Source organism: Bos grunniens, chromosome 9, assembly GCF_055505025.1.
Source record: "Bos grunniens cultivar Pamir isolate PY7600 chromosome 9, Bosgru_T2T1.0, whole genome shotgun sequence".
Lineage (NCBI taxonomy): Eukaryota > Metazoa > Chordata > Mammalia > Artiodactyla > Bovidae > Bos > Bos grunniens.
In genome coordinates this window covers 9436624-9724981 of record NC_141173.1, presented here as the reverse complement: position 1 = coordinate 9724981, position 288358 = coordinate 9436624, and the positions used below count along the sequence as shown (strand labels likewise).

The following is a 288358-nucleotide window of genomic DNA, read 5'->3' as shown; positions in this document are numbered from 1 at the left end:
AGCAGTATTTCAAGAATACAGTGAGAAAGAGGGACACTTTCTCTGAAGAAAGTGAAAGTCGCTCAGTCATGTCTGACTCTTTGCAACCCCATGGACTATACAGTCCATGGGATTCTCCAGTCCAGAATACTGGAGTGGGTAGCCTTTCCCTTCTCCAGGGGACCTTCCCAACCCAGGGATGGAACCCAGGTCTCCCGCATTGCAGGCCGATTCTTTACTAGCTGAGCCACCAGGGAAGCCCACTTTCTCTGAGGTCATTTATTAAAAGCCATGAAGCTCCATCAATAGAGAACCACAGGGCTGAAGAGACAAGTATCTGGAAAGACTGAGCAATAAAATTTTAATTTTTAAAAGTTACTTCAGCCTTTCTTATCTCCTTTGGTTGTTTATATTGACCAGATTCACTGGGTAATCACCCAGTTACCCAGGCAGCTTTGAGTTATAAATGCACAGAAGCTGTTCACCCAGGGCAAAGAAAAGTGAGTTTTCCATTGGGGGACCCACCTGGGAACTGAGAATGGAGTTAATCGTAATTAAATGTCTTAAAAAACTTGATGTAAAAGTACTGTCAAAAGTCGTTGTGACACCCAAGTGGAGATGATGCCAAAAACATTTAACACGAAGAGAAAAATGAATCTCTTGGTAAAATTTTGTGGAATCTGAGTGGAAAAAATTTTTTAAGTTTCACTATAAGCCTCTCAAATTTCCAAGTAGGCCATTTATAAAGCCAGTCTTGATAAGAAGGTGATAATTCAAAAACAAAGCCAGGGGCAGAATAAACTGATAATAATATGAAGTAGACTTATGATCTACAACCAGGTTATGTTTCCTGACCTTAACTTTTTGATCTTGAGTTCTTAACCACTCAGAGGAAATTCCAAATATGAAGGTGGTAAAACAAGGGAAAGCTACTGACACACATATTCTGACTCTTTTGAACACACAACCACATTACACGCAGCTTTACCTGGCTGGAATGTGCTTCACCAATGTAACAGAAGCACACTTCCTTCCTGACCCCGATTTCTTACAAACAGCCGTGAGATAGTTTATTCTATTAAATCCTAACACCTCTGTGAGATGTCAAAGTGGTCATCAAACCTACTGTGTTCTACACAGACAGTCAGCAGAGAAGAGCTCAGCACACGTTTGCAGCCAGGTCCCACCACTTAGTGACTGTGGGAATTTGAGAAGTCACTTACCCTCTCTGTTTCTCAGTTTATTGATCTGTGAAATGGGGAAAAAGATAGTACCTACCTCAAAGGGTTGTTTCGAGGTTCAAATTAGTTAATACATGTAAAGTACTTAGAGTCCTGCCTGGCATAGTATGTGCTAAGAAATATGAGCTCTTTGTACTCAATTTAGAGTCAGGGATAATTCTGAATACCAGTTCCATGGGACCTACTGGCCATGTGCCCTGGGAAAAGTCCATTCATCCATTTGATTTTTGGTTTCCTCATGTGTTATTTGGAGGTTAAAAAAATAAAATAAAATCTCACAGAAGGATAATTGCTTTACAGAATTTTGATTGAAAAGTCTCACAGAGGCGTCCTGAAGTTTTGGGGGGGATAGAATGCATCATCTGTAAGAGTAAAAACTGATCGGGATAGTTGAGGAGTTTTGGTGTCAGAAATCAAATGTCCACACGCGATGCTGACCGACCTAGACAGCTTGCTCACCCACTGTGACTCTGGGAGTAGAGTCCAGATGAGCCCAGTAACACACGAATGTAAAACCGATCCAAATCCATCAGGTTAACAAAGCTGCACCTTTGTTAACCCACAATCAAAACAGTAAACATTTCATGTCTTACACAATAACCATAGCTTTTCATTTCAGTATGAGCATCATTCCCACTTGTGTGATAAGACGATAATCAAATGTTGAGAAAAGCTAGTGGAATACTGCAAAAGGTCAACTGTAAAATTAATTTTAGTGAGTCAAATTTGACAAGTAAGAAAGGAAAGTTGCTTGGAAGTAAGTTCATCCGATAATTAACCATGAGAAACGTATCACTGGGCATAGCTGAAGTGACATGGAGGTAAGCTGCTAAACTTCTGAGTAATCAGAAAGTGAAGAGTATTCATAAGTCACTGGAGAAAGTAAAGACTTTCAATTATGTAACATAAACAACGAAAGTCTAGACTTAGATGATAAACACTTTCTTCAAGTCTCCAAATACATCGAAATCATGACATGCCATGCAGACATGGCTGATAGGTTGAGGAAAGAAGGAAAACACAGCTTGACATCTGGAAAGGGATGATTTAAAGAGACCCTTAAAATTGCCCCTTTCCAAATATGGGTTTCTTCTAAGCCAGGCAGGAAGTGAAAGTCTTACCCAAGGCCAGTGGCATTTTTCCTCCCTGGAAAGGGACTTCCCCAGGACTGTGTTCAGAGAAATGCCTCCATGGTTGGATGTGGTGGTACCTGTCCAAGGGTCCTGTCCTACAGTCTTCATTGTCAAGGACTCTGACCATCTTGGATGTAGCCATCAGTAAATAAATGTGTAATGAATAAATCTTTATATATGCTTTACCCAGTAATTTAAAGAACATACAGGAAGAATTCATGTCTTCTATTTCTTTATACCTTTTATAGTGCATAACCAGTCAGTCCTGAAGGAAATCAACCCTGATTATTCATTGGAAGGACTGATGCTAAAACTGAAGCTCTAATCTTTGGCACCTGATGCGAAGAACTGACTCATTTGAAAAGACCCTGATGCTGGGAAAGATTGAAGGTGGGAGGAGAAGGGGACGACAAAAGATGAGGTGGTTGGATGGCATCATCAACTCAATGGACGTGAGTTTGAGCAAACTCTGGGAGATAGTGAAGGACAGGGATGCCTGGTGTGCTACAGTCCATGGGGTCACAAAGAGTGGGACAAAACTGAGTGACTGAACAACAATAGTGTATATGGCATAATAAACATAATTGTAAAAAACTGTTAAAGTTTGAAGATCAACAAGGACCTACTGTATAGCACAGGGAACTATACTCATTACTGATGACATATATAATATATTACTGATAATATATATCAGTAATATATAATACTTTTGTAATAACTTATAAGGAAAAGGAATCTGAATAAGAATATATGTATGTGTGTATGTGTGTAACTGACTCACTGTGCTATACACTTGAAATTAATACAAAATTGTAAATAAACTCCAATACTTTGGCCACCTGATGTGAAGAGCTGACTCATTTGAAAATACCCTGATGCTGGGAAAGATTGAAGGCAGGAGAAGGGGATGACAGAGGATGAGGTGCTTGGATGGCATCATTGACGCAATGGACATGAGTTTGAGTAAACTCTGGGAGTTGTTGATAGACAAGGAGGCTTGGTGTGCTGCAGTCCATAGGGTCCCAAAGAGTCAGACATGACTGAGTGACTGAACTGAACTGAAGTGAAATCAACTATACTTCAATACAAAAAGAAAAAGATTAATGAAGAGTTCTATTTGTGTGCCTAAGAAATTATTTTATGGTCATAAAAGATTACCGATTGCTCATTGACTGGTAAAACTGTGAAACAAGATAGTTTATGAAGCAATTATAATAAATAAGGCAAACAGCAAAGACATATGAGTTGACCATTTTCATGTGCTTTAATTTGATCTTAAAACAGAAATTAATTTTTAAGGGACTTGTATTCTTACCTGGCATTACCACTGACTGACAATCTGAGCTTTGACATTTCACTTTCTGTTCATAGCCCAATAGACTTGACTATTATATTGAATTATCTAATAGGATTGTACAGTATACACTATTGACCTGGAATTATGGCATACTGACTTTAGACAGACTCTAGGAAAGAGACAATTGTCAGTCTTCTCGATGCCTTATTTACAGTGGTAGAAAATCCCATTGATAATCCTTGGCAAGCCATTTGTTGACCTTGGGGAGTTGTTTACCCGAGTGCCAGATTTCTGAGAGATCACTCATCCATATCTCCTTTGATTACTTCAAAAAATAAGTAAGGAAACACATGTCAAGTGCTCAGCTTTTGCCTGGCACACAGAAAACGGGAGCTATTTCTAGTCGTTTCCTCCTGCTCTTCCTCCGCTCCTTCTCCAACAGATCCTCAGGAGGACAGGAGACCCTGACGTTATTCAGAGAAAAAACCACCATGATGACGCAGGAACAGCAACCATGGATCTCATCTGGGCTTGTCTAACTTCTTCCCATAAACGAATTCAGTGCTTGTCAGGGAAGTGGCTAGTCTTGAGAGGACAAAGACAAGATCGTTAATTCTAGCCAAGAGTTTGGCTAGCTGTGCAATGTGAATTTTTCCCTGAAATATTACTGCAGGGCTTAATTTCTTTATCAATACTAATACGTCTGATAATTTTACAGGTGTTAAGACTCAGAAGTGGGGCAAAGAATAACTAAGTCAATACCTGGGAGTAAAGTATGCCTCTTATTCCCTAAGTAAGACTGAGTACAGAGGGAACTATACTCAATATTTTGTACAACCAGTAAGAGGAAAGAATCTGAAAACAAAGATATATATGCATAACTGAATCACTTTGCTGAACACCCGAAACTAACACATCATAAATCAGCAACACTTCGATTAAAAAAATTAAAGTTTAAAAAATCCCAGAAGAAGGAAAGGAGAGAGTCAAATCTGAAACTCATCCTGAAACTCTTGATTCCAATGACAGTAAACAGCTGGAGATTGATCTGAAGCACTGATAATTGTAGAGCGCCATCTAGTATTGGCTACTAGAACTGCAACGGAATTTTCAAATTCCCTAAGGCTGTGTGAAATAAATTCTCTGGTGGGTTGTTGTGCAGTGGCTCAGTCATGCCTGACTGCGACCCCATGAACTGCAGAATGGCAGGCTTCCCTGTTCTTTACTACACCTGGGTTTGCTCAACTTCATGTCCATTGAGCCGCTTCTCCTCCTGTCCTCAATCTTTCCCAACATCAGGGTTTTTTCCAGTGAGTAGGCTCTTCGCATCAGGTGGCCAAAGTATTGGAGTTTCAGCTTCAGCATCAGTCCTTCCAATGAATATTCAGGGTTGATTTTATTTAGGATTGACTAATTTGGTCTCCTTGCTGTCCAAGGGACTCTCAACAGTCTACTCTCTGGGGGGTGGGGACAAAGAAACTTACATTTTGGTGTTTTGACTTTTAATTATTAAAATTCTAAATTACAGCCTTCAATTCCCTATTGCCTCAGAAGAATAAACATGTCTTGCAGTAGCTCTTCATTGATGTATTAAAAAATAAATGATTTCTAACAAAAAACTAAATGATCCATAGGTAAATATGATACAAAACAGATCATAATATTAAAGATTGACATATGTTTTAGACAACACCAGCGCTTCCAATATGAACTGCTTTTTTTCCAGAGCTAATGGGTCAGTTGCTTTAATTTACAGTGAGTGTAATTTATAATGAACTCAAGCATATTTTAGAAAAAAATCAAGTTTTTAATAAAATCAACATTTTATTAAAAGAAAAAGATTTCACTGAACAGTTTTGATTTCAAAAGTTTGTTTTAATCTTGAATGGAAAATTAAGTTGAGTCCCTCTGAAAACATTTTAAAACAGAGAATGCTGTGTCTTCATTTTTCTGTGGCTTAGAAATTACATTATTCATTTCAGCTAATAATATATACTACCCTTTAAGGTCAACTTAAATACTCCTCCAGTTAGGTTTATTGTGCATATGTAAATAGTTGGAAATAATTTAAAGAAATGCAATGACATTTTTATAAAGAAAGACTCTTTTTTTAAAGGAGAACACAGATTGATTTGGTGAAGATGAATTCCATTTATAAAAATATGCCCTTCGTGTTGACAACTCACCATAATATCCATGCTATACTTCTACATAAGCTTTAAAACTATTCATTAGCTACAATGAGGATAATCATTTGCAATCTGACAAAAATCTTTCAAAAACAAAGATTGAAATAAGAAAAATGTAGCAATCAGTGCTTCGAAATCATAATATTTTGAATTCATATAGCATTGTGGTATCTTAAAGCAATGTTTAATAAATCACTCATCAAAGAAAAAGGATGATTTTCTGACAAAACAATTTATTTTACATGAGAGACCACTTTAAACTTTATCTTTTCTATTCTTCAGTTATTCTATCTATAATTAATAAAACTCTAGACATCAGGTTTTGTTATTGTAGTTAAAAGCGTGTTTGTTTCACCAGGAAAGTATATAGCTATCTGACACTAGTATTCAGTGGATATTGGGAGAAATGGAGCCCCAGTATTCAAGCTATGCAATTTTGAAGCTTCTCAGAAGCTGAAACTGGTTCTGATGAGAGGTAAGTAGCTTCTCCAGCATCAGTGAATTGGATTCATGCCTCCTGAGCCAACTGTGCTTTGCTCTAAAGAGAATACAACACTCGGTCAGTTTTTCTTAAATAATCACCTTTAATTAAGTGTCAACCCTTCAAGATCATATCATATTTTTAGTTTCCATGGAAAAAAAGATTTCCAATTTTCTCCCAAATATTGCTGGGCTTCCAAAGCAAATATTACTGAGACAGTTTGGGGTAAAAAAAAATTATACTTATCAGATGAGCAGGCAGTAAATTCATGGGGGGAAGTAAGAAGAAAATGGCCAAATCACTGGCTTTCTTAATAAGACAAAAACTCGTTTATTAAGGGACAAAATGTGGAGTCATCAAGTTTGTCAAAATAAAACCAGAATGTTTCGGACCTCTGAATGAAGTTTGCAGATAGTTACATTTTTATTTTCAAATTTGCTTTTGATACTCAGCACAAATATTTGAAATGTCAAGGACTAAAGGAGTTGGACTGTGAAGAAGGCTGAGCACCGAAGAATTGATGCTTTTGAACTGTGGTGTTGGAGAAGACTCTTGAGAGTCCCTTGGACTGCAAGGAGATCCAACCAGTCCATTCTGAAGGAGATCAGCCCTGGGATTTCTTTGGAAGGAATGATGCTAAAGCTGAAAGTCCAGTACTTTGGCCACCTCATGCAAAGAGTTGACTCATTGGAAAAGACTCTGATGCTGGGAGGGATTGGGGGCAGGAGGAGAAGGGGATGACAGAGGATGAGATGGCTGGATGGCATCACTGACTCAATGGACGTGAGTCTGGGTGAACTCCAGGAGTTGGTGATGGACAGGGAGGCCTGGTGTGCTGCGATTCATGGGATCGCAGAGTCGGACACGACTGAGCGACTGAACTGAACTGAAAAGTATTTTTAACCACTTATTAATGCTACCACAGACATATAGCTTACTTTGCAAAGAATTAACCAATTTTTGAAAATAACATTTAATTTGCAAATATTTTTTTCTCCAAAATAGAATTGCTCTCATCTTATGTTTTTCTGCAGTTCAGGAACTGTCATTGAACATCTAGCTGCCTAAAAATTATTAATTAAAAATTTTATTCATATAGATAGAAATTTCAAAAATAATACATGGACTACACTATAGTATATCTGCGTAATGAGTGCTCCAAAGGGGTATGTTTCTCAGAATCTGCAGAAATATGATTTTTAAAAAAAGTCTTATATAAGAAATTTGGAAAAAAAATTCTCACCTTTATGGAAGGACTACAGCAGTTGGTAATAAGACAGTAATGATCCATCAATCGAACCAAATGCACAAAGGCACAGATTTTGGTTAGTTTCCTAAGACTGCTTCTCTTGGACCATGATGCATAAGCTTATATCATCTGACCAAAAAGAATCCTGAACCAAGGTTTATGTTTTGGGAACTTCCTTTTGCTTTGTATTTTGTAAGTTGGATCATGTCCCTGGTTATTGCTGTAAGGAGTCTTTCTCTAATTCAAAATTTCTCCTGGGATAGCAATAATCTGTTAGTGAAAGTGAAAAGTGAAAGTGAAGTCGCTCAGTCATGTCCGACTCTTTGCGACCCTGTAGACTGTAGCCCACAAGGCTTCTCTTTCCATGGGATTCTCCAGGCAAGAATACTGGAGTGGGTTGCCATTTCCTTCTCCAGGGGATCTTCCTGACCCAGGGATCAAACCCAGGTCTCCCCCATTGTAGGTAGATGCTTTAACCTCAATTAATTGCTAATGATACCATGAAACTAAGGGTGTTCCATAATAAGTGTGGGAATTTTATGATGATATCACCAATCAAGTCTTTAATTATATGGAATCTTGTCATTTAGTGTTGATTTGATATCAGAAGGTGACCAGATAGTGAGAAGAGGAAGAGGTAAAATTGGGAAGAAAGAAATAGCTAACATAGAATTGTATGTGATGCAGTGGCCAACCTGAGCAACAGGACAGAGCTGACAGAATGGGTAAAGTGCTGGCTCAGCAGGATGTGGCTCACCTCTCCTGAGAAGTACAACAACCCGGTAGTTGTAGTATTAGTTTCCTACTGGCTTTATTTTTTTCTCTTTACCTAGAATTGTTGTTTAGTCACTCAGTTGTGTGCGACTCTTTTGCAACACTATGGACTGTAGCCTGCCAGGCTCCTCTGTTCGTGGGATTTTCCAGGCAAAAATATTGCAGCAGGTTGCCATTTTCTTCTCAGGGGATTTTCCCAACCCAGGGATTGAACCTGCATTTCCTGCACTGCAGGTGGATTCTTTACCGCTGAGACACTGGGAAAGAATAGAGCTGTAGTATTTGATCAAACATTTTCCCTATGATATTTGTCATGAAAATCAGTTCAATCAAGCATAAAAAATAATCCCAAAACACTGAGGTTAATGGACAAAGTCAAATCTATCAAGTGAAATATAATCCTTCGTTGGTTTATATTCCTCTTGCAACTATTGGAATGCTCAGTGGTTCCAGAATTTAGGCTGACCTAACAAAGGCAGTGGCACCCCACTCCAGTACTCTTGCCTGGAAAATCCCATGGAAAAACCCTGGTAGGCTGCAGTCCACGGGGTCTCGAAGAGTCGGACACGACTGAGCGACTTCACTTTCACTTTTCACTTTCATGCATTGGAGAGGGAAATGGCAACCAACTCCAGTGTTCTTGCCTGGAGAATCCCAGGGATAGGGGAGCCTGGTGAGCTGCTGTCTATGGGGTTGCACAGAGTCGGACAGGTCTGAAGCGACTTAGCAACAACAATGGCAAAGAGATCAAGCTAATTTCCACATTGTCTCTACGGTATTTTTGATCCATTCCTCTATCATTTAAAAACTAGAGACCACAGTTTCTCATTTTGTTCTGTTATAAATGTATACAACAGATAGAGCTTCCCATTAATTACTGAATCGGATATGTCATTCAAAATTAGTATGTGCATGAATGTATACTTTTGAAGAATTTAGCCCAGTTACAGTTTCTTTTATCTGCCACAGTACAAGCTGAAGATAGTGTACTGGACATTTTTATTCTCTTTGGCCATCTAACACATGAATTCCTTTTCCATGTTTGGGGAATTCCCACGATAGGAGGCTAAAGCCTCTTCCCACTGTGAAAGCTGAAAATATGAGCTAGTCCTCCCAGTTAAGTGCACAATAAGGGTATTTTTACCAGACTATTTTTGTGGTGTGATATAGTCATTATTTCTTGTTGTAAAGACTTGAGGAAGCTGGGTGAGTTACCCAGTACCTATTTAATAAGGGAATTTTCTGCTTCCATCAAGCTGAGTTAGTTTCCTTTGCTGAATGATTGACTGAGTGAATGAGGAGGCATGTTTGCAGAACATAATCTAGGAGGGGGGAGTTGAGAGCAGTGAAAATCTAGCTTAGATTAATTGATGGAATTTCAGGAACTCAGATCATCAAATTATTTACTAGGTTATTGTGATAAAATACCCACCAAAGACAAGGCTTTGGGAAATTAAGTGGTCAATCTCCTGGAACGGAATGAAGGGCTTAAAGAATTAAAGGACTCTGGGAAGGGACAGTTATTTCTAACGGCACCATAAAGTTTTTACATAAAGAGAATGACAAGGTCAAAGCAGATAGCCAAGGATAACTCTGCTCCACATTTATGGAGCAAGTTTATGCGTTTGTCTGACTTAGTCCCCTGGACATGTATTTCTCTCAAGGAAATTCACAGTGGGATGTGGGATAAAGGTTAATGGACAAAGTTAATATTCATCTAAGTCAACTCCTTTCACAAAACCTTTAACTTGAATTTTGCATTATTTTCTCCTTACATTGAAAAGTTAAATGATACCTTTAAATGATAATTCAATTAAGCATAGGTGAAGAAGTAAGAGTTCATGTAAACTTTATGGTGTTTATATATCCAGGCCCAGACAGGTGAATTAAGTCATTTGTTAGGCAGGTTTCAGTCCCTGAAAATGCAGGGAGGGACAGAGCAGTTAGGAGCAAGCAGTGAGTAGAAAGCTGAATTTGAGTATTCAGAATTTGAACACTGGAGGAAGCCAATCTAACAACCAAGATAAGGCCAGTGAGAGGAATAAGTGTTCAGAATTGGCACCAGCAAGACTCCAGCCAGCAAGACACCAGACAATTTAACTTCAGACGCAGGGTTAAGTAGCAAGGAGTCTGAATATTCATATTTGTCCAATTCAGAAGTGAGCAGAATCCCACCCCGTGGTGTTACTTAGGGTAGGAGGACTTAACAGTAATTAGCTATGTTCAAGCTGATGTCTCAAGAGACTGTATTATTTAAAAAAAACAAGAGAACTAAAATAATTAAGGGTTAATATACAAGAAAAGAAGACTGGGACCCAGCCTGGTAATCTAGACCTGTACAGAAGCTGAGCAGGGAATATAAAGATTTAATATTACCACAGGTAACTGATGGCACAGTCACAGAATAGCACAGGAGTTACGGCAGTGCAATCAGATACTTAAAAAAGAAAACAAGGCTCTCTTCACACTCCCAAATGACAAAAGTCACTGCCTCAGAGGTAAAAACTAATTCTTCAGGATATAGATCAATACTGATTTTTAAAACTGGGTAGTATTAAGATGACTGCAGAAAAGAAAACAGAACATGCTTTGAAAAAACTACCTCAGAGATAAAGCTTGGAGAGTTCATCATCATATTTTAGAGAAGAGAAGAAACTGAGATGAGTAAATATAGTCTCAATTTCCAAAAAAAAAAAATAGATAAGTCACTTAAATTTTTTAAAGTAGATTTTAAAACAGAGGTATCAGGAGAATGGAAAGACAGGCCACATACTGGGAGAAAAATATTTGTAAAAGACAACTCTTAAAGCTCAACAACAGGAAAAAAAAAAAAAACTCAATTTAAAATGGCCAAAGTCCTCAACAGATATCTCACCAAAGAAGATATACAGAAGACAAATAAGCATATGGAAATATGCTTCACATCATATATCATCAAAGAAATAAAAATTCTAACAACCGTGCATACCACTATACATAGATCAGAATAAGTTCAGTTCAGTCGCTCAGTCGTGTCCGACTCTCTGCAACCCCATGGACTGCAGCACACCAGGCCTCCTTATCCATCACCAACTCTCAGAGTTTACTCAAACTCATGTCCATTGAGTCGGTGATGCCATCCAACCATCTCATCCCTCTGTCGTCCCCTTCTCCTCCTGCATCCAATCTTTAGAATATACTAAATCTCAGAATATTAACAACACCAAATGCTGACAAGGACGTTGGGCAACAGAAACTCTTACTCATTGCTGGTAGGAATGCAAATGGTACAATCACTTAGGGAGACATTTTGGCAATGTCTTACAAAACTTACAAATATCCTCTTACCATACACTACCCAGAAATTATGCCTCCTTGTATTTGCCCAAAGCAGTTGAAAATTTTATCCACACAAAAACTTGCTTTATCAAACAACATGTCCCTCAGAAGGTGAATGGGTAAACTGTGGTACATCAAGATAATGGAATAGTATCAGCTCAAGGGACATGAGCATCAAGTCATGAGCAGACATGGAGGAACCTTAAATACATATGACTAAGTGACAGAAACCAATCTCAGAAAGCTAAAAGCTGTATGATTCCAATTATCTGGTATTTTGGAAAAGACAAAACTACAGAGATAGTAAAAAGATCATGAATTGGGGAGTTGGGGGAGAGAAGAATAGGAAAACACAGAGGACTTTTAGGGCAGTGGAAATTCTCTGCATGATACCATAGTAATGGGTACATGCCATTGCAGCTTTGTCCAAATCTATAGGATATAAAACATCAAGCGTGAACTCAAATGTGAACTGTGGACTTTGAGTGATAATAATGTATCAATATATATTCTTCACTCTAAAATTGTAAAAATGAATCACCTGATGGTAGATGTTGATAATGGGAGAGGCTATCCATGTTGGGAAGGACAGTTTATGAGAAATCTCTACACTTTCCCCTCAATTTTGCTGTTGAACTGCTCAAAAAAGACAAGTTGTAATAAGAAAGATATTTAAAGTAAATCTTGGAAGACAATAGAGGTAGACCTTGCTGCCAGGGGAAAAAATGTTCATTAGATAGAGGAATTATGAACTTCGGGTAAGTTGTGTAGTAAATACTAAATGAGTTAGTGAGTCATTTAGACAAGACATGCCAAAATAATACATTTTCTTCAGAAAAAAAAATAGTGTATCTAGGCTGGTGGCAGATAGATTTAAAACCAAATGTATAGTGAATGTGGAATTGAGCCAAAGTGTTTGATTCAAGCCTTTCTTGATAGGCCCTTAAGAAAAAATAATTAAATGATAATTGACATAAAAGTGTAGATATTAACAGCATGACTTGTTTGGAAAGAGGTTACACATTGAATATGAAACTTTTTTCTGATTATAAAGTGTCCTTAAATATTAAGGATACTAATTTTTAAAAATTGTAATGGAAATATAACTTAGATCAGGTGGCCTAAGATGGAGTTAATGCTCTGAATTTTAAAGTATATATGATCATCAAATAGCTTCATATTTTTCCATTTCATCATTTTTACTTCTTCATCACAGTTAGTTCTGTCAACAGGCTTTGATGGGGGAGAATCAAATACAGTTGAGATTTTTATCTTGCCTTGGCCTGCATTTCATGGCACCCCGTGTTCTTCTTCTTAGATGTGACATAATGGATAACACTTTTTCCAAGACCCTGAAATTCCTCTTCTGAAAACAGGACCACCTGGGGATATCTGCTTTCTCTTTTTACAGGTTCTGATAAGAATGAACTTTGATGGCACCTTCTCTGTGTCTGCAGATGGTTTGTGACCCAGCTTCTCCTCTTGCTTTGATGTCTGGGCATTCATCTTGAGAGGTACATCTGGGATGCAGAACTTTTGGTGCGTGGGGCTTTCCTAAATTTTTGTTACTCTTGCTTTCCAATCTCCTGAAAGGTGGGCCTGCCCCAGGAAACTGCCCTTTACTCTCGTTTTTCCTACTGGCCAATCCTTTGCTTTGATAAGTTTGTCTAATCTCATGTCTCCCACCACCTCCTCTATGAGAGTGAATCTCATCTCCCTTTTCTAGCCCTGACCTCTTCTAATCTCCAAATTTACAGTTTGAATTGCCTGGTCAGCTTTACAGAACATCCAACTTAACACTTCCAAAAATTATTCTTTACTCCCATGCTCTCACTTCTCAGAAATAAAAAGGAAAGAAATTTTGCTTTCACAGTTAAAAAAAGAAATGTTAGAAGTACCATCACTAATACTATATTCCCATTCATTAATCACGAAAGCTCAGCTCTTTTTCTTTACTTCCTTATTCCTATGTTGCCTACAATAATACATTTTACTTTAAAAATTATGTGTATGTATATATCTATATCTATCTATATCTATCTATCTATCTATCTATATATCTATCTATCTATCTATATATATATATATATATATATATATATCAGAGAAGGCAATGGCACCCCACTCCAGTACTCTTGCCTGGAAAATCCCATGGACTGAGAAGCCTGGTAGGCTGCAGTCCATGGGGTCGCTGAGGGTCGGACACGACTGAGTGACTTCACTTTCACTTTTCACTTCCGTGCATTGGAGAAGGAAATGGCAGCCCACTCCAGTGTTCTTGCCTGGAGAATCCCAGGGATGGGGGAGCCTGGTGGGCTACTGTCTATGGGGTCACACACAGTCAGACACGACTGAAGTGACTTAGCATAGCATAGCATAGCATATATATATATATATACATACACACACACACACACACACACACACACACGTATTCCTCATTCTAAAGCTACTCTGTAGTTCAGACCCATTTTGCTTAGACTGTTAACAATAGTTTTCCACCAGGTTCCCACCTAGAAGGCATGGTACATATTGTTACAACACAGATTCTTAAATCATAGGGTTAATCAAGTCGCTTTCCTACCGATAACTCTGAATGTCTTCTCAGTTTACAAATTCAGTTTAAAATCTTGTCTGACATCTTGACAGCCCTGTTTGGCCAACCATTTAAATTTTTTTAAAATTTTTTTATACAAGTTTCAAAAGTTCTTTCCATTTACAGTGTTTATAAAATATTTGCTACATTCCCCATGTACAATATATCCTTGTAGCACTGACTAGTTTGTGCCTCTTATCCCCTGTCCCTATTTCACCCCTAACCCATCCCCCCTGGTGGAAGAACGAACACTAGCTTGTTCTCTATATCTGTAAGTCTGTTTCTTTTTATTACAATCACTTGTTTTTGTAGTTTTCTTCGATTCCACATATAAGTGAGATCACACAATATTTGCATTTCTCTGTCTGACTTATTTCACTTAACATAATATCCTCCAAGTCTATCCATGTTGCTGCAAATAGCAAAAGTTCATGACTTTTTATGGCTGCGGAATATACCATTGTGTATACACCACGCTTTCTTTATCCGTTCCTTTCAGTGGACACTTAGGTTGCTTCCATGTCTTGGCTATTGTAAACAGTGCTACAGTGAACACTGGGGTGCACATATCTTTTCAAATTAATGCTCTGTTTTTTGGGGACCCCCCTCTTCTTGCCTCTTGACCTCATCCTCCACCATTCAGTCCAAAGATTAATGAGGGTGTCCCTGCAGTATTTGTGCCCAACCAAATCTCTGGATGTTTTGTCAAAATTTGTATTTCTGGGGCCCAGTCTATTTACTGAACGTAAATCTCAAGGATTACAGGCTTGGAGCCTTCAGGTTTAAAAATCTTATTATATATTCTAAAGTTTTAGAACTGTTGTCCAAAATTCAGACTAAATGGACTGTTCGCACTGACAGAGCATCTGTGCCTCTTCCCCTCTCTCTGTGCTCCTCGCCCTCTCTGAATGCCCTCTTCCTTCCAAACTCTTCCTGCTAATCCTACCCATTCTTTGAGAAGCACACATACCGCATGCCAGGTTCAGGATAGGGGAGTAGATCGATGGATACACTTACTAGAGGTCAACAAATACATGACTTTCTTTCTTGGCAAGTTCCTCAACTTCTCTAAGTCACAATTCTTCAAAGGCAAGAAGAAAATGACCCCGAAAGTAATGCTAACCATCTAAATGATGATTCTTATTTTTATACTTCTATTGATGCTTGTCACAATGTGTCTAACATTATTTATATACTTGTCTTTTCCCCTTTATACTCTAAGGGTCTGAAGAATAAAACCTACATCTGTTCCTATCTATGCCCTGCGCTGCTTTGCAATATCCTTCCACATAGGTGACATTCAAAAAGTCACAAATTCATTGCATTGCATTTCAAGGAGGTAAATAGATATTTAAACTTTTGCTTTGCTTTTGTATCCTGGGCTTTCCTGCCTTGACTATAATAATTTAGGCATATATACTTGATTTATATTAAAAATAAATCTGAAATTATTTAGTATTTATTAAACATTGCAGTGTTAATGGCCTTCATTGTGGTACTAACATAAAAGACTGTGAAGTGTGAGACATGGAAATCAATATTCCATTAGAAGAAACGACATTTTTAAGTTCTCTTCAGAAGTGTTTTGATAGTTCAATGTGTTTATGATCCTAGTGGTTCCTTAATATACATAATGATCAACAGCAATGCAATGTTAGAAAATAAAAAGCTTTATTTGAAAGAAATTTACACATATAAGTTAATTACATTGAGTTCTGAAGTGCAAAGATGCCAAAAGAAATTCATATTTTATATTAAAGTATTTTGGGAAATGTGTCTGAAATTTAGCCTGCAGATAGAAAGCTATCAAGGGATTTGACTATTTCTGGAAAGATGCAGATGTATTCTCTGATAATGAGTGAAGATTTCCACTGGAGTAATTCAGGAAACAATTAAATAAACTGCAGCAGAAAGAACGATGGGCAGATGTGAGGAGGAACTTGGAGCATTCTGAAGTCTAATTTACAAAGTCTGAGCACCAAAATTGGAAAAAGAAAGTGTATAGGTTCCTCACAGAAGATGGAAAAATTGCTGTCTTTTCAATATGGTTTATGAAAAGGGATCACAAACATACACCACCCAAACCATGTGCCCAGACATAAAACTGGGCTTGTTAGGGGGAAATGTGATCAAGAAATAGTGGAGGGCCCAGACCACTGAGCTCCTTATCCCAGGATTGTGGCAGTGCAGCCTGCAGGCACCAGGCCTACCAGTCCAGAGGAGACTCTCCTCTCTGCTGTTGTACAGAGCTGTAGGGCAGGGGGGCAGGGGACCTTTCCATGAGAATGTAAGAGCGGAGGCTCCTGTCTGAGCAGGTGGCCTTGGCAGAACAAGGTCACGTTGGAACCCAGGCCTTGGCATCAGCTGCACTAACTCTCCTTGCTGGCTGATAAGTCATTTAAGGGGGAGGTGATCCACCCCCAGGGCCAGTCAGGGTGGCTCCTCCTCAGCTACTGCCCTGGCTCTTGGGTGTCATTTTATCTGCACCCCACCTCTGCTCCCAGAGACGCTGGATGTGGTTGCACAGTGGCCTTGGGAGTGTGGGTTCTTCAGCATAGTCTGTAGGACAGGTGTCATTGCAGAGTCTGCGGCAGGTGACTGCCTCCCAGATGGAGCCACCACGCTCACTCTCGTGGATGAGAGCCAGACGCTGGACAAAATTAATTAAAGAAGCTACCTGATTACTGAACAGCAAGCAGCTTGGAGAAGACAGGTAAAAGAGAAGAGTGGCTGGAGCAGTGGACAAGTTTTCTGTTTTCTTTTTCCTCTCTTCCTTCCTTTCTTTCCTTCTTCTTTTCCTTCCTTCCTTCTTTCTTTTGCCCTTTCTTTCTTTCCTCTTTTATCTCCTCGTTTTTGATCTAGGAATGGGCAGAATCAAGTGGAAGCCAAACCAAAAACTTTAAGAGAAACTGTCCTTCCACCCACAGGGCCAGCAAACTGGTGAGCCCAGAGGATGGGGGAAAACTCTATTTATTTCCCCCTCTCTTCTTTACCTCCTGTCCTTCTGAGACCACCCTTGTTGCAGAACTGAATTGCCGTTACTAGGAATCTGTGACCATGAAGAACTTCCTGTCACTGTGCAGTTCACACCTGTGGTGACAGCGGGCACCCACATCCTGAGAATCTGGATAAAGGGTCTGGGAGAAGGGCAGGAAGAGTGCCTGTTGTACAAAGAATAGAGGGTGGACATCTTGGTTATTTTTTTGTCTCTGTTCTCTTGAAACCTCGCACCAAGGCTACACACAGATTGCACAACAGCATGGGGGACTAAAACTCTGAGAGAATCCAAATTTTTTGGCCAGAAAAAAACAGGTATCCCTGTGAGCCAGAGAACAAGGGACAAATTCCAAAAAGTAGAGAGCTGATGTCATTTGCAGGCTCCCTCCCAGACTGAGCGTGACAGAACACAGCCAGAGCAGCAAGAGCTCGGAGAGCTCAATTAGAAGCTAAGCCACCACTCACGTCCCAGAGTAGCCTCTGAGTGACTCAGACATGGGGCCAGAACTTTGCAACTGGACCAACATTGCATTCGTGTTGGTTCACAAACTTGGGAGCTTCCTGGTGACATCTGAAACTGACCCCTGTACACAGAGGGTAAAGAGAGACCAAAGGAAACAGGTAGAGCAACCCAGATGGGTAGGTAGTAGGTTTACTGAGCAAAGAAACTTATTTCCAAGGCTTCTCCTGGACACTGCAAGACCAGTAGATTTCTGCACCTGCCTGCCAGCATTATAGAAGTTTATATAGAGTCCTTAATTTATACCACACAGGGAGTCTCAATACCGCATTTCTATCCCAAGCCTGCATCCTTGAACTGATGTCTAATATGGAATGGTGAGTGGAACACACAGTTTAAGGACCCGGGAAAGGTGAGGAACCTCTGATCACCTGGGCCCAACTCGAGTCAACCACGGATCGCACCCTTCAGTGTCCTCCAGAAATAACACAGAAGATGAGCCAAAACCGATCACCTGTGAAAACAACAAACAAAATCAACATTCTTCAGAGACTTGTAACAGGATCCAGAGTTTCATACATAATGTTCAAAATGTTCAGGATAAAGTGCAAAATTACTTGACATACCAAAAATATGATGCCTTTTCAAGGGAAAGTCCTGATGCCCCAAGTGGTATTCATTCAGTCATACCTGACTCTTTGTGACCCACGGACTGTAGCCCGTCAGGCTCCTCTGTCCATGGAATTCTCCAGGCAAGAAATACTGGAGTGAGTTGCCATTTCATTCTCCAGGGAATCTTCGTGACCTGGGGATCAAACCCAGGTCTTTCACGTTGCAGGCAGATTCTTTACCCTCTGAGCCACAAGGGAAAAGACAGTTGACAGATGGAAACTCCAAGATGCTCTAAATGTTGGAATTATCATGCAAAACTTTACGGTAGCATTTATAACCCCCTTCAGTGAGGTAAAACTGAATACTTCTTGAGATGAATGGAAAGCTAGAAGTTCCAGAAGGCACAGTTTTGTGAATGTGTTTCCTATGTGTTTAGAAAGACACATATTTTGTGTTTGTTGTCCATCATGTTCTGTTTGTATCCATTTGGTCAACTGTGTTTGCTATATTCTTGAAAATTCTGTATCCTCATTAATTTTTTTGTTTGCATTTTATAACAATTGCTTAGAGAGATCTGATGATTTTACAGTTTATAGCTTCTTGTGAATCTACAAATTCTTATAAATTTTAAATTCTACTAAGTAGATACCCATTTAATTGGATCAGATGGTAAAGAATTTGTCTGCAGTGCAGGAGACGCAGGTTCAATCCCTGTCAGGAAGATCCCCTAGAGAAGGGAATGGCAACCCACTCTAGTATTCTTGCCTGGAGAATCCCATGAACAGAGGAGCCTGACAAACTACAGTCCGTAGGGTTGCAAAGAACTGGACATAACTGAGCAACTAAGCACACACATACACTCACACATTTAATATTTGATGTCATGTTTATAAAGTAAACATTTATCACTATGAAGTTAGTCTCCTTTCCTTAGTAAATAATTTAGAATTCGTATTTTATATTAATATACAATATCAATTATACTAAATATATTATATATAAATATATATTTTGCATATTAAAGATATAACCTATCTTTCCTTTAAAAATGTGTCTGTTGATGGATTTTTTCCTTCATTTTTCACTTTAAACCTTTCTGTAATTTTAGTTTTTATGTATATCTGTTGTAAGGAGAATTTAACTAGAATTTTTAAAATTCAATCTGGGAATTCCCTGGTGGTTAGGATGCAGCACCTTCATTGGTGTGGTCCTAGGATCAATCCATGGTCAGGGAACTAAAAACCTTCAAATCACACAGGGCATACAAAAAAAAAAAAAAATCCAACCCTACAATATTTATCTTTCACTGAAGCATTTGGCCTATGCACCAAAAAGAATAGTTGGGCTTTAGTCTTCCGTCTTATTTTCTGCTTTTTTTTTTGCTTTCTGTTCTGTGTTTCTTTTCTCTTGTTATTTTCAATTATTTTTAGCATTTCTTTTTTCCCTTACTGCTAGTTTGAAAATTGTATACTGTTTTTGCCTTTTCATGATTCTACTAGATATTACAATTATATATTACTTCTCTAAGTGTTACAAGAATATTTCTAATTCTCTTCACAAATAGTACCAAGATTTATGACACTTTAATTACATTTATCTGACAAATGACATTTCCTCTAACGTAACTGGTAATGTCACTTACAGTTCAGGTTGTTGTTTGCATTACTTCAATAGACACTGTGTATTTTTTTAACTATCTTATATTTATGAAATACATCAGACATAGGTGAGTATGTGTAATGCCTGAGTACATTTTAAAGAGTGATAACAAAATGAGCACTCGTACATCACTGAGACCATGAAACAGAGCTTTAAAATCTTGTGCTATCCACCCACAACACTTTTGTTTTTCCACAACAGAGGAAACCATTTACCTAATAAATAAATAAATAAATTGGTAAATAAATAAATAATTGGTAAATAAAGCTGTATTTACCAATCTTCAGCTTTCTTGGTAGCTTTACTATGTTTGTACCTTGAAATATATATATTGCATAATTTTATTCATTTTAAATTATTATATTAAGAGAATTAACCTGTATTTTCTGATTGCTTTTTTGCTCAACATTAATTTCTGAGATCTTACCAAAGTAATGTGTAATAGTAGTTTATTTTAATCACCAACTGTATTATTTCATCATTTCAAATGCTCTACTATTTATCTATTAGAGGGAAGAAACATATGGGTTGTTTCCATCATTTTTTTTATTATTAAATAGTGCTGCTACAACATTTTGATATGTGCCTTCTGGTGAACACATGCAGGGATTTCTTTTAGGTATAAACTAAAAGTTAAAATATCAGTTGTATGATATGTGTGGGTTTAACTTTACATGGAGCTTCCCAGGGGGTGCTAGTGGTAAAGAACTTGCCTGCCAATGCAGGAGACATAAGAGACACAGGGTCAAGCCCTGGGTTGGGAAGATCCCCTGGAGGAGGGCATGGCGACTCACTCCAGCATTCTTGCCTGGAAAATCCCATGGACAGAGGAGCCTGGCAGTCTAGTCCATAGGGTCCCAAAGAGTGGGCCATGACTGAAGTGACTTTGTAAGCATGCAACTTTACATAATAATAGCATTATTTTCCAAAATGGTCATGTTTCCCAAGATACCTCTAGAACAGTTGCCTCACATTCTTGTTGCACTGAATTTTTCAACCTTTAAAATGTCTTCCCATTGGGTGGTGTGAGTTGTTTCTCAATTATTGGTTAATTTGTATTTGCATCATTACTAAAGATTGAGAGCATCCTTTCATATGTTATTGGCCATATATACTATGTGGGTCTTTATATATTAAGGTCAAAAATATCAAGATTAATCTGTGGTGACAGAAGCCAGATTAATAATTACCATAGTGATGTGGAAATGAATGGTTGTTGATTGGCAGAGGCTGTAGGAAGCTTTTTGAGGTAACATATATGTTCTACAGCCTAATTTGGGTGATGGTTACAAGGAGTAGTCAAGTGAAAAATTATCAACATAAGAACTTAAAGTTTGGGCACTGTATTATAGATGATAGCAATAAAAATAAAAAACTCTCCAATGAAAGGTGAAATGTACATATAACTACAGAATTCCTAAAACAACAATAAAAAATACTATATAAAATAATTATTAAGGTTTAATCGAAACAGCAATTTGAGGCAAAAATTATAATCTTCAGCAATATGTGAACTGTGAACTTCCTGATGTTCAAGCTGGTTTTAGAAAAGGCAGAGGAACCAGAGATCAAATTGCCAACATCCGCTGGATCATGGAAAAAGCAAGAGAGTCCCAGAAAAATATCTATTTCTGCTTTACTGACTATGCCAAAGCCTTTGACTATGTGGATCATAATAAACTGTGGAAAATTCTTCAAGAGATGGGAATACCAGACCACCTGATCTGCCTCTTGAGAACTTTGTATGCAGGTCAGGAAGCAACAGTTAGAACTGGACATGGAACAACAGACTGGTTCCAAATAGGAAAAGGAGTACGTCAAGGCTGTATATTGTCACCCTGCTTATTTAACTTATATGCAGAGTACATCATGAGAAACGCTGGACTGGAGGAAACACAAGCTGGAATCAAGATTGCTGGGAGAAATACCAATAACCTCAGACATGCAGATGACACCACCCTTATGGCAGAAAGTGAAGAGGAACTATAAAGCCTCTTGATGAAAGTGAAAGTGGAGAGTGAAAAAGTTGGCTTAAAGCTCAACATTCAGAAAACTAAGATCATGGCATCCGGTCCCATCACTTCATGGGAAATAGATGGGGAAACAGTGGAAACAGTGTCAGACTTTATTTTTCTGGGCTCCAAAATCACTGCAGATGGTGACTGCAGCCATGAAATTAAAAGACGTTTACTCCTTGGAAAGAAAGTTATGACCAACCCAGATAGCATATTCAAAAGCAGAGACATTACTTTGCCAACAAAGGTCCATCTAGTCAAGGATATGGTTTTTCCTGTGGTCACGTATGGATGTGAGAGTTGGACTGTAAAGAAGGCTGAGCACTGAAGAACTGATGCTTTTGAACTGTGGTGTTGGAGAAGACTCTTGAGAGTCTCTTGGACTGCAAGGAGATCCAACCAGTCCATTCTGAAGGAGATCAGCCCTGGGATTTCTTTGGAAGGAATGATGCTACAGCTGAAACTTCAGTACTTTGGCCACCTCATGGGAAGAGTTGACTTATTGGAAAAGACTCTGATGCTGGGAGGGATTGAGGGCAGGAGGAGAAGGGGACGACAGAGGATGAGATGGCTGGATGGCATCACTGACTCGATGGATGTGAGTCTCAGTGAACTCCGGGAGGTGGTGTTGGACAGGGAGGCCTGGCGTGCTGCGATTCATGGGGTCGCAAAGAGTCAGACATGACTGAGTGACTGATCTGATCTGATTATGGATGATAACAATAAAAATAAAAAACTCTCCAATGAAAGGTGAAATGTGCATATAATTACAGAATTCCTAAAACAACAATAAAAAATACTATATAAAATAATTTTAAGGTATAATCGAAACAGCAATTTGAGGCAAAAATTATAATCTTCATACATATTGTAGAAAAATCAAAATACAAAAGCTGAAATTCATGAAATGGAAAAACAAATAAATCAAAATATTGGTTCAAAACTGAACAAAATACACAAATATCAAGAACACAAAATAAAAATAACCAGGAGACATTAACCACTGAAAGAAAGGCTATTTTTTAAAATTAGACTAATTTACACTAAATTTTGGCAAACAACTTTTTCTCACAGAAGTAAAAGATGTATGTCAGTTCTCATAATCAATAGCCAGACAAAAAGCAAAAGGTAATTACAATTGCAAGCCATAATGCGAGCATGATTAATTTAGCAATATAAGTAATTAAACACAATTTGATGTGGTAGAATGATGTGTCAAAGACAGACTATGTCTTTTGGTTGGTTCATTTAATCCACTTACATTTAAGGTAATATGTATGATCCTATTACCATTTTCTTGATTGTTTGGGGTTTATTTTTTGTAGATTTTTTCCTTCGCTTGCGTTTCCTACCTAGAGAAATTCCTTTAGCATTTGTTGTAAAGCTGCTTTTTGCTGCTGAATTCTCTCAATTTTTGCTTGTCTGGAAAGCTTTTGATTTCTCCATCAAATCTGAAGGACAGTCTTGCTGGGTAAAGTATTCTTGGTTGCAGGTTCTTTCTTTTCATCACTTTGAATATATAGTGCCATTCCCTTTTGGCTTGTAGAGTTTCTGTTGAGAAATAGCTGAGATAGTCTGATGGGAGTTTTCTTGTATGTTATTTGTCATTCCCCCCTTGTTGTTTTTAATATTTTACCTTTGTCTTTACTTTTAGTCAGTTTGATTATGTGTCAGCTTGATTTTGTGTCTCTGTGCGTTCCTCCTTGGGTTTATCCTGCCTGGAACGCTCTGTGCTTCCTGCACTTGGTTGACTATTTCCTTTCCCATGTTCAGGAAGTTTTCAGATATTATCTCTTTATTTTATTTTATTTTTTAACTTTACAATATTGTATTGGCTTTGCCATATATATAAATAATTTTTCAGGTCCTTTCTCTCTCTCTTCTCCTTCTGGGACCCCAATAATGCAAATGTTGCTGCATTTAATGTTGTCGCAGAGGTCTCTTAGGCTGTCTTCATTTCTTTCATTCTTTTTTCTACATTCTGCTCTGCAGTAGTGATTTCCACTATTCTGTCCTCTGGGTCATTTACCCTTTCTTCTGCTTGAGTTTTTTTGCTACTGATTCCTTCCAGTGTATTAGTCATCTCTGTTTGTTCTTCAGTTCTTCTAGGTCTTTGGCAAACATTTCTTGCATCTTCTTTGTTGTTTTCCCGAGATCATGGAGTGTCTTCATTATCATTATTCTGAATTCTTTTTCTGAAAGGTTGCCTGTGTCCACTTCATTTAGTTGTTTTGGTTCAGTCTCCTATGGGGTCACCACTGCTTTCCCCTGGGTCATGGTGCATGCAAGATTTTGTTTGTGCCCTCTAGGATTGGAGTCTTTGTTTCCCCCAGTCCTGTGGAAGTCCTATAATCAAATCCTGCTGGCCTTCAAGGCCAGATTCCCTGGGGATCCCCAGTCCCTTTGTCAGGTCCCTGGGCTGGGAGGCCTGATGGGGGTCCAGAACCTTCACAACAGTGGGAGAACTTCTTTGGTGTTATTGTTTTCCAGTTTGTGGGTCATCCACTCAGTGGGTGTGGGATTTGATTTTATCATGATTGCACCCTTCCTACCATCTCACTTTGCCTTTTGAAGTGGGGTATCACTTTTTGCTGTGTTCCAGCATCCTCCTGTCGATAGTTGTTCACCAGCTAGTTGCAATTTTCATGCTCTCACAGGAGATGAACACATGTCCTTCTATTCCACCATCTTGAACCAGAAGCCAAACAATTTTTGAAGTATGAATTACTTAATTTTATTTAATTTTCTAGGAAATGAAAATGACCAGCATTGAAAGTAGTTTATACAGAAAACTTTAACATGCTATTTTCCATGGCTTAGAAAGGTTGTTTTAGGAGTCTCTACTAGCTAGACATGCATGTACCCTGAAATCAAGTTTTTGTAAAAAAAAAAAAAAAAAAAGTCTACCACAAAAAATATAGTTTTTTTTTTCAAAAAGAAAATTTTATAAAATCTTTGAAATTAATAATTGATGGATACTTATTTTAGAACTTAGAAAATATAGAGAAAACTTTCAAATTATTTATATGAAACAGGTATAATATTAACAAGTAGCCTTAAAATGCACACACAGTAGTCAGTTAGAATATACAAGGTAAGAGAAAACCCAAATTTCAATCAAGAAAAAAAGGATAAAAAATACTTAGAAGTAAACTCAACAAGAAATAGACAAAACTCTGTATAAGAAAATTTAAACATTCCTGGAATATCGAGTAGATTTGAAACTTAAACACACAGAAGCATCATATTTCTCTATAATTACCAACAAGTTTTATTTTCTGAAGTCAATTTTAAGTTCTCGATTTTTAAGTTTATACAGAAAGTTAAATATTCAAGAATATCTAGAATAATCCTGCAGAAGGAGGGCAGTGGGGGCTGAATTCCTTTGCTAAAACTGCTGTAAAAAAGTAGCACAAAACGGGTGGCTCACAAAATAGAAATGCACTGTCTCAGTTCTGGAGGCTGGAAGTCCAAACTCAGGGTGTCAGCAGGATGCGTTCTTTCTGTATTGTTTTAACTTGAGGCCAAGTAAATTTTACAAAATTTTATGTAGTTGAATTAGTTCTTACCTTTTCTTTTCTCAATCTGTATTCAAAAAAGCTTGAACACATTCTGTTCAGAAAGCACTCATTCATTGCTAATGGGTGATACATTCCCTCTGGAGGGAAACTTGTATTATTTAAGGAAAACAGAATATGGGTTTTTTTACCCCCAAATTCCTATTTGGAGAATTTACTGCAAAATTAACTCCTACAAAATTATACCAGAGTATGCACAAGGTTATTCACCATAGAATTTTTTTGTGAATGAATGAATAGTAACTCAATAGATTAAGCAGCAGATTCTGAGAGAAAATTATGAATTCATATTCAAATATGCAATCTTGAGATGGAGATACTCCAGACAGAATACCCACAGTATATTTCTGGAACATCATGTAATCTCCTAAGATTGGTGCCAGTTGCCACAGAGCTTGGTGCCCTGCACTGAATTTTAGAGTATGACAAGTATAGTTGCTATTGCACTTCTGCCCTCCAAATCTCATGCAAACTGTCTTATGTGCCTGATGCATAACTCTGAAAGTTATGGGATACTGCTGCTGCTGCTGCTGCTGCTAAGTTGCTTCAGTCGTGTCCGACTCTGTGTGACCCCATAAATGGCAACCCACCAAGCTCCTCTGTCCCTGGGATTCTCCCAGGCAAGAATACTGGAGTGGGTTGCTGATACTAGAAGATGTAATTCCTGCCTAACAAAGGCAACACTACACAAGACCACAAATAATAAACTGAGCCTCTGAAGATGTTAGTTTTATAGGCAAGGGCCCACTGTAAGTGGGCTATATGCTATTTGATTCTAAAACTGGTGTAGTTTATGCTGTGTTATATTCAAATTTTTACCCAGGACTGCTATACGTCAGTAGTGGGGGAAGCCCTGAAAATGGAGACAGTTTCTTTGTGTACATTCATGCACACACATGGAGGAATGCACACATTGCTTCTCTGTGTCACTACGCAGCAAAATAGATGAGATATGGTTGGAAATGTTACCAGTGAAGCTGCTGGAGAGCCAGCGGCTTGTTGCTCACACAGGAAAGACACCTGTGCCATCTCTGCTCTTTGTTTCTGGAAAGCATTAGTTGCTCAGTTAAATCTTTTGATTTTTCTACTTTTATAGAGAAATAGTTGACATACATCACTATAAGTTTAAGGCATACAACATGATGGTTCGACTTATATATATATTGCAAAATGATAATTGCAATAGGTTCAGCTGATATCCGTCATCTCATATAGATACAAGAAGAAGAAAAGAAAGGAGAAAAGAAAAAAGAATAAAAATGTTTTCCCTGTGGTGAGAACTCCTAGGATTTAGTCTCTTAAATTACCTATAGATTATACAGCACCATTAACTACAGTCATCATATTATACATTACAATCTTAGCTCTTAATTGTCTTATAACTGGAAATTTGTGCCTTTTTACAACCTCCCTTCAGCTCTTCCTCTCTCACCCTCTGCTTCTGGTAATGTGTCTGATTTCTTCTTCTATTAGTTTATTTCTTCAAGATTCCACATATAAGTGAAATAAAACCATATTTGTCTTTTTCTGTCTTATTTCACTTTGTATGATGCCTTCAAGGGCCATCCATGTTGTCACAAATTATAGAATTTCCTCATTTTATGGCTGAATACTATTCCATTTTTCCAATTGTGTGTGTGTGTCTGTGTGTGTATAATCTCACAATTTCTTTATCCATTCATCTATCAACGGACACTTAGATTGTCTCCATGTCTTGTGTGTGTTAGTTGCTCAGTCGTGTTTGACTTTTGGAAACCTCATGGACTGTAGCCCACCTGTCTATGGAATTCTCCAGGCAAGAATACTAGAGTGGGTTGCCATTCCCTTGTCCAGGGAATCTTCCTGACTGAAGGACTGGACACAGGTCTCCTGCACTGGCAGGTGGATTCTTTCCCATCTTAGCCACCAGGAATTCCCTTCCATGTCTTAGCTACTGTGAATAAGGCTGCTATGAACATGAGGGTGCAGATGACTCTTTGAGCTGGTATTCTTTCCTTTTAATATATTCCCAAAAGTGGAACTGCTGGGTTATATGGTACTGAGGATCATTTTCTGAGGACCCTCTGCACTATATCCCTTAGTGGCTGCACCAATTTATAATCCCACCAATAGTGCACAGGGCTTCTTTCTGTGTGATCGCTCTCATAAGATCACGTATTCCATTCTTGAGGGCTCCATCATCAGGACTTAATCACCTCCCAAAGGCAGCCTCCTCCTAACACTATCACAGCGGGCATTAAGATTTCAATATGTGCACAGTGCAGAGACACAGCTCTTCAGACCATAACTGGCAGAAAGTGGGATGACTCCCAAGTACTGCTGGCACAGGGAAACCATCATGGACAAGTACTTGCCCTTGAACTTCTGTTTGGATGGACAAGATCCCAGAGAACTACAATATATTTTATCTGTTAATCATCTTTGATATAGACAGACTTGTAATTTCTGCCAGGCAGATAAATGGGCAAGCAAAATGCTGCTGCTGCTGCTACTGCTAAGTCGCTTCAGTCGTGTCCGACTCTGTGTGACCCCATAGACGGCAGCCCATCAGGCTTCTCTGTCCCTGGGATTCTCCGGGCAAGAACACTGGAGTGGGTTGCAATTTCCTTCTCCAATGCATGAAAGTGAAAAGTGAAAGTGTCACTCAGTCGTGTCTGACTCCTAGCGACCCCATGGACTGCAGCCTACCAGGCTCCTCTGTCCATGGGATTTACCAGGCGAGAGTACTGGAGTGGGTTGCCATTGCCTTCTCCTACTAAAGTATATAATCAGGGTCAGCTTCATGGGAATGTAATCATATGGATGAACTCATGCTTGGTTTAAAGATCTATCGTCATTATTTTGAAATTATTCACAATACTTTCAATTTGTTTGAAGTTCAACTCAAAAATTGTATTTTTGAATTTTTAAAGTAACATCCAATGGGGAAATGAAAGCATGTGAATTAGGAGAGAAGGAAGTGGAAGAAATATAAAAATCTTCATATTTTGGTATCTTTAACTATACTTTTATCCTGCTTTTAGAACAAGGAATCCTTTCTTTTCATTTTTCCTTGGGTCCTGAAAATTATGCAACCAGTCCAAAGTATAATGGTAATAAGGAACTTACTGCCTCCAAAATGATTGAAATATACACTTAATGTATGTGTTAAAACTGATATCAATAATTAGGAGCTGAAGGGAAGTGGTCAGTATGGTAGAGCAGGAAGATTCTGAGCTCACCTCCACCAACAGGCACATGGAAATTATAGCTACTACAGAATAATTCTTGATGAGAATGATTTGAAGATGAGCAGAAAACACTTTTCACAACTAAAAATGTAAAAAATGAAATGGAGCAATGACTTGATCTAGTCAGGACCCACACTCCAAGTTGTGTGTGCATCTGTGTTCAGTCTTGACCGACTCTGCTACCCCATGGACTGTAGCTGCCAGGCTCCTCTACCCACAGAATTTTCCAGGCAAGAATACTGAAGTGGGTTGCCATTTCCTACAGGGAATCTTCCCAACCCAGGGATCAAACCCACGTCTCTTGCATGTCCTGCATTGGCAGGTGGATTGTTTACCACTGGGCCACCTGGTAAGGCCTCACCTCTGGGTTGGGGAACCATAAATAGGAGGAATATCACAAATGCAGAGGTTCTCCTCAAGGAGGGAGAGGTCCGAGCCCCATATCACTCTCCTCAGTCCAAGGTCCTGACTGTGAGAGGAACCGCTTGAACATCTGGCTTTGAAAACCAGAGCTTGTGTTCAGGAGAGTCAGAGGACTGTGGGAAACAGAGATTCCACTCTTACAGGGCTCATGCAAAATCTCACAAGCTCCAATCCCAGTGCAGAACCAGTAGTTTGAAACGAGCTTAGGTCAGATCCACTTGCTCAGACAGCCTCCTGAAGAGTCATGAGACAGCTGGAACTCCCTCTGGGGACAGAGACACTGGCAGCAACCACTGTTGGGAGCTCATTCTACAACAATAATAGCAGCTCTGGCAAGCATTATTTTGGAATTCTCACTCTAAACTAAAAGCACCAGGGCTTACCCTCCCCACTACTGGGACAGCACCAGTCCATTGAGGAAGCCACATGGAGACCCGGTCCCAACCACCTAAAGGCAGACAAGAGCCCTATGGACCCACAGCCCATGCAACCAGCCATGCTGGGATTGAGTCCCACACTCTAGCAAGCCCAAGGTCATGGAATGTGGCATATCCTTGTAGGTAACCAAGCCAGAGGCCAGCCCCACCTGCCACCTGCCATCTACAGTAGTCAGCACTGCCACAACATAAGAGGAGACACAGCCCATGTGGGGAACCCCTAGAACTTATACAGATGGTGACCAGAAGGGAGTGTGCTGACTGGGCCCCATGGGACCTCTCCTACATAAGGCCCATTTCTCCAAGATGGGAAAAGTAGCAGATCTTACCTAGTACATAGAAATAAACACAGAGAATTAGACAAAATGAGAAGACAGATGAATATGTTCCAAATGAAGGAACAAGAAAAAACCTCAGAAAACAAACAAAGTAGAGATAAGCAATCTACCTGATACAGAGTTCAAGGTAATGACCACTGGGAGTCCCCTCGCAGTCCAGTGGTTAAGACTTGGCACGTTAATTGCCAGGGTTCTGGGTTCAAACCCTGGTCAGGAAACTAAGATCCCACAAGCTTTGTGGCATAGGCAAAAAAAAGTCATGATCTTAAAAATGATCAGCAAACATGTGAGAAGAATGAATGAACATAGTGAGAATTTCAACAAAGAGAAAATATTAAGAGCCAAACAGAGCTGAAAAACATGATAACTAAAATAAAAAGTGCACAATGAGGAACTGAGAGTAGATTAGATAATAACAGAGGAACTGATCAATGAACCAGAAGACAGAGTAGTGGAAAGCACCCAACCTGAGCAGAAAAAAAGAAAAAAAAAAAAAAGGAAATTAGTATAACTTACAAATCACTTTCTTTTTTGGGGGGTGGGTCCAAAATCACTGCAGATGGTGACTGCAGCCATGAAATTAAAAGATGCTTACTCCTTGGAAGAAAAGCTATGACCAACCTAGACAGCATATTAAAAAGCAGAGACATTAACAACAAAGGTCAATCTAGTCAAAGCTGTGGTTTTTCCAGTAGTCATGTATGGATGTGAGATTTGGGCTATAAAGAAAGCTGAGCACCGAGGAATTGATGCTTTTGAAGTGTAGTGTTGGAGAACACTCTTAGAGTCCCTTGGACAGCAAGGAGATCCAGCCAGTCCATCCTAAAGGAAATCAGTCCTGAATATTCATTGGAAAAATTGATGCTGAAGCTGAAGCTCCAATACTTTGGCTACCTGATGTGAAGAACCGACTCACTGGAAAAGACCCTGATGCTGGGAAAGATTGAAGACGGGAGGAGAAGGGGATGATAGAGGATGAGATAGCTGGATGGCATCACTGACTTGATGGACATGAGTTTGAGCAAGCTCTGGGAGTTGGTGATGGACAGGGAAGCCTGGTGTGCTGCAGTCCATGGGATCACAAAGAGTCGGACATGACTGAGTGACTGAACTGAACTGACTGAACCTGGGAAAGGAGAAAAAGATTACATCTAGGAAGCACAGAGAGTTTCAAAAAAGATGAACTCAAAGAGGCCCACAGTAAGACACATCATAACTAATGGAAAAAATTAAAGAAACTCTTAAAAGTAGGAAGAGAAAAGGATCTAGTTATGTATAAGGGAATTCCCACAAAACTAGTGGATGATTTTCAGCAGAAATTTTTCAGTACAGAAGGGAGTGATATATTCAAAGTGATAAAAGGAAAACAGCTACAACTAAGAATATTTATTTATTAAAATATTTTAAGCAAAGAGAGTTTTACAAAAAAGCAAAAGCTAAAAGAATTCAATACCACTAAACAAGTTTTACACAAAATGTTAAAGGGACTTCTCTAAGCAAAAAAGAAAAGGCCATAAAAATCATGAGACAAAAAAAAAAATCTCACTGGTAAGGGAAAACATCCAGTAAAGGTTAACGAAATATGTATAAAGCTAATAAAAAGGTTGAAAGACAGAAATACTTAAATCATCTATAACCACAATAAAGAATTAAGGATACACAAAACAAAAACGTGTAAAATGTGATAGCCAAAACATTAAACTTTGAAGAAGGATTAAAGTGAAGAATTGCTAGAATGCTTTCAAACTTAAGAGATCATCAACTTAAAATAATCACATGCGTATATCTGTCCCTAGGTACCATGAGGGTATAGGTTCCAGGACCCACTGTACTACCAAGATTCACAGATAATCAAGTTATTTACAATTGGTCCTCAGTATCCACAGGTTCTGCATCTGCAAATACAGAATGTCGACTGTATGTTTATTGTTTAAAAAAAAATCTATGTATATGTGGACCTGTGCAGTTCAAACCAATGTTGTTCAAGGGTCAACTGTTGATAGGTTGTCATATAAGAATATCATGATAGTTTCAAACCAAAAACCTATAATAGATACACACACAAAAAGAAGAACCCAAACCTATCATTAAAAATAGTCACTCAATTACAAGCAAAGAAAGCAAAAGAAGAAAGAAACAAAAAATATATATAGATCAATATCACTGGTGACCTTAGATACAAATATCTTCTGCAAAATATTAGCAAATCAAATTCTACAATACATTAAAAGAACCATACTCCATAATTAAGTAGCATTTATCCAAGGATGCAGGGATTGTTAAATATCTGCAAATCAGTATAATATACCACATTAATAAATTAAAGAATGAAGAGCATATGATTATCTCAACAGATACAGGAAAAAGTGATTAAAAACTCAACATTCACATTTTAAAAACTCTCATCAAAGTGCCTGTGATAAAAAAAAACCTCAACATAATAAAAGCCATATATGATAAACCCATAGTCACATCATATTCAATGGTGAAAGCTGAGAACATTTCCTCTAAGATCAGGAACAAGACAAGGAGGCCCACTCTCATCACTTTCATTCAACATAATTTTGGAAGTTCTAGCTACAGTGATCAGAGAAGAAAAAGAAATAAAAGGAATCCAAATCATAAAGAAAGAACTAAAATTGTTAGTGTTTACAGATGACAGGACTCTATACATAGAAAATCTTAAATATATCACCAAAAAACTATTAGAACTAGTAAATGAATTCAGTAAAGTTGTAGGATGGTAAATTAGTATACTGAAATCTGTTGCATTTCTATACACTAATAACTCTCTGAAAGAGAAATTAAGGAAATAATCCCATGTATAATTTCATCAAAAAGACTAAAATACCTCAGAATAAATCTATCCAAGGAGGTAAAAGACTTGTACTCTGAAAACTATAAGACATTGATGAAAGAAACTGAATATGACCCAAATAAATGGGGGTTTCCCTGGTGGCTCAGAAAGTAAAGAATATGCCTGCAATGCAGGAGACCTGGGTTTGATCCATGGGTCAGGAAGATCTGCTGGAGAAGGAAATGGCTACCACTTCAGTATTCTTGCCTGAAGAATTCCATGGACAGAGAGCCTGGTGGGCTACAGTCCATGGTGTCACAAAGTGTCGGTCATGACTGAGCCACTTTCACTTCAAATAAATGGAAAGATATACTGTGCTCATGGATTGGAAGAATTAATACCGTTAAATTGATCATACTACCCAAGGCAATGTCCATTCAATGCAATTCCTATCAAAATACCTATGACATTTTCCAAAGAGCTAGCAAAAATAATTCTACAATTCATATGGAAACACAAAAGATCCTAAATAACCAAAGCAATCTTGATAGAGAAGAAGACAGCTGAAGGAATCATACTCCCTGATTTCGAACTGTATTACAAAATTATAGTAAACAAAACAGTATTATTATACTGGCAAAAAAAACAGACAAATAAATCAGTGAAACAAAATAGAGAGCCCAGAACTAAACCCACCTTTACATGCTCAATTAATCTATGACAGAAGAAGCAAGAATGTACAAAGCAGAAAAGAGAGCCTCTTCAAACAATGGCGCTGGGGAAACTGCACAGTTATTATGGAAAAAAATCAAACTGGACTACGTTCATACACTATTTACAAAAATAAACTTGTAAAAAGTTTAGAAACCTGAAACCTAAAACTCTTAGAAAAAAAGATCAGCAATGTGATTTGACATGTGTCCTAGCAAAATTTTTTTTGGATATGTCTCCTCAGGCAAGGGAAACAAACTACATTAAAGTAAAAAATCTTTTGCACAGTGAAATAAACTAACAACAAAATGAAAGGGCAACCTAATGAATGGGAGAAGATATCTGCAAATAATATATCCAAAAGGAGTTAATCTCTAAAATATTACCCCAAACCCCCAAACAACCCAATTAACACATGTATACCTGTGGAGGATTCATTTTGATATTTGGCAAAACCAATACAATATTGTAAAGTTTAAAAATAAAATTAAAAAATATATATATATAAAAAATAAAAATAAAAAATGGTCAAAGAACCCAAACAGACATTTTCCCAAAGTAGACATACAGATGGTCAGCAGACACATCAAAAGATGCTCAACATCACTAATCATCAGGAAAATGCAAAACAAAGCCACAATGATAAACTACCTCATATCCATCAGAATGACTATTGTAAAAAAGACAAGAAAAATCAGGTGTTGGCAATTATGTGGAGAAAAGGGAGCCCACGTGCACTGTGAGTCCTGGTGCTGTAACTTGGTGCAGCCAGTAGGTAATACAATATGGAGGTTCCTCAAGAAATGAAAAATAAAACTGCTATATGATTCAATGATTCCACTTCTGGATATTTACCTGAAGAAAAGAAAAATACTAATTTGAGAAGATATAATCATAGCAGCATCATTTAGAATAGCCGAAATGTGTAACATCCTAAGTGTCCACTATAAGATGAATGGATACAGAAATGTGGTCTATAGATAGATAGATAGATACAGATATGTAGAACATTACTCAGTCATAAAAAATGAAATCTTGTAATTTGCAACAACATGAATGAATCCAGAGGGTATTTTTCTAAGTGACACTAGTTTGACAGAGTAAGACAAGTACCATATATCTCACTTATATGTGGAATCTAAAAACCAAAATGAACAAAACAAAATAAAAACAGACTCATAAATACACAAAACAAGTGGGTGCTTTCCAGAGGGTAAGGCAGTGAGCATTGTGTGAGGGCAGATTAAGAGGTACGAACTTCTGATTTTAAAATAAATAATTTTTTAAACTTTTTGGCCCCATGACTTTTTGGTCAGGATTTTAGCTCCCTGACCAGGGATCAAATCTGCGTCCCTGCATTGGAAGTGAGGAGTCTTAACCACTGAGCCACCTGGGAATTCCCTTTTTAGTTTTTTAAGGAAGCTACATACCATTCTCCACAGTGGCTGTCCAATTTATGTTCCCACCAACAGTCTAGGAGGGTTCCCTTCTCTCCATACCCTCTCCAACAGTTACAGTTCGTGAATTTGTTGATGATAGCCATTGTGACTGGTGTGAGGTGATAGCTCATTGTAGTTTTGATTTGTGTTTTTCTAATAATTAGCGATGTTGATCATCTTTTCATGCACCCCAATGTTCATTTCAGCACTATTTAAAATAGCCAAGGCATACCTAAATCCCCATTGACAGAGAAATGGATAAACAAGACGTAGCATATATATTCAATGGAATATTACTCAGTCATTAAAAACAATAAAACAATGCCAATGTTTCAGCAACATGGATGGACCTTGTCATACTGAGTGAGGTAAGTTAGAGAAAGACAAATATCATTCTGGCATCGCTTACATGTGGAATCTTACGTGTGATAAATTGAGAGAGTAGCTCGACGTATATACAGTGTGTGTTCAGTCGTGTCCAACTCTTTTACCATGCATAAAATAGACAGCTGGGGGGAAGCTGCTGCGTAGCACAGGGAGTTCAGCTTGGTGCTCTACGATGACCTAGAGAGCTGGAATGGAAGGGTGGGACACGGGATGGAGTTTCAAGAGGGAGATGTATGATATGTACAGCTGATTCCTAGGCAGCGCTAGTGGTAAAGAACTTGCCTGACAATGCAGGAAACATAAGAGATGAGAGTTCTATCACTGGGTCAGGAAGATCCCCTGGAGGAAGGCATGGCAACCCACTCCAGTTTTCTTGCCTGGAGAATCCCATGGAGCGAGGCCTGGTGGGCTATGGTCCATCTGGTTGCAAAGAGTCCAACTTGACTGAAGTGACTTAGCATGCATGCATGTGCTTGTTTTGGAAAAGGGAATGGTTACCCACTCCAGTATTCTTGGCTGGAGAATTCCATGGACAGAGGGGCCTGGTGGGCTACACTCCATGGGGTCTCAAAGAATCGGACACGACAAAGCAACTAACACGAGCGAGCAACTGACACTTTTTTGGACTTCCCAAGTGGTGCTAGTGGTAAGGAATCCACCTGCCAATGCAGGAGATGTAAGAGACGAGGTTTGATCCCTGGGTCGGGTCGATCCCCTGGAGGGCATGGCAACCCACTCCAGTATTCTTGCCTGGAAGATCCCATGGACAGAGGAGCCTGGCGGGGGTGGGGGTGCTACAGTCCATAGGGTTGCACAGAGTCCGACACAACTGAGCCACTCTATGCAGGCAGGCACAGCGGAAACTAACACAAAGCTGTAAGAAACAATTTTTTTCCAATAAAAATTTTTAATGACACAAACGAACTTATTTACTCATAGACTTATAGACTCATAGACTTAGAGGACTAACTTATTGTTTCTAGGGGGGAAGGATTAGGAGGAGGAATAGTTAGGGAGTTTTGGAATGACATGTTCACACTGCTGTATTTAAAATGGATAACCAACAGAGACCCAAGGTATACCATAGGAACTCTGCTCAGTATTATGTAACAACCTAAATGGGGAAAGAATTTGAAAAAAAGTAGGTACATGTATATGTATAACCGAATCACTTTGTTGTACACTTGAAACTAACACAACATTGTTCATCAACTTTACTCCAGTACAAAATAAAAAGGTTTTAAAAATCAAATTACCGTGTAATACACATGAAACTCATGTAATACTGTATGTCAATGGTATTTCGATGGAAACAGTTGTTGAAGAGATCATGCTGTCACGAAGCAGGAAGTGTCTTTAATTCATAAAAAATTCTATTGAACTACAAAATAATATTTTTAATTACTATCTAACTGATCTCTGAAATGTAGTGTTAAATCCAATGTTAAGGTTACTTGGTAATAGTAAATCTCTCCTGTGGCAAAAATCACACAGCACTAGAGACTGTTATTGCATATTATTAAGGAAAACCTGAATATTTGATGTGAAACAGTTGCTTGTGGACATGTTTGGAAGCACACATCACTTGTGCCGTGCTCAAAAGTAGAATGATATGATAAAATACCCAAATAAAAGGCAATGATTGGAATGCCTCGGAGTTTGGAATCTGGATGCTCCCAACCTGTTCGTTAGGGCCACTGGATAAAAGCATGGAGGTCAGGCAAATGTGCCTGAAAGTTATGACTCCAAGCATATGTCTCAGAGAATTAAAAAAAAAAAAAAATTGGCAGCTGGAGTATTCCCAGAAAAGGCAAAACAGAGCAGATGGGCGTGTGACTGAAGTAGGGTCCTGCAGTGGGAACTGGCTCCTGAGTCCTGCCAGATGCCTCAAGGATGCTTTTCTGGTCCAAGTTTGTGCATAGGGCCACAATGATGCTCATATGGGGAACCACGGTGGCTGCTTCTTTTCATTAACTTTCCCTTGATCAGCCCTTATTCTCCAAAGGCCACCCACTGTGGCAGTCAGGAGATACCTTTCCCATCTAGTCAATGTAAATCCTCACATATAGCTTGGGGACCTACTTAGGTTACGTTATTTCAGGGGCCAAATTTTCCCAAAATGATTTTACTTCAAAAGTTTCTTGCTGTTCCTGGAGCCCCCAGATCTAATGGGAACCACAGTTGAGTTTCCCAGCATCATGTCTCAGCAGGTAAGTGTGCGGCTGATTTGCTTGCCTTCTAGAAGGCTTTGGGTTCTTTTCCCCAGTAACCAAGACTTCAGAGATGGGCAATACTGAAGAAATGATATACGTTTCTGGGGCACCTTTCCCATGGCCCTTCACTAGTGAGTGTGTCATCCCCGTTGTATACGTGAGGGAGAGGCTCAGTGACTCTGTCCTCAGTGACTCTCGTGGGACAAACATCTGCTTTCTGTCCTGACTTTCTGAAGTTGCCGGAAGCTGCACTACTCCTCTTACTAAAATGTGTGTCTGTTTATATGCATGTGTCATGTAGCTGCCATACCAGCCACCGTATTTTGCATAAATAAAATAGACAATACATAGAGGTGATTAAAGACGAATTTATGTGTTTGTCATTATTGAGAGTGGCTGTTTCATTCACTCATTTGGTAAGAATTTGTGGATGACTTCCTATGTGCCAACACTGAGCATGTTGATAAAAAGGCCCCAGGCCTAGAGACTCAAGTAGGGGAAATTGATAAATAAATAGATCATTTTAAGTAAGTAAGTGCATATGTGACTGATGAGTACAGTGTTGTGCAATTATAAAAAGGTTGCATTCATTAGGCGTCTTTGTTGTTGCAAAGACAGAAGTTTCCTCAGAATGTCTTATGTCATGTGGAATTTATTAAAAGGCTCCATGTGGAAAAAAGAAATAGAGAAATCTCCATCACGTGTCCTGATCTCCTGGGAATCCAGGAAGTGCTCCAAACCAGGCCTCACAGGAAGAACTGAAATCTTCCTTGGTGGGGCTGAATTTCATGGACTTCAGGAGTATAGATAATTATTCAGTATCTAGCCAGTTCCTAGCATTAGTTCCCCTGCTATGGAAGTTTTTGATCCTTTACCTTACTTGTCACTGCTGATAATAAATTTTCTCTTATCTCCTTTCTGAGATAAAGGCTGTGTTTCTACCTTCTCCTGAGTTTTGGTAATTCGTTTCTTCTGTCTTGTAACTTACATTGTCAGGTAAAGGCTCCTGCCTTCTTTCCGTGTGCCTTTCTCCTCCTGCTCTCTGCTAACTGGCCAGCTCTCTGATTTCAAAACTTTCTAAGTTTACATTCACTGTATCCCACTGTCTTGGTTGGGCATGTACCTAGCCCACCTCTCTCATTTTCTTCTCTCCAGTTTACAGACAGATGGCTGCCTCCCTCTTCCCCAGTATCATCAACTGACCACGGAACCAGAATCACACGGCACATGGCACAGATGCTAACAGATCAATTTCAATATTTATAAGAATTTATGAACTACTTATACAACATTCAAATTACCAATCACAAAATCCTGTGGAAATATAATTTTTACAAGGGTGTCAAGATACCCTTAGAAAGTAATGCCTAAAAAAGCTTTGAGACTTCTATGTTGCAGATTCCAAGATCTTGACTTGAAGCCACAGATTTCTGTGTGATTCCAGACTTATAATTTTTGGTTGATCCAGCACTCTCATCTGCCTTATGGTTTTATGTACAGATCACACGCTCATAAATATATAAATAATTGTCTGGGAGCCTATAAGATAGTTAAGTGTAGCTGTCATAACAGACTAAAATGAGTCATAATTTTAGTAATAAACCTTTAAAATATTTTAATAATTATTTTATTAGTAAAACAAAATAACAACTACAGACTGAGACCTCTGTAGGTCCATTATTTTCATTCTGTGCTTATATTTTCATGAAATCTTACAAAAGCAATTTGAGTATCTGCTGGACCATCCTGTCACCAGCAGATTGGCAATTTCTTCAGTTCTTGCTCTTCTCAAGGGAAAGAATTCAGACAAGAGGCATAGAGCAGCTTAAAGTAGCCAGAGTTTTATTTAGCAAAGTAAAAGCACACTCCTGAAAAAGGATGGAAACCAGAAACAGCCCCACAGTGGGGTAGGATTCGGTTTTTACACTGGTGGAAAGTGCCCCGCTGCAGCCTGAATCATTTAACAAGTTGACTGACAGCTTTAGGTTACAAAACTTTTCTCTTTGTGTGCAGGTGCTTACTCACAAGCACCCAAGCGAAACCATTAGGGGCCAAAAATCCAAATGCTGATTTATTGCAAATGCAGCAGAGTGGACTTTGCTTTGAGTCACCTTTTAGGTCTTGGTGGACCTACGCCCACCTGTTTTGGCGGTTTTATCTTGTTTGGTCCTAATGTGGCTGGAAACCTAGTAGTGGTTCTTGACCACAAGAAGGAGGCTCTCTGGGCATGTTTTGGTCACCAGTATCCAGGTAGGTGTCGTTGTTGAAAGTGTTAGTCACTCAGTCATGCGGGACTCTTTGTGACCCCATCGACTGCAGCCCACCAGGCTCCTCTGTCCATGGAATTCTCCAGGCAAGAATATTGGAGTGGGTGGCCATTCTTTGTTCCAGGGGATCTTCCCTGGGATCTTCCCAGGGATCGATCCCAGGTCTCCTGCACTGAAGTAGGAGAGGGAAAGACAAACCATTCAGGATGGGGTGGTACCCACTCATTTCAGACTAGGTACCTAACAATCCAAACCACTTGAAGCCCCTGATAACTGAGTGCTGCTTTGCAGTTTATGTTTACTGCCCCATTTGTACCCAGTGAAGCTCCGATGACACATGAAACTGAGTGTATTAACGTGGTTCATTGGTTGGAATAAGAATTTGATGATAGGAGGAGTAGAAGAAGACGGTGGAGGAGTAAGATGGAAAGATCACCAGCCTGCCCACAAACACATCAAAACCTCATCAAGATATGGAACAACTGCTACAAAGCAAACCTCTAGGCAACAACAGAAGACCCCAGGCCTCCAGGGGGGACAGGCTAAGCTCCTTGAAATGAGGTAGGAGAGAGGATGGAAACATAAAAAGGGAAAAGATGTAGAACTTCTGGACAGGAGCTTATGCCCCAAGGGAGGGAGGGAGTCCTGAAACAGGAGTTCCCCATGCACAGAGAAGTTCCCTCACAGTGGGGCCCAAAGAGGAGCTGAAGAATCTCAGAAAGCAGGGCAAAGCAGGGACTCAGAGGGCAGAAAACAGACAAAGCTGCACTTCTCAGCCATGGTCTGTGACTCTGACCAGACAGTGGGCTCGGGAAACAGAAAGAAGCCCAAAGAAGCCCTGCAGCTCAGAGGGTGGGCCTGAAGTGTCAAGAGAGGGGTGGCATACAAACTTCTCCAGAGCACACAGCCCTGTGGCACAGAGATCAGGCCTGGGGAGCCAAGAGAAGGGGGGCATAGAAGCCTTTCCAGAGCACACAAAACACTGGGTAGAGAGGAGCTGGGGAGCCAGAAAAAGAACACATGAGCCCCTTGACGCAGAGGGAGGGTTCAGGGAGCCGAGGCAAGTGCACACAAGCCCTGTGAGGCAGAGAGTGAATTCAGTGGGCTAAGGGAAGTCCACACAAGTCTCCGTGACACAGAAGGCAGGGTTGGGGAGCCAAGAAAAGATCCACGAAAGCCCCTACCTAGCCTTCAATGAAGGCTTTGGCCTCCAATGTAGGGTGGGAATGGGGAACAGAAGCACCAGCAATGATTCCAGGGACAGGTAGGGGGCTGGTGGCAGTGAAAATATGCCGAGAGGTCCACTTTGAAGTGACTGAAGAAATAGACGTGTCTAACATTGCCAAAGCCAGAAGGACTGCCCAAAGACACACGAAACCCACAGACACCCCAAGACCTACTACTGGACACGCCACTGCCCTTCAGACAGATGAGATCCAGCTCCATCAACCAGAACACAGGCACAAGCTCCCTCAACCAGGAAAACATCACAGGACGCCAAGCCAACCCCATCCATAGGGGCAGACTCTACAACCAAGAACTATGACCTTGAGAACCTTTTCTTCTTCTTCTTCTTATAAATCATACTGTTTACTCCCCCTATATATTTCTACTTTCACATTAGCCTTGTGTGGTGCTATACAGTTTTCCTCTTTGTTTTTCTTGTAAAAAAAAAATTCATTTTAAGATTTTTTTTCATTTGTTTCACCCTTTTTGGGGATGATTTTTCTAATTTTTTTTGGCGTATTCAACTGCTTTTCTTATAATTCTTTACTAGTTATATCTATTCCTGAATAGATATGTTTTTTCACGTAATCTATTTATCTTTGCTTTTCTACTTTTTCTTTTCTCTCTTTCACTTTTTTATCCTCTTTTCCACTCCTTCCTTTTCTCTTTTCCCTCCCTTCTCCTCTTTATTTTTTAGTCTTTTTTCTTCTCCCTTTTTTCTAGTTTTCCAGACTGAGCATTAGCTAGATCTGCTTTTAAGTGGTCAGTATCACTTATGATATCCCTTGTTCCCAAATAAATTTTTGTATTCTTTTCTTTACAATACTTTGGTTATAACGGTGGGTGTGGAAGTGTGTGCATATCTCCCATTATTTCTGTAATTATCTGCTTGATCTCCTCCCACTAGAACACACGCACAAGTCACCCTTAACAGGACGTCAACACAGACCACTCAACTAACCTTTCCCTCCAAGGGCAAAAATCAAAATGAAGAAAGAATACAACCCTAAAATCTGGGAAAAGGAGACCTCAAGTGGAGCAAATGAAAAGACAGAGAACTACAGCACAAATGAAAGAAGAAGGTTGAAACTCACAAGACTAAATAAACCAAGAGGAAATAAGTAATCTACCTGAAAGAGAATTCAGAATAATGATAGTAAAGATGCTCCAAAGACTTGAAAATAGAATGGAGAAAATGCAAGAAACATCTAACACAGTTAATACAATCACCAAGGACATAGGACATAGTAAAGAATAAGTAAACAGAGATGATGGAGCAGGAAATGGCAACCCACTCCAGTATTCTTGCCTGGAGAATTTCATGGACAGAGGAGCCTGGCAGGCTACAGTCCATGGGGTCACAAAGAGTTGGACACAACTGAGTGACTAACACTGCTACACTAAACAGACATGAATAACACAATTACTGAAATTAAAAATTAAAAATAATCTAGAAGGAACCAATAGCAGAATAATGGAGGCAGAAGAATGGATAGGTGAGCTGGAAGAAAGAATGGTGGAAATAACTGCTGAAGAGCAGAATAAAGGGAAATGAATGAAAAGAATTGAGGGTAGCCTCAGAGACCTTTGGGACAATATTAAATGCACCAACATTTGCATTATAGGGGTCTGAGAGGAAGGAAAAAAGAAAGGCACAGACAAAATTTTTGAAGAAAATACAGTTGGAAGCTTCCCCAACATGTGAAAGGAAACAGTCAATCAAGTCCAAGAAGCACAGAGAGTCCCTTACAGGATAAACCCAAGGAGAATCACATCAAGATGTATATTAAGCAAGTTAACAGAGATTAAGCACAAAGAAAGAATATTAAAAGCAGCAAGGAAAAGCAACAAGTAACATATAAGGGAAAAACCCATACAATTAACAGCAGATCTTTCAGCTGAGACTCTGCAGGTCAGAAGGGAATGGCAGGATATATTTAAAGTACTGAAAGAGAAAAATCTACAACTAAGATTACTATACTCTGAAAAGATTATATTCAAAATTGATGGAGAAATCAAAAACTTTACAGACAAGAAAAAGTTAAGGGAATTTAGAACCACTGAACCAGCCTTACAACAAACAGTAAATGGACTTACATAACCAATAAACTCAAGAGAAATGAAAGACCTGCAAAAACAAACCCAAAACAATTAAGAAAATGCCAATACAAACACATATCTAAATAATTACCTTAAATGTAAAAGAATTAAATGCACCAACCAAAAGATACAGACTGACACAGACTGACTGAATGGATACAGAAACAAGGCCCATATATATGCTGCCTAAAAGATATCCACTTCAGACCTAGAGACCCTTACAGACTGTAAGTAAAAGGATGGAAAAAGATATTCCATGCAAATGGAAACCAAAAGAAAGCCAGAGTGGCAAGCCTTATTTCAGACAACATAGACTTGAAAATAAAGAATATTAAAAGAGACAAAGAAGGACACTATATAATGATGAAGGGATCAATTTAAGAAGACAATATAACAATTGTAAAAATTTATGCACCCAGCATTCGATACATAAGGCAGACACTAACAGGAATAAGAGGGGAAATCTATAGTAACACAATAACCGTAGGGGACTTTAACTCCACTTACACCAATAGACAGATCATCAACTCAGAGAATCAATAAGGAAACACAAACCTTAAATGAAACATTAGACCAAACGGACCTAATTGATATCTTCAGGACCTTCCATCCAAATAGAGAAGAATGCACTCTCTTCTCGAGTGCACGTGGAACGGTCTTCAGGATAGACCACATCTTGGGTCACAAATCAAGACTGAATAAATTTAAGAAAACGGAAATCATATCAAGGATCTTCTCCGACCACAATGCTATGAGACCAGATATCACCTACAGGAAAAGAACTGAAAAAAACACAATGCATGGAGATTCAGTTCAGTTCAGTTCAGTCGCTCAGTCGTGTTCGACTCTTTGTGACCCCATGAATCGCAGCATGCCAGGCCTCCCTGTCTAACACCAACTCCCAGAGTTCACTCAAACTCATGTCCATCGAGTCGGTGATGCTGTCCAGCCATCTTATACTCTGTTGTCCCCTTCTCCTCCTGACCCCAATCCCTCCCAGCATCAGAGTCTTTTCCAATGAGTCAACTCTTCACATGAGGTGGCCAAAGTACTGGAGATTCAGCTTTAGCATCATTCCTTCCAAAGAACACCCAGGGCTGATCTCCTTCAGAATGGACTGGTTGGATCTCCTTGCAGTCCAAGGGACTCTCAAGAGTCTTCTCCAACACCACAGTTCAAAAGCATCAATTCTTTGGCACTCAGCTTTCTTCACAGTCCAACTCTCACATCCATATATGACCACAGGAAAAACCATAGCCTTGACTAGATGGACCTTTGTTGGCAAAGTAATGTCTCTGCTTTTGAATATGCTATCTAGGTTGGTCATAACTTTCCTTCCAAGGAGTAAGCATCTTTTAATTTCATGGCTGCAGTTACCATCTGCAGTGATTTTGGAGCCCCCAAAAATAAAGTCTGATACTGTTTCCACTGTTTCCCCATCTATTTGTCATGAAGTGTTTGGACTGGATGCCATGATCTTAGTTTTCTGAATGTTGAGCTTTAAGCCAACTTTTTCACTCTCCTCTTTCACTTTCATCAAGAGGCTTTTTAGTTCCTCTTCACTTTCTGCCATAAGGGTGGTGTCATCTGCATATCTGAGGTGATTGATATTTCTCCCGGCAATCTTGATTCCAGCTTGTGCTTCCTCCAGCCCAGCATTTCTCATGATGTGCTCTGCATGTAAGTTAAATAAGCAGGGTGAGAAAATACAGCCTTGACGTACTCCTTTTCCTATCTGGGACCAGTCTGTTGTTCCATGTCCAGTTCTAACTGTTGCTTCCTGACCTACATATAGGTTTCTTAAGAGGCAAGTCAGGTGGTCTGGTATTCCCATCTCTTCAAAATTTTCCACAGTTTATTGTGATCCACACAGTCAAAGACTTTGGCATAGTGAATAAAGCAGAAATAGATGTTTTTCTGGAACTCTCTTGCTTTTTCCATGATCCAGTGGATGTTGGCAATTTGATCTCTGGTTCCTCTGCGTTTTCTAAAACCAGCTTGAACATCTGGAAGTTCACAGTTCATGTATTGCTGAAGCCTGGCTTGGAGAATTTTGAGCATTACTTTACTAGCATGTGAGATGAGTGCAATTGTAAATAAAACTAAATAACAGACATTACTGAAGAAATAAGAAGGGAAATCTAAAGATTCCTACAAACAAATGACAATGAAAACATGACAAACAAAAACCTATGGGATTCAGCAAAAGCAGTTCTAAGAGAGAAAATTATAGCAATGCAATCCAACATCAAGAAACAAGAAAAGCATCGAATAAACAATCGAACACTATATCTAAAGCAGCTGGAAAAGGAAGAACAAAAAACCCCAAAGTCAACAGAAGGAAAGAAATCATAAAGCTCAGAGCAGAAATAAATGAAAAGCAAATGAAGGAAACAATCGTTAGGATTAATGAAACTAAAATCTAGTTCTTTGAAAAGATAAACAAAATTGACAAACCACTAGCCAGACTCATCAAGAAAAAAGGGGACAAAATCAAACCAACAAAATTAGAAATGAAAAGGGAGAGGTTACAACAGACAACACAGAAACACAAAGGATCATAAGAGAATATTATGAACAACTATATGGCAATAAAATGGACAACCTAGAGGAAATGGACAGATTCTTAGAAAAGTTCAACCTCCCAAGACTAAACCAGGAAAAAATAGAAATTATGAACAAGGCAATTATAAATACTGAAATCGAAACTGTGATAAAAAAAAAAATCTCCCCAAAACAAAAGCCCAGGGCTAGATGGCTTCACCAGAGAAGGCAATGACACCCCACTCCAGTACTCTTGCCTGGAAAATCCCATGGACAGAGGAGCGTGGTAGGCTGCAGTCCACGAGGTTGCTAAGAGTTGGACACGACTGAGCAACTTCACTTTGACTTTTCACTTTCACACGTTGGAGAAGAAAATGGCAACCCACTCCAGTGTTCTTGCCTGGAGAATCCTAGGGATGGGGGAGCCTGGTGGGCTGCCGTCTATGGGGTCACACAGAGTCGGACATGACTGAAGTGACTTAGCAGCAGCAGCAGCAGATGGCTTCACAGGGGAACTCTATCAAACATTTAGAGAAGAGCTAATGCCTATTTTTTCTGAAACTCTTCCCAAAAATTTCAGAGGAAGGAACACTTCTAAACTCATTTTACAAGGCCATAATCACCCTGATACCAAAACGAGGTAAAGACAAAACAACAAAAAAAGAAATTTATAGGCCATATCACTGACTAACATAGACGCAAAAATCCTCAACAAAATTCTAGCAAACACAGTTCAACAGCATATTAATAAGCTCATACACCATGATCAAGTTGGGTTTATTCCAGGGAGGCAAGGATTCTTCAATATACACAAATGAATCAATGTGATACACCTTATTTACAAATTGAAAGATAAAAATCATACGGTAATCTCAATAGATGCAGAAAAAAAACCTATGACAAAATTCAGCACCCACTGATTATAAAATTTCTTTAAAAAAGAAGGAACTTACCTCAACATAGTAAAAGCCATGTATGATAAGCCCACAGCAAACTTTACTCTAAATGTTGAAAACTAAAAGCATTCCCTCTAAGATCAGGAACAAGACAAGGAGGTCCACTCTCACCACTATTATTAAATATAGTTTTGGAAGTCCTAGCTATGGCAATTAGAGAAGGAAAAGAAATAAAAGGAATCCAGATCAGAAAAGAAGTAAAACTCTCACTGTTTGCAGATGACATGATACTATACATAGAATACCCTAAAGATACTATCAGGAAATGACTAGAGGTAACCAGTGAATTCAGCAAAGTTGCAGGATACAAAGTCCACACACTCGCACTTACATTCCTGTATACTAATGGTGAAAAATCAGAAACAGAAAATAAGGAATCTATCCCATTCACCACTGCAACAAAAAGAATAAAATATTAGGAATAAATCTATCTAGGGAGAAAAAAGAACTGTATATGGAAAATTATAAGACACTGATGAAAGAAATCAAAGACAACATAAACACATGGAGAGATATTCCATGTTCCTGGGTAGGAAGAATCAATATTTTGAAAATGACTATACTACCAAATGCAGTCTATAGATTCAATGTGATCCCTATCAAATTACCAATGGCATTTTTCACAGAACTAGAAAAAAATTTTCACAATTCATATAGAAACACATGAGACCCCGAATAGCCAAATAAGTCTTGAGAAAGCAGAATGGAGCTGAATGTACAGTACATTCTACTACAAATGTACTACAAAGCTATAGTAATAAAGACAGTATGGTACTGACACAAAAACAGAAATACAGATCAATGGAAGAAGATAGAGAGCCCAGAGATAAAACCATGCACTTATGGGCACTCTATTTTTGGTAAAGGCACAAGAATATACAGTGGGTCAGAGACAGGCTCTCCAATAAGTGTTGCTGGGAAAACTGGACAGCTATATGCAACAGAATGAAATTAGAACACTTCCTAACCCCACACACAAAGATAAACTCAAAATGGGTTAAAGACATAAATATAAGACCAGAAACTATTAAACTCTTAGAGGAAAACATAGGCAGAACACTCGGTGACATAAGTCAAAGCAAGATGACCCACCTCCTAGAATAAAGGAAAGAAAAACAACAACAAAAGAAAATAAATGGGACCTAAAGAAACATATAGACTGTGGAAAATTCTGAAAGAGATGGGAATACCAGACCACCTGACCTGCCTCTTGAGAAACCTATATGCAGGTCAGGAAGCAACAGTTAGAACTGGACATGGAACAAAAGACTGGTTCCAAATAGGAAAAGGAGTATGTCAAGGCTGTATATTGTCACCCTGCTTTTTTTAACTTATATGCAGAGTATATCATGAGAAATGCAGGGCTGGAGGAAGCACAAGCTGGAATCAAGATTGCCGGGAGAAATATCAATAACCTCACATGTGCAGATGACACCACCCTTATGGCAGAACGTGAAGAGGAACTAAAAAGCCTCTTGATGAAAGTGAAAGAGGACAGTGAAAAAGTTGGCTTAAAGCTCAACATTCAGAAAACTAAGATCATGGCATCTGGTCCAAACACTTCATGGGAAATAGAAGGGGAAACAGTGGAAACAATATCAGACTTTATTTTGGGGGGCTCCAAAATCACTGCAGATGGTGATTGCAGCCATGAAATTAAAAGACACTTACTCCTTGGAAGGAAAGTTATGACCATCCTAGATAGCATATTCAAAAGCAGAGACATTACTTTGCCAACAAAGGTCCATCTAGTCAAGGCTATGGTTTTTCCAGTAGTCATGTATGGATGCGAGAGTTGGACTGTGAAGAAGGCTGGGTGCCAAAGAATTGATGCTTTTGAACTGTGGTGTTGGAGAAGACTCCTGAGAGTCCCTTGGACTGCAAAAAGATCCAACCAGTCCATTCTAGAAGAGATCAGCACTGGGTGTTCTTTGGAAGGAATGATGCTGAAGCTGAAACTCCAATACTTTGGCCACCTCATGCGAAGAGTTGACTCATTGGAAAAGACTCTGATGCTGGGAGGGATTGGGGTCAGGAGGAGAAGGGAACAACAGAGGATGAGATGGCTGGATGGCATCACTGACTCAATGGAGGTGAGTCTGAGTGAACTCCGGGAGTTGGTGATGGACAGGGAGGCCTGGTATGCTGTGATTCATGGGGGTCGCAAAGAGTCAGACACGACTGAGTGACTGAACTGAACTGAAAGAAACGTAAAAGCTTTTGCATAGCAAAGGAAATTACAAACAACGTAAAAAGACAACCCTCAGAATGGGAGAAAATAATAGCAAACAACTGACAAAGGATTAAATTCCAAAATATACAAGCAGCTCATACAACTCAATACCAGAAAAAGAAACAATCCAATCAAAAAGTGGAGAAAAGACCTAAACAGACATTTCTCCAAGGAGCACATGAAAAGATGCTCAACATCACTCATTAATAGAGAAATGCAAATCAAAACTACAATGAGATACCACCTCACAGCCATCAGAGTGGTCATCATCAAAAACTCTACAGACAGTAAATTCTGGAGAGGGTGCGGAGAAAAGGGAACACTCTTGCTGGTGGGAATGTCAACTGATACATGCCACTATGGAAGATAGTATGGAGATTTCTTTAAAAACTAGGAATAAAACCAGCATATGAACCAGCAATCCCACTAGTAGGCATATACTCTGAGGAAACCGAAACTGAAGCTCCAATACTTTGGCCACCCGTTGTGAAGAGCTGACTCATTAGTAAAGACACTGATGCTGGGAAAGATTGAAAGCAGGAGGAGAAGGGAATGGCAGAGGATGAGACAGTTGATTGGTATCACCAACTGAATGGACATGAGTTTGAGTGAGTTCCGGGAGTTTGTAATGGACAGGGAAGCCTGGCGTGCTGCAGTCCATGAGGTGGCTAAGAGTTGGATATGACTGAGTGATTGAACTGAACTGAAATTATTCTATTCCCAATTTTTGCAATTGTATTACAAAACCATTTAACGTGTACTTCATTGGTCCCAACTCTCGTGTTATTTGCAAGTAAAGAAGAAAATTCATACAATTATCAAGTGACTTACTCTAAATTGCTTACTAGCAGGGATTTTAGTTAAGCATGAAGCCAGATTATATTTAATTAGCAAACAAAGACTTAAATTAATACCATTAATACCATTTTGTACTAAATAGTTCTGGATATAGACATTTTCTAGATTTGAATACTGAAATAAAAATGCAAAAATAGGTTAATTATATACACCAGACTGCATTTTCTTACTATTAAGCTCAATACTAGGTGATTTTGTTTCAGAAAAACACTATCAAGTCTCACATAAATATGGTATTAACATGGATTTCATTTTCTTCATAAGTTTTGCTTGATTTCTATTTCTAGATTTGTTTTTTTTTCTTTTTTATTATTTTTTATTTATTTATTTTTAAATTGATTTATTTTAATTAGAGGCTAATTACTTTACAATATTGTATTGGTTTTGCCATACATCAACATGAATCTGCCACGGGTGTACACGTGTTCCCAATCCTGAACCCCCCTCCCAACTCCCTCCCTATATCATCCCTCTGGTTCATCCCAGTGCACCAGCCCCAAGCATCCTGTATAATATCATATAAGAAACGAATGGCCAGTCTAGATTTGTTTTAAAATCTATATACATTCTATAAGTTCAAGCGTTAGCATCATGAAAATAACTTGTTGACATTGGATCTCCGTAAGAAATTTCCCTTTTAAAAAGAGATCTATCCATTTATTATTTGAATTTGGAAGACATGGCTTAATTATGTAAAAGATGGGTAATTTTATTTACATTTAATTTCAAAGCAGACATCTACTTCTCAAGAAAAAAGCAGTCAGAAGAGGGGAGGGGGGAACAAACCCAGACATTTAGCAGGTTAGTGAAGTGGAACCAGTGCACTTAGAAATACAGTATGGAGATGGGAGATGTGGGGGAGAGGCACCATTAAAGAGGGGGTGGAACTCAGCACAGAAAGCCAGCCAGTGTGGGTGTCAGGTAAGTTTTCTGGGGAGGAGACAGAGAGAGAGGCAGAGAATGAAACTGAGAAGGGCCCTGTGGGGCTCCTGGGCATGGAGGCCTTTCTGTGTCCCCTGTTCCTTGTTTGTAGGGAACAGATTTCGGCCTCCTCTTTCCTGAGTCCCAAAAGGCAGGTTCGAACAGTTGCTAATCAGGGAAGGGAGGGGATACAGAGAGCAGGAGGTGCAGCCAAGACACAATAGTGCAGCCGTGGGGCAGGGTCCAGGTTCTGCCTTAAGAGATGCACAGGACAATAGAATTAAAACCCAGAGAATGGAAGATGTCAGCATTCTTCATACCAGAGAAGACCACTCAAAGTCAGACTAAAGGAACCAGAGAAACACGTCAGGATAACCTGAGGTGAGATTAAAGGCTGTTGGGGTGGTGTGTGTGTGTGTGTGTGTGTGGTAAATTGCCTTAGTTGTGTCCAACTCTTTGCAACCCTACGGACTCCCACCAGGCTCCTCTATCCGTGGGATTCTCCAAGCAAGAATACTAGAGTAGGTCCTCCAGGGGATCTTCCTGACCCAGGGATCGAACCTGTATCTCGTATATCTCTTGCACTGGCAGGTGGGTTCTTCAGCACCAGTACCACCTGGGAAGCCCATTAAAGTCTCTGCACATAATCTAATCTTATAAGTAACTCCACCCTTAAACCACTGCTATAAAACACCTCAACAGATCCTGCTGGGTCGGGAACACAATTTTGAGAGGCACAAGCCCACTATGTCTCTCTTTGCCTGGCAAAGCAATAAAGCTATTTTCTTCTACTTCACCCAAAATTCTGTCTCCAAGATTTGATTTGACCCCAGTGTACAGAGGCTGAGCTTTTGGAATCCAGAGGAGAAATCTTTTCTTACCTGCAAGGCAGATCCAGGAAGTTGAAAGTTTCAACTTTGGAGGAGAGGGTCCTTTTAAAGAATACAAAATTATGAATACAAAGTTAGACTTGCCAAGGAGGAAGGAATTTTTCTCTACCATTCTAGGTTCTTCTGACTGGTCTAAAAATTACATTGACATTAGACAGATTAACAGTAGAAAATCAAATAACAGACTAATACCATGGGAGTTCCCTACTGGTATTCAGTTCAGTTGTGTTCAGTCACTCAGTTGTGCCTGACTCTCTGCGACCCCATGGACTGCAGCACGCCAGGCCTCCCTGTCCATCACCAACTTCTGGCGCTTCCTCAAACTCATGTGCACTGAGTCGGTGATGCCATCCAACCATCTCATCCTCTGTCATCCCCTTCACCTCCCATCTTCAATCTTCCCCAGCATCAGGGTCTTTTCTAATGAGTCAGTTCTTCCCATCAGCTGGCCAAAGAGTTGTACTTTCAGCTTCAGCATCAGTCCTTCCAATGAATAGTCAGGACTGATTTCCTTTAGGATGGACTGGTTGGATCACCTTGCTGTCCAAGGGATGCTCAAGAGTCTTCTCCAACACCACAGTCCAAAAGCATCAATACTTCAATACTCAGCTTTATTTTTAGTCCAAGTCATGTCCATAGATGGCTACTGGAAAAACCATAGCTTTGATTAGATGGAACTTTGTTGGTAAAGTAATGTCTCTGATTTTTAATGTGCTGTCTATGTTGGTCATAGCTTTTCTTCCAAGGAGTAAGTGTCTTTTAATTTCATGGCTGCAGTTACCATCTGCAGTGATTTTGGAGCCCCCCAAAATAAAGTCTCTCACTGTTTCCATTGTTTCCCCATCTATTTGCCATGAAGTGATGAGACCGGATGCCATAATCTTAGTTTTCTGAATGTTGTTTAAGCCAACTTTTTCACTCCTTTCACTTTCATCAAGAGGCTCTGTAGTTCTTCTTCACTTTCTGCCATAAGGGTGGTATCATCTGCATATCTGAGGTTATTGATATTTCTCCCGGCAATCTTGATTCCAGCTTGTGCTTTATCCAGCCCAGCATTTCTCATGATGTACTCTGCATATGAGTTAAATAAGCAGGGTGACAATATTCAGCCTTGACATACTCCTTTCCCAATTTGGAACTAGTCTTTTGTTCCATGTTCAGTTCTAACTGCTGCTTCTTGAACTGCATACAGATTTCTGAGGAGGAAGGTAGGTTGGTCTGGTATTCCCATCTCTTAAAGAATTTTCCACAGTTTGTTATCATCAACACAGTCAAAAGCTTTGGCATAGTCAATAAAGCAGAAGTTGATGTTTTTCTGGAACTCTCTTGCTTTTTCGATGATCCAACGGATATTGGTAATTTGATCCCTGGTTCCTCTGCCTTTCCTCAATCCAGCTTGAACATCTGGAAGTTCACAGTTCATGTACTGTTGAAGCCTGGCTTGGAGAATTTTGAACATTACTTTGCTAGCGTGTGAGATGAGTGCAATTATGCAGTAGTTTAAATATTTTTTGGCAAAATAAATAAATAAATAAATAAATAAATATTTTTTGGCATTGCCTTTCTTAGGGACTGGAATGAAAACTGACCTTTTCCAGTCCTGTGGCCACTGCTGAGTTTTCCAAATGTGCTGGCATATTGAGTGCATCACTTTCACAGCATCATCTTTTAGGATTTGAAATAGCTCAACTGGATTTCCATCACCTCCACTAGCTTTGTTTGAAGTGATGCTTCCTAAGGCCCACTTGACTTTGCATTCCAGGATGTCTGACACTAGGTGAGTGATCACACCATTGTGGTTATCTGGGTCCTGAAGATCTTTTTTGTATAGTTCTTGTGTGGATTCTTGCCACCTCTTCTTAATATCTTCTGCTTCTGTTAGGTCCATACCATTTCTGTCCTTTATCAAGCCCATCTTTGCATGAAATATTCCCTTAGTATCTCTAATTTTCTTGAAGAGATCTGTAATCTTTCCCATTCTTTTGTTTTTCTCTATTTCTTTGCACTGATCACTGAAGAAGGCTTTCTGATCTCTTCTTCCTATTCTTTGGAACTCTGCATTCAAATGGGTATATCTCTCCTTTTCTCCTTTGACTTTTGCTTCTCTTCTTTTCTTAGCTATTTGTAAGGCCTCTTCAGACAACCATTTTGCCTTTTTGCATTTCTTTTTCTTGGGGATGTTGCTGATCACTGCCTCCTGTACAATGTCACAAACCTCCATCCATAGTTCTTCAGGCACTCTATCAGACCTAATCCCTTGAATCTATTTGTCACTTCCACTGTATAATCAATCGCAAGGGATTTGATTTAGGTCATCCCTGAGTGGACTAGTGGTTTTCACTACTTTCTTCAATTTAAGTCTGAATTTGGCAATAAGGAGTTCATGATCTGAGCCACAGTCAGCTCCCAGTCTTCTGTTTGCTTACTGTATAGAGCTTCTCTATCTTTGGCTGAAAAAATATAATCAATTTGATTTCAGTATTGAGCATCTGGTCATGTCCATGTGTAGAGTCTTCTTTTGTGTTGTTGGAAGAGGGTGTTTGGTATGACCAGTGCATTCTCTTGGGAAAACTCTGTTAGCCTTTGCCCTGCTTAATTCTGTACTCCCAGGCCAAATTTGCCTGTTGCTCCAAGTGTTTCTTGACTTCCTTCTTTTGCATTCCAGTCCCTTATGATGAAAAGGACATCTTTTTTGGACATCTTTTTGTTTGTTCTAGAAGGTCATGTAGGTCTTCATAGAACTGTTCAGCTTCTTCAGCATTGGTGGTTGGGGCATAGACTTGGATTACTGTGATATTGAATGGTTTGTCTTGGAAACTAACAGAGATGATTCTTTCATTTTTGAGATTGCTTCTAAGTACTGCATTTCAGACTCTTTTGTTGATTTTGATGGCTATTCCATTTCTTCTAAGGGATTCTTGCCCACAGTAGTATGTATAATGGTCATCTGAATTAAATTAGCTCATTCCCATCCATTTTAGTTCACTGATTCCTAAAATGTCGATGTTCACTCTTGCCATCTCCTGTTTGACCACTTGCAATTTGCTTTGATTCATGGACCTAACATTCCAGGTTACTATGCTTTACAGCATCAGACTTTACCTTAGTGCTTTCATTCCCATGGCCCTGGTTCAGTCCCTGGTTGAGGAACTGAGATCTAGCAAGCTGCATGGAACAGCCAAAAAAAGGAAAAGTTTAATAGCACAAAGATATGGGAGAGACCCAGGGAAACTAAGTTTATGAAATGGCTTTAGCCTTTTTTATATTATTTTATTAAGTAAGTAATTTATTTATTTTTGGCTATGCTAAGTCTTGGTTGGTGTGTGGGCTTTCTCTAGTTGCAGGAAGTGGGGACCGCTTTCCAATTGTAAACTGGTTTCTCATTGCAGTGGCTTATTTTGTTGCAGAGTATGGGCTTTAGGGCTCTTGAGCTTCAGCAGTTGCAATACAGAGGCTCAGCAGCTGTGACTCTTAGGCTTCAGAGCACAGGCTCAATAGTTGTGGCACACAGGCATAGTTGCTCCCCAGAATGTGGGATCCTCCTGGACCAGGGGTTGAACCTGAGTCTCCTGCATTGGCAGGTGGAGTCTTTACTGAGCCACCAGCGAGGCTCCTGAAGCCCTTTTCTTAAACACCATCTTCAGTTAAAGATAAAGGAGGATGTTGCAGGGCATGGGAGTCCACTTTGGGACTTCAAAGGAGAAGAAGGCAATTCTCACATGCAGATGGGAAAGCACATGTTTAGTAAACGAGTGCTTTTTCTGAGCCACCATGGACAGTGGGTAACAGAGTGGACTCTGGTCTTGGAGTCCAGCCCATAGTTTTTGCAGAGATCTCTGGTGACAGCTCTACTTAAGAACAGGCCCTCTACCCAAATTCCTTCAGGCCATTGGGGGGAGGTCACAAATTCCTCCTGAGTATTTTGGGCCTGGATTGTTTTCAGCTCTGCTTGCCAAAGAGATAGATTTTGGGGTGGCAAATTTTGCTCCCTAAAAACCCAAATATTAATTTTCATTAAAATGAGGGGAAAAAGGAAAAGAAAATTTAATAGCTGACAAATGTCACAGTTCAATAAATCCCAAAACAAACAAATAAACATATCCCAGACTTAATTCTGGCTTCATACTTTCAAAACTGTGTCTTCCCTACCATTCAGAAACTTCTGGTGCTAGGCAGAAGTTTTTTCCTATCACAACACAAAACTCTGGTCTTTGCTTTTGTGTGTTTGTGTCATTAACTTGTGTGGTACTTACTAACACCTGCAACCAACTCTCCAATCCTCCTGACTCCAACCGGGTGTCCAACAATTCAGTTCAACTTTGACACCATCTACCTAGAATTGGCATCAGATCTCATCAATTAAGGGGCTCAGTCCCACTTCAATGCCAGTGGGCCACCTGTACTTCTGAGTGACTGACTCTAAGTCTGGGTTCTGACAACTCCCTTGATAATTTGCTAGGCTCCATAATTTTCTAGAATGGCTCATAGAACTCAGACTAGCACTTGACTTATGTTTGCAGTTGATAATAATGATCACTACTCCACAACAGCTGAATGAAAGAGGGGTAGGTGAGTCCATAGTGCTTCCACACCCTCTCTGGGCACAGCACCCTCCCAGCACCTGGATGTGTTCACCAACCAGGAAGCTCACAAATATGGTTTAAGAACTTTTTTCAGAACTTAATTTCCAATCCCATCTGATCTTCCAGAAATCTATAAGTGGCGCTGAAAGTTCTAACCCTCCAATCTCAGGGTCTTTTTGTGACCAATCCCATTCTGGGGCTATCTAGAAACCCTCCCCAAAGTTACTTCATAAGTATCAACTTAGGAGTAATGAAAAGGAGCTCTTTATGAATAACAAAAGACAGCCCTATTACTCAGAAAATTCCAATGGTTTTTAAAAGGAGCACTGTGCCAGAAACCAGGGACCAAAAAAAAAAAAGAAAATGTATTTCTTATCACATCACATTTGGAATTGTGTGCAATGAGAGGGTTCCTGGAAGTCATTGCTACACTTGTATGTCTAGCTATAATTTGATGATGTGCAAGGATAACTATGAACCACACAAATACATTCTGTTAAACCCAAGCTAAATGGAACTCTAACCCCACTCACCCGGAACTGGATCCTCAGAATGCCTTTGACCAGCACCCATGTAAGGTGAGTGTGATGGCGAGAAAGACTAGATGGTGTCAAAAGATGACAATGAAAACACATTATTTTTCAAAAATTTTACCGAAAAACCAAGATCATATGAACCACTACCAAGGCTTCTTTCGGGGACTGTGGGACATGCCTGTGCAAGTGGGTCATTGAAGTTTAAGCTTCATTCGCACTGCTGTCACTCTCTCCCTGCTGACATGTGATTGAAAATGAGAGAAAGGTCTAAAGAGGATGATAAAGAATTAGGATTATCCTAATTATCCTTTGGTGATTTGTCAAGGGACTGAGTAAAGATTTCACTTGCTTCTAATTAGACTTTTATGCCCAACTGGTAATTCTTTAAAGGTGAGTCCATAAGACTGGATTATGAGTATCCCTGGAATCACAGAGGTTATAATGTCAAAAACTCAGTGCTGAATTGAATCTTGGAAACAGAGTTTTGGGTGAAGCAGAAAAGAATAACTTTATTGTTTTGCCAGGCAAAGGGGGACATAGTGGGCTCATGCCCCTCAAAACTGTGTGTCCCAACCAGGGAGAATTTGGTGAGGAGTTTTACAGCAATGGTGTAAGGATCAGGATGTCTGCAGGGCCTACAATCCTATAACCTGGCCTCAGGTGGTCTCCTGATAAGCTTCTTGAAGTTATCAAATTGTGATCTTCTCTGGAATGAAGAATGCTGACACCTTGTTTGTTGGGGGGTATAGCTCTGCAAAAGAACTCAAAGATTTTATTATGTATATCCTCTGAGAACCCTGCCCCAAAGCTGCACTGTTGTTTCTTGGTCCTCTTCCTTTGTCTCCACATCCACTCCCTTTCCTGGTTAGCAACTGTTCAAATCTGCCCTTCAGAACTCAGGGAAATTCATGGAGGCTGGAATCTGTTCTCTACAAAAAGAAATAACGGAGGGAATACAGAAAGGCTTCCATGCCTAGGAGTCCCACAGGGTCCTGTTCAGTTTCAGTTACAAGATAATTAGATAAGAATAAACAGAAGGCAATGGCACCCCACTCCAGTGCTCTTGCCTGGAAAATCCCATGGACGGAGGAGCCTGGTGGCCTGCAGTCCATGGGGTTGCTAGAGTTGGACACGACTGAGCGACTTCGCTTTCACTTTTCACTTTCATGCATTGGAGAAGGAAATGGCAACCCACTCCAGTATTCTTGCCTGGAGAATCCCAGGGATGGGGAAGCCTGGTGGGCTGCCGTCTATGGGGTCGCACAGAGTCGGACACGACTGAGGTGACTTAGCAGCAAACAGACATGGGTAGATTAAAAAAAGGTAAAGCCTCAATGATTCTCAAAAAAAAAGTTGTGAAAATTTGAATTCGCAATCTTACTTGAGGAACAAATTAGTTGTAAATGGGAAATGTGACAATTCCTTATATTCTACAAACCTCCATATTCCCTTCAAAACTAAGCATATTCTTGAATTGGCCAGATGCTAGTTGGTTTTTAAGGCTTAGCAAAGAAAGAGTAGTGGGATTTTTTTTTTTTTTTTTAAGTTTTGTTAGGTAGCTAGAATAGGAAAAAGGAGTCCAAAATGATGGTGGCTAAAAGACAAAGAAAGGGAAAAGTCCACAAAAATGGAACAAAAGAAAACCCTTGGACCAGAGTGAGAACTTCGGGTGAAACAAAACATGCCACCTTCTTGGCTAGCCCAATTTGCATAGGGCAGGCTCAGGGGGGAGGAGACAAAATGTATAAAAAGAGGAAGCCAAGATGGATGGAGGCCTTGCCTTTGGGGTCAGCCTGCCCTCACGCCTCGAGGGTGTACTTTCCTTTGCTCGGCCAAATAAAACTGAGCTGTAACTCTGGTACACCATTTCAAATCTTTGCTATGGCTAGACAGAACCGAGGAAATTACACACTTCCCCAACATATCTGCTGCCATGACCTGGATGTAACCTGGATGAAGCAACATCAGCTCAGCCCCAGCAAGGCAGAAACCAAGCCCAACAGAAGCCCAATTTTGCAAAAGCTCACACTGTGGAAGCTGAATGCAAAGGAAACCCAGCACAGTGGAAGTGACAAAAAACCTAGCATGCTGACACTGGGATAGCAAAAACAAACTCAGCAGAAAGCTCACACGGCTCAGTCACAGATTCCAGAAGAGCTCTGGTTGAGGTAGGAGGTCCTCACCCCAATGGCTGGAAGGACATATGACTAACAAAATCTTAATTCCTTTACAATCTCTCGTTTCTTGTTTCCTCAAACCACCCACGAACAGGCAAGTGGCAGTGGGCACGACTGGGGGACTCTGGCAGGGGCCACTCCCCAGTGTATCTCAAAGGCTCCAATACCCTCTGGGCCTTAGTAGCTGTTGACCAAGTGGGTGAGGGTTCTGTCCTTAACCTCCTTTGTGCCAAGGATCAGGCCAATGGAAATTATGGGCACAGGTCAGGTATTTAGCAGATTTTCTGGCAAGTTATGAAAGGGGTTCCTTGACACACACTTCCCACTGCTTTTTCCTCCTGTCCTTCAGCTCCTCTCTCCATCTCTGCCACTGTTTACAAAGTATTGGGCAGGTTGTCATCTTTCCATTTCTAAAAGTTGTGTTTGAAACTGTTTACCTAAGATTGGAACTCAAACCCATGTGGCAGGGACTCTGTGCTATGCTTAGTTACTCAGTTATGTCTGACAGGGACTCAAACCCAGCCAAAATCCATGGTGCCTGGTTTCAAGACTTAATGAAGCTCAGGTTCTTGATGTTTCATTGAAGAAAGAATTCAGTGAGAGACACAGTGATAGCTAAGAGGTAGATTTGTTTAGATTCAGAGAAAAGCACACTCCAGGAGTGCAGGCCATAGCAGTGTGAGTACAGCAGCCATGAAATGTGGTGTTGGTAGTTTTTATGGGTTGGACAATTTCATATGCTAATAAGTGGGAGGATCATTCCAACAGTTGGGGAATCACTGACTCGCCTCTGAGTGTGCCATTTAGCTTGCAGATTGAGGATCAAGGTTTTGTTGAATATGATTTGTCTGCCATCTTGGACCCATTTGATTTTAATTGGCTTATGTTATGCCCTCGGGCTATCTCATTCTTTCAAAACTTGTGCCCTGCCCCCTTCCCTCCTATTTCATGCTCTTTTCCTGAGCCCCATCCAGGTCCACAGTGTTGCATCTACAATCTTCTGGAGGGACAAAGAGAAAATAGCTGACCTTTGGGAGGTAAATACTGTATAATATCCAATCCCTCTAGAAATTCAGGCCTTCATCTTCCATGTTTTCTACAACATGTGTGACAACAGAACCTCTCATTGGACCTGCTAGAGTGGGTGACAGGCACACAAAGCCTGCTAGAAGTCCATCTGTTGGTGGCATCCCTTCAAGGGCAATTGGGCTTCCAGAGACAATGTTTGCCACTTTGAGAGCTGGCCCTGCAGTCCGTTTGGACCAAAGCCCTTACCACCCTTATCCTAAAGCTACAAACATATCCCTGGATCAAATCTTCATTCCACTTTTATGGAACATCTGGTCTGTGGCCTCTTATCATTTTTCCCTTAAGCCACTTACTAACTCCTACAACCTACAACCCTGCCCCCTCTATAGGCAACATCACTCCACCCAGCTTATTATTAAAAGACACTTAACAGGACCACTCTTTTGTCATTACTTCTGTTATTACTTAGAGCAGGTCTTTGACAATGAAATGTTTACCATTGGAAATACCCTAAACTTCTCTTATGGAGGACTAGGGGAGGAACTCAGTGACTTATATTACCTCAAGAGGATAGGGCTTATGGCTTTTTGCCAGGTTCCCAGTATCAGGGCACAGGTTTGGATTGCTTTACAACATGGTATCTATTCCCATCTGTGGTGGAAAAACCAGCAATGAGTTAAGATTAAAACCCCTTAATCCTACCCAGGACTAGTCCTGCTGGAGACCTTGGGGATGCCCAACTCCAGCCTGGGGATCCCAGGAGGTCGACCTGCCTAGGGATCTGGTTCTCAGGAGGTTGTCATTCCTCAACCTGCTCTGGGATCCGCCAGTCCAGTGGTCCCAGGAGGTCGACATGCCTCGACCTGCCCGGGGATTTGATCTCCAGGAGGTTGTCATGCTTCTGTTAGGTAGGTAGAATAGGGAAAAGGAGTCCAAAATGGCGGTGGCTAAAAGACAAGGAAGGTCCGAGGACCAGAGTGAAGACTTCAGGCAGAACAAACAGAACAAACAGCACTCCTGGCTAAGCCCAATTTGCATAGGGCAGGCCCAGATGGAGGAAAAAACATATAAAAGGAGGAGCCAAAGCGCTTTCTCTCAGACTCTCTCTCCCGCGTGCGTGTGCTCTTTTCTTTCTCTCTCTCTTTCTCTCTCTCTCTTGGATTCTCCTGCTATCTTCTAAATAAAATGGAGCTGTAACACTGATTTGCCTAAGAGCTGTAACACGGTTTGTCCAAGACCCGAGAGCTGTGATGCGCCGAGGGCTTTAATGTCCGTTGCTCCAAATCTTTGTTGTGACAAGACAAAGAACCGAGGAACATACACTTGCGTGACACTTCCACCTGCCTGGTGATCTGCACCCTGACCCGGGGACACCGAGCTCTCAGGTTGCAACAGTACTGGGTAGGATAAGCTTCAGAAAGACTCACCCCTAAGGAAGTCCACCCATGGAAATAGAAGGAAACCTATTATTGTGGGACTGTGCCCAGTCTCAGCAATAACCTGGGAGCCCAATGAGAACCACATTGCCTTTCTGGAAAGGCTAAAAGAGGCCCTACAAAAGTTAACCAATCTGGACTTAAACTCTTAGGAGGGACAGGTGACTTTAAAGGACAAATTCCTGTCCCAATGTGCATCAGACATCAGGATAAAGTTACAACAGCTACAGTAGCAGGACCCTGCTGCCTCTTTAGATGACATGGTCCAGACAGCCACCAATATCTTTTATAAAAGAGAATAGGAGAAGGAAGCCAAGGACCAGGAAAGGGTGAGAAGGAAAGAGATAAGGCATACCCAGATTATGGCCACCCTCCAGGGAAGCCCTATGGCAAACCCTGAGTCCTTAAAGGACAGGCACGAGGCAAATGCCTAACCTGTAGACAGGTGGGATATTGGGCTAGAGAGTTTCCAAACTGGCAAGTCTCCTAAAACAGCTTGCTGCAAATGCCATCATTTGGGACATTGGTCAGCACTCTGTCCTCAGGACCCGAGAGCCTCAAGGTCAAGCTCCAAGCCTTCCCTCATGATGGTTCAACAGGACTAAAGGGGCCCACTTCATCCAGCCCACCTGTCACAGATAACCATCATGGGGCTGGAGCCAAGGGTGCAACTGGATGTGGCAGGTAGGTCCGAGAATTTCTTGGTTGACACAGGGACTACATACTCTGTCCTGACCTCCTACTCCAGAGCCTTCTCCTCCTAAACCTGTAACGTTTTGGGTGCTACAGGAAAAACAATTACAAAAAGATTCACCCAAGCACTTCTTTGTTGCTGGGATGGTCAAATATTTTCCCACAAGTTTCTGGTGATCCCTGAGTGCCCTATTCCTTTATTGGGAAGAGATCTTTCCCTGCCTTCGAAATCTTGCAGCTATTGCAGTCCTGATAGAAGATGCTTTAAAACTCTCTTTTGGGGGCAAACTAACTATTTTTACCAGCCACCAAGTGAAAAAACTCCTGAATGTGAGATGCCATTTATGGATGTCTGATCAACGGATCCTCAGATATCAAGCAGTGCTGATGGAAAATCCAGACGTGACTATATCCCCTTGTGACTTTCTTAACCCAGCTACCCTCCTGCCTACCCCTGAGGGCTCTCTCCCCTTTCATTCTTGCCTAGAAACTTTGGATCATTGGATAAAATCCAGAGAGGGTTGTCAGAAGATCCTCTGACCAATCCTGAAGAAATTTGGAACACTGATGGAAACAGCTTTGGCTTAGATGGAAAAAGAAGAGCCAGATATACAATAGTCTTCAATTTCGGGACCACTGAGGCTAGGCGTTTGTCACCGGATACTTCAGCCCAATTGGCTGAGCGCATAGCCCTGACTTGAGCTTTAGAGCTGGGAAAAGGAAAAAGAGTAGTTATTTACACTGACTCCAAGTATGCCTTTCTGGTGCTACATGTTCATGCTGCTATTTGGAAAAAAAGAGGCCACTTGACCACCCTAGGGTCCCCAATAATGTACGGTGATCAAATCCTTAGGCTCTTGGAGGCTGTCCATCTGCCCCCTGAGGTTTCAATCTCCCACTGTAAAGGACACCAAAAAGGGAGCACGGAAGTGGCATGAGGGAACCAAGCAGCTGATCAGGCAGCTAATAGAGCAGCATTACAGAACAATGACCTAATAGGGGTTGCCATCTTAGTTCCACAGACTAATTTGCCAGAAACTCCTTCATATACTGAAGGTGAGACTCTTAAAGCTAAGATTGAGGGCTTTCAAGAAGATCATATGGGGTAGGTTCCAAAAGGAGGGACTCCTTTTTCTGCCTGGGAACCTCCAGTGAAAGTTGGTTAACTCCTTATATGCTACCACTCATTTAGGGGAGAAGGCCCTCCAAAGATTACTAGAGAGGTCCTTCAGAAGAACAGGCCTCCAGACAACTATAAGGAAAGTGGTGTCCTCTTGTCCCACTTATCAGTTAAACAGCCCCCAAGGCTCTCAAAGACCCCAGCTCACCCAGTCTATCCAACGGTATGGGAGCTTCCAAGGAGAGTACTGGCAGATGGACTTCACCAGGATGCCAGTTTCTCAAGGGTATAAACACCTACTAGTCATGATAGATATATTCACAGGATGGATTGAAGGTTTTCCCACCCAGATTGAGAAAGCCGAGGAGGTGGTTAAAAAAAAAAAAAACTGCTCCATGAAATCATTCTGAGATTTGGCCTGCCCAGGTCATTACCCAGTGATAATGGGATATCATTTATTTCTAAGGTCACCCAAGGGGTCTCTAAAGCATTGAAAGAAAGTGAAAGTGAAGTTTGCTCAGTTGTGTCTGATTCTTTGCAATCCCATGGACTATACAGTCCATGGAATTCACCAGAATACTGGAGTGGGTAGAATTTCCCTTCTCCAGGGGATCTTCCAACCTAGGGATCAAACCCAGGTATCCAGCACTGCAGGCACTGGGTATTACTTATTACCTCCATTGAGCCTGGAGACCTCAGTCTTTAGGAAATTAGGAACAGTCAACAAATTCTTAAAATCAGCAATTAAAAAAAGATAACCCAGGAGACCTCCCTGGGATGGAAGGAGGCTTTACCAATAGCTCTCCTCCACACCCATCTTGCCCCTGAGGAACAGGTTGGTCTTAGTCTTTATGAGATGCTATATGCGAGACCTTTGCTTATGTCAACAACCTCTTCCTAGATCCAGAGGCTCAGACCCTTTGGTCTTATACATGGCCGTTGGGCAGTTCCAACAAGAAATATGCTTGTGGGGTGTCAACCAGGACCCAAAAGATTCTAAAGAGCTACCACTATATGCCTCAGGGACTCAAGTCCTAATTAAAGTCTGGAAAGATGGGTCCCCAAAAGCTCAACTCCAGCTCACATGGAAGGGCCCCTACCCTGTAATACTTTATACCTCCACAGCAGTCAAGGTACCAGGGCATGATTCCTGGATTCACTACTCATGAGTCAAGCCCTGGAAGAAAACAGAAGAGGACATTCAATACATTGTGAGCCCCTGAGAGATCTCAGATACCTAGCCAGGACTACAAATGAGTGCCACTCTAATGAACACCCCTGAAATTAAGTTTCTGGGGATAAGATTTCTCAGGACAGCTCTAAAGAGCCAACACAGCTTGGCAGAGGTTGTACACCAAAATAGACAGGAGATAGATCTCCTGATCCCTGAAAAAGGAGGGACTTGAGCCATCTTGAATGAGATGTGTTGTTTCTGGGTAAATACTTCCAGCTAAGTTAAACAAAGTCTCACGATCCTCAAGAAAAACTTTCATATTCTACAGGATCTCAAAGAATGAGGTGGAGAGTCCTCAGGGTGGCTACAATCTCTCCTCGGGGGTTCCTTCTCCTGACAAAGGGGAATAGTTGGCTAATGCCCCAACTAACCCCTGTTATCACCATATTGATGCTGCTTATGATGCTTCATGTATTATCAATTATTTAACCCATTTTGTCTCTGCCCAAGTCAACAAGCTACAAAATGCTGTGCTAGTTCAACAAGGATATATAAAACTACACCCGACCATGAAAAATATCACATGCCCTTAGATGGACACCACTATAAGGACTCTGAGGCTTGAGACTAGCAAGAGGGGGAGGCCCAATGCCCCTCGCAATCCCAGATCAGCAGGAAGTAGCCAGAGAGACCTCGACACCCTTATTCACAAAGAATTGGGCTTCCCATCTCTTGAGGGGGAGAATGATAGGTAGTTAGAGTAGGACAAAGGAGTCCAAAATGGTGGTGGCTAAAAGACAAAGAAAGAGAAAAGCCTTGGAACATGGAACAAAAGAAAATCCATGGACTGGAGTGAGAACTTCGGGTGAAACAAACACGCCTTTTTCTTGGCTAGCCCAATCTGCATGGGGCAGGCTCAGGGGGGAGGAGACAAAACTGCCGAGTTTTCCAAATGTGCTGGCATATTGAGTGCATCACTTTCACAGCATCATCTTTTAGGATTTGAAATAGCTCAACTGATATTCCATCACCTCCATTAGCTTTGTTCATAGTGATGCTTCCTAAGGCGTACTTGACTTCACATTCCAGGATGTCTGGCTTAGGTGAATGATCACATCATCATGATTATCTGGGTTGTGAAGATCTTTTTTGTACATTTCTTCTGTGTATTCTTGCCACCTCTTCTTAATATCTTCTGCTTCTGTTAGGTCCATATCATTTTCCATATCATTTCTGGCCTTTATCGAGCCCATCTTTGCATGAAATGTTCCCTTGGTATCTCTAATTTTCTTAAAGAGATCTCTAGTCTTTCCCATTCTCTTGTTTTCCTCTATTTCTTTGCACTGATTGCTGAGGAAGACTTTCTTATCTCTCTTTGCTATTCTTTGGAACTCTACATTCAGGTGTGTATATCTTTCATTTTCTCCTTTGCTTTTCACTTCTCTTCTTTTCACAGCTATTTGTAAGGCCTCCCCAGACAGCCATTTTGCTTTTTTGCATTTCTTTTCCATGGGGATGGTCTTGATCCCTGTCTCCTGTACAATGTCACTAACCTCAGTCCATAGTTAATCAGGCACTCTATCAGATCTAGTCCCTTAAATATATTTCTCACTTCCACTGTATAATCATAAGGGATTTGATTTAGGTCATACCTGAATGGTCTAGTGGTTTTCCCTACTTTCTTCAATTTAAGTCTGAATTTGACAATAAGGAGTTCATGATCTGAACCACAGTCAGTTCCTGGTCTTGTTTTTGCTAACTGTATAGAGCTTCTCCTTTTTTTATATTCTGCAAATAATATAATCAATCTGATTTCGGTGTTGACCATCTGCTGATGTCCATGTGTAGAGTCTTCTCTTGTGTTGTTGCTGTAAAGAGCAATATTGCATAGGAACCTGGAACGTTATGTCCATGAATCAAGGCAAATTGGAAGTGGTCAAATGGGAGATGGCAAGAGCAAACATTGACATTCTAGGAATCAGTGAACTAAAATGGACTGGAATGGGTGAATTTAACTCAGATGACCATTATATCTACTACTGTGGGCAGGAATCCCTTAGAAGAAATGGAGTAGCCATCATGGTCTACAAGAGTCTGAAATGCAGTACTTGGATGCAATCTCAAAAATGACAGAATGATCTCTGTTCGTTTCCAAGGCAAACCATTCAGTATTATGGTGATCCAAGCCTATGCCCCAACCAGTAACACTGAAGAAGCTGAAGTTGAATGGTTCTGTGAAGACCTACAAGATCTTTTAGAACTAACACCCAAAAAAGATGTCCTATTCATTATAGGGGACTGGAATGCAAAAGTAGGAAGTCAGGAAACACCTGGAGTAACAGGAAAATTTGGCCTTGGAATACGGAATGAAGCAGGGCAAAGACTAATAGAGTTTTGCCAAGAGAACGCACTGGTCATAGCAAATACCCTCTTCCAGCAACACAAGGCAACTATAACAATGGTAAGTATAGTTTTCCACCAATCACCCTTCACCCAAGATAGGACCAAAGTCCAAAAAGGAAGATTATCACCAGATATAACGTTTACCTGACCTTTCATGTCATCTAGGGTGGCTGATATATAGCCAGATAAATCAGGAATATATACACAAGGTTCAACTTTAATTATAGCACAGGTCCCTCTTTGTAGTGAAACTATGGTTAGTCTCAAGATGATACCAGCAAGTCCTTGTAGCAGCAGTGGATTGTAGAGCTTCACCTCTTTTTATTCTTTAAGATGATCTTGGTTTCACAGGGATCAGTGGGGCCCTTTTGTGTGGTGCCCTTGGCGTCCTCCAGGTCTGCGTGGTATGCTCTCTTTACCCTCATGTGATGGATCCACGGAGTGATACCTGCAGCTTTAACTGCACTAGGGCTGGTTAGAACAATAGTATATGGACCCTTCCAATGTGGGTCCAAGGAGTCATGTTTCCAGTCCTTGACCACACCTGATCCCTGGGCACAAATTCGTGAATCTGTTCCCCAAGGGGGAATGGCACCCTTTCTTGCACAAACTTTGTTACCTGATTTATTACCTTACCCAGTTGTTCCATCTGCTGTGAAATCCTACCCCCCTTACCTGAGGAAAATTTGTTGACACCTGTTGTATTATGGGAGGGGGCCTCCCGTACACAATTTTTACGAAGAAGAGCCATGGGACTGTGGGGTCATCCTGAGTCTGAGCAAAGCCGTCAGAAACAAGTCCACCCAGGAACAGTCAGTCTCTAAGATCCACTTGGAGAGTGTCTCTTTAAGTGTCCGGTTGGTTCCTTCCACCATCCCAGAACTCTGGGGCCAATATGCTGTATGTAATTTCCACTTGATGGTTAAAGTTTTGCTTACTTGTTATACTAAATCAGCTATAAAAGCCGGGCCATTGTCCAATCCAATGCTGGTAGGAAATCCAAATCTGGGAACTATCTCCCTAAGCAGGCACTGGGCTACTTTTGATGCTCTTTCAGTCTGGGTAGGAAAAGCTTCTACCCATTCCGAGAACGTACATACCATGTCCAGCAGGTAACAGTAGTGTCGGTGAGGTTTCATTTCAGTGAAGTCCACTTCCAGGTGTTCAAAGGGCAGCGTGCCTTTTACCTGAATCCCTGAAGGTTTCTGTCTGTGCCAAGAGGCAGCATTGACCTGTGAACAGACAGTGCAGTTCTGAGATTTTGTCCTGCATAGGGAAGAGAAGCGGGGAACCAAGAAATATTTTCAAATTAGCTTTTCCAGTTTATCATGGCCTAGATGGGTTGCTTGGTGCGTTTGGCTTACCAGAGTGGGTGCCAGCTCCTCTGGTACCAATAATTGGCAATTTCCACCATCCCTTTTCAGTCTTGATGGCCCCTTCTGCTTTGGCTAGTTGATTTTAGGCTTCAGTGTATTTTGGAGAGTCTAGCATTAGCTCCGGAGAAGGCAATGGCAACCCACTCCAGTACTCTTGCCTGGAAAATCCCATGGACGGAGAAGCCTGGTAGGCTGCAGTCCACGGGGTCGCGAAGAGTCAGACACGACTGAGCGACTTCACTTTCACTTTTCACTTTCATGCACTGGAGAAGGAAATGGCAACCCATTCCAGTGTTCTTGCCTGGAGAATCCCAGGGACGGGGGAGCCTGTTGGGCTGCCGTCTATGGGGTCGCACAGAGTCGGACATGACTGAAGCGACTTAGCAGTAGCAGCATTAGCTCAGGTAGCTCCGCCAATATGAGAGCTTTAATAGGGGCTTCACTTGTCACCCCCAAGCCCTCAGCTGCTTGTTTAGCGGTCTTATCTGCCAGTCTGTTCCCTGAGCCTGGGGGGTATCCTCTTTTTGACGTCCTCAGCTGTGTATGACTGCAACTCTTTCTGGTTCCCAGGCAGCATCTAATAGGGTCTTAATTTCTTCCTTATTTTTAATACCTTTTTCACTAGCTGTCAAAGGCCTCTCTCCTTATACAGAGCCCTGTAGTGTAGCAAAAGCATACCTGGAGTCTGTGTAAATGTTTGTCTTCTTACCTTTTGACAGCTGGAGGGCCTGGATTAGAGCATATAGTTCAGCCTGTTGAGCAGACCAGTGTGATGGCAGAGAGCTAGCCTCAGCGATGGTTTCTCCCATGACGACTGCATATCCTGACAGTCATTGTCCTTGTTTCACCAGTCTGGTGCCATTGGCGTACAGGACCAAATCTGGGTGCGGGATTGGCTGGTCTCTCAAGTCAAGTCTGCTGGCATATTGCAATCATGTGAAGGCCCACCTTCTCCCACAAGAAAGAGAGTGGCCAGATTCAGGGCCTGACAAGGCTCAGTAGGAACATGGGGGTTCTCACATAACAGTCCCTGGTACTGAGTAATCCGGGATGTTGACAGCCATTTATGGGGGTCCCCTCACAGGAGAGTGTTGACCTCATGCGGGACTTTTACGAACAAATCTTGGCCCAAAGTCAGCTTGGTTGCCTCCCAGACCAGTAAGGCAACTGCCCTTAAGCATCCCAGCCACCCAGTGGCAACATTGTCCAGCTGATTAGACATAAGTCACGGGTCTGTCCCATGTCCCCATAATCTGGGACAACACTCCCATAGCTACCTTGTCCTTTTCAGTCACGTAAAGAGTAAATGGCTTAGCAAGGTCTGGCAGGCCCAAGGCAGGTGCTGACGTAATTGTTCCCGGTTTGAGTTCTATTACCAGTGGGACTTGTTTTGCAAGCCTGAGGGTGGTGGTTGGGGGTGGGGGGGGGGGTGGTGTCTTCCACCCAGACCTCAGGGAATTGAGTTAACTCTCTCTCTCTTGACTGTTTAGCCTGTCTGGTTTCCTTTCCGGGAGATTGTGCAACCTCCATTCATCTTGAGGGGTTACTGAGAGGAAGAGTAAATAGGTGGTTGAGCCCACTAGAACAGTTGGTCTTTCGTGGGGGGAAAGGTCACTTGTGCCCCCAATTTAGACAGCAAGTCTCTTCCTAACAAAGGTACTGGGCATTCAGGGATGTATAAAAATTCATGAGTCACTTGGTGTCCCCCCATCTGACATTTTCAGGGTAGGCTAGAGACACAAAGGCTGCATTTATCGCCATCTAAGACCCAGCAGCCTCTCCCTCGGTCTACTGGCGTACAAAGTCTATAGGCCTCACACAATCTTTTGCAGAACTCAGAGGGTGATTAACTTTCCCTTTGAATCACTTCTGAGGGTTTTGCGATACTCATAGCTTTTTCCGGCCCCACTTTTGAAACCTTGTAAAATAGCTGCCCAATATCTCTCCAGGTGGCCCCTCCCTTCCTTTGTGTTACAGTCCCAGTTGGGCCTCTCATCCGAGGTGGCTAGTTCTGCCCAACGCTGTGGGTTTGCAGTACCCTCAGTTCCCATTACTCTTAACCATTTTCTGGCCCCAGTTAGGATCCTGTGTCTGTCCTCAGTGCTGAAGAGGGAGACTAGAAGTTGGATTATGTCATCCTATGTAGGGCGGTGGGTTTGAAAAATAGTCTCCATTAGCCTAATCATGGTTTGTGGCTCCGCCAAGTATGGTGGAGCATGTCTCTGCCAGTTTAATATATCCGTAGAGGAAAATGGCTGGTAATAACAAGCTACGAGGGGCTGATGGTATTGTCCCATGCATCCTGAACTGGAGGCTGTTGTAGCTCTCTGAGGGGCATCTGTAGTGGGGTTCTTTCCAGTTGTTCCTTGGCGGAATGCAGCCTCTGTCTAATTGCTGTGTTTTCTTCCCCCTCCCCATCAGTATTCGTGGATACAATCTAGGAAGTCCACCTGAGGTGGGATTCTGGGGACATCGACCAGAGGTCTCCATTGCTGGGATTGGAGCCTGCCAAAACTGTGGCTCTATGAATTCTGGGAGAGTTGGTGGAAGAGCAATAGCTGCTGCAGGAACTTCACCTGGCCTTGTATTGGGCATTAAGGTGGCCTCCGGTCCTGGCGGAGCACCAGGAGGCAGGCAGGTCATCATCCAATATGGGGGAAGGGTCAGATCATCCCCATCCAAATCCTGTAGTATTTCCTTATTTATCATCTGTCATTTTTGTGCTCTTAATATTTTCCCCTTTCCCTTCTGGATACAGAACCTTGTCCAAGTAGGAGGGTCTTGAGCTAACCCTGCTGCTGCTGCTGCTGCTAAGTCGCTTCAGTCGTGTCCAACTCTGTGCGACCCCATAGACTGCAGCCCACCAGGCTCCCCCGTCCCTGGGATTCTCCAGGCAAGAACACTGGAGTGGGTTGCCATTTCCTTCTCCAATGCATGAAAGTGAAAAGTGAAAGTGAAGTTGCTCAGTCGTGTCCGACTCTTCGAGACCCCATGGACTGCAGCCTACCAGGCTCCTCCGTCTGTGGGATTTTCCAGGCAAGAATACTGGAGTAGGGTGCCATCGCCTTCTCCTAGCCATGAGTCAATATATGGATATTGATCCAGGTGTCCTGGCTCTCCTGTGACTACTGTATAGGCTGTTTCCACTATTTTTAAGTTCATGGTGTTCTCTGGTGGCCATCCTACTCCCATAGAGGGCCATTTGACCTCACAGAGTATGTGCAGGCGATTCGGATTCATCTTCACCCCATCAGTTCAGTTCAGTCGCTCAGTCGTGTCCGACTCTTTGTGGCCCCATGAATCGCAGCACACCAGGCCTCCCTGTCCATCACCAGCTCCCGGAGTTCACTCAGACTCACGTCCATCGAGTCAGTGATGCCATCCAGCCATCTCATCCTCTGTTGTCCCCTTTTCCTCCTGCCCCCAATCCCTCCCAGCATCAGAGTCTTTACCAATGAGTCAACTCTTTGCATGAGGTAGCCAAAGTACTGGAGTTTCAGCTTTAGCATCATTCCTTCCAAAGAAATCCCAGGGCTGGTTGGATCTCCTTGCAGTCCAAGGGACTCTCAAGAGTCTTCTCCAACACCACAGTTCAAAAGCATCAATTCTTCGGCGCTCAGCCTTCTTCACAGTCCAACTCTCACATCCATACATGACCACTGGAAAAACCATAGCCTTGACTAGACGGACCTTTGTTGACAAAGTAAAGTCTCTGCTTTTGAATATGCTATCTAGGTTGGTCATAACTTTCCTTCCAAGGAGTAAGCATCTTTTAATTTCATGGCTGCAGTCACCATCTGCAGTGATTTTGGAGCCCCCCAAAATAAAGTCTGACACTGTTTCCACTGTTTCCCCATCTAGTTCCCATGAAGTGATGGGACCGGATGCCAGGATCTTCGTTTTCTGAATGTTGAGCTTTAAGCCAACTTTTTCACTCTCCACTTTCACTTTCATCAAGAGGCTTTTTAGTTCCTCTTCACTTTCTGCCATACGGGTGGTGTCATCTGCATATCTGAGGTTATTGATATTTCTCCTGGCAATCTTGATTCCAGCTTGTTTTTCTTCCCAGTCCAGGGTTTCTCATGATGTACTCTGCATATAAGTTAAATAAGCAGGGTGACAATATACAGCCTTGATGTACTCCTTTTCCTATTTGGAACCAGTCTGTTGTTCCATGTCCAGTTCTAACTGTTGCTTCCTGACCTGCATACAGATTTCTCAAGAGGCCATAGTCTCCAAATCTCTTCTTTAAATTTTTAATCATGCCCTCCAATACAGTTGCCTTAGATTCACTTCCCCCCATCTGCTTACCTTATTGGACCTTCTTCTACTTTTCCTTTTTGTTCTGTCTACGAAGTTCTCAGTATCCTATGTACTTCTGATATTTCCACTCAATGACACTTAAATTGCCATTTTGCCTCCTTCCTAATTGGGGTGAGAAGAGCCTTACTGCCAGATCCCAGAGGGAGAATGGGGATCGGTGTGTCTTCACTTGCCAGTCAGCACAGCTGAACCAGAACACCACGTGATCCAAGACTGTTTCTCCCTTAACTTTCAAAGTCCATTCTGCCTTGGTGGGCTTGATCAGGTGTGGATGAAAATACAGATGGGTTAAATATCCCACATCCCAGACCATCTCCAGAAAAGCCAATTCATACTCACTTATGTATCCCCCTCCTTCTAGCCTGACAATTCCGAGGGGGTCGAGAATTTCATAGCAGATGGGACACCTGCTTGGGGAGGGCAGAATATGAGCACACAAAAACTAAGTTTTTTCTCCTAAAAATCCCCTGGCAATTGCTTGGTAATAATTTTCCCCAAGACAGCATGGACACCACCCCCTAAATGACCTTCACAAATTTCCTTCCTAAGCCCTAACAAGCTTGTCAACCTGTGTACCAAGCAATCGTTGCCACCTGCCTATTTCAGGCTCCTGTGGGTCTGCGCTCCTTCTAATCCCTCTCAGGGGAGTGATCAGGCCCCCTCTTCCACCCTACCGGGTGGGTTCCTCCTCACCTGAGCGCTCAGTTCCCCAGCTGCTGTCCACTAACTGCTAACATGAAAGATCTGGGCATTGAGAAGCACAATCCTTCCAGAAAAGCGAGGCGCCTTCACCCTTCTAGAAGATTTGAGCCTCAAGGCCTCGGAGTAGTCCCAAATGGGACTTGTCTCCTCAAAGTGAGGAGTTTCCCGGCCAATGCACCAAATGTTTTAGCCACGCATTCTGGGGAAAAAACTCACTCAAAAGGACAATGCAGATAGTGGAGTGCAGTTTATTACATCAGTGGGCCCAAGGCAGAGTCTCCTCTTAGCCAAAGACCCTGACCAGTTTTTCTGAAAACCTTATATGCCCTAAGTGTATGTGCCCAAACCCACCTCCCCAAATTCCCTGAAACTAGTCTGAACAAAGGAAAAGAAAGATACAATCAAAGTTAACCCGTGATTCATATGCCTTAAGCCTAGGTAGTTAACACAGGACAATTATCAATAGGCCTGTGGTCATACCCCCAATAAGCATAATAGAATTTATGATTCTATTCGGTTGCACAGATAATTAGGGTATTCTTTTAGGCAACAGAGAGTCTAGGTATGAGCTCTGGGGCTCTTCCATTCAGGGGGCCTGGTTTTCCAGTTGGTATGTCGTTTCCATAGATAGTGGGCATATAGCTCAAAGTTCACAGTCTGGCACAAGATGGAGTCCTGCTTTCAAGATGGAGCCTGTTCTGTCTGTTTCCTCATTCAAGAATGCCAGCTGAGAGCAGACAGGAGTACCTGAACAACAGAAAAGAATATATAGAATCACACAAAACTCGAGGTCAAACTCCGAGTCTTTGGAGTGGGAGCACTGACTCCATGACCCTAGACTACCAGAGAACTAACCCTAGGGAGTATCTGATAGTGAGAACTCCCACATAAGAAACCACTTGAATACAAGACCTGACATTACCCAACCGCCAGTAGCACCCTGTACAGGAAGCCTCATCCAAACATCAAACAAAACAAAAATACAAACCCAGTCATCAGCAGACAGGATTAACAACTCAGCCTTGCCCATCAGAGGAAAAACAAACAAAAAGCTCAGCATAAATCTCACCCTATACAAAGCTTACACAAACCACTGCACCAAACTTAGGAGGGCAGAAACCAAAAAGAAGAAAGAATACAACCTTGAAGCCTGGGAAAAGGAGATCTTAAAACATAATAAGTTAAAAAGTAATAATGAAAAGCAGAGAAATACTGCACAAATGAAGGAACAAACTGGAAACACAGAAGTCAGAATAAATGAAGAGAAAATAGACAAACTACCTGAAAAAGAATTGAGAAAAATAATAGTAAAGATGACCAAAAATCTTGAAAACAGAATGGAAAATGCAAGAATCAGTTAACAAAGACCTAGAAAAATTAAAGAATAAACATACAGAGATAAACAACACAATTACTGAAATTAAAAATACTCTAGAAGGAATCAATAGCAGAATATCTGAAGCAGAAGAATGAATCAGTGAGCTGGAAGATAAAATGGTGGAAATAACTGCTGAAGAGCAGAATAAATTAAAAAGAATGAAAAGAACTGAGGATAATCTCAGAGGCCTCTGGGACAATACTGAACGCAACAATATTCGAATTATAGGGGTCCCAGAAGAAGAGAAAAAGAAAGGATATGAGAAAATTTTTGAAGAGATTATAGTTGAAAATTTCCCCAATATGGAAAAGGAAATGGTCAATCAAGTCCAAGAGGCACAAAGAGTTCCATACAGTATAAACCCAAGGAAAACCATACCAAGACACAGACTAATCAAACTAACAAAGATTAAACACAGAGAAAAAAATATTAAAAGCAGCAAGGGAAAAGAAACAAGTAACATACAAGGGAAACCCCATATATTTAATAGCTGATCTTTCAGCAGAAATTCTGCAGGCCAGAAAGGAATGGCAGGATATATTTAAAGTACTAAAAGGGAAAAATCTACAACCAAGGTACTCTACCCAGCAAGGATCTCATTCAAAACTGATGGAGAGACCAAAAGCTTTACAGACAAGCAAAAGTTAAGAGAGTTCAGTACCACCAAACCAGCTTTACAACAAATGTGAAGGGACTTATAAAGGTAGGAAGAATCAATATTGTGAAAATGACTATACTACCAAATGAAATCTACAGATTCAATGTGATCCCTATTGAATTACCAATGGCAATTTTCATGGAACTAGAACAACAAATTTCACAGTTCATATGGAAACACAAAAGACCCCAAATAGCCAAAGCAGTCTTGAGAAAGACGAATGGAACTGGAGGAATCAACCTTCTTGACTTCAGATTATACTACAAAGCTACAGTCCTCAGGACAGTATGGTACTGGCACAAAAACAGAAATGTAGATTAATGGAACAAGATAGAAAGCCCAGAAATAAATCCACCCACCTATAGGTAGCTTATTTTTGACAAAGGAGGCAAGAATATACAATGGGGCAAAATTATCCTTCAATTAAAAAATTAATTAATTAAAAAAATACTAGCCCAACATCACCACCTTCTGAAATCCTTACCAAACCTCAAATTAATACTTTTCTTTTTTTTAAAAAATTATTTATTTTTTAACTGAAGGACAATTGCTTTATAGAATTCTGTTGTTTTCAGTGAAACCTAAACGTGAATCAGGCAATAGACATACATATGTCCCCTGCATCTTGAAACCCCCTCCCATCTCTCTCCCCATCCCACCCCTCTAGGTTGATACAGAGCCCCTCTTTGAGTTCCATGAGACATAGCAAATTCCCATTGGCTATCTATTTTACATATGGTACTGTAAGTTTCCATGTTACTCACTCCATACAGTTCACCCTCTCCTCCCCTCTCCCCATGCCCATAATTCATTTCTCTATGTCTGTTTCTTCATTGCTGACCTGAAAATAAATTCTTCAGTACCATTTTTCTAGATTCCTTATATATGCGTTAGTATATGATATTTATCTTTCTCTTTCTGACTTACTTCACTCTGTATAATAGGCTCTAGGTTCATCCACCTCATTAGAACAGACTCAAATGCATTCCTTTTTATGGCTGAGTAGTACTCCATTGTATACATGTACCACAGCTTCTTTATCCATTCATCTGTCAGTGGACATTGGGTTGCTTCCATGTTCTAGATATTGTAAATATTGCTGCAATGAACAATGGAGTACATGTGTCTTTTTCAATTTTGCTTTGCTCAGGGCATATGCCTAGGAGGGGGATTGCTGGGTCATAAATAAAATAAATAAATAAAACAGTGGTTTTATTCCTAGTTTTATATGGAATCTCTGTACCATCTTCCATAGTGGCTGTATCAATTTGCATTTCCACAACAGTGCAAGAGCATTCCATTTTCTCCACACCCTCTGCAGCATTTATTGTCTGTAGACATTTTGATGGGGAAGGCAATGGCACCCCACTCCAGTACTTTTGCCTGGAGAATCCCATGGACGAGGAGCCTGGTGGGCTGCAGTCCATGGCGTCACTAGAGTTGGACACGACTGAGCGACTTCACTTTCAGTTTTCACTTTCATGCATTGGAGAAGGAAATGGCAACCCACTCCAGTGTTCTTGCCTGGAGAATCCCAGGGATGGGGTAGCCTGGTGGGCTGCCGTCTCTGGGGTCGCACAGAGTCAGACACGACTGAATCGACTTAGCAGACATTTTGATGATGGCCGTTCTGACTGGTACAGACTTCCCTGTAGCTCAAAAGGTAAAGAATCTGCCTTCAATGTAGGAGACCAGGGTTCAGTCCCTGGGTTGGGAAGTTGCTCTGGAGAAGGGAATGGCAATCCACTCCAGTATTCTTGCCTGGAGAATTTCATGGACAGAGAAGTCTGGTGGGCTACAGTCTGTGGGATCACAAAGAGCCGGACACGACTGAGCGACTAACACACACATAACACATTCTGACTGGTGTGAGGTGATATCTCATTGTAGTTTTTATTTGCAGGGGCAGGAGGAGAAGGGGGCAACAGAGGGTGAGATGGCTGAATGGCATCACCGACTCAATGGACATGAGTTTGAGTGAACTCCAGGAGTTGGTGATGGACAGGGAGGGCTGGCGTGCTGCAATTCATGGGGTCGCAAAGAGTCGGACACGACTGAGTGACTGAACTGAACTGAATAATGAGTAATGTTGATCATCTTTTCATGTGTCTGTTTAGGTCTTTTTCCTACTTTTTGATTTGGTTTATTGTTTTTGTGGTTGAGTTGTATGAACTGCTTGTATATTTTGGAAGTTAATCTTTTGTCAGTTGTTTCCTTTGCTATTATTTCCTCCCATTCTGAGGGTTGTCTTTTCACCTTGCTTATAGTTTCCATTGCTGTGCAAAAGCTTTTAAGGTCCCACTTGTTTACTTTTGCTTTTATTTTCATTACTCCAGGAGATGGGCCATAAAGGATCTTGCTTTGATTGATGTCACTAAGTGTTCTGCCTATGTTTTCCTCTATGAGCTTTATAGTTTCTGGACTTACATTTAGGTCGTTAATCCATTTGGAGTTTATCTTCATGTATTTTGTTAGGAAGTGTTCTAATTTCATTCTTTTACATGTAACTGTCCAGTTTTCCCAGCACCACTTATCAAAGAGGATTTCTTTGCCCTGTTGTATGTTCTTGCCTCCTTTGTCAAAAATAAGGTACTCATAGATGTGTGGATTTATCTCTAGGTTGTCTGTCTTGTTCCATTAGTCCATATATCTGTTTATGTGCCAGCTCCATACTGTCTTGAGGACTGTAGCTTTGTAGTATAATCTGAAGTCAATAAGGTTGATTCCTCCAGCTCCATTCTTCTTTCTCAAGACTACTTTGGCTATTTGGGGTCTTTTTGTTTACATATAAATTGTGAAATTTGTTATTCTAATTCTGTGAAAAATGCTGTTGGTAATTTGAAAGGTATTGGGCTGAATCTGTAGATTTTATTTGGTAGTACAGTCATTTTCACAATATTGATTCTTCCTACCCGGGAACATGGAATATTTCTCCATCTGTTTAAATCACCTTTGATTTCTTTCATCAGTGTCTTATAATTTTCTGTATATAGTTCTTTTTTGTCTCCTTAGGTAGGTTTATTCCTAGATATTTTATTCTTTTTATTGCAATGGTGAATTGGATTGATTCCTTAATTTCTCTTTCTGATTTTTCATTGTTATTATATAGGAATGCAAGTGATTTCTGTGTGTTGATTTTATATCCTGCGACTTTGCTAAATTCACTTATTAGCACTAGTAGACTTCTCAGATTATCTTTAGGGTTTTCTATGTATAGTAACATGTCATCTGCAGAAATTGAGAGCTTTACATCTTCTTTTCCCATCTGAATTCCTTTTATATCTTTTTCTTCTCTAATTGCCATAGCTGCTGCTGCTGCTGCTAAGTCGCTTCAGTTGTGTCCGAATCGGTGTGACATAGATGGCGCCCACCAGGCTCCCCCGTCCCTAGGATTCTCCAGGCAAGAACACTGCAGTGGGTTGCCATTTCCTTCTCCAATGCATGAAAGTGAAAAGTGAAAGTGAAGTTGCTCAGTTGTGTCTGACTCTGTGACCCCGTGGACTGCAGCCCACCAGGCTCCTCCACCCCTGGGACCTTCCATGCAAGAGTACTGGAGTGGGTTGCCATTGCCTTCTCCAACTGCCATAGCTAGTACTTCCAAAACTATGTTGAATAATAGAAGTGAGAGTGGACACCCTTGTCTTGTTCCTGATCTTAGGGGGAATGCTTTCAGTTTTTCACCATTGAGAATAATGTTTGTTTTGTTCTTATTATATACTTGTCCTGATCTTGGGGGGGGATGCTTTCAGTTTTTACCATTGAGAATAATGTTTGTTTTGTTCTTATTATATATGGCCTTTTAAATGTTGAATTAGGTTCTTTCTATGCCCGTTTTTTGAAGAGTTTTGATCATCAGTGAGTGCTGAATTTTGTTAAAGACTTTTTCTTCATCTATTGGGATTATCATATGGCTTTGTCATTCAATTTGTTAGTCTGGTGTATCACATTGATTGATTTGCATATATTGAAGAATCCTTGCATCCCTGGAATAAACCAAGTTGATCACGGTGTATGAACTTTTTAATGTGTTGTTGAATTCTGTTATGAATTTTGTTGAGGATTTTTTTCATTTCTAATTTTGTTGACTTGATCCCCCCTCCCCTTTTTTAATTTGATGAGTCTGGCTAAAGGCTTGTCAATTTTGTTTATCTTCTCAAAGAACCAGCTTTTAGTTTTATTTATCTTTACTATTATTTCTTTCATTTCTTTTTCATTTATTTCTGCTCTAATGTATATGATTTATTTCCTTCTGCTAATTTTAGGGTTTGTTTTTTGTTGTTGTTGTTATTCTTTTTCCATTTGTTTTAGGTGTAAATTTACATTGTCTATTTGATGTTCTTCTTGTCTCTCGAGGTAGGATTGTACTGCTATAAACTACCTTCTTATATTTCTGTTTCTCTTAGAACTGCTTTTGCTGCATTCCATAGGTTTTGAGTTGTTGTGTTTTCATTGTCATTTGTTTCTAGGAATTTTTTTATTTCTTCAGTAACCTGTTAGTAATTTAGAAATGTAGTGTTTAATCTCCATGTGTTTGTGTTCTTCACAGTTTTTTTTCCCTTGTAATCGATATGTAGTCTCATAGCATTGTGGTCAGAAAAGATGCTTGATATGATTTTGATTTTCTTAAATTTACTTAGGTTTGATTTGTGACCCAACCTGTGGCCTATCCTGGAGAATGTTGCATGTGCACTTGAGAAGAAGTTGTATTCTTCTGCATTTCATGAAATGTCTTGGACATCAATGAGGTCCATCTCATCTAATGTATCATTTAAGACTCATGCTTCCTTATGAAATTTCTGTTTTGATGATCTGTCCATTGGTGTGAGTAGGGTGTTTAACTCCTACTATTATTATATCTCCTACTATTATTGTGTTACTGTCAATCTCTCCTTTTATGTCTGTTAGTGTCTGTCTTATGTATTGAGGTGCTCCCATGTTGGGTACATAGATATTTACAATTGTTCTGTCTTCCTCTTGGATTGATCCCTTGATCATTATGTAGTGTCTTTCCTTAACTCTTGTAATGTTCTTTATTTTAAGGTCTATTTTGTCTGATATGAGGATTGATACTCCAGCTTTCTTTTGCTTTCCATTTGCATGTAATATATTTTTCCACCCTCTCACATTCGGTCTATGTGTATCTTTACATATGAAGTGGGGTTTCTTGTAGACAGCATACATATGGGTCTTGTTTTTGTATCCATTCAGCCGGTCTGTGTCTTTTGGTTGGGGCAATTAATCCATTTACATTTAAAGTAATTATTGATATATATATATATATATCCATATATATATATATATTCTTATTTCCATTTTCTTAATTGTTTGGGTTTATTTTTATAGATCTTTTTCTTCTGTTGTATTTCCTGATTGTATAATTCACTTTAACATCTGTTGTAAAGCTGGTTTGGTGGTACTGAATTCTCTTAGCTTTTGCTTGTCTGTAAAGCTTTCGATCTTTCCATCAATTTTGAATGAGATCCTTGCTGTGTAATGTAATCTTGGTTGTAGATTTTTCCTTTTCAGTACTTTAAATATATCTTGCCATTCCCTTCTGGCCTACAGAGTTTCTGCTAAAAGATCAGCTATTAAACGTGTGGGGTTTCCCTTGTATGTTACTTATTTCTTTTCCCTTGCTGCTTTTAATAGTCTTTGTGTTTAATCTTTGTTAGTTTGATTAGTCTGTGTCTTGGTGTGTTTCTCCTTGGGTTTATCCTGTATGAAACTCTTTGTGCCTCTTGGACTTGATTGATCATTTCCTTTTCCATATTGGGGAAACTTTCAACTATAATCTCTTCAAAAATTTTCTCATACTCTTTCTTTTTCTCTTCTTCTTCTGGGACCCCTGTTCCTTTTGGTTCCTGCCCTTGTAATGTTGGTCTAGGGCTTTGTGTAATCTTCATGTAGGGTGAGATTTGTGGTTGTGCTCTAGTGGGAGGAGTTGAAGTTTTCTTTCCCCTCTGATGGGCAAGGCTGAGTGAGGTAGTAAGCCTGTTTGCTTACTGAATTTGTAATGACTGAATTTGTACTTTTGTCTTTTTGTTGTTTGGATGAGGCATCCTGCACAGGGTGCTACTGGTGGTTGGGTGATATTGTGTCTTGAGTTCTAGTGTTTGCCTTTGTGGGACTTCTCACTATTTGGATACTCACAGGGGTTAGGAGTCCTCTGATAGTCTAGGGTCTTGGAGTCAGCACTCATACTTCAAAGGCCCAGGGCTTGATCTCTGGCCAGGAAAGAGATTCCACAGATGGTTTGTTATGGCATTAAATGGGGTTAAAACAAATACCCACAAATGAGAAACCAAAGACAAAGCCAAGACAAATGGCAGACAAAATCAGGCAAATAATAATTAAAATAATGGTATATACACATGTACACCCATAAGCATAATCAAAATAGTCCAACAAAAATAAAGTACAATAGATTGACCTGGCAAACAAAGGAAACCAAAAACGATATCCACCAGTTAAGAACAAAAATAACAAAAGCACAAAGTGGAAAAAAAAAAGTAAAGCAAGGTGCCAACTGGGGAATAAAGCAAGGAAAACAAAACTAACAAATATTGTGAGAAAAAGGAAGGAAAGAAAGAAAAGAAAGAATGGAATTGCAAACTTAAATAGAGGTAGACAAAGATTTATATATAATAGAGATTTAACTGCAAGGGGGAAAGAAAAGTAGGAAAGGAAACAAAGGAATAAATGTAGTAAAAGTAATAGTAAGTTTAAAAAATTTAAAAACTAAAATTAAAAAAGAAAGGAGAAACAAAGGAAAACTCTACAGACCTGCAAAAGGCCAATATAGAGGCAGAGGTTTATAATAGCCATAAAAATGTGTGTTTGAGAAAAAAAACTCAAAAGTTTAAATAGATTTTGTAGTGCTAATAAAATAGATTACTGCAACAGAGGGGAGGAAAAAAGAGAAAAAGAAAAACTAAAAATATCCAAAAGAAACTGCAGAACAAGTCAAAACATAAGAGTAATAAATGTTTTTTCTTGAGACTCTGCTGTCAGTGTCCTTTCCCTCACTGGGAATCACAGTCCACTTCACCTCCGTAGAATGCCCTCCAACCCTGTATGGGTCTCTGGACCTGCTGTGGGGGCAGCTCAGACTCTAATCCTGTCCTATTCCTGTGTGTTTTTGCCTCCATTGTCCACAGATGTCAGAACCAGTGCATTTTCTTTTGTGGAAGCTCTCAATGACCTTTTAGATATTCCATAGACACAGTCTGACTAGTTGATCATGTGGATTTAAGCTGCAGCTTGTATGACTGGTGGGAAGGTTTTGGGTCTTTTTCCTTAGCCACACTGCCCCTGGATTTCAATTGTGGTTTTAGCTCCACCTCTGCATGTGGATCATCCACTGGGGTTTGCTCCTGAGGCTGCCCTGGAGGACTTGAGTCTGCCCCAGTGAAGGTGTAGAGGTGGTACAGCTGCTTGGGTTGCAGGGGCCCTGGCAGCACCAGGTACTCAGGGGGGTCGGCAGCTAGGGCAGCAGGAAATATGGTGCTCTAGAAGGGTATAGCAGTCCACTACCAGTATTCTTGCCTGGAAAACACCACTGACAGAGAAGCCTGACAGGCCACAGTCCGCAGGGTCGCAAATAAGCAATCCCGCATGCATAGATACAAGACCTTTTTATTGCCTGTGGCAGCTCTGCCCCACTGAGGGTTGAGAGTGAAGGTGGTGCAGCTGCTTGGGTCACAGGGACATGGACTGCCTCTGCCACAGGAGTTATGGCCCTATCAGAGTCTTTTTTTGAGCCTCTGGCAGCTGGTGATCAGAAGGCCTCTTTGGCTTGTCTTTCTCTGTTATTCCACCTGGTCAGGCATTCAGAGGGCTCCCTTGGCCAGGGGCCTTCTCTGTTTTTCGGGCATATCAGGCACATAAAGGTGCTCCTCTGGCTGGGGTCCTACTCTGTTTTTCAGTGCGTCCGGTACTTATAGGGGCACCCTAGGTAGGGTCCTACTCTGCTGTTCTAAGCATCAGGTGCTTCGATGGGCCAGCCTTTCTATTGTTCAGCTGCCAATGCTGGCTTGTGGGGAAAGAGCGGCTATGGTGATGGCTCCACCCCCTACACATGACTCAGCAGTATCGTCTTGCTTCCATGGCTGCCTGGCATTTTCCACAGGCATTTCCCACCACAATCTCCTCCTCCTGTCCCCTCGGTCCATCTCTCTGCCCTCAGACTCTGTCAACAGCAGCCCTCATCCTGGGATTGCTCCGCAAACCCTACACTCCAGCTCCCAGCTGCTGTGTCTTTTAGGGGACCTGCATCCCTGTCTAGGGTATGTATGGCTGCAGCAAGAACTGTCTGATTTTCATTCCATTTAGGCTGTCAAAGGTCAGCTGCTTCACTTTCAGCCTCAAATGTTTCCTCTGACCCAGACAATTGTCCCAATGTGGCAATCGGACCCCTGCGCTTCAGTGCCCCCACCCAGTGAGCTCAGGTCCACTCCTACTAACACTCCTGTTTCCCCCACTAGTTCCTTTGTCCTACAGAGTTTTGTCTGGTTCTGTATATTCTTTTTCTGGTGGTCAGGTACTCCTGTCCACTCTGTGTCTCCAGGTACTCCTACTTCTGTGCCTGAAAGTTTATACCTCATGTATCTGTGGAGAGAGATGTACTCCACTTCCACCTATTCCTCCACCATCTTGTTCCCCTTTCTTAATTTTAATCACAATATTTTTAAAAGGAGAATTTTATTATAAGGGTTGAAATTCTCTATATCATTAAAAAGACAATAGAAAAAATATAATATATATCTGGAAACAAATGAAAATATAAAGATAAATCTCTTTAGTCTATTAATTGTTTAAAAACTTAAAGATCAATTTTAAATTGTTTCACATTATATTTCAACTGACCTTTCCAGATGGCTCAGCCATAAGCTGAGCCTGAAATGTAGGAGATGTGGGCTCAAAAATTTCATAATTTGCCTGAAATGCAGGAGATATGGGTTCAATCCCTGCCAGAAAGATCCCCTGGAGGAGGGCACTACAACCCACTCCAGTATTCTTGCCTGGAGAATTCCATGAATAGAGGAGTCTAGTGGGTTACAGTCTATAAAGTCACAAAGAGTTGGACACAGCGGAAGGAACTGAGCACACATGCAGACTTCAGGTGTGGTTAGATCTAGATCTACTTTATGATCTAGGTCTACGGTAGATCCAGGCTACTTTAGCCCCATAAACACTACGAGGACCAACTGGCCTTGCAAAATCTTATAACCAATAAATCATTAATATGTGGGAATTAAACACTAACAGTTATACTTTGGTTTCAAATATAATCTGAGAACCTCTGCCCAGAAATGAAGCAAACGGACTCCAATGATGAAAAAGAATAGCTATTGGAGTCAGGAAAGGAGCCCTATTGTTAGCAAAAAGAGAAATACATACGTTACAAATGAAAAAAAAAAAAGCTTCCTTTCTTGAGAGTGTTCTGGATCATTTTTAAATATCATACATTTAAAAATCAGTTTTTATTGTAATTTCTACTCATAAAGTGATTTCGACATTACTTTATGTTTAAGTTGTATAATCACATTTATTTTTTATACGTTGAAGTACATAAACACCAGATTAAGAACTGATACAATGAAAAACACTTGAAGGTTTTAAATGATAATTTAACATGTCTAGACTATGAATAAATCATTTCTGGCATAGCCAGAAGAAAAAGCTTAAGAAGAAAACTAACTTGTGTCACTAGCTCATGTGGGAAATTTGTTCCATTAGGAGAATTATATAAACAGTATCCATTAAGAGTTGATAATTGCAAGAATATGGAAATGCAAATCTTACAATTCACATGATGATACTGTGTGCAGTTTAATTTTAGGATGAGAAATTGGAAAGTTGCGTCTGTGTTTGCAAGTCAAAAACACTCAGATATTAACATTTCAGTGTCATTTTATTGTCAGTTTTCTACACAACAAAATAGGTGAACTACATTTTTTAATATAACTTCTATTTTGGGACTCAGATAAAAGCTATTTTGATTTTAAATGAAAAAACAGAGTGCTCAGACATTTAGTTTTTCATGGATTGGCTCTTGTGTAAAAACTTCTGGCCTCTCCACTGAGTTACATACAAATGAGCAAACGTGCTAGCAGAACCAAATGGGCTCTCAACCACATGTGCCAATTACCTTATAAACACATTGTAAGCTCTTCCACAAAGAGAAGAAGAACTTCTTAGGGTTGTGAAGACCCATTAAGTTGGTTGACAGTGGAAGGATTGGTGCGTGTGTGGGGGGCGGAAGTGGGGGGTGGGGTGTGGGGTGATGATGTAGATTTCAGAAGAAAAGACTTGCTCAAACTTCCTCAGGCACACAGTAATGTTCACCACGGATCATTGTTACATCCTTTGGACAGAAGATTAAGTGTAAGCAGAACACAGAGCACAACAGACAGAAATTCTAAATCAACACATAATGGAGCAGGACAGACCCTAGGATCAGAGGCCAACAAGGCTTAACTGTAACCTGACTAAAGGTATAAGAATTGCTAAAGAAGCATTTGTAAATCTGAAGGCGGGTTATCAGTTGGTGAGGGAAGCACAAACAAAATGACAGAAAGACAAATTTTGAGGCATTTCAAGTGTCTTATTTTGGGGCTTCCCAGGTGGCCCAGTGGTAATGAATCTGCCTGCCAATACAGGAGATGGAAGAGACACAGGTTTGATACCTGGGTTGGGAAGAGCCCCTGTAGTAGGAAATGGTTAATCCACTCTGGTTTTCTTGCCTGGAAAATTCCATGGACAAAGCAGCCTGGAGGGCTACAGTCCAAAGGGTCGCAAAGAGTCGGACACAACTGAACACATAGAAAGGGCCTTATTTGGAAGGGCAATCTGATATTTTAAATTTCTGTCAAGGTTAAAAAAAAAATTAAGTGATGTATAAAAGTCAGCTATTTCTGAAACATAACATGCTAAAATCCAGTGGTATAATACATAGTTAATCTGGATCAATAATTAGATTTTGCTATTATCTAAATGTAATTTCAGGGTGTAAGCCATAGCAACCTGTGCAGTTACCATTTTACAGGTCTATTGACTGTTTTCTGGGCCTCATTTCAGAAGTTATTGCTATGGGGCTCTTTTAGATGTCTGACCCCTCCATGGCCCTGACCCTCACGTGTTTCTGACTCATCCACCTTCTGCTCTCCAGTTCTAGGTCCACTTAAACCTCTATATCCTACTTCTTTTGTTATGTATCATTGACATAAAATTTTCTTCTAGCTTGTTCTTTCCTTTTAAACAAAACTTGGAATTTTCTTTTTCCTTTCCACCAGTTCCTATGTAAGACTATTTTTGTAAATTTTACATCACAGTACTTGTTTTTGTTTTTTTACCATTATTATTTTTTTTTAATTGAAATATGGGTTTCCCAGGTGATTCTACTGGTAAAGAATCGGCCTGCTGACGCAGAAGACACAGAGATGTAGATTCGATCCCTGAGGGGATCCCCTGGGGAAGAAAATGGCAACCCACTCCAGTCTTGTCTGGAAAATTCCATGGACAGAGCAGCCTGGTGGACTACAGTCCAAAGGGTCACAAAGAGTAGGACGCGACTGAGCAACTGAGCATGCATAAAGTGCCTTATTTGGAAGGGCTTGTTTTTGTTTTGTTTTTACCATTAAAATTTTTTCTAATTTTAAAATAGTTGATTTACAATGCTTAGTTTCTGGTGTACAGCAAAGTGACTCATTTGTATGTACATATATATATATTCATATTCAGATTCTTTTGTTATGGTTTACTATACAACATTGACTATCATTTCCTGTGCTGTACAGTAGGACCTTCACAGTACTTGTCACCTGACCCTAATCCTACCTTTGGTTTTCTGAAAGGACTTCATAAGGGGAATGAATGAGAAACCATTCTCATGTCCCCCGTTTCAGAAACCTCCCCTCCCCCACCACTGCCAGCTCCTGGAGGGGAGCCTCTTGAGTGCCCTTGGGATTGGCAGAGAGGAGTGATAGTCTTTGCTTCTTGAACTCTTTTGCTGAGAGTTTTGGTATCTATATTCCCTGTACTTTTCTTCTTTCCTTCTGTCTTTGTTTGGTTTTGCTGTCAAGATAACCTTTCTATAGGTCATCACTGCCAGTCTGGTTTCTCACTTGGATCACACCCCAAATTCCCACTGTCCACATGTTCCTGGTCCAGCCAAGAGAATCCTCTGGAAGGCTTCCTCCAAGGGATGTTATTGCATCTCTCTTCACCCTTTCACAGGAATAAGCACATGGAAAGGGTAGATCTCAAGGGCATCCAATAAAACCTGCAGGGTGAGTTTAATGAACTAGTGTGGGGTCGGGGGCGGCAGGGAGGCACTAAACCACGCCCTTTCTGCACTGAGATAGTCCGTGGCAAGCCTTTATGCCAGCTGAGCACCAGGTCCTCTGTGAATCAGCCACCCTCCACACCTGCAGCCGTGCTGGGCCTTTCCCCAAGTTTAGGTCACACCGTCCAACCTGATGGGTGACTCTCTTGTGTAACCTCCTCCCATTGGCTTTAGGGTAAGACTACTCAAAAGCTGAGAGACAGAGGAATGGGGGGAAGAGAGTTGCTCCCTTATACAAACTGCCTTCCTCCAACGGCCTCTGCCTCTCTTCATTTAGTCAAGAAGATCCAGGTTTGGATAGGCCTACAGCTTTCTGCAACAACTCCTCTTATTAGACCCCCTGGGCGTGGTCTGTACATGGCCATTTTGTTGACCTCAAAATGGAACAGAGTCCACTGAAATCCTGGTTCCTTCTCATGACTTGCAGGTAAGTCAAGGACTTCTATGGTAACTCCAGGTGTCTTAGTCTGTTTGGCCTGCTTTAACAAAAATACCATACAACAGGTGGTTTAGAGACAGCAGAATTTTTTTCTCACAGTACCGGAGGCTGGAAAGTCCAAGATCAAAGAGCTGACAGACCCAACGTCTGAGTAGACACTCACGGATATGTTCTCATTGAACTGCATGCAGCAGACGGGGATTAAGAGCTCTCTGGCATCAGGCATTAACCATCTTGAGGTCTCAGCCCTTATCACCGGAGCACCTCTCACAAGCCCTACTTCCAAATGCCATCACTTTGGGCTTTAGAATTTAATATATGGAATTGGGAACACACATCAAATACTCATTCTATAGCCTCAGTAAAGGATTGTCTATTGGGTTTTTATATCCTCATGGAATATGTTAGAATGAGCACACAAAAAGCCTTTAAACTCTTAAAGACAAGAATCTTGGGGTGATGAAGATTGCGTTCATTTATGAGGAGATTTTCAGTTTCTAAGTTGTTCATGTGTGGAAATTTATTAATGAGCATGTATTCCTTCTATGTGCCTGCATGCTAAGTCGCTTCAGTCGTGTCCAGCTCTTTGTGACCCTGTGGACTGTAGCCTGCCAGGCTCCTCTGTCCAAGGAATTCTCCAGGCAAGAATACTGGAGTGGGTTGTTGTGCCCTTCTCCAGGGGGTCTTCCCGATCCAGGGATCCAACCTAAGTCTCTTACATCTCCTGCATCTGCAGGCCGGTTCTTTATCACTAGTGCTACCTGGGAAGCCCTATTCCTTCTATAATTTTCAGTAATCAATAAAGATGATTATTATTTTTAAAGAACTCTGATTTGTAATGAAAGGCTTCCTAGATTTAAGAACATCATTCAGGAGACTGTTTTCAGTCCTTAATGGTCTAGTCGTATGAATTAATAGTACATCCCCACCAGGTGGATGAATGTAGAGATGGGTTGATGTGCATATTTCTACCTGCTCGTGTGTCACCTTCTCTTTTTCCTCTCTCCCAATCTTCCTGATTCAAACCACTACTATCCTTGTACCGAATCACTCTCTCATCAGCATCACAAGTCCATAAGGCTTTTCTAATTTGAAAATCAAACAACGTCCCAATACAACTCCAATACCTAGACGTTTAGAGTCAGCAAAAGAGTGAACCCAGTTCATTAAATAAGCTTCATTCAATCTTAAGGTACATCAGCTATTAAAAAAGATTCATTCCAGAATTGAAAAAAATCAACAATTTCACATAAAGTGTTGGGGAGATTATGATCTTCAATTCTTTGATTCCCTCCCAACCATAAATTCTGCTTTACATGTAGAATTAAAAAGGGATATAATAAGAATTTATTCTAAATTCTTGGGCCTTTCAGCCAAATAAAATATTGACAAATAGACTGGAGTAGGAGAAGAGAAATTGAAGAGAATTCTTCTGTGAGAATTGGTGCTATGAGTTCCCACCTCTAACACCAAGAAATGATGTGTGTGTGTGCATGAAAATTTAAGAGTGAGATGTTGCCATCTAGTCCCTAGCCTTGTAGGGGAGGCCTCAGCAAACCTACTTGGAAAATCTGAAGTATGGTCCTTGCATCTAAAAGCGAACTGGTACCTAACTCAGGCACGGGGAAACTTCAGTGGACTCCCAAGTGTACTCTGACTCCCTCCAGGATATCCAAGAAGGGCTGATTGTTTTAGTAGTAGAACTAGGACAATGCAGCTACACTGGGAATGGCTTGAGTTCTCAAAGGCTATTGGTGCAAGTCATGTGTAGAGAGGATGTGGGCTCTGTGGTGAAACCATTTGGTGTAGTCTCAAGGGCTCCAAAAGAGCTCTGGTACCACAATGCTTTATGTCTCAGTGCAGAAAAGAATTCAGTAAGAGGCAAACTGATAGATAAGAAATGATTCAACAGGATGCTTGTGAGGCTTACACACAGGTGGGTGCGAAATGCCATGCCCCCAAAACTTACTGGCCTACAGTGTTACAATCAAAGGAAAAGTAGGGAGGGGAGAAGAATATTTTGGTCTCTCTTCAGTAGATGTCATGCTTCCATCATCAGCTCCTCCTCCAAGTTGGGCAGGGGAATTTTCTTGCCCCTACATGGTCAAGGTAGGTCCACAAACTACATTTTTTTAATGTGTGCAGACAGCATGTCCTTTTTTTTTTTTTTTTTTTTTTTAGCATGTCCTAAGGATCATTAAGTTACTGATCATTAACTCACTGAGCAAGATATAGGTTTCATGTTACCACTGATTTTTTTGTTTGTTTCTTTGTTTTGGGGCTTATCTCAGGCTTTTGTTGCATGATTTTGTTGCTAAGCAAACCTACTTTCTTGAGCAACCATAACTTACAGTGTTCAGAGCTCAGATGCTTCAGTCGTGTCCAACTCTTTGTGACCCCATGGACTAGAGTCCACCAGGCTCCTCTATCCATGGGATTCTCCAGGCAAGAAAACTGGAGTGGGTTGCCATGCCCTCCTCCAGGGGATCTTCCTGACCCAGTGACAGAACTCTCATCTCTTATGCTTCCTGCATTGGCAAGGCAGGTTCTTTACCACTAGCACCGCCTAGGAATCAGCTATACATATCATACATCTCCCTCTTGAAACTCCATCCCATGTCCCATCCTTCCATCCCAGCTCTCTAGGTCATCATAGAGCATTGAGCTGAACTCCCTGTGCTATGCAGCAGCTTCCCACCAGCTGTCTATTTTATGCATGGTAAAAGAGTTGGACACGACTGAACACACAGTGTATATACATCGATGCTACTCTCTCAATTTGTCACATGTAAGATTCCACATGTAAGCGATGCCAGAATGATATTTGTCTTTCTCTGCCTTACTTCATTCAGTATGACAAAGTCCATCCATGTTGCTGCAATGGGCATTGTTTCATTGTTTTTAATGGCTGAGTAATATTCCATTGTATATATGTACTACATCTTCTTTATCCATTTCTCTGTCAATGGACATTTAGGTATGCCTTGGCTATTTTAAATAATGCTGAAATGGACACATGAAAAGATGATCAACATCACTAATTATTAGAAAAATAATTGTAGCAAATCAAAACTATAATGAGCTATCACTTCACACCAGTCAGAATAGCCATCATCAAAAAATTTACAAACTTTAAATGTTGGAGAGGGTATGGAGAGAAGGGAACCTTCCTAAACTGTTGGTGGGAACGTAAATTGCACAGCCACTGTGGAGAAGAGTGTGGAACTTCCCTAAAAAACTCATTTTTAAATGCATTTCTCATGATATACTCCGCATATAAGTTAAATAGCAGGGTGAAAATATACAGCCTTGATGTACTCCTTTCCCAATTTGGAACCAGTCTGTTGTTCCATGTCCAGTTCTAACCATAGCTTCTTGACCGGCATACAGATTTCTCAGGAGGCAGGTAAGGTGGTCTGGTATTCTCACCTCTTGAAGAATTTTCCACAGTTTATTACGATGCACACAGCCAAACAAAGGCTTTGGCATAGTCAATTAAAGCAGAAGTAGATGTTTTTCTGAAACACTCTTCTTTTTTGATGACCCAATGGATGTTGGCAATTTGATCTCTGATATCTCTGCCTTTTCTAAATCCAGCTTGAACATCTGGAAGTTCACAGTTCACATACTGTTGATACCTGGCTTGGAAAATTTTGAGCATTATTTTGCTAGTGTGTGAAATGAGTGCAATTGTGTGGTAGTTTGAACATTCTTTGGTCTTTCTTTGGGATTGGAATGAAAACTGACCTTTTTCAGTTCTGTGGCCACTGCTAAGTTTTCCATATTTGCTAGCATATTGAATGCAGCACTTTATAGCATCATCTTTTATGATTTGAAAGAGCTCAACTGGAATTCCATCACTTCCAATAGCTTTGTTTGTAATGATATTTCCTAAGGTCCACTTGACTTCACACTCCAGGATGTCTGGTTCTAGGTGAGTGATCACACCATCGTGGTTATCTGGGTCATGAAGATCTTTTTCTGTATAGTTCTTCTGTGTATTGTTGCCACCTCTTCTTAATATCTTCTGCTTCTGTTGCTGCTGCTGCTAAGTCACTTCAGTCATGTCCGACTCTGTGCGACCCCATAGACGGCAGCCCACCAGGCTCCCCCGTCCCTGGGATTCTCCAGGCAAGAACACTGGAGTGGGTTGCCATTTCCTTCTTCAATGCATGAAAATGAAAAGTGAAAGTGAAGTCACTCAGTCGTGTCTGACTCTTAGCGACCCCATGGACTGCAGCCTACTAGGCTCCTGCTTCTGTTAGGTCCATACTATTCCTGTCCTTTTTTGTGCCCATCTTTGCATGAAATGTTCCCTTGGTATCTCTAATTTCTTGACGAGATCTGGCCTGGCATTGTCTTAAGTCTCTCCTCCAAGCTAGTGGGCCTTTAGTAGAATAATAGGCGAGCTTAGCAGGGAGAGGCAGATTTTAAGTGACCATAGTGTTTCCTGCAGCTGGTGGGGGGATTTCCAAGTGGCCTCCTAGAGTAGAGATGTCTCTACAATTCACTTTTAGGAAACCACGAGGGCGATCTCTGGAAAAGTGAATGGCCCGCAGGAAAGTCGCATTCAAACATGGGCAAGTTCAGAGAGCAGGAAGCCACCTTTGATGTTACATGTCACAGTAAAACTATCTTCTGTGTTTTCTTCTTCCCTCGTATCATCCAGGAAGGGAGACACTGCATTCCTTCCATTCAGCAGGATTCCAGCCCAAAACAGATCTTGAGTAGGGGATAACATCACCACATAATACATTGTAAAGAGATGTGAGATTCATACATAGAGTTGTGGTTACATTACAAGTATGTTTTGCTCATTTCACTGGTTAACAATGTACCTACACTCCAGTGGACCCAGGCAGGCCATCTCAGGACCATTCCCCGTGCTTCACTTTGGGTCTGTGTGGATTATCTCATTCACTTACAAACATCACTGTGCTAAACCGCTTGAGTCGTGTCCGACTCTGTCCAACCCCATAGATGCCAGCCCACCAGGCTCCCCCATTCCTGGGATTCTCAAGGCAAGAACACTGGAGTGGGTTGCTATTTCCTTCTCCAATGCGTGAAAGTGAAGTCCCTCAGTCGTGTTGGACTCTTAGCGACCCCATGGACTGCAGCCTACCAGGCTCCTCCGTCCATGGGATTTTCCAGGCAAAAGTACTGGAGTGGGGTGCCATTGCTTTCTCTGACAAGCATCACTAGAAGCTGTGATTTCATATAATATGTTCAGAAAGTCAAGTTCCATTAGGGTATGAAGTTATCACGGAAATTCACAGGCATGTAGAGATTTAAGTGTGCTTAGTCACTCAGTCATCCGACTCTTTGCGACCCCATGGACTGTATAGCCTGCCAGGTTTCTCTGTGAATTGGATTCTCCAGGTAAGAACACTGGAGTGTGTTGCTATGCCCTCCTCCAGGGGATCTTCCCAACCCAGGGATGGAACCCAGGTCTCCCAAATTGCAGACAGATTCTTTACCGTCTGAGCCACCATACAAAGACCATAACATCCCATGATAAGGCAGCGTCCACCTCAGCAGCTACTCAGGCTGGGCCCAGGTGCCAGCAAATCAGAAAGTCATTTGGGCAGCTGGGAAAGTCCGCCATTCCTACAACCTGGGGAGGCCTTCTGCTAATTGAGCGGCTCTTTGGCCAAGGAAGGGACTTCCCTGGTGGCTCAAAGGAGACTAGAGAGCTTCCCTTACGATGGCAGTGGAAGCCCCTGAGGCGACCTGCCTCTGTTGACACATCTGCTGCTAAGCCCATGGGCGCCTGGGCGTTTCCGGTCAGCAGCCAGTTACGTGACGTCGCCGGGAGACCACGCCCTTCAGAACCCAGCCCCGCCCTGCTGCCGGCCGTGCGTGACGTCACGGCGCCCGGACGCGCCCCGCCCCCGGCCGCTGTCGCCAGGGGCTGCTCCCAGCGGGTCTCCTAGGCAACCAGCGCTCCGCCCCTCCGCCCCTTTAACCTTTAGGGTGCGCGCGCGCCGCGTCCTGCGCCGGTTCCTCCCTCCCTCCCCCCTCTTGTCCCCCCTTCACCGGGGCTGTCCCGGCCGGAAGCGAAGATGGCGGCGGCGGCGGCGGGCGCGGCGTCCGCCGAGCTGGTGATCGGCTGGTGCATCTTCGGCCTCCTCCTCCTGGTAGGGGAGGCGCTTGGCATGACCCGGGGTCTGGCCGGGGGACGGGGGCGGCCCCGCCGCTAGCCGCCGGGGCCCCGACTTCCTCGTCCCGCCCCTCCGGCTCCGGCGCCCGCCGCGGAGGCGCCGGGTGGGGGCGGGCCGCGGGAGGGGCGCGCCGGCTGCCGACTGCGGGCGCGGGGTGGTCCCCGTGGCGCAGCCAGTGCCCCAGACCTGGGCCCGAACAGAGGCCCCTGCGCACGGGGGAGCGGGGCGCCTAGAGGACAGGCCCCGGAGGCAGGCAGCTCCGGCCTGCGCGCGTCCCGCGGGCGCCGCGTCGTCGGCCCACGAGCCGGCTCTGCGCTCGGAGCGGCTCCACAGTGTCCCCGCTTTTAGGGCCGTGGGGTTCGCAGCCTTCTCTCCCCCATTGTACGGTACTGCCTTGGTGACGTGCGTTCTGACGGTGGCTTTCGCCTTCCTTCCTGGTTTTTGATGGCTGAGACACCTGTGCTGCGGAGTTGGGGCCCTGGTTACTTGCAGGGTCAGGGTCTGTGTGCCCACCTGTCTGACCTCAGGGTGCCTCCATCCCAGCCGCCTGACTCCTGCTTATCCAGGCAGCAAAACATGGGCCAGGTGGCCTAGCTTTTATTTCCGTAACCCATGTTAAAACCCTTTTAATTGGGAGTTCAGTTTATTTCTCTTCGTTCCCCTCCCCAGTCTCACTCTTCCTGGTAGTCTTCAGCCCAACCTGTTGTTTCTTCAGTGTCCCGAAGTATTAATGCCACTTGGCAGTAGGAAAACAACAAAATCAAACAAACAAAAAAATCCAGTTTACTTGTTGAAATCAAATTTTGCCTCATTTTACTTTACTTTCTAGATTCTGTTACCGTGTCTGCAATCTGTATAGTATGTTTTTTTCTTGTAGGTGTTGCAACAGAAACTGCCTCCTTCCTGCAGTGTGTGAAATCTTGAAAAGGCTTCTTTTGTAGCCTTTACCACATGCCCAGAAAGTAATAATGCCCTTACCTTGGAACATGGTTTTTTCTGTTTGGAGAAAGGGAAAAGACCTAAGTTTGGCTTTGGTTTCCACAGCCTGTACTTGGGCTTTGACTATTGTATTCACTTGACTTTGTAGGGGAACAAAATTTGGCACCCCAAAATGTCTCTCTGGCATGGGGATTAGTTTAGACTGGTGATTTGTAAGAAATGGAAGACTCAAGAAATATTTCTTTTTACATCTGCCTTAGCCACTGGAAGAATTTGGATCAGGGCCCTGTCTCCAAAATAAGATTTATCACCAGAGATACCTGCAAAGAATGTGGGCTGGGTTTGGTGGGCCTAGAGCTCAGAGAGTACCTCTGTGTCCTTTTGTCCCTGCCTGGCCCAGCAAAAGTAAAAAGTTTGTTTACTAAACTTTAGCTTTCTACTTGCATGTGAAGTGCCGTCTTCCCAGTTCAGGTCCCAAGCCATCACTTCCAGCATCCTCTGTCTATAGCTGAAGGTGGTATTTAGAGTGAGGGCTTTGGCCATTTTGTTAAGTTTTCTTGGGTATCTCCCCTTTAGAGTATCAGTTCAGTTCAGTTCAGTCTAGTCGGTCAGTCGTGTCCGACTCTTTGCAACCCTATGAATCGCAGCACGCCAGGCCTCCCTGTCCATCACCAACTCCCGGAGTTCAACCAAACTCATGTGCATTGAGTCGGTGATGCCATCCAGCCATGTCAAACTCTGTTGTCCCCTTCTCCTCCTGCCCCAAATCCCTCCCAGCATCAGGGTCTTTTCCAATGAGTCAACTCTCTGCATGAGGTGGCCAAAGTATTGGAGTTTCAGCCTCAGAATCAGTCCTTCCAATGAACACCCAGGACTGGTGTCCTTTAGGATGGACTGGTTGGATCTCCTTGCAGTCCAAGGGACTCTCAAGAGTCTTCTCCAACACTACAGTTCAAAAGCATCAATTCTTCTGCACTCAGCTTTCTTCACAGTCCCAACTCTCACATCCATATATGACCACTGGAAAAACCGTAGCCTTGACTAGACTGACCTTTGTTGGCAAAGTAATATCTCTGCTTTTGAATATGCTATCTAGGTTGGTCATAACTTTCCTTCCAAGGAGTAAGCGTCTTTTAATTTCATGGCTGCAATCATGATCTGCAGTGATTTTCGAGCCCCCAAAAATAGTCAGCCACTGTTTCCACTGTTTCCCTATCTATTTCCCATGAAGTGATGGGACCAGATGCCATGATCTTAGTTTTAAGAATGTTGAGCTTTAAGCCAACTTTTTCACTCTGCTCTTTCACTTTCATCAAGAGGCTTTTTAGTTCCTCTTCACATAAGGGTGGTGTCATCTGCATATCTGTGGTTATTATTTCTCCTGGCAATCTTGATTCCAGCTTGTGCTTCTTACAGCCCAGAGTTTCTCATGATGTACTCTGCATATAAGTTAAATAAACAGGGTGACCATATACAGCCTTGACGTACTCCTTTTCTTACTTGGAACCAGTCTGTTGTTCCATGTCCAGTTCTAACTGTTGCTTCCTGACCTGCATATCGGTTTCTCAAGAGGCAGGTCAGGTGGTCTGGTATTCCCATCTCTTGAAGAATTTCCACAGTTTATTATGATCCACACTTTCAAAGGCTTTGGCATAGTTAATAAAGCAGAAGTCAATGTTTTTCTGGAACTCTCTTGCTTTTTCCATGATCCAGCAGATGTTGGCAATTTGATATCTGGTTCCTCTGCCTTTCCTAAAACCAGCTTGAACATCTGGAAGTTCACGGTTCACGTATTGCTGAAGCCTGGCCTGTACAGTATGCTGCTGCTGGTGCTACGTCGCTTCAGTTGTGTCCGACTCTGTGCGACCCCATAGACAGCAGCCCACCAGGCTCCCCGTCCCTGGGATTCTCCAGGCAAGAACACTGGAGTGGGTTGCCATTTCCTTCTCCAATGCATGAAAGTGAAAAGTGAAAGTGAAGTCCCTCAGTTGTGTCCGACTCCTAGCGACCCCATGGACTGCAGCCTAGCAGGTTCCTCCGTCCATGGGATTTTCCAGGCAAGAGTATGGGATACATGTTATTAAATATTTGATTTTCTCCTGTTGATCTAGCTCATGTCAATTTAATTGTTAGACCAGGCAAAAGAAAAAGGAAAAGGAAATTTCTTTCTTCCTGACAGTTTAGAGGAAAACAAAGGAGCACATAACCTGTATCAGAGTTCAGGGAGAATAACTTGGCAATTATCAACAAATAAACATTTCAGATACAGCAGTTATGCTATAAATTGTAGGAGGATGCAAATAAAATGTGACCTTTAAGAGGGCCTGAAGATAGGTGGGAAAATAAGAATTCTTGAAACAGGTCTATTAAGTACTGAAAACCAAAGCATGATTTTATAAATTAAATAGGACTTGAGAGAATAAAGAACAATTTTGGGAGAAAGTGGAATAGAGGCAAAGTTTGGATAGAAAAGGAAGGGAAAGCTTTTAAGTTGGTGAAATTACAGCTGCTGCTGCTGCTAAGTCGCTTCAGTCATGTCCGACTCTGTGCGACCCTATAGACGGCAGCCCACCAGGCTCCCCCGTCCCTGGGATTCTCCAGGCAAGAACACTGGAGTGGGTTGCCATTTCCTTCTCCAATGCATGAAAGTGAAAAGTGAAAGTGAAGTCCCTCAGTCGTGTCTGACTCTTCACGACCCCATGGACTGCAGCCTACCAGGATCCTCTGTCCATGGGATTTTCCAGGCAGGAGTACTGGAGTGGGGTGCCATTGCCTTCTCCGGATATTACAGCAGTAACAAAATAAAATGAAAATAGAATTAACGGTTTGAAATTAGATGTTAGAATAGGACTAAATTAGCAGTGAGGGCCATTGTTTAATTTTCTGCAAATCTCTTTTAATTTGTGGATTATTAGATGAGAACTGGATTCTCATGTGTGCTTCTGCATCCAACCTTTAGAGAGGTTACCATGAGATTTTAGTGATACGTAGTTGGAAGCAGAGTATCTTTTAGGTCATTGTGACGTTGTTCTTTATAATATTACATCAAAACTCAGTAAGTAGCAGCTTCTTAGTATGAAATATGGGCTTTGAAACCCTATCAGTGAACTTTTGTTCTTTCCCCTATAGGTGGTTTTATAACATGATGCATTTGGTCATTTAGAAAATAACTGGTTCACCGAGCTAAGCAGATCTTCGAAATACGGATATATTTCATTACATAAATCAAATATCACATCCATCAGTACCACCACTGTACTTGTCAGAAGAAATGTCTCAGAAATAAGTATTGAGAAATTGCCAAGCTCACAGTCTTGGATACGTAGTCATTTGCGCTTTCAAGTGAAAATGCTGTTTCTTGGAAATAGTGCCTCCTTTGGCTTTCAGCTCTTAACATAGGATACTTTTCCTGGAGACAGCCATCTCTACTTGAGCACATTCACATTTTCCTCCATGGATTATTAAAAAAGGCATGGGTTAAAGTTTAATGAAGTTGACATTTACTGCTTTGTCGATTGTAGTTTTAAATAGTCTTTTTTTCCTTCTGTGAGTGTGTGGTGGTTAAAAAAATAGTCACTACTGGCATGTTTGATTCCATTGTTTTGATTTGTGCTTAATTGGCCAGCAGTTTTCCCCACCATTGGGTTTCCCTGGTGGCTCTGCTGGTAAAGAATCCACCTGCAATGTGGGAGACCTCGGTTCCATCCCTGTTGGGAAAATCCCCTGGAGAAGGGAACGGCTGCCCACTCCAGTATTCTGGCCTGGAGAATTCCATGGACTATATATAGTCCATGGGGTGGCAAAGAGTCTGACAGGACGGAGTGACTTTTACCACCATAACTTATGTACCACGAGTGCAAATATCAATGTGGAAATATCAGTGTAGTAGTATTGTGAGAACAGTTTTCAATTTGCAGTTCCCCAGAAAGAGTTGTGGGACTGCCCAGGGTCTGGGGACTTAACACTTTGAGAACTGCTGCTAATCACCTGTTAAAGATTCAGAACACTGAAATTGACAGCTTTTATAATCTTGGGCAAACAGGATGGGCTTCATTTTCTTCTGTCACATAAGGAAAGGTTGGACTTGGCTCCTCCAAGCCTATACTTTAACTGTCCACATTTACTATATCAAATCTGAGCCCTTTACTCTAGTCCCCACCTCCACAGGATTGTCAATAATTTGGCTTACACCATCTCTCAAATTGCATTTCCTGTAACTGTATAAGGTTGAGTCTCCGTTTCTTTAAAGCAAGTTTACTTTTGTTACTCCAAGTGAGGGGATCATCTGGGAACTTGTTAGAAATACAAATATGGGGCCCCAGCCTTGCAGAATCAGAATCTGCAGTTTGACAAGATCTCAAGTGGCATGTGTTCCTTGATTCTCACTCCTGCCTCTGCCCAGGTACTTCTCCACCTTGACTGCTCATTACAGACACCTGGGGAGTATTAAAAGCCCTAATGCCCAAACCAGTTAAGTCAGAATCACTTGGGAGGGGTTGGGGGCTGCTCTGAATCTTTCCTTATGACTGTTAGCAGAATTATATATTAGTTTCTTTCATGAAATTCTCTAAAATGTTATTTCATATGACATTTAATAATAATTGCTGCTCTTTGTTGAGCAATTACTAGCCCAGGCACGGTGCTAAACTCTTTACATTCAGTTCCTATAACCTGCTATGAAACAAAAATTCTTATCTTACAGATGAGGACAGTTGGTTTATTTTATAATGTAATAACTATTGATAGATTTAACCTGAAAACAAAAAGCTCTTTGGGGTCTGTTTTAATAAAGTTTCCCCAAACCCCTAAAAGTTTGGGATCCTCTGGCTGAACTGTTTGCCCAGGTTGCCCTTTTCCTGCTCGACTGCCTGTTATTGGCAAGCTTCTTCCTCTGCAATAGTACCCGCTGCTTCAAACTTTGTATAAGTGCAGATCTTCTTCAAGTCCAGCAAAAAGTTTATTCTGCGTTTTGTTTTAGCTGTTGCTAAGGATAGAAAGGCTCATCTTCCAGTGACTTCCAAAATAATTTGGGGAAAGCTATATTTGTCAATTTAGAAACAAACACATGAAATATTATTATAAGTAACATTTTATAAAAGAATATTTTCCAAAACAAAATGAAATTAGTAAATTGTTAAGAATTTGAATAAAGGTCTTTTTCCGACCTTTTTTCCTCCTTGCCTCCCTACGTTTTCTTTTATTTCTTTCTTTCCAACATCCATGTTCTGAAGTGCACATTTTTCTTTTCACTTTATTTTTTCCTGCTGTTCTGACACCAACTGAAATGTTAATAATGTAAAGAAATTACATGCAACAACTTGGATGGATTTCAAATTCATTAAGTTAAGTAAAAGAAGCCAGACTCAAAAGACATACTATGTAAGTACACTGACATTCTAGAAGAAGCAGAAGCTGTGGGCATAGATAATAGGTAGTGGTTCTCAAGGGCTAAGGAGTGGTGCGCTTAGTCACTCCATCATGGCTGACTCTTTGTGACCCCATGGACTATAGCCTACCAGGCTCCTCTGTCCAAGGAGGTTCTCCAAGCAAGAATACTGGAGTGGGTTGCCATGACCTCCTTCAGGGGATCTTCCCAACCCAGGGATCGAACCCAGGTCTTCTGTTTTGCAGGCAGATTCGTTACCAACTGAGCCACCAGGGAAGTGGAGAGAGGGGTTAATTATGGAGGGGCAAAGGAGGTTTTTCTGAAGTGATGGAACTGTTCTTTTCTGTTGATTGTGTCAGGAGAATTTAGAAACTATAACTAGTTAGGTGGTGTTCTTAGTTCATTTCTGGCTCCTGAAGTATGATACCCGAAAGGGAAATAATGTTACATGAAAAATTAGGTTTGCCTATTGATGAGTGTTGAGTCAGCAGACACAACCAAACCAAAGATCAGGAGAAGGGAGAACACTGGGGGTCTTTGCTAAGCCAGTCCTCATCAGCAGGATTGGGGAAGTTTAAAGCTAAGGGTCATACATATTCATGATGGGGCTTGGGTGGTAGACAGAATCCAAGGAGGGTCAGAAGAGATCAGCATCATCCCTCAGGTTCCAGTTGATCTCGTAGTTGAACACTTCAGCACAATCTTTAAAACAGACCTGGAAGTTTTTACAACTGATGTACTATCTTTGCTGTAGTTACTTCTCTTGCTTGATAGAGTCGTTTGTTTCTGCATCATTTTGTTCCCTCTAGATCTTTAATTACTGAGATCTGTACAAGGGCAAGCATTGTGGCCAGGCTTAGATCACCAAGTAGCTTACGCCAAAAATGGCTTCTCATATGTCAAGAAAGCCATGCCTGGATCTCTTTCTCTAGGGAACCCGTACCTTGTCTGCACCAAAAGTTAAATCTTGAAAATCGTGAAAGGACAGAACAAAGCTTGTGTCCCAGAGCTTTTATAGAGCTTACGTAAAACCTTGGTTCTCAAGTTTGCCTCAGATTGGGATCCTCAGTGCCGATGCCTAGAGAAGCCTCAGTCTCTGATGAAAGTGATTTGGGGGAGGGGGGGTGCATAAAGAAATTTTAAGTTTTTACCAGGGGGATTCTAACACAGCCAAGGTTGAGAATCACCCATTTAGGATCTGGCTGCCATCCCGCTATGATTGAGTAAAGCAGAGATTCTCGAAGTGTAGTCTCTGGACCAGCATCAGCCTTTCTGGGAACTTGTTACAAATACAGGTTTTCTGGACCTTCTCCAGACCTATTGAATTTGAGACTGCTATAGTGGCCCTTCAGAGAATTCTGATGCCAGAATTTGAATTCTGATGCTAAAGTCCTTTACTCTGTGTTAATTTCTAGAAAGATGTTGGTCCATTAAGAAGACCTGATGGATTACAGATGTCAACCTCAGTACCTCTGAGTGTACTTTTTCCCCTGGAAAGTTCCTTGAAATGCACATGCATCCATTTTCAGTGTTCATTCTTCTTTGTTTGTGTGTGTTAGTTGCTTAGTCGTGTCTGACTCTTGGCAACCCCATAGACTGCAGCCCACCAGGCCCCTGCGTCCATGGGATTCTCCAGGCAAGAACACTGGAGTGGCTTGCCATTTCCTTCTCCAGCAGGAACTATAGAAAGAAAGAAAGTGAAGTCGCTCAGTTGTGTCCAACTCTTTGCAGCCCCATGTACTGCAGCCCACCAGGCTTCTCTGTCCATGGGATTTTCCAGGCAAGAGTACTGGAGTGAGATGCCATTGCCTTCTCTGTCTTCTTTGTTTAATACCCTTTAAAATGTGAATTACAGTATAATATGTTGATTGCATGGTGATTGTTGACAGTTAACCTTTAGCTGAATGATATTCTTGAACTGTCACAAAGGGACAGAAGTTAATTTCAGTTTGGGTGGTGTTTTGTGATGCTTCTGTAGTAAGAACAGGATAGAACAACTTTTTTTTTAATCAACTTTTTTTTTTAATTGAAAGATACTTGCTTTACAGATTTTGTTGTTTTCTGTCAAACCTCAACATGAATCAGCCATAGGTATACATATATCCTCTCCCTTTTGAACCTCTCTCCCATCTCCCTCCCCATCCCACCCTGCTAGGTTGAACCCCTGTTTGAGTTTCTTAGCCATATAGAAAATTCCCATTGGCAATCTATATTGTAATATAAGTTTCCATGTTACTCTTCCCATACATCTCACCCTCTCGTCCCCTCTCCTTATGTCCACAAATCTATTCTGTATGTCTGTTTCTCCATTGCGGCCCTGTAAGTAAATTCTTCAGTACCATTTTTCTAGATTCCATGTATATGTGTTAGAATATGATATTTATCTTTCTCTTTCTGACTTACTTCACTCTGTATAATAGGTTCTAAGTTCATCCACTTCATTAGAACTGACTCAAAGGCGTTCCTTTTTATGGCTGAGTAATATTCCATTGTGTATATGGACAACAACTTCTTTATCCATTCATCAGTTGATGGACATCTAGGTTGCTTCCATGTTCCGGCTATTGTAAATAGTGCTGCAATGAACAATGGGAAACAACTTTCAGTTACATCTCCTTTAGCTTGGGAAAATGTATAGGGAAAAGTATTCAGAGCTAGTTATAACTGTAATGTGTCAACCGTTAATGGTCATACTGTGTTTGCGAGCAAATATGTAACTGAGCACTGTTATCAACAACCTTTGCTTGTTTTTTTGGTGTCTTGGCACCCCAGTGATGATGTACTGCTTTAATGAACTTGGCTTTGAAAATGATAAATCCTGACTAAGTTTATAAGGGGTAGGGGACTTCTCCATGCACATCCGAAAGCATCTTTACTTGGCATAAAGTTTCCCACAAGGAACTTTAAAACACATTCTAAAATCAGTATTAGAGCATAGATAGGGCAGTAACAAAACATTTCTTTCTGTCTGTTTCAGGCTATTTTGGCGTTCTGCTGGATATATGTTCGCAAATATCAGAGTCAGCGGGAAAGTGAAGTTGTCTCCACCATAACCGCCATTTTTTCTCTGGCCATTGCGCTGATCACATCAGCACTTCTTCCAGTGGATATATTTTTGGTTTCTTACATGAAAAATCAAAATGGTACATTTAAGGTAATTATTTTGTTCTTTCATATTCTTGGCAATTAAGTATTAAATGTGTAGCAGTGCAGTGTGTGTTGTGTTTTATTGTTGTCTCTGGGAGTAAGTGAGAATGGAAATGCACACAGAGGCTGAAGATGTGACAACTAATGTGGAAGAGACTTTTCACTGTTTTACAACCATCTAAGTCCTTTTGTTAATCAAAAAATTTGCCAACTGATCACAATAGGTTTTATTTTTGTGCCTGTAGTAGCTCCCTTGAAGTCTGACTGGATTTCTATTATCTAATTAAGATAATTTAGAAGGACCTTTGTTAGTGGCAGATTATGGTCTTCAATTCTATGTCATGTTGAAGACCCTGAGTCACTGTGATGCAGGCTGCAGACAATCAGACCTGAGTTCTAGTCTTGGCTCCTCACTACCTAGGTTGTGTCTTTGGCCAAACTGAACTTTTTGGACTTCATGGTCCTTATATTTAAAATGCATGGTGTTAGACTGAAGGCTTCTGAGTTCCTTTTCAATTATTTAGATTACTTTTACATTTCTTATTTAGTGTAAACTCTGAGATAGAAAGTGTATTTTGTTTGTTTCTAGGTGGTCAGTGTCTGACACATAGTAGGTACTTAAATATTTGAATGAAATGTTATTTTAGTTATCTCAGTAATGCATGGTTCCAAAATAACTTCCTGAATTGGGCCAACTGGACTTAAATAATTTCATAATTTTTTTGAGTTAGGTTTGGCTAGATTCCAGTTGCTGCGAAAACTGCATTTCTTTTCTATAGGTTAGTCATTCATTTAGCAAGTATTAACTGAGATCTTAGTATGTGCTGAATGCTGTAGAGAGATAGAAACTAGTGTCCATAGAGTACTTAGTGTGTGCCAGACCCTCTCCTAAATGGTTTACATATCTTAATGTCCCAACAACTCAATGAGGTAGATAGTGTTATCTCTGTTTTCATAGAGATGGGCAGGAAGCCAAGGTTCAGAGAGGTGACATAACCCATCTCAGGTCTGGGGTTTGAATATGCTGTTACTGGGATTTCCTATATGCAGTGTATAATTATTGTTTGAGCAGAGAGTTTTTTTAATTTTTAAATTTAGAATATTAGGTTTGTTTAGATTTTGTGGAATTACATTTTCATCTGGAAATTTCTAAAGTATTTTAATGAAATTATGAGCTTTCCCTTAGATCATGTAGTTGTTCTGGGACCATACTAAGTTTAGTAATCACTTTTTGGATACTAGTTTTTTGTTTTATTTATTTTTAATTTGTGAGATTACATTATACTTGTTTAAATAAGACTTTAGGAATTCACCTGCCTACAGAAACAAAAGTATTTCCCATTAAGACTTATGACATTTATTCTATTAAATGCTTCATTAGAGAAGAAAATGTATAGCTGTAGTTAGTGTGCTTATTTTATGTTTGTTAAATCGACTTGTCTCCTGAGAAACCTGCATGCAGGTCAAGAAACAACAGTTAAGAACAGACATGGAACAATGGACTGGTTCAGAATTGGGAAAGGAGTATGACAAGGCTGTACGTATATTGTCACCCTGCTTATTTAACGTCTATGCAGAATACATTATGTGAAATGCTGGGCTGGATGAACCACAAGGTGGAATAAAGATGGCCAGGAGAAATATCAACAACCTCAGATAATGCAGATGATAACACTCTAATGGCAGAAAATGAAGAGGAACTAAAGAGCCTCTTATGAGGGTGAAAGAAGAAAGTGAACAAAATGGCTTAAAACTCAACATTCAAAAAACTAAGATCATGGCATCCAGTCCCATCACTTCTTGGCAAATAGATGGAGAAAAAGTGAAAATAGTGACAGATTTTATTTTCTTGGGCTCCAAAATCAATTTGGACAGTGAATGCAGCCATAAAATTAAAAGACACTTGCTCCTTGGAAGGACAAAGCTAGACAGCATATTAAAACGCAGAGATATCACTATTGACAGGTCTATAGTCAAAGCTATGGTTTTTCCAGTAGTTATGTACAGATGTGAGAGTTGGCCCATGAAGAAATCTGAGCACTAAATAAGTGATAGTTTCAAATTGTGGTGCTGGAGAAGACTCTTGAGAGTCCTTTGGACAGCAAGATCAAACTAGTCAATCCTAAAGAAAATCAACCCTGAATCTTCATTCAGAAGGACTGATGATGCTGATATTGAAGCTCCAGTACTTTGGCCACTTGATGTGAAGAGTCGACTCATTGGAAAAGACCCTGATACTGGAAAAGATTGAAGGCAAAAGAAGGGGGTGACAGAGGATGAGATGGTTAGACAGCATCACTGACCTCAGTGGGCATGAGTTTGAGCAAACTCTGGGAGAGAGTGAAGAACAGGGAAGCCAGTGCTGCAGTTCATGGAGTCATAAAGAGTCAGACAGGACTTAGTGACTAAACGACAACAAAAATCTAAATGTGGCACCAATATTTAGAAGGGAAAAATTCCATGTTAAGGTTTTTCCTCTCTTCTTTAAAAACTTTTTCATTATCGAGGGATTCATTCAGCAATTGTATGGCCTTTGTGATAGCTTACGGTGAACGGTGTTAGATTCGTGATCTCCAAAGATTTAGCTTCGGGACCAGGAACCAGGCTTGATCACTCAAGAGCTTTTGTGTAGCAGAGTTTTATTAAAGTATAAAAAGGGACAGAGAAAGCTTCTGACACAGACCTCAGAAGGGGGATGAGAGTGCTCCCCTCGCTAGTGTTAGCAAGGGAGTTATATACTTTTTTAATTGGTTATTACAATAAAAAGAATGTTTCAAGGTGGTAAAGATCTTACTAGACCCACTCCTATAACTTACATTTTAAGATAACAGGTTAGCCAGGTTTTCAGGAAGAGAAACTGTCTTCAAGCAGGATACGTTGTTGTTTTATAATCCTTGGTACAGAGTTTAAAGTGAGTTGTTTGTTATGTAATTATCAGTTCTGGGCTTAAAGAAAAAAATGTTTTATGTGACTGAGGAGTGTAGACAAAAAAAGATGTTTGTCCTTTCCTCCTTCTTGAGAATTCCAGACCCCTGTTTCCACTTTGAGATCTCTAGACTCCTTTCTCCTCCTCGGGGATCCCAGACTTCTTATCAGCCTGCCTAGGAATTCTGTCCTTTCATTCCTTCCTTTTCTTTTAGGAGAATTATGGTGCCAAGGGAAAGGGGCGTTGTTTTCATTGCATAACTACTTCCTGCTGTTGAGGGGCATAGTCCCTAAATTGTTGAAGCAACGTATTCTGCTAAACCCTCATATGGAGGGTCTCTGATCTGCTAAACCCTCATATGACTGGGCCTCAAGTAATAGTTGGAGGAGGCTGTGGCACTCATAGGAGCCTGGTCAACCATTTGTAACTTAAAAGTTTTCAGGCGGTTAGAAACAAACCACATTTTACAGTTATAGATGTAAGGCAAAATAGTCATTAAACCAAGTTAAAACATAATCATAATTAAAAGTTACATTATGTCCATAGTTAAGGTACAATATGTTATACCAGTCCATCTTAGGATTGCTGGATGTCATCACAGAGTTGAAGAAAGTCTTTTCCTTGAAGTGGAGAAACCTACTCTGGGAAGTCTTTAATTGATGAGAAGGGGGAACGCTCCACAGACCCAGCAGTTTTGATTCCAGTATTATGGAATGCAGTGTAGGAACGAGCCCAGGACAGGAAGGCGTTGTCTTAAGGGTCAAATGGCAGACTCAGGACTTCTGGAGTCAGCAGAAGCAAGCCATGTCGATTCTCAGACTCATGTCCGTTCTTGGCTCAAACACCGGCTTGTTTGACTCAAAGGCTGGGTCAGGAGTTAACCTCCCAGTAATGTCTGTTGAAAAGGCTGAAAGCTGAGTCACATAGTTAGTTCTAAGGCTTTAGTATCTATGACAATATCTGTGTGCAAAACCAGTCTGTCATTGAGGTAATCCCATTTTTTGGGGGCAGTTCATACCCTCATTATTAAAGGTATGGGTAAAACTAAACCAACTATCTTGTGTTTCCTGAGTTAGCTTACCAAGATGCCTCTTAATAACGTCATTAGTCTTTTCAACCTTTCCTGAAGATTGGGGTCTCCAGGAACAGTGTAAGTGATGCTCTATTCCTAGAGCTTTCGACACTCCTTGAGTTAACAGCAGCTTTAAAGATGGAGCCATTGTTGCTCTGAACTTTAGAGTCTAAGATCCCACTTACATCATGAGAAGTCAGTACATTAAGATTTCGCCCATTAATAAACTTAGGAGCTTTAGGCATTAGCAAAACAGTAGTAGCAATTACCCTTAAGCAATGTGGCCATAGCCTTTTTTCAGTAACAAACAAACTAAACTCAGATTCTGTGGGCAAACTCAAAGCGGGAGCCTGCGAGAGAGCAGTTTGAAGAGCCTTAAAAGCCCTTTGAGTCTCTGGGGACCAAACCAGCTTGTTGGTTTGGGTCTGCTGAGTCTCAGTTGTAAGTGTATATAAAGGCTGGGCAAGTTCCCCATAACCCAGAATCCAAATGAGGCAATAGCCTATAATGCCCAAGAATCCTCTCAATCATCTTAAAGTCATGGTAGAGGATGATTTAGTATAGATTCAATTCTAGAAAGCAAACTTCAAATCAATGACTGAAAAATATTTGGTTCAGTCAGAAATTTCAGACAATGAAGTATCAGGATTAGGCACTTACTATTTGTATATCTTGAACAAGTCTCCAGTTATCGTTTGACTTCTTTTTACACCCAAAATAGGAGTGCTGCATGGACTGTTACAGGGGATTAATAGTCCTTGTTCCTCTAAATTTTCAGTGATGGGTTTTAACCCTTCCTTAACCTCAGGTTTTAATGGATACTGCTTATGATGTGGAAGTAGGTGAGGGTCTTTGAGTTTGATAGTGACAGGAATAGCATTTTGTGCTTGACCTACAGTTTTTACATCAGCCCACACTTTAGCATTTACATTTTCTTCAGTTATAAGAGCAGGCTCCATATTCATGAAAACAGAGGCCTGGACCTTGTTTAGTATACCCTCCGCAGAAGGGGTGGGGGGAGCTCTGGCACGGTCAGAAACGTGTGAGAAAATAGCAGAGCCCCAGTTGCAGCTTAAAGGATGACTGAAATAATAGCGTTTGGCTCGTCCAGACAGCCCCATTATGGTAGTGGATCAGGAGGAAAGTGGACCAGGGGCTTCAGTGAGCAGAAAGTTGCCCCAGTGTCCAAAAGAGGTCGATGGGTTGGCCCCCACAGTTATTAATATCTGGGGTTCCTCAGGTGTAATTAGGACGGGAGCTTGTGTGGGGACCCCCCGGGCACCTTCAGTCCGGATTATCTTGAGAGTCCGACCCCTGAAACCTGTGCCTCTGGGGCAGTCTCTCCTCCAGCGTGGTCCCTTGCAGGCAGACCGGACATGGAGCTGGGGTGGCTTAGAGGCCTGAGGGCAGTCCTGCTTGAGGTGCCCCTCCTTTCCCTAGTAATAGCAAGCCCATCCCTTTTCACCTGGATCCCTCTGGGCATTCTTCTCAGGCTGTTTGAGAGCAGGTCTAACAGTCATGCTGGGGCTTTGGTCTTTCCCTGGTCTTTTTTCTGCTCGTATTTTCCTCATATTCTCTACCATAATACACCGTCTGAGCCAGCTGCAACAGTTTAAAAATTTTAAAGACTGATTTGGTCCAAATGCCTGTTTTTGTAACTTATGGTGGATATCTGGAGCTGAATGAGTGATAAATCTTTTAAGATCATTCCTCCCTCTGCACTTTCAGGATCAATGTCAGTAAACTTGTGGAGAGCCTCCCATACTCTATCTAGGAATTACTAGGAGTTTCCTTCTTTCCCTGTTCTATATCAGCCAACTTTGCACAGTTTAAAGCCTTAGTGTGTGCTCGCTTGAGTCCTTGAAGGTTACTTCTTGCAAGGACTCTGATCCTACCTTCCTTTATCCATGTTATAGCCTCAGTCTGGCAGAGTTATGGGAACTGCTTGACTCCCAGTAGGGAGGACGGCTATTTCATGTTCGCTTTTCCCCCTTGTCTCATGTTCAAACCATTTATCTCCAAAAGCAGTAGCTTCCCCCAGAACTTGAGCTCTCAAGTCAGGAGTCGGCGTCAGTCCTAAGACATACCCTCTAAATAGTCTCGACCGCACTGGGGCTGTTTGAAATTCTGCCTAGACTGAGGCAGCCCCTCCTGGAAGGGTGCCCTGATTCTCAGCCTTGAGACTTGAGTGTAGTTCAGTCGGGAGCCCCAGATACAGGGGCAAAATAAGAGGACAGGAGGGAGCTGAAGGTTTCACACCCAAGTCTGCACTGTTAGGACATAAGTCTGGCATGTCTCGAGAGAGACAAAGAGCAACACGTATGGCACTGCTGCCTGTTACTCTTGTTTTCTACGGAACTGGTCTAGTTGTAAAACAGTATCGTAATTGAGAGACCTTTTAACAGGCCAGCGTTTCCCCATCTTCTAAAGGATACTATGGCCATTCAGTATCACAGATCAGGCGTGTCTCTTTAAACTCTGGGTATCAAACTTGTCCCAGTTTTTTAAAATACATTGTTAAAGGCGTGGTTCTGGAACTGTTAGCTCCCATCTGTGAGAGAGAAAAAAGTGGCATCCACAGCTGTGGCTTCTTCCCATCAGAAGTGTCTCTTCCTGCTCTAGATGAGGGTGTAGACAGACTCTCCACCAAAATTTTCCTCCCCTGGTCGGACTTAAGTCCGTCTCTTACCAACGCGGGCATCTTACTCGTCCCTCCCGGTTGTACCACCGAGGAGGGGTGGAGGTGCCCCAGAGGTAGGCCTGATAGCATCCCAGACTGATTTCCAGTTTCTTACCACCAAGACATTTGTTTGACTTGCCAGAGTAGTTCCCGGAATGTTTCCCAAGCTAGTACTACCAGGGGAAGCCTCCGTCTTGTGTGTGCCCGGGCACATTCCTGGGTACAGTGCTGACCGCAGTAGAAGCAGTGAGTCATAAAGGGACAAACAGCAACCAAGATGTCCCTCCTGAGTGTCACCACGCCAGCATATGTGATAGCAAAAGGGTCAGCCAGGGAGAAAAAAGTGGTTTTTGTCCTCAAGCCACTAGGGCTAATCCTTCCAGTTCATGTCCACAGATTCTACAAAAGGAGTATCTAGGGAGTTGAGACAAAAGTCATCAGAGAGCCTTCACTGGTCTGCTAAGAGCTGACACTACCAAAAGAAGCCCATTGTAATTCTAATCTAACCACATTTTGCAATTCCCGATCTGTGTCCTCGAAAGCCTCATGGCCACCAGCAGGGCTTCTCTCCATGTAGATAGGAGACACAGCCATGACAGAGACTCACTTTCAGGTCGCTGGCTCCTGAGGCCGGCAGCCAAGAGAGTGCCCTCTAGACCGAGACGTTTCTGGAGCTGCAGCTCCACCTTGCTCCCAAACGTGTTCTTGGAACTTTTGGCTCCTAGCAAGGCTAGGCGCTTCCATACTTGGGGTCTAAGTAAAAGTACATAGTAACAGCATGGATCACAAGTCCCTTGAAAGTCTATGATCAGACAGATTGTTAGTAGCTCTGATTCCCTACACACTTAGGAAATGGTCAAAGAGACCAGGAAAAGGTGACTCTGAAGGGAAAGTTCTGTCCACATGCTTTGCCCATTTCTGGTGCTCCCCTTGCAAGGACGTTGGGTGTCTCTTGGCATTGGCAGGTCAGTATAAATATAAACTCCTGATAAGATTCCCCTTTGGGGGGCTGCCTTCAGTCATTACGAGAAACCGTGAAACTGCAGAGCAGGGCTCAATGCTTGCTTCATGCAGGGCGTATCATCCATTCATACAAGCACACCGTAGAGTTAGTAAAGCAGAAAACCTGTTTACTGAGAAAGCAGAGAGACAGCTCTCAGTGTTCTTACTTTGGCCTGAAGATCCTGGACCAGCCCCCAAGGTGATGACTTATGGTGAACAGTGTAGGATTCATGATCTACGAAGAAGAAGAATTAGCTTCGGGACCAGGGATCAGGCTTGATCACTCAAGAGCTTTTGTGTAGCAGAGTTTTATTAAGGTATGAAAAGGGACAGAGAAAGGTTCTGACACAGACCTCAGAAGGGGGATGAGAGTGCCCCCCTCGCTAGTGTTAGCAAGGGAGCTATATGTTTTTAATTGGTTATTACAGTAAATCAAAAGAATGTCCAAGGTTGTAAAGATCTTACTAGACCCACTCCCACAATTTACATTTTAAGATAACAGGATTAGTCAGAAGGTTTTTAGGAAGGAGAAACTGTCCTTAAGCAGGATACATTGTTGTTCTATAATCCTTAGTACAGAGTTTAAACTGAGTTGTTTGTTGTGTAATCATCAGTTCTGGGCTTAAAGAAAAAAAAATGTTTTATGTGACTAAGACTAAGAAACGTAGAGGGGAAAAAAAGATGTTTGTCCTTTCTTCCTCCTTGAGAATTCCAGACCCCTATTTCCACTTTGAGAGCCCTAGACCCCTTTCTCCTCCTCAGGGACCCCAGACTTCTTATCAACCTGCCTAGGAATTGACTCATTTGTTTCTACTTTTCATTTACTTATTAATAGTTGTCTCTGTCCGGAGAAGGCAATGGCACCCCACTCCAGTACTCTTGCCTGGAAAATCCCATGGATGGAGGAGCCTGGTGGGCTGCAGTCCATGGGGTCGCTGAGGGTCGGACAGGACTGAGCGACTTCACTTTCACTTTTCACTTTCGTGCATTGGAGAAGGAAATGGCAACTCACTCCAGTGTTCTTGCCTGGAGAATCCCAAGGACGGGGGGAGCCTGGTGGGCTGCCGTCTATGGGGTCGCACAGAGTCGGACACGACTGAAGCGACTTAGCAGCAGCAGCAGCAGCAGCAGTTGTCTCTGTCTAGTTATGTTTATTTTTAGCCAGCCAAAAGCTTAGGTAAAATACCAGTTTTTCCCCAATACTTTGACGTATATATATTGATGTTTTAAAATATTCTTTGTTTCCCTTTTTGTCTTTTCTTTGTTTTGGAGCACTGGCTGGGGGACTAGTGAATTTCCTAAGAGTTGTCATTTGAAGCTGGCCTGTGCTAATAGTTAAACGAGAACTGAAGAGACTTTCAAAGAACTATGTCTGGTAAACTGTAAAGAGTATTTTCTCCAAAAAATTATTAATGAATTCTCTTGAGATGCTTAGTAAAAGACAAGAGTATTTAAACATTAGTATTTAAGAACTAGTTTCAGACTTCATGCCGGAGCTGTGAATTTAGGTGTCTCAGGGTAGAAGTGTGCCATGGCATTTTTAATCTCTTTCGTCCTTATTAAAATGTGCAGGTTGTTGTTTTCCATGATGAATTATGTTGTGGCCTAAGTTTTAGAAAGTGCATTGCTTATTCCTAAATGAATATGTCTGTCATCTGAGTTTCTCAGTTTCCACCTCGGATGTTGACGCCTCTAAACTGATTAGGAACCTGCTTATTAGGTACAGTTGTTTGGAAACTCGAGATTTCAAGGCCTGCTGACATTGGGCTTAGGAGCTGAGGACACCAGGCAGGCAGTCAACTATACGTTCTCTGTTTTGTCTACTTTACCTTCCTACTTATTTCTGCCTTCCTTTGGTAAAGGGTATATTGTGATAAGGTCTGAAATATTTCCATTGACCTCTTTTTCAGCTCCTGGCACTATGAATGTTTTTCGCCAGATAATTTCATTGTTTCTAGTTTTTCTGTGTAATAATTAACTTCACAGATTAAAAAAAAAACAAAAACACAAAACTGTAAAGAATGGCTGAAAGTGTTCTATTACAGTGCCTTGTGTAGTTGGCCAATAACTTTGGCTCATGAAACATGCAAATTGTGCATGCTCAGTCACGTCCGACTCTCTGTGACCTCATGGGCTTGGCCCTCCAGGTTCCTCTGTGCATGGACTTCTCCAGGCAAGAATACTGGAGTGGGTTGCCATTTCCTCCTCTTCCTTCCTGACCCAGGGATCAAACCCACATCTCCTGTGTTTCCTGCATTGCAGGCAGATTTTTTACCACTGAGCTAAAGTGTACTAATAAAAAAAAAAATCAGAAATAGCCATTAACATGAACAAATATTCTTTATTTTATACAGTGTATAAAATTAGTTAAGATGTGTTAACTAATTATATTAACTAATTAAAATTAGTTAATAACTAATTTTAATTAGTTAATATAAAAATATTTGTTTTGGTAGCTAAAATATTCATTTCTTCCTTCCGTCCATCAGTGATTAATCTCTTTATGGCCTGAGATTATCAGGTGTTTGGGTTGAACGCTCTCCTATTGCCTCATTCCTCCTCTCAGATGCAGATAATTGGACCTTAGAACTTTGTGTTCTTACTACACCTTAAATGTATTCATGCACTTAGTATTTGCTAAGTATGTAATACAGACCTGACAGTTGTAGGCGCTAGAGACAGATGCTGAAAACCAGTGAGTCCACCGCTCTCAGGCCGCCTACGTTCTCTGAGGCCAGACCAGCTCGCTTCCTAGTGCTCAGTTCTGTGAGGACGCAGAGCAGACCAATGTGAGCGTCCGCTCAGCGGTGGGTGTTGAGGTGGGAGGGGGAAGGCCAGACTGCTGCAGAGGGTCCTTAAGGTGAGACCCGAGTGAAGCAGCCTTCACAGAGATGCCGCAGCAGGACAGCGGCCCTCGGGGAGACGTGCATCTGGTCTGCTGGACTGCAGGGTGGCGTTGGGTTGTGCTGTGGTACCAGCTGAGGTCAAGAGGAAGGTGGGGACCCAGTGTTTTTCCCTTTAGGTCATGTCTATGGGTTTAGATTTTCTTCTCAGTGCAGTGGGAAGTTAAGGTTTTAAAAAATAAAGTTGACTTGGGATTAGAGTGGTGTTGGTGAAGAAAAGTGATTAAAGTCGGCATGTATTTTGGAGGTAGGCTGCGTGGCCTTGCTGATGGATTAGATATGGGGTTGAAGGAAAAAGAAAACCGAAGCAGTGATGCCTAGGACACTTTAGAGCAATAGGGATGCCTGGGGAATAATAAGTCCTGTGTGTGCACGTGGGCAAGTGAGTTCAGTTCAGTTGCTCGGTCGTGTCCAACTCCTTGCAATACCAAGGACAGCAATATACCAGGCCTTCCTGTCCATCAACAAATCCTGGAGCTTGCTCAAACTCTTGTCCATCGAGTCAGTGATGCCATCCAACCATCTCATCCTCTGCCGTCCCCTACTCCTCCTGCCTTCAATCTTTCCCAGCATCAGGGTCTTTTCTAATGAGTCAGTTCTTTGCATCAGGTGGCCAAAGTATTGGAGTTTCAGCTTCAGCATCAGTCCTTCCAATGAATAGTCAGGACTGATCTCCTTTGGGATGGACTGGTTGGATCTCCTTGCTGTCCAAGCGATTCTCAAGAGTCTTCTCCAACACCACAGTTCAAAAGCATCAATTCTTTGGTGCCCAGCTTTCTTTATGGTCCAACTCTCACATCCATACATGACTACTGGAAAAACCATAGCCTTGCCTAGACGGACCTTTGTTGGCAAAGTAATGTCTCTGCTGAGGGGATGTTAGAAAAAGAGCTGCATTCTGGACAGGTTACCTTCCAAGTGCCTGTCATATATATTTAGGTGGTGCAGTCAAGTGGCGAGTTAAGCTCCAGGGAAACCTTCGTGGTGTCTGGAAGTCATCAGCCTGTGGATGGTATTTAGAGCTGTGGACAGACCCGTAGCTGGGGAGAGTGAGTGGTCAGAGAAGGCTTGACACCAGGGCCGGGCCAGGGATGGCAGAGCTGTATTATTATGTGGAGGCCACTCACGGGGCGGGGCTGCAGCCTGGTAGGGGGAAGGAAAATGGAAGAGGGGCGCTTCTCAGCAGATGTGCTTCAAGAGCAACGCTGAGAAGTGGAGGGAGAGTGGCAGGGGAGTGACCCCTCTCTTTTGGTGAAGAGTAATCTTTGCAGAGCAGTGGGTGGTCAGGTGGGAGTGAGCTAAGTGTGGGCAGGAAGGTGGGGGAGTAGTGACGGGATGCTGGCAGCTTTTCAGGAAGCTCCGTCCTCCAGGGGAGTAGGAGGTGGGTTGAGGGAGGGGTGTTTTTATTTGTGGTGACTGTGGTATTTGATGGAAACTACTGGAGTGCATACACTGTAGGATTCAGTAGAGTGGGAGAGATGTTTGTCAGGGGAGAGTATCGTTGCAGGCCCGGTGTTGTGTCCTTGCAGAAGCAGAGGGTTGCGGGCCTCAGCGTGAAAAGCTTGGCTGTAAATAGCATGGGCACTCAGCAGAAGGAAGCGCTAGCATCTGAGTACAGGTGGAACGGGGTCTCCATTTGGGACTGAACTGAGTAGCTCTTGTTTTTGGTCCTCAGATTATTTTAGAGAACTTCAAGTCTGGGTTTCTTAAGCATCGGCCTCTGTGCTGAGTGCTTCATTCCTGTAAGGGGCGGTCCTGTGTGTTGCAGCCATTTAGCAGAGCCTAACCTCCACCTTCAGATGCCAGTAGCATGCTGTCCCTTCCCCAGCCCCCTCCCCAGCCCCACTGTCTCCAAGACACTGCCAGATGTCCTCTTGGGGAGAGTCATCCATGAGTGAGAGCCACAGGTCTAAAGGGAGGTTATCTAGTAAAGTTAAGGGTACTTAAGTGTAGCTTTGGGTTGGACTGAGCATTTTAAAAGGTCTCCTGGAAGGATGGAAAAGGAGCTTTATGTATACAAATCAATACCTTTCCGCTTCATGGACTGTATCTCCTTTTCCTTTTTTCTCTAAAATGTTCTTGTGTATTCTCTACTTAGTATTAGTTCTTGTTTTCTCTCACATTCCTTTGGGTCTTCTAAAGTTTTTTTTTTTGGTCTCTACTTTGGGAGGCAGAAGTTTGTAAAATGTATCAAGGGCATAACTAAGCAATTTTCAAAACGTAGAAGTTTCATAAATGGAGCTCTTTTGACAGTGAATCGGATACCTTGGAGGCAAGATTGTATATAAAAGCCAAATATACAAATAATACTTGAGTAATATTGTATATTTTACACATATTTTTGCTTTAAAATAGTAACAGTAATATTCTCTAACTGCTGCAAGATTTGGTTAAAGGAAAGAACCCTTGAGGGTAAAAGACACTAAATGTCAGTGAACCTTTGAGTTTAAATCGTTGTTTAGTGCTAGGTTGTGTCTGACTCTTACCACCCCATGGACTGTAGCCCACCAGGCCCCTCCATCCATGGGATTTCCCAGGTAAGAATACTGGAGTGGTTGCCATTTCCTTCTTCAGGGGATCTTCCCAACCCAAGGATCCAACCTGCATCTCCTGCATTAGCAGGCGGATTCTTTACCAGGGAAGCCCATTGATTTTAAATTACCTCCAGTCTTTCTACTTATGTCTTCTTCTGAGGTTATTGTCTTCTTCAGTTTTTAAGTTTAACTTGGTTGGAATCTTGCAGAGGAATAGCTGTAATTATCCTCTGTTTCAAAAAATCGTCAAGCTTCAAAAATCTTTAAAAATTTGTTTTGATATATAAATAATCACTTAAGAAACACAGCTTTTGGGAGCTGAAGTTTTGGTTGTGTTCATTCATTTGGATACCTGAAGAAAAAATTTCTCATCATTGGTTAGAATTTACCACAGTGCTTTTTCCAGTCTTGTGCAGTGAGCACTGCTTAACTTTATTTTTATTTTTCTGTAGTATATATTTGGTCTTTCTTTGATTACATTTTTTAGTCAAAGATTGTGAGTCTTATTGATTGCAACTTGTTCTGTTTAGCCCCATTCAGAAATAGTTCATGGATATCCATATATACCAGTTTATATACATTTTAGAGATTTTAATGTCCATATGGTATTCCACATTATAAAGGTACAATAATACATTTTATTGTTTCTCCCCAGGTGATTAGATTCTCTCATTTTTTGTAGTTTCTTATTGTGTTTTAGCATTTTAAACAACATTATCCTATTGTTTATTGATCTTTTTGTTGGGGTGCACAGACTTTCTAGTTGTGGCTCATGGCCTAACTTGTGTGGAGGCATGTCGGATCTTAGTTCCCTGATCAGGGATTGAACCCTTGTCCCCTGCATGGCAAAGCAGATTCTTAACCATTGGACCACCCTGAATATTGTTGGGTGAAGAAAGATCAATCACCATTGATTGGTGGAGGCTGTAATTTATGGGAATAAGGATCAACAGGTCCACACACTCTTACGTGCTTCCCATTCTGTGAAGTGGTGAGCTTTCCCATAGTGTGGGTGCTTCAGCAGAGGCACCTATGCCTGCGGGGCAGGCGGAAGATTAGCCTCAGGTAGATCAACACCGTGGATGTGGGTCCCCCCAACACGAGCTGGAATACCTGCTGTATGTGGGCCCTGGACACCGCAGGGGCTGGGCACCCCCTGCCTCTGGGCCCCTTGGTCCGCTGAGTGACTGAGGGGAGGACAGCCCACCTGCTGTGGGTGGGGGGGTGGGGGGGTGGGCGGTGCGGGGCCTGGGCTTGCAAGCTGCCAGGCATCCCTCTGGAGGTCTTGAGGTTGTTGAGTGGGCAGGACTACTTGTTTCAAAACATCCCTGTGCATCATATCTGTCCTGATTTGTGTGAATCTTTTTAGGACAGATTCCAGCAAAAATGATCTATATCATGGACTGTTTCTTACTAATTACTGTGTGTAGATGGCTTTTCCTCCACATTTGCCATTGCTGGATATTTTTAATGTTTTAAATCTTGCAATTTAGGTAAATGGAAGGTCACTATGATATTAATAATAGATTTTCATGGTTTATTAATAAGGTTTAGTAATTGGCTAAATTCCTCCTGGTTGGTCTTTTACAAAAATTTTCTTAGCTCTTTGTATGTTTTCAGATGACTTTTAGAACCACCATGTCAGAGCATTGTCCCTGCTGTTGGGATTTTGATTGGCACTGTATGGTTTCATGGATTTGGTATTTACAGCCTTTTCATGTGGATCTTTTTCATATTCTGTAGTTACTTGTTTCTTTATTCAGGTAACATAATTTTGAAGTTTAGCCTATTCTTAAGTTTTTCACAGTCTTCATTGCTATTGGAGAAATAGTATTTTTATTGTGCACTGTATGCCAAGGTTTGTGTCTGTAGTGCTAAATTTGAGTTTTCCACACTTTCGTTCTTTTAGCCATTTTTCAATTAGAAATTCATAGATCCTTGTTGTAGGTGTTTATAAGTGAAAAAGGGAAAAAAAAGAAAAACCTAAATTATTTTAGGATAATTGAATGTTACCACTCTGCCTTAAAAGACTTGTAAGTGGGATTCTTAAAGTATTGATGGAACAGAATTGACCTGAATACTAAAATGAACCTTGTTACTTAATAGCAAGTCACATAGACTCTCCAGGTTTAATTTTTTATATGCATAAAATGAGGATATTCAAAAAGACTTGCTATTTATCTCAGTTCTAATTAATGTAGTTTTTAAAAAATTTGAGATTAATTTGAATTAATTTTCTAAAATTACTAATTAAAAAATAATTGGATTGAATGCAAAGGAGTTTAGTTTACTCTTCTTTTAGGTATTTTTAAAAATGTATGTTATGCTGAATATCTTGTTTCTAAGTTACACTTCGTACCTGTCACTCTGTATAGCAGTGTGCCTCTGCTTCCCCTTGCCCTCTGACAGAGGCCAGCATACTTAAAGTGACTCAGAAGCCCTCACACCTGCCCCTCCTCTCCCTCGCTCACCTGTTTTCCCTTCCCTTTCCAGAAGCTCTAGTGAGTCTGTATTTTGCTTCTTTGCAGGCTTTTCAGACTCTCCATGTATGTGCCTTCACCGTCTTCCCTCCTTCCCGTTGTGTTTTTCAGACCCTGTTTAGTTGCCCTGGGAAGCCACCTCTGACAGTCAGTCGACTTCCATCCCATGAACTTCCTCAGAACCACCTGCTCACGCTTGCTCACATTTACCTGCTAATGCAGTTGTCTTTTTACTCATCTGTCGCTCACTTCTTGAAGGCACAGACCATACCTGTCGGTGTCAATAATACATTTTAAAGTGATACTCGATCATATTAAGACTTAAGTATAACTGTTAAGCAATTAGATGTTTCATTAATGTTTCTGTTGTTTCCTTTTTGTCCTAGGACTGGGCCAATGCGAACGTCAGCAGACAGATCGAGGACACTGTACTGTATGGTTACTATAGTGAGTAAATTTCCATTTCATTTCCTGTCTGGGCTGGTCACTAAAGTGTAGAATAAAGCTACATATAAACTTTAAATTTTGGGATTGCACTTGAGATGAGTGTTTCAGCACCAGAAATAAGTAGTATAGAATTCACCTTGTCATCTTGAAGCTTCTGTAAGATACTTTGCTTCATTAAGATTCACCTGCTGCCCTTCTCTGTAGACGTTTAGTCATGTTAAGTCTCAGCTCTCTGCCTCTGATACCATTGTTTGCTCACCTTCCTTACCACTTTCCCACTTGAAGTGTGGATTTTGAGTATCTGTGTTCCAGAAATTTCTTCTAAGTATTGCAGTAGTAGAGTATACTGTCTGGGAGTTTGCAGCATCACCTTTTCTATACTCTACAGAGCCTATTAATCTGGGAGTCATGGGGGCTTGGAGGCTTCCCTAGTAGCTCAGCTGGTTAAGAATCCACCTGCGATGAAGGGGACCCCAGTCCGATTTCTTGGTCAGGAAGATCCCCTGGAGAAGGGATTTCGGCTGCCCACTCCAGTATTCTTGACTGGAGGATCCCCATGGACAGAGGAGCCTGGCGGGCTGCAGTCCATGGGGTCTCAAAGAGTCCCATGCGACTGAGTGACTAAGCACAGCACAGCATGGTGACCTGGGCCCTTCCTCCTTTGCTTCCTCTCTTCCTTCCGTAGTGTTGGATTAGGGAACCTATTTGTAATAACCACTTAAATGTTTCCCAAGTTTTTTCTTTGAAAACATATAAATGTGCTTTTTAAAAATGTTTAAGTGCTGAATTAGAAAAGGGATGTCTTTTTTTTTTGGTAAGCAGTGAGTCAAGAGGTTGAAAAAAATTTTTATAGAATACTGAAAAAACATCTGTAGAAGTTTCTGTTGATAGGATGAGTTTTTCAAGGGTGTCATTGGATCTTAATTTAGCTGCCTTGGCTCTAACTTTGTCCTTTACCTATCTAAAATCTGCAGGACCTATGAAATCTATTTCTTTGGTATAGATTTTAGAAATATTTTTGTGGTGTTTTAATAAAGAATTCATTATTTCTTATGAATACATTAAATGTGTATCATAAAATTCATATTTGACCTAGTAAGTGAACACTTTTGAAATGCTGGTATATTAAGCAGACTATTGCTTTTCCTTACAAATTTACTGCGTGCATGTTCAGTCATTCAGTTGTGTCTGACTCTGCGACCCCATGGACTGCAGCACGCCAGGTTTCCCTGTCCTTCACCATCTCCCAGAGTTATTCAAACTCATGTCCATTGAGTTGGTGATGCCATCTAACCATGTCATCCTCTGTCGTCCCCTTCTCCTCCTGCCTTCAATCTTTCCCAGCATCAGGGTCTTTTTCAGTGAGTCAGTTCTTCTTATCAGGTGCCCAAAGTATTATTGGAGTTTCAGCTCCAGCATCAGTCCTTCTAGTGAATATTCAGGGTTGATTTCCTTTAGGATGGACTGGTTTGATCTCCTTTAAGTCCAAGGGACTCTCAAGAGTCTTCTATAGCACCGCAATTCTAAAGCATCGATTTTTCGGCTTTCAGTCTTCTTTATGGTCCAACTCTCATGTCCGTACATGACTACTGGAAAAACTTTGACTATGTGGACCTTTGTCAGCAAAGTAATATCTCTGTTTTTTAATACATAGTCTAGATTTGTCATGGCTTTTCTTTCAAGGAGCAAGCATCTTTTAATTTCATGGCTGCAGTCACCATCTGCAGTGATTTTGGAGCCCAAGAAAATAATAGTCAGCCACTGTTTCCATTGTTTCCCCATCTGTTTGCCAGGAAGTAATGGGACTGGATGACATGATCTTAGTTTTCTGAATATTGAGTTTTAAGCCAGCTTTTTTCACTCTCCTCTTTCACCTTCATCAAGAGGCTTTTTAGTTCCTCTTTGCTTTCTGTCATAAGGGTGCTGCTGCTGGTAAGTCGCTTCAGTCGTGTCCAACTCTGTGCGACCTCATAGACGGCAGGCCACCGGACTCCTCTATCCCTGGGATTCTCTAGGCAAGAATACTGGAGTGGGTTGCCAGTCATCTGAATATCAGAGGTTGTTGAGATTTCTCCTGGCAATCTTGATTCTAGTTTGACAGGATATAAATCCCCTCATCAAAACAGTTCTGTGGGTGGGGCCTGTCTCTTTGTAACACTAAAGTGCATTTGTGCTGCAAAATGTGACAAGATCAGCCCGATTTTATCTAGGTGTAGTCCAGGTTTATGAACCCTATCTTATCATTGAACCTAGAGGCTACTGTGTTGATCCATCATAGTCAAGGGTACAAAGACTTCTACACTGGAGTGTTAATTCGGCAATCTTTCCAGTTTGTTTTATAGAGAGAATTAAGTCTACAGAAAATGATTTGTGATAATTTTTCTTAATCCTCCTAAGGATAATGTGTCTCTAGTGCTGTTTTAAATGCATGGGGAAAAATTAATCTTTATAAACAAGATGACTTAGGGATTTAGGGTTTGATTCTCTGTATAATTTGGATTGTAGTGAGAGACTACTTTGGGATAGGAGAGTCACTGATCTAGGAAAGAATTTTGCATGAGAAGCCAAATTATGAAAGAAAAAAGATTTCCTGATGACTGTGGAATCGAAGCAAGAGGATTTAATTTAATAATATTAATGGTTGTTGTCATTATGTTACTTAATTCATTTTAGCTATGATTGGTAGGTCTTTGACTCGGATGATGACCTATAGCTAAGAATCATAGCTTCTGAGATGGTAACTGTCCTCAAGCCCAGCTGTTTCCTATAAATGCTCGCTAGTACCTAACTGCCCATTACTTCTCTCCTCCTGCACCCTGAGTGCCACACAGACTCCAGAGAATCCAAAGCGCTATTTTATCCGTTCCCTGCTGTGAGATTCTGTATTTCATCTAATCTCTCCTAACATACCAACACATTCTCATTGCCTGACCTTGCCAGGTATTGTGCAAGGCTTTCACATTCAACGTTTTTGTTGATCTTCAGGAATGTCATTTTGTGGAGGTATTTTCTACATTTTACTGGTGAAGAAATTGATACCTCAGGATGTTACAGATCACCTTGTTAGTGAATGATTAGTCCAGAATGGGCATTATTATAGTATTATTATAATGTTTCCTAAGCTGGAGCTGCTTACTGTTAAGTGAGCTGTCTTTTAATAAACTCTTCTGGGGATGTTTGTTACCTATGGGAATGCTTAGCATGGAACCTCTGGGGCAGCTTCAAACATCACCTAGAGGCCTTTTAAATAATACGGAATACTAGATTACATCCAGAGAGACTCTGATTTACGTTGGCATTCTGTTAACATCACCACTCTTCTTATCAGAGAAGCACTTATGTATGGGAAGGATGGAAGACTCGAGGTGCTGGATTCAAGTTTCCCCAAAATTTCTGATTCTCTCTTGAGACCTCAAGTTTTATCACTAGTAACAAATACTGTCACTTACTTTCTTTGAAGTACAGGTTCACTTTGTTCATTTCTGAGAGAGTCGCCTAATACTCCAATCTGGATTACTATTGCTTTTCTGTCCTTTGTTCTTTCAAGCGAAAATGATACTATTTGTGAGCTATTTGTGTAGCTCACAGCTGAAATAGCACTAGTGGTTCTCACAAGAATGCTGAAAGTGTACTTCCTTAAACAGAACTTGGAACAGATGAGCACTCATGGGTGGACATCTCAGAAGTATTTCTGCTTAAGGGTACTTTCCTGATTACAAGTGCCCCACGCTGGTGAGTGCTAGTGGGTGAAGAATGTAGTAACTGCTAGGGGAAAGGGAAATAGCATCTTACATTGTCATGAAGATGATTTCATGTGCAGATACCCTGCTGATCTGTGCTGATCTTGAGGTCCTGAAACCACATTTTTAAAGAAACTTCTGTTGTATTAATAGAACTTTGGGTGTTTTTTTTTCTGGAAACTTTGTGGAAGTGAATCCTGCTGCAGATACTTCAGCTGCTGATTGGTTATTACCAGGCTGTGTTAACTGAAGCTGCCTACAAAGACATAGCTTCCTGGAGCTCACCGAAGGCTGAGAGGGTAGAATAGCTTGTGTGCATGTGTGTGTGTGCACGCACGAGTGTGTGTGCATGCATGCATGCTTAGTCACTTGAGTCATGTCCGACGCTTTGCAACCCTGTAGACTGTAGCCCGCCAGGCTCCCCTGTCCATGGAATTCTCCAGGCAAGGATACTGGAGTGGGTTGCCATGCCCTCCTCCAGGGGATCTTCCTGACCCAGGGAAGATCCTGCGTCTCTTATGTCTCCTGATTGTCAGGCAGGTTATTTATCACTAGTGCCACCCGGGAAGCTGGTGAATTGCCTACTTCTGCCCCTTTAACCTGTACTCGTGGTGACCCTGTACTCAGAAGAAGACTGTCTCGTCAGAGGATGTTGTGCCCACCCCAGAAACATTGACTCATTTTTCTTTTCCTTTTGAGTATTTTTGTTTATTCATCTTTGCCTTCAAATTTCTTTGATATTTTCTTTTAAAGCTTCTCTTGCCTGAGTCTTTGGCTCTCGATTCTGTTTTAGTTTCACATTTGAGCCTCTTATTAACTCCTCTGTATATGTTTAGCCTTTTATCTGAGTTCTGTTTGGCATCAAATTAATTTTTATCTTTAAATTCTTTCTTTTTATTTATTATAATTTATTGTAAATGTTTTTCTCTCTTCTCTGACTGTTGTTGAAATTTTTAGTTTTAATTCTTTGACCATCTACTTCCCTTTAGCTTCTTCTAAGCGAATTTTCCTTTTACTTAATCATTTGTCTTTATGCGTGTTTTGATTTTGATGTGAGTGCAGGGCGGTTTAGACACAGGGAAAGCCCAAACCAAGAGCCGGGGTGTTCAGGGCTGTTGTGCTGGCTTGTCTGTGGTTGTCCTGTCACTTGCTTCTGGTGACGCTGTCTCCTCTTGACGATGATTTTCAGGCTCTCTCTTTTGTGTACATAAAAACTGAATCATATCCTGTGTGTCGTTTCCTATTTGGCCTCTTTAGTGCTCAGCATTACATTTGAAAATCATCCACATTGTTGCAGGTAACAGTGCCTTGTTGATTCCCACTGCTGTATAATGCTTCACTGTAACCGTGTATCGAGTTTTATCCACGCTCCTACTGGTGATCAGCTGGCTTGTTTAGCATTTGGCCATTCCCAGTGCTGCTGGGAGGCTCTTGTGTATATATGTGTGGGGCGTGGGTGTATGTATACTGCATTGTTTTCCATTTTATGGATGTTCTTTTTCAAACAACCCCACATAGATTATATAATAAATTTTCACTTTTTGCTGTTAAGGAATTCTGTAGTGGAAATAGAGTTTGCCAAGTGTATGTGTATTTAGGTGAGTTAAATTATAGAACTGGGATGAATAAGATTGACCAAGAAGGTTTCAAACTGAAACCGTGCACCTCAGATTTGAACTTGAACCCACACATCCAGGCTCGAACCCAACCAAGACCCAGCCTGGGGCTTGTACCCATGATCTTCTAGTTGAGATCATGATATTCCTGGTCTCAGGGCTTAATGAAACTCAGGGTCTTGGTGTCTCGTCATGGAAAGAACTCAGTGAGAGCCACAGTGACAGGTAAGAAGTGGATTTATTTCAAGAGAAACACACTCCACAGACAGTGTGTGCCCTCTCAGCCGGTGAGGGCAGCCCCAGGGCATGGGATGGTGTTTTATAGGGGTGGGTAACTTCCTAGGATAATGAGTAGTGGGACGGGTAGTCTAACTATTTGGGGAAGGGCCAGAGATTTCCAGGATTGAGGCACCACCCAATTTTTTAGTGCTATGGTCAGCCTTAGAACCGTCACGGTGCCTGTGGGTGTGTCGCTTAGTCTGCTGATGGGTTACAGTGAGCATACACTGAGACTCAAGGTGTAGTGGAAGTGGACTCATCTGTCATCTTGACCTGTTTAGTTCTAATCATTTTATGTTGTATTCTCAGGCCATGCCATTCTTTTAAAGGTTGTACCCTACCCCCTTCCATCCTGTTTCAAAACTGTTCTTGTGGCAGGCATTCTGGAGCACCTAAGAGAGTTTCCCACGTGGCACTAGTGGTAAAGACCCTGCCTGCCAATGCAGCAGACGTAAGAGACACGGGTTCGATCCCTGGGTCAGGAAGATCCCCTGCAGGAGGGCATGGCAACCCACTCCAGTATTCTTGCCTGGAGAATCCCATGGTCAGAGGAGCCTGGCAGGCTACAGTCCACAGGATTGCAAAGAGTTGGGTATGACTCAAGTGACTTAGCACACCACACAAGAGAGTTTTTAGGACATTTCACCTCTCTCCTGGTTGGTTAGTTGCTGAACACTTGTAGCTGGAGTTTATACAGTTACTCTGAACATGCTGTCTAATCTGTGAATCATGCCATGGTACCTTGAGGTCCCTTCACTTCTTTCTGACTTCTCTGCATGTGTGATGAGGCTGGAGCTGTGCCTTTGCACCATGCTAGGAGTATGAGACGTGTGAGTGCTGAGCAGGTGTCACTGCCCTGCAGACCTCTCTTGAACTTCATATCTGTGTCCAGTGGTCCACTTGACAGTTTCTACCAAAAAGTTCACATCTCAAAATTAACATTTCTAGAGCACCTGATCCTCAAGCTGTTAATATTTGATAAATTTCCTGGTGGTCAGTGAATAGCAACTGAGTTCAATCAATTCAGTTGCTCAGTCATGTCTGACTCTGAGACCCCATGGACTGTAGCACGCCAGGCCTCCCTGTCCATCACCAACTCCCAGAGTTTACTCATACTCATGTCCATTGAGTTGGTGATGCCATCCAGCCATCTCATCTTCTGTTGTCCCCTTTTCTTCCTGCCTTCAATCTTTTCCAGCCTCAGGGTCTTTTCAGATGAGTCAGCTCTTTGCATCAGGTGGCCAGAGTAGTGGCGTTTCAGCTTCAGCATCAGTCCTTCCAGTGAACACCCAGGACTGATCTACTTTAGGATGGACTGGTTTATGCTTGCAGACTGCTAAGGATAGTGGTTAGTGTATAATATTTTAGACTAGGTCTGTTGCCTTCCTTCTAACCACTTCTTCCCTCCTCAGCTTGAACTGAATGAGAATAAAAATACTGCATATCAAAATTTACGAGGTGCAAGTAAGAGAAAACTTGATAAATTCTACTTTATCAAAATTAAAAATGTGACCTTTCAAAAGACAGTTTAAAAAAATGAAGTCACAGACACAATATTTGCAAACTGTATGTCGTATAAGGCTTGTATACAGAATATAATAACAATTTTTACCAATCACTAATTAGACAAACAGTTAAAAATGAGCAAAGTATTTGAGCATACTTTCATTAATAACGATTTCTAAATTGCTTGTAAGCACATAAAAGGATGTTCAACATTGTTAATGATTATGGAAATGCAGATTAAATCTCTAGTGAGATACTGCTGCACACCCACTAGAATGATTATCTCAACTCAGGCTCTGTAACAAAATACTGCAGACTGGGTGACTTAAACATGTATTTCTCACTGTTGTAGAGGCTGGGAAGCGTAAGATCATGGTGCCAACAGATTTGGTTCCTCTCTTGACTTGCAGAGGGCTACCTTCTTGCTGTGTCCTCACGTGGGGACCAGGGGAACAAGAGTAAGACAGACCGGCCCTCTCTTCCTTTTACCCTAAACACTCAGATCATGCCATGGAGTCGTACTCAGGACTTGATCTAATTCTGATTGCTTGCCAAAGGTCCCACCTCCAGATACCATCACATTGGAGGTTAGGGCTTCAACCTGTGCATTTTGGGGCAGACCTACATTCAGTTCATAATGGCTGTAATAAAAACCAGATACTATCCAAATATTGACAGATCCAGAGAAACTAGAAAGCTCAAACACTGCTGTTGGAAATGTCAGATGGTGTGTTGGGTTGAAAAGCAGTTTTCAACTTTCCTAAAAAGTTGAGCTGGAATCAAGATTGCAGGGAAAAATATCAATAACCTCAGATATGCAGATGGCACCACCCTTACGGCAGAAAATGAAGAGGAACTAAAGAGCCTCTTGATGAAAGTGAAAGAGGAGAGTGAAAAAGCTGGCTTAAAACTCAACATTCAGAGAAGTAAGATCATGGCATCAGGTCCCATCACTTATGGGGAAACAGTCACAGACTTTATTTTCTTGGGTTCCAAAATCATTGCAGATGGTGACTGCAGCCATGAAATTAAAAGACGCTCCTTGGAAGAAAAGCTATGACCAACCTAGACAGCATATTAAAAGGCAGACATTACTTTGCTGACAACGGTCCATATAGTGAAAACTGTGATTTTTCTAGTGGTCACGTTTGGATGTGAGAGCTGGATCATAAGAAAGCTGAGTGCTAAAGAATTGATGCTTTTGAACTGCAGTGTTGGAGAAGACTCTTGAGAGTCCTTGGACTGCAGGGAGATCAAACAAGTCCATCCTAAAGGAAACCAGTCCTGAATATTCATTGGAAGGACTGATGTTGAAGCTGAAACTCCAATACTTTGGCCACCAGATGAGAAGAGCTGACTCATTGGAAAAGACCCTGATGCTGGGAAAGATTGAAGGCAGGAGAAGCAGATGACAGAGGATGAGATGGTTGGATGGCATCCCCAACTCGATGGACATGAGTTTGAGCAAGCTCCGGGAGTTGGTGATGGACAGGGAGGCCTGGCGTCCTGCAGGCTTTGTGACCATGAGGTCGCAAATAGTCAGACAGAACTGAATTGAACTGAACTGAAAATGTTAAATTTTTTAGTTTATAAACTATGTGATCCAGCAGTTACACTTCAAGGACTATGCTCAAGAGAAATGGATATAATGTCCACACGAAGATATATATGCAAATTCCACAGCAGTTTTTTTCATAGTAGCACAGAACTGGAAAGAATCCACATGTCCAGCAACCAGTGAGTGTTTAAGTGAAATGTGTTCTGTTTGTGCAGTCTAAGTCAGGGGTCAGCAAACTGGCATTCCTGTTTTCTGTGGCAACTTTCTGAGATAATATCTGGCTCTTCACAGAAAAAAACTCTCTTAGCCCCATGCTTAGTAAAAGAAGCCAGATGCAAAAGACTACATCTTGTTTAATTACTTCAGTATGAAATGTCTAGAAAAGGCAAGTCTCTGGAGACAGAAAGCAGATCAGTCCTTGCCTCAAACTAGGAGTTGGAGTGGGGTTAATTGCGAATGGCACAAAGCAGTTTGTTTGAGATAATGGAAATGCTCTAAAAATGGATCATGGTGCAAGTTACTCAAGTGTATACATTTACTAAAAATCATTGGATTGTGAACTTAAAATTTGTGCATTTTGTGATATGTCAGTTTTATTTCAAAGTTGTTGGGGAAATATTTAATGAGCAGATATAAGTGAAGAGTATAGGACAGTGCTGGGTATATGACAGGCTGTCAGTGCAGGATAGCTGCTATTATTATGACCTAAAACTTGAGGGGACTTGCATTTTTATGATTTCTATTTTCTATGTGAAATTTCTATTTTTATGTGAAAAATGAAGCTGAAAAGTTATGAATTACCAAGGTTTATAAACTGGAATGTGGTTCTTTGTGTATCACACAACATGGCTTCCAAGAATTGTCAGTTAGTAACGCTAATCTGCATTATGTCTATTTATGTACCGTTTATGTGTATTTTATGTGCTGGTATTTCAGCTAATGTTTCTAAGTAGCTTTGGCGTCAACAGTCTAGTTATCATTAGTTTCTACACGATTGTGCGTTACATTGTAAATTGCTTAGCCTTTTCCCTGACTCTGTAATTTAACGTTTTAACAGTTTCTTGTTATAAAAATAGCATTGCAGCATAAACCTTGGAATTAATTTGAAAGAGAGAGGAAAGAACCAACCAAAATAGTCCTTAAGAGAAACGATTGTTCTTCAGGCTACGTCAGATGATGTATTCTAAGTCAGAATCTATAAACGATTTTATTTGGAAAGTTCTATACTGTCAGATCATGCATTGGAATGTTTTAATCACTTTGCTGTGTTACCAGCAATGGTGCAAATGATTTCTTGTCATGTAACAAATTGCCCCCAAACTTCTCAGTTTAACACTGCAGACAGACGTTATCTCACGTCCCTGTGGGTCAGGGGTCCAGATGCAGCCGTCAGCAGGGACAGTGGTATCCCGGGGTGTGGGCAGAGGCGGCCTCAGGCCTGGGCTGTCTGTGTTCAGCAAAGTCAGCTTTTGCCGCATGCAGTTCCCATAGGGCAGCTCATAACATGGGAGCAAGAAGCCAGAGATTTTTAGTCACTCGTCCCCCTCTTTGGTCATACTCTGTTATCAGCAGTGAGTCTAGTCCAGCCCACACCCAGAAGCAGGGCATGAGTATCAGAGATGTTAGCCACTTTAGAGGCTGCCCGCCACAGCTGTTTTGCAAATATTGACAGCTGTGGTATTTACTCAACATGTAATACTTTTATACTTGCAGAGTATTTACTAAGCAGATAAGGTATGAGGTTTGAAGCCAGCGTTTTGCAGTCCCCTATGTGCCTTTACCCAATGCCATCTCCTCCCCAACCCCTTAGAAATAAACACTGTTTAAATTCAGTTCAGTTCAGTTCAGTCGCTCAGTCATGTCCAACTCTTTGCGACCCCATGAATCGCAGCACGCCAGGCCTTCCTGTCCATCACCAACTCCCAGAGTTCACTCAGACTCACGTCCATCGACTCAGTGATGCCATCCAGCCATCTCATCCTCTGTCGTTCCCTTCTCCTCCTGCCCCCAATCCCTCCCAGCATCAGAGTCTTTTCCAATGAGTCAACTCTTTGCATGAGGTGGCCAAAGTACTGGAATTTCAGCTTTAGCATCATTCTTTCCAAAGAAATCCCAGGGCTGATCTCCTTCAGGATGGAATGGTTGGATCTCCTTTTAGTCCAAGGGACTCTCAAGAGTCTTCTCCAACACGACAGTTCAAAAGCATCAATTCTTTGGCACTCAGCCTTCTTCACAGTCCAACTCTCACATCCATACATGACCACAGGAAAAACTGTAGCCTTGACTAGATGGACCTTTGTTGGCAAAGGAATGTCTCTGCTTTTGAATATGCTATCTAGGTTGGTCATAACTATCCTTCCAAGGAGTATGCATCTTTTAATTTCATGGCTGCAGTCACCATCTGCAGTGATTTTGGAGCCCCCAAAAATAAAGTCTGACACTGTTTCCACTGTTTCCCCATCTAGTTCCCATGAAGTGATGGGACCGGATGCCAGGATCTTAGTTTTCTGAATGTTGAGCTTTAAGCCAACTTTTTCACTCTCCTCTTTCACTGTCATCAAGAGGCTTTTTAGTTCTTCTTCACTTTCTGCCATAAGGGTAGTGTCATCTGCATATCTGAGGTTATTGATATTTCTCCTGGCAATCTTGATTCCAGCTTGTGCTTCTTCCAGCCCAGCGTTTCTCATGATGTACTCTGCATATAAGTTAAATAAGCAGGGTGACAATATACAGCCTTGACGTACTCCTTTTCCTATTTGGAACCAGTCTTTTGTTCCATGTCCAGTTCTAACTGTTGCTTCCTGACCTGCATACAGATTTCTCAAGAGGCAGGTCAGGTGGTCTGGTATTCCCATCTCTTTCAGAATTTTCTACAGTTTATTGTGATCTGTCTATGTTAATTCCTTACTTGCCTTACAGTATTACCATGCTATATCCTTAGTTATACATTTTTTGAACTGTATATGGAATTATTTGCTTGTTTTCATTCAAGTCATGTGTCCCTAGGATTCACACATGTTACTGCATAAGGTGCACTTTATTATCATTGTGTGTGACTGTGTGCTACATGGTGATCATTCTGGACATTTGGACAAACAGTGAACGTGTTTGTACATGTTTCCTGTTGTGTGTGTGTAAAAATACATACATACAGTGGAATCAATGCTTCATAAGTCATGTGCAGCTTCAACACCCTAAATAGTGCGCCATCATTTTTCTAAATGTACCAGTTTAAGTCCTTTTAGGAGGCTGTACTCTTTTTAGTTGTTCTGGACCCAGAACTTTGATATCCATGTATTTGTAGTTTTTCCAGTTTGGCAAATGTGAGGTGATCATTCTAATCTGCATTTCTCGTATTTGGAAATGAAGTTGCATATCTTTTAACATTTATTGACTTTTTTAGCTTTCTGATTCAACTGCCTTTTGGCAGTTGGGATGTGTTTTTGTTACTGATTTAAGATTTTTGTTAATGTACTCTGAGTAGTTTAATTCAATGATTCTAAATATTTTCTTTTCCCCACTAGAAGTAAGCCATGTGAGAGGAGGGAAGAAGTGAGCTCTGGTCCATGACCCCAGAATGATGCCTGGAACATACTCAGTAGATGTTTGTTGAATTGAATGCATTTGTTAGGGGGAGATAATCATGTGAAGTTTGTTTCATATTTACATTCTTCTAAGTGATGTGTCACATGAATATAGATTGTTCTTAAACCATCTTTGCATTCCTTGGATAATATAGATTGGTCATGGTGGTGGCTTTTTGGGTTTGTTTTTAATTTTTTTGCTAGATTTCATTTGCTGCCATCTTGTTTAGGATTCTTTTAAAGCTCGATTTAGAGGTGAAACTGGCCTGTGATTTTCCTTTATTGTTTTCTCATCAGGTTTAAACATGAAGCCTCTGCTAGTTTCCTAAAATGAATTGAGAGGTGCCCCTCCATGTTTAGAGAGTGCCGTGAACCCCCTAGCACTACCATGTGGTTCTTTCCTGCCGTGATCTGTTTACGTGTTAACTGGTCACCAGGGAATAGATGTGAGCATGGCGGTTTGTACTAGTATTCCTTGTGACCCTTTCACAAAACTGTTACTCTTCAAACCCTGCAGCTGAACGCAGCTGTTTTTAGAATTCTTTATAGCCATATGGGAATACTTCCAGCAAGGATGAAAACAGTGGTTTCATCGAATTGTTGTTAATTGATGATGTTAATCACTAAGCCGGTAAGTTGTGTCCAACTCTTTCTAGACCTCATGGACCGTAGCCTGCCAAACTCTTTCTGTCCATGGGATTTCCCAGGCAAGAATACTCCAGCGGCTTGCCATTTTCTCCAGAGGATCTTCCTGACCTTTGGATTGAAGCTGCTGCTTCTGCGTTGGCACACAGGTTGTTTATCACTGAGCTACCATAGAAGCCCTTTCATCAAATTAGGAGGCGTGATTTATATCTGACAATAACAGGCAAGTTTGGCCTTGGAGTACAAAATGAAGCAGGGCTAAGGCCAACAGTTTGCCATGAGAATGCAGTGGCACACACCCTCATAGCAAACACCCTCTTCCAATAACACAAGGCATGACTCTACACATGGACATCACTAGATGGTCAACACCAAAATCAGATTGATTATATTCTCTGCAGCCAAAGACGGAGAAGCTCTATATAGGCAGCAAAAACAAGACCAGGAGCTGACTGTGGCTCAGATCATGAACTCCTTATTGCCAAATTCAGACTGAAATTGGGGAAAACCACTAGGCCATTCAGGTATGACCTAAATCAAATCTCTAACGGTTATACATTGGAAATGACAGATGCAAGGGATTAGAACTGATAGACAGAGTGCCTGAAGGACCATGGACAGAGGTTCGTGACATTGTGCAGGAGGCAGGGATCAAGACCATCCCCAAGAAAAAGAGATGCAAAAAAGGCAAAATGGTTGTCTGAGGAGGCCTTACAAATAGCTGAGAAAAGAGAAGTGAAAGGCAAAGGAGAAAAGGAAAGATGTATCCATCTGAATGCAGAGTTCCAAAGAATAATAAGGAGAGATCAGAAAGCCTTCCTCAGTAGACAGTGCAAAGAAATACACGAAAACAGTAGAATGGGCAAGGCTAGAGATCTCCTCAAGAAAATTAGAGATACCAAGGGAACATTTCATGCACAGATGGGCACAATAAAGGACACAAATGGTATGGACCTAACAGAAGCAGAAGATATTAAGAAGAGGTGGCAAGAATACACAGAAGAACTTTACAAAAGAGATCTCAGTGACCCAGATAACCATGATGGTGTGATCACTCACCTAGGGCCAAACATCCTACAATGCAAAGTCAAGAGGGCCTTAGGAAGCATCACTACAAACAAAGCTAGTGGAACTGATGGAATTCCAGGTGAGCTATTTCAGATCCTAAAAGATGATGTTGTTAAAGTGTTGCACTCAATATGTCAGCAAATTTAGAAACTCAGCAGTGACCTTAGGACTGGAAAAGGTCAGTTTTCATTCCAATCCCAAAGAAAGGCAGTGCCAAAGAATGTTCAAACTACCGCACAATTGCACTCATGTTATATGCTAACAAAGTTATGCTCAAACTTCTCCAAGCGAGGCTTCAGCAGTATGTGAACTGAGAACTTCCAGATGTTCAAGCTGGATTTAGAAAAGGCAGAGAAACCAGAGTTAAATTGCCAACATCTGTTGGATCATAGAAAAAACAACAGAATTCCAGAAAAACTAATTCTGCTACATTGACTATACCAAAGCCTTTGACTGTGTGGATCGCAATAAAGTGTGGAAAATTCGTCAAGAGATGGGAATACCAGACCACCTGACCTGCCTCATGAGAAATCTACATGCAGACCAAGAAGGAACAGTTAGAACCGGACACGGAACAACGGATTGGTTCAAAATTGGGAAAGGAGTACGTTAAGGCTGTGTATTGTCACCCTGCATATTTAACTTCTATGCAGAGTACATCATGCAAAATGCCAGGCTTAATGAAGCTCAAGCTGGAGTTAAGATTGCTGGGAGAAATACCAATAGCCTTAGATAAGCAGATGACACCATCCTTATGGCAGAAAGCAAAGAGGAATTAAAGAGCCTCTTGATGAAGGTGAAAGAGGAGAGTGAAAAAGCTGGCTTAAAACTCAGTGTTCAGAAAACTAAGATCATGGCATCCAGTCCCATCACTTCATGGCAAATAGATGGGGAAACAATGGAAACAGCGAGAGACTTTATTTTCTTGGGCTTCCAAATCACTGTAGATGGTGACTGCAGCCATGAAATTAAAAAACTCTTGCTCCTTGGAAGAACAGCTATGACCAACCTAGATCGCATATTAAAAAGCAGAGACATTACTTTGCCAGCAAAGGTCTATTTAGTCAAAGCTATGGTTTTTCCAGTAGTCATGTATGAGTGTGAGAACTGGACCATAAAGAAGGCTGAGCGCTGAAGAATTGACACTTTTGAACTGTAGTATTGGAGAAAACTCCCAACAATTGTGGTGTTCAGAGTCCCTTGGACTGCAAGGGGATCAAACCAGTCAATCCTAAAGGAGATTAGTCCTGAAAATTCATTGGAGGAACTGATGCTGAAGCTGGAGCTCCAATACTTTGGTCACCTGATGTGAAGAACTGACTCATTGGAAAAGACCCTGATGCTGGGAAAGACAGAAGGCAGGAGGAAAAGGGGACGATAGAGGATGAGATTGGATGGCATCACTGACTCAATGGACATGAGTTTGAGGAACCTCCAAGAAATGGTGAAGGACAGGGCGCCCTGGAGTGCGGCAGTCCATGGGGTTGCAAAGATTTGCACACCACTGTTACTGAACAACAATAACAGATTTTGGTCTCTTTATTCCATTGAGTGATCAGGCAACAATACCTCCCATTTTAGCTGGAGGGCCTGGTGTTTATTAGAGGACTGCTGACTCTCAGGGGAAATATGTTTAGAACCTGGACTAGGCTGCCCATCACGATGCTGCCGTGTTCAGGGGCACAGACTAATTGAGCTTCATCTACTGACCACTCTCAGGACCACCACGGACGTGACGGCTCAGGGGTGAATGTTTGGGTTACCCCATTTCTCCTGCAACATTCTATGCTGCTGTGAACAGGTTGGAAATAAATGGCTGGAATGGTTTTTCAGTCTCACTTAAAATAAGACTGGAGGCAGGTACCCGGGCTGGTGTAGCAGCATTATGCAAGGCCTCCGCTCACTTCCCTCTGCTCTCCGTCCTTAGTACCTGTTTTCCACCTTAAGGCTACCACAGAGTCCAGAGACGTGGCTGGAGTCTAAGCTATCATGTGTACAATTCAGGCAGAATGTCGAAGGAAGAGAGAAAGACAAAAAGGAGAGTGAGCTGAAAGGAAAATGGGTGTTGTGTGTGCAGCTGGCAGTCTTGACCCCAGATTGCTTCAGCTGGGCCAGTGGGATAATTTTAGAAGGCTTTTAGAGTTCCCAAAATATCTTAATACTTTGACCCTCTAAAATAAAAAGCTTTGTAATGATCAATTATACTATTACAATATTGACTGAGCTATTCTGTGTTTCAGATTTCTCATTGGTAGTTAGGAGGAATAAAGAATGTCTAGAAATTCCGAAGCCTGATTTGTCCAAGTTAATTCTTATGCGAGTTATAGTTTAGAAATGCAGTTTTCAAAAGATACATTGTTTGCTTTGTGTGTATTTAAAAAATCATAAGAATTATCATGTATTTTTTGCCACAATTTTTGTCTGGCTTTTTAAGAGTTGATGGCTTTCTGTTCACTTGTTCTTGCTAGTTTTGTTTTAAAAAAATAACTTGTTTTATGAGTTTAATTTCTGCCAATTTCTGTAGATGTGAGGCTTAAAATTTCTTTTTTAGTGTTTTTTTTTTTTTTTTTTAATTTTAGTGGGACTGTTAAACCAAAAAGTCTGTTTATCTTTTACTTGTTAGTAGCAATCTTTTAACAAAAACTGTTACAAGTAAAATGTATTTTATAAAGATATCAGGATTTGAGAGTGTCATTCCTGTTGGAGTTAAGAATAATTTTCCTTTGAAAATAGCTATCAGTTTGAAGTATAACTTAATTAAAAGAATCAGTTACTCTGTTTCATGATAGCATTTTTTTCATTTACAGATATATAGTACCAACTTGGCATTAGAACTGATCTGAAACACATGAAAATGTTAATGTATTTTTAGTTTCCTTCTTTACAGTTTAACATTTACATGCTGAAGGAAGAAATCTTTTTGAAGGACACTGAAAAAGAGCAGTCCGATTACAAGCAAATGGCTTAGGATGTGGTGTCAGGGCAGCCCTGCACAGACCAGTATCCCAGAGTCTCTTCAGAACTGTGTTTCTTCCCTACTTTCTTCCTCAGGTGTCAGTTCCTAGAAACTTTTTCTGGATATTCTTACCACCAACATATGAGATTTTTGGTTGCTGTACATCCTCATGTCTCTTTATAGTCAGTAATTGCCCCCAAATACTTTTTTGACTTGGGTCATAATAAGCCAGTTTTGCTAGTTCTGGAACTTCTTTAAGATGTACTGCTGCTGCTGCTGCTAAGTCGCTTCAGTCGTGTCCGACTCTGTGCGACCCCATAGACGGCAGCCCACCAGGCTTCCCCGTCCCTGGGATTCCCCGGGCAAGAACACTGGAGTGGGTTGCCATTTCCTTCTCCAATGCATGAAAGTGAAAAGTGAAAGTGAAGTCGCTCAGTTGTGCCCGACTCTTAGCGACCCCATGGACTGCAGCCTTCCAGGCTCCTCCGTCCATGGGATTCTCCAGGCAAAAGTACTGGAGTGGGGTGCCATTGCCTTCTCCTTAAGATATACTAGAAGGTACTAGAAGGTGTAGGCTTCCCTGTGGCTCAGCTGGTAAAGAATCCGCCTGCAATGTGGGAGACCTGGGTTTAATCCCTGGGTTGGGAAGATCCCCTGGAGAAGGGAAAGGCTACCTACTCCAGTATTCTGGCCTGGAGAATTCCATGGACTATATCCATGGGGTCACAGAGTTGGACGCAACTGCGTGGCTTTCAGAAGGTGTACATCTTCCAGTGTCTGTGCTTTTATTCAGCCTAAGGTCTGTGAGGTCCATCCTTCTCACAGGTATTCATAGTTTTTTCTTTTTTATTGCCATTTGTATGACTGTACCACTCAGCTTATCTGTTCACCTGCAGATGGACATTTAGGTCATTTCCAGGTTTTGATCACTGTTAATAATATTGCTGTCAACTTTCTCGTTGTGAATCAGACTCGATAGTTTCCCTCTCACATATCTTCAGGGGGACCTGCTTATGTGGCAGACCCTTGACCAATACCTGGAAACCTGGCCCTTGGCTGTCACCTGATAGTACTAATTGATTAGTGGATATGTACCACTGAATACAGAATCGTGCAGTCCAGCTTGTTTAGATTGTTTGTGCATGTGACTTGTGGTACAGCTGCTGTCCTTCTTGGAGTCTGTACTTTTGGTAATCTTAACTGGTCACTCAGGCAGTTGTGCCTGCATTATAAATCACCGATAAGAACCCTGGACTCTGCCCCTCAGGTAGGCTTGTCTGGGCGGAAAGACTTTGCATGTGTCACTGCACTTCATCGCTGGTGGAGTGGGACCGTCTGGTTATATGGTAGGTAGGTGTTAACTTGGTGAGAGACTGCTAGACAGTTCTCCACAGGGTTGTGCTGTTTATAGTCCCTCTTAAAAAGCATGGGAAAGTATGTTGTTCTGCATTCCTGTCAATACTTGGTACTGATGGCTTAATTTTAGCCATTCTGGGGTCTGTAGCCTCTCATGGGCTTAGTTTGCATCTTCCTAATGACTAGTAATTATGAAAGTAAAGAAAGTGAAGTCGCTCAGTCGTGTCTGACTCTTTGTGACCCCATGGACTGTAGCCCACCAGACTCCTCCATCGATGGGATTTTCCAGGCAAGAATACTGGAGTGGGTTGCCATTGCCTTCTCCAGGAGATCTTCCTGACCCAGGGATTGAACCCAGGTCTCCCGCATTGTAGACAGAAGCTTTACCATCTGAGCCACCAGGGAATAATGATGAGCACCTTGATAATCATGCTTATTGGGAATGCTCATGAAATAGTCACTGGGCTCTGTGGCTGTCAAGGCCAAGGCCACCAAGCAGTAGACACATGGATATGCTGAGGCTGAAGCCAGACCTTACTGCATCTGTCAGTTTATCAAGCATGGCATATGGCTCTCAGCCCAATAAATGCTGTTATAATTTAGGCTTTTTTCTAGTCTTAACAAATTATTTGATTATTTCAGTCCTAATACTGGTATAGTGCTTAGGGTGATTTATAGTACTTTCCCTTTTATGTTTAATTTTTTGAAGCTTTTTGTTGTTCAGTTGGTCAATTCTGTCTGACTCTTTGCCACCCTGTGGACTGCAGCACGCCAGGCTTCCCTGTCCTTCACCATCTCCAGGAGCTTACTCAAACTCATGTCTGTTGAGTCGGTGATGCCATCTAACCGTCTCATCCTCTGTCGTCCCCTTCTCCTCCTGCAGTCTTTTCCTAGCATCAGGATCTTTTCCAGTGAGTTGGCTCTTTGCATCAGGTGATCAAATATTGGAGCTTCAACATCAGTCCTTCCAGTGAATATTCAGAACTGATTTCCTTTAGGATTGACTGGTTTGATCTCCTTGCAGTCCGCCGGACTCTCAAGAGTCTTCTCCAACACCACAGTTCAAAAGTATCAGTTCTTCAGAGCTCAGCCTTCTTTATGGTCCAACCAGTATTTTGGTACTCTTTTGAATACTTGTTTATTTCCACTGGCTCTTAGATTTGGAATAAAAATGTAAATTCTGGCTACTCTCTGGTTTATAGTAGAAACATCAGTATTCATTACCCTTAAATATTTATTGTTATTTTTAATTTCTTACAATATTAATAGGCTGCATAGATTTTACAAAGTATCTGTAGTGCCAAAATTCAGTATGCTGACAGTCATGTTGTGATTGGGCAGTATAAATTAACTCTGACCTTTTTATCAGTTATTTAGAGTCTGGTTTGTTCTGAGTTTTTTTTTTTTAACTATGTTGCATTTAGTGGGGGCTGTTTCATAAGTGACTTCCAGAAAAATGAAACAGTGCTAGCTAGTATTTAGATCATGTTTAAAAATTCTGTAATTTATGCATTCTTCCCAAGAGAATGAGTAATTTAGCTTTATTATACATTATTAACAATACTTTTAATTTGTTAGTAATTAAAAGTAGCTATTTTAATTTGTTAGTAATTTAAGTATTATATATTAATAACCTTTAATAATACTTTTTTGGATAAAGGAGTATAATGATTCTCATCTTGTGGTTCCTTTATATGATTGCATAGTCACTATTTCCCTTGATATAGTGTATGAAAATAAATGTAAATACACAGATTTCTTAGGTTTCTTGAGTCTGAAAAATTGTTTATGTTATTTTTATTTTAAATAAAAATAGCTGTTGAAATGTCAAGTTCTATGTTGAATTAAAAACAATACTTTGACTACTGGTTGAAAGTATCTCAAATCTAATGTTATTTTAAAGCAGATAAATAGAAATTCATATCAGTTAACTTTGAATCTGATTTTACTGTTTCTTACATTTTCTGTATCCTGACTTTTTTTTATAAGATCAGTTTCATAGCATTGTATGTTTTAAACTCTGTTGCTCAGTCTCTGGGTCGTGTCTGACTCGTCGTGACACCATGGACTGCAGCATGCCAGGCTTCCCTGTTCTTTGTCATCTGGAGTTTGCTCAGATTCGTGCTCATTGAGTGGATGGTACCATCTAACCATCTCCTCCTGTGCCCCTCTATTCTCCTTTTAGACATAGATTGGGGAAATTATTTGTAACAAGGATCGTATCAGTTACAGCTGTTTCTTTAACTTGAGTGACTGGCAAATGTGTCAGCTGTACTCAGTATTAAGTTGTAAAGAATATAAAAGTTAAAGTTTATTTACATAAGATCGTTCACAGAAAGTTTTTAGTACTATAGTAAGACCTAAGATGTTAGAGGGCACAGTTTATTGAAACATTTAGTATCATAATTGTTGCTAAAAATTGCCTCAAAGTTAACTTGAATTATGATTTGCTATGTGATGATAATGGTGTTGACTTCTTGAAACAGGGTTCAGAAAAGGTTGATTTGGATATTACACATATCAAGTTGCAGGTCTAGGAATCAGATAGGGGAGTGAATTTGGGGTGTGTGTACCTATATGTTTTAAACGTTTGTTAAGTTGGTGTGTTTTTATTATCTCTCATCTCATTCTTTCTGCAGCCTTATATTCTGTTATATTATTCTGTGTGTTCTTCTGGATCCCTTTTGTCTACTTCTACTATGAAGAAAAGGATGATGATGATACTGGTAAATGCACTGTAAGTAGCTTTATTTTAGAGGTCTCAATTTAGGGGAGAAGGGATTATTTCTTCCTGTTTTCAAATAATGTGACTTTTGATTTTATTCTTGAGCAGTGTTGTTTAATAGAAATATAATGTAATCCACATGTGAATTTAAAATTTTCTAGTAGTCATAATAAAATAAGTAGAAAGAACAATTAAAATTATTTTTCATGACACATTGTATTTAATATTATATGTTCGAAATATTATTTCAGATAGTCAAAAACGTTATTAATGAGACATTACTTTTTTTCACATTCTGTGCAAGTTAGAGTGCATTTTACACCTGCAGCATACCCCGGCTCAAACTAACTATATTCCAGCGCCCAGGAGTCACAGGGTACTTGTGACTGTTGTTCTCGAGTTTGGCAGCTGGGTCAGCAAACTTATTTCTGTGTAAGGCCAGTATACAGTGAGCATGATGTGAGGTAGGAGGGGCTGTTTGTGGCCCACAGGATGCAGTTTGCTGACCCCTGTTCTGGGACGGAAAGGGGGACTCTCAGGTTGTCCTTACTAATTCCCGTAGTAATACGGATACAGAAACCTGGTCAGTAGAGCACATATGCGTGTCCAGACCTGCAGACCAAGGTCACTGAAGTCTTGGTATAAAACTCTTCACTGAAACATTAGCAGGTAGAATTCAGGAGTATCTTAGAAGCACGTTAATATAGTATATAACTGAGTTGGGCCAGTCTCTGGAATGCATTGGTGGTTTAGAACCAGCACTTCTATTAATATATGGTAATTTAATAGGTCCTAGAAGAAATTGTATGTTGAAAGGTATTTGCCAAAATTGAATACTTTATTTCTAATTTAAGAGAAAAACAGCATAAAAAGAATAAATTTATTTTGTTTTTTTATTGAGTTACAGGAATTTGTTTTATAACATGTTTTTGGTTTGTAACATTTAAATACATATGCACATATATATATACATATATTCACTCAAAAGCCAGCATTAGGCATAGCTGTGCTTATTAAAACTTTACAGCATCTGCATTAAGATCATTAGCAAAGTACATCAGCAATATTTTAAATGATTCCAGAGTGGTAGTCAGTGCAGTTTGTTAGAGGAAAAAGTGTTTAAATATACATAAAGAAAGTTGAACTATTATCTGCAGATACTGTGTGATTCTGTATTTGAAAACCCAGGGTGTGTAAGGTAGAATGGCTAGTCACAGAGTTGCTGTTGAAAATGGGATGAGCAGGTGCTTCCTGTCTTCACTGCTTCTCAAGTGCATCTTCCCCATCCCCTGTGGTTGACCCTCCTTAACTTTACCTTAGGTGTTTTCCTAAAGACTGTCTCAACTCCTTTGTGAACAAGAATTTATCATATGAAACATAAAGTTATATTTTAAAAGGTGATTATTTTAAAGATTTCATTAGGGCGAGAGACAAGTCATGTTTTGTTTTCTCACTGATGTAGCTTTTCCTTTGAGATTAACTTTTCTTTCCATGTATTTAGAGTGTCTAGTTTGTGTTTTTGTTAAACTTTGTCTTACATTATGCGTACCAAGGAAAGCACAGGCTTTAAAGAACTGAGTTCTTGGTTTCAAGTCCTTGTTTAATCCCCTGGCACCTATATGACATATGGTAAATTAATTAACCTCTGGGCCACAGTTTCCTTATCTCTGAAGCAGGGATGGAATGCCTATCTCAGGGGTGTTGTAAGTTTGAAATGAGTTTAATATATGTAAAGTTCTTAGAAACAGTCCTGGCATGGTATGTGCTTTATATGTGTGTATGCATATTTATAAAATAAATTTTTATAAGTATATGTTTTATATATTATATATATCCAAACATATATAATTTAAATATTATAATTGTTGTTTAATTATTACTTAACCCATTTTGATAAATTGAGGTATGGGCATTGTAGATTTAGATTGCTCCCTATTTTGAGGAATATTATAAAAATATTCTGGTATTTATTAAAGTAAACTAATTACTGTTACGTCTCCCACAAAGAATTCATTGTATTTTAGGTGTACTGCCTTTTCATGAGATCTAATCATTGAAAAGATTTAAAAAATCTAGTATAGTGTGCAAGATACTTAAGATATGTTATATACATTGTTTTTCAGTAAAGAGGAACTTTGCACAGTTGGTATATCGAACATGAAAGTACTGTTACACTGTAGCAAGAATACTTTATATTTTAAAAGTTTTACTAAATGGAATGTTTTTTCTCCTTTGACATCTAGCAAGTTAAAATGGCACTCAAGTATACTTTGGGATTTGTTGTGATTTGTGCACTTCTTCTTTTAGTTGGGTAAGTTTCGATTTTTCTTTTCCTGAAAATGGAAACAGCATTATTTTAATGATAATGATAATAGTAATAAGAGCTCATTAATAAAAACCCAAGAGAGAAAATCAAGAAAATTTTAAAAGAACAGACTACCAACAATCAATAACCACTACATTGTTCTATCTAGATATTTTTAATGTGTTCAAATATATGCAGAAAGCCCCTTCTCCCATATACCCTCCGTGTTGTAATTTTACACAGATGTGATTACTTTTTATGTGATTTTTGGTAATCACTGGTTGAAACATTGCAGGCATCTCTTCAGGATAGATGCATCATTGTGTGTATTGCATTCCCTTCTTAGGTTGTAACAATTTATTTGGCTGGTCTTGTGATGGCTACTTGGACATTTATGATGTTTGTGGTTTTTCCGTTTTTGTAAACAACACTGATGAAAAATCCTTGTCTGTACCTCTTTTCAGATTTGATGCATCAGTCTTTAAAACTTTGAATTAATCTTTGTCAACAAGTTTTTTCTTTCTCTGTCTCTCTTCTTTTATTCTTCCTGCTTCCCTCCTTCAGTCTCTCTTTCCCTCCCTTTTTTGGCTGTGCTGGGCAGCTTGTGGCATTTTAGTACCTTGATCAGGGATCGAACCCAGGCCCTCAGCAGTGAGAGCATGGAATACTAGTCATTGGACCACTGGGGAATTTCTAATGAATTTGTTCTTAATTCTTTTTCCATACGTTTTTATAAACTTATAACAGTAAGTTTTTGTGTATTTATTAATACATTAAAAAATTTCATTTTGGAAAACATTTGTCCCTGTTAATAGAAGACATTTATCATTGTTAAAATAGATCCTGATTTTTTTTTCCCAGCAGCATTCTTAAGCTTCTTCATTTATTCAACTTTAAACACTTAACAGTCTTTCCTGGTGGCTCAGACGGTGAAGAATCTCCCTGCAATGTGGGAGACCCTGGTTCGAATCCTGGGTTGGGAAGATCCTGTGGAGAAGGGAATGGCAACCCACTCCAGTATCCTTGCCTGGAGAATCCCATAAACAGAGGAGACTGGTGGGCTACAGTATATGGGGTTGCAAAGAGTTGGACATGACTGAGCGACTAACACATACACACAAACACCTAGGTGTGCCAAAGAGCATGTGCATGTACATGGAACACTATTAGGCTAAAAAAGAAGGCCTACCTCTCCAGGTCAAGTTGTGGGCGTGATCACAATGATCAGCATGATTCCAAGTACAGCCAGAACCAAGCAAACAGAAAGGTTTCAGAGATGATAAATGGGCTTTAAAAATTAAAGTGAGACAGCATAGGACCTCAGTTCCTGAAGACCAATGAATTATAAAAAGCATGCATTTGCTGTAGAAGCAGTAATGAAATAATTTCTGTGAGGGAAATTATTTTAAGATCCCCAGGATAAACAGTGAGTTGGGAGTCAATTTAAAAATCCTTAGAACCGAAGATTTCAAACTTCTGTCTTTTTGTGCCTGTGTGCTGCCCAACTCGTACCCAAAAAGGAACAAGAATCAGATTCCTACCAACTTAAGACTCCTAAGACGTGTCATTTGTCATGTTGGTTTCTGCAGAAGCTGTATCTTGTGAAGTAGTCTTTAAAAATAAAAATGAAAGAAAACCAAAGAGTACCATGAGAAGCCACATTCTCCTTCCCACTGTAATTTTGCTTTGGTTTGCTCTCTAAAGATTTAACAAAAATCAAAATCATTGGTCTCAGATTCCTGAATTAATGTGACCTCACTCCATGGCTGATGTGGCCAAGGTAGATGCTTTTGTACAATTAGAACAGAAGGACTTTATATCAGTAGGACTTTAGGGCTCTGGCTCCACTGTGTTTACTATAAGCTACACGGATGACAGGGTGGAGGTCAGAGAAAGAGGTGAAAACGTCCGTCACGGGGTCACATGACAGGTAGCAGGACCCTAGGTAGACTTGAAGGAACCAGTTCCATTCTGGCAGGGGAAACCCACAAAAACAAATTTCACACTTGCAAAATTATCACTCTGAATTCAGGAATAAGAGGCACTGGGTTGTAGATACAATTCCATCTGTAGATACTAACTTTAAATTTAGAGAAGAAAAACACTTAATGAATTAATATTATGGGTTGGGCTTTCTTAAGTGATTCTTAAATCCAGCTGTGGATTTAAATCCACAATTAACAGCTGTGATAAGAAGTCTACCATAGCTCTGGCTCAGAGGTGGTCTTTAGTTTCACAGAGTCCGTCTACAGAAAGTCATGTAGCTGTCTGTCACTGCTAAATCTGTTGTTTGCAGAAGCCCCAGAACTCTATTTGCTGAGTAGAGTCCTCACCATTTAAGCTCTTCCTACATACAGGTCGTGCATTTCTAACCACAACACAATATAACTGCTGTCAAAGTAGTGGTTTCTGGGCAACTGTTGGATTTCCTGGTCACCTGTGTAATCCTCTCTGCATACTGGACACTGAGCCCTTATCAACTTGTCCCTGAGTTATTGTCACTGTTGGAAGAGATGTGACCTTTTCCATGTCAGCTGGGGGAGGCCGTGTATTTTCCAGTTGTTGAGAGGATGTGTTCTGGTGGTATTGTTATTTATTTTAGCTCTTAAATATATTTTTAAAGTTGTTTTTGGCTTTTTAAATCAAGCCAGATCTAGTTAAGTGAATTTGCTTTGTCAGTGTGGGGGGTCCCTTATCTGTAAATCTAAATTACCTAGAATAGAGATCAGCAAACTTTTCTTAAAGAGTAGATAGTATTTCAGGTTAGTGGACCAAGTAGTCCATGTAGCAGTACTCAGTTCTCCTCCTGTAGCTCTACAGTAAGTCACAGACAGTGCATAAACCAAAGGGCATGACTGAGTGCCAGTGAAACTGTATTTACACACATGAGCCCTCAGTAGTTGGCTAGCTCCTTATTTCGAACATGACTGAGAACCGTCAGTGAAATCAAATCTTCATAGTAGCCAGGATATCTTTCCTGCACAAAACAGATTCTGAAGTTTCTTCTGCAATTTATTGGTTCTTTGCAGGGGGTTAGGAGAGCAGAGCAGAGAAAGAAAGGAAAGACTAGGCCGTGTTGGGGGTGTGACCCTGTGAGAAGGCAGGATGAGGAGACCCTTGGAGGAGGTAGGGAGCCCAGCTGTGTGCGTGTGTGAGGGGGAGGGCAGTGCAGTGTTCTCCACCCAGAGGAAAGGTTGGTGAGCCTGGGGTGGGAGTGCCTCTGGCACCTTCAGGACCAAGCGAGGGCACCGGGGGTAGGGGGTGGGGCGGGGGCTGGAGTGGAGGGGCTGGACCCAGCCACGGTGCAGGAAGAGGGGGTGCTTGGAGCTGCCTGAGTAGGGCCTGGGGGCATTGGCAGCATTCTGACATTGATCCTCAGGGAGCGGGGAGTTGTTGAGGGCATTTGCTCATGGAGTGACATGATCTGACATTTCACAGAGATTCCTGGATGGTGTATTGAGAGTTGACTTTGTGGTGGTCAGGCTAGAAACTTGAGGTCTGTTAGGAGCTCTTGCAGTCACCCAGACCAGACAGTATGGTCACAGCAGTGAGGAGATCCTGCCTGTGGTTTGGAGAAAGAGCTGGCAGGGGTTTCTCACAAGGCAGGCGCAGAGGGTATGAGACGAGAAGGAAAGGAAGATAGATGCGCCTGGACTTAGCCCAACTGCAGACTTCAAGGAGCACTCCTCTCACCTCTGAAATCAATCGCAAGCTGTTTCAGGGTTCCTAAAACGACCCTCAGCTTTGGTAATTCTCTAGAAGGATTCACAGAACTCACTGAAAGCAATTATATCCATGGCTACCAAGGGCTCCCCTGGTGGCTCAGAATGTGAAGTGACTCCCTGCAATGCAGGAGACCCAGATTCGCTCCGTGGGTTGGGAAGATCCCCTGGAGAAGGAAATGACACCCCACTCCAGTAATCTTACCTGGGAAATCCCATGTATGGAGGAGCCTGGTAGGCTACAGTCCATGGGGTCACAAAGAGTCAGACACGACTGAGTGACTTCACTTCACTTACCATTTATTACAGGTAAAGAAGACAGATTAAAATCAGCCTCTTGAGAGATGCATAGGACAGAGTCTGGGAAGATTCCAGATGTGAGGTGACTGTTGTCCTCTGGATACATTACCCTCTGGCTTCCATGTGTGACAACACGTGTGGAGTACAGATTCCCTGCCATCCCAAACTAGAGGGTTGCCCGGAAACCTTTCCTAAACTGAAATGGCCTAAAGGGAAGGAACAATTCCCTGAGGACCCACCTTGCTCACAGAGGCACAAAATAAACCAGATAGAGCACAGATGCGCACAGACCCAGGTCAGGGTGGTGGTGGCTGGATGCTGAGACGCTGAGTGTGGTTCCCGGGGAAGAACTGGATGGTGTCACGCTCTGCTCAGGGTGCGCACTGCCTCTGTAAACTGACTCCAAAACCAACTCTGATATTGTCTTTGCCTTTTGCCTTTCTTCATAAAAGTGACCGTTTTCTTTTCAGATTTCTTTCACCTAGTGAAAATAGGTACTAATATAATTCTTTCAGAAAAATGAAATGGCATAAAGTGAACTTTGAAAATGCTGGGGGGCTACTTGTATTTCCCACAAGGGAAGCTCACGTGGCGTTTCTGTTGCAGCACGTCTGCGGGACTGATGGCCTGTAATTGCCTCCATGGCCATCTCACCTCCATGCTGAATTGCAGGATGGTCTTTCTGGCCTATCACGTGAGGCTGGGTATGGCCAGCCCCTGTCCTGAAAACAGATGCCCAATCAGATATGACCTGGATGACATGCCAGAATCATGGGCAAAATTCAGACTTCGCTTGGGTAAGGCCAGGTTCTTTACTCCACGGGAAGGGCGACTCTGTCCTCCACAGGCAGATCTACTAGACCATTTAAGCATGACCTGAATCAAATCCCTTATGATTATATAGTGGAAGTGACAAATAGATTCAAGGGATTAGATCTGATAAACAGAGTTCCTGAAGAACTATGGATGGAGGTTCGTGACACTGTACAGGAGACGGTGATCAAGACCATCCCCAAGAAAAAGAAATGCAAAAAGGCAAAATGGTGGTCTGGGGAGGCCTTACAAATAGCTGTGAAAAGAGGAGAAGCAAAAAGCAAAGGAGAAAAGGAAAGATATACACATCTCAATGCAGAGTTCCAAAGAATAGCAAAGAGAGATAAGAAAGCCTTCCTCAGCGATCAGTGCAAAGAAACAGAGGAAAACAACAGAATGGGAAAGACCAGAGATTTCTTCAAGAAAGTTAGAGATACCAAGGGAACATTTCATGCAAAGATGAGCTCAATAAAGGACAGAAACAGTATGGACCTAACAGAAGCAGAAGATATTAAGAAGAGGTGGCAGGAATACAGAGTACTATACAAAAAAGATCTTCATGACCAAGATAATCATAATGGTGTGATCACTCACCTAGAGCCTGACATCCTGGAATGTGAAGTCAAGTGGGCCTTAGAAAGCATCACTAGGAACAAAGCTAGTGGAGGTGATGGAATTCCAGTTGAGCTATTTCAAATCCTGAACGATGATGCTGTGAAAATGCTGCACTCAACATGCCAACAAATTTGGAAAACTCAGCAGTGGCCACAGGACTGGAAAAGGTCAGTTTTCATTCCTATCCCAAAGAAAGGCAATGCCAAAGAATGTTCAAACTACCACACAGTTGCACTCATCTCACATGCTAGTAAAGTAATGCTCAAAATTCTCCAAGCAAGGCTTCAACAGTATGTGAACCAAGAACTTCCAGATGTTCAAGCTTAGATTTAGAAAAGGCAGAGGAACCGAGATCAAATTGCCAACATCTGTTGGATCATTGAAAACACAAGAGAATTCCAGAAAAACATCTACTGCTTTATTGACTACGCTAAAGCCTTTGACTGTGCGAATCACAACAAACTATGGAAAATTCTGAAAGAGATGGGACTACCAGACCACCTTACCTGACTCTTGAGAAATCTGTATTCAGGTCAAGAAGCAACAGTTGGAACCGGACATGGAACTGATTCCAATTAGGAAAAGGAGTACATCAAGGCTGTATTTTGTCACCATGGTTATTTAACTTATATGCAGAGTATGTCATGTGAAATGCCAGACTGGATGAAGCACAAGCTGAAATTAAGATTGCACGGAGAAGTATCAATAACCTCAGATGTGCAGATGACACCATCCTTATGGCAGAAAGTGAAGAGGAACTGAAGAGCCTCTTGATGAAAGTCAAAGAGGAGAGTGAAAAAGCTGGCTTAAAACTCAACATTCAGAAAACTAAGATCATGGCATCTGGTCCCATCACTTCATGGCAAATAGATGGGGAAACAGTGGAAACAGTGGCTGACTTTGTTTTTCCACAATCACTGAAGATGGTGACTACAGTCATGACATTAAAAGACTCTTGCTTCTTAAAAGAAAAGCTATGACCAACCTAGACAGCATATTAAAAACCAGAGACATTGCTTTCCCAACAAAGGTCCATCTAGTCAAAGCTGTGGTTTTTCCAGTAGTCACGTATGAATGTAAGAGTTGGACCGTAAAGAAAACTGATAGCCAAAGAACTGATGCTTTTGAACTGTGGTGTTGGAGAAGACTCTTGAGAGTCCCTTGGACTGCAAGGAGATCAAACCAGTCAGTCCTAAGGGAAGTCAACCCTGAATATTCATTGGAAGGACTGATGCTGAAGCTGAATCTCCGGTACTTGGGCCACCTGCTGCAAAGAACTGTCTTCATTGAAAAAGACCCTGATGCTAGGAAAGATTGAGGGCAGGAGGAGGAGGGAACGACAGTGGAGACAGTGGATGAGGTGGTTGGATGGCATCACCGACTCGATGGACTTGAGTTTGAGCAAGCTCTGGGTGTTGGAGCTGGACAGCGAAGCATGGTGTGCTGCAGTCCTTGGGGTCGCAAAGAGTCAGACAGGACAACCTCTCAACTGAACTGACCGAACGTCCCTACAGGCCCTGTATCCACATACCATCCTGTTGGCGACTGAGGCTTCAACATCGATTTTGTGGGGACAAATTCAGTCTATAGCACTCTGTTCTTTGCCTCCCCCAAAATCCATGTTCTTCTCATATGCAAAATGCACTTACCTCATCCCAGCAAGGCCCAAAAGTCTTAACCCAGCATGGAATCTGAGTCTTGGGTCTTTCTGAATGTCATCTAGATCAGGTGTGGGTGAGATCTGAAGACTCCTCCTGGTCAGAACCCTTGCCCAGCAGTGAACCTGTGCAACAGGACAGGTCATGTGCTTCCAGACACAGTGGTGGGACAGGCACAGGACAGGTACTTCCATCCTAAAGAGAGACATCAGACAGGAAATGTGAATGTGCCAAACCAGTTCAGAGCAAGGCAGAGTCCCTTAGATCTTAAGGCTCAGGAATAATCTTCTTCTTTGATGGGGGCTTTGCCCTCCAGGCCCACCGAGGGGTGGGTCACTGCCCCGGCCCTCCGCAGCCCTGCCCTGCGCCACCCCCTGATTCTGGGTGTTGGTCCTGCCCCCTTGACTCTGCATCAGCTCCCTGGCAGCTAAACTGAGCAGAGGACCCTGTCTTCTGAAATTGAGGAGGAAGCAGCTTTGCCCTCTTGTCTAGTAGGAGCGGCAGCCCTGATGATAACTGAAGTGCCTTTGGGGTCTTTCTTGAAGGATGAAAGCACATTCTCTGCTAAATAACTCTGTGACCCCATCCTGACAAATCTCGAGTCTCAGTGCCTTCCCTTATTGTGTCTCATCTGTGCTCCCTTACCTTAGTTCAGGTTGACTGTGTCTCTGCTGGTGTCACCCTGTCTCTTCCTGTCTTCTGTGACACAGCTGATTAAATCGATGGTTTCCACCCATACTAATCTCCTTGACAAGTGATTGTTCAGCCAAGCTCTTAGAACGTGCGTGCTCACTGTTTTCAAAAGTCTGGTTCCTTTTTGCTTATCTCTCTCTCTTGCATTTTACTATAAATGGTATGGAGAAACCAACTTGCTCCTTCCAGCACTTTGCTTAGAATTTTCCTCAGCTAAATATCCAGTCTTATCTCTTACGAGTAGTTCTGCCTTCCATAAAGCACTATAAAACTATTCAGTCAAGCTCTTCGTCACTTTCTAATAGTGATCTCCTTTCTTTCAGTTTCCATTAACATATTCTTCATTTCTAGCTGAGATTTCCTCAGAATGACCTTTTGTGTCCATATTTCTAACAGCATTCTCACAGCTTGTATGTCTTCTCTAAGATGATAGAGGCTTTCTCTAAAACACTCTTTTCTTCCTGAGTTCTCACCAGAATTGCCTTTAACATCCACATTTTTATCAGTAGTCTGTTCAAGGCAGTTTGGACTTTCTCTGGCATGCAACCTCCGATGTCTTTAGGTCTTTCCCTGTCACTGAGCTCCAAAGTCACATGTACATGTTCAGGTATTTGTTACAAAGTAGAAACCTGCTTCACAGTGCCAAAATCTGTATTAGTCTACTTGGGCTAGGAATAATGTAAATACGTGCTCAGTTGTGTCCAACTCTTTTCAATCCCATGGACTATATAGCCCACCAGGCTCCTCTGTCCATGGAATTTTCCAGCCAAGAATACTGAAGTGGGCTGCCATGTCCTTCTCCAGGGGATTTTCCTGACCCAGAGTCTGAACCCATGTCTTCTACATCTCCTGCTTTAGCAGGTGGATTGTTTACCACTTAGCCACCTACTTGAGCTGTCTTAACAGAATACCACAGGCTTGCTAGCTTCCACAGTGGACACTTACTTCTTACAGTTCCGGAGGCTGAGAGTCTAAAATTAAAGTGTCAGCAGGTTTGGTGTCTGGTGGGAGCTCTCTCCTTGGCTTGCAGATGGCCGCCTTCTCACTGTGTCTTCCTACGGCTTTTCCTCTCTGCTGGCCACCAGTGAGCTCTGGTGTCTGTTCCTCTCCCTAAAAGGACGTCAGTCCCATCAGGTCAGAGAGTCACCCTTGGGACCCTGTATCCAGGTACCATTCACATGGGGACTTAGCACCTCAACATAGTAATTTGAGGCGGAGGGGACACACTTGAGTGTATTCCATATGATGACTGAGAAACTGAAGTTAGCATGGAATAGTTAAAGAATGATATAAAAAGTGGAATGTGAATTTAAATCCTCCCTCCCCCAGTTGTTGTTGTTGTTGTCCAGTCTCCAGTCGTGTCTGACTCCGACCCCGTAGCACGCCAGGCCTCCCCGTCCCTCACCATTTCCTGAAGTTTGCCCAAGTTCATGTCCATTGCATGATGCCATCCAGCCATCTCATCCTCTGATGCCCTCTTCTCCTTCTGCCCTCAAATTTTTCTCAGCATCAGGGCCTTTTCCAATGAATTGGCTGTTCCATAAGGTGACCAAAATACTGGAGCTTCAGCTTCAGCATCAGTCCTTCCAATGAGTATTCAGGGTTAGTTTCCCTTAAGGTTGACTGGTTTGATCTCCTGGCAGTCCAAGGTACTCTCAGGAGTATTCTCCAGCCCCACAGTTCAAAGGCATCGGTTCTTTGGTGTTCTGCCTTCTTTATGGTCCAACTCTCACATCTATACATGACCACTGGGAAGACCATAGCCTTGACTATACGGACCTTTGTTGGCAAAATAACGTCTCTGCTTTTCAACACACTGTCTACGTTTATCATAGCTTTCCTGCCAAGAAGCAATCATTTTCTGATTTCATGGCTGCAGTCACCATCCACTGATTTTCAAGCCCAAGAAGAGGAAATCTGTCACTACTTCAACCTTTTCCCCTTCTATTTGTCATGAAGTAGTGGGGCCAGATGCCATGATCTTAGTTTTTTTTAATATTTAGTTTTTAAGCTGGCTCTTTCACTCTCCTCCTTCACCCTCATCAAGATGTTCTTTAGTTCCTCTTTGCTTTCTGCCATTAGAGTGGTATCATCCACATATCTGAGGTTGTTGATGTTCTCCTGCCTATCTTGATTCCCACTTATGACTCATCCAGCCCGGCATCTCTTGTGATGTGCTCAGCATCTAGGTTAAATAAACAGGGTGACAGCCGTGTGGTACTCCTTTCTCAGTCCTGAACCAATCAGTTTTTCCATTCAGGGTTCAAACTGATGCTTCTTGACCTGCATACAGACTTCTCAGGAGACAGGTAAGATGGTCTGGTATTCCCATCTGTAAGAGCTATCCACATTTTGTTATGATCCACACAGTTAAAGACTTTAGCGTAGTCAATGAAACAGAGGTAGACGTTGTTCTGGAATTCTCCTGCTTTATGATCCAGCAAATGTTGGCAATTTTAATCTCTGGTTCCTCTGCCTTTTCTAAACCCAGCTTGGATGTCTGGGAGTTCTTGGTTCATGTAATGCTGAAGCCTGGTATGCAAGATTTTAAGCATGACCTTACTAGCATGGGAGATGAGTACAATTGTCCGATGGTTAGAACATTCTTTGGTACTACCCTTCTTGGGAATTGGGATGAGGATTGACCATTTTCAGTCCTGTGACCACCACTGGGTCTTCCAGATTTGCTGACTTACTGAGTGCAGCACTTTTCAAAAGCAATTTCATCCTTTAGGGTTTTGAATAGTTCTATTGGAATTACATTGCATCCACTAGGTTTATTAACAGCAGAGTTTCCTAAGGCCCGCTTGACTTCATGCTTCCAGAATGTCTGGCTCTGGCTGACTGACCACACCATCATAGTTATCCAGTTCATTAAGATCTTTTTTATACAGTTCTTCCATGTATTCCTTCCATCTCTTCTTGATCCTTCAGTACAAAAGAAAAAAAAAATTGTAAGATGGCATTTCAAGTGTTTGTGTTGGCAAGTGACAGACCATGAGCTTAGCCACATAGGTGGGCTCCAGATCTTACATACAGTGTTTAAGACATTGAGTTTTATCCTGCTGAGCGATTGAAAGGCAGTGCAGTTGTGGATATACTGGTGTTTGCACCCATGAAAGCAAATATATATGAATTTTTTGCAACACTGAAGGATGCATGGAAAGGGGCATTTGGGAGTTGGTCAGTGAGACACAAACGGTGGGTAGGAAAGTCAGTCAGTTAGCTACCACTGTCGTCGTTCAGGTGGGAGGTGAGAGTCTGAACTGGAGTAGTTACGGAGAGCGGAGAGGAACAAACAGGTAGGCAATGTGGAAGATAAATGTGACTTGGTGATTGAGTGTAGGAGGTAAAAATCTTATTTTCAATTTTGCTAAATTCCTGATTTCAATTTCATATCTACTGAAATTCATTAGCCTTTCCTTTGTCCCTTCCTGAAGAGATAATCTGTGTTAAGCTAATTCACTCAGATTGGGTGTTGAAGGTTTTTTCTAAGCAGTTTTACTGTTGTTAAGAGCAGAAAGGAAATTTATAATCTTATGAGGATTTCAGTTCTTAGCTTGATGTTGTATTGTGTGTCTTTGAAAGTTGAGGTTCTCTGTATTCATTTCTTTACGTTGGGGTATAGTTGATTAACAATGATGTGTTATAGGTTTGCAGCAAAGTGATTCAATTAGTGTATACACTACTATATTTAAAATAGATAACCAACAAGGACCTACTGTAAAGCACAGCGAACTTGGCTCAACATTCCATAATAACCTAAATGGGAAAAGAGCTTGATTAAAGAATAGCTATAAACATTTTGCTGCATCCATTTTTTTTTTGTGTGTGTGTGAGAGAGATAGACTGAGGTTAAGAAAATATCTGTAGCTTTCAACCACACAAATCTTACTACACTTTTGGTTTCTTTAGTATCATCACCATTCAGTAAATGCCTGATAGTCATATGACTATGTCAGTAAGTGCCTCCCCATCAGAGTGAACGTGTCTATGTTTTGGGCTCTTCTTACTGAAGTGTCCTCTGCATCTGTCAGGAGGCGCTTGCACGGCAGGTCTCTGTCTAGGTCTTTGTCTGCGGGGCTGATATTTGACTGGTGAACATTGCTTGACCCCTTCTGGTTGTTAAAAGGTTGAAATGCTTCCATGTAGGTCATCAGCTACTCCTGAGTTACCCCACCTTTGGCCCAGTCAGAGGGTAAATCCCAGTTCAGCAAGGTCTTCAGAACCAAGGGCAGCATATGTTGCCATGTGAATACCTTTGCCATGGGAAGTGAGTGAAAGTCTCTTAGTTATATCGTACTCTTTGCCATCCCACAGACTGTAGCCCTCCAGGCTTCTCTGTCTATGGAATTCTGGAGTGGGTAGCCAAAGCCTTCTCCAGGGGACCTTCCAACCCAGGGATCAAACCTGGGTCTCCTGCATTGCAGGCAGATTCTTTACCTTCTGAGCCACCAGGGAAGCTTGAGAATCATTGTTAAATGTTTTGAATATTATCGCCCATGACATATAGACATATTTAGTTATAACTCTTGGATTCTGCTTATGGATGTTGCTCTTAGTTTATGAGAAGATATTTTACATCTTTTTGGATTACATGGTCCTGGTGGCAAGGCGGCTGATGAACCTGCTTAGGGTTTATGCTTTAGCTGCTCGCTCTAGTTCTACCTAAGATAATAGTGCTGGAATGTTAGTGCTCTGCTGGTTGCCTCAGAGTAAGTGTCTTCCTGAAGTCATTCTGACAATAGTTTGGGCCATTTAAGATTTTTGTTTTTGAGCACTTCAAGTTTCTCTAAATATTTGAATTGTTTAAGAGCCCTGCTGCTAAGTTGCTTCAGTCATGTCCGACTCTGTGCGACCCCAGAGACGGCAGCTCACCAGGCTCCCCTGTCCCTGGGATTTTCCAGGCAAGAACGCTGGAGTGGGTTGCCATTTCCTTCTCCAGTGCATGAAAGTGAAAAGTGAAAGTGAAGTCGCTCAGTTGTGTCCGACTCCTAGCGACCCCATGTACTGCAGCTTACCAGGCTCCTCCGCCCATGGGATTTTCCAGGCAAGAGTACTGGAGCGGGATGCCATTGCCTTCTCCAAGAGCCCTATTCAGCAGCTTTAACATGAAAGTGTCAAGAGCAAGAGTTAATTACTTTCTTCTCCCACTGGACAGAACCTTTGGTTACATCAAACTGATATAGATACTGAATATTCTAAGTAGGAATGCTGTTTTTAGATATTTGTAATACATATTTCTGTCTTAATAGTACTGGACATGATATTTTGTGCAATATAGAATTTTTCCCTGTATTCCAACTAACAAGTTCAAAGTATACTTTTCAAAAATATACATGTACAATTTTTTCCATATATATATATATCTGAAAAAACTGCATCCAAATAAAATAGAAGAATGTTACATAGATTTTCTGGTTTGATTTATATTTTTATTCAAGTGCTAATACATAAGTTAATGTCATTATAGAAGTATATTATGCATGAGCTGTTCTTTATTTTTTGATTCCATCTTAATGGTTGTATTTAATTGTTTTTGGTTTTATAACCAGGGAAACAAACAATGAATTTTTTACATGTATTTCTCTTTCCTTGTGGATAATCACTTTTCTCTGTAAAAGTAGTGAGAAATAAGTCTCAAAGATTGAGATGAGTATAGTAAATTGATGTTAGTGCAAATAGAAATTTAGATAACCTCCTGCTGTGTCTGCTGATTCATCTTTTTATAAGGATAAAAAGTATCGGTTTTACCAAGTAAGGGCTTCCCTGATAGTTTAGTTGGTAAGGAATCCACCTGCACTGCAGGAGACCCCGGTTCGATTCCTGGGTCGGGAAGATCCACCGGAGAAGGGATAGGCTACCCACTCCAGTATTCTTGGGCTTCCCTTGTGGCTCAGCTGGTAAAGAATCCGCCTGCAAGCAGCGGTCTAAAAATTTTTTTTAATTAGAGTGATTTCTTTGTTTTACTTGCATACATTATCAGAATGACCATCTTAATATATTGTTGAACTCATTCAGTATTACCCCTTTACAAAAAGATAGATCTTAACCACTTTGCTCACAATTAAGATTATGCTGGATAGGAGGTAGTATTAGGAGGTGGGGTTCACAGGCACAGTCTAAAGGGGGTGCTCACCCTTTCAGTCTCGTTTTGTTTCTGAGCTAGATAATGAAGTGCTTTTCTTTCTTTGTCTCTTTTTTTCAGTTGTAGATTGAAAAATAAATGAAACTACTTCATTATATATACTAGATAGAATCTTGAAATACCCAGAAAAATAAAAATCACCTCTAGTTCTACAATGAGATATTTACTGTTAATTCTAGTGTATTTTCCATTCTTTTCTATGCGTTTAAATATACTGAAAGCATGACTTCTATTCTGATTTAACAAGAGATTCTTAACCTTTTTGTGCTGTGGACAAAATAGCTTTAAATGCAAAAAATAAAATACATAGGATTACAAAGGAAACTAGTTATACTGAATATAGAAACTAAATCATGAAAACAAATGTGTGATATATTAAACGCGTGAATGAGAAACTTCTCACACCCCTCTGTACATGGTGCAGATTGGATTTGCTAATTCTTTGAGGGGAAAGTTGACCTTGCCTTAAAAAAACTACTAGAAATGGAGTTTCAGGTCATTTCCTTTCATTCAACCTTTTGTCTTTAAAACCATTAAGCAGAGTTACTTTCTCCTTTGTAGTGCTTTCGTTCCATTGAATCTTCCTGATAACAAAAATTCTACAGAGTGGGAAAAGGTGAAGTTCCTGTTTGAAGAACTTGGAAGTAGTCGTAAGTATTCTTTAAAAAAAAGTCCATAGTAATTCATATTTCACGATACTTGTCACTTTCTTTGAAAGGTGTCTGTTTTTACACTGCTAAGAATTTACCTTCATAATTCTTTTAACTCATGGTTTAAAGGATGCTAGGTAGATGAGGAATCCATCTAGCTGTTATACAGCCAATCTCTTGACTTCTTTATGAAAGTACCGTGTTGAAAAGAAAAGGTGATCTTCAAAGTATTTTAGCAGTAAAGGTTTTATAATTTCTGTGTGGTCTTTAATTCACTTAGGATATATAGAGTAATATGTTAAATATGCTAGATACTGGTTTTTTGTCTTTAAACTGAAAGAACTTTATATTGCTCTTTGATCCTGATTAGGTAATTTTTTGTGGAATATAAATTGGAGAGTTTTTTGTTTTTTTTTAGTGCTCTTTTTGCCATTTGCTGCTTGAGGATCTTAGTTTCCCAACTAGGGATCAAACCTGTGTCCCCTGCAATGGAAGCACCCAGTCCTAGCTGCTGGACCACCAGAGAATTCCCCAATTACAGAGGTTTTATGTGGATGAAATGATACTTTATTATAAATTTACCTCACCAAAACATTTTGAAGTTCCTTTTCCAAAAGTTTTTCTTGCCTTAATCAGCATAGCCTACATTTTTAGAGGGGGGAAGAAAGCAGGTTTAGGAAGTCAGTTTAAGAAAGTTTTTTATCATTAAAAAATTAGTATTTTAGAAACTGCTATCAGATAAGAATGGGCATTTTGTTATTCAAAATTTGAACATAGTAACTCTATTTTCAAAGAAACCTAGAAAATTTATAAACGTGGAAAATTCTTACTGCTTTTTATATTTATTCTTTTTACGGTACTGCACATTCTTTGATCAGTACTTCTTTCTCTTTACCTAGATACAGTATTAAGTGATGATTAAACTAAGTCTTAAAATCTTTGCTGTACAACTTCTTAATTTTCTTGCTTTCCACTTAAGATTTCGTCTTGTAAATTGTGGTCCATTAACATCTTGCTGATACCAGCAAGAAGACGGTAGCAGGCCTGGCATCTAATGATACTGCATGTCAGGGTTTATGCATCTGAGCCTGTTGCTGAGAAAGAAATTGCTTCTTTTCCTGCAGTTAACTCCTTTAGGTCTCTTGAGTAACTACCCTTTTGCCCTGAACACTTTTCTCTCTAAGTTTTGCTGGTCTTTGAGTGCTAGTATAACTTGAATCCCTGGTGGCTCAGACAGTAAAGAATCTGCCTGCGATGCAGGAGACCCAGGTTCGATCCCTGGTTGGGAAGATCCCCTGGAGAAGGGAATGGCCTTCCCAGTATTCTTGCCTAGAGAATTCCATGGACAGAGAAGCCCAGCAGGCTACAGTCAATGGGGTCGCAAAGAGTCGGACACGAGTGAGTGACCAATACATAACACACACATAACTTGAATCGGTAGTTGTATAGGTAGCATTATTGTTCTACAGGTATGCTACCTATATAATTACTTGCTGTAATCTCTTTAGTCTTAATTAACATTTAAAAAACCTCAAATCTTAAACACTATATTTTAGAGTACATTTTGTTTATCACTGTTAGTAATATTAATTTTTTTGATTGGCCAGGTATCTTAGCAGAACACTCCTCTTTATCAATTCTAAGATGCATATTTTTACATGTTTTCATATCTCTGATTTTGTGATGCATTTTATAAGTGAAAATACCTTAAAGTTGCTATTAGCCAAATGCCTGGCCTCTCCTAGTTGTATGAATACTTTTTGTTGATACTTCTGCTGCTGCTGCTGCTGCTAAGTCGCTTCAGTCGTGTCCGACTCTGTGCAACACCAGAGACGGCAGCCCACCAGGCTCCTCCGTCCCTGGGATTCTCCAGGCAAGAATACTGGCGTGGGTTGCCATTTCCTTCTCCAGTGCATGAAAGTGAAAAGTGAAAGTGAAGTCACTTAGTCATGCAGTCGTGTCCGACTCTTAGCAACCCCATGGACTGCAGCCCACCAGGCTCCTCCATCCGTGGGATTTTCCAGGCAAGAGGACTGGAGTGGGGTGCCACTGCCTTCTCCTGTTGATACTTCTAGTAAGATAAAAAAAGTAACAGCATCAGTGTCTTTGATTTGGTAAAATGTAGTATTACAGTTTCAAAAACTGAGGCTTAAAAATCTGCCTCGCACAGTTTCTGAGCTTGTCAGTAATATGTTCTCCCTAAGTATTATATTTTAAAACTAAGATATTAGTTTTAATAAGGTAGATCATTCTAATTTTTATTATCATTTGATATTGATAAAATGAATTAATTTAATAATTATATTTGGTTCCACAGGACCTGCATTTAACCTAGGTCAATACTCGTCTAGTAAAACCTGTATTAAAAGTAGAACAATTAGTATTATTCTAATTTGAATATTATACTAATATTTAATATTAGAATATTTAAGGATATATACATATTAATATTCTTAATATTTAAGAATATTCAAATTTGCATAGTACTTCATTGCCTTATCTGGCATGTTTATTTGAAAGTGTCACTCTCACAACCCACTCTTTGGTCTTCCTTTAAAGTGAAAGTGAAAGTGTTAGTTCTCAATTGTCTCTGATTCTGTGTGACTCCATAGACTGTAGCCCACCAGGCTTATCCACCCATGGGATTTTCCAGGCAAGAAGACTGGAGTGGGTTGCCATTTCCTTTTCCAGGTGATCTTCCTGACCCAGGGATTGAACCAGGGTCTCCTACATTGTGGGCAGACTCTTCACAGTCTGAGCCACCAGGGAAGCCTCTTCCTTTAAGAGGTTTCTTAAATATAACTTGGTAGCATAGTATTTCCAGAGAAGGCAATGGCACCCCACTCCAGTACTCTTGCCTAGAAAATCCCATGGATGGAGGAGCTTGGTAGGCTGCAGTCCATGGGGTCGGTAAGAGTTGGACACGACTGAGTGACTTCACTTTCACACTTCACTTTCATGCATTGGAGAAGGAAATGGCAACCCACTCCAGTGTTCTTGCCTGGAGAATCCCAGGGATGGGGGAGCCTGATAGGCTGCAGTCCATGGGGTTGCACAGAGTTGGACACTACTGAAATGACTTAGCAGCAGCAGCAGCAGCAGCATAGTATTTCTGCTTTTGTATTATCTTTGAAACAATTTTCTATTTATTTGCATTTTTTTTTCCTAAGGGAGAATGCTATCTCCTTTCAAGTTAAAGAGGGAAATAAACTCTTTACGATTTTAGGTATAAGCTGTATTTTTCAAACTTACTTGAAAGTTAAGAACAAAGAAACTAGGAGTTTGAGATTGAGCAGAAGGGGAAGAAAGGGTCAAGGACAGTGACATTCCTATCATGTTATTTCTCAAGGTCTGCCATTGAGAAAGGCCAGGGAATTTTTTGGCCAACTTTTGAGCATCTGATATTCTGCTGATTTCTTTTTAGTCTCAATAATTAGGCAGTGATTTCCTTTAATTTTAAGAGGTGTGAGGGGAAAAAAGTCTTACTCTGAAAGATCTTTAAGAATTCCATTTATGAAGAGCTATTTTAAAACTTTTCCATTTGAAGTTAGCACTTCAAGAATGGGATAATGCATATGGGGTTTATTCCTTTGGAATGTGTGAGAAACCCAATTTTTATATTTATATTGATTTGTTGAATATAAACATTTGAATAGCTATATATTTTTAACATTGTTTTTCTTCCTTTGCAGATGGTTTAGCTGCCTTGTCATTTTCCATTAGTTCTCTGACCTTGGTTGGAATGTTGGCAGCTATAATCTACACAGTAAGTGTAATGGTGATAATTGAGTTAAAATTAAAGAATCACTTTATAAAGCAATTTTTGCCTTATTAATATATTCAGTTTAGCTCTGTTTTCCTCTTTAATATTTAGTACTTTCTTCATTTTTCTTGAGAAGAGGATACATTTTTAATTACTTACCTGTATTTGTGAAATTTAGTGTTCAGAAATAAATTTTATAAGTTGTAAACCTTTAAGTGGTTATATACGATGTAATAATAGATTCAGTGATTTATAAGCATAATAGAACTGTGAACCATAGATCAGTATCTGCTATGAATCGAGTAGATTTATCTTATTTGGGGATGGTGCTAGCAGTAAAGAACCCACCTGCCAATGCAGGAGACGTAAGAGATGGGGGTTCAATCCCTGGGTAGGGAAGAACCCCTGGAAGAGGGCATGGCAGCCCACTCTGGCACAACCCACATGGCAGTATTTTTTCCTGGAGAAGCCCATGGACAGAGGAGTGTGGCAGGCTGCAGTCCATGGGGTCACAGAGTCGGACTCAACTGAAGTGACTTAGCATGCATGTCACTTGTGTGTGTGCTCACTTGCTCAGTGTGTCCGACTCTTTGCAGCCCTATGGACGGACTGTAGACCACCAGGCTCCTTTGTCCATTGGTTTTTCCTGGAAAGAATACTGGAGTGGGTTGTCGTTTCCTCCTCCGGGGGATCTTCCCAACTTTGGGATCTAACCCACGTCTCCTGCATTGCAGGCAGGTTTCTTTCACTGCTGAGCCACTGGGAAAGCCCATTTGGGGATATAGAGCTTTTAAAGTCAGGTATTTTTCATAACTTGGTATTTCTTTAGTATAAAGAATCTAAACTTATACTGTCAAAAACTTTTTTTTTTTCCAGTCTCTATGGGAATGGTATGACATGAATTATAATAGCCTGACTAACTTGTGTACAGACGGCTTTTTCGGTTTTTTGCTCAAATTATAGAGGAAAATCTGGTAAAAATGCTTCTTGCCTGCCTCCCAAAAGAAAGCTGTTCAGGAAGCTTTAAACTGTATAGAACCTTTTTCAGATTAATGAAGTTGCAAAGATGGAAAATACTGGTTATAAAGAAAATATTTTGGGGCTTGTTCCAGTGTCTTCCTTGAAACATAAATGGGCTATTAGATAGCAGAATCTAGTTTTGTTAGATAATCATTCAAGTGTCATAATGTGTAATAAAAGAAGTCTGAAATACGTGCATTTTAGTATCTTTCAGGTGCTTATTTGAGTACTCAGTTTTCTTATTCATTGCCATTTTTGCTTTTTTCATGTTTACTACACAAGGAAGATATCAGTGGGTAATTAACCTCCTATCTGACACAATGTATGTACAGCAGGAGCATTGTCTTTTAGAAAACATTCACAAGTTAATAACATAATAGGGTTAGACTTGGACTCTATTTGCTGATCTGTGACTGATCTGTTAGGCTGATCATGGGTTTGCCTTTTACCCTTTGTGGGTCAATGTCTCCGCCATTAGATGAGAATAAAAAATAACCTCTAAGGATTTTTGAAGGTCTACGTCAAATGATACTTTTTTGTAAAATGCTTTGAAAACTGTAGGGAAATGAGGATGCAGCAGTCAGTGAAAGATGAGTCAAGAGAAATGATCAGAAAAAGAGGAAACCAACAAGCAGGATCTTCGTCAGAAACCAAGAAGGCTCTGCGACTTTGCCTGACTGCTCCAGTTCCATGAGTGCTGGTCAGAGAGGCAGGACTGCTTGTCGGGGATGAAGAACTTTTTGTTTCCGATCAGGAGCCGCAGCCATGGGACCACATTGTCCTGCACCAGTTTCCTGAGTCCTGACCCTCACAGGGACACATGAAGAGCACCCAGCGGGACTGTCAGAGAGCTGGGGCCTCAGGGTACAGGGCGGCTGAATCTTTCCAATGTCCTGGAGACGTGCCTGTCTTTGCTTCAGAGGAAGATACTGTCTTTGTCTCCCAGGCTCTTTGCTGCAAAAACATTCTTGAAAAGATTGTGCAGGAAAAAAAAGGGCAGCGAGTGCCTGGCTTGCAAGATGTACAGAAGTGAGAGACCCATGGAGAATTGTCTTCCGACAGTCAAGAGGCGGATGCTGTGAAGGTACAGCACGCAGACGGCAGTGAGGGCCGGAAGTAGCTTCTCTGATCTGAGCAGAGATTGGATTGAGGTGGACGCACAGAGCCGTGCAGGGAGGGCAGTGCAGGCTCCTGGGGAGGGCACCGCACTGTGCTCAGACGGGGGTGGGTGGGGGGGGTGGGGTGCGGTGCGGCCAGCCGAGCAGGTGCAGTCGGGGGGAGGCAGTGAGTGCCCAGAGAGATGGCCAGAGGGCAGCTCTGCGTGCACTGTGGGCTGTGCCTAGGATTTTGGATTTTATTCCGACTGAGATGAGAAGCCACTGGAAGTTTCTAAATGTTATGAAAAGTAATACATTCTGACTAACATTGTGGAAAATTCTGAAAGAGATGGGAATACCAGACTACCTGACCTGCCTCTTGAGAAACCTATATGCAGGTAAGGAAGCAACACTTAGAACTGGACATGGAACAACGGACTGGTTCCAAATAGGAAAAGGAGTACGTCAGGGCTGTATATTGTCCCCCTGCTTATTTAACTTCTATGCAGAGTACATCATGAGAAACGCTGGGCTGGATAAAGCACAAGCTGGAATCAAGATTGCCAGGAGAAATATCAATAACCTCAGATATGCAGATGACACCACCTTATGGCAGAAAGTGAAGAGGAACAAAAGAACCTCTTTATGAAAGTGAAAGAGGAGAGTGAAGAAGTTGGCCTAAAGCTCAACATTTGGAAAACTAAGATCATGGTATCTGGTCCCATCACTTTATGGGAAATAGATGGGGAAACAGTGGAAACAGTGTCAGACTTTATTTTTTGGGGCTCCAAAATCACTGCAGATGGTGATTGCAGCCATGAAATAAAAGAGGCTTACTCCTTGGAAGGAAAGTTATGACCAACCTAGATAGCATATTCAAAAGCAGAGACATTACTTTGCCAACAAAGATCCATCTACTCGGGTATGGTTTTTCCTGTGGTCATGTATGGATGTGAGAGTTGGACTGTGAAGAAAGCTGAGCACCAAAGAATTGATGCTTTTGAACTGTGGTGTTGGAGGAGACTCTTGAGAGTCCCTTGGACTGCAAGGAGATCCAACCATTCCATTCTAAAGAGATCAGTCCTGGATGGTCATTGGAAGGACTGACACTAAAGCTGAAACTCCAATACTTTGGCCACCTCATGCGAAGAGTTGACTCATTGGAAAAGACCTGATGCTGGGAGGGATTGGGGTCAGGAGGAGAAGGAGACAACAGAGAATGAGATGGCTGGATGGTGTCACTGACTCGATGGGCGTGAGTTTGAGTAAACTCCGGGAGTTGGTGATGGACAGGGAGGCCTGGCGTGCTGTGATTCATGGGGTCGCAAAGAGTTAACAGGACTGAGTGCTGAGTGACTGAACTGAACTGAACATTGTAACAGTATTGCTTCCATGGGTCTAAATTAAGCTGTGGAGCTGATGAATGGGAATGGGGAAAATATGGGAAATGATTAGAACTCTTTGAAGGAGAGCTTCCCTACAGGAACAATATTATTGTTAAGGTAAATATTTCAAACTCATATATTTTATATTGAAATGGATACTGAAAATTATGTATGCCATCAAATCAAGTATAATGATCACACTGGCTTGGTTAAGATACCCTTGTGCGTGTGTACTGAGTCATTTCATTCATATCCGACTCCTTGCAACCCCGTGGACTATAGCGTGCCAGGCTCCTCTGTCCATGGGGTTTTCCAGCACTGGAAGTGGGTTACCATTTCCTTCTCCAGGGGATCTTCTTGACCCATAGATTGATTCGTGTCTCCTGCATTGCAGGGCAGTTCTTGACTGCTGAGCCTCTAGGGAAGCCCTTGACTCTGAGTACAAGAAATTAATTATTAAAGGTAAAATCATGTCTGTTCTAGAATATGTAGTTATTAGTATTGAAACTACAGAAGCTTTTGTAGTTTATATGTCAGTTGAGTGTGAATTTCTTAGGTACACACTGTTGTTTAGTTCAGAAACTAGTTGATTATTTAAATTTTATTGATAATATCCACTGTACCGCATCTAAAGGAATAGCCAAATAATTGGGCACCGAATTTTAGAAGAATGTCAAATGACACGTTATCTTACATAGTGTTTTCAACTTAAATTGAAAGAGAATCCGCTACTTTTTAAATTAAAAAAAAATAAAAAACCGAACTTCTAGGCACAATTACTTACGCAGACATTTTAATTTTTTGGTGCCACCAAGTGGGGAAATGTTGAATAATGCTGTTTTCATATAAAATGAATCATATGGACCACTGAAATGGCTATAAGTACAGAGACTACTGAACTTTTTATTATGTACATGCATGCTAAGTCCTTTAAGTTGTGTCTGACTCTTTGTGACCCTATAATATGTAGCACACCATAGGCTCCTGTGTCCATGGGATTCTTCAGGAAAGAATACTGGAGTGAGTTGCCATGCCCCCCACCCCCAGGGGATCTTCCTGACCCAGGGATCGAACCTGCGTCTCTTCCATCTCCTGCATTGGTAGGCAGGCTCTTTACCACTGTGCCACCTAGACTGTGTGTGTGTTAGTCACTCAGTCGTGTCCGACTCTTTGTGACCCCACAGACTGTAGCCTGCGAGGCTTCTCTGTCCATGGAATTCTCCAGGCAAGAACACTGGAGTGGACTGCCATTCCCTCCTCCAGAGAAACTTCCCAACCCAGGGATTGAACCCTGGTCTCCTGCCTCACAGACGGACTCTTTACCATTTGAGCTACAGGGAAATCTTGTGCCACCTAGAAAGCGCTTTTAATTATGTACACTTACCAGTAAAAAAAAAAATGAACATGTCTTCCAGGAGTTTATGAATTATGTATATACATATGTGTGTGTATGTGTATATATATATATATATATTTATGCTAAATGTGCTATGCTTAGTTGCTCAGTCGTGTCCGACTCTTTTGCGACCCTGTGGACTGTCATCTACCAGGCTCCTCTGTCCATGGGATTCTCTAGGCAAGAATACTGGAGTGAGTTGCCATTTCCTCCTCCAGGGGATCTTCCTGATTCAGGGATCGAACTTGTGTCTCTTATGTCTCATGTGTTGGCAGGTGGGTTCTTTACCACTAGCGCCACCTGTATAAATTTACTATAAATGAAACTAATGGATTAAAGAAAATTGTGTTGTTTAGTCGCTAAGTCATGTCTGACTATTTTTCTGACACCATGGACTATTAGCCCTCCAGGCTCCTCTGTCCATGTGATTTTCCAGGCCAGAATACTGGAGAAAATTAGAGTGATAAATTAAGGATTTTAACATAGAACTAAAGCGGTGGTTCTGAATAACCTTTGAAGACAGAACTCTGCTTTACATGCTCAGTCATTCAGCCTTGCCTGTGGCAGCGTGCTTGCCTGAGTCTCTGACCTGATTGTAAGATGCGCCTCTCCTTGTGTGCCTCCCTGATGGCTCAGTTGGTACCACTGTAAGGGAAGGGTCCCTGCCATGCTGTCTTATCATTTATAATCTTTGTTTTATATCAGTGACAAGTGTTACATGCTTAAAAAATCAGATCAATCTTCTTCATGCAAAATAAGGCAAATATACGTGAAATAAGTTGTAAAGGTATTCCTAAAACTTCACATTTGGAACATCTCTTCTCAGTCACTTTTTTGGATTGACTGTTCATGTCCATGTTTCACTATAGAGTGTCTTTTATGCTGTCAAAAGAATTGATGAGACAGCTTTTCTTGAGTGCTCAACTTGTCTCTTGGAATGTCTTTGAAGCTGCCGACACACCCACTGTGTAAATTTAAGCTGTTTTTGTTTTTGTTGTGTTATTGTTTCTTCCCTTGTAACCTGAGTAGCAAAATACAAAAATGTCTTCTGCTTTGGGTACCTTTCTTTCTTAAGCTTATAAAGCCTCTGACTATTGCATTGCTAGGAAATGTGGAATCATAATTGTTCCAGTAAAGTTTTGCTTCACTGCTTGCTCTTTTGCTCTGTGTTTCCTTACACATTAACTTTTTCCTTTAATGTCAAATCAGAGTACTATCTTATAAGACGTTGTAAGTGGCAGTTTAACTCACTAGTTGTACCACAAATGCATGTAACTCTACCAGAGAAGTAAGTGTAATCTAACCAGCTATGACCAAATTTGTGAATATCTGGATGATGACCGCTGTGCCATGACTTCTGCCTTGCCTATGTTCATAAGATGCATTCAAATTTTGCTGGTGTTAAATATGAGAAAAAAAATACACACACAGCTTCCGTGGTGGCTCAGCTGGTAAAGAATCTGCCTGTAATGCAAGAGACCACCGCCAGTGCAGGAGCCCCTGTTTTGGTCCCTGGGTTGGAAATGTCCCCTGGAGAAGGCAGGGGCAACCCACTCCAGTATGCTTACCTGGGAAGTCCCATGGAGAGGAGCCTGGTGCACTACAGTCCATGGGGTCACAGGAGTTGGACACGACTTAGCAACTGAACTACCAACTACATATACACACACACACACACACACATACATGTATTTTAGAATCAGTGAACACTTAGACTGGAAATATTTACTGAATAAATGTTGAGTTGTTTCACTAGTTTCGGCATCCGTGTCCTTGGATAATAGGTTTTATAAGTATATTCAGGACATGTGTTCAGTTTATAGGCAGTGCTTAGCATTGTCTACAAAAGGTAGAGAGAGATGGCAGGGAAAATGTGTTTTCATGGGGCAAGAGCATATTAGAAATGTTTTATTTTGTATATGTTCTTTCAAAACATTTGAGTTTTAAAATGCAGATGGTGGTTTATTTTTGGAAATTGAAACAAATGATATTAGAGGCAAGTATGGCTGACCTGGAAGCATTTTAAGTGATAGAATCTCTTTAGCCTTGTTGATTTTCTGGCATTTCACTAGAGGGCAGTAGTAAGCAATGAAAGTTTTGTGCTTCTGAAAAATGATAGTCTTCATACAAGTTTTTCAAAGAAATCTGAGGTTAAAATCAAAAGATTATTGTTTAAGGATCTTAAAGTTGTAATGAATAAATACTTTGTATAATGTGTTATGTCATTTATCATAATCTAAATATTATAGTTAAATTTCCTGTTAGTCACTGAAACTTAAGCATGTAATCCAGAAACAAGCTAGGTAACCAAAATAGTAATTGCTCTCTTTTACTTGTTCTCTTCAGACAGTAATTCCCAAAAAGATGTTGTATTCTGGCCTCATGTTACCACAGGGTGTTGTGAAGGACATACATTTTTTCCCCCAAATTTTTGCATTACTCCAGTGCATGAAAATGGAAAGTGAAAGTGAAGTCACTCAGTCGTGTCTGACTCTTAGCGACCCCATGGACTGCAGCCCACCAGGCTCCTCCATCCATGGGGTTTTCCAGGCAAGAGTACTGGAGTGGGTTGCCATTGCCTTCTCCCATGTAAGCTATAGTAATTCAATAACTCTTCTAAAAAATGTGTAAGTTCCATGTAAGGAAGAGAGTTCATGTGAATAAAGAACTCTTTAAAACATTTTTTTGGTTAAGTATTATTTTCTTAGAGAAGTTATTTTATGTTCACTCTTGGAATAAAGGTAGGAAAAAGAAAAACAGACCTAGTCCTTACATATCAAACAGTTTACTGCAGTTGTTACTCATTTGGCTGAGAAATCCGTCTTGTCACGAACTTGCTGCGTGATTCTGATAAGTTACAAGTTTGGCAGACTTAGTGATAAAACAGATGTGCAGAGCAATAATGTTCATGTCCAGTGTTCTGCACTATAATTGAATTATAAGCAAGGCACATTTACAAATCAAGGAACATTTCTCAGATGTGGTGTGATTAAGCTGAGACCTGAAGGGCATTGGACTTGGCTAGTGAAGTGAGGTGAGCAGGGAGGCGTTTTGCTAAGGCACTGCAGATTCTGCATGTGGCCCCAGGGCAGAGCTGAAGGCCGAAGCTGCAGCGAGGAGGAGCTGTGGGCAAGAGGCATGAGGATGGGGTGGGAGGGCTGGGTCATGAAGAGCTTTTGCAGGCCAGGATTAGACGCTGATCATCCTCGCACTAGAAAGAAGTGCACACTGCTTTGTCAAACAGTCACTCGTGAAATTCTGATACATATAAAAATAGGTGAACGGAGTAGCATCACTCTGGCTGGAGTGGCAGCCTACCCCTCGTCTCCCTGCCCTCTGACCTGCTCTGTTGATTCTGATGGCCCCAACCCAGAATCCCAGGGACTCCCACCGGTGCAAATACCCTTATGGGTCCTGGAGAGTCTCAGTGGATGTTAGCTAGGGGAATGCCATGATCTAACTTGAGTGTGAGAGATTGCTTCAGAAACAGTCTGGAAGATGGATTTGTAGTGAGGGAGACCCAGCAAACTGGTTAGGAAAATTTAGATTACTTTGTGTTTGACAGTAAACTCTAAGTAGGTGTCACATTTTAATACTGAGTAGGGTACAGATTCCTTGAGTTCTGAGGTTAGTATATTTAGAGATCCAGATCCATCAAACAGAATAGCAAGCATTGGGATAAAATAAGCTTCGTTTGAAACTGATTGGGCAAGACAGAAATATACCTGGGCATAAACTGGGTTTTTTTTGCCTTGGCAGTTGGTTATAAATAGCAATATGGACTTGTGATAAAATGGTATGTGAGACTGGAGAATGACTGAATGGTTATCATGTAATACTCATCGAAGTCTTAAAGTATTTACTTTTTTCAATAATGTTTAAAAAATGTGGAGCTACTAGAAGAACAGGAATAGGACAGTCCTGTAGGGGAATGGTAACAATCTCTGTGGACTACACTCAAGGAGATCAAACCAGTCAATCCTAAAGGAAATCAATTCTGAATGTTCAGTGGAAGGACTGATGCTGAAGCTCCAATACTTTGGCCACCTGATGACTCATTGGAAAAGACCCTGGTGCTGGGAAAGATTTGAAGGCAGGAGGAGACGGGAATGACAGAGGATGAGATGGTTGGATGGCATCTCTGACTCAATAGACATGAGTTTGAGCAATCTCTGGGAGATGGTGAAGGACAGGGAGGCCTGGCATGCTGCAGTCCGTGGGGTTGCAGAAAATCGGACATGACTGGGTGACTATACAACAACAACAGCAATCTCTGGGCACCTTGTTTTCCATAGACTTTTTTCTTTACACTTTCAGTGTTTTGAGGATATAAAATTTACTGTTAAAAATAATTTAAACCTTATTATGTATTTCCTTTTTATATTTTACCAAGGTCATTAGGAGTATAAACTTGACAAGAATTTAATTAGAAGAAAATTATTCTACTATGTCCAAATTATGTATTTTTTCAAATACAAACAGAACCTTTCCCCAACCTCTCCTTTTTGTTTTTCTTGTTTTTGGTTGATTTGGAAATCGTGAGAACATTAACTTATATTTTAACAATATTTAAAATGCAAGGTTTTAAGTATTTCTCCTTTAGAAAATGCAAGGATTTGCGTATTGGGTAATAATTTCAGCTAGTTACTTATCTAAATACAATAAGCTATAGAGTTACTCTTACTTGATAGAACTGGTGATTTCTGAATTCCTTTTAATCATATTCTTTGTTTGCATTCTCTCTTAATTAAAAAAGAACCCTGAAATGTCAGAATTTATGATTTCATATATGAATTGTGATTTAATCAATATTTAATCAATGTCTAAAGGAGACCCAGTGAGAATATCAAAATGATTCAGAATGACACTAAACATATTTGAGATCATCCTGGGAGTTGAAAACCAGGTAGCAGAGCATGAGAGAAAATCTGCAGGATCACTCAGAACATTTTAGAGTTTGGGGTTAAGCCTAAGAAGTAGAGCATTGATCACTTCTGTCCACATTCATTATTTAAACTCAGTCTCATGACCCTGCCTAACATGACCCTGCTGGCTAAAGTAGTTTGGTAGTATCTCAGGTAGAAAATGTAAAAGATTTAAATGCATAATTTTATATCGACTTTAGAGCCTGTTGCTGCAATGAGTGAATGATCATCATCGCAGCAAAGAGATGATGGTTGTCAGTTTTTCTTCTAAGGATTTAAGGTCAATAATGATTTTGAATAATGGTCACATGGCATTTGCTATTAAGTGTTTCTAATAGTTACAATAAAACTTCATATTTGGGACTGGCTAGTAGAGAATTGGATAGTATAAAATAATGTTTATTCTTAATGCTGATTAAAATTTTGAAATTTCTTATAGGAATTAAAATACTTAGCAAAAAGATTATAAGTATTTAGAACTTACAAATAAACTACATACAGATCATTTGTATGCTAATCAAATAAAATGTGTGTTAAAATATATTTTACTAAGAGTTTACTACATGTACTTGGATAAAATTGTTTTTTTCCACAGAAAATAATTTTGTAAATTGTTTTTACTGATTTAGACTTATCTTAACCCCTGATTAGCTTGCAGTCATGATTTATTACTTTGACAAAGTATTATATTTACATTAATTTGGTAACTTGTCCTTTGAGAAGTAGATATTATCTATTCTAGGAGTAGTTAGTAATACAGTATAATGTACATAGTATAACTCTGTGTAACTAAATATGTAATAAACAGGAGAATCATGAGACCGCATAGTCACGGTTCACTCCCATTTACTCTGTTCTTCAGTGACTGTGCCCCTCACAACTGCTTACTCTTTGTTATTACTTCAAAGGACATTTATTGTACCTGAAAATTGTGTATTAATATATTTAAAATAGTATTGCTAACACTAGTCTTGCTTTTGTTTCTTTCAGGCCTATGGCATGTCGGCGTTACCTTTAAATCTGATTAAAGGCACGCGAAACGCTGCTTATGAGCGTCTGGAAAACACTGAAGACATTGAAGAAGTAGAGCAGCACATCCAAACAATTAAATCAAAGGTGAGTTGGTATTTTATTGCCGTTGAGGGTCATAAAAGTACTTTGTCTTTGAGCTGCTTTCTGTTGTGACTTAGACATTAGTGAGCCTATATTTTGATACTGTTTGAATTTTTGTGCAGCATGTCTTTAAAAAACTACCTTCTATAAAATGTAGGACGCTGACAGTTTGAGAATTTTTATCTGTGTGTAACAACTGAAACACAGAAGTTCTACTTACATATGGCCATTACTTTGCTAGTTCCCAGGTGTGCTGATGCCATATGCAATATCGGAGTGCACTGTATCACTTACGTTCAGGTTTTATGTACTAGTTTTTCTTCCTCTATCACCTTCAACTAATATGTAAATCTTATTTATAGAACATAGGAAAAAATGGAAAGTTTTCTAAATAATTGTGTTAAACTATGATAATCCTGATACAGAAACCAGATGGTAATATGACACACAAAAAAAGAAAACTGTTTATATGACTGGTCTCTCTTGTGAAAGTAGAGGCAAATAATTCAATATAAGTAAAAATATTAGCAATTCAAAAATGATGCTGTAGTAAGGAAATATTTCATAATTGTCAGACTAGGTTTATCCCAGGAATGCAAAGATGATATGTTAGAAAATAAAAGTAGTTTAATATATTGAGAATAAGTGAGAAATATAAACATCTTAATAGATGCCAATGAATCCTTATTTAGAGTCAATTTGTAGTTACTACGTTTAGAGAAGAGTCTTACCAAATTGGAAGAGAAGAAACTATTTGGCAATGGAAGCCTCTGTGAGCTTGGTGCCTAATGAGGAAAGGAATATTTTTGTTAAAGGCACATATAGGCAGTAGTGTCTGTCCTCTTCCTGGAGGTCTTGGTCAGATAAGAAATGTGGGAGGAAGAGGGAAGAAAAGGGAAGTAACTTGGGTTATTTGAAGATCTTATCTACCAAAAAAATCTAAAAGAATGAACTGACAAACTAATAGAACTAATAAAAGTTCATCAAGGTGCCCGTTCATGTGTACAGATCATTAACCAGGTGGAGGATGTAATAGAAAATGATCTCATTCACAGTAACTGTGAACTATAAAATAATAAGAAATGTCAGAATCTTCTTAGTGAAAATTATAAAATTTATTGAAATAATGTAATAGAAGACTGAAATAAATGAAGAACTTCATCAGTTCCTAATTGGGAAGATTCAATAATGTAGAGATGAGAGTTTCTCATAAGTTTAGGTGGAAATTCAGTATCATGTATAAAAGATAAAAAAATGAAATTTTCATAAACCTCCTGTTACTGCTAAGTCACTTCAATCATGTCCGACTCTGTGTGACCCCATAGACGGCAGCCCACCAGGCTCCCCCGTCCCTGGGATTCTCCAGGCAAGAACACTGGAGTGGGTTGCCATTTCCTTCTCCAATGCACGAAAGTGAAAAGTGAAAGTGAAGTCGCTCAGTCATGTCTGACTCTTAGCGACCTCATGGACTTCAGCCTACCGGCTCCTCCATCCATGGGATTTTCCAGGCAAGAGTACTGGAGTGGGGTGCCATTGCTTTCTCTGTCACAAACCTCCTACTATGTAATAAAACAGATTCAGAATTTAAATCGAATTCATTTAGAAAATATTAGGAGAAAATAAAAGTAAAATTGTAATTTGTTGTGCAGAGGAATTTTCTAAACAAGACTGAGAACTCAAGTGCAAATTAAGAAATTGTTGAATTTAAAATTTTTATGTTTTTAAATTTATGTACCCAAAAAAGTGGCACCAAAAGGAATTTAAAGAACTAACAGTATTTTGAGAGGAAATAATCTGCAATATAGGTGATATATACTGAGCATCTGTAAGTCAAGAAGAAGAAGGGACAAGCAATACATAGAAATAATGTATAAAAGACCTAAATCAATAGACAGTATACTGAAGGAGAAATTAACCTGCTCAGTGAAAATATGAAATGATCTTTCAGCTCATTAGTAATGAAGTTCACTAAGATCCCCCTTTGCATGGGTTGTGAAGAGTTTTCCAGAACATGGAACTTCCAGTGCTAAAATGAAAGTCCAGGATGGCTGGAAATTAAAGTAACTCAGTATTTTTTTTTTTAATCCTTTGAAAATCTTAAAAAGTTTACCTTTGTCATGTGAGAATATGGGGATAGGCATACTGTTTGTGGGAATATAAAATACACAGATTTCTAAAGAAAATTGAATGTTGTCACATGTGCCCAAACACATAACATGTACTTTTTAATAATTAAAGTTTCACATAACAGTTTGCACCAGTTTGTGGATCACAGCATTGTTGTAGTGAAGGGACTTGCATGTGTAGGGCCACCCAAGATGGACATGTCACAGTGTAGAGTTCTGACAAAGTGTGGTCCACTGAAGGAAGAAGTGGCAAACCATTCCTGTATTCTTGCCTGGAGAATCCCATGGACAGTATACAAAGGTGAAAAGATCCTGGAAGATGAGCCCCTCAGATTGGAAGATGTCCAGTATGTTATTGGGGAAGAGTGGAGAGCAACTATGAATAGCTCCAGAAAGAATAAAGTGGATGGGCCAAAGCGGAAATGATGCTTAGTTGTGGATGTGTCTGGTGTTGAAAGTAAAGTCTGATGCTATAAAGAACAATATTGCATAGAAACCTGGAATGTTAGGTCCGTGAATCAAGGTAAATTGGATGTGGTGAAGCAAAAGATGGCAAGATTGAACATGGACATCTTAGGAATCAGCAAACTAAAATGGACTAGAATGGGTGAATTAAGTCATATGACCATTGTATCTACTACTGTGGGCAAGAATCCCTTAGAAGAAATAGAGTAGCCTTCATAGTCAACAAAACAGTCCAAAATGCAGTACTTGGGTGAAATCTCAGAAGCAACAGAATGATCTCAGTTCTTTTCCAAGGCAAACCATTCGATATCACAGTTATCCAAGTCAATGCCCCACCCCCTTGAAGCTAAAGAAGCTGAAGTTGACTGATTTCTATGAAGACCTACAACACCTTCTAGAACTAACACCTAAGGAAGATATCATTTTCATCTTTGGGAACTGGAATGCAAAAGTAGAAAATTAAGAGATACCTGGAATAACAGGCAAATCTGGCCTTGGAGTACAAAATGAAGCAGGGCAAAGGCCAACAGAGTTTTGTCAAGAGAACATGCCAGTCATAGCAAACATGGTTTTCCAACAACTGAAGAGATGACTCTACACGTGAACCTCACCAGAAGGTCAATACTGAAATTAGACTGATTATATTCTTTGAAGCCAAAGATGGCTAGAAGCTCTATACAGTCAGCAGAAACAAGACATGGAGCTAACTGTGGCTCAGATCATGAGCTCCTTATGCAAAATTCAGGCTTAAGTTGAAGAAATTAGGGAAGACCACTAGGCCATTCAAATATGACCTCAGTCAAATCCCTTATGATTAAACAGTGGAGGAAATGATTGGATTCAAGGGATTAGATCTGGTAGACAGAGTACCTGAAGAACTATGGACAGAGATTCATAACATTGCACAGGAGGAAGGGAGCAAAACTATCCCAAAGAAAAAGAAATTCAAGGAGACAAAGTGGTTGTCTGAGGAAGCCCTACAAATAGCTGAGAAAAGAAGAGAAGCAAAAGGAGAAAGGGAAAGGTAAACCCAGCTGAATGCAGAGTTCCAGAGAGCAGCAAGGAGAGGTAAGGAGGTCTTCTTAAACGAACGGTTAAAAATGAGAGAGGAAAACAACAGAATGGGAAAGACTGCAGATACTTTCAGGAAAATTGACGATGTCAGGGAACACTTCATGCAAGGATGGGCACGATAAAGGACATAAACAGTAAGGGCCTAACAGAGGCAGAAGAGATTAAGAAGTGGTGGCAAGAATACACAGAATTGTACTAAAATGGTCTTAATGACCCAGATAACCACAGTGGTGTGGTCACTCACCTAACATCAGACATCCTGGAGCGTGAAGTCAAGTGGGTCTTAGGGAGCATTACTGTGAACAAAGCTAGTGGTGGTGATGGAATCCCAACTGAGCTATTTCAAATCCTAAAAGATGATGCTGTGAAAGTGCTGCACTCACTATGCCAGCAAATTTGGAAGACTCAGCAGTGGCCATAGAGCTGGAAAAGGTCAATTTTCATTCCAGTCCCAAAGAAGGCCAAAGCCAAAGTATGTTCAGACTATCACACAGTTGGTCTCATTTCACATGCTAGCAAAGTAATGCTCAAAATCCTTTAAGCTAGGTTTCCACAGTACATGAAGTCCATAACTTCCAGATATACTATTGGTTTTAGAAAAGGCAGAGGAACCAGAGATCTAATTGCAAACATTAATTGGATCACAGAGAAAGCAAAGGAATTCCAGAAACACATCTACTTCTGCTTCATTGTCTACACTAAAGCCTTTGACTGTGTGGATCACAACAAACCTGGAAAATTCTTAAAGAGATGGAAATACCAGACCATGTTACAAACTGCCCTCTGAGAAGCCAGTATGTAGCTCAAAAACAAAACAAAACAAACAAACAAACAAAAAAAAGAACTGGACATGGAACTGACTGGTTCAACATTGGAAAAGGAATCCATCAAGGCTGTATATTGTCACCCTGCTTATTTAACTTATATGCAGAGTACATTATGCAAGATACCAGGCTGGATGAATCACAAGCCAGAATCAAGATTGCTGGGAGAAATATGAACAACCTCAGATATATAGATAATACCACTCATGGCAGAAAGTGAAGAGGAACTAAAGAGCCTGTTGATGAAGGTGAAAGAGGAGAGTGAAAAAGTTGGCTTGAAACTAAAAAAATTAAGATCCTGGTACCTGGTCCCATCACTTCATGGGAAATAGAAGGGAAAATGTGGAAGCAGTGATAGATTTTATTTTCTCAGGCTCCAAAATTACTGCAGATGGTGACTACAGCCATGAAATTAAGAGGCTTGCTCCTTGGAAGGAAAGCTATGACAAACTTAGAAAGCATATTTAAGAAGCAGAGACATCACTTTGCCAACAGAGGTCCATATAGTCAAAACTATGATTTACCGGTAGTTGTGTATGCATTTGAGAGTTGGACCATAAGAAGGCTGAACGCTGAAGAACTGATGCTTTCAATCTGTGGTACTGGAGAAGACTTTTGAGAGTCCCTTGGACTGCAAGGAGATGAACCAGTCAATCCTAAAGGAGATCAGTCCTGAATATTCATTGGAAGGACTGATGCTAAAGCTGAAGCTCCAATACTTTGGCCACCTGATGCAAAGATCTGACTCATTGGGGAAAAAGTCTGATGCTGGGAAAGATTGAAGGCAACAGGAGAAGGGGGGGCAGCAGAGAATAAGATGGTTAGAGAGCATCACTGACTCAATGGACATGAATTTGAGCAAACCCTGGGAGATGGTGGAGCACAAAGGAACAATCAGTCCTGAATATTCATTGGAAGCACTGATGCTAAAGCTGAAACTCCAATACTTTGGACACCTAATGCGAAGAACTGACTCCTTAGAAAGGACCTTGATGCTGGGAAAGATTAAAGGCAGGGGTAGAAGGGGACGACAGAGGATGAGATGGTTGGATGGCATCACCGACTTGATGGACATGAGTTTGAGCAAGCTCTGAGAGTTGGTGATGGACAGGGAAGCCTGGAGTGCTGCAGTCCACAGGGTCGTAAAGAGTCGGTCAGATATAACTGAGTGACTGAACTGACTGAATAAATGAATAGAATTACTATTACCAGCCCAAAGTTTTCTGAAGATTTGAGGAGAATAACCATAAAAGAACAGATCACTTTAGGCATAGGAAATGTTAGCTATTATGTAAAACATCAGTATGTTTGCATAGGGGGACGTGTATATACACAGAATTTTGTGTCCGATGTTGATCTCTGTTAGTTTCTGTGACAGTGGTAACCTCAAAAGAGGGAGTGGTCACTGGTGGACCATGGGAAGGGAAGCTTTTTTGCCTATATACAGTGTAACTACATTTTTTCCCCAAAGGAAATAATTGGTTGACTGCTGGGTGCCTTTCCTGGTGTGTGTTTGAGCACATTTCTTCCCACAGTGGTTTTTGCTGTTGGCACAACAGAGCGGGCTCCATCCCTCACTCAAATAGGCAGATAAGTTGAGCTTGTTTTTCAGTGGATCGCTACATTAGTTTACTAAAAAATATGTTTTCCCTGAACTAGCGAAAGCCAATGGCAACCCACTCCAGTACTCTTGCCTAGAGAATCCCATGGACGAAGGAGCCTGGTGGGCTGCCATCTACGGGGTCGCACAGAGTCGGACACGACTGAAGCGATTTAGCAGCAGCAGCAGCAGCAAAAGCCAGCAGTGAAGTAAATCTACCTTGTTGGTGTCCTTTTGATATTAGAATGACAGTTGTGAGAAAAATTGTGAAGTACCACATGACTGAAGCGTGGTCTGGATCTGTCTGTGGAGGGAAGTGTTTCATTCCTCTAGTCTTCATAAAACAGTCTTGTGTAAGGTTCCTTTGAGGATGCACTCTGATAGTAAGCAGTGTACTTGACTTAAAGCAGTAAAGATAGTTAAATATAGTCCCATGGAATTCCCTGTAATTCCATGTAATTCCCTGGTGGCTTAGCCAGTAAAGAATCTGCCTGTAATGCAAGAAACCTGGATGTGATCCCTGGATCAGGAAGCTCCCCTGTAGGAGGGAATGACAACCCATTCCACTCTTCTTGCCTGGAGAATCCCATGGACAGAGGAGCCTGATGGGCTACAGTCCATGGGTTGCAAAGAGCCAGACAGGACTGAGCGACTAATACTTTCCACTTTCCATGCAGAGTATGGTTTCTGGACCAGTAGCATCAGGACCTCCTGGGAATTTGGTAGAAAAGCAAAGTATAGGCCTCACCCAAGGCCTGACTGAGTCATATTCTCTTGGTGTGGGGTCTAGAAACCTGTGCTTAATGAAATGTCCTGTTGATTGTTAGGTGTGTTGAAGTTTGGGGAACAGCATAGTAAGGAAGAGACGGCTGGTTCCAGAAGAGCGTGGCAGTGCGTCTGTGGAGATCACTGTGACCATGCACACCCCTTGATGAAGGGCTATCTGGGCACTGTCTGCATGTGTCTGTTATTTCACATGACAGCACTCCATGCTGTGTTATAGACCACCGTGTGCTGTCTCTCCCAGCATCCTGTTTGAACCTTGAAAGGACTTTAACATTCTAATTATCTAATGTTTTTACATTTTAAAATGGTGCTGAGAATTTCCTGGCAGTCCAGTGGTTAGGACTCTGCACTTTCACTGCTGAGGACAAGGGTTCCATCCCTGGTCAGGAAACTTAAGACCCCACACGCCATATGGTGCCAACCCAAATTTAAAAGTAATAAAAATGTCCCTTGTAAACATTTTCTTGGTCCTTCCAGTAAAAGCAAATGTATATTTCACCTTCTTAGTATTTAGCAGTTGTCTGATTATTGTGGTTTATTACTGTACCTGGTTGAAGGCACTTTGGGGCAGGGGGAGTTCACGAGGGAACGTGTCCCTGAGACACCACAGAAGGGTACTGCTCACGGTTACAGTCAATATCATATGAAAGTACAGGAGAATTATCTTTCGGAGAGGTCAGCCCAAGGAAATCTGACTCCTTCGCAAATGTACTTGGAGGGTAAGAAAGTGCCAGTTCTTAGCAATTGTTATAAAATCATATGAGAAACGAATTGCCAGTCCAGGTTCGATGCAGGATACAGGAAGCTTGGGGCTGGTGCACTGGGATGACCCAGAGGGATGGTATGAGGAGGGAGGTGGGAGGGGGGTTCAGGATTGGGAACACGTGTACACCCGTGGCGGATTCATGTTGATGTATGGCAAAACCAATACAATATTGTAAAGTAATTAGCCTTTTAAAAAGAAAAAAAAATCTTATGCTCAGCACATCCTAATCCTACATCCCCCTGCTGGTGTTTGAGTCAGGGACTGAGGAACATCAGCCCAGGTAAACGCTGGAACACAATCTCCTGACCAAGGGGAGGAGGAACATAGGGCTGGGTATGTGAAGGGATGGGGTGAGGAATTTGGAGGTGAAGGAGAGTGATCAAACAGAGAACATAAAGTGCCTCATAAAAGGGGTGTTTAAAAAGATATTATGTCTCTACATAACTTCACCATATTGAGTATTTGGAAAATAGGGATCAAGAAAAGTTTAGCATTAAATGTGCACGTGTTCTCATCACATTTTGACACTGACCTTGGTTCAGAGATGTGTATTCTCACATAGAAGTTATTGGGTTTTGCTTTTTTCCTTCAGATTGTAAATTTGCCTCAGGAGTCAAGTCCAACCTAAAAAGTTTTTGTTGTCTGAATCTGCTAAATCTGATGTGTACTCTATTAAGACCTTAATGGTAAAAAACTGTTTTATTTTGATCTGTTATTTGCAGAGCAAAGATGGTCGACCTTTGCCGGCAAGGGATAGACGCGCCTTAAAACAATTTGAAGAAAGGTTACGAACACTTCGGAAAAGAGAGAGGCGCTTAGAATTCATTGAAAATAGCTGGTGGACAAAATTCTGTGGTGCTCTACGTCCCCTGAAGGTAAATGGAGTTTTACAGAATTACGCTGTCTCTCTATGTAGCACCCCTCAGAGAGATTGATTCTTGTGGAAGCATTGCAGTGTGGCGCCTGGAGCATGGGTTTTAGAGTTAAAATCATCTGGTTTTAAATTGCAGCTCCGATGCCTGGCAGTTTGGGTAAGGTGCATAACCTCTCTGAGCTTTATTTACTCATGTGTAATGTAAGTGCTAGAGGCTTGAAGAAACTTAAAATATAGGTAAGTAATGTAGTATGCTTCTAGTTTTACAACTTTGTACTTTTCTATAGGAGATCTGGGACCCGTATTAGAACTTTTTCAATCAGATAGATTTCAGTATTCAAATTAAAAATTTCAACAGAATTTGCTTCATTGTGTGGTGGCATGTTTCTGAAAATATGTACAAGGTATTAAGATGAAAAACCATTAATTTCCCTTTTTTTTAAACCATCATTTGCTAGCCTTAAATTCTTCAAACTCGGGTCTTCCTCTCATAATTCAAAAGGAAATGGGGAAACTACCTGACTGCTTACCCTAAAAAGCTTCTTTTCTAAAGAGTTCTTCAAAAACATAATCAGTTAGATCTACTGTATATCATTTTAAAACTTGTCGGTTAGAATCAGTTTCTTTTTAAAGACTTACCCTAGTCTGTTTTCCCAAGGTGATTGTTTTCATACCACCAAAGGTATAAAGAAACTGTGCCCACCCTTAACTTAATTTTAAATTGTTTATATATTAGCTTCTTTATAGATATTTATAATCTGGTCACTAACAGCTGCCTTGTTTTAAATGCTTTGTGCCATTTCACTGTACCTGTGTTTAGAGGGACTTTCACAGCTTTATAAAGTGTGTAGAATGATTTCACCAAATGTAGGCTGTGGTTAGAGAAGATCCACATCGCTGCATAAAGCTGGGTGTCCTCCCAGGCCCATTGCATCGGGCCCCAAACAGTCGCTGACGTCCTTCTGTCACTGAGGTTAACTTTCACATGTTCTATGGAATCGTGGAAGGTACAGACTTTTGTCTGGCCTTGGCTCAGCTCAGTGCTTTTGAGGTTCACCCGTGTCACCGCATTTCTTTTCAGCAGTTCATTCTGTTTTCTTGCTGAGTATCATTCTGCTGTGTCTGTATCACAGCTTGTTTATCCATTCACCTGCTAATGGGGATTCAAGTTGTTTCCAGTTTGAGGCTGTTATGATTATATGCTGATATGAACATTTGTGTACAAATCTTTATGTAGACATTTATACATTCCTTCATTTTTCATTTTGTTCTTTTGAATCTTTTATTTTATATTGGGGGTTAGCAGATTAACAGTGTTGTGATGGTTTCAGGTCAACAGCGAAGGGACTTATTTTTCTTTTTGTTTGTACCTCATTTTTTCCAGTTTTTTTAAAAATCGATTTTTACCTGGGGGAAATTGCTTTACAATGTTGTGTTTGTTCCTGCCTACAAATTAGCCATGGAACTCAAGGAAGAAAATTAGTTTTGAGTTGAAGAGTCTTACAGAAATAAGCGTTTAATTAGAATAAGTTAATGGGTCCTTAAAATAGTGTTTATATACAATACTGAGCACATTTCTAAGCATGCAGTCTACATTACTCACTTGATTAAACTTGCTCTCTGACAGATGCACATTTTTCTAGTGTATACAACTAATTGGCCTAGATAACCTGAAGCTCCTGATGCACCTCTTGTTATACTTAGACCTCTTATATTCATATAGAAAGTAATAAATTCATATCCATAGTTATATCACTTATCTTTTCAGACTTTTTTATGGTAAAACATATATAGCATATAATACACCATTTAAACTATTTGTCGATGTGGCATGACATACATTCACAGTGTTGTGCAATGCTCACCACTGCCCGTTTCCAGAACCTTCATCATCTCTAACAGAACACTCAACAGTAACTAATTCTCCATTCCTCACCTCCACCCCACCCCCATCCCCCTGAAACCATACAGCTCAGATTGGGGCTTGAACCCACTGTCTTTTAACTGAGATCACACACCTGGTCTCAGGACTTAATGAAATTCAGGTTCTTGATGTCTCATAGCAGAAAAAATTGAGTGAGAGACAAAGTGATAGATAAGAAGTGAATTTATTTAGAGAGATAAACATTCCATAGCCAGAATTAGGTCTGTCTTAAAAGCTGAGAACGGTTCTGGGAGAAATATACTCCTCAGACAGTGTGGGGTGTCTCAGAAGGTGAGAGGCCCTGAAATATGGAGTGGGTGGTTTTTATGGGCTGAGTAATTTCATAGGTTAATGAGTGGGAGGATTATTCTAACCATCTTGGAAGGTGCGGGGATTTCCAGGAGTTCACTTGTTGACCTTTTATGGAATTGTCGTGGCACTTGTAGGGTGTCGTTTAGCTGATGTATTACAATGAGCATATAATGAGGCTTAAGGTCCACTGGAAGTCGAATCTTCTGCCTTCTCAGACCTAGTTGGGTCTGACCAGGTTATGTCGTATCCAACACTGACTTCCTTTAAAGATGGTACCCTTTAAAGGTTGTACTCCTTCCTTCCTGATTCACCTGCCCAGCTCACATCCCCTAATGACCTCTATCCTGCTTTCTGTCTCTCTGAATTTCCTATTGTAGGTACCTTATGTAAGTGAATTATATATCCTTTTATGTCTGGTTTATTTGACACATAATTTCTTCAAAGTTCATTCATGTTTTTGATGTATAGAAATTTCATTTCTTTTTAAGGTTGAATAATATTAATTTTGTTTTTCCATCCATCATTTTGTTTATCCATCCATCAGTTGGTGGACATTGAGTTTTTTCCAACTTCTGGTTATTGTGAATAGTGCTTTCAAGGTAATTGGTGTACAAGTACCTGTTTGAGTCCCTGCTTTCAGTTCTTTTGAGTATGTATCTTGAAATGCAGTTGTTAGATCTTGATCAGTTCTGGTATAACTTTTGAAGAACCTACTGTTTTCCACAGTGACTGCACCATTTTACATGCCCACGAGCAATGCACAAGGGTTCTAATTTATCCATATCATTGTCAACACTTATTTTCCTTTGTTTTGATAATAACCAACGTTATGCTTGTGAAGTGATATCTCATTATGGTTTTCACTTGCATTTCATTTGATTAGTGACACTGAGCATCTTTTCATTAGACTGTTGGCTTTATATGTTTACTTTGGAGAAATGCTTATTCAAGTTTCATTTTTAATATTCTGAATGTTACTCCTTATCAGATGCATGATTTGTAAATATTCTCCTATTCTTGGCTTGTGTTTTCACTCTGTTGATAGTGTCTTTTGATACACAGATTTTTAATTTTAATGATGTCTGATGCATTTTTTTTTCTTTTGTTACCTGTGTTTTGTGTCATATCCAAAAAATAATTACCAGATCCAGTGCCATGAAGGTTTTTTTCCCTTAGAGTTTAATAGTTTTAGCTCTTACGTTTAGATCTTTGATCTATTTTGAGGTATTTGTATATGGTGAAGGATAACAGTCTAATTTCATTTTTTTGCATGAAGATTTCTTCTTCCCAGCATCATGCTTTGAAAAGACTGTTCTTTCCCCTTTCAATGACCTTGGCCCCCTTGTCAAAGATCATTTGAGCGTATGTGTGAGCATTCATTTCTGGAGTCTTTTCCATTGGCTATGTGTCTGTCTTTATGCCAGTACCATACTGTTTTGGTTGCTGTGGCTTTGTAGTAAATTTTGAAATAGAGAAGCGTGAGTCCTGTAACTTTGTTGTTCTTTTTCAAGATTGTTTTTACTGTTTGGGCTTCCTTGAAATTCATATGAATTTTAGAATGGCTTTTTCTGTTCCTGCCAAAAAAAAAAAAAAGGTCATTATGATTTTGGTAGGGATTGCATTGTATCTGTAGAACACTTTCAGTAGTATTGTCATTTTTAATGTATTAAGTCATATTACGCCATAAATATGGGCCGACTTTACATTTGTTTATGTCTCATTAAATTTCTCTCAGCAATGTTTTGTTGTGGGGAAGAAAGAAATGTTTTTCTACCTTTCTCAATTCTTCTCTCTAGTCTAAGAATTAAATTGACATGAGACAGGTCAACAGGGGAATTTCAAACAAATATTTGATAACATGTATACACTGGAGAGACCCAGGAGAACTGAATGACTTCTTAGTCTTAGGAACTAGACAGCACTTCAGCAGTATGCTTGGGGGCTATTTTAAACAAGAAAATTGCTGACAGAAAGTACAAAATGCAAAGAATATAGCAGTAAATAGTGCACTTACAGGATACTTGTCTATGGTAAGAGAGCTGAAACAAGAAAGCAGAGTATTGCCTAGTTCATGCTTAGCTCGGAATGTGAGCATCAGGAACTTAGAATTTTTACCTCTTTGCATGTATCTGCGAGGACTTCCCAGGCGGTGGAGTAGTAAGAATCTGCCTGCTAATGCAGAAGATGCAGGTTCGAGCCCTCTGTCAGGAAGATCCCCTGGAATAAGAAATGTCAAGTCACTCCAGCATTCTCGCCTGAAAAATTCAATGGACAGAAGTAGTCTGTTGGGCTACAATCTGTGGGGTCACAAAGAGTCAGACATAACTGAGAGACTGAACACATATGCACAGTGTATCTTCAAAAGACCGCTAAGAGCCATGTGTGTTGATTTTAAGGCCATAAATAAATTTTAGCGAGCAGTAGGTTTGTAAATGCAGAATCTGCAAATGAGAATCAACTACTTATAAGAAAAACAACAACAAAAGACCTCACAAATCCAGCAAGTTTTCTTGCCAGCTCTTACTACAAAACTTTGTATTAAACAAAGACAATCTGGGAAAATTTTGGTAGAGAGAAGAGGAAATTTGGAGATAAGCCTGTGATTGATCTTAAACCCCCAATCTTAGGTGAAATAAGCCAATCACCAAAAGACAAATACTGTATAATTCAACTTTTAAGAGGTACCTGGAGAACCCTGGTGATTCTCCAAGGGTCGGGGGGCAGGAAGTCTAGGGAGTTCTTTAATGGGTACAGAGTTCCAGTTTTGCAAAATGAAAAGAGATTAGTTTGCAGAACAGTGTGAGTTAATTTAACACAACTAAACTCTACATTTAAAAATGTTTGAGATGGTAAATTTTATGTTATTTGTATTTTACCACTATTTAAGAAGCAAGAAAACAGAAAATGACAAAAAATCAGATAGAAATAGAGTTGAACTCAGGGGAAAATGGGAGGAAAATACACTTAATTTTGGAAATGAAAACAAATTTACAGTGTGTCCAAAAGAGAAAAGGATCAAATAAAATTTAGTAAGAGGGGGCGTTTGAAGAAAGGCAGAAGGATAACCAAGAGAAGGAAAATAAGATGAAGTAAAAAAAAAAATCCAAAAACGAGTGTTGAAATGGAAAAGAAAGAAAAACTACATATGTGTAGGTTTCCATGCAGTGGCAAAACAAAACAAATTAGCAGAATATTTAAAGGTATAATACCCCCCCCAAAAAAAAATCCTAAAGTAAATAGACATGAATCCACATGTCATGAATATTCTATATCATGAATAGACAGGAAATAGCCACTTTGTACTTGGGAAAATTTATGTGCAGTTTCCTGGTAAAACCGACTTCAGATTTAAAGAAAATCCTCAAGATTTCCAAGCAAAAGGATCAGCTCACAAGGGCAACATTATTAGACTTAGACTTCTCAAGAAACATACAAAGCTAGGAAGGAATGGAAGAACATTAAAAAAATAAAATCTCAATGAAAAGGTATGAACTACTGAAAAAAAACCCAATGCACAATGTGAGAGTTGTGAGTTGTTTTACTGGGGGCAAAATGAAGACTAGCCCGGGAGACAGCTCCTCAGGTAGCTCTGAGGAGCTGCTCGGAAGAGGTGAGGGAAAGTCAGTATTGTATATGATTTTAGTGAAGGGGTGCATGCAGTCAGGCACACATGGTGGCAGAAGGTTATTGGCCAGTCATGAGGAGCAGAAGTCGGCATTAATGATTTTAGTGCTATATCTGAAGAGATGCAAGAATCAGGCTCATACAGTTGTCTCCTGAAAATGCCTAACTCCCTGAGGGCCTGTTCTGCCCATTTTCCTGGATCACAGAGTGCCTCACTCCTGGTCTCCACCCTGAAGCCTTCTCAGGGGGTGTCGAAGGTAAGCAGCAGCAGCGGTTTGTGACTTAGTCCTTGCAGAGACTGATGGCAAGTGCCCAGTTTTAGTTGGCAGAACCACGGAATTTGTATTTAGCCAAAATATCCTTTAGAAAAACAGTTTTTAAACATTTAAGAACTCAGGGGATTCTGTACTGATGAGCTCTTGTTGAGAAATCCCCGGTTGCCAAGTTCTGGCCTATTAATAGGTGTGAAGGTGAACATCAGCAAAAGGACTATGGTGAACATTTAGTATTGTATGAAGAAAAAGTGTGGGCTGGGGCAGAGAGTGAAGCACAAACATATGTGCTGAGGAATAGATAATTAAGAAGAGAGAGAAAGAAAATAGAATTTCTCATAGATTACTGTGTAGGCAGTAGGTAGGAGTTGAACACATAAGAACCAATACATTGTTTAGTAAAGGAGTGAATAAGAACATGGGGGCTAGGAGCACTGGAAAATTCAAGTACACAAACAAAAATACAAACTTTCTTAACACAAAAGGACTAAAAATCCAGGAGCAAAGAATTCATATTAGCTGGAGAAAGAAACACAGGAAATACATACATAGTTATCAAACGAGATATTTTCTAAACTAAATGTGTTCAGTTCAGTTCAGTCGCTCAGTCGTGTCCGACTCTTTGCGACCCCATGAATCGCCGCATGCCAGGCCTCCCTGTCCATCACCAACTCCCGGAGTTTACTCAAACTCATGTCCATCGAGTCGGTGATGCCATCCAGCCATTTCATCCTCTGTTGTCCCCTTCTCCTCCTGCCCCCAGTCCCTCCCAGCATCAGAGTCTTTTCCAATGAGTCAACTCTTTGCATGAGGTGGCCAAAGTACTGGAGTTTCAGCTTTAGTATCATTCCTTCCAAAGAAATTCCAGGGCTGATCTCCTTCAGAATGGACTGGTTGGATCTCCTTGCGGTCCAAGGGACTCTCAAGAGTCTTCTCCAACACCACAGTTCAAAAGCATCAATTCTTCTGTGCTCAGCCTTCTTCACAGTCCAACTCTCACATCCATACATGACCACAGGAAAAACCATAGCCTTGACTAGCTGGACCTTTGTTGGCAAAGTAATGTCTCTGCTTTTGAATATGCTATCTAGGTTGGTCATAACTTTCCTTCCAAGGAGTAACGTCTTCTAATTTCGTGTTAGTCATATCAATAAACATGAATGGGACTTCCCTCTGGTCCAGTGGTTAAGATTGTGCTCCCAGTGCGGGCGGCACAGGTCTGATAACTAGTCAGGGAACTAGCTCCCACATACCACAGCTGAAGACTTCACACGCCGCACCCAGGATCAAAGATCCGAGTGCTGCAACGAAGACCCAGCACAGCTAGATGAATAAAGACAGAGAGCCTCCATGGCAAGAGTCAGAAAGACGTGGTCAAGTGTGAGAGAAGCACTCAGAACTGAGCTGCTCTTACTAATTTGACGATGGAGGGAATGTGAAGAGGGATGCACACAGCCTCAGGGACTGAGAGGCTCCCAGCCAATAGCCAGCAAAGAGGTGAAGGTCTCAGCCCTTACCCTCAAGGAGCTTGATTCTGTTCCTCAGACTTGATCATCTCAGTTGATTCATCTTCAAGTTTAATGATTCTTATCTCCCGACCGGTTAAATCTGCTGAACTTTTCATTTTGTTTTCTAGTGAGCTATTTGTTTCAATTACTGCATTTTCCATCTTGAGAAATTCTGTCTCTTTGTTGATATCCTGTATTCAGGGAGACATTGTTTTCAATTTGTTTTGGTTCTTAAGAAACGTTTTTCTTTAGTTCTTTCAGTTCAGTTCAGTCACTCAGTTGTGTCCGACTTTTTGTGACCCCATGGACTGCAGCACACCAGGCCTCCTTGTCTATCACCAATTCCCAGAGTTTACTCAAACTCATGTCCATTAAGTTGGTGATGCCATTCAACCATATCATCCTCTGTCGTCCTCTTCTCCTACCTTCGATCTTTCCCATCATCGGGGTCTTTTCAAATAAGTCCAGTCTTCTTATCAGGTGGCCAAAGTTTTTGAGTTTCATCTGCAACATCAGTCCTTCCAATGAATATTCAGGACTGATTTCCTTTAGGATGGACTGGTTGGATCTCCTTGCGGTCCAAGGGATTCTCAAAGAGTATTCTCCAATACTACAGTTCAAAAGCATCAATTCTCCGGTGCTCAGCTTTCTTTATAGTCCAACTCTCACATCCATACATGACTACTGGAAAAACCATAGCCTTGACTAGATGGACCTTTGTTGGCAAAGTAATGTCTCTGCTTTTTAATATGCTGTTTAGGTTGGTCATAACTTTTCCCCAAGGAGTAAGTATCTTTTAATTTCATGGCTGCAGTCACCATCTGCAGTGATTTTGGAGCCCCCCAAAATAAAATCTGCCACTGTTTCCATTGTTTCCCCATCTGTTTGCCATGAAGTGATGGGACTGGATGCCATGATCTTCGTTTTTTGAATGTTGAGTTTTAAGCCAACTTTTTCACTCTCCTCTTTCACTTTCATCACGAGGCTCTTCAGTTCTTCTTCACTTTCTGCCATAAGGGTGATGTCATCTGCATATCTGAAGTTATTGATATTTCTCCTGGGAATCTTGATTCCATCTTGTGCTTCATCTAGCCCAGCATTTCTCATGATGTACTCTGCATATAAGTTAAATAAGCAGGGTGACAATATACAGGCTTGACATACTCCTTTTCCTATTTGGAACCTGTCTGTTGTTCCATGTCCAGTTTTAACTGTTGCTTCCTGACCTGCAAAGAGACTTCGTAAGAGGCAGGTCTAGTATTCCCGTCTTTTTCAGAATTTTCCACAGTTTATTGTTACTTACACAGTCTAAGGCTTTGGCATAGTCAATAAAGCAGAAATAGAGGTTTTTCTGGAATTCTCTTGCTTTTTCAGTAATCCAGTGGATGTTGGCAATTTGATCTCTGGTTCCTCTGCCTTTTCTAAATCCAGCTGGAACATCTGGAAGTTCACGGTTCATGTATTGTTGAAGCCTGGCTTGGAGAATTTTGAGCATTGCTTTACTAGCGTGTGAGATGAGTGCAATTGTGCGGTAGTTTGAGCATTCTTTGGCATTGCATTTCTTTGGGATTGGAATGAAAACTGACCTTTTCCAGTCCTGTGGCCACTGCTGAGTTTTCCAAATTTGCTGGCATATTGAGTGCAGCACTTTCACAGCATCATCTTTTAGGATTTGAAATAGCTCCACTGGAATTCCATCACCTCCACTAGCTTTGTTCGTAGTGATGTTTTCTAAGTCTCACTTGACTTCACATTGCAGGATATCTGGCTCTAGGTGAGTGATCAAACCATCACGATTATCTCGGTTGTGAAGATCTTTTTTGTACAGTTCTTCTGTGTATTCTTGCCACCTTTTCTTAATATCTTCTGTTTCTGTTAGGTCCCTACCATTTCTGTCCTTTATTGAGCCCACTTTTGCATGAAATGTTCCCTTGGTATCTCTGATTTTCTTGAAGAAATCTCTAGTCTTTCCCATTCTGTTGTTTTTCTCTATTTCTTTGTACTGATCGCTGAGGAAGGCTTTCTTATCTCTCCTTGTTATTCTTTGGAACTCTGCATTCAAATGGGTATATCTTTCCTTTTCTCCTTTGCTTTATGCTTCTCTTCTTTTCACAGCTATTTGTAAGGCCTCTTCAGACAGCCATTTTGCTTTTTTGCATTTCTTTTTCTTAGGGATGGTCTTGCTCCCTGTCTCCTGTACAATGTCATGAACCTCTGCCCATAGTTCATCAGGCACTCTATCAGATCTAGTCCCTTAAATCTATTTGTCACTTTCACTGTATAATCATTAGGGATTTGATTTAGGTCATACCTGAATGGTCTAGTGGTTTTCCCTACTTTCTTCAATTTAAGTCTGAATTTGGCAATAAGGCGTTCATGTTCTGAGCTACATATTTAAAGTAGTAGCTTTAACGTTTTTGTCTTATAAGTTCAGTGTCCTCAAGGAATCAAGTACAGTGCCTATTGATTTTGTTTTTTTTCTCTGTATTAGCTGTACTTTCTTGCTGCTTTGCATGTCTCTCTCTCTTTTTTTTTTTTTTCCTAAGTTAAAACATGAGAAATTTTAAATAGCATAATGCAGTAACTCGGGAGATGAGATTCTCCCCTGGATTTTCTGTTATTACTTTTCGTTGTTTGTTTAGTGACTTGTGTGCATGCTATGAAGTCTGTTTTCTTTGTTGTTGCAGTCACTGAAGTTTCTGCTTGGTTGGTTTAGTTAATTATTGGACACAGATTTTCTTAAACACCTAGAATCTGTAAGTCTCCCAGTCTTGCTGAGGGGCCATCTGTGAGTGGAGACGTGACTTCAGCACTCAGGATGCATTTATACCACTCCTAGCCCACACATCCTGCTCGTGCAAGACAGAACCTCAGGGTCGACCAGAATGCACAGTTAGGCCTCTCCTATATTCATGAGCATGCACAGGGCCTTCTTCATTCCCAGGAATATATAGAAACTTTTCAGAGCCCCTGTGGGCATCGCATTCCTCGCATTTCCATTTTAATCTTTTTGGTTAGTTTATTTTTTGCCTGATAATTGACTAGCTCTCATGGCCATGAAGTTCACTGGTTCCTGGGAAAAAGGAATTTTTGTACTGTATGAGCTCCATTTCAAGCCAGACACAGTCTTGCAAGTGGGATCTTCCATGTACCTTCCAGGCAGGTCAGGTAATGGCAGTCCTCTGGGAAGAAGACTGAAAGAGCCCCAGCCCCTTCTGTTTCTCAGGTGGCTGCCCAGCTTACAGAGAGGAAGGGCTGGTACTAGAGCAAATCAGAATGCCACAGTGTTCTGTGCTGTTACTGAGAGCCAGCCCTTTTCCTTAAATGCTCCTGGATTGTGGCATGCTTCTGGTTCATTTTCAATGTTGAAAAAGTTTGTTCTGACAATTTATGCTGGTTGTTAAATTGCTTTTAAGGGGAAAGGATTTTCAGAGATTTCTACTTTGTTACTTTTACTGGTGTCATCTCTTTGGCTTAATTATTTTTTCCAAATGGATATAATAGCTGGTGTGGAATATGTAACATTTAGGTCAACCCAAGGTGGTCACCCCTGACTTGATTCTGTAAGTACTACTAACTTAAGTTCTCATATTTAAATATATATAGTTTTCTTGGTCTTTATAAAACATTTATCTTTTTAATCTTTTTCTTTGTTTTGTTAAGTAGCTGTGGTTAAACCATCATAACTCTGGTTCATTCATCTCAGCAGATTGGGGTATAGTTAAGGATTTTATCTTCTTTCCTTCTCCAGCGGGCATCCAGGCAGGGCAGTGCTGATTTCTCCCGCTCTCTGTGCCCTGCTCCTTTACTGCTCACTGGCAGTTGGTGCTGGCACTATCTCCTGCTACAAGCTATTTGCTGTCAGCATGCTGCTGAGAAATAATATGTTTCCTCAGTGTATGGATATTGGCTTCAGTTCTCCTGGGTATCAAATACCATGCTCAAACCTGGTAGAAAAAGACTGTGTATGCTCCTTTATACCTGCTACTAATAATCTTCTGTTACTATAAAGTAGTCACTTCAACTTACTTAGCAATGAAACATTTTAGAGTAAATGCTCATGTGAAATCCCAGTATGTAAAATGGATATATGCAGTATATTTTGAGTGATATAATAAAGGTACTCTTTCAGAACCAAAGAATTCCCTAGAACACAACTTTAAGATTTATTTCCAGATCTATCTTTCGTGCTGGGTCAGATAATGTGTTGTTAGTCTACTTTTCTTTTATCATATCAGAATTCTAAAATATTCAATGATCATGTGAAATAAGATGAAAAATCTCCCTCGCATTCATAATGTTTTCCATCTATTTCTATTAACTCCAGGCAAAGGAGAAACCAAAATAGTTCAGTTCAGTAGCTCAGTCGTGTCCAACTCTTTGTGACCCCATGGATTGCAGCATGCCAGGCCTCCCTGTCCATCACCAACTCCCGGAATTACTCAAACTCATGTCCATTGAGTCGGTGATGCCATCCAGCCATCTCATCCTCTGTCATCCCCTTCTCCTCCTGCCCTCAATCTTTCCCAGCATCAGGGTCTTTTCCGTTGAGTCAGTTCTTCCCATCACGTGGCAAAAGTATTGGAGTTTCAGCTTCAGTATCAGTTTTTCCAATGAATATTCAGGACTGATTTCCTTTAGGATGGACTGGTTGGATCTCCTTTCAGTCCAAGGGACTCTTGAGAGTCCCAAACATAGATTTCATCATTTTTACTCTGAAATTTTATTCCTTAGGGACACAGTTCCAATCATTGTTTTCCTGAATACAGCTCATACATATCCTTCATGTCTCATACATATCCTTTCACACTGTCAAGTTCATACTTAGAGTATAAGTAAGTATATCCCATCGATTACAGTACTTAGCACATTTTTCCACAGAGTTAGTTTTATGTGACATTTTCTTCAGTGCTGTTGGTACTCTATTTCAAAAATAATACCAGCAATATAGACTTTTCTAAAGATGTGATATAATTTATTTATAAGATATAAGCTGTTGACCCATGAACAATGTGATTTGAATTGCTCAGGTCCACATACACAGGGATACTTTTCTGTAGCCCATGATACAGCACTCTGCACCCACAGTTGGAGGACTATGTGGATATGGAGGAACTGCGTGTGCAGAGAGCTGACAATGAGCTCTAGACAGATTTTTGACTATCCAGAGGGTTGTCCAAGAGTCAACTGTGTATCTCATTACTTCTGTGAGAAAATGTTACAAGTTCTCTATTTTAACAACAGGTTAATATAACCTGATGAGTTTCTTGGTTTTGATTTTCTGTGTATGTGTATTAGTCTTAATATAGTTTTCAGTTAACTTCTTGTATTTGAATATAAGTCAATATGAACTTTTATTTGACCTAGCAAAGAGTCTCATTTGTTTACTTACCAACGAAGACTTTAAATGCTTTTTCTCTTCTGTGTTTTTTTTCTCAGATAGTCTCATAATGAAAATTTAGTGACATATGCCTAGGATTATAGATTAAGTTAAAATGTATTTTTAGGTCGTTTTTTAGATCATTTTCACATGGTACCGACTCTTATTGAGCATAATGCTTTTGTACTTTTAATATCAACTTTTAGAAGTATATTTTAATGATTTTTTTGTTTTTTTTTTTTGCTTTTAGATCATTTGGGGAATATTTTTCATCTTTGTTGCATTGCTGTTTGTAATTTCTCTCTTCCTGTCAAAGTAAGTACAGTAGACACATTTTCTAAAGCACTGACACATCTCCTGTGATATTATACATTTTCCGTGCTGAATTCCATTAATGTAGCCTATTCATCTTAAGTAGCTATTTTACTTGAAGTGTTCTACAGCATTAACTCAAAGAATGACTAAAAAGATCCAATAATAGTATTTCTTTGGTCTGTATCAATTGAACAATATCTGTAAGATATTTAAATGATGTTTGATTTGTTATTCGTGGTTTTCTTGGACTCAGTTGAATGTACGTGCTCAAGTTATGATGTTATTCTTTCTAAACTAACTGAAAATGTGATGGTATAATGTGTAAATTCACTATATACTTTGTTATAGCTTGGATAAAGCTCTTCATTCAGCTGGAATAGATTCTGGTTTCATAATTTTTGGAGCTAACCTGAGTAACCCACTGAATATGCTTTTGCCTTTACTACAAACTGTAAGTAAAAAAAAAAAAATCAGTCATTTTATACTTTAGCAAACATTGTCAAATTATTATGTTGACAAACCTGTTAATGCTTGGCAATATATGCTTGTGCTCTCTGTTAATTTGGCTTCTTATTTACGTGTAATTTCTGCATTGATATGTTATCCTAAAAATTATTGTATTGACATATTACTGAACTCTTTAAGTTATGTATTATTTGAATTGGATATATATTTAAACTTAGGGTGAACTTTTCCAAGCATTTCCTGATTTTGCCTTTTAATGACGTCTTTTATTCCATATATAAATATAATTTTTAGTTTAATTTATTGTAGGATTTTTGTTAGGATGATAATATTGAACAATTTGGTAATAATTTGGTAGTTTGCTTCTTGGAGTTGGTTTTTTTTTTTTTTTTTTGTATTATCATAGTAGCCTGGTCAGGGTTGATATTTTAAACATTGCCAAATATGAATAATGAAGTTTGACTTAATTGTATTCAATGCATGACTCCTGGAGCCCTTATTGTTTGTGTATTAAGTTTAATTTTCTCTTTTTCAGGTGTTCCCTCTGGATTATATTCTTATAACAATTATTATTATGTACTTTATTTTTACTTCAATGGCAGGGATTCGAAATATTGGCATATGGTTCTTTTGGATTAGAGTGAGTATATGTTATAATATTTTTTTATTTTTTCCATCATTTTGTATATATCCTCCATTATTGCAAATTATCTTAGATTTATAATACAGGAGTTATAAATATCTTAATACCAAAATGGTGGAAGTGCTGGCCTTTTCACTTTATGTTAACATAAAAGTGCTCTTTGTCCAGAGAGTGCATGCTCAGTTGTGTTCAGCTCTTTGTAACTTCATGTACTGTAGCCCGCAAGTCTTCTCGGTCCATGGGATTATCCCACCATGAATACTGGAGTGAGTTGCCATTTCCTCTTTCAGGGGATCTTCCTGACCCAAGGATCGAACCTGTGTCTCCTGCGTTGGCAGATGAATTCTTTACTGCTGGGTCACCTGGGAAGCCCCTTTGTCTAAAGCTGCAGTTCTTAAACGGGGGCAGTTTTGCCCTCCTGGTATACTTGGCAAAGTCTGGAGATGTTTTCAGTTGTTATAACTAGGAAGCACTACTGGCATCTGGTGGGTGGAGAGCAGGGAATCAGGGCAGCGTCCTGTGTTGCACAGGCAGCCCCGCAACAAAGACTTGCTTATCCAGCCCAAAATGTCAGCAGTGCTGAGGCTGAAAGCCGTGGTTTAGAAGTTCTGTTAGTTTCCTTAGTGTTTGGCTGTAGCCCAACCGCATTGCAGCACAACTGGATACACTATAGTTCGAAATATGGCCCTGTGACTGGCAGTGAAAGATTCCTTTGCTATTGGAGAAAGGGTTATTTTCTTCTTATTCTCATTTTGATATTAAAATGAGATATATCACTTCATACTTCCAGCTGTGTGTAAAATGCAATTAACTAGAGGCTTGAACTAATGAAAGACTTCCTGCTGTGGAAAATTTTTTAAATCTAACATTGCTTCAGTAACTCAAAAACATCAAGTCTAATATTCCTCTTGGCTTCTCCCTCATGGTTGAGATATGGCTTCTTCAGCCCTCTTTACCCCGTCTGTGTTCTGTGAGGAAGAGGCAGCTAGGAGAAGGGGTGACAGAAGATGTGGCTTTCTCAGAAGTCTCGCACAGACTGCTTTCTTTCTGATGCGTAATGTTTTATCACTACCAGCCACTACTGGGCATAGGGAAGCAGGAAGTGTGCATTTTTAGGTGATCGTGTCCCATCCAGGATTAGAGTCCTGTTATTCTATATTGTACTATTATATTCAGTCGAGTAATAAAGCAGGGAGGTGCTGTCTAGGTCGCTAAAGTGTGCTCTGTCATTGAAATGAGAGGCCTGTCACCAAGCTTCTTGTATCTGCTCCCACGTTTCAGTTTCCATCCATGCATACAGGATGCACATGGAAATAGCTATAATCAGATGGTCATAAATTACCATAAACTAGATGACAGTGTTATAGTTGAGTATAACATGAGGATGGGTTTCCCAGATGGTGCAGTTGATAAAGAATCCGCCTACCAATGCAGGAGACACAAGAGACACAGGTTCGATCCCTGGGTCAAGAAGGTACCCTGGAGGAGGAAATGGCAGTCCACTGCAGTATTCTTGCCTGGGACATCCCATGGACAGAGGAGCCTGGCAGACACAACTCAGCAGGCACGTGGGTGCATGTGCGCATGCACACGCGTGCACACACACACAATATGAGGCTATCATGAGTATTTCATAGAAATGAGTATTTAAAACATGACATGTCTGTCCTTGTGCAATAATATATAGAAAACTATAAATGTATTACTAATACTTAGAGTTTAAACTCACTCTTTTAACCTGTAGATAGAATTAGACATAGTTCACCATTCTTAGCTCTATGAATTTCTAACAGATGCTGTTACATAATAAGTTTAGAAGATTCTTTGAAACAAACCATGAAAATACTAATTTATTTCTCTAGGTCTTGAGTTTTTAAAATAAACATGAATCTGAATCTAAAAGCTTTACAGGGAAAGAATTGTCTTTGTTATTCTTATAGTTATCTGGAAAGATTAAGAAATCTTAGTATTTATTTTGGAAAAAGAATTGGTGGGTTGAACTGCATGCATTGCCCCTAACAAATGAGCAAGACCCAGTGCCTTCACGTAAAACGTATTGCTGAAATAGCGTCACTGTGTTTCTCCTTCCAGTTGTACAAAATCAGAAGAGGTAGGACCAGGCCCCAGGCGCTCTTATTTCTCTGCATGATACTTCTGCTTATTGTCCTTCACACTAGCTACATGATTTATAGTCTTGCTCCCCAGTATGTTATGTATGGAAGCCAAAACTACTTAATAGAGGTAAGTACAAACATTAAAAAAAGTCATTATTTTGACATTTTAAACATAGTAATATCTAGAACCAAATTCTAATTTGTGAAAGCTAGCATAAAATATTAGCTCATCAAATTAAATTTAATACTGCTAAAACTAGTTTTACATTCCATTGTTGGGCATATTTACATTTGTTTCATACAAATTCTTTTTAAAAATAACACTGAATTTCATAATAGTTGTTCCTTAAATGGATCCCATGCTGCCAAACTGCTGAGCTTTATCTTAGCACTTTATTAGAACTCATAATATTTACTTTAAAGTAATATTTTAAGTAAGTTTATTAAGATGGCGCCCCAAAACGTTTTGGTGAGCAAAGAGCAAAAAACGTCTGCTCGTTGGTACCATGAATCCCATAGAAGAGACTTAAATGTTTTATTTGTGGGTAATTACACTTTCTCATATCCTGATGGGGATCCTCTTACCTGTTACACTGATTCCTTGGTGTTATCTTTAAAAAGCCACCTGTGATTTTAGTTGTATCTGGAGAGATAGTTTGAATATTTTGAAAGTTTAAAATATTTTGATGATATCTAATTTGGCCTTTATTTAGTTTCCTTTTCCTAAAATATCTCTTGCTCTGCTTTCTAATAGTTCGAATCAAATCGGTGCTTTAGGGCCCAGTTCAAGCCTTACTTTAATGGAATCTTTCATTATTAACCCATTCTGCCCAGATCATCCCTTTTTCATCCTTCATTCTTTCTTTAACATGTAATTAGTAGTTAGTTCATTGAGAAATATCAGTAGTGTCAGTGGACCAGAGATGGGACACACATCACAGCAGATACACAGGTGACCCAAGTTTGGGAAACACACTGCTAAAAGATCACCTTAGTCATTCTTCTCGTTTCTTATACCTTTTATTATCTTCTTGCCTTATCCCCTGCACCTAGTTCTTGGGCTCATGTTATGAAACATTCTTCTATGAATGGATGAAATAAGATCATGCTTTTGCATGGATAAATGGTATTCTCTTCTTGTTCCACAGTGGAAAACCAAGGGCTGTTTTCTCTGGGCAGAAGCTCCATTGATTAACACAGGGCCTAAACATTGTTGCAGGAAAGCCTTAATGTCAAGTTTACCATGAATCTTTTTATTCTAATTGAAATTTTACATAAAATTTACATTTTAGAATATTAGCCAAATGTGGTTTAATAGAAAACAGGGTATAAAGTTCATAATGTGTCACTTTTTAATCAAAATATATATGTTAATATACTATTTACATTTTAACTGTATCTTCATTTTTTAGAGCAATATGACTTACAATGACCATAGAGGCAATTCATCCCTTTCTGTGCCAAAGAGATGTGATGCAGATGCCCCTGAAGGTAAAGCAGCTTGTTTCAACCTTTCTTAGAATTTATAACTGTGTAAGAAAAGATTTGTTTTGAATTATGGTGTCTTAAGATCTGATACCTTTGTTTTCATATGTGGTGACAAAAGGAACTTTGTTAAGAAGAAATTGGTCTCTTCAATAGAACTTCTTGGTGATATAATGATTTCCATTAGGGAGAGGATCATTATAAATTAGTTACCCTTGAAGAACAAAATGTGGTTATTATTTACCATACTTACTGGTATAATAAGAAATCATTCTTAAATGCCTTTTTTGTTGTTGTTTTAAAAAATTCAAGAGACTTTTGGTAGAATCTGTCACTTTTAGGACTGAGAACAAAAGTGCCTATGACCTAGAACAGCTTTTAACCCATCCAGCTCTGGTCACTTTAGTTAATAAAATAATGATAAAGTTAATGATGACAGCAGTTAATGTTTAAGAATGTGTAATTGTGAGCCAGACATTATAAGTTTTTCCTGTGTATTCTGACAAAAGCTCTGAGATCCTGTGCTCTTCATCTCTGTGAATTTTGAGAGGGTCTTTTTTTTTTTCTGTCTTCTGTTTGCTAAGATGATTTTTTGTCCTGTTACTATTATAGCATTCTTTCCTGATTAAGGATTCCAGATTTATTCTTTCAAGATATGCAAAAACTTTTTTCTACTTTTGCCTTCAAAATGCTTTTATTCCAAAGTAAAGTAATGTGTTAGATATATTTCTTGATAAGTCATTGAGGGGTTCCATTATGAAAAAGATAAATTTGGAGTGCTTTAGCAGAGTCAGCTCTAGACTGTTGTGGAGTAACGGGAATAGGTACAGAACACTGGATGGCCCGGTAAGGCAGCAGTGAGCTCTACCTGGAGGTCACTGTGGGCTCGTCAGAAAGAAGGGCTTCAGACGGGGGATGGCAGGGCCGCCTCTCCAGGTGAGAGGGGAATCCAGGGAAGGCTGCTCCAGGCGGAGGAACACAGCGCACACATCAAGTTCCCTTCGACCGTACAGTTTTGTGTTCAGACAGTTTAAAACCATTATTGTTGTTTTGTTTTTAATTGTGGAGGTGTAAGGGGTTGGAGGAAAGAGGAAATGGGGTTGCCAAGTTAGAAGTCAAATCAGAAAGGTCTGGAAAAGAGCCAATGGATGGTTTTACACAAGAAAGTGGAAACTGTGGTCTGGCTTGTTTTCAGTAACTTAAATTACAGAAGAGAGAGAATGGATTTGAGAAACTGAGACCAGAGCATAGAAACCATTTGGGAGAGGGTGCCAGGAGGAACAGTTTACAGTAATCCAGGAGAGATGGTGAAAGCCTGAAGCAAACAGTGGTCTTAAGAGTGAAATGAACACAGAATTGAGAGAAGACCTCCTTGCTTGGATCTGCAGAGTGGCAGGGGAGGCAGAATATTTTGGAATGGCCTCCAGTTTCTGAGTAATATGGTAAATTTTGGTATCACCAAGGTGAGGTAAAAATAGATACTAAGATTAAAGAAAAAAGTATAGATACTGCTTAGCTGACTTGAGATGGAGATTTCACGGGGAGTTGGATATTTACAGAATGAACTCAGAAGGCAGAGTGTGAGGAGCCTGGAGACCCAGGCAGGCGGATGACAGAACTATGGGGGAGTGAGCGGAAAGAAGAAGGAGAGATGTGGATGCTGGAGGCAAAAACTATGTGCAGTGAATAAAAGGGAATGTAAAGCACTGAAATTCTTCATGGAGCTTGAGAGGGATTGGATGGAAACTAGAGAAGGTATGCAGCATCAGCAGAGAATCTTTTTTTTTCTTTTCTTTTTGAATGAGGAGAGACTTTAGGGATGATGGGATGAATTCATGGAGCAGGAAAAATTGAAGAAAAATATGAGAAAGAATGAATGATGAGCCAGTGTCACCCTGTTCTGGAGGACACAGTAGTTAGAACATTGAAGAATGCTTTAGGTGGAAGGAAGGATCCTTCTTGCTCTAGATTGCAAGGAAGGAGTCAACAGTGTGAACTCAGATAGTAATTTCTTAGTGAGGGTGAGCAGGAAGTTCTCTGTGATTGTCTCATCTTGCTTTGAGGTGTAATTTCAGTTATTTGCTGAGAATCACGTGGGCCACTGGGCACAAAACTAAAGAAAGGGGCACAAGTTTTGCTAGGTGAACAGAACGTCTGACTGGAGATAAGTTAGTGATAAATGAATATATGCCAAGGGGTGGAGATGAAATTCTCTCTCTGTATTTTTGCTGGATATGTCTGCACAGCTGGTGCCTTTCTCCATCAGAGCCTAGGCTATCTGGGGAGATGATTTGAAGGACTGGAGGAGGATGAGAGTTAGAGACAGAACAGGCTGAGAGTCAGAAATGGAAGAGACCAAGCGCAGAGTCCAGGGTGCAGGGCAAAGACGGGAAGAGACCAAAACTGGGAGGAAAGAACAAGGTCAAGAGATGAGTCAAAACCAAAATCAAGGGAAAGCAAATGTGAAGAAGAAGTAATAGTGAAATGTTTCTGTTATAAATTAATTGACTTAATTTTCCAGGTCTGCTTTGGTAGCTAACAACAAAGACACTTTAGTCCCAGATTTTTAACTTTGAAATGTACACAGCCCCACCCCCACCCCACACACACATCACAAGTAGGGTTGATACGTGAAATGCTTTGGGTTGTCATTTTTTGCTAAGTGAGAACAGAATGAAAAATTACTGTCGGGTTGATTTGTGATTTTTTGAGAGGGCTCTGACCTTGAAGATCTAAATAAGTTCTGTTTCTTAGATTCTTACATTATTGAAACCTTAGCAGAAAAACAGGTCAAACTTTCAAAATCAAGTTGCACTGGTAAAAGGGGCTTTAAAATGCCCCTGTATTGCTGAACTGAATGAATTTGTGTGTTATAGATCAGTAAGCTTTAGTTAAATGATACACTTGGCCATAACTTTTATATGAATCCCATTTGGTATTTTTCTTTTTCAGTCTAGTTTATAGTAGTTTAAGTGACCTCCTTTGAATTGTTAAATATTTTTCTAAAACATTAGTTGATTTATGCTTTGAAATGTTACTTTGCAATATAAAACATACCCTTTAGATTTATGGATTTATCTCTCCCAATATTTTGTCTTTGTTCTCTACCAAATCTCTAAATGTCAGATTGCCTGTGCATGCTGGGAAGAGGATGGCAGAAATACAATTGTTATATTTGGGGTGCAGGGAGTTTTCTTAAGAGTAAGAAAAAACAATGATGGACTGTTAGGAGAGCTCTCCCTGCCAGATTCAAAATTAAGCATGCTCTGGGTACTGCCACTCATAAAGGAGATATTAACCCTACTAATTCACATATAAGCAAATGAAAATCATTGTTTTATACATTAAAAATTGTAATAATGGAGAAGAATGAGCAGTTCACATGAGATTTGACACGTGGGGTGGGGCTAGGGTAAAGTGTGTGGTGAAAGACTGATCGCGCGGTGTCCATTCACTGTGGACTAGGAAACCTCAGCTTGCAAGAAGAAAATCAGCACTGTGTCACTTGTGACATTTTGGTGGGCACTTTGACTAAGGTAGATGATACTGTAATAAAAATACCCCACAAGGCACTTGGTGGCACCTTTTTATGCACCTGTTGCAAGTAATAGTTTTGGAGAACAGTTTTTCAATTTAGAAACAAAAAAGTTATAATTTATTGTGTTGTACTTAAAATTATTTCTCTTGGACTGCAAGGAGATCCAACCAGTCCATCCTAAAGGAGATCAGCCCTGGGATTTCTTTGGAAGGAATGATGCTAAAGCTGAAACTCCAGTACTTTGGCCACCTCATGCAAAGAGTTGACTCATTGGAAAAGACTCTGATGCTGGGAGGGATTGGGGGCAGGAGGAGATGGGGATGACAGAGGATGAGATGGCTGGAGGGCATCACTGACTCGATAGACTTGAGTCTGAGTGAACTCTGGGAGTTGGTGATGGACAGGAAGGCCTGGCGTGCTGCAATTCATGGGGTCGCAAAGTTGGACATGACTGAGCGACTGAACTGAACTGAAAGATAATCTTCCTAGAAAGATGTTAAAGCAGTGATTTTTCTAAAACACACATATATTGATCTCTTACTAATACTGAGTACATTTTAGAGACTTTTTTTCTTAAGTAATATTGCATTCATATATGAGGTTGTCTGGCATTTTTCAAATGTTATAATGTTTGAGAATTAAAAGTCATCTAAAAATAGTTAAGGTTTTTTGTGTTTAAAATGATCTCTGAAAGAATAATTTAGCAGAGTTATAAACAATGCCTATCATACCATGTTTACAAAGTTCTCTTAAAGCAACAATTTTTCAAATTTATCCTTTCACATAATGCATTGTTTATAAATTCTAAGTGAGCCACCTGAGCAAATTAGAAATCCATTTTTAGATTTTATATGCAATTATGATGAAAGGACTTTTACATTCTTAGTTTTATGTTTGTTAATTGCTACTTAATCTAATATATATTAATACATGCACAATTTACATGCTAGTGTGAGTAAAATAGTTAAACACAGAATTATGAAAAATAATACAAACATGCAGAAATATTTGAGTCTGGATAGGAGGATGAATGATCAGTGTGTCTTTGTGGTCTGGCAGAATAGAGTACTGGGTAGGTTCTCAGAAAGAGAGACAGCATCAGAGACATATACACAGCCCATGCCTTTGGAAAGCAAACAACCTAATGGATTTGGATATGAAAATAAATAATAGTAATAGAAAAGTAAATGGCATACTGTAATGAAATTACAGGCAGAATGCTGTGGGAAGGCAAAGGAGGTAATGGTTTTCCCTACAGTGTAACATTTTAACTGGGCCTCAAAGCGCAAGTGAATCTAAATGAACAAACAAAACAGTGGAGGCTGTACCAAGCAGAGAAGGAACCTGTGTTAATAAAGCATAAAGACAAATTTATTTGGCCTGATATGGAAAAAGTATGTTGTGGCAGGAGCATTGAATGTTTGGGAAATACAGAGAGGGATGAAGCAAGATTGTATCTTTCCAAATGACCATTTTAAAAAAATCTGTGAACCACAAGTTTAATTTCTGCCATCCTGTTTAATTATTTTACCTTTCCTTGACGTGAACTTGTCTTATTTGGACAGTAAAACACCTAGAAATGTGATGATCTGTATAAATCAAGCTTGATTTTTGTGGGATGTTCTGGTTAAGTATATTTGTTAATGTATATAGCCAGCCTTAAAAATCATTAATCTGTGGTTTTAGATTTTAGCATTAGGATATAATTTCACTAGGACAAATGGTTAAGATGACTTAAGTTAACTGATGATGCTAAAATAAAGACGGATGTGTTAAACTAAACTACATGAATTACAAAAAGTTGAACAGATTTAAAATTAAAGAGCTAAAACAGAGTTAAAATTACATATACTAACTACAAAGGGAAAAGTAAGATGATATTGAATAACTAAAGATAATGTTAGAGGAAAATTAATAAAGTAAAACGTGCATACTTTTACTCTAAATACTTACTTTAGAGAGGAGTTGAATGCTAAGTTTTGGAGTAAACAAGCCCATTATCAGGGAGAGCCTCAAAATACATTCTATATAAATAAAATGTATTTACCATGCTGTTTTGCTTTTGTCATTAATAAAAGCAAGTAGACCTGTTTTCTCAGAATTTCAGGTACCTATCCTTCTGCAGACTTTTCTCTGAGATACTACGTCATCTAAGATACTATGTCAGTTTGTGGCTGGAAAGAACCAGCTGTGAGAGCGGGATGATCATGGCATGTTTTCCCTGAGGTCAGCCAGGAGGACTTGATCAGGAAGGGCTGTCTGCTGGCCGGCTCAGAAGAGGGCAGACCTCGGAGACCTGGTGAAAGAGGGTAATCTAGCTAAGGGTTACTTAAGTCAGATCAGCAAGCCACCTGTTCTGATTGATCGGTGTGGACAAATAGCTCAGCTAATCTTCCGTGAAGTGAAGGCTGAGAATGTTAGGGGCTTGTGTCTGGCTCTTTTGCAGGTAAACAAGGGGGTGTCCTAGAGCCTTCTCTATATCATAGGTTGTATCCTTATTCATACTAAGCCTTCGATACCTGGTGTGTATTTTATACTTAAGGAACATTTTAATTCAACCACTAAATTTTCATTAAGTAAGTTAATGTGACCATTTAAGTAAGTTAAAGGTGAAATACAGTTCTACTAAAGTACTGCTTCAGTTTTTAGTTTAAACTAATTAAAAGTATGTAATATTAGAAATTCGTTCCCTAGTCTCAGTAGTCATATGTCAAGTGCTGAAAAGTCACATGTTTCCAGTGGGTGTTATGTTGGACAGCACAGTCTAGAGCCTGGATGGTTGGTTGGCATCTCATAGGAAACAGAGCTTCTTGCAAAGTGGAGCCCCTCCCTCTCCTGAAGATGGCATCATCACGTGAAGTAAAGTTAAATATATTACTTGCAAAAAGTGAAAAGCAAAGTTGACCTTAGTGTCAAGAACAAGGAGAAAGAACCAGATTCCTAAGAAATCGTAGTTGCAGACTAGCACTTTGCAGGTATGCAGGCCAAATGCACGTCAGCAGAGTGAATTTGTTTCACTGCAGTTTCAGACTGGCAGTGCAGTAAATGGTGCAAGTAAGTACAATCCTCACGAGAGGACATACCTTAATTCTTGGCTTCACAGAATTCCCACAAAGGAGCACAAGTGAAGATGTCAGAGTCAAATATTCAAGCACACAAGAAGACAAAGCACCGCGTATAAGAGAGCGAACAGAAGTAGCAGACAGCAGAGAAAGACCTGCCAAGCTCTGATCCTGGAACTATCAACACAGATTATGGAACAGTTAACTATGATGAAAGAAATAAGACCAGATCAACATACCGCAGATGACAGCAAAGTATTAAAGAAAGAATGAATGAAACCCTAGCAAATTTATAAATGGACGAAATGCAGTGTTTGAAAATGAACATACAGTAATTGAAATTAAACTCAGCGTAGCAAACTACAAGAGTAAAACCACAACAAGGCATCTCCACTTACCGTTCATTAACTATGGGAGGAGGAGGGGTAGCTGAGGTAGCTCATCTCAGAGGAAAATGGGCACAAGCCCCGCCAGGTAAATAGATGGACACCATCCAGCATGGCCTGTACCTCCGGGCATGACCGCCTGGGACGATCAGAGAACGGGGCTCAGATCATGAGGAAACGGAACCCAGACCCAGCCTGACGGCTGACAGCCATGATGTAAAAGCGGTGCTTTAGATCCATCAGTGTCATCAGAGACCAGAGGCTGAGGGGCTCACAGGTTCAGGGAAGTAAAGAGACATCTCAAGTGAGTGTGATATGTGGTCCTGGATTTGGTCCTGCCCTTAAGGGATGAATGTTCTAGGAAGAATACACTCAGATAAATGACATGTTGCAGTATGGACCATAGGGCCAATTTTAAAAAATATAATATCAGTATTAAAAGTCTTAAATTTAATAGCTCTTCTCTGGTTAGGTAAGAGAAGGTTCATCTTGTAAAAAATGCTGTGTTAAGTGGCTAAATTGAATAATGTATGGTTCAGAAAACAGAAATAAATATGTTGAGAAAAAGATAAAAGAGAGGGGAAAAAAATGAGGCCCGCTATATACCATCAGATGGCTGTTGCTACTGCTCAGTCGCTGTGTCATATGCTGCTTGCAGCCCCAAGGACTGCATCATGCCAGGCTTCCCTATCCTTCACCATCTCTGGGGGGTTGTTCAGACTCATGTCCATTGGGTTGGTAGTGCCATCTAACCATCTCATCCTCTTTTGTCCCCTTCTCCTCCTGCCTTCAATCTTTCCCAGCATCAGGGTCTTTTCTAATGGCCCCTTAGGTGGCCAAAGTAATGGAGCATCAGCTTCAGCATCAGTCCTTCTAATGAATATTCAGGGTTGATTTCCTTTGGAATTAACTAGTTTGATCTCCTTGCAGTCCAAGGGACTCTGAAGAGTCTTCTCCAATGCCACAGTTCAAAAGCATTAATTCTTTGGCACTCTTTATAGTCCAACTCTCACATCCATACATGAGTACTGGAAAAAGCACAGCTTTGACTAGACAGAGCTGTGTCACCAAAGTAATGTCTCTACTTTTTAGTATGCTGTCTAGGTTTAATAGCTTTTCTTCCCGAGCAGAATTTAATGCTTTTAATTTCATGGCTGCAGTCACCATCTGCAGTGATTTTTGGAGCCCAAGAAGATAAAGTCTCTCACTGTTTCCATTGTTTCCCCATCTCTTTGCCATGAAGTGATGGGACCAGATGCCATGATCTTTGTTTTCTGAATGTTGAGTTTTAAGCCAGCTTTTTCACTCTCCTCTTTCACTTTCATCAAGAGGCTCTTTAGTTCCTCTTTGCTTTGTGCTGTGAGGGTGGTATCATCTGCGTGTCTGAGGTTATTGGTATTTCTCCCGGCAATCTTGATTCCAGCTTGTGCTTCATCCAGCCCAGCATTTTGCATAATGTACTCTGCATGTAAGTTTAATAAGCAATGTAATAATATACAGCCTTGACCTACTCCTTTGCCAATTTGGAACCAGTCTGTTTTTCCATGTCTGGTTCTAATGGTTGCTTCTTGACCTGCATACAGATTTCTCAGGAGGCAGGTCAGGTGGTCTGGTATTCCCATCTTTTTAAGAATTTTCCACAGTTTTTGTGACCCACACAGTCAAAGGCTTTGGTGTAGTCAATCAATTAAGTAGAAATAGATGTTTTTCTGGAACTCTGTTGCTTTTTCTGTGATCCAACATATGTTGGCGGTTTGATCTGTAGTTCCTCTGCCTTTTCTAAATCCAACTTCAACATCTGGAACTTCATGGTTCATGTAATGAAGCCTAGCTTAGAGAATATTGAGAATTGCTTTGCTAACGTGTGAGAAGAGTGCAATTGTGCAGTAGTTTGAGCATTCTTTGGCATTGCCTTTCTTTGGGATTGGAATGAAACTGACCTTTTCCATTCTGTGGCCATTGCTGAGTTTTCCAAATTTGCTGGCATATTGAGTGTGGCACTTTCACAGCATCATCTTTTAGGACTTGAAGTAGCTCAACTGGAATTCCATCACCTCCACTAGCTTTGTTCATAAAGATGCTTCCTAAAGCCCACTTGAGTTTGCAGTCTAAGATGTCTGGCTCTAGGTGAGTGATCACACCATCGTGGTTATCTGGGTCATTAAGATCTTTTTTGTATAGTTTTTCTATGTATTCTTGCCACCTCTTCTTGATATCTTCTTCTGTTAAGTCCATATGGTTTCTGTCTTTAGTTATGCCCATATTCACATAAAATGTTCCCTTGGTATCTAATTTTCTTGAAGAGATCTCTAGTCTTTCCCATTCTTTTGTTTTCCTCTATGTCTTTGCATTGTTTACTTAGGAAGGCTTTCTTATCTCTCCTTGATATTCTTTGGAACTCTGCCTTCAGAGAGGTATAGCTTTCGTTTTCTCCTTTGCCTTTCAGTATTCTAAAAGCTGACAGTACCAAATGCAGGCCAGGATATGGAATTACTGAAGATAACCACTTCTTTTTTATTTCTAATTTTATTTTATTTTTAAACTTTACATAATTGTATTAGTTTTGCCAAATATCAAAATGAATCCGCCACAGGTATACATGTGTTCCCCATCCTGAACCCTCCTCCCTCCTCCGTCCCCATACCATCCCTCTGGGTCGTCCCAGTGCACTAGCCCCAAGCATTCAGTATCGTGCATCGAACAAGATAACCACTTCTAATTACCTTTTTAGTAGAATTATAATTATATTATTTATATAATTATACGTTAATTACATCCTTTTATGAAAAAGGAAATGGCAACCCTCTGCAGTATTCTTGTTTGGAAAATCCAGTGAACAGGTGAGCCTGTCTGGCTACAGTCCATAGGGTCATATAGAGTCAGACAGGACTGAAGTGACTTCATGCATACATCCTTTTAAAAATTTACACTTCTATTAATATATGTTATTTTTCTTAAATTCCAAAAATTTAATTTATATGCACAGTGAGTGTTTCAGCATGATGTATTTTGTCCCACAAAATGACAGGAACATATTTTGAACATAAGAATTAGTGAATATAATGTATGCTATGTGGTAACTCCCTAGCAATTTAGACTAAAAGGTATATCTTCTTGGGAAAGTGAGTTGATCTTTTGTGTGTAATTTCAATTTTGAATCTGCTAAAAATCATTCATCTCTCACATTTTCCTGTCATTTCTGATATAAATCGTTAGCATCAAATAAACCTTGATTTAATTATAGACATATTCAGTTGTATAAAATGAGTCATTCTTTGACTTGGTTTATAGAATGTATTCCGTTTGAGGTTCTGTAAAAGGATAGTTTAAATCCACAAAGAACATATTAAAAACTCTTCAGAAATTAAACCTCTAAAAGTGCATAGTACTTTAAAGCTTGTTGAATTTTTTCATATTTTAAATAACCCACCAATTTAAAGATGATATTCTGTATTTGGTGATACAGTTCAACTTAAACAATTCAAGATATTCTTATAAAGTTCTCACTTATTTTTAAAGATAGAGCAACTTCCACACGTTCTTATGCGAAGCATTTGCTTTGAAAACTATGAGCTAAAACAGGATATTCTAATCAAAATTGTTTCTTATGATAGTGTCAGAAACCTAGCACTTTCTTTCTGGATATTTTCCATATGTACTCTTAACTCCAACATTTTATCTATTCCAGAGCATTCTATTGTAACAATTCATAGTAGACCATCTAAAGTCTTAATGGTTCCCAAATGTTGCTCAATAAGTTTTAAAAGCTTTTGAATCCCATAAAATGTGAGGAACTGACACCAATATCGCGTTGCTAATGCTCAGCAGACACACAGACACGTGCCTCTGCCCTCGGGTTAAACACCGCTGAGGACAGACCAAGTGGCTGACGGTCCTGACTGAAACAGCTCCAGTAGCCTCCTTACCAAGACAGGTGGCCTCAGAAGGCTTGCTTTGAGACTTGTCATTTCACTGCATCCACCAACGTAAAACTTGTGTCATAAGCGTTGCCCAAATGTAGTTCTCCACCTTTTACGACCTCAATTAAAGTGGCCCAGCCCAAGCCCTTAAACCTTGTAGATACTCTTTGCCTTTCCCCTTCTTATTCTCCCTCACAGTATTTAGTCTAATAAATATAGTTTTACTAAATGGATGAGGTTTTCTAAGTCATGTTTTGGAGTGTTGACAGTTGACAATAAATAAGCCTAGTGATGCTGGATAATTTAAGGGGGATTTAATAATTTAATCAGTAAATTAAGAATCTTAGGTTTCTGTTTCTGCTTTCTAACTACCATCTGGTTTACATATAACGAAATGCGTGTCCTGCCAACCTCTCAAACCTCAGTTCCAAGGCTGAGCTCCTCTCCTTCTTTCTTCCATTTAGCTTTTCCACATGTTACTCTCATGTCATAGGGTAGGAAAAGTTGTCTTGTGCCTTTTGTGTGCCCTCAACTATTTATTTACTCAGAAATCTTGAAATCTTTTTTGCATTTTGTTACTTTTCCAATACTAACCATTTTCTACATTCCACCAAGATTAGATGAGAAATAGCAAACTATACCCATCAGTGAGGATACTTGAAATACATTACATACAGTGTAATAATACAGCTTTGTATGTTTTCACAGAAAAATATTCACCACATGATGATAGTGGAAGACTGTATATATTATCTCATGTTTTATGTTTTGTGCATAAATAGTGTAAAAGTCAAGCTGCAACTTTACAGGGATGGTCCAATATATGCAGATCAATCAATACGATACACAGCACATTAAGGAAAGGCCGAAATCACACGAGCATCTCAGTAGACACAGAAAAAGCCTTTGACAAAGTTCAGCATCCATTTATGATAAAAATTCTTAGCATAATGGACATAGAGGGAACATATCTCAGCATAATGAAAGCTGTTTACAACCAACACAATACTCAGTGGTAAAGCTGAAAGCCTTTGTGCTAAAATCTGGTGCAAGACAAGGATAGTCACTCTCACCTCTTCTATTCAACATAGTATCCTATGTTGAATAGTATCCATAGTATCCTAGGAAATCCTAACAGCAGTCAGACAAGAGAAAGAAAGGAAAAAGGGATCCAGATTGGAAAGGAAGAGGCAAGATTGTCATTATATGCATATGGCATGATACTATGTATAAAAAACCCTCAAGTCTCCACACAGAAACTACTTGAACTGATAAATGAATTCAGCAAGGTAGCAGGATACAAGATTAATATAAAGAAGTCGGTTGCATTTCTTTACACTAATAATGAAATAACAGAAAAGGAATGTAGAAAAATATTACCTTTTAATATCACATCCTCAGAAATAAAAGAGTTAAACCTGACCAAGAAGGTGAAAGACATATGCCAAGAACTATAAAAATGTTAATAAAGGAAATTGAAGATGATTCAGAGTTTGGAAAGATATCCCATGCTTTTGGCTTGGAAGAATTAATATTGTTAAAATGACCATACTACCCAGAGCAATCTACAGATTTAATGCAATCCCTATCAAATTACCCTGGATTTTTTTCACAGAGCTACAACAAATAATCCTAAAATTTATATGGAAACATAGAAGACCCAGAATTGCCAGAGCAATCCAGAAGAAAAAGAAGAAAGCAGGAGGCATAACCTGTCCAGACTTCAAATACTACAAAGCTACAGTAATCCAAATAGCTTGGTACTGGCACAAAAGCAGGCATGTGGATCAATGAATCAGAGCAGAGAGCCCAGAAATAAGCCCACACACGTACAGTCAGTCAGTCTTTGACAGAACAGACAAGGATCTTCAATGGAGAAAACGATGGTCTCTTTAGCAAGCGGTGCTGGGAAAGTTGGGCGTGCATGTGTGCTCAGTCACTAAGTTTAGCTGCATATAAATCAATAAAGTTAGACACAGCCTCACACCATACACAAAAATAAACTCAAAATGAGTTAAAGACTTAAGCATAAGACATAACAACAAAAAACTCCTAAAAGAAAACATCAGCAAAACATTCTCTGACATAAATCATACCAGTGTCTTCTTAGGTCAGTCTCCCAAGCAATCAAAATAAGAACAAAAATAGACAAATGGGACCTCGTCAGACTTCCAAGCTTTTGCACAGCAAAGGAAACCATAAACAAAATGAAAAGACAACCTATAGAATAGAAAATATTTGCAAATAATGTGACCAATAAGGCATTAATTTCCAGTATACACAAACAGCTCATACAGTTCAACAACTAAACAAACCAATTAAAAAGTGAGCAGAAGACCTGAATACACATCTCTCCAAAGAAGACATGCAGATGGCCAATGCACATGAAAAGATGTTCAGCATCGCTAATTATTAGAGAAATGCAAATCAGAACTACAAATAAGGTATCACCTCACAACTATCAGAATGTCCACCACTGAAAATTTTACAAATAGCAAATGCTGGAGAGAGTGTGGATAAAAGAGAACCCTCTTGCACTGTTGGTAAAGATGCTATGGAGGAGAGTAAGTAAGTTCCTCAGAAAACTAAAATTAGAGTTAGCATATGATCCAGCAATCCTAGTCATGGGGATATATCCAGATGAAACTATAATTCAAAAAGATACATGGACTTCTACGTTCATAGCAGCACTATTCACAACAGCCAAGACATGGGAACAACCTAAATGTCCGTCAGCAGAGGAATGGATAAAGAAGATGTGGTGCCCGTGTACAATGGAATACTGCTAGCCATAAAAATAATGAAATACTGCCATTTGCAGCAACATTGATGCAAACTAGAGATTATCATACTAAGTGAAGTAAGAAAGAAGACGGCAAATACTATATGATATCATTTAGATTTGGCGTATAAAATATAACACAGGTGAACCTGTCTACAAAACGGAAACAGACTCAGGGACATGGTTACCATGGACTGGGGAAGTTTGGGGAGGGATGAATTGAGAGGTTGGGATTAGCAGATGTAAGCTATTATATACAGAATAATAAACAACAAGGTTCTGCTGTATTTTGTTATTGTTCAGTTGCTAAATTTTGTCTTACTCTTTGCAACTCCATGGACTGTAGCATACTAGGCTTCCCTGTCCTTCACTGTCTCCTAGAGTTTGCTCAGATTCATGTTCGTTGAGTCGGTGATGCCATCCAAACATCTCATCCTTGGTTGCCCTCTTCCTGCCCTCAGTCTTTCCCAGCATCAGGGTCTTTTCCACCGAGTTGGCACTTCATGTCAGGTGGCCAAAGTAGTGTAACTTCAGCTTCTGTATAGCACAGGGAACTCTATTCAATATCTTATGATAAAACAAAATGGAAAAGAATATAAAAAGAATGTGTGTGTGTATATATATATATATATATATGTATAACTGAGTCACTTCACAGCAGAAATTAGCAATGTAAATCAGCTCTACATCATAAATATATACATATATACATATGTACGCACAAACAGCATATAAAAGTCAGGCTGTACCTCAGAGAACAAAATGTGGAATAAGGACAAGAAATAAGTATTCATTGTTTTTTGTTGTTGTTAATAAGTGGCTTTTATTATATAATTAAAGAAAAAAAACAATAAGCCTTTTTAAGAATGAAAACAATGACAGTCCAGATAGTGGCATGCATCTATCTGCCCAGTAACTATTGGTTGTAGAGAAGACCTTTTTCCTTCCAGTTTGTTGAAAAGTGGCAGTGGAGAGGGTAGTTTCTGAGACTTGGAAAAAATGTAATTCTCAAAATCTTAGTATCATTTTTTTCCTGGAATATGAAATGTTTCTTTCTACTTATACTTGGTTCCAGGAAATTTTGTTTAGAAGTCCAGGTGACTAAGCGATATACATTATCACTAACAATGGATTCAGGTGATTTTTTGTTTTCCCATCTATACTTTACCTCTAAGCAAAAAAAGAGAAAAATGTGTTTTGCAGGAAAGACTTATTTCTGTTTAAAACCAATTTCATTAGAGGAGTTACTATACTAGTTTACACTTGATGTTTGATGTATAGTTTTAAATAAAAAGTTCATTTTAAGGAAAGCTAGTATTTTGACAGGCTGAAATGAAGCTGGTCAAGGAGTTTCATTAGAACCTTAGCCATATGGCCTGAAGTTAAGAATGGACACTGATGCTCTGTGATGACAGTATTTGTTAATGTCTCTTGTGGTGCTGAGTGCCCAAGTGGGTGATCTATAAACATAGTTTGAAATGAAAATGGTACCAAACTCTTCCTTTGTGGATTTAAAAGACAGGTTTGAATATGGACTTCAGATTTAATACCTCCTACCTACTTCATATTAAGTGAAGCTAATTAATTTTAGCTCTCTGGAGATTTGTAACAAGAAGATCCAATTTGAGAGAATCTAAGTCATTCTTTCCCTCTGACTCAAGTACATGGAGCAGTGGCCTTTAAAAATACTACGTGGTCTTTTTGTCTTATACTCTGCACATTTGGAGGGAGGGGACAAGATAGTTTAGAACAGTTAGATTTAGTCTAAAGATGAGGATAAATGAGGTCACCTAGAATTATAATAGTTTTGATAGGCTTATTTAGAATGCTATCCTATTTATTTAAGGAATACAAAATTAATAACAGCCTTTGCAATTTAAACACATTTGGAAGATATTGATATATCAGTTTTCATAATAGTGAGAATCACAGTCCTGTGTGTCTTGAAATTCATGTAAGATTTATAAATGTCTAAGTTTCCAAGATTCTATTTGCTGTTGTTGCACAGTTGGTCAGTTGTGTCCAGTTCTTTGTGACCCCATGGACTGCAGCATACCAGGCTTCCCTGTCCTTCACTATCTCCCGGAGTTTGTTCAAACTCAAGTCCATTGAGTCAGTGATGCCATCCAACCATCTCATCCTCTTTTGACTCCTTCTCCTGCCCTCCATCTTTCCCAGCATCAGGGTCTTTTCCAATGAATCACCTCTTTGCATCAAGCAGCCAAAGTATTGGAGCTTCAGCATCAGTGCTTCCAGTGAATATTCAGGGTTGATTTCCTTTAGAATTGACTGGTTTGATTTCCATGCTGTCCAAGGGACTCTAGAGAGTCTTCTCCAGCACCACAGTTTAAAAGCATCATTTCTTCAGTGCTCAGCCTTCTTTGTGGTCCCGCTTTCACATCCATACATGACTACTGGAAAAACCATGGCTTTGACTATACAGGCCTTTGTCAGCAAAGTGATGCCTCTGCTTTTTAATATGATATCTAAGTTTGCCATAGCTTTTCTTCCAAGGAGCAAGTGTCCTTTAATTTCGTGGTTGCAGTCACCATCTGCAGTGATGTTGGAGCCCAAGAAAATAGTCTGTCAACTGTTTCCATTTTTTCCCCATCTATTTGCTGTGAAGGGATGTAGCTGGATGCCATAATCTTAGTGGTTTTGAATATTCAGTTTTAAGTCAACTTTTTCACTTTCCTCCTTCATCTTCATTAAGAGGCTCTTTATTTCCTCTTCACTTTCTGCCATTAGGATGGTGTCATCTGCATATCTTCAAGTTATTGATATTTCTCCCTGTAATCTTGATTCCAGTTGAGCTTCATCCCACCCAGCATTTTGCGTGGTGTACTCTGCATAGAAGTTAAATAAGCAGGGTGATAATATACAGCCTTGATCTACTCCTTTTCCTATCTTGAACCAGCACATTGTTCCGTATTCTAACTGTTGCTTCTTGACCTGCATACAGGTTTCTCAGGAGGCAGGTAATGTGGTCTGATATTCCCATCTCTTTAAGAATTTTCCAGTTTGTTGTGATCCAGTCAAAGGCTTTGGTGTAGTTGTTGAAGGAAAAGTAAATGACTAATTGTTCTCATCTATTTTCTCATCTATTGTTTTCATCTCATTTCCTTGCTTTTTCAGTTAACTTTTTAAATTGGTATCTATTATGTGGTAGGCACTATTCTACTGATACACAGCTATGAACAAAGCTCAGATGTGCTGTCCCCACAGGGCTTATTTAGAAGGAGACAAATAAGTATATCAGGCAGTAATCATTATGGAGAAAAAGTACCAGAGGAGAGTAATGGTGCCTGGAAGGAGGGATGGTTTGAAATGCTGAGTAGGGCAGAAAGGAAATCCTTACCGAGAAGCTGACATCTGGGCAAAATGGTCTGAGGGAAGTGAGATCAGATACCTGGAAGGAAGGCAGATACCTGCAGAGAAGCCATGCAGGCCATGGTGACAGCAGGTGCAGAGGTTTTGGGGCGGGGGGGCCCAGGAAGGGAGGAGGAAGGACGGGCCAGTCATCAAAGAGAAGGACTTCATTCAGCTTTTAAGCTCAGACGGGAAGTTTGGAAGGCTGTGAGCAGATGACCTGATGGGCCTTACATCCTCAGGGGGTTACTCTGACTACTGTATTGCATGTAGACCAGGGTATGGGAACTGTTTTTCTGTAAGAGACCAGTTAATAAATATTTTAGGCTCTGTGGGGCCTGGAGTAGTGTCCACACTGCTCAGCTGTGCCCCTGAAACACAGAGGTTGCTGTGGACAGCGTGTCATGTTTCAGCATAACTTAAAAAATGAGTGATGGACCGAGTGAATCCTCCTGGGGTGTAGTGTACTAGCCCCTGAGATAGACTATAATAAACCAAGGTTAAAGGCGAATTGATAGGACTTTTGCAGGAATCCAAGGCAGAGCTTGTGGTGGTAGAATTGCAGGAAGTGGTTAGATTCTGGGTAGATTTTGGAGATAGAGCCAGTGTGATTTGCCAGTGCCATTCCTCCAGTGGGAACCTTAACCGTCCCCTGTACCACCTATACCACTGTACCACCAGGGATTGAAGGATTCCACTTTGTAACCCATCCTGCATGTTTCTAGTCTTTTTCCTGAACTTGGTCTCCTTTTCCATCATTGCTCTGCAACTGTTTGTTCTGGAAATGTCACAGCCAGATTCTGCCCAACTCCTCCCATCTTCATCAGTCAGATTCCTGGTCATCTTACAAGGTTTCTTTCCAACCTGACCCTCTTTTTTGAATCTCCAAACATGTGTACAGTTTTTCTTTTTTTTTTTTTCACTTGAATTCCCCTAGCAGTTTTACTTCTTATGGTGTGACCTTTACTCTGTCTTAATCTATAGTCATTTATGTATCTTATGTCTACCCTACTCTTTTGTAGGAATGTCAGCTCCTTGAATTAAGAAAACATATTAATATATATATATGAAGTATATTTTTCTGTCTTGTTCAACCAGCGTTTGTAGAATTGAATCACTTTTTACAATTTGTTCCTTTTTTATCTTGTTAAAAAATGTTCTTGTAGTAACATAAGATTAACATCACCTAGTATCTTGTCTCTTCTTGCCCACTTTATCTATTGAATGAAATCCATTGTATTCACTTCCTGCTCGGTACCTACTGACCCCTTTTCTTACTTGGATCAATTGCTTTCTAATTGTGCTGTTTAGCTCTAATGTTACAATTTCTGCTTATTGGACTTCTGATGCATTAGAAACCGTATCTTCTTTCTGGATTTCCTTCCCAAAGCTAGTTTTCCAAGGGTTTAAAAAGAGAAAGAAAAATGCTTTGTACAAAATATATATCTGAGAAGTCCTTGGATATCAACATCCTCACAGTTGATGATATGATGGGCAGTTTGTGCTATGCAAAAAACCATTTTTTTTTAGAACTTTAAAAGTACAGTACCATCTATGTTTCATTTCTGACAGGTGAGAAATCCAGTGCATCTATTTCTTCTTTTGAAGTTAACTTGATCGTTTCTCTTTTCTCCATTTTCCCTTTGGGGAGCTCTTGTTCATTAGTTCCTGGATGTCTTTGATTGATCATCTGTCTCCTCTCATATTTCATATTTCCTGCCTACCATTTTGCTCTAGATTCTTGGGTATGTACTCAGTTTTATCTTCAAACTATACCCTGAATTTTTTATTTCATATAACACATTTGTATTTTCCTTGGGGTGCTTTATGTTTCTGATTTTTTTCCAAGTATCTTTGTTTTATGATGTAATATCCTTGTCAGTATATGAAGATACTAAACATTTTTCTTAATGATTGCATTTAAGTAGAATTACAGTGCTGTTCATCTTGGAGTTCTGTTGATCTCGTTCTTCATGCTGATAGTCTCCTGTATATAGCTGATGATTTATTCATATTTATGTTAACTTGTGTTTAAGTATCAGGAACTAGGAAGCCTCATCACGGGGGCCTCTGATTGGGGTTTCTTGATCCTTAAGTTGTATTTTTAAATAAATGAAAGGGAAACCAGCTGTTTTACTGGAGATCTTCTAAATGTGGCTTTCCATCTTACAGAATATTGCTGAGGTCTCCTGTCACCGAGTGGCCTTCCTCGCTTTCTGTTTGCTGTTAACAGTTGCTCCTGGCTTTATTCATGTTCTGTAACTTTAATGAGGTCCTGGGAAACTGGACAGGAAGCAAATGACTGTTCTCGTAAACCTCTTGTGTTCAACAAATTAAAATAGTTCTTCATGGTTAAGTGCTATAAGCTTAAAAGTTGACTTGTTGGAAAAGACTCTGATGCTGGGAGGGATCGGGGGCAGGAGGAGAAGGTGACAACGGAGGATCAGATGGCTGGATGGCATCACCGACTCAATGGACATGAGTTTGAGTGAACTCCAAGAGATGGTGATGGACAGGGAGGCCTGGTGTGCTGCAATTCATGGGGTCGCAAAGAGTCGGACACGGCTGAGCAACTGAACTGAACTGAATAATAACTTTGTGTCAATAGTCTCATTTGATTTAATTCTCCCCATCAAAGGGGCAGAGCAGTATTGAAGTTAGAGTGATGAGACAGAATTATTATTTAAGAATCCTGTCGTACCCTGATATCCAGCAACTGTATTTGACTCCAGATAAGTAAAGAGAGAGTAAACTAAAGTATTAGCCAGATGGCAATTTATTAATTTACCATAGGAAGTATTACATTAAAGAAGCTAGAGGCTCACGGTTAGTGAATTCTCACCAGAGAGAAGGAATCTGTATGGAAAGCTGATTTTACAGTCACGTAGTTTCTGGGTGGGCCTGGAGTCAGGAGAGGGTCTCACTGATGTTGGCTGGTATCATCCAGCTGAGAGGGCCAGATGTAGTGTGCCTGCAAGTCAGGTGAGGTTGCTGTGTGTGTGCGCACTCAGTCGTGTCCAACTCTTTGCGACCCTGTGGACTGTAGCCCACCAGGCTCCTCTGTCCAGGGAATTTCCCAGGCAAGAGTACTGGAGTGGGTTGCCATTTCCTCCTCCAGGGGATCTTCCTGACCCAGGGATTGAACCCGTGTCTCTCGTGTCTCCTGCATTGGCAGACGAGTCTTACCACTGAGCCACTGGGGAAGCCATGTAGACCAAAAAATTAAGTATTGATCAAAGCATATTTCTCTTGGATTTTGCTTGAGATACAGAAAGTCTCTTTATTGTCGAAGTTCTTTTTCCAGGTGACATTTTGATTGTGTTGATGAAGTTCAGCAGGGACAGTACAGTGAAGTTAACTAGGTATAAGGTTTCTCAGTTTTCTGGAGTCCACGCTAAAGCAGCCCAGGTGATCTTGTGAAACTTCTCAGCTACTTTCTACAGATCCTTGTTTAAGGATTCTAACTCATAAAACATCAACCTTTTTTAAAAATCATATTTAGAATGCTCTCTAAATTTAATTCTCAGAAGGTCAGTTTATCTTATCACAATCCATCATGAGCAGATATTATATCGATGACACTTAGAAAGAAACTGACTTAGACGTTAAATGACTCCATCCAGAATCTCACAGTAAATGTAATCAGCGAACTCAAGAACCAAATCTCAATTTTCTGTCTCTAATATTTTCTAACATACCTCTTAAATTGTTGTCATTTTATGAAAAAGTTAAGGTAATAGAAAGCAGTTGCTTTATATTTTACCATCTTGGACAATTAAGAGTAATAGAAAATCTCATTAATTTAGAGTTCACTAATACAGTTTGAGATTGTTCCTACATTTATATGCTAATGCTTACCTTTGGCACTATCTTTTATAAGCTATGTATGGCCAATTATATTTTATATGGTCAGGACAAATGAAATTAGGTACATTCTTTCTTAAAGGAGCAATACATATTTTAGCACTTTTGAAGTACATTGAACTTAAATGTAATCAAAGCTCAACACAAATTATACTGGTTCTTAACACAGTCACTGTGAGACTTTATTTTTCAGTGCAAAGCATGTGGCCAAGTACTAGCTTTGTTAACCTGGTACAGTTAATATATTCATAAAATATAATCTATTCCCTTTAGAATTTCTATGACTTTTGATGTTCACCAACTCTTTCTTTCCCTTTTACCCAGTTCCTGCAGTGAGATTTAACAAAACATGATTTAACTATATGCCATTTGTTGAATTTCAAGATAAACCTACAATTTTGGTTTTTATGCAAATATTTAAATTAAAAAAAATTTATTCTGCCCTCCCTCTTCTTACTGGATATATGTTGCTGGTTTCTCAAATCTTTCTCTGTGTGTGTATTTCATATGCTATAAATCCATTTGACAGTGATGAATAACTGGGGCTTTAACTCCTCAGATTCCCAGGTCTAGCCTTCCTTCTATCCCAATAGCATGCTTTCCCCTTTCTCAGAACCATTTGATAAATGATTCCTAATCATATCACGGTAAAGCCCGAGGTGCTTAGCCTGTTTACATTTAAGATTTGTATGTCTATTATAAATATCCAACAGTAGCAAGACCTAAAGTTAGCATAATCACACGCAACCATGAGAAAGGAAGCGTTGTTCTAAGGAATCCAGTCTTCTCCCAGTTCTTTTGTCACTAGTTAAAGAAATTGCTTTAAAATTCTCTGTGGCACATAAATTTCCCCAGATACCCTCCCTCTACAACATACGTATCATAAGGATTCATTTTATAAATAAAGCACAAATATAGACTTAATTCTAAGCTGATTTCAAGTGAAGGTGTAACATGATGATGACCTAATATTGGCTTAAGTCAGCATTAAATGTTGTTGTTCAAAATATATTTAAAGTAGAAGGTGCTGTTTATTACAGTTAATAACCAAAGTTATCTTAGTGGCAGTCAGCACACACTAACAGTGACATAACCAGCAGTCTAAAAGGAAATAAGTATATAAAACTTAGGGGTACATTTGTAAAAGCTGTTGTTATACGACAGACAGAGGCTTAATTGTACTTTCTGTTGGTTATTCATCTAGTTTGATAAGTGAGAATAGATGGAGGAAAGTGAAAGAAGCAGGAGTCAAGTCTTGATTGTTTTTTTCAGATAACTTCCGTGCCCTTTCTTGGCTCTTTTAATTTTGGTCTTTTTCATATGGCCACCTTGTCTGAAAAAAAAAAAAAAAAGCTATTGTCTGAACCCTTATTTTTAGTTTTTAATTGTTAACATCCACTCTTTGGTTTAGCTGGAAGTTTATGTGTCCCTTTGAGGAATAACAGCCAGAGTCTCTTGAACACCTGTGATTTTAGAATGCAGTTCTTAAATTGAGCAATTCACATTTATTTTGAAGGTTAAACCAAGTTCAAAATACTTATTCTAGTGTTTCAGATAACAGTAGAAAGACTTCTCTAGATTTCCTAGATACCTGTGACGCAGACAATCAGCTAGGAGAGGGCAGATAGGGGAGTGGAGAGAAGCCCCTCCATGTATTTACTCAGTGTGGAGTTGTAACTTGAACATAAAATATTTGCATGAGGATTATTAACCAGAATTCTTCTGTGGCATCTGCCCCTTTATGTGCATATAAATATACTGATAAATACATATAAAGATAAAAGCTGTTAGATACTTTTCAACAACAAAGCAGAATACAATGGTCATACTTTTTTTCTCTCTCTCTTATTTTAGAAGGCTTGTGTCAAATCTTTAAACAATGGAAGTGGTAAACATGTGAAATAATGTGATAGGAAAAGTAAGATACACTCTTTGTGGAGGAGAAAGTATCAGCGGGTGTAGCCAATTTAAAGTGTCATTGAGTGGGTTATAGAGCCCTGGGAAAAGTCATTTGATTTCACCTGCTTCTGCCAGTTCAGCCACCGTCTTGTTCCTGTTCTGGCCCTGAAGCTTCCAGTTCACTTTAGTTCTGACCCCCCCAGATACCCTTAGCTGTGGGAATAAGTAACAGAACTTTTATTTTTTAAATTTAGAGCATTAGCAGTGTTGAGAGGGTTGAATAACTTTTTTAAAAACAGGTTTGTGCTTGAACAGAAGAGCTTACGTAGTACTTAACCCATGAAAGATACTGTTGATGTTTTCAAATTAATTGTGAACAGGCATTTTTTTTTTTTTAAACAGTCTGCTTGTCTCTTCATTACAAGTTGGTTTTTATTTAAAGGTATGTTACTGTTTAGCAAGTATCCTTTTACTGAATTATACACATTTAAATTAAACCTAGATAGCATATTAAAAAGCAGAGACATTACTTTGTCAACAAAGGTCTGTCTAGTCAAGGCTATGGTTTTTCCAGTGGTCACGTATGGATGTGAGAGTTGGACTGAGCGCTGAGCTCAGAAAGCTGAGCACCGAAGAATGGATGCTTTTGAACTGTGGTGTTGGAGAAGACTCTTGGGAGTCCCTTGGACATCAAGGAGATCCAACCAGTCCATCCTAAAGGAGATCAGTCCTGGGTGCTCATTGGTAGGCCTGATTTTGAAGCTGAAACTCCAGTACTTTGGCCACCTGATGCAAAGAGCTGACTCATTTGAAAAGACCCTGATTCTGGGAAAGACTGAAGGCAGGAGGAGAAGGGGACGACAGAGGATGAGATGGTTGGATGGCATCACCGACTCAATGGGCATGGGTTTGGGTGGACTCTGGGAGTTGGTGATGGACAGGGAGGCCTGACATCCTGCAGTTCGTGGAGTTGCAAAGAGTGAGACATGACTAAGCGACTGAACTGAACTAAACTGAAATTAAAGCAAATCCATCTGTATCTGTTTTGACTGTAGAGACAGAACAATAATGCACATGTCCAGAGTTGTCGTGCTAATAGCTAAACAAGTATTTTCCTTAGTGCTAAGGAGCACTAGTCACCTTCTAAAATCTTAAGATTAGTTTTTATTGGCACCATTTGAACAGCTCTTGAAAACTATATTCTTTATCATGGGCTTGGTTATATCTTAAAGAAGAAGAAAGAAGAAAATTAATATGAACTGCCACTCTGCAGACTTCATCTGGTCTTCAGGATGAGCCCGTAAGGAAAGGTGGTGACACGCACGAGTGTCAGTGGTCAGATGTGCCTGTTCACATGGCAGAGAAGTGGCCGAATGAGAGCCAGCACCAAATCTGTGAAACCGGGGTCTGCACCTCTTTTCCTGTGTTGGACATTTCAGTTATGCTTTCATTTTCAACATGGATTCAAGTATCTTGTTTTGACATCCTTGGAATCTTCTCAGATTTTAGTCTAAAGAAATTAGAAAATGCATTAGTTATCAGTATGATTTTTAAGTAAAATACCTCCCTTTTGAACAATTTAGTTTACTTCATCAGTCATGTTAAATATGAGTGCCAGGTACTCCGAGGGATACTCTGGAATACTGAGGCCAACCTAGTGGGAAAAGTGACAAATTTCCTAAGTTACCTTCCTGTGAAGCCCGTTCTGTCGTCCTGGGGCGGGGGCAGGGGGTGGGCAGAGTGACTGACCAGCGGCTTTCCTGCCCAGGAGGCTCTGCTGCTGCCTGAGCTGCACGGCCTGGTGTGAAGATGTCACCTTGGGGGCCAGGGACTGCAGAACTGAGGGGAGAGAAACATTGGTTCCACACTGCTGCTCGAGTCCTTCTTGGTGTTCCTTAGGAAGCTTCAGCTATTCCTTCTAGACTTTTCTGTTGAGAAAGACAATGAGGAATGTGCAGGGGGCCCTCGGGGTTCAGTGATTGGCATTAGACTGGCTGCCCTGCCCGTGAAGAGAAGGCACGTCCCTGCCACACTGCGTGTTTTCCTGTAGGAAGCAGAGGCTGTCTGTCCAGCTGGGCCTTGAGCCATTCAGAAGGACATGCTGAGCTTCATGGGAAGGGAGGAGGAGACTGGGATAAAGTAGGACCAAATGCTGCTTTTCAGAGATCCATGCCACAGATGGTTTTAATAAACAAGTATTTGCTTAGATGTCATGTATTAGATACCTAAAGGACTTTGTAAGCTAATGGAAACACATAATTTAGATAATATGGAGTCTCAAAAAGATATCAAATAACCAGTCTGCTGCTTTCTCCTTAAGAATTACGTTCTGGTTTTTTTTGAAGGAAAAAAGTAAATGATTGTTTTTAGATTCAAGTTATAATAAATACTGTCTAAAGCAGAGACATTATTTTGCCAACAAAGGTCCATCTAGTCAAGGCTATGGTTTTTCCAGCGGTCATGTATGGATGTGACAGTTGGATTGTGAAGAAAGCTGAGTGCTGAAGAATTGATGCTTTTGAACTGCGGTGTTGGAGAAGACTCTTAGTCCCTTGGACTGCAAGGAGATCCAACCAGTCCATTCTGAAGGAGATCAGGTCTGGGTGTTCTTTGGAAGAAATGATGCTAAAGCTGAAACTCCAGTACTTTGGCTACCTCATGCGAAGAGTTGACTCATTGGAAAAGACTCTGATGCTGGGAGGGATTGGGGGCAGGAGGAGAAGGGGACGACAGAGGATGAGATGGCTGGATGGCATCACTGACTCGATGGACATGAGTCTGAGTGAGCTCCGGCAGATGGTGATGGACAGGGAGGCCTGCCGGGCTGCAATTCATGGGGTCACAAAGAGTCGGACACGACTGAGGGACTGAACTGAACTGAGAGTTCAGGGAGTAAGCAAGTCAGCCATCTTTTCAATAGCATTCTTAAGCTCAAAAAGATCTCCTTTTAAAGGTATCATCACTTTATTGTTTTAATTATTCAGTTAAAGCTTACCTATATATCGTGGCTGTGCTGGACCTTCACTGCAGTGCATGGGCTTGTCTGGTGGAGCCTGGGCTCTGGAGCCCATGGGCTTCGGTCGTGTGGCTTGTGGGTTTAGTTGCTCTGCGGTGTGTGGGATCTTAATTCCCCAGCCAGAGACCAGAGATCAAACCCGTGTCTCCTGCATTGTCATGCAAATTCTTAACCACTGGACCACCAGGGAAGTTCCCCCCAAAATCTCTTAATTGGATTCTTAGAAAAGCACAGCCTAATGCTAACCACATCTGCTTACTTTGTTCATTTCTTTTTTTCATTCTTCATCAGGAAGACTGTTTTGTTTTAGGACATGTCTGGCATTCCAGGTCAAAATGCTTTTTCTAGTTTAAATACATTGAACTAGCCAATACAACTTTTTTATACCTAACAGCAGGAATTAATATTGGTTGTGCTCGCTTTTAAAAATGTCATGTTACATTAAGGTGATTGAAAGAGTGCGCTTTGGAGATAGATCTAGATTTCCATCCTGTCTCTAAAGCTGATTTAGTTTTGTTTAATACAACCTTTTAGGTAAAGTATTAATAGTCTATTTCAAGAGAGAAACTACTCCACCTTGGTCCTTTATTTGCTTTTATAGATCAGTGTACTGTCACCCGGACCTACCTGTTCCTTCACAAGTTCTGGTTCTTCAGTGCTGCCTACTACTTTGGGAACTGGGCCTTTCTTGGGGTAAGTACAGGCATCCCAGGAATGCCGTGACCATTAGTGGCCCATTTATGGATGGAGTTGGATTTTAAAGTCAGTGCTTTCTGGGAGATTTCAAGTTTGAGAAATAACATACGGCCTGTTTACCTCTGCAGGTGTTCATCGTTGGGTTCATCGTGTCCTGCTGCAAAGGGAAGAAGTCGGTCCTTGAAAGGGTAGATGAGGATGACTCAGACCTGAGTGATGACGAGCCCTCTCTCTACTCCGTTTGAGGGCCTCTGGCCTGCAGTGTTTACAGAGCGGACTGCATCTCATGTGCATTTCAAAGTGTCAAACTAACATTAGGATGAACTGACTAGCTTTCATCAAAAATGGGAGCATGGCTATTAAAAAACTATATTTTTTATGTTTTCTGAAGTGACATTATTGTATCATAGATTAACATTTAAAATTGCTATAATAATAACTATGTAAACACAAAACTACCGGCTTTGTGAGGGAATGTTTGTGGAGATTTTTTTGCCTCTAGTGTATAATAGTGTTGAATTGATTAAAAACCCTCCAGAATTAATATTCCCTTGATCATTTTTTAAAAACATAATAAATCACTTGTACCTGTGCCTTTTGGTCTCCAGAGTACTGTGGAATTTTCAAGTGTCTATATCTGATTGTCAAAAAATAATATTCACAGTATAGCTGAATCCTAAATATTACTCCTTTATGCAGCTTGTCTTCTAGTCTCTAGATTAAATTACTAGTGCCACTGAAATAGATTTCATGAGCACATTTCAGGCTACTTGGTGTCTCAGATATATTGTTCATATAGTAATCCATTAGGTATATTGTCACCTCTCAATATTTAAGGCACATACATTGTTGTAAATAAGTAACCTCAAAATTTGTATTCCAGCATAAATGGGAGTATTGTCAAGAATAAGTAATCCTGAAAAATGAGTGAACTGATCAGTTTAAAACATATGACAATATTTTGGCATTAAAGATAGTTTTTCATTCTAAAGATTTAGAATTTTCAAAAGATATAGGGAAAGCTGTATAGTATTGATAGGGCATTTTGAACACATTCTGGATAGTGAGAATTCATCACAAGTTATATTCTAGTTTACGAACATAGGCAAATTATAACTCATAAAAGGCACATAGTTTGCTTCTTGAAATAAAATACCACTCAGTTCAGTTCAGTTGCTCAGTCGTGTCCAACTCTTTGCGACCCCATGAATCCCAGCACACCAGGCCTCCCTGTCCATCACCAACTTCCGGAGTTCACTCAGACTCACATCCATCGAGTCAGTGATGCCATCCAGCCATCTCATCCTCTGTCGTCCCCTTCTCCTCCTGCCCCCAATCCCTCCCAGCATCAGAGTCTTTTCCGATGAGTCAACTCTTCGCATGAGGTGGCCAAAGTACTGGACTTTTCAGCTTTAGCATCAGTCCTTCCAAAGAACACCCAGGCCTGATCTCCTTCAGAATGGACTGGTTGGATCTCCTTGCAGTCCAAGGGACTCTCAAGAGTCTTCTCCAACACCACAGTTCAAAAGCATCAATTCTTCGGCGCTCAGCTTTCTTCACAGTCCAAAATACCATTAAGCTTCTGAAAAAGATGTAGGAATTAGCAACCATCTCCCACTCAGTTCTTCTCTCTATTAATTTTTGTGCCACCTTGCTCTGATTCTTTGTCTTTCTGGATAAACCTTCACACCCTTCCTTTGGTGACCCTTAATGTTCTTCACCAAGATTCTATTTCCTTCTGTCCTTATTTCACATTTTCTTTCTGGACGATTTCATATACCCTCGCTTTCCATCTGCAGCCATGTTGCATTGGAGCGGTTGGGTGCTAAAACTAAGATTTCAGGGGACAGACAGGAAAGGGCTGTTGTTGGCTGCACAGAGACAGCTTGAAGGGGATGGAGTGTACTGTGGCTGCAACCAGGGGTGTATGCAGAAGAAGCCCAGGTCTGCCGTAGAGGTGAGCACAGATGTGGCGTGAGCTCAGTGGGAGGGGTGGGGCCAGGGTGGCCTCACCCTGTGGGCTCACAGCGGTTGTGGTCTGCCCCTGAGTCCCCATTGTCTACATCTGACCTAGTGCCACCTCCACAGGCTCTGCCAGTGCACAAGCACTACAGGTTGCCCACATGCAAGGTGGGGCTGAGATCAGAGCTGACCCCCAGGGGTCATGCGGCTTAGGAAGTAGGGGTGAATCTGCGCCCCCCACACACAGCTGGGCAATCTGTCACCAGTTTTGTAAACTTGGCACCTACGAGACATCCAAGTGGACTGTAGGTGCACCGCAGCTGGGACAGGTCTGGCCCTGGAGGCTTGGGCACGTGCTCATGAAAGCAGGCTGGGGTCTGATCTGCCTCTGTGATTCCCTTGGTGGGCCCACGTATACGACTGCTGTGGTCCTGGTACCTGACTTCAGTGGTTTTGCACTGGTGGCCTTGTGAACAAAGCCCTTGAGGGACACAGATGGTTGCTGGCATTCCCACGATTGGAGCAGGGCTGATGGCAGTGCCCAAAACAGTGTCCTTTGTGAGCCACAGAGAGCACTCCCCAGTGGATATTCCAGCAAAGGAATGCTCAGGGCTCCTGCCTCAGTGGGAGAGCCCCAAACCCACTTATTCACCCCACAGCTCAGAAGTGGTTTGGGGTATTGTACTTCAACAACTAGCAAGCAGACGCCGCTCCACAACAGGGTGCCAACAGCCACCGAGCAGAGGGGAGGCCCTGCCTGCTCCCTGTCTAGTGCAGGCTCTCGTCACCACCACACTCGTCGTACCCTCTGTCAAGGCGGAAACAGCCAGCACGCTGAGGAAAGACATGGCATCCACACACAGTCAGCCCTCAAACCCCAAATCCTAACACCGTGCCATCTCCACAGGGACGCTCCCACATTAATCAGCCCTTCAAGAACACAGGAGATAACTGTTCCTTCTGAACTCATGAGTGAAGTGAAGTTGCTCAGTCATGTCCAACTCTTTGTGACCCCATGGACCATAAGATCCTGCAAGCCAGAAAAGAAAAGAGAGGGAGGGAGGGAGGAAGCAGAGGCTGTCTGATCAGCTGGGCATCAAGCCATTCAGGACATGCTGAACTTCAGGGGAAGGGAGGAGAGGAAGAAAGGCTATCAATAGAAATGCAACTTTTTATGCCAGTGTGGATGGGAGGGGAGCTTGGGGGAGAATGGATACGTGTGTGGCTGAGTCCCTTCACTGTTCACCTGAAATTATTACAACATTAATCAGCTATACCCTGATACAAAACAAAAAGCTTTAAGAAAATGCTGATTACTGTAAACAGGAACCAGAAACTGTAAAGAGAAGCTGAGAAAAATTATAAAACTCATTTGCTGAGACAAAAGCTGAGCAAAAGACAGTGAATGAAAGTGAAAGTCACTTAGTAGTGTCCAACTCTTTGTGACCCCATGGACTGTACAGTTCATGGAATTCTCCAGGCCAGAGTACTGGAATGGGTTGCTGTTCCCTTCTCCAGGGGATCTTCCCAACCTGGGAATTGAACCAGGGTCCCCTGCATGGCAGGCAGATTCTTTACCAGCTGAGCTAACAGGGAAGCCCTTAGAAGTAGATTGAATAATGCAGAAGAACAAATAAGTGATCTGAAATATAGAATAATGGAAATCACTCAATTAGAACAGCAGAAAGACAAATGGAAAAAAAAATGAAAGCAATATAGGAGACCTATCTGATAATATAAAGTGAACCATATGCACATAATAGTAATCCTAGAAGAAAGACAAAAGGGTTTGAAAGTGTATTTGAAGAAATTATGGCTGAAATTTTCACAGACCTAAAGAAGGAAACATATCCACGTACAAGACACACAAAGGGTCCCAAACAAGATGAACCCAAACACTAAGACAATGCTTTTGAACTGTGGTGTTGGAGAAGACTCTTGAGAGTCCCTTGGACTGCAAGGAGATCCAACCAGTCCATTCTGAAGGAGATCAGCCTGGGTGTTCTTTGGAGGGAATGATGCTGAAGCTGAAACTCCAGTACTTTGGCCACCTCATGCGAAGAGCTGATTAATTGGAAAAGACTCTGATGCTGGGAGGGATTGGGGGCAGAAGGAGAAGGGGACGACAGAGGATGAGATGGCTGGATGGCATCACTGACCCGGTGGACGAGAGTCTGAGTGAACTCCCAGAGTTGGTGATGGACAGGGAGGCCTGGCGTGCTGCGATTCATGGGGTTGCAAAGAGTTGGACACGACTGAGCGACTGAATTGAACTGAAAGAGAGGATTCTAAAGGCAGCAAAAGAAAAGCAAAAAGTTAATTACAAAGGAACCCTCATAAAGCTATGAGCTGATTTCTCTACAGAAATTTTGCAGGCCAAAAAGGAGTGGCATGATAATTCAGAGACCTAAACGGGAAAAATATACAATCTAGGATACTCTACCCAGCAAGATTGTCATTTAGAAGAAGAGACAAAGAGTTTCTCAGACAAGCAAAAACTTAAGAGAATATAGCAATTCTAAACCAACCTTAAAATTTTTTTGAAAGGCCTTCTCTAAATAAAAAAAGAGGAATCTATAGGAAAGAGAAAATCACAATTGCAAAGTAAATCACTTAAGCCAGTAAACAGATTTTTTAAACAAAGTATTTTTTGTGAAAGTGATGATAACCACAATAAACTGCAAAAGAATAAACATGAAGATGTAAGAGGATATCTAAATCAAAACATGTCAGGGAGGAAAGTAAGCAAATGTTGATTTTTTTTTTTTTTAAATATGTTTGAGCCTATATGACTAACAGTCTAAAGCAAGAAACTATAGGAAGGGGTTAACACACTTGAAGAACAGGGTAACTACAAAATCAAACAGTACAGTCACAAAAATCAAAACGAAGAAAACAGAAGCATAATACAGAAGAAAATTATCAGATCACAATAAAAACAACAAAAACCAAGAAGAAATACAAATCAAATGGCAAACAATGTAAAATGGCAAAAAATAAAAGAGGTTATGTATCAATAATTACCTTAATGTCAATGGCCTAAATGTTACAATCAAAAGTCAGTGGCAGATTGGATATAAAAAACAAGAGCTTACAATGTGCTGCCTACATGTGACCCACTTTAGGGCAAAGGGCCCAAATAGATGGAAAGTATCAGAATAGAAAAAGATACTTCATGCCAATGGAGATATCAAGGAAGCAGAGTTGCAATACTCACATCAGATAAAACAGACTTTGAAACAAAGGCCATAAAGATTAAAAAAGGATACTATATAATGATAACAGGATCAATAGAAGAAGAGGATATTATACTTGCTAATATATATGCACCCATATAGGGGGACCCATTGAGTTAGACAAGGCTGTGGTCCATGTGATTAGAATGGTTAGTTTTCTGTGATTGTGGTTTCAGTCTGTCTGCCCTCTGATGCCCTCTCTCAGCACCTACTGTCTAACTAGGGTTTCTCTGACCTTGGACGTGGGGTATCTCCTCCTGGCCACTCACCACTCCAGCACCGCTTAGCCGTCACAATGAACAAAGCTAGTGGAGGTGATGGAATTCCAGTTGAGCTCTCTCAAATCCTAAAAGATGATGCTGTGAAAGTGCTGCACTCAATATGCCAGCAAATTTTGAAAACTCAGCAGTAGCCACAGGACTGGAAAAGGTCAGTTTTCATTCCAGTCCCAAAAAAACGCAATGCCAAATAATGCTCAACTACCCCACAATTGCACTCATCTCACATTCTAGTAAAGCAGTGCTCAAAATTCTCCAAACCAGGCTTCAGCAATATGTGAACCGTGAACTTCAAGATGTTCAAGCTGGTTTTAGAAAAGGCAGAGGAACCAGAGATCAAATTGCCAACATCCACTGGATCATCGAAAAAGCAGGAGAGTTCCAGAAAAACATCTATTTCTGCTTTATTGTCTATGCCAAAGCCTTTGACTATGTGGATCACAATAAACTGGAAAATTCTGAAAGAGATGGGAATACCAGACCACATGACCTGCCTCTTAAGAAATCTGTATGCAGGTCAGGAAGCAACAGTTAGAACTGGACATGGGACAACAGATTGGTTCCAAATAGGAAAAGGAGTACGTCAAGGCTGTATATTGTCCCCCTGCTTATATGACTTCTATGCAGAGTACATCATGAGAAACGCTGGGCTGGAGGAAGCACAAGCTGGAATCAAGATTGCCGGGAGAAATATCAATAACCTCAGATATGCAGATGACACCACCCTTATGGCAGAAAGTGAAGAGGAACTAAAGAGCCTCTTGATGAAAGTGAAAGAGGAGAGTGAAAAAGTCAGCTTAAAACTCAACATTCAGAAAACAAAGATCATGGTATCGGGTCCCATCACTTCATGGCAAATAGATGGGGGAACAGTGGAAACAGTGTCAGACTTTATTTTTGGGGGGCTCCAAAATCACTGCAGATGATGATTGCAGCCATGAAATTAAAAGATGCTTACTCCTTGGAAAAAAAGTTATGACCAACCTAGATAGCATATTCAAAAGCAAAGACATTACTTTGCCAACAAAGGTCTGTCTAGTCAAGGATATGGTTTTTCCAGTAGTCATGTATGGATGTGAGATTTTGACCATAAGGAAAGCTTCGTGCCGAAGAATTGATGGTTTTGAACTGTGGTGTTGGAGAAGACTCTTGAGAGTCCCTTGGACTGCAAGGAGATCCAACCAGTCCATCCTAAAGGAGATCAGTCCTGGGTGTTCATTGGAGACTGATGTTGAAGCTGAAACTCCAATACTTTGGCCACCTCATGCAAAGAGCTGACTCAGAAAAGATCCTGATGCTGGGAAAGGTTGAAGACAGGAGGAGAAGGAGACGACAGGATGAGATGGTTGGATGGCATCACTGACTCAATGGATATGAGTTTGAGTAAGCTCCGGGAGTTGGTAATGGACAGGGAGGCCTGGCGTGCTGCGATTCATGGGGTCGCAAAGAGTCGGACATGACTGAGCGACTGAACTGAACTGACTGATAGAAGGACCCAAATACATAAAACAAATACTAAGAGACATAAAGGGAGAAATTGACATGAATACAGTAATAATAGGAGACTTTAACATTCCACTCACATCAATGGACAGATCTTCTATACAGAAAATCAGTAAAGAAACATAGATCCTAAATGATCTAATAAAAATCTGGGCCTGATAATTTCACACATTACATCCCCCAGAAACAGTACACACATTCTTTTCAAGTGTACATGGAACATTCTCTAATTGACCACATCAGTTCAGTTCAGTGGCTCAGTCATTTCCGACTGTTTGCGACCCCATGGACTGCAGTTCACCAGGCTTCCCTGTCCTTCACTGTCTCAGAGTTTGCTCAGACTCACATCCGTTGTATTGATGATGCCATCCAACCATCTCATCCTCTGTTGCCTCCTTTTCCTCCTTCTTCAGTCTTTCCCAGCATCAGGGTCTTTTCCAATGAGTTGGCTCTTCACATCAGGTAGCCAAAGTATTACAGCTTCAGTTTCAGCAACAGTCCTTCCAATAAATATTCAGGATTGATTTCCTTTAGGATTAACTAGTTTCATCTCCTTGCTGACCAAGGGACTCTCAAGAGTTTCCAACACCACAGTTCAAAGGCATCAATTCTTCAGCGCTCAGCCTTGTTTATGGTCCAACTCTCACGTCCATACATGAATACAGGAAAAACCTTAGCTTTGACTAGACACACCTATGTTGGCAAAGTGATGTCTCTGCTTTTTAATACATGCTCTTGGTTTGTCATAGTCTGCCTTCCAAGGAGCAAGTATCTTTTAATTTCATGACTGCAGTCACAGTCAGCAGTGATTTTCAGATCCAAAGAAAATAAAATCTGTCACATGGCTCAGACGATGAAGAATCTGCCTACAGTTCAGGAGACCTGGGTTTTATCCCTGGGTTGGGAAGATTCCCCTGGAACCAGAAATGGGTACCCATTCCAACATTCTTGCTTGGAGAATTCCATGGACAGAGGAGCCTCACAGGCTGCTGTTACGGGGTTGCAAAAGAGTTGGAACGACTAACACTTTTTCTATTTTTTCCCCTTTTATTTCCCATGAAGTGATGTGACTGAATGCCATGATCTTAGTTTTTTAAATGTTGAGTTTTAAGCCAGCTTTTTCACTCTTTTTTTTCTCCCTCAAGAGGCTCTTTTGTTCATCTTCACTTTCTACCATTGGAGTGGTATCATCTGCATATCTGAGGTTGTTGCTATTCCTCCTGGCAATCTTGAATGCAGCTTGCGATTCATCCAGCCCAGCATTTCACATGATTCAGGAGACCTGGGTTCGATCCCTGGGTCAGGTAGATCCCCTGGAGAAGGCAACCCACTCCAGTATTCTTACCAGGAGAATTCCATGGATAGAGGAGCCTAGCAGGCTACAGTCCACGGGGTTGCAAAGAGTTGGACATGGCTGAGTGACTAACACTTTGACTTTCAGTCATTTTGCATATAAGTTAAATAAACAGAGTGACAATATATAGCTTTGTCTTATTCCTTTTCCAATTCTGAACCAGTCAGTTTTTCCCTTTAAGTTTCTAACTGTTGCTTCCTTACTTATCCACATACAGATTTCTCAAGAAAAAGGTAAGGCATTCTGGTATTTCCTTCTCCTTAAGAATTTTCCAGTTTGTTGTGATCCACACAGTCAAAGGCTTTAGTGTAGTCAATGAAGCAGAAGTATTCCTAGAATTCCTTTGCTTTCTCTATGATCCAATGAATATTATTTGATCTTTTCTAAATCCAGCTTGTATATCTGAAAGTTCTTGGTTCATGTACTACGGAAGCCTATCTTGACAGATTTTGAGCATAGCCTTACTAGTATGCAAAATGAGCACAATTGTACAGTGGTTTGAACATTTTTTGGCATTGCCCTTATTTGGAATTGGAATGAAAACTGACCTTTTCCATTCCTGTGACCACTGCTGAGTTTTCCAAATTTGCTGAGTGCAGCACATTAATAGCATCATCTTTTAGGATTTTAAATAGCTCAGATAAATACTAGAGCACATCAATGAACCTGTTAAAGATATTGGATAGAAAATTACAGAAATCTGTGGCATCCGTATAAACTGCCAATGGAATGTCAGAGAAAATAAGGGAAAAATCCCATTTACCATTGCATGAAAAAGAAGAAAATAAATAGGAATAAACCTACTTAATGAGGCAAAAGACCTGTTTCTGAAAACTATAAGGTGCTGATGAAACTAACTGAAGATGACACAAGCAGATGGAATGATATACTGTGTTCTTGAACTGCAAGAATCAATATTGTTAAAATGACTATAATACCTAAGACAATCTACAGATTTAATGCAATCCCTATCAAATTACTAATGGCATTTTTCACAGAACTAGAACAAAACAAATTATCATTTGGAAGCACAAAAGAACCCAAGTCACCAAAACAATCTTGAAAAAGAAGAACAGAGCTGGATAAATGAAGCTTGCTGGCTTCAAACTACAGTATAAACCTGCAGTCATCAAAATTCAGTGTGGTATTAGCACCCAACAGACACATAGATAATGGAATAGGATAGAAACCCCAGAAACAAAGCAACACATGTACGGTCAATTAATCTATGACAAAGGGGGCAAGAATATATACTGGAGAAAAGACTGTCTCTTCAATAAGTCGTGCTGGGAAAGCCTGCCAGCTACATGTAAAAACATGAAATTAACAGTGTTCTCTAACACTGTGTACAAAAATAAACACAACATGGATTAAAGACATTACATTTGTAAGACAATACTGTAGAACATTGTTTGACATAAATCACAACAATATTTGTTTTGGATCTGTCTTCTAGAGTAATGAAAATAAAAGCAAAAATAAAGAAACAGGACCTTAACTTAAAAGCTTTTTGCACAGCAAAGGAAACCATAAACAAAATGAAAAGAGAACTCATACAATGGGAGAAAATGTTTGCAAATGATACTACCAAAAGGGATTAATTTTCAAAATATAAAAATAGCTCATATAACTTAATATCAAAAAGCAAACAAGCCAATTAAAAAGTGGGCAGAAGTTCTAAACAGACACTTATCCAAAGAAAGATTATTGATGGCCAGCAGGCACGTGAAAAGATGCTCAGTATCACTTATTACTAGAGAAGTACAAATCAAAACTACAATGCAGTATCACCTCACCCTAGTCAGAATGGCCATCATTAAAAAATATAGAAATAACAAATGCCAGAGAGGATGTGAAGAAAAAGGAACTGTTGGTGGGAATGTAAACTGGCGCAGCCACTATGGAGAACAGTATGGAAGTTACTTAGAAAACTAAAAATACAGCTACCGTATGATCCAGCACTCCCACACTTGGGCATATTCTGGTGAAAAGTCTAATTTGAAAAGATACGTGCACCTCACTGTTCATAGCAGCACTATTTGCAATAGCCAGGACATGGAAGCTACCTAAGTGTCCGTCGACAGATGAGTGAATAAAGAAGATGTGGTACCTATATGCAATAGAACGTTAATCAGCCACAGAAAAAGAAGGAAGCCACGCCATTCCAGCAATACGGATGAATTTAGAGATTATCATATTAAGTAAGGTAACTCATACAAAGACAAATATCATATGCTATCACTTCTATGTGGAATCTAAAGCAATGATACAAATGAATTTATTTACAAAATGGAAATAAACCAACAGAAATAGAAAACAAACTTAGGGTCATCAAAGGGGAGAGAGGTAGGGAGGGATAAATTAGAAGTTTGGGATTAACAGACACACAGTCGTGTGTATAAAATGGATAAACAACAAAGACCTACTGTATCAATATCTTATAATAACCTATAATGGAAAAGAATCTGAAAAAAATGCATATATGTTTAATTACTTTGCAGTACACCTGAAACTAACACAACTTTTTAAATCAACTATACTTCAATAAAAAAAAAAATCATTTTGCTAAAGGTAGTTTTAGTAAACCAAAAAAGTTGGCTAATGACATAATAATAAAAATACAGAAGGGGCACTCGTAACTTATGTGAAAGATAATTTTCTTCAAATGCTTAGTAGCATGCTGTTTTATATTTTTTTCATGATTAAACATAACTTTGAGTTTAAAGGTGATATGAACTTGTAAAAGAATTCAGACAACTCACAGGTTATAACTGACCTAGAGAAATAATAATAAATAGAATACACAGTGATCTCTGAACTTACTTGATCAAGTGTTTGTCCTGAATCTTCTCATATGGAGCCCAATGGGAGAAATAATGGACAGAATTATGTCCGATCTATGTTCTGCTTCCAATGTTTGTGTCCTATGTCTCTCTTTTGATCAAAGAGAATTATAAACGTGACACCAGGATTGAAAGTTGTGAGTACAGTTGCCCTGCGGTATCTGCAGGAATTGCTTCCCAGACACCTCCAGTGGATACCAAAGTTGGTGGATTTGCAAGTCCCACATGTAAAATGGCAGAGTGTTTGCATATAACCTACTGCATATGCACCCATATCCTTTAAGTCGTCTTTGGATTACTTATAATACCTAACACAATGTAAATGCTATGTAAAAAGTTGCTAGCATACAGGAAATTCAAGTTTTGGTTTTTTGGAACTTTCTGGCATGTTTTCTTTCTGAACATTTTTGACCCCTGGTTGGTTGAATCTGTGGGTGTAAGACCCTGCGATGGGAAAGGGTAGCCCCACTAGTGACTTTTCTCTCTGTGTCACAGTTTCCTCATTTGTAAAATTGGGATAAGGATGTTATTCTCTTCATGGGATTATTGCAGGCACACAGTTAGTATAAGATGCTTAGTATAATGCCTGTTAGGTGATGAATTCTCAATATGTATTAGCTTTTACTGTTATTTCTAAGATGCTTTCCTGTTTTTAATAATGCTTTTTAATAATCAGGACTCCATTTTATATTCAAGAAATATTCCTGTACCCTCACCTCTAGTTTAAGTACCTAGTAGATTCAAAAACATTTAATTGTGTTATGAAAGCCCAGAGTGGGAGAAACCCTAGAGAGGAAATAGCCTAGAGACTTAAACTTTTGTCATATGAATGATCGCTATTGAGGCCTGTTTCTTTCTGTTTAAGAAATCTTATTTTCTCAAATTGTATTTCAAAATGCCAAACAATGAAATGCAAGAATAAAGCATCCCAGTTCCTTCAGACACAGGAGCAGTGAGTCCCTCTCAGGGCACTGATTACCAAGCCCAGCATTGTATGCTCCCTTCCCCGCCCAGCTCCCTCGCTGGGTCTCCATGAAAAGACCACAGTACAGTCTTTGTCTTCTAGATTTTTGTGTTTCTGTTTGCCTAAGTGTACGGAGTGGAGAATTTCTCTTCAGTTTCTCTTGGGAACATTGTGAATTCAAAAAATTACACTTGTAGAGCCTTTTTCTCTTTCAGAGTGAATAAACATTGTACACATCCCTGTGGAGTTCAAAAACAAAGTGAAATTAAATGAAACATCCGTCACTTTAATGGCTAGGACTTGCAGTTTATTACCTAAGCTTCTGTTTCTTCATACTCACATCTCCGGCAGACTTGCTTCTGTCAACAGTGTGAGAAGAGTAGAAAGACTGACCTGGGTCAAAATCTGACCTGAGATGCTTAGTATCTGGGTGAATTTAGGCAAGTTATTTTACTTGTATAAGCCTATTTCTTCATTTGTAAAATGGGCTTGCACTGCCTATGCTGTTATCAAAGCACTGAACATAGTAGGCACTCAGCCAATGATCACCAAAGACCAATCTATAAGCCTTAGGAAGACATAGGAAGGCACAGGGTTTCAAACCGAAACGGATGTGAGTGCTTTGGGTGGGGTGTTTATTCTCTACGCGGCCATACTACTAACCCAACAGCATCACACATTTGCAAAAGCAGGCTTCAAGAAGCCTTCTGAGTTTCGCTGTGGATTCTGTCCCAAGTTCAGATGGACAAGCTTCCCAAAGGAGCAAACCAACAGCGCAGGTTTCTCTCCCCATCCGTTTTACAACCACTCTTGTGGGCTGACGAGCAGAAGTGGAGACCGACAAAGACGTATAAGGCATGCACCTCTCGGGCAGCCTGCTCTAACATGTGCCTCAATGGCAGTTGATAATTCTGAATTAAAGTTACCTAAGAAATGGCCAAAGCAAAGCAGACGCTGACTCTCCAATTTGTCTCCATGAAAGCAGGAAATAAATCTCGCCTGTGAAAGGGAATCTACCTGCATCTGGAGGGAGAGGGACCCTCACCCCTAGACAGGGAATCTGGACTGAGAAGCCTGTGCAAAGCAACCAAACTGCGCTGCTTCAATTTTGTTCACCAAACCCACACTCTGTGTCAGTTCTTCACCAATTAAGCCCACAAAGCCTGAGTTTCTTTGTCCTATCAATTCATCATAAATTTATTGTTTCTTTTTCTAAAGGTTATAAAAAGCTACCTGCTTTTGGTCAGTTTCTGAGCATCATTTTATAATCTCCTGTGCACACAATATTAAATTGATTTTTCTCCTTTTAATCTGTCTTGTGTCAATTTTATTCTTATTCTAGCCACAAAAGCTCAAGAGAGGTAGAGGGGAAATTCCCCCCTTCTGACACTCCTATCCAAGGAACTTTTCCATTCAATGACTGTGTAACAGCTGGGATTAAAATTGCATAATATATATGATCAAATATGTGTGGCAAGATTTAAATGCACACAAATACCAGAATATAAAGAATTAATTTTCTGTTTTAGCTTTAACTCTTCTCAGCCTTAATTCTAATCTCTTTCTCCTAAAGTTTCAAAAATGAAAGCTCTAATTCTTCATCTGTGCTACTTCAGGCGCCAGTTTTCAGTGTCAGAATGCAGTTTCACACTCTCAAAGGCAACGACCCCCAGGACCACTCCTGGACCTGGCAGGGGTGTGTTATCTCAGTGTCGCCCTGTTTAGCGGTGGAAGTAATTTCCTCACAGAATTGTGTGCTTTGCTCTTTCAAAACTGTCTTTCTCTTCCCTTTGGTTTGACAGAAAAAGAAGAAATTTCAACCATGGAGGCTCCACATTTCCCAGCATGACTCCACTTTTCTACTCAGTAAAAGCAATTTCTCACTTTTTCCAAGTTACAGTCAATCCTCTCCTCTTGAATTTTTTTTATAACTACTGCAGCTTTTTTCCCTGATCCAAGTTGTTCATATATAAAAGAACCAGACTTTCTCTCCAACTATATTAAAACAATGTTGAAACACACATTTCAACAATTTAATGCATTTTGGACCTAGACGTGAATGTGTCCTACTATCATACATTTTAAAATGAAGTAAACAAAAGCCAAACAAAACCAGGTTTCACTCTCACTACATAAAAATCACGGGAACTTCAAGGTTACAGTCTTGTCCTGACTGTCCTTTTGAAATAGATATACATATCATATACTTATAAGATTAAGCACTTTTAGAATCATTAAAGAAATGGCAACTGGAGAAGGAAATGGCAACCCACTCCAGTATCCTTGCCTGGAAAATCTCATGGACAGAGGAGCCTGGTGGATTGCAGTTCATGGGGTCGCAAAGAGTCGGGCACGACTGAGCGACTAACACTAACACTAAAGAAAAGAAAAATAAGTTAGAGTCTGTAGAAATTTCCAGAAGACCCCATAAAAGAAAGAGCTGGGGTCAAGGGCTTGCCCTGGATGTAGCCTCAGAACATCTCCCTAACACAAGGGCTTTCCAGTCTGCATGGCCATTTACACAACAACCCTAACATTCCTAAGGTGACACCTGGCTTTTGTAGACATTCTGTGAAAGGTAGTTGCCACTACTTCATACGCTGACGTTCCTGCCAACAGAACTCCGTCTATCCAACCATCTCTCTGTCTTAGTAGCTGGAAATGGCTACTTGATTTCATCCATCCATGTCCCCCCACCTTCCTGGATAAAAATCATCACTGTTGGGAAGGTCCAAGCATTATGGCACAGCAGTATCTTCTGTGAAAAGAAACGTTTGCAACTGTCTTCAGACTTATGTTTTTAAGAGTATAAGGCCTTCACTTAGGCAGTGTCTTGTTCAACCTGCAATTAACGTGTACCAAGGAAGTAATCTAGCTGTGGCTATTTAAGCATTTCAAGATACATCTCTCTTCACATTTACAGCAGCATTCTTTGACATTATTTGCCTAAGTGCACACATTACTATAAGGAGTCATGGTGACTTAACAAATGCAATGCACTTTCAATCAGAAACATATTGTGAATGTTTACCATGTGCCAGATTCCAGGAGATGCTGAGATTACAAAGACAAATACAGCCTTCAACACAGAATCCTTTCACACCTTGAGGAAGTCTCATGTTATAAGCAGGCTTGCTCCAGAACTTTCAGGAAAGCAGATTGCACGATGCTCACTGACAGAGCATGTGAGGCCAATAACATCACGGCCCTCATCGCCCAGGCTCCTGCCCGCCTCGGGTTGGTGGCTGTGTACATCGTCTCCAACATTCCTCAGCATCTGCTCCATAAATAATTTATGAGTTTTGCTCGCCAAAATTTCTGTATGTGATTGTGAATCACTTGATGGCATTTTCTGTCAATCAACAGGCACTCTAGAACCCACCTTGGGAAGCACGCGTGCACACCTCTGTTTACCCTCCTAACTGTGCCCAGCAAGCTGGCAGTCAGCACTCCTCACCATGTTTATTTTCTGGCCAAAATATCCACTGTAGCTGTTTATTGCACTTTATTGATAATGAAGCAGGGAAGAAGGCAGGAGTTTTACAAATAAATTGAAGATGTGAGGCTCCCTTGAAGTTCAAAAACTCTAGGTAAACACCATGTCAAAAGTGAAGGATTAAGAAATATTAACACTGGGCTTTGACTTATGATGTTAGGATTTTGAAAATAAATATTTACAGACAGCAAATGAATTGTTTCATACCAGAGAGGAGCAGCTGCCCCATCCTTTACCTGTAGAAAATGCAAACGGTGCTGGGACCTCCGTTTCTCTTTCTCTCTTGCTCCTCCAGCCCCAAGGCTTTGTGAATTGGGTTCAGGGTGATTTGTACTTTATTGTAAACAATGCTCAAAGTGTTACTCAGATCCACTTTCCAAAAATATACTTTTTGCCTAAGTGTTCAATATTATATTTTCATTCTTATTAAGACTTGGAAACATTTTTGAAAGGAAAGCATCTCCATTTAAAAGTGAAAAAGGTCAGTGGGGAAAATATACCTTAGTTTTCAGAAACACACTACTCTGCATGTTTATTTTAATTTATTTTATTTTTAAACTTTACATAATTGTATTAGTTTTGCCAAATATCAAAATGAATCCTCCACAAGTATACATGTGTTCCCCATCCTGAACCCTCCTCCCTCCTCCCTCCCCATACCATCCCTCTGGGTCATCCCAGTGCACTAGCCCCAAGCATCCAGTATCGTGCATCGAACCTGGACTGGCAACTCGTTTCTTATATGATATTTTACGTGTTTCAATGCCATTCTCCCAAATCTTCCCACCCTCTCCCTCTCCCACAGAGTCCATAAGACTGTTCTATACATCAGTGTCTCTTTTGCTGTCTCGTACACTGGGTTATTGTTGCCATCTTTCTAAATTCCATATATATGTGTTAGTATACTGTATTGGTGTTTTTCCTTCTGGCTTACTTCACTCTGTATAATAGGCTCCAGTTTCATCCACTTCATTAGAACTGATTCAAATGTATTCTTTTTAATGGCTGAGTAATACTCCATTGTGTATATGTGCCATAGCTTTCTTATCCATTCATCTGCTGATGGATTTAAACTGTTTAGGGAGATATGCCTGGTAGACACATCAGCATTGGATTGTGTGTTTGACTGAACAAGTGACAGAAAGAATCTCGCCAGCTTAAATAACAATCTTTTAGGTCAAATTTCCTGTACCCTGCTCTTCCTTTTGAAAAAATGTAAAGTTTGGTTGGCGTGGAGAAATAAGTTATTCCTATAATTTTACTCGATTTAAATATATTTAAAGATTTACTTTTTTATATTTAATTTATATTTAAATATATATATATATAATATATAAAATATATATATATATTAAATTTAATATATATTTAAATATATTTAAAGGTTTACATATGGGTCCTTTTGTGGAGTTTCTGTTATTACAAACGGATTTAATGTTTGCAAGGCAGAAGAGCAACTTTGTGGCAGCTGTTTGGGACATGACCCCTCCAACTTCGTGCTCCTCCAGGTTCAGCTCCCAGAACAGAAGCAACATCTCAGGAGAAGAGGCAGAGAAGGGAGCTCGGGTGCAGTGGCATATCCACTGGCACCCAGAGCCGTCTTCCCCTTTGTTCCCTCCAGCACTCTGTGCTTCTCCTTCATATTGTGGATTATTTTTTATTTTCCAGACTAGTAACCCTGTTCTCAGCTGTGACCATCTTCTCTTTTAGTTTCTCCATTAACATTTTAACTACTTATTATATAATTCCATGATTATATTAAATAATTACATTAATTAATGGAATTAGTAGTATATACAACTCTATGATATACATTATTGTGTGTTTATATAATTACATGATTTTAATTAAATGTCACATGGCAAATTATTAAATACAATCATTTAATTGGACAATGTACACCCTTTTCTCCAGAAGCTCTATTTTTTCACTATAATGTCATCTCTTTAAGATTTATATTTAATTTTGTGTGTCTTCACTTCTTCAAAAGGAATGTTTTGTTCCACTTTTTTTCGAGTTTCACATCCTCTTAAGTGTATTCCGACTTTGCTTTGCTTGCTTGCTCATGGTACGTTCCCTGTTTTGGATGCTCCATCCTTGTCGGCAGGGAGTGTCTGGGCGATTAGGAGACAGCGAGTCCTCATAAAGACAGAGGTGGCAAGCCAGCAGATTCAGCTCCACACTCGCCCTGAGAACCACAGGCACTCCGACCGCCTGAGTCCTGGGGGAATGAACCCAGCAGGACCCTACAGGGCCTTCTGGACTGACCCCTGTCCCACATCCACTGCTTCCCCTCCCCGCCCCGCACGAAGTACCTAAATAATAGTGTCTGATGCACATTCCTCAGCTGTTTCACAGTTAGTTTTAAACAATAGAAATTAACTACTTGGTGACCATGAGCATCTAGCCCCCAGACCTCCTAGAATCTGAGGGTTGATGATTTTAACCCCTATGACACAACCCTGTGACCTCACCTCAACCAGCCAGAGAATTGTGCACAAGCTGATCACACACCCTGGGATGCCCCTCCCTCACCTGGCCTTTAAAACTGCTTCCCTGAAACCCATCAGAGTTCAGGCTTTTTGAGGATTAAGCTGCCTGGACTCCTCGTCTGGTTCCCACAATCCTGCAGGAAATGCTGCACTTTCCTTCACCACCACCCAGTGTCAGTAGACTGGTTTTACTGCATACAAGCTAGTGGAGCCCAAGTTTTGACTTTGTAACAGGGAGACAAGGCCTGAAACCAACTCTGATACATCAGATGTCTTAGACATCAAGATGACAATTCCTTATTAGAATTAGAACATGAATCAAAACTACGAGTTATCACCTCATTCCCATCAGAATTTGTTGTTGTTCAGTCGCTAAATTGTGTCCAACACTTTGTGACCCCATGGACTTCAGCACACCAGGCTTCCCTGTCCTTCACCAACTCCCGGAGTTTACCCAAACTCATATCCATTGAGTTGGTGATGCCATCCAACCATCTTATCCTCTGTCGCCCTATTATCCCCCTGTCTTCAATCTTTCCCAGCATCAGGGTCTTTTCCAATGAGTCAGCTCTTCACATCAGGTGGCCTAAGTATTAGAGCGTCAGCTTCAGCATCAATCCTTCCAATGAATATGCAGGGGTGATTTCCTTTAGGATTGAGAAGTTTTATACCCTTGCTCCAAGAGACTCTTATGAATCTTCTCCAGCACCACAGTTCGAAAGCACTAGTTTTTCTGCTCTCAGCCTTCTTTACTGTCTAATTCTCACATCCATACTTGACTACTGGAAAAAAACATAGCTTTGACTATATGGACCTTTGTTGGCAAAGTAATGTGTCTGCTTTTTAATATACTGTCTAGTTTTGTCATGATTTTTCTGCCAAGGAGAAAGAATATTTTAATTTCATGGCTGCAGTCACTGTCTGCCTGGCCATCATCAAAAAGTCTACAAACAACAAATGCTGGAGAGGGTGTGGAGAAAAGGAAACGCTGCTGCACTGTTGGTGGGAATGTTAATCGATGTAGTCGCTATGGAGAACACTAGGAGGTTTCTTAAAAAACTACAAATAGAGTTATTGTATGATCCAGTAATACTGTTCCTGGGCATATATCTGAAAAAGAGACAACCTTTAGTTGAAAAAGATACATGCATCCCTATGGGTGCAGGACTATCACAATACAGCACTATTTACAATAGTCAAGACTTGGAAGCAGTCTAAATGTCCATCGATAGATGAATGGATAAAAGGATATGGTATATATACACAATGAAATATTTGCAGCCGTAAAAGGTGAAATAATGTCACTTGCAGAAACATGGATGGACCTAGAAATTATACTATGTGAAGTAAGTCAGAGAAAGACAAATACCATATGATATCATTTACATGCAGAATATGAATGACAAAAATGGATTTAAGTACAAAACAGAAACAGACTCGCCGACATAGAAAACAAATGGAGAGGGAGAGAAAGATAAATTAGAAGTCTGGAATTAGCAGGTACAAATAACTGTATATAAAATAGATACACATCAAGGTCCTATAGTACCACACATGGAACTATACTCAATATCTTTCAACTGTAATGGAAAAGAATCTAAAACCATTATGTATATATTTACTAATGCTAGTAGTTCTAATAGATTATTTTATATTTCCTATATATGCAGAAGTAATATACGTGTGATATCTTTATTCCTTTTTTATGAACGAAGGCTGAGATTTTACTTTTATTATTTTTCCAAAACAACTATGGGTTTATATGTGGAGTCTAAAATATGACACAAATTAATGAGACAGAAACAGAATCATGGGCGTAGAGAACAGACTGGTGGCTGCTGAGGCAGAAGGGGTTGGAGAGGGACGGAGTGGGAGTTTGGATTTAGCAGATGTAACCTTTTATATATAGGATGTATCAACAAGGTCTTATTGTATAGCACAGAGAACTATATTCAAGATACTGTGACAAACTATAATGGACAAGAATATTTAAAAACACACACAAACACACATTCACTTTGCTGTACAGCAGTAATTAACACAACATTGTAAATCAACCATATTTCAATTAAAAAAAAAACAAGTGTGGCTATTGGTTCTATACAACCTATCTCAAACTCAAGCTGTGATCCAGTTTAACCTGGTTGTTACACTAGAAAGAAAATGGAGACATTTCATTGTATTTCTAGGTAAGCATCATATTTAGGTTAAGAGTCAGAAAAGCTTAAGATATAATTTAGCAGATTTAGATCCAATTCTGAAGCCATAAATAAAATTTAAAATATTTTACTGTGGTTGTTGTTTCGTTGTTAAGATGTATCCAGCTCTTTTGAGACCCCATGGACTGTAGCCCGCCAGGCTTCTCTGACTGTGGAATTTCCCAGGCAAGAATACTGGAGTGGGGTGCTGTTTCCTTCTCCAGGGAATCTTCCCAACCCAGATATAGGATCTGCACACTCTGCACCTTTGCAAAGGATCAGTTGTCTTTCAATGCTTGGATGTATTTCTATAATCTCTATTCATTTCTACTGAATTATTTGTTCATCTTTATGCCAATACCACCCTATCTCAATTACTTTATAATAGTCTTGAAGTAAGGTATTGTAAGCTCTCCACTTTGATCCTCTTTTAAAAATTTTTTGGCCCTTTGTGTTTTATAAATATTTTACAACTGGCTTGTCAATTTTCACAAAAATATCTACTGGGGTTTTGATGAGCTTTTACTATAATCTACAGATTAATTTGAAGTCAATTGCTATCTTAACGATATTGGGTCTTCTAATCCATAGACACAGTACTGTCTTTCCATTTATATAAGTCTTTAATTTTTCTTAGTAATGTTTTGTAGGTTTCAGAGTACAAGTCTTATATATCTCCAGACTCACTTATCCCTAAGTATTTCATAGTTTAATGCAATTGTAAATGGTATTGTTTAATTTCAGTTTCTAGCCATTCATTGCTATAACAACTGATGTTTTATATTGACCTTCAATTCTTCAACCTTATTTAAATGACTTAATTGTTCCAAGATATTTTTTGTAGCTTCCATCTGCAAAGACAGTTTTATTTCTTCCCTTCCAATATGAAAGCCTTTAATGTCTTTTTATTGCCTTTGGCATCTCCAGTATGCAAATACAATTTAGAGGTCAGGCAATGATTTAAAAGAAGTTTTGCTTTTTTCTGTTTTCATAGATTTTGGAGCTTCTTCCAATGAATGACTCCCTCCTTTTCAGGGTTTTCCCTCTCAACCTCCAGCCATTCTGATGGCCCCAAATTCTATCCTTTGATGCCTCAAGTCAGTAAGACATTTTCTGCCTTAGGTCTGGTATCTCTGCTCATGTGGGCTGAAGATGGCCTCAGGGAAAAATGGTCTGAAAATGGATCTCTATGCACGTCCACTCTTCCAAGGATCGATTTCCTTCCAATGTTTGCCTGCTTTTGGTCACTCTCCATGGTTTTTAAATAGTTTTTTAAAATATTTATATTTTGTTCAGAACTTATAATTTTGTATGCAGGAGGGTGTTGAAGGGCATGTTTCTACACATTTCATGGCAGCTTTTCTCCCAGGTAATCTTTATACTGATTTTTGAATAGGAAAAAACCTTGGAATATAGAAACAGGAGCTGTTATGCCATGAGAAGAAAAGTCCTTCATTTTTGACCTGCCAGTCTGGTTTATTGTGCCAGCATCTACGAAAACTGTGACAGACTTAACTTGCTCGCTTCAAGAGAGTTAAAATCTGACTGCCCTCAGCCCTTGACAGAGGGCTACTCATATACCTGTTTGTTGTTTAGTTGCGAAGTTGTGTCTGACTCTTCGGGACCCCATGGACTGTCTAGCCCACCAGACTCCTCTATCCATGAGATTTCGCAGGCAAGAATACTGGAGTGGGTTGCCATTTCCTTCTCCAGGGGATCATCCCAACCCAAGGATCGAACCTGTGTCTCCTACATTAGCAGGTGGATTCTTTACCACTGAACCACCAGGGCAGACTCTGTACCTGTTAATCCACTATTAACAAAACATGAATCTTCAAGCTTTATATGTAAACCCTGTATGACAGTCCATGGTGTGTAAATATATTTATTCAATTATTCTCAAACTGATGGGAATGTTTTTTTTTTTCTCTCTCTCTTTCCCTCTGGCAGTACAAATAATGAATATAATAATAAATACACTCTTGTAAAAAAATCCATTTTGTTATGATTTTTTTTAAGTTGGATAGATCACCAAGAATATTATGGCTTTGTCCTATTCCGATTCTGTTGTTTGCCTATTGACTATGTTTAAAATCTCTTTGCCATACAAAACACTTAATGTAGTCAATTAAATCTATCTGGGCCAGTTATTAAACATTTTGTTTTTAAGTCCCAAAGTCCAAAATCATTCCAAATGTCAGAGCTGAGACATCTTTAGATTGCTTTTCTCCTTGAAGCCAGCCTCATGTAGGGTCTGTGGCCCAAGCTTGCAGGGTCCTGTGCTCCTGTTGTTGTTCAATGGCTCAGTTGTGTCTGACTCTTTGCGACCCCTTGGACTGCAGTATGCCAGGCTTCCCTGTCCTTTGCTATCTCTTGGAGTTTGCTTAAACTCATGTCCACAGAGTCGGTGATGCCATACAATCATCTCATCCTCTGTTGCCCCTTTCTCCTGCTGCCTTCAATTTTCCCAGCATCAGGGTCTTTTCCAATGGGTTGGCACTTTGCATCAGATGACCAAAGTACTGGAGCTCCAGCTTTAGCATCAGTCCTTCCAGTGAATATTCAGGGTTGATTTCCTTAGGATGGACTGGTTTGATCTCCTTGCAGTCCAAAGGACTCTCAAATCCAACACCACAGTTTGAAAGCATCAATTCTTTGGCAGTCAGCCTTCTTTATGGTCCAACTCTCACATTCATACATGACTACTGGAAAAACCATAGCTTTTACTAGACGGACCTTTTTCGGTGAAGTGATGTGTCTGCTTTTTATTACGCTGTCTAGGTTTGTCCTAGCTTTTCTTCCAAGGCGTAAGTGTCTTTTAATTTTATGGCTGCAGTCACTATCCACAGTGATTATGGAGCCCAAGAAAATAAATTCTGGCACTGTTTTCATTTTTCCCCATCTATTTGCCGTGAAGTGATGGGACTGGATGCCACGCTCTTACTTTTTTGAATGCTGAGTTTTAAGCCAGTTTTCTCACTCTGCTCTTTTACCCTCATCAAGAGCCGCTTTAGTTCCTCTTCTCTTTCTACCATCTGCTTATCTGAGATTGTTGAGATTTCTCCCAGCAATCTTGATTCCAGCTTGTGATCCATTCAACCCAGAATTTGCATGATTTACTCTGCATATAATTTAATAAGCAGGGTGAGTATATACAGCCTTGATGCTCTTCTTTCCCAATTTTGAACCTGAGCTCCTGGGCTTTGATAACACGAATCTCTTCTCTCTGCTCTTCCCACCCTGGAGTAGGGGTGTGTGTGTGTGAGTGTGAGTGTGTGTGTGAGTGTGTATGAGTGTGTATGTGTTCACAACTGCTTCTGCAGTTAATATCTCTGGGTTTTTTCAGTGTCTTCTTGCCCGCTAAGCCCTCCAACAACCCAGTTTTTATACTAAAATTTTATACTAAATTCCCTCTCCTGAAATAATTAGTGTACTCCTTTATTTTGTAACAGGATTCTGACTAATGTACAATTTCATTAAAAACTTCTAGACCTTGGTTTTTAAGTATTCCCTAAATACTAGTTTGTACATATTTTATATTTTCTGATAATACTTAAGTCTCTGGACATTGAAATCTTTAATATATTTGAAATTTAGTTTTGGATTATTATATAAGAGAAACCAAATTTTAATTTAAATCAAATTTTAATTTTATCCCAAATGAATTCTCAATTAGTATCACAGCCATTTATTAACTAATTCATCCTTATCCCACTAGGTTATAATATAAAATTATCTTATACACTCAGATATATTTCTGGAACCCAATCAGTTTTAGATTACCTCTTCTCATTTTATATTGCAATATTATAGTAGATTTATAGTTTGATATATTTAAAATTTTCCTGTTTCTATTTATAGATACTTATGTCTAGAAATTTTATAAAGTTAGTGATTTTTTAATATTTATCTATAATGGTATCCAGCTTTAGTTGATGAGCTTATGACATATAAAGTTTAATTTGCATGAAAATAGCATATATTAGCATTGTTAAAACAGACCTTTATGTTTTGCTTTTTATTTCATCTAACATTAATTTGAATTTATAAGCTTTTAAAAAATCTTTTAGTATTTTTTATTCATTTATTTCATACTTTCTCTATCCTATACAATCTGCATATAGCTGTATTTTTAGTTTATTTCTTAACATTTCTGACAATATGTCTCTTTTAATTAAAATTTTGGCTCATTTAAATATATGTTATTATTCATAATGTGGATTTTTCCTGCATATTTATTGAGCTTTTTATTTATCCTGATTTGTTGTTGTTATTTCTTTTTTCTTCCTCTATGCCTTCATTCTTTCTCTCCTTGTTTTGACTTAACCAGTCTGTATTGCATTGGGAATAACAATCTCTGCTTCTATTATTTTAGTTCATATTCTGGAAATTTAAATTCTAAATATAGTCAGTATCCTTATGCTTCCCTTAAACCAAGGATATGTAAACTTTAAAAAAAAATAAAAACCAGAGAGTAAATATTTTAACCTTTGGGTTTTTTTGCAACTGCAACTCTGCCATTGTAACATGAAAGCAACCATAGTGACTACATAGAGAAACAGATGTAGTAGTCCTCCAAGAAAACTGCATTTATAAAAATTGATGCTGAGTTGTCTCCAAGGGTCCAGAGTGTGGGGCCTTCTCCAATTCCACAGGCTAAGAGAGTAGAATATCAAGCCACAGACTGCTGTGAGTTGAACGTTGTCCCACAACAGGATATGATGAAGTCCTAATCCCAGTATCTGTGAATATGACTTTATTTGGCAATAAAGGCTTTGCAAACATAATCAAGATGAAGTCATACTGGACTAGAATGGATCCTAAAATCTGATGGTTAGTGCCCTTCTGAGAAGGCCAAGAGGGCACAAGTTGGTACATAGACAGAAGATGACCACATGAAAAGCGAGGCGAAAATTGGAGTGATGCATCTGCACAGCAAGGAGCCCCAAGAGCTGCCAGCAATTATCAGAATCTGAAAAGAAACAAGAAAGAATTCTCCCCTATAAATGGGGTCCTGTAAACTCCTTGACTTTGGATTTCTAGCCTCCAAAATGGAGAGAATAAATTTCTCTTAAAATATATATATGAGGCAAATGAGGTTCAGCCAAAGGATGTAGCTCGTAAACCTTTCATATACTTCAAGTACTAAGTAGAATGCTTCATCTCTGGTCACCCCATCGGTTTGTAGCTTACATTCAAATGTTTCCAGGCCATATATCTGTATCCTTTTAAAAAAATTATACAAAGTGAACATTATATTATTATTATGTATTAATTATTTATTGTTTTATACTAGTTTGTATTTAGATTTATCCATGTTTATAATTTTTCTTTACCCACATTTTTCTTTGATATTCTTTATTTTAGCCTTTTTAAATTGAAGTATAGTAATGGCACCCCACTCCAGTACTCTTGCCTGGAAAATCCCATGGATGGAGGAGCCTGATAGGCTGCAGTCCATGGGGTCGCTAAGAACTGGACATGACTGAGCGACTTCACTTTCATTTTTCACTTTCCTGCATTGGAGAAGGAAATGGCAACCCACTCCAGTGTTCTTGCCTGGAGAATCCCAGGGATGGGGGAGCCTGGTGGGCTGCCGTCTATGGGGTCGCACAGAGTCGGACACGACTGAAGTGACTTAGCAGCAGCAGCAGGATTCTGCAACCAGCTGCCGTGTGACCAGGCCAATTAACATTATGGCAGAAAGAACACACATGTTGATATTTACCTTCAATGTAGTTGGACTAAATACTCCAAGCAAAAGACAGACCACAATGCTATAAGATTAAGAATTGACAAAAAAAAAGAAAAACTGCAAAAATAAACATGTGGAAGCTAAACAATATGCTACTAAGCAACCAATGGATCAAGAGAAGATCAAAAGCTACCTAGAGACTAGCGAGAATGCAAACACGACAGCCGAAAACCTATGGGATGCAGTGAAAGCAGTTCTAAGAGGGGAATTTACAGTGACGCAACCTTACCTCAGGAAACAAGAAAAGTCTCAAACAGCTGAACCTTATACCTAAAGCAACTAGACAAAGAAGAAGAAGAAAAAAACCCCAAAGCTAGTGGAAGGAAAGAAATCATGTAGATCAGAACAGAAAAAAATGAAATAGAGACAAATAAAAGACAAATGAAACTAAAAGCTGGTTCTTTGAAAAGAGAAAAGAGGAACTCCCCTGGTGGTCCAGGGACTAAGTCTCTGTGCTTCCAATGCAGGGGCCTGATTTAGTCTCTGGCCAGGGAGCTAGATGCCACATACTGCAACTAAGACCCTTTGCAGCCAACTAAAGAAGTAAACACAAAAGAATGAAATAAAAAGAATGAAATCATGCCATTTGCAGCAACATGTTTGGAACTAGAGGTTATCAGACTAAGTAGGAACTAGAGGTTATCAGACTAAGTGAAGTAATTTAGACAGAGAAAAATAAATAAATCATATGATATTGCTTAAATGTGGAATCTAAAAAAAAAAAGATACAAATGAACACATTTACAAAGCGAAAAAGAGCCTCATAGACATTGAAAGCAACTTTATGGTTACCAAAGAGGGAAGGATGGGGGATTAAATTAGGACTTTGGGATTAGCAGATACACATTACTGTATTTAAAATAGATAAACAGCATACATCTACTGTACAAGAAAGATTTTCATGACCCAGATATTCACGATGGTGTGATCACTCACCTAGAGCCAGACATCCTGGAATGTGAGGTCAAGTGGGCCTTACGAAGCATCACTACGAACAAAACTAGTGGATGGAATTCCAGTTGAGCTCTTTCAAATCCTGAAAGATGATGCTGTGAAAGTGCTGCACTCAATATGCCAGCAAATTTGGAAAACCCAGCAGTGGCCACAGGACTGGAAAAGGTCAGTTTTTATTCCAATCCCAAAGAAAGACAATGCCAAAGAATGCTCAAACTACCCCACAATTGCACTCATCTCACACGCTAGTAAAGTAATGCTCAAAATTCTCCAAGCCAGGCTTCAACAATATGTGAGCTGTGAACTTCCAGATGTTCAAGCTGGTTTTAGAAAAAGCAGAGGAACCAGAGATCAAATTGCCAACATCTGCTGGATCATGGAAAAAGCAAAAGAGTTCCAGAAAAACATCTATTTCTGCTTTATTGACTATGCCAAAGCCTTTGACTGTGTGGCTCACAATTACTGTGGAAAATTCTTCAAGAGACGGCAATACCAGACCACCTGACCTCCCTCCTGAGAAATCTGTATGCAGGTCAGGAAGCAACAGTTAGAACTGGACATGGAACAACAGACTGGTTCCAAATAGGAGAAAGAGTACATCAAGGCTGTATATTGTCACCCTGCTTATTTAACTTATATGCAGAGTACATCATGAAAAATGCTGGGCTGGATGAAGCACAAGCTGGAATCAAGATTGCCGGGAGAAATATCAATAACCACAGATATGCAGATGACACCACCCTTATGGCAGAAAATGAAGAACTAAAGAGCCTCTTGATGAAAGTGAAAAAGGAGAGTGAAAAAGTTGGCTTAAAGCTCAGTATTCAGAAAACTAAGATCATGGTATCTGGTCCCATCACTTCATGACACATAGATGGGGGATCAGTGAAAACAGTGGCAGATTATTTTTTGGGACTCCAAAATCACTGCAGATGATGATTGCAGCCATGAAATTAAAAGACACTTATTCTTTGGAAGGAAAGTTATGACCAACCTAGACAGCATATTCAAAAGCAGAGACATTACTTTGCCAACGAAGGTCCATCTAGTCAAGGCTATGGTATTTCCAGTAGTCATGTATGGATGTGAGAGTTGGACTATAAAGAAAGCTGAGCACTTTTGAACTGTGGTGTTGGAGAAGACTCTTGAGAGTCCCTTGGACTGCAAGGAGATCCAACCAGTCCATCCTAAAGGAGATCAGTCTTTGGTGTTCATTGGAAGGACTGATGTTGAAGCAGAAACTCCAATACTTTGACAACCTGATGTGAAGAACTGACTCATTTGAAAACACCCAGATGCTTGGAAAGATTGAAGGCAAGAGGAGAAGGGGACGACAGAGGATGAGATGGTTGGATGGCATCACCGACTCAATGGACATGAGTTTGAGTAAGCTCTGGGAGTTGGTGATAGACAGGGCAGCCTGGCGTGCTGCAGTCCATGGGATCGCAAAGAGTCAAACACGACTGAGTGACTGAACAGAACTGAACTGAACAGATCTACTGTATAGCACAGGGAACTATATCAGTATCTTGTAATAACCTATAATGTAAAAGAATCTGAAAAAGAATATATAAATATACATTATATGTATATATGAATCACTTCACTGAACAATTGAAACATTATAAATCAAAAACACTTTAATAAAAAAATTTTTTTTAAATGCTCTATTTTCCACCCATTTTTTGACCTCTCCCTGCTCCCACCTCTTATTAGATGGGACCTTTACAGCATCTTAACTTTCCTCCTCTCTTGTTTGTATACTTCACTCTCAACTACATGAGGCATATGGAAAATTTTTACTTTCCTGTATCCTTTCCTCCATATCAATTCTTTGGTTTTGTTAAGTTAATTTAATATTTTAGTTCTAGATCAGAATGTTCATTGCATTTCCTTTTTAGAAATGATTTTGCTTTAGGGTGCTTATTTTACAATTAAATAATATTAGCATTAAAAATAATATCCTATGATATAATGTCATATATGCAAAATATATTATCTATTATACTAACATCATATAGTAAAAGCATTTTCTCAGAAAATCTAAGATAAATCCATTCAGACTCATCCATGTTCTCCATTATTTCTCTCTTCCTCATAGACACCCATTTTGAGGGCTCTGTTTTGCTCCATTTAAAAATTTTTTCTGCTTTTTTTTTTAGTTTAAATAAAGTCCTTTCTAGAGTATTTCTCTAATTCTTGCATCTTTTTGACTTGCTGGTGAATAATTTTGGGCTGGGTATAGAATTCTTGGATTGCAATACTTTTCTCCCACTTGTCTTCCATACTTTATTTGGGAAAAATAAGTCTGAGTTTATTATCAGATTTTCATAAGCAACACTGGTGGCAGGAAAGATGTGGACCCTCAGAGCCTAGACTTATTCCACTGTGTTATTCCACTACCAGTTTATATACGAGAAGCCCAACATTAACATGTCTTCTTTTATCTAAATAACCCGCTCTTCTGTTTAAAAGTTTATCCTTTTGTCCTAAGAACTTGAGAATTAGATTAGAAAATGCCTAGATTTCTCTTTTCGCATTAACCCTGCCTGAACTCATCAAGTCATTTACATCTGCAGGTTCAAGATTTCTTCTGTTTAGGTAATTCATTTCCTGGTTTAAACAATTGCCTTTGTTCCACGTGTCCCTTTATCTCTTACCGGAAATTACTACAATGTTAATGTACGTAGTAACATTATATGTAGTATGTAGTAACATTGCATATGTAGTACGTTTATGTTACCTATCCTGTATCACCCAACTCGTCTTTTTTCATCATTCTGCCTGGTGTAGGCCAAACAATCCTCCCTTCAGAGATGTCCATGTTCTAATCCCTGGACCCATAAATATGTTAGCTTGCAGATACAGTTAAGGATCTTGACATGCAGAAATTATCCTAGATGATCTTGGTGGGCCAAGGTAATCATAAAGGTGTTTTTATAGGGATTTCCTTTTTACATGAAGGCATGTCAGAGAGGAAAGAGGGTGCTGTGCTGCTGACCTTGAAGGCAGAGGAAGGGACCATGAGCCAAAGAGTGCATGTGAGTCTAGAAGCTGGAAAGGTGAGGAAACACATCCCCCCAGAGCCTCCTGAAGAAAAGCAACCCCAGTGACCTACTTTAGGCTTGTGACCTCTAGAACTGCAAGATGATGAATCTGTGTTGTTCTGAGTGATTGGGTATGTGGTACTTTGTAACAGCAGTGGTAGGAAATCAATTCACCATCTTCTTTAAATTGTGGTTTGAGATATTTCTTGTATTGACTGTCCATGCCTCTAATTCAAGTATCACAAGTATTAGCCTCTCTTTCAGTTCTTCTACTAAAATATTTAGTTAAAAAAAAAAAAGTGTGTTTTGGTAGCTTCAGCAACTTTTCTGTGCACTCTTGAGTCTCTTCAAGGGCACCTTCAGTTCAGTTCAGTTCAGTTCAGTCACTCAGTCGTGTCCGACTCTTTGCGACCCCATGAATCACAGCACACCAGGCCTCCCTGTCCATCACCAACTCCCGGAGTTCACTCAGACGCACGTCCATTGAGTCAGTGATGCCCTCCAGCCATCTCATCCTCTGTTGTCCCCTTCTCCTGCCCCCAATCCCTCCCAGCATCAGAGTCTTTTCCAATGAGTCAACTCTTCGCATGAGGTGGCCAAAGTACTGGAGTTTCAGCTTTAGCTTCATTCCTTCCAAGGAAATCCCAGGGCTGATCTCCTTCAGAATGGACTGCTTAGATCTGCTTGCAGTCCAATTATTGTGTTATTCGTTTTGTCATGTGCCTGCTTTACTTTTGCGCATTCTGCCTTGACTGATGCTTTCTCTATCTAGGTGCTGGGCCTGATGTGAGGTTATTTTTCTTTGCCAGCTTATTGGGAATTACTCCTGCAGTGGGGCATATGTCTGTCTCCTCCACTGGTCCAAATGCAGAAACAGGCAGGCTGTCAGTCTCCTGACCAGGACACCTGGAAGAAGCTTCCATGCGTTCTGGTCTCTTTCATCTTTCCCACGCTCCCAGGCCAAGGAGCACTCGCCCATTATTCCAGATCCTTCTTGATTTCCTCAGGGGCAGGCACATGGTCACGCCTTTCCACCTGAGGCTGATAGCACTGTGGCTGTGATTGTCCACCTGGGCTTCCCAGTGCTGGTGTCCGGGTGCTGACCCAGCCCTGGGCAGAGCCTCACCTCACGTCTTTCAGGAGCCCACAGCTTTCCTTGGCTCTGGTTGCCTGTTGCCACCAGTAGCCATTTGACTCAAGTGGGCCAGAATGATTGAAACTGGTGCTAGGAAAGGAGGTCATCATCTTCCTGGAATCCCCAGGGTCCTAGATATTTTTTAATCCTTTTGAATATTCTTCATATGTCCCATTTTCCCATTAAATGTAATGTATATCAGCACTAATTTTACATTTTTTTAACTGGTCACCTCCATTCAAAATTTTGTCTTTGTATCTAGGGTTCTGGAATAGGTCTTCACCTGACTCTAAAAAGGTTAATATATTTGCATATCTGGGAATGTCATTTTGGTGATTTTCCACATAAGCAACACCTTGATTCATTCACCTGTTTATAAGTGAGATTTCTTCACTTTCTGGCCTCAGTTCATCCATAGGGGAAAATGTTTCTCTGACTTTTTATTTTTTCTATTCCTTAATATAACAATGTTTTCAAATTGTATGTTTGCAAAATTATTTTTACTTGCAGCCAATTGTTTTTTAAAACCTGAGACATGGGTGATGCCTATTTCTAAGCTTAATTACTATTTTATTTATATTTGCAATTTTTTAATTTACATTTTCAAATTACCAATGCCAACATGCATTCATCCTGTGTTATTCTTTGGAAAATGCTGTCATTTGTAGATTTATTATCCCTGGTTGTCATATTTTTTGCTGATTTTTTAATATCTACATTTATTCCTTTGGTGACCAGGATATGGTTATCACTTTCATTGTCTACTTTGTTGATTCAGCATTTTGTCATGAGGCCTGCTTTGTTATGCTTTTCAGTAAAATTAACATGTTTGAACTGCTTACCATGAACTAGAAATAGATGCAATAACATTATTTTATAGTAGACCTTTAGCATGATGTTATATAGCTCCAGGGGCACCATTTATGTTATATTCCCCTGGGTTGTACAATGGGATGTTTCTGACTAGCCTAGGATGTACCATTAACCTCAATTTACATATGAAGAGACCTGTTCTGAGACAGTGAGGGATTTTTTTCCTGGTCTCATGGTGAATAAATAACCAAGCAAGTTTGAATCCCAGATCCTAGGACTCTCACATTCTATCCACTCCATCACCCAACAGCCTCTCATAATAACCAACTCTTGGATGCTTCCAACGGTGATTTTATTTGGTCTATTGCAGATTTCATTTTGTTTTTTATTTTATTCTGGATTATTCTTCCTTAATAGATGTCCTGTCCCTTTTTATCTCTTTGAGAATAGATTTTATCCCTTTTCTAAAAGCTTCTTGTAGCAAATCTATTTTGGGGTTATGTTTATCTCTGAGCTCTCACAGTTTTATTCTACTTTAGTGCTGTAAAAGCTTTTCAGTGATCCAGATTATTTTTGTTCTGTTTACTCACCCTACCTTCACCTATGTGGCTTTGTGTTTCTGCAGAAAATGACCTTTGTGTGAACTATTTTATATATATATTGAAATAAATATGTATAAATATATGCATATATTATATTAATAAACAAATATATGTGTAAGTAAATAAATAGAAACCTCAAATTAATAGAGTCAAGAGACCAGCAGGGGGAGCTGTCACACACTGTGATGAGGGCAGAGTCCATCAGAAAGAGAAAGACTCCTTCCTGGGAAAGACTCAGGCAATGAAAAGCCATGGACAGTTTGTTTAGTACAGCCCTCCCAGCTTCCTTTTCCCTTTATAAAAGGTGGTCTTTCCCCCTTGCCATCAGGAGACTTGTATGTGGCTCACCATGTTTGCAGACCCTGAATAGCAGTTCTCTGCTGATTCCAAATAAACTCATCTTTGCTGGAGAAATACGTGGCAGTTTATTTGTTAGAGGTTATGTGTACACATACATGTATACACACACACACATATGCATATGCATACACATACACAAATATACATACACATACATACGAATTAAGATGTAGCTATCTACATAGTTTTTGCTTGCTTGCTTGCTTGTCTATTGGCCGTTGGGAAATACATATCTGCATAACATGGCAAATCTGTGAGCTTATATTAATAGTGCAAGGTGTCTGAAAAGGATGATTGCCCCTGAAGAAACTACTCTATTCTTTTTGTTGCCTAACCTTCAAATGACCCAGCTCTTCATAAGGTAGGGCCACTTCCCTACATCTCAAGTTCATTGTATGATTTCCAACAAGTTCTATTATTATCACTGTTACTTTAATTCTAATTCTAAAGCTCCTCTTCAAAATATGGGGATTAACTTATTTTGGAAACTATATTTTCTGAGTAGATGCTCAAGGTACTGTGAATAAAAACTGCTCAGAACCTGCAAAATATCCACTTCCCTGACATCTCTTCAAAATAGACATGGGTTTACTTTATTAGATTTCCTGCTTGTCTGATAACACTTGAGGAATATTCCATTTGCTCATTTAAACTACTCTGTTTTGAAGTGTTTTGCTTGAAGCAAAAATAAAAGCTAAATTAATCACGGCTGCATATTCCTATCCAGTGACTTATGTGAAATGAAATTGATGACCGGGTCTTGTGTTATACAGATGGTTCTTGCTATGGAAATAAACTCCACATGTGAAAATTCACTTTGGCTAAATATATAAAGGAAAATATTTACCTGTTCCCAATCATAGTTAGTTAATAAGGTAGATTTTGGCCCCACCTTCTGCTGTCAAATAATTCTGATAAAAATAGTTCAGAACAGTTCAAAATTACATCTTTGCTGTTTGCATTTATAATTTCTTAGATATGCTTCACTGTTGAATAAAGGGGTCAAACCTTCAGAGTGAACAATTTTCAACACAGTAATTCAAAGGTTAGCAAGCAAGCCTTTTAAAGTTATGTTTGTGCCTATAAACAATATTCCGATAATTCATTTATGTAAGTTTTTAGTCAAGATCCAATTTTGGTGTTTAGATTCTTCTCTCCTTCCTTCCAGAAACATTATATAAGCAGTGAAATACAGGCTTACAAGGTCCCCTATGTTACACTACCTCCTAAGAACACAAAGCAGGTCACCTGGTTGGACAGGCATCACAGGCAGCTTGAGGATATTTACTAAAAGATGTGATGTAGAGCAAAGGAAAAATATCAGGAAAAGTCTAAAGAAACGAATAAAGAAGCGTGGAAAGCCTCAGAACGGTAACAAAGTGGTTTATATTGTGTTCATTAAAAACAACACCTAGACAGGCCCTCCTATCTCACCCCCAGGTGAGCTTACCTCATGAGTCACTGTGTTAGGCCCAAGCAAATAGGCCCCATCAAACTGATGTGGAAATATCTCAGACATCAAGACTCAGACACAAGTCATTAAGAAACCTCTGGCACTTAAGTATACTGATAAGGGCAACTTAGACGGAATTTCCCATCCCATCTACAAAATTGAGGAGTCTTTAAGTATGGAATTAATGACAAAGAAGCTCTGTCAGAGGAAGTTTGACCTTATAACTCATAAGGAGCTAAAAATCATCTTCCCCACAGCAATGAGTTTTCTTATTCAAAATTCCAGTATGTGTAGCTTTCTTAAACTATGTCCTTTCTTTAACAGTATTGGCTGTTGTTCACCACACTTTGGGAATGAATTGACAAAGAGGAATGAAAATTTGGAAATAGAAAATAAAAGTGGAGCAAAGGACAGAGAAGATAAAAGATTTCTTTAACACAGTCTTGGCAAGAGGAAGGAACCTGAGAAATTGGAGGTCCTAGGACTGAGTTGAAATGTAACAGCATTGGAAGGTCATCGTCATGGAGAACCTGAGATACATCCTTTGTGCTTTGGACAGGATCCTTGAAAAATAACTCTTCAAATATCCCAAACATCTAAAATGTTACCCCAATCATCCACCACTTGTGCATTGCCCAGAGGTACCATATATATGACTATTGGAACAAGCCCTTTCCACCCCTTAAGGATGTCAGTAAACGAATAAAAACAGTGCCAGTAGCAGAAATCTCACAGGTCCTTTTAGCCCTTTACCACTTGCTTTTGTTTCAAATCACCATTTCTAGTTTCTGAGCTCATTAGTATTTTGTCAACCATTTTCAGTTTTTGTAACATATTTACTCTTCTCAACCAGAGTTGTAGCCCGAAATCTCCCCTCTTTCTGGTCAGTATAGAAGTCACTGCATTTCTGCATCTTGGACAATGAGCTGAGGGGCAGAAGAAGTGAATTAGCAACTGAGACATCTAATCAGAAAGGATGCCAATTTGAATGTAGGACCAGACACAGAAAAATATCCCTCAGGATGCATCTTACCGAATTTGGATTCCTACCTATCTTAGATCCAAAAGTTTGAAAAAGATGAAAAACATATGGGTTGTAAGGTTTTATCTACCTCCCAAATGCCCAAAACCCTGTGTTAAACTCTCAGGACAAAGAAGTAATACTCAAAATACTCATTGCAGGTAATGGGGGAAATCATTGCTCTTGTTCTCAAAATCCACATCATTGGTCACATCTATAAGAATCTAGAAACAAGATCTTTTCTGCCTTTGAAAAAATCGTGGATTCTTTCTGCCCAGAGTCCTCAGACTCGCCTGCGGATCACTCCCCGTAGCTGGATGCTCCTAGGGGGATCTCTTCCATTCATCTCCTGTCTAAAATTGAGGGAAGGGGAACCTCATGTTTTTCATAGAGACTTAACATGTATGTGTTATTTGCTCAGTCATGTCTGACTCTTTGTGACCCCATGGACTGTAACCCCCCAGGCTCCCTTGTCCATGGAATTCTCTTCTCCAGGGGATCGTCCCAACCCAGGGATTGAACCTGAGTCTCTTACATCACAGGCAGATTCTTTACCATCTAAGCCACCAGGGAAGCTCACAGAGACTCAATAGCTACTCTAGAACTAGAAAGCCCTAGGTGATTCTGTTCCTCCCTACTTCTTCCACCTCATTCTTTTCTCTCCTCCAAAAAGTCATTCCTTCCTGGTCTTTGTACTTGTGATCCCATTTGCTTAGAATGCTCCATCTCCAGTTCTTCACACAACTGGATCCTTCCATCAGGTCAGTTGGATTCAAGGAGCTTCCCTGATCAGCCTATTGAAAGTAGCATCCTTTCACCCAGCAGGTGTTTCCTATACTACTCTGCTGATTATTGTCTTCAGAACAGTTATCATGATTATTAGATTGGCTTCATTATTTTTTGTTTCTGCCCACTAAATTGTAAGATTCATGAGAGCAGGACCCTAATCTAACCTGTTTACAGCTGCATCTCCAGTACCTGGCACCATGTCCAGCTCATGGTAAGTCCTTGGTAAATATTTTTGAATGAATAAATAAGTTAACAAGTAGAAACACCTTATCCAGGGCAAGGCCTTAAGCCTTGGGGGACCCAAATGACCTTGATGGTCAAACAATCCTTTGATGAACAGAAGTTTGAATCTTTGGTGCCACACTCTGCACATGCTGCCCCATAAATGATAGACAGGAAAACTGGCAGCTGGCACCCTGTCCATTGAAAAGCATCCATATCTGTCCAGGTTTCTGCAGGAAACTGATGAGAAAGGCGTAATAGAGGGACTCTTTACAAAGTGGGGGCAACACAGAAGAGAAGAAACAAAAGGTGGAGTGTTGCCGTGGGAGACTGATAACTACACGAGGCATCACCATGCTAGAGATGAAGACACTGAGAAGGACACAGCCAATGAGCAGTGCCCTGGCAATGAGGATGGATGTGGGGCAGGTTCTTCCCTGTGTCTCCCCCCTGCTCCTGGGTCACCTGAGATGCCTCTCCGTAGTGAATCTAGGCTGGAGCAGGAGAGCAAGTGAGCCTATGGAGGCATAAAGCAAGGTGAAGTGGATCTGGAGGAGCTGAGACAGGTCCTGCACAGCGTCCATTACCCAAGTTACCAGTGAAAGCCAGGAACTCTGAAGAGATGACCAGTATCTGGCAAGAACCAGAGAAGCCACATATCCTGATTAAAAGCTGGGGCCCTGGAGCTGACAACCAGGTCTGAATGCTGGTTCCTTCACGTACTAGTTGTCTAACTGAATTTGTCAGTTGCCTTACAGGTAAAATGGGATTAGAGAGATTTGTCATGAGGATTAAACAACTTAAATAAGCTAATGTGTAAAATGCTTAGAAGAATGCCTGACATTCACTATGTGTTGGCTTTTATGATAAACTTCCTCTTATTTCAGTATCCTGGTATGATATAGACTCTAGGCTCTCAGAACTAGCCTAAAATGATATAAATATTGGTTGGCTAGGTCAGTGACTATAGTATAGGACTTTAAGATAAACATATCCTAAGGTGTTTTTTTTTTTTTTTTTTTGATGTCCTGGTTTGAGGTTTCTCTTTCTTTTCTTTTTTTTTTTTTTTTAAATTAATGTCCTCAAATAAAACACTGGCTGGAAGATCACCTTTAATTTTCCATCATTAATGGACTGTGCTCTGTCTTTTCAGATTCGAAGCTCATTTCTTGTAACTTTCTAAAACCTTGAAGATTTTGTTTGAGGCCCAATGGAATGAACATTTGTCTTGGGATAAATCCAAGGAAGTCCAGCACCTTGAGAGAATTTTCAGGCTCTTCCAAGATCCTAATGAGGATGATGCCGTCTAAATTAAGTAGTACTCCCAGGAAACTCATGTCCATGGTCTCTTTTTCCATCCACACCTGGAAGGAGCAGGGCTCTCTAGGACCCACTGGAGCATTTTCCCACATTCCCCACAAGGAAATGAAAGCTGTCTTTTCTCTGTTTCCTCTACTGCTGCTGCTGCTGCTGCTAAGTCGCTTCAGTCGTATCCAACTCTGTGCGACCCAATGGATGGCAGCCCACCAGGCTCCCCTGTCCCTGGGAATCTCCAGGCAAGAACACTGGAGTGGGTTGCCATTTCCTTCTCCAATGCATGAAAGAGAAAAGTGAAAGTGAAGTCACTCAGTCGTGTCCAACCCTCAGTGACCCCATGGACTGCAGCCTTCCAGGCTCCTCCATCCATGGGATTTTCCAGGCAAGAGTACTGGAGTGGGGTGCCATTGCCTTCTCCTGAGACACTTGCAAATGCGAATCCACTAACTTACTAGCAATCTGTGGGTCACAGTAGAATGTTGTTCCAGAGACCAGTGATGAACATAGATCTGGGTTTATCTAGTTTTTTCTTAATCATACAAGCATATCAACTGAAAAAAAAAAAACAAAAAAACATGCCAACAGAGTCTGATATGTGTGGGTATGTGTATAAGTTCACACTGCAGCAGCCACTTAAAATACCTTTTCACTTAACCTTTCACTGAAAAAACAGAAGATCAGGATCCAACAATAGATAGCAAATTCAGCATCGATTGTATAGAACTTTTGTTCATTTGTATAAAGTGTCAGTTTTGCCTTTTTAGTTGACATAAATATTTAGAGGCTTTCCTGAATTCACTTCCTACATCTTGTCTCCTGAACTCTAGTGTCCTAAACTTCTGTATCCTCTAAGTTCAAGTTTTTCAGAAATCTATTCATGGACTCAGTCAGTCAGTTCAATTGCTCAGTTGTGTCCAACTCTTTGCGACCCCATGAACAGCAGCATGCCCGGCCTCCCTGTCCATCACCAACTCCCGGAGTTTATCCAAACTCATGTCCGTTGAGTCGGTGATGCCATCCAACCATCTCATCCTCTGTCCATCCCCTTCTCCTCCTGCCCTCAATCTTTCCCAGCATCAGGGTCTTTTCTAATGAGTCAGTTCTTCACATCAGGTGGCCAAAGTATTGGAGTTTCAGCTTCAACATCAGTCCTTCCAATGAATGCCCAGGACTGACCTCCTTTAGGATGGACTGGTTGGATCTCCTTGCTGTCCAAGGGACTCTCAAGTCTTCTCAACACCACAGTTCAAAAGATTCATGGACTAGAGCTATTGATAAACCCAAGAAACCATCCTGCATAGAGTAATGGCAATAGTGTGTGGGGTCAATGGGGAATGTAATCACCAAGGCCAAGAAATATGTGTGCTCAAGGAGACGCAGGGCCAAAGAAGCAGACTGGGGTGTGGGAGAGGAAACAGGATTAAACCAGGCTCAAAGTCAGAGAATGAGAAGAAAAGCCAAGATAAATTAATGACTTACAAATGGAATTAATTCTATCAATGTTTAAAATCGTTAAAATTCAAAAATAGGACCAAATGTTGATCTAGTAAAGGTATCAAATATAGCATGAATAAATTGAGAAACTTTAGGAAACCAAAAAATGTGAAATACAAGTAAAACTTCAGTAAAAATATGCTTAGTATTTGATATATCTACAGAAATGACAATGTGCATGGTATTTATTTTAACGACACACAGATGCATTCCCTGCCCCAGATACAAAAGACCATAGCCAATAAATGCAAAAGTACATGTTATCCCACTTGCAATTTGTATATAATACATATTTTAAAATGTCAGCCTACAATTTGACTCAATTTTCTTTGCAAAATTCACGATTATGCAAATAGTAAGTACATTTAATTCTACATAATTACAGTGCAAAAAATACTCCCAGAAAAACATAAAATACATTTTTATTACATAGGACACATTTTTACTTTAGATCTAAAATACAAAACAATGAGTCCTCAATAAAAATATCAGGTTCCAATTTTAAAAGTTATTCTGTTGTCTGGAAGTAAGAGTTTCCCTTTAATGAGCTGCTCGACACCCGAGTTTTATTATTTTTCCTAAAACTTCAAGAAGTTACTCTCCTATAATCTAAAACAAGATCTTATTTTGATATATTCCAAACAAAAAAAGAGGATAGAGATTAAAAGCTTAATGTCACATCGTTTCCTCTATACCCAGGTTTTACCATTTGCCGAGCAGCTGCTCTCTGATTTTCACGACGATTTTGAGAGAACTACATTTTCCCTTATATCTCTTTTCATCATAAGGCTCTTATCTGCTTTTCTGAGTTGTTAGCATTTTTCGGGTCCCATCAGGGCTTTATTTTCTATTGTGTATTAGCACATGTACCCTTTCCTCCAGAATAATTAGACTCATTTGCCAGCTGATAGCTTCAGCTGGGCTTTAGAGTGGTGACTTAGGACAGAGTTTATTGTTATCTAATTACTCAGCTGCAAATGAAAGTGTGAATTTGGGTAGTCTTGCTTGGCCTTACTATGCTTTGCCGATAAAGAGAGAATTCATTAATTCTCTTCTTTGAACACAGGGTCTGGTCATTTCCAGCAGTGGTGATTGTTTTTATGTGTTGTAGTTTGCTAGCTAAGTGCAAGTGTGGACCCTCTTAACGTAGCTTTCATTCTAATTGCTAAACGTGGGTGAATCCAAAGTGGTGAGCTCTATGAAGGTAGTCAGAAAAGCCTGAACCTAGAAAAAGCCTGTTACTAGAGAGGGGGAAAAAAAAGTTGACATTTCCACTGCCTTTTTGAGGGGCTAGGGGCTTGGAATTTGAGTTGGTAGTTGGTGAATGCCTGTGTCATGCTGCCACCAAAACAAAGAAGCAAATGTTTAGCACTGCCACCTATTCGGAGTGGGACACCAGCAAACACAAGTAGAAGTGAGAAGCTTTGGAAACAGGAAACCAATCTGCCCTGGACAACATTTTCCAAAGTGTGTTTGTTTTTAAGTTAATTGATGCTCAGAGGCGAAAATGACTTCAACGTCAATTTAATGACCGTGGGACCTGGACAATTGCTTGACTTTTCTAAGCCCCAATTTGCTGATCTGTAACCTGTAACTGGAGATAATCGTCACCCATGGCACTGGATTGTTCTGACAATCAGGTAAGATTGTTTAAGGGGCTCAGCGTGGGCCTCACACTTTGTTATTGGTAAGTGGTAGACTGGAGAAGGCAATGGCACCCCACTCCAATACTCTTGCCTGGAAAATCCCATGGATAGAGGAGCCTGGTGGGCTATAGTCCATGGGGTCACGAAGAGTCGGACATGACGGAGCGACTTCACTTTCCGTTTTCACTTTCATGCATTGGAGAAGGCAATGGCACCCCACTCCAGTACTCTTGCCTGGAAAATCCCATGGATGGAGGAGCCTGGTGGGCTGCCGTCTCTGGGGTCGCACAGAGTCAGACACGACCGAAGCGACTTAGCAGCAGCAGCAGACATTTCAGGACCCTCTGTATTCCCATGTGCACTGTTGTCTACAGTTTAGTGTGAGGTACAATTTTCAGTATTTTTTGACTGCAGTGGACAACAGCATCACTTACTTGTAACTTTTCCTTTTGTATTGGGGTATAGTTGATTAACAGTGTTGTTTGGGTTTCAGGTGAACAACAAAGTGAGTCTGTTATGCACATATATGTACCTATTCTTTTTCAAATTCCTTGGCCATTTAGGCCGTCATATGATATTGAGTAGAGTTTCCTGCACTATACACCGGGTCCTTGCTGGTTATTTTTAAATATATATAGGAATGTATACATTTCCATCTGAAACTCCCCAAGTACCCCTCCCCCACCTCCTCCTGGTAAGCATAAGTCTGATCTCTAAGTCTGTAGCATCACTTAGTTCTCATTATGCATCCATGGGATTATTGTTTTGAGGAAACATCTTTAGAAGACACATCTCAAGGGACAATGTTTTATGTACAGCGTTACAAATATTAGTAGGTATTATAATATAAAGATAATTTTGAGAGAGCAGCCAAGACAGAATAGACAGACTCTCTCATGAGCTCACCAAAATCACAACTATTTGTGAACAACCATCAGTGAAAACACCCAGAACCCACAGAAAAGATAACTGCTCAAAAGATAATCACAACTAAAGACATAAAGAAGGAACCACACTGAGCCAGGCAGGAGGAGACCTCTGGGACAACATCAAGCACATTGATAATCCCTTATTGGTGTCCCAGAAGGAGAATAGAGAAAGGGCCTGAGAAAGTACTTAGATAATAGCTGACAGTTTCCCAAACCTGGGAAAGGAAGCAGCCACACAAGTTCACAAAGCAGAGAGTCCCAAACAGGATTACCCAAGAGCAACACACCAAGAAACATTGTAATCAAAATGACAAATTTACAGATAAAGAACATTAAAAGCAATAGAGGGAAAGCAACAAGTAACATTTAAGGGAAACCCATTAAGGCTATCAGCTGGTTTTTTCAGCAGAAGCCCTGCAGGTCAGAAGGGAGTGGCATGATATATTTAAAATGATGCAAAGGGAAAACCTAAAACCAAGAGTACTCTATCCAGCAAGGCTTTCTTTCAGATTTGATTGAGAGATCAAAAGCTTTAAAGACAAACAAAAGCATAAAAAATTGAATAGCACTACAGCAGATTTATAACACAAGCTAAAGGAGTTGTTCTAGGTGAAAAAGAAAAGGCCATAACTACAAACAAGAAAATTATGAAATTAAAAATTTCATCAGTAAAAGCAAACATACAGAAAGATATCATCCACGCTCAAAGCTAGTTAGAGAGGTTAGAAGCCAAAAGTCATAAAATCATCTGTATCCACAATAAGCAATTAAGGGATAAACAAAAAATATGTTAAATATGACATCAAACAGTAATCATGAGGGGAAGAGGGTACAAATACCAGGTATTTAAAATGCATATAAAATTAAGAGATCAGCAAGTTAGACACATATACTGTTGTTGTTCAGCTGCACAGTTGTGTTCAACTCTTGTGACCCCATGGACCGCAGCACACCAGGCCTCCCTGTCCTTCACCATCCCCCAGAGTTTGCTCAAACTCATGTCCATTGAGTCAGTGATGCCATCCAACCATCTCATCCTCTGTCATCGCCTTATTCTCCTGCCTTAAATCTTTCCCAGCATCAGGGTCTTTTCAAATGAGTCAGCTTTTCACATTGGGGTGGCCAAAGTATTAGAGCTTCAGCTTCAGCTTCAGCATCAGTCCTTCCAATGAATATTCAGGGTCTATTTCCTTTAGGATTGACTGGTTGGATCTCCTTGCAGTCCAAGGGACTCTCAAGAGTCTTTTTTAGCACCATAGTTTGAAAGCATCAATTCTTCAGCACTCAGCTTTCTTTATGGTCCAAGTGTCACATTCATACATAGCTATTGGAAAAACCATAGCTTTGACTTATGGAGGTTTGCTGGCAAAGTGATGTGTCTACTTTTTAATATACTGTCTAGGTTTGTGCTTTTCTCCCAAGGAGCACGTGTCTTTTAACTTCATGGCTGCAGTCACCATCCACAGTGATTTTGGAGCCTAAAGAAAATAAAATCTGTAACTGCTTTCATTGTTTCCCCATCTGTTTGCCATGAAGTGATGGGACCAGATGCTATGATCTTCAGTTTTTGAATGTTGAGTTTTAAGCCAGCTTTTTCATCCTCCCCTTTCTGCCATTAGGGTGATGTCATTTGCATACCTGAGGTTGATGGTATTTTTCCTGGCAATCTTGATTCCAGCTTGTGCTTCATCCAGCTTGACATTTCTCACGATGTACTCTGCATATAAGTTAAATGAGCAGGGTGACTACATACAGCCTTGATGTACATATATATAGAGCCATAGACACACACATATACAGACAGTTATACAAAAATGTCATGGTAATCACAATCCAAAAATCTATAGTATATATACACACACAAAAGTAAAAAGAATTCAAACATAACACTACAGATAGTCATCAAATCACAAGAGAAGAAAACAAAAGAATGAGAGAAAAAGACAAAAACAACCTCAAAACAATGAACAAAATGGCAATAAGAGTATACACATTTATAATATTTAAAATGTAAATGGATTAAATGCTCCAAGCAAAAGACATTGAGTGACTGAGTGGATATAAAGATAAAAACCCTTATATGTATATTGCCTCCAAGTAACCCACTTCATATCTAAAGACATATACGGACTGAAAGTGAAGGAATGGAAAAAGATACTACAAATAATAAATAATGGAGAGAGTATAGAGAAAAGGAGACTCTCCTATGCTATTGGTGGGAATGTAAATTAGTGCAGCCACTATGGAGAATAGCATGTAGGGTCCTCAAAAGTCTAAAAATAGTTACCATATGATTAACCACATATTTATTGGGTATGTATTCAGAAAATATGAAAGATAAATCAAAAGATACAAATACCCCAATTTGATACCAGCACTATTTACAATAGCCAAGACATGGAAGGAATTTAAATTCCTATTGACATACGAATGGACTGCTGCTGCTACTGCTAAGTCGCTTCAGTCGTATCCGACTCTGTGTGACGGCATAGATGGCAGCCCCCCAGCCTCCTCTGTCCCTGGGATTCTCCAGGCAAGAACACTGGACTGGGTTGCCATTTCCTTCTCCAATGCATGCATGCATGCTAAGTCACTTCAGTCATGTCCGACTCTGCGTGACCCTGTGGACAGCAGCCCATCAGGCTCCCCTGTCCATGGGATTCTCCAGGCAAGAATACTGGAGTGCGTTGCCATATCCTTCTCTGACGAATGGACTGTGTGTGTATAAATAATATGTACATATTATATATACACAGATACACACAGTGGGATATTACTCAGCTATAAAAGACCCATATCTCTTAATGGAATCTAAAAATTGTGTTCGATCCTTGGGTCGGGAAGATCCCCTGGAGAAGGGAAAGGCTGCCCACTCCAACATTCTGGCCTGGAGAATTCCATGGACTGTGTAGTTCATGGGGTCCCAAAGAGTTCCACAAGACTGAGTGACTTTCACTTTCACTTTCATTTACAAAACAGAAACTGGCTCACAGCCAATAGAAAATAAACTTTGGTTATCACAGTGTAAACGGGGGTACAAATTAGGAGTTTGAGGTTAACAGATACACACTACTATATAAAACAGATAACCAACAACATCCTACTGTATAACACAAGATATTCAATATCTTATAATAAACTGTAATAGAAGAGAGTCTGAAAAAGAATATATATATATATGACTCACTTTGTTGTATACTCAAAACTAAGACAAAATTTGTAGTTCAGTTAAAAAGGTAATTTCACATAAATAAAATAAAAGCAAATTAATTAAAAAATACAAGTAAGAACAGATTTGTCAATAGTATCAACTCTCTTCAGCCAGTTCTCAATTGTTTTAAATCCTTAGAAAACAACCGCTTAAATCATTAGTAAAGCTTTGTCAAGTCACCAGACAAGTTCCTTCTTTCTGATTCCTTCTTGCTTCTCACAGCCCCAACCCCTTTTACACACTGGGTTTCATTCTTGGCTGCTAAGGGCTTCCTCTTCCACTGCAAATGTAGACTTTTTTGACATTGTCCCCATGGTTATACAAATAGTGATTCTGATTTAATACATTTATTAACAGGATTAATTTATATATGTAAAATTTTCCATACACTGCCTTTTGATGCCTTTCCATCTTGTCATAATCCAGAAGATGCAGAGGGAAAAGCGGCTCTGTTTGTGCTTCTGTCCTGACCTCACGATCACACACCCTACTAAACAGAATGTTCCTCCGTAGGGCTGGTGGGCACTCCATCATGCACTCACCAGCACTGGGGCTCAAGAGTGGTCCTTCCCTACCATTACCCACTTTGCCCTTGGGATTAAACTGAAAAGTGAAAGCGTCTCTCTGTGACCCCATGGACTGTAGCCTGCCAGGCTCCTCTGTCCATAGGATTCTCCAGGCAAGAATACTGATGTGGGCTGCTATGCCTTCCTCCAGGTGATCCTTCCAATTAAAGGATCGAACCCAGGTCTCGCACATTTGAGGCAGATTCTTTACCATCTGAGCCACCGGAAAGCCCTTGAGATTAAGTCAGTTGTCAAATGCTGTAGCGGAGAAGGCAATGGCACCCCACTCCAGTACTCTTGCCTGGGAAATCCCATGGATGGAGGAGCCTGGTAGGCTACAGTCCATGGGGTCGCTAAGAGTCAGACACGACTGAGTGACTTCACTTTCATTTTTTACTTTCATGCATTGGAGAAGGAAATGGCAACCCACTCCAGTGTTCTTGCCTGGAGAATCCCAGGGACTGGGGAGCCTAGTGGGCTTCCATCTATGGGGTCGCACAGAGTCGGACACGACTGATGCAACTTAGCAGCAACAGCAGCAAATGCTGTAGTGTCTGTCCTCATATCTGCTGACCTACCCCGACTGATAAGCCATTAGGCTAAGTTAAGATCCTTTCCATCCCTCACCTTTACCATCTGAGCCATCAGGGAGACGGTAAAGAACCTGCCTACAATGCAGAGGTTGGGAGATGCCCTGGAGAAGAGAATGATAACCCATTCCAGTATTCTTGGCTGGAGAATTCTGTGAACAGAGGCTACAGTCCTTGGGGGTCACAAAGAGTCGGACACAACTGAGCGACTAACTCTTTCACTTTTATCCCTTACCTGAAAATAACTTCCTACCTTCTCTCTCTGTCTTATACACACACACACACACACACACACATATATATATGTATAGGCACATGTATGTGTGTATATATATACACACATATATATATATATTTGCTTATATAAGATGCATATGTGTGTATGTGCATGTGCGTTCATGCCTGCTAAGTCATTTCAGCTGTGTCCAGCTCTTTGTGACCCATGGACTCTAGCCCACCAGGCTCCTCTGTCCGTGGGATTTGCCAGGCAAGAATACCGGGGTGGGTTGCCACACCCTCCTCCAGGGGATCTTCCTGATCCAGAGATTGAACCCACTTCTTTTATGTCTCCTGCATTGGCAAGCCTGCTCTTTACTACTAACTCAACCTGGGAAGCCTCTGTGTGTGTGTGTGTGGTTGCTAAGTCATGTCTAATACTTGTGACTCCATGGAGTGTAGCCCACCAGGCTACTCTGTCCATGGGATTTGCCAGGCAAGAATACTGAAGTGAGTTGCCATTTCCTCCTCCAGGGGATCTTCCCAACCCAGGGATCAAACCTGTGACTCCTGAATTTGCAGGGGGATTGATTCTTTACCACTGAGCCTCCAGGAAAGGCCAAGATGCTTATAGTTGAGAACATTTATATAGATCTCTGTGTGTCACACAGATACACACATTCATATCATGTAAATATATCAAATATATATACATTTACATAACAAGTAAAATTGTACTTATATATTTAAATACATAATGTGTACACACACAACATCTTCTCAGCTATAAGCATCTGAAAAGTGAGCCTTTGTCCAATCATTTTTGGTCTCCTCCGTAGTGCATAACAGGGAGAATATAGCCACAATAATGATGTACATTAGGGAGGGAGGCACAATGAACAGGCAAAGCAGAAGGCAGATAAGCACTCTATGATGCAACATATTAACATTATGTTCACAGGAAAGTATTTAATATGAGCTTTCAAATGCTGTCAATTTATAGTCACAAAGCAGAGAAAATGCACGTGTTTTGCCTTTCTCATTACATGGTTTTTCACAAATCTCTTTTTAATGACCCCTTATTCTCTGGAGGCCACAAATCTGGTGGTGAGTATGTTGTGCAAACAAATGAAATGCTTCCTGGGTCAAAGCTTGAAGCAATATATCTGTTTTAGGCAAAGCTTCCAAAGGTACAAAGTGGGTTAAGTCAACTCCTTCACTCGAGGGGACTTAAACCATGCAAACCTCATTTATAGATGAGGAATTGAGAGGCTGCAAGCTAATCAATGCAGAGACATGCAGTTATTTAATTATTATGTTTAGAATTAGTATCCAAGCCTAATACTTCATATTTTCATGGCACTTCTTGATGAGCGAATATGGTAGAAGGCACCAGCTTTGGTATTTCCTAGGCCTGTACCTGGTCTGCAATGCTTACTCTGGTACCAGGGTGTCTGTGCTAGTATAATACCAGCTGTGGACTGGAACGCTGTGTTATTTCTTAAAGTAAGTCTCCTCTGCCTGTTGGCTGAGCAAAATTTTTGTATCTCTTCTTCTTTTAGATTGAGGTTGGCTTATATTCCAATGTAAAGTGTTGAGGCCAGGTAAGAAACTATAGCAAATCAAAAAGAACAGAAGAAATAATTGTAAGCTCCAATTAAAGCACCAAAAATTTTATAGAAACTAGACCAAAAGGGTTTCATTTTAGCTCTGTGAAGAAAGGGAGATTATTCAGTCTACTTGATAACTGGTCAAATCTGCTTTAATTATAAATTTTGAATCACCATCTAAGCTAGTCTAGCCTCTGATTTATGAACTAAATGGTACTAAAAGAAATTTGCCCATATCAAACATTGTTAATGAGATTTCCTGACATAAGATATTATTGGCATTACCCTTCCAAGAGTTTAAAGAATATCTTGAAGTCATATGAGCAGTAGCAATTTTCCATCTTTTGTTTGTTAAATAGTCCTCTGTTTTTTTTCCTGATATTCTTTTATTTATAATTTATTAAGCACCTACTATGTGTCAGCTATGCTTTAGAAAAGAACACATCACCTTTGTTTCTCAAAACTATTACTGGAAAACTGCATTTCACCTGACATTTGCCATCTATGTGCAAACAACTAAAAACAGTCACGTCGTTTCAAAGCCAGTTTCGCTCCTGCGTCTCCATGGGTGACATAAGCCAGCCTACATCTTTCCTCTTGTTTCATCCTGGCTTCTTTTCACAGCCTGCTGTGTTTTCTGCATCTCTGCGGTTTCTTTTGTTCCGGACCCTTCTTTCTTAGCACAGAGTTCCCGAATCATTCCTATCAGTAGGCAACCAGGCTCACACAGAACCGTGAGAGGCAACTTGTGCTTTCTAATTTAAAGCTTGACTAGGTTCCCTTGTAGCAGAGAGGAGTGGTTTTTATTTGTTTTGTAGTTTTCTTTTCATAGGTTCACAATAGGAGGTGGACAAGGTGGTTCCCGGAAAGAAAAGGAGAGAATTGCTGCAGTTATAAGCCCCCTTGCACAGATTATTGTAACAACTTGCCTGCAGAAGGCACCCCCACCTGAGCCCAGGGGTAAGGGTTCCCTTTCTTGGATGTCTGGCAAAAGCCTCCGCCTGCGGGCTTGTACCACAGCTGCAGCCCTCAGGGCCTATGGGATTCTGGGTCTCCACTCTCCCCATTTCCAGTCTACTTTCTCTAAGAAGTTCTCTAACTGCAGGATATGGTGACTACACCTATAGACCTATACTTTTGGCTTAGAGTCAGGGTTTCCCTTTTACAAAATGAAATGGGTTACATTGGCTAGCTGTTCACCCGATGCATTTTTTTTTTTTCTTCCTGGGCACTAACCCAGACTACAATCCTTAGACCCTCTTTCCCTTAGGCATATCATATGACTGAGTTCTAGCTACTAGAATGTGGCAGAAAGAGCCACGTGACACCCCCGCTGTTGTTCAGTTGCTGAGTCTTATCCAACTTTTTGCAAGCCCATGGACTGCAGCATGCCAGGCTTCCTTGTTCTTCATTGTCTCCCAAGTTTGCTCAAACTCTTGTCAGTGATAGCAGCCAGCCATCTCACCCAGTGTTGCCCCCTTCTGCTCCTGCCCTCAGTCTTTCCCAGTATCATGGTATCTTCCAATGAGTCGGCTCTTCACATCAGGTGGTCAAATATTGGAGCTCCAGCTTCAGCATCAGTCCTTCCAGTGAATATTCAGGGTTGATTTCCTTGAGGATTGACTGGTTTCATCTCCTTGCAGTCCAAGGGACTCTCAAGAGTCTTCTCCAGCACCATGATTCTAAAGTACCAGTTCTTCAGCACTCAACCTTCTTTATGCTCCAACTCTCACATCCTTACATAACTACTGGAAACACCACAGCTTCGACTACATGGACCTTTGTCCACAAAGGGATGTCTCTGCTTTTTAATATACTGTCTAGTTTTGTCATAGCTTTCCTTCCAAGGGGCAAGCATCTTTTAACTTCACAGCTGCACTCACTGTCTGCAGTGATTTTTGGAGCCCAGAAAATAAAATGTATTGCTGTTTCTGCTTTTTCCTCATCTATTTCCTGTGATGTGATGGACTGGATGCCATGATCTTCATTTTGTTTCCCATTAGTATCCATTCTCTGACCCAAGTTTCTGTTACTTATTTCTGTTACTTATCTCACTCGAAGGGTATTATATAATTGGAGATGACTTCAGTACATTCTCCATCACTATTTAATCAAATTTTGGCTATATTCCCGGCATTAGGCACAATTCACTTAATCTGATTCTCAAGCTCCTTCTGTGACTTGGGTCTCTGACATTTAGCAGCTCCGCTTGGTGCATGACTTCTCTCACATGGATTAATTTATTTTAGTAAATTTACTTTTTCCCTAAACACTGGTATGTGGACCAGCAGCATTGGATCAGTTAGAACAGCAGAATTCATTCCTATTGAACTAGAATCTGCATTTTAACAAGATTCCCCCATGGTTTGTACACTCTTAACGTTTGACAAGCAATTCTCTTTCTCTGAAGAAAGGTTGATTTCTTTAGCAAGATTTGTTGCTGTGGGTGTTGTTGTTGCTTTGTTTGTTTTCTCTTTTTGTTTGCCACTTGGCTTGTGACATCTTAGTTCCCTGACCAGGGACTGAATCCCGGGCCCTGATATGGAGAGCATGGAGTCCTAACCATTGGACCACCAGGGAATTTCCTAGCAAGACTGTGACTGTCCCAAGTTACAGAGGAACATTAGTAATACACTTTGCATAGGATGGCAAGTTAACCAACAATGGATTTAACTCTTTCCAAGTGAATCTATTGTGAAACCAACCAAGCTGATCTGAGGATTCTGCTTTTCATGTGAAAATTTGTTTTTGAGATTGAGTTTGAAAGAATGTATGCTGTTGGCTATCACTTAACAATGATTCACTTGAGACATTGCACCAGACTTTTGCAGTTTTCCATTCAGCAAGAAGAGGGCCGGCTGAAATGATGAAGGAAGTCTTATCTCCTTTGTAACTTTCGGAATCTTCATCTTTGTTGCAGATGATGGGGAGGGCTAGGGCTGGCAGATAAAATACAGGACACCCAGTTAAATATGAAAGTCAGATGAATAAGAAGTGCCTTTTCAACAGTAGTGTGTCCCAAATATTGCATGAGACATACTTATATTAAATATTCATGGGACATGATTATACTAAAAATTATTCATTGTTTATCTGAAGTTCAAACTTAACTGAGTGTCTTATATTTATATTTGCTAAGTCTGGCAGCCATAGAGAAGGCAAAACTTGAAAGAGGAAAATTAATGGGAAATCAGAAGATAGTACTTGAATGTCATTATTTATATTTTAATGTAAAACATAAAGGCACCCTTTGAGCCTCCAGAGATCACTTTCTTGGTATCAGGACAGCCAAATTTATTCCCACCAAATTGGTGAAGAAAGCAAATGGAAGAGACTTTGATTTTGCATTAATCCAGGTATTACTTTTAAGAATGTGTATACCCTTGATGTAACACATCAAGCACCAGTCCAAATCTCAAATCAATTGCTGTGATGTGAAAAAAACCAGGTAGTTACCAGGCAATTAGCTGTTGAGAGCTGCTAAGTTCAGTGGAGATGTCTGCAGCAATGTCCTTTGAGATGTTAAATTCTGGTAGCTTTGATTGCACGCTGTGGAGAGTAGGAGTCCTCCAACACATTATAATCAACCGCCCTGTCCAAGAGCACCTGTGGCTCTTTAGGTGCAAGAAATAGGAAAACTAATTCTGCCTTACAACCCAACCTAAATTGAATTTGACAAGTATTCCAAAAATTCATCATTTTCCAGGTAACCAGTTTCTTCAGCAGCTTAGATGATATGAGGAACTCGTAAATTGGATGGTAATTAATTCCTTGGGTAACTCATTCCTATGAATTTAGACCAGCTTAGGCTATAAAGTGCTCCTGGGTAATTGTAAAGTGAATTATGTCAGAGCAATGTTTTGCATCAGCAGTTTGTTTTTTTTTTTAATATAAAATTAAACGCTGCAAGCAAGCTGTTAAAGAGTCTAATTCTTTTCAGCATATCATATTTTCCATCATCTGAAGATGGGGAAGTTTTGTCTGTGGTAGATGGCAGATTTGAACACTCAATTGAGAAATCCATACCTCAGGATAGATTTTCCCCTTATGAATTCTTTTCTGTTGGTTGTTTCAACACTGTAATTTTCATTGAAAAAAAAATCACTCCTGTTTATAACAACCATTTGTTGTGGAAAAATATCAAACAACCACAAAAGCAGAGAATATTAAACTCCCAGGTACCCTGGGCCCATCAGCACAGTGTCTTCTCTTTCTCTCCATCTCCTCACTTCCACGTGGGATGGCTTGAAAGTAAATCTGAGACATCTTCTCTCACCCATGTGTTTCAGAATGCACCTCAAAGGCAAGGATTTCACTTTTAAAATATAGCCAATATATTGCCATTATTAATCACTGCAGATGGTGACTGTAGCCATGAAATTAAAAGACGCTTGCTCCTTGGAAGAAAAGCTATGACCAACCTAGGCAACATATTAAAAAGCAGAGACATTACTTTGCCAACAAAGGTCTGTCTAGTTAAGGCTATGGTTTTCCCGGTGGTCATGTATGGATATGAGAGTTGAACTATAAAGAAAGCTGAGCACTGAAGAATTGATTCTTTTGAACTTGGTGTTGAAGAAGACTCTTGAGAGTCCCTTGGATTGCAAGGAGATCCAACCAGTCCATCCTAAAGGAGATCAGTCCTGGGCATTCATTGGAAGAACTGATTTTGAAGCTGAAACTCCAAAACTTTGGCCACTGATGTGAAGAACTGACTCACTGGAAAAGACCCTGATGCTCAGAAAGATTGAAGGCAGGAGGGGAAGGGGACGACAGAGGATGAGATGGTTGGATGGCATCTCTGACTCAATGGACATGAGTTTGAGTAAACTCCAGGAGTTGGCGATGGACTGGGAGGCCTGGTGTGCTGCAGTCAATAGGGTCACAAAGAGTCAGACATATATGTTTCTGCCATGATATCTGTAAAATAGTGCTGTGAAAATTCATTTAATAGATGGGATAATTGTATGAGGAGATACTTCCTCTCATTAAGTATTTGCTTATGGGGAGGCCTAGTACATATGGAAAAAGTAATAAGTGAAATTGTTATTCACTCAGTCATGTCTGACTCTTTGCTACCCCATGGACTGTAGCCTGCCAAGTACCTCTGCCAATATAATTCTCTAGGCAAGAATACTGGAGTGGGTAGCCACTCGCTTCTTCAGGGGATCTTCCCAACCCAGGGATCAAACCTGGGTCTTCTGCATTGCAGGCAGATTCTGTATTGTCTGAACTACCAGGGAAGCCCAGTACATATACAGAAAGCAGAAAAATGCTATATTCTTTCACTTTATTTACAAGTTTTTAATATTTAATATTATGTTTAGGTTTTTTAGTATACTACTTCAAAGATGATCAATAAGATTTTTTAAAATTTGTCACTATATACTCAGACTTAAACATATTTCATGTTTTACTCTATTACCCTAGTATCCTCTTTGGTGTTCAAGTTGCTTTAGTAGGAGCCTATTCAAATTGTCTTCTGAGTCTTTTTGACATGATCCTAATGGTCGTTGGTAAGTTCATTTTGTTTTGTTTTCCTTTCTGGTATACCAAGATGCTCCAGGATCTTTCTAACACATTTCTTTCTCACACTTGGAATAAGTCATTTTTCCAAGGAGCCTTGGATCATTTTAGTGGGAAATGCTATTTAGAGATAGCAATCTAGATGCTATTCTTTGCTACCAGGCAGGATCCTACTTCTAGGCACTTTAAGAACTATGAAGTTTTGAGTAAAATCTCAAAACTTCATAGTTTTTAGATTTGCAGAATTGTAATTTGCAGAATTTGCCTTTTCATAGTTTCATGGATATTGGTAGAAAAAATGAGATTCCTGGGTTAAAGATGAACAGTTTATTACTCAACTCAGAAGAAGCAACCAGAGTGTCAGCATTTCTGCATCAGTATCCCCACCTTCCCATTTCTTGCCCTGTGGGCCAGATGATGCTGCACAGGAGCTGCATGTGTGATGCTGAGCTTAGAGAACCTGAATATTTTCAAATGGGCGATAAGCATCCTTGCTCTGAGCTCTGGAGGAAAACTCTGTCTTCATCTTTCAAGGCTTTTCTCTATATATGCTTAGTTGCTCAGACTCTTTCCAACCCCTGGACTGTAGCCCACCAGGCTCCTCTGTCCATGGGGTTCTCCAGCAAAGAATACTGGAGTGGGTTGCCATGCCCTCCTCTTTGATCTATATAAACACCCTAAAATGAGAGCTGGAAACAAAGCACAGTCAGTGCCTCTGCTCACAAGATGCACAAAACTGAGACACCCATGGAATATTATATCACAACAGGCATTTTCAGTGGATGATTAAAACTAGCAATGAATCCATTCAGACGTTTCCAATTCAAACTGAGGACAATAACATTTTTACTTAATTTATTGGCGTACGTTTGTGTTTTCTTTACTGCACACCAATGTCCCAACCTCATGGACTCCAACGTAATCATTCATTTTCATTGTCTAAATCAAGAAATAATATTCAAAATAAGATACCAACACTAGCACTGAAAACATAAATAATAATATTACTATAACAGGTAAACTTGTTTTGCCTTTTGTGCTTAAGGCTTTACATGCAAGAATATACAGTCAACTGATAAAACAGAAATGGCCTCAGACATAGAAAACTTATGGTTACCAAAAGGGGAAAGGAGGGAGGGGTAAATTAGGAGTTTGGGATTAGCAGATGCATACTCCTAAATATAAAAGAGATCAACAACAAGGTCCTACTGTATAGCACAGGAAGTTACATTTAATATCTTGTAATAACCTATAACAGGAAATAATCTTAAAAATAATACACACACACAAACGTATGTATATATGTATTCAATTCAGTTCAGTCACTCAGTCATGTCTGACTCTTTGCAACCCCATGGACCAAAGCATGCCAGGCCTCCCTGTCTATCACCAACTCTCGGAGTTTATCCAAACTCCTGGATAAACTCACCGACTCCTGTCCATTGAGTCTGTGATGCCATCCAGCCATCTCATCCTCTGTCGTCCCCTTCTCCTCCTCCCCTCAATCTTTCCCAGCATCAGGGTTTTTTCAAATGAGTCAGTTCTTTGCATCAAGGTGGCCAAAGTATTGGATCTTCAGCTTCAACATCAGTCCTTCCAATGAATATTCAGGGTTGATTTCCTTTAGGATGGACTGGTTGGATCTCCTTGCAGTCCAAGGGACTCTCAAGAGTCTTCTCCAACACCACAGTTCAAAAGCATCAATTTTTCAGTACTCAGCTTTCTTTATGGTCCAACTCTCACATCCATACATGATTACTGGAAAAGCCGTTATCTTTGACTATATGGACTTTGGTTGGCAAAGTAGTGTCTCTCCTTTTTATGCTGTCTAGATTTGCCATAGCTTTTCTTCCAAGGAGCAAGTGTCTTTTAATTTCATGGCTGAAGTCACCATCTGTGGTGATTTTGGAGCCCAAGAAAATAAATTCTGTCACTGTTTCCATTGTTTCCCCATCTACTTTCCATGAAGTGATGGGACCAGATGCCATGATCTTAATTTTCTGAATGTTGAGTTTAAAGCCAACTTTCTCACTCTCCTCTTTCACTTTCATCAAGAGGCTCTTTAGTCCTTCTTTGCTTTCTGTCAAAAAGGTGGTGTCATCTGCATATTAGTTGAGTTCAGTTCAGTCGCTCAGTCGTGTCCGACTCCAGGCCTCCCTGTCCATCACCAGCTCCCGGAGTCCACCCAAACCCATGTCCATCGAGTTGATGATGCCATCCCATCATCTCATCCTCTGTCATCCCCTTCTCCTCCTGCCCTCAATCTTTCCCAGCATCAGGCTGTTTTCCTATGAGTCAGCTCTTCACATCAGGTGGCCAAATATGGGCGTTTCAGCTTCAACATCAGTCCTTCCAATGAACACCCAGGACGGATCTCCTTTAGGATGGACTGGTTGGATCTCCTTGAATATTAGAGGTTATTGATATTTCTCCCGACAATCTTGATTCCAGCTTTTGCTTCATCCAGCCCAGTGTTTCTCATAATGTACTCTGCATATAAGTTAAATAAACAGGGTGACAATATACAGCCTTGATGTACTCGTTTTCCAATTCGGATCCAGTCTGTTGTTCCATGTCCAGTTCTAACTGTTCCTTGGCCTGCATACTGGTTTCTCAAGAGGCAAGTAAGGTGGTCTGATATTCCCACCTGTGAGAATTTTTCGCAGTTTGTTGTGATACACACAATCAATGGGTTTAGAGTACTGAATGAAACAGAAGAAGTGAAGTGAAGTTGCTCAGTCATGTCCAACTCTTTGTGACCCCATGGACTGTAGCCCAACAGACTCCTCCATCCACAGAATTTTCCAGGCAAGAATACTGGAGTGGGTTGCCATTTCCTTCTCCAGGAGATCTTCATGACCAAGGGATCGAACCCAGGTCTCCTGCATTGCAGGCAGACGCTTTATCATCTGAACCACCAGGGAAGCCCTGGTGAATGAAGCAGAAGTAGATGATTTTCTGGAATTCTCTTGCTTTTTCTATAATCCAATGGATGTTGACAGTTTGATCTCTGATTCCTCTGCCTTTTCTAAGTCCAGCTTGAACATCTGGAAGTTCTCAGTTCCTGACCTGTTGAAGCCTCACTTGGAGAATTTTGAGCATTGCTTTGCTAGTGCGTAAAATGAGTGTAATTGTGTGGTAGTTTGAACAATCTTTGGCATTGCCTTTCTTGGGGATTGGAATGAAAACTGACCTTTTCCATTCCCGTGGCCACTGCTGAGTTTTCCAAATTTGCTGCATATTGAGTGCAACACTTTAACAGCATCATATTTTAGGAGTTGAAATAGCTCAGCTGGAATTCCATCACCTCCACTAGTTTTGTCCATAATGACATACCCTAAGGCTCACTTGACTTCATACTCCTGGATGTCAGGCCCTAGATGAGTGATCACACCACCAGTGTTATCTGGGTCATTAAGATCTCTTTTTTATAGTTCTTCTGTGCGTTCTCACCACCTTTTCTTAATCTCTTCTGCTTCTTTTAGGTCCATACTGCTTCTGTCCTTTATTGTGCCCATCTTTGCAAGCAATGTTCCCTTGGTATCTCTAATTTATATGGCTTCCAAGGTGTCTCAGTGGTAAAATAATTGCCTGTCAGTGGAGGATACTCAGGAGAAGTGGGTTCAATTCCTGGATCAGGAAATGGCAATTCACTCTGTTATTCTTGCCTGGAATATCCCACAGAGGGGTCTGGCAGACTACATGTCCCTTGAGGCACAAAGAGTCAGACATGATGAAGAGACTGAGCATGCACACATATATATATATTCAAATAAATAAATATATATATACATATATATATTTGAATTACTTTTCTGTACATGTGACACTAACATAACATTGTAAATCAACTACAATTTAAAAAGAAATAAAGACTATACAGTCAAATTACTATGCTTTAAATTCATTTGGATTAGATCCCCTTTGTATGGTGATTACATCAACTGAATATGTAGCATATTTTTATGTTACTTTCAGTTTTTAGGAATTGCTCTTTTGACATTTAATTTGAACACTTAAATATATAAAATACAAGGTTTCCAAATAAAATATGTAAAAGAAGATAAATTCAAAGATATCTAGCTTCTATTCATGTTTCATCTGTAACAAACAGAACTAAAATTCAAAGTTCTGTGGATTTATCTTTACATATATTGGCCAATCTAGCCTGGGGACAGACAAAAGTGGAAATCCTAGATTAAAGGGTAGATGCATATACAAAGTGTTCCACAAGCTCAGTGTGTTTTAAGGTTTAACAATGTCAGAAATATAGATGTTAGAAACTTACAAAAACATATCAGTTTATGGCTCAATTATTTTCTAATTTTAATTTTTCAATGTTTGGCTTATTCAGAGAGCATAAAAAACCTAAAAAGTAAATAAAATTATTTAAAATTCACAATATTAAATGAATATATAAGGAATATAAATAAACATGCAAATTATTTTTTCAAAAACTTGTAGCATTTATAGCTCGGAAGTTAAAGCTTTAAAATGCTCTAAGAATTTTGGGACACACATATAATGCTGCTAAATAGTGTATTAGTTTGCTAGGCTTACCAAAGCAAATTACCACAAGTTGGTTGGTTTAAACAATAGAAGTTTATTTTCTCACAGTCTGGAGGCTGGAAGTCCAGGATCACAGTTTCTACAGGTTCGGCATCTCCGGAGGTCTCTCCCCTTAACTTCCAGATGGCTGCCTCCAGTTGTGTCCTCATGGGCTCTCCTCCGTGTATCCACATGTGTGTGTCCTACTTCTTCTTCTTTCAAGGACACCACTCAGGTTAGATTAGGATGCACTCTAATGGCCGCACGTTAGCTTAATGGCCCATTTAAAGGTTCTGTTTCTGAAACAGTAAGTTCTGCAGTACTGGAGACTAGGGCTTCAACATATGAATTCTGAGAGGATGCAACTCAAGCTGTAACAGCATCAGATTCTACTCCGTGAGGTCGTGACATGTAGCATCCCGCTAGCAATGCCTGGAGAACACCTTTCTTCACAGCCTCACCAACCGAGTACACTGCCCAACTTTGGAATTGCTGACAAACACTGAGATACGCCCATCTCAGTGTAGTTGTCTCTGTAAATTTTTTGTTGAAGTATGACACGTATGAAGTAAAGTACACAAATCTAAAGGCCCCATTAATTTCTCCAAAGTGAACATGCATGTATATTCACTGCCCAAACCAAGATGGGAGATTGACCTTGTCCTGGAAGCCTGCCTCAAGCCCCCCTCAGTCACTTATTCCCTCCCAAGGTGACACTCATCTGACTTCTATCACCCCATTGTGCGAGCCTCTTTTTTGAACGTGATATAAATAATATATTACTCTGCTGTGTCTAGCTCATTTTATTCTTTTCCGTGAGATTCATCCATGTGCTTAAATAGCAAAACAATGCACTCTTTCATTGTATAATATCCCATTAGGTGAACATACTAATATTTATGTACCCAGTCTATACGTTGATGATATTTGGGTTATTTCTAGTTTGGTGCTACAAGATAAGTATGTTCAGCTTTAGTTTTAAAGATTTTTTTTTTTTTTTTTTAATGTGGACCATTTTTAAAGTCTTTATTGAATTTGTCGCCGTATTGCTTCCATTTTATGTTTTGGGTTTTGACCATGAGCCACGTGGGATCTTAGTTGCTTGACCAGGGATCCAGCAGGTAACCTGTGTATTGAAGGCCCAGTCTTAACCACTAACCCACCAGGGAATTTCCTATTGAGCTTTAATAGCTGATTACTAATTTTCCAAAGTGGAGAAGGCGATGGCACCCCACTCCAGTACTCTTGCCTGGAAAATCCCATGGATGGAGGAGCCTGGTAGGCTGCAGTCCATGGGGTCGCCAAGAGTCTGACACGACTGAGCGACTTCCCTTTCACTTTTCGCTTTCATGCATTGGAGGAGGAAACGGCAGCCCACTCCAGTGCTCTTGCCTGGAGAGTCCCAGGGACGGGGGAGCCTGGTGGGCTGCCGTCTATGGGGTCGCACAGAGTCGGACACGACTGAAGCGACTTAGCGGCAGCAATTTTCCAAAGTAGTTGTGCCGGTTTGCCTTCCTGACAGCAGTGGTTACAACTTCTGGTTGGTACATATCCCACCAGCATTTAGTGCCATTAGTTTTAAAAATTATAGCCGTTCAGGTGTGTCTGCGGTGGTTTCTTATTATAGTTTTAATTTACTTTCTCCTGATGACTAATGATGTTGAACATATTTTTACATAATTATTGGCAGTCCTGTGTTCTACTTTGCAAAAGACGTATTTAATCACTTGACCATTTTTGTTTTTCCTCATCGGCTTTTCTTTTTCTTCATATATTCTGTATACAAGTTTGTTCTTTATATTTTCTATATATAAGTTCTTTTCTGAATATGTGCCACAAACATTTGCCTCATTCTATGGTAGAAATTATTTTAAAGATGAATTTTATTTTAGAACAGTTTTAGATTGACAGAGAATTCCTGTATATCTCATACCCAGTTCCCTCTATTATTAAATCCTACATTAGTGTGGTTCATTTGTTAAAATTAATGAACTGATATTGATACATTAATATTAACTAAAGTTCATATTTTATTCAGATTTACTTAGGTTTTAACTAATGTCCTTTCTCTGTTCCAGGATTCCATCTAGGATATCACATTATTTAGTTGTCATGTCTCCTTAGGTTCCTCTTGGTTGTGACAGTTTATTAGATTTTTCATTGTTTTTGATGATCTTGAGAGTTCTGAAGAATACTACTGAGATATATTTTTAAATGACCCTCTGTTGGAATGTGTCTGATGTTTTTCTTATTTTGCATTTTCTTATCAAGGGTGTGTATATATATATATATATATAAAATAATATACAGTCAATTGACAAATTGTATATTTGACTGTATATAGTATTATAATTGTATAATTGTATATAGTATATATTTTTATATAGTATATAATTGTAAATTACTATATAAAAATATATACTATATACTATATATATACTATATACTAGACTGTATATAGTATATAATTGTAAATTGTATATAATATTCTGAAGAATACTACTGAGATATATTTTTAAATGACCCTCTGTTGGAATGTGTCTGATGTTTTTCTTTTTTTGCATTTTCTTATCAAGGGTGTGTATGTATATATATATATATATATATATATATAAAAGAATATACAGTCAATTGACAAAACAAAGAAAGGCCCACAGACATGGAAAACAATCTTATGGTTACCAAAGGGGAAAGTGGGGAGGGGTAAATTAGGAGTTTGGGATTAACGGATTAAACTGGCATCACAGGCTTTTCAGAGGATGACAACAGAGTGGCATTTTCATCCCATCACATCAAGAATGCACATTATCAGCCTGATTTATTGCTGGCTGATCACTTGGTTAGATGGCTGAGGTTATGTCCATCAGGCTTCTCCTCTGTGAAGTGTTTTCTCCTTTTGGGAGGAAGCCACCGTATAAGCATGCTCTGATCCTTGAGGGCAGTCACTCCATAAATTATTCAGAAATCTTCATGGGAGATTTGTCCCTTCTCCATTTATTAACTTCTTTCATTTATATCAATACAAACTCAAAAGATATTTATTTTATATTGTGGATTATAATCCACTATCATTTTGTTGCTCAAACTGTTTTGGTTTTGGCCATAGAGATTCTATCAAATGGTTCCTGTGTCCCATTGATGTACCCCCAATATTATGGGCTATTTTCATTTTGTAACACTTCCTTACTTCATAGCACTACAAATATCCTCTGGTCTCATCTTACATATTTTATGTTCAAGTTCTAGAATAAGTTGTTCTTCAAGAATCCCTGATTCTTTTTATTAAAGGGTAGTAAAAAACATCAGAGTAATCCAAGTCTATGCCCAAACCACTGAAGTCAAAGAAGCTTAAGCTGACTGGTTCTATGAAGACCTACAACAACTTCTAGAACTAGCACCAAAAAGAATATCCTTTTCATCATAGGGGATTGGAATGCAAAATTTGGAAGTCAAGAGATATCCAGAACAAAAGGCAAGTTTGGCCTTGGAGAACAAAATGAAGCAGTGAAAAGGATAACAGATTTTGTCAAGACAACACACTACTCATAGCAAATATCCTTTTCCAACAACCTAAGAAATGACTGTACACATGGCCATAACCATATGATCAGCACAAAAATCAGATGGACTATGTTCTTTGCAGCTGAAAATGGAGAAGCTGTATACAGTCAGCAAAAACAAAACCTGGAACTGACTGGGGCTCAGATAATGAGCTTCTTATTGCAAAATTCAGACTTAAATTGAAGAAAGTAGGAAAAACTGCTAGGTCATTCAAGTATGACATAATACAAATCCCTAATGATTACACAGTGAAGGTGACAAATGGATTCATGGGATTTTACCTGGTGGACAGAGTGCATGAAGAACTATGAATAAAAGTTTGTAACATTGTACAGGAGGCAGTGAACAAAACTATCCCCTCTCAAAAAAAAAATGCAAGAAGACAAAGTGGTTGTCTGGGGAGGCTCTACAAATAGCTGAGGAAAGAAGAGAAGGAAAAGGCAAGGGAGAAAGTAAAAGATATATCCAACTGGATGCAGAGTTCCAGAGAAGAGCAAGGACAGATAAGAAGGCCTTCTTAAATGATCAATGCAAAGAAATAAAGGAAAATGATAGAATGAGAAAGACTAGAGATCTCTTCAAGAAAATTAGGATATCAAGGGAATATTTCATGCAAGGATGGGCACAATAAAGGACAGAAATGGTAAGCATATAACAGAAGCAGAAGAGATTAAAAAGAGTTGGCAAGAATACACATAATAACTATATTAAAAAGGTCTTAATGACTCAGATAACCACGATAGTGTGGTCACTCACCTAGAGCCAGACATCCTAGGGTGTGAAGTTAAGTGGAGCTCAGGAAGATTTATAACAAGCAAAGTGTGATGGAGTTTCAGCTGAGCTGTTTCAAATCCTTAAGATGATGCTGTCAAAGTGTTGCACTCAATATGTCAGCTAATTTGGAAAACTCAGCAGTGGCCACAGGACTGGAAAAGGTCAGTTTTCATTACTATCCCAAAGAAAGGCAATGCCAAAAAATGTTCAAACTACTGTACAATTGCACTCATTTCACATGCTAGCAAGTGTATGCTCAAAATCCTTCAAGCTAGGCTTCAGCAGTATGTGAACCAAGAACTTCCAGATGTATTTAATACAAGCTGTGTTTTGAAGGGACAGAGGAACCAGAGATCAAATTGCCAACATTCATTGGATCATGGAGCAAACAAGGGAATTACAGAAAAACATTTATTTCTCTTCATTGACTATGCTAAAACCTTTGACTGTGTGGGTCACAACAAACTGAAAAATTCTTAGAGATGGGAATACTAGATCACCTTACCTATCTCCTGAGAAACCCGTTGCAGGACAAGAAACAACAATTAGAATGAACCTGGAATAATTGG

The 288358-nt window shown here is 40.3% G+C and overlaps 1 protein-coding gene and 1 long non-coding RNA gene across 3 annotated transcripts; one reads left to right on the top strand and one right to left on the bottom strand.

The window, feature by feature from the left end:
- Positions 1-93965: 93965 nt before the first annotated feature.
- LMBRD1 (LMBR1 domain containing 1) lies at positions 93966-225917 on the top strand. Its single transcript, XM_086316742.1, has 16 exons — positions 93966-94059; positions 103386-103562; positions 119539-119599; positions 140547-140644; positions 142876-142943; positions 157448-157536; positions 161229-161302; positions 172113-172238; positions 180599-180751; positions 194021-194085; positions 194434-194536; positions 195086-195190; positions 197285-197434; positions 198720-198798; positions 225230-225321; positions 225453-225917. Exons 1-16 carry the CDS (start codon positions 93985-93987, stop codon positions 225567-225569), a joined length of 1632 nt encoding a protein of 543 aa, XP_086172868.1. The 5' UTR covers positions 93966-93984; the 3' UTR covers positions 225570-225917.
- On the bottom strand, positions 141508-150868 carry LOC147365558 (uncharacterized). Of its 2 annotated transcripts, none has more exons than XR_015132562.1 (3): positions 150691-150868; positions 150037-150240; positions 141508-142965 (listed from the first exon to the last, which is right to left on the bottom strand). It is a non-coding gene; the product is annotated as an uncharacterized LOC147365558 (long non-coding RNA). The 2 variants fall into 2 exon arrangements; XR_015132560.1 differs by lacking the exon at positions 141508-142965 and adding an exon at positions 146939-147440.
- Positions 225918-288358: the final 62441 nt, after the last annotated feature.

Excerpts from the sequence above, each read along its gene's own strand:
- LMBRD1 (XM_086316742.1), top strand. The coding sequence starts at position 93,985 with ATGGCGGCGGCGGCGGCGGGCGCGGCGTCCGCCGAGCTGGTGATCGGC. Across the intron at positions 94,060-103,385 it reads TCTTCGGCCTCCTCCTCCTG|GCTATTTTGGCGTTCTGCTG; the intron begins GTAGGGGAGGCG and ends TGTCTGTTTCAG. Across the intron at positions 197,435-198,719 it reads GCCAAAACTACTTAATAGAG|AGCAATATGACTTACAATGA; the intron begins GTAAGTACAAAC and ends TTCATTTTTTAG.